At 37.1% G+C, this 288358-nt stretch overlaps 3 protein-coding genes across 9 annotated transcripts; 2 read left to right on the forward strand and 1 right to left on the reverse strand.

Moving 5' to 3' along the window:
- Positions 1-33377: 33377 nt before the first annotated feature.
- Positions 33378-85874, forward strand: LOC128863731 (chondroitin sulfate proteoglycan 4). Its single transcript, XM_054103040.1, has 13 exons — positions 33378-34570; positions 67660-67856; positions 67920-68150; positions 68218-68399; positions 68484-69066; positions 69134-70162; positions 71670-71921; positions 71991-73144; positions 73217-73370; positions 73436-73736; positions 77328-77690; positions 77756-78671; positions 80780-85874. The coding sequence occupies exons 1-13, from the start codon at positions 34489-34491 to the stop codon at positions 82470-82472; spliced, it is 7137 nt and encodes a 2378-aa protein (XP_053959015.1). The 5' UTR covers positions 33378-34488; the 3' UTR covers positions 82473-85874.
- Positions 85875-90954: 5080 nt separating this feature from the next.
- On the reverse strand, positions 90955-111403 carry LOC128863417 (protein grindelwald). Of its 5 annotated transcripts, none has more exons than XM_054102555.1 (4): positions 111174-111403; positions 106429-106916; positions 95475-95777; positions 90955-95389 (listed from the first exon to the last, which is right to left on the reverse strand). In XM_054102555.1, exons 2-4 carry the CDS (start codon positions 106676-106678, stop codon positions 95220-95222), a joined length of 723 nt encoding a protein of 240 aa, XP_053958530.1. In that variant the 5' UTR covers positions 106679-106916; positions 111174-111403; the 3' UTR covers positions 90955-95219. The 5 variants fall into 5 exon arrangements, with proteins under 5 accessions (XP_053958530.1, XP_053958529.1, XP_053958528.1 ...); XM_054102554.1 differs by having other exon boundaries at positions 106429-106964; XM_054102553.1 differs by having other exon boundaries at positions 106429-107027.
- A 7384-nt stretch (positions 111404-118787) lies between these two features.
- LOC128863200 (myb-like protein AA) lies at positions 118788-182375 on the forward strand. Of its 3 annotated transcripts, none has more exons than XM_054102222.1 (11): positions 118788-119120; positions 120355-120548; positions 172914-172976; positions 173110-173248; positions 173308-173422; positions 173534-174025; positions 174123-174923; positions 180047-180166; positions 180257-180822; positions 181383-181471; positions 181543-182375. In XM_054102222.1, the coding sequence occupies exons 2-11, from the start codon at positions 120494-120496 to the stop codon at positions 181650-181652; spliced, it is 2550 nt and encodes an 849-aa protein (XP_053958197.1). In that variant the 5' UTR covers positions 118788-119120; positions 120355-120493; the 3' UTR covers positions 181653-182375. The 3 variants fall into 3 exon arrangements, with proteins under 3 accessions (XP_053958197.1, XP_053958199.1, XP_053958198.1); XM_054102224.1 differs by having other exon boundaries at positions 174705-174923; XM_054102223.1 differs by lacking the exon at positions 118788-119120 and adding an exon at positions 119179-119364.
- The last annotated feature ends 105983 nt before the right edge of the window (positions 182376-288358 follow it).

Here is a 288358-nt window from a genome sequence, read left to right on the forward strand (position 1 = left end):
GTATTCAAGAGAAAAATTCTGCGGTAGATTTTTGGACCTTTGCAGGTTGGCAACGGCGAGTATCGTGGGCTGAAGAGCCAAACGAAAAAGCTTATCTTAACCCATGCGAGTTTTCTATCCTCAACGACTAGACGTAAAATTGCCTGCTTAAAATTTTCGTGGAATATTTTAAACCTCTAACTGCCCTTTTTAATGAACTTTTAATATAGCTGTTTTGCAAACAGGTCAAAAATGCTCACTTCAGTAGGAGTTAGAGGATTAAAATCTACTACCAAAAAATTCCCCCTTTAATTCTACTGCAGATGTCTAAAGACACAAATTTTATTTGAAGCCGTTTTATACCAGATATTTTCGATAAATTAATTGCCCTTTTGGTTGAAATTTAAAACTTGAACCTCCGGTTATAAAAAATCCGACCCTCTCGGCCAGTAATGCCCGCGGTAAAGTTGGTCTGGGAGACATCTTCTGTCATAATTATTGACATTTGCTCGTGTTGATAAACACTTTTGTAAAAATTTTGGACTATGTAATTTGTCGAAAATAGTCTGATTCTTTGAAGAGCCATTATAATGATAGTGAAACTTTCTTTTTTTTTTGTAGAGAATGAATGACCCCTAACCCTTAACTTAGCATAATAGCAAATTTTACACCCTCTTTTCTCTAAACCACTATTTTCTGTTTATTTAAAAAAGGCGGTTGAAATAAACTACGAAATTGTGTAGAGCAATCAAAAAAGTTATAAATTCTTCTTTCCGAAAACAGTAATTAGAAATAATTTAGGCTGGTTTATTTAAATATCTCATCATTATAATACAAAAACGTCTATTTAGTTAAAAGAAAGAAAACGGTGTGAAATTTAGAGGTGGTAGCTACATTAACAGGTTTTTCCAAATTGTCGCCTAGATGACAGTAGTGAATAATTCCTTGACGGTACTTTTTTCATATTATATAATCTTTAAGATTTCTCAGGTATACAGGCTACAAGAGCCTGTTTTTATTAGTGCCTTGAGTGATTTCTGTGAGAATAAATATCATTACTTTCTGTTCCATAAGTAACCATTTATCGTTTGTTATTTTGCCTTCCGGCTGAACACGGTCAATAATGGCTACCAGCAGCTCCGACGGTGAAGAAAAGTTGCTTTTATACCGACTGCCAGGTTTTTAATTCACTGCCGCCCCACTGGGAATATCTTTGTCTGACATCTCCAATATGGGTGACCCTTCGCACAGATGCACGAAAGCCCAACCCCCACGTCAAAGTTCAGGCACGAGGAAGGGCACGGCTGGCTAAGGCCCATTCATTTTAAAAGTGGATTATTTAAATTTTAATGTTTTTTTCATAAGTTTAAGGCTCAATGAAAGGTAAAAATCAAAATCCCAAATAATCTATTGAAGATTATTCGAAGCTACCTAAGCAATCGCGTGCTTTTATACGAAACGCGAGAAGGGTGTAAGACTAAACAAATAACAGCAGGTGCGGCTCAAGGATCAATACACGGACCTGAACTTTGAAATATAAGCTACGATGAAATCCTTCGAATAGAGATGTCTGAGGATATGCATTTATAGGGATACGCTGTTGACATTGCGGCTGTAATAATCGCCCGAAACAGTGACGAAGCCAAAAGAAAGTTAAATTAGGTGATGATCCGAGTCCAGACATGGCTAGAAGACCATGGATTAAAGCTGGCCGCAGAAAAAACAGAGCTAATCTTTCTAACGAACAGACGTATCCCATTAGAAGTAGACATACAAGTACTTGATGCCACTTTATCAACAAAAAGGGTGGTCAAGTACCTAGGAGTGAAATTAGACACAAGGCTAACCTACTGGGCGCATATAAACCATGCTGACACAAGAGCTGCCAAGGTAAGCGCCATGTTAAGTAAGCTCATGGCAAACCTTGGAGGTCCAACGCAGAACAAGCGAAAACTTTTAATGGACACGACGAACTCGATTCTCTTATTTGGATGCGAAATATGGGCAGATTCGCTAAGGGTGCAATGCCGACGGAAAACTCTGCAATCTGCGCAACGCACCTGCGCTCTCAGAGTGGCTTCGTCATATAGAACAGTATCTGAAGCAGCGGTTTTGGTTATCAGCGGGACTATCCTCATAGATATTTTAGGACAAGAATGCAAACGGAAATGGAAGGCAAAAAACACAGGAATCCCAGTACCACACTTCTCCGATATTAGAGTTCAAACACTTACACTTTGGCAGGCAAGAAGGAACTCTGAAAGGTACGGTAGATAAACAGTGAGACTTAAAAAGTGGGTAGAAAGAAAGCACGGTGAGGTAAACTATTACCTCACACAGTTTTTGTCCGGACATGGGACCTTTCGCAAATATTTGTGGCGAATGGGAAAAGTGAGCCTACCAAACTGCATATATGGAGTACTGGGTATGATGCTGCGGAGCACACCTTTAAATGCGAGAGGTGTAACATAGAGAGAACAGGTCTGCAACGAGCTATTGGTGTATTTACACCTGAAGAAATTATCGAGAAAATGATGATAGTCGAAGAAAAATGGAATGCCGTCGCAAATTTCGGGGAGGATATTATCCGAAAAAAAAAGTGAAATGGAAACTTATGTTGAAGAGCATAGAGCATAGGTTTCTCAAAACAGGCGACCCTGGACGTCTTAGCCCTCTACCTCGAAGCAATGCGGAAACAGTCCTGGGGTGGAGGGAAAATCCAAGAGAAGAGGAGGGATATTCTTAGTGGAATCACCATATACGTAGTAGCGACGGTTACTAAAGGGTGGTTAAGTTCAAGGGCCGGTGTTGATTTTGAATAAAATACAACTTGTTGAGGAAATTATTGTGAATGAAATATGCGTCTCAGGTGTCTTTCCATTCACCGTGAGTTTGATCTGTCCTGCCAGAGGGTTAAGACAACATCGTACACAATTTTTTATACATATTTTTTCTGAATATCTATTGCAAAATATAGGATAAACTGATTACTTAAATGAGCAGAAAAACCAGCAATTATGCATTCTGCGCTCAACACCTGCAGTTGTATCTGCCCAAATTCTCCTTTGACTGCTACAACCGGCCAAAACATGTGCACGAGATTTCTCAAGATGATCGATTTAGTAGATTCATAGATGAGCTTCAACATGCATAGTAAACAAGTAAACAGCAACTAGAACGTATTCAAGCAAGAAAACATTTAGTCATACATACATACTGATACGTTTGTATGTTTTTGCACCCACATTGTGTTCATTTTGTTGAACAGAGGTGCCTCGATAGGTGCGGAAAATTATTAAGTTTGCAGTAAATTTTTTTGGGAATGCAGGGAAGTAATGCATGTACATTAGGGTACGTCTTCAAAAAAAAATTTGCTGTTTTTCCACTTTTTATAAATTTGATTATCTACGAAAGCCTCTCTGAAATATTTCGGGAAAGTATTGAGATTCGCATGAGCTGGACCGATTTGAAAATACTTAGAAAAATCGAGTTTTCGTATTATTTACAATATATTACTTAAACTAGTTTTTAAAAATACTTTTTCCAAAAATCGTCTCAGATAATACAAGGTAGCGCACGCAGTTATTTGTTATCCCTTCTTCAACAATTTGGTTTTTGACTCAATTTTTTACTAAATAAAGGAAAAACAATTTTGATGTTTTTATTTTGACCTTTACGCGCTCCATTGTTTATTTGTTTGTGTACTGCAGCTGTCTAGTTTGTTAGTGTAAATTATGATTGACGCGCAACGCTGTTTGCAAAAATTAGAACTCTTCCGATAGGGTGCTTAATTTTGCGCCACGCTGTAGAAGAGCTAAGGCTTATAAGGTTTGCATAAAAAAGTTTCAAAACATAATCAGCCAAGTCAAAATAATTATGTATGCGAGAAAAATTCATCGGCGAATAGTTTAATTTTCCAAAAAATTAAGAGGCTAAAAAATGCCTTTCCTCTGGTACCATAGAAGTCTAAATCGGCCAGGAATTGGCTGAGTTATTCAAGTATGCCTATTTTCCGAAGAAAGTCAAAAATAGCATCGGAAATGTCTTTCGACTTCGTTGTTAAAATTTCGTGGTCGCTCCTCGGCAGATCAAGGCACACCTCCGAATGTATTTCTGACTTGAAAAAGCGCCTCATAAAAACCCATCTGCCCTTCGGAGGCGATGTAAAATTGTCGTCTCATCCATTTGTGGTACAACATCAAGCCGCACGCCAAAAATAGAAGGTGGAGCTGGGCCAAACACCCAAAAAGAGTGTAAGCGCCAATATAAATTTTGAAACATTTTTACGCGGACTAGATAAGTCTAAACACTTTTGGTATATGAGGCGATCTTTTGGCAAACATTTTCTTAAAACTAATTTTATTTATAAGAATCTCAATTTTTGAAGGTACTTCCAGGATGACCCGACTCACGTAAATCTTAATATTTTTTGGAAGTAGTAAAGTATAATAAATTTTATGATTCCAATGAAAAAACAGTACCGAGTTTTTATATAGAAAGTGATGCATCCTCGCTGAAGCGATTCTCTTACCAATCAAGAAGAAGAAGAAGAAGAAGAGAGTGATGCGCCTCTAATATATACAAATTTACATGTTTACTTGATATGAGATGCTGGCACTGAGCTGAGAAAAAAGGTACTCGCAAAAAGGTACAGGTACAGACGCAGTAGTAACTTTGGACAGAAGACCAAACAGTTGACATTTCACGTCACATAAATGAAAAGTGAAAGAAATGAAATTTACATGAATGTTTGTCCCCTTTTTCGCTAAAGTGTTTGCAATGTCATTCCCTTTGTGCTCCTCATGTCCCGGACACACAGCTACGTAACAAACTTTTTTGATGCTAGGGTGTTGAGTATTTTAAAACATTCTCAGACCAACCTTGATTGGAATGAGAAGCGGTTTTAGAGCTGCTTGACGGTCAGAGAGAATGTTAATATTGGCACCGCGCGGACTACCATCGGGAGCAGGATGGTGTGTGTCTGTGAGTGTGGGCTTTGCCGCTCTACGTAAAACGTCTGCTCAATTCGAATGCAAAAACAGAAGTGATTTTTTATTTCAGTATTTCCAGTTACTTATATTTATGTGTGTTTGCGTGTTTTTTCAAGGAATCAGTGTATATATGTTTGTGTGTTGTTGAGTCCCATTCCTGAGAACTGGTGGCAAGGATGTTGGGTTGGTAACTAGCGTGCCTCTCCGTAGACATTCTTTGCCACACAGTTCTAAGGCGTGGACCTCCGGGTGGTAAATGGAAGTGGTTTTTCTCATTGCAGTTGCTTTTTTGAAATGTGGTCCGACAATTCCAGCCCCGGTACCACCGTCTTCCATTTTGGACCCATCAGTAAACCATACCTACGCGCCCTGTTTTAAGAATATTTCATTGTTTCTCTACTCTGAGCGGTCACTAATGATCACTTTGAATTTCTTGGAATTATGGAAAGGAATCCATCCTTACGTGAACTGTCAGACAGGGAGAGTTCAGGATTGAACCCAGAATCCTTACATGTCCTGTAAGATTGTCTTTTTTGAGATGGAATAGATTAGGAAGCCTTAGAGCTGCACTGATTGCCGTCCTTTTGGCTACAAGATAAAGTGGAATGAGTCCAGTGACCATTCCTAAAGCAGCTGTGGAGCATGTTGGCATTACTCCCGCAAAGCTCAGGCTGGCTATTCTTTATACCTTCTTAAATATAATCTGAGACTTAGTTTGGACTACTTTTGGCCACCATTATGAGAGAGGCATAGGTGATCATTGGCACTATTATTGTCTCACTCGTATAAGGCCATACCATCTTGTTTGGCCGCAGACCTCATGTTTTACCGTAATGCCTTTGGCATACGTATACGATTTTTCAATGTCAAGGTTTTATCAAAGATTACTCCCAGATATTTTATGTCAACAGATAGAGTCGGTGTCCCCTAGTGTAAGGGTCCCTGGACTTAATTTCCTTCTTTTTCTTTGTGTGGATTTAACGAAAGTCCTTTGCTCCCGACACCAGTTTTGTGGTTAATGTCGAGCGCTAGTTACATGCGATCAGTTATAGTAGAGTCAAATTTGCCTCTGACCATGATGACTAAATCGTCAGCAAAGCCCTGAACTTTGTATCCGAGATTGTCGAGAATCTGTAGGAGCTCGTTAATGATCAATAGCTAAAGGGGCGGTGATAAAACGCCTTCTTAGGGGCATCCTTTGGTTGACATGGCACATAATCTTTTTGGCCCAGTTTCAAAGATTGTCGTTGTATTCTTCAGCACATTTCGAACCGCTTTATGATTAGTCTATCTGACCCCAAATACGCCAGTATTGGTCCTAAATGCAGTGTGCCTTTGAGGAAATATCTCGAAAAGAGTACAGAAAAATTACGCTCGACCGGTGGAAGAAGATTTGCATTTATCTTGGCGCCACTGCAGCCAACATTATTTATTTGTTGTTCCATTCTAGAGCACCCCACTATGTATCATCTTGGATAGAAATATGTTTGTATGTATGTATGTACAACCATCCACAGTACGCTCGCTGTTGCTCTTTCCATTTTTTTTGGTTTTTTTTCGCGCGATCGCAATATTCACAATGGAAGCACCCAATAACTTACACAGTATGAGTGTGTGTGGCTGTGTATGGTAGCATTTATTTTCAGAGCGATCTACGAAAATTGGGAAAAACGAAAAGAAAATATCGTCGCACAGTCATAGGGAGTGAAATGACTCGTACTTGATTGCCGCGCGGCACTAGGCGCATGTACACACACACACACATACCATATTTACTTACCGCTGGTGCGTGCAACCCCGCCAATGCTCATTACTTCCCTGTGCCAGCTGATGTGCCAGTGTAGACACTCAGCTCGCCGCAGCACCGCAGAAAATGCGCGAGGGCTTGTTTCAAGACGCGGGTGCGCCACTAAGTACAACGCCATGGCGGCCAGCAAGTACGCCCGCCTTGTTTTTGCCTCCACGCCACTCAACAGCTTGCCGGTCTCTGCAACGCAGCCAGTCGGTGCGAGTTGACTTCTTCATTCAGTCTCTGAGTGAACGCGGAATTGAACGGTTTGACGGTGGTGCAGCACTAACGGTTTCGTGTAAATATTTTGTTGTGGCGGAAAAGTGTTGTTGTTGTAGTAGTAGTAGTAGTTGTTGTAGGAAAAGCGTGAAAATATAATATTGACAGTGTGGACCCGTTTTTGGGGGCGCAGCCGCTATTGATGATCGCGATGGAAGAAAAGTACACAAGAGCACATATTTGTATGTTTGTATGTGTGTACAATATTTGATAGATGCAAACATAGGAGTGTGCCTAGAAAATAGATTTTTCACTATGCGCTGGAAAAGTTGTGTCTTTGTTTTTGTGTAGTTCGTTCGTGGACAATGGGAAACCAAACTGAGTGAAGTGTGGAAGTGAATAGTTTGCGCCTTGCCTACGTACACTCATACACACATACATACATACTATGTGGGCGAAATGTTTTTGGTGTGCATATTGATACATAAAAAAAGCACGGAATTACAAAAACAAAAAAAGTTTGCTAAAGTGTAAATAAAATAATGGTTTTTTGAATATTTGAAAAGTTGCCCATAGTGGGAATTCAATTTAGTTAAACACTTTAGTTTTGTGCGCCGAACAATAGCTGCCATTCAGTTCAATATAGCTTCACTTGTATGTGTGTATGTGTGCACAGTTCAATTCAGTTATTCAGTGCCCCCAATTATCAATAAAGCTGCATCAAGCGGCGCTTAATTAATTTGTTACTTTGCCTCGAATTGCGTGCCACATTGTGACCTCACTCCCGGCCATTTAAGCAGCTCGTGTGCGTGTGTATGTGTGTTTCCGTGTGATCGTGGATAAAAAGATAATTCCAAGAAAAATTGATTACAAGCGCACATACCTATGTGCATATGTATGTGTTGATTTTGTCATTAAAAACAGTTGCACAAAAAAGTAATGGGAAACTCGCGACTGAGTTGAAGAAACGATCGTAGATCACAAAAACACTAGTAAAGCATAAATCATCGAAAATCATAGAAAATCTTCGAGCATCACTGTGGCAGTAATTAATTTTTCCTGTGTCTCTTGATTGTTTTGATTAAAATGAAAACAAAAAATTTATAAATAAATCAATAAAAGTTGGGGGAAAAAGCGAAAAAGAAAATAAAATAAAATATTTCGTTGGGGAAAAAGTAATGTCGTATTTTGTCAGTTGAGCGCGACATTTAAAAATATCTAGCGTTGTGCTTATTGCATCGGGTCACATTAAACGGCGATTTGAAGACGACAATCTGTACTACAAGTGCCTCATTGACAGTGTTGTGATCGTACGTTTCAGTCTGAAGTTATAGCGCGTCAAAGATGGAGTCCACCAAGCAAAAAATTCGTCATATTTTACGTTTTTACTACCTTAGAGGTAAAAAAGCAACGAAGGCGGCGGCAAAAATTTGTGAAGTTTATGAGCCTGATATTGTAACGATTCGCACAACACAGCGTTGGTTCGATCGATTTCGTTCTGGTGTAGTAGATGTCGAAGATGCACCCCGTACTGGTAGGCCAATCGTCGTAGAGACTGATAAAATCCTTGAAATTATCCAAAGAGACCGGCATGTGAGCATTCGCTCGATTAGTCAGGAACTAAGTGTAGACCACAAAACCGTTTGGAACCATTTGCAGAAGATTGGATTCCAAAAAAAGCTGGATGTTTGGGTGCCACACGTGTTGACGCAAAAAAATCTCTTGGACCGAATCAACGCTTGCTCTGCTAAAAGGGAATGAACTTGACCCATTTTTGAAGCGGATGGTGACTGGCGATGAAAAGTGGATCACGTATGACAACGCCAAGCGAAAAAGATCGTGGTCGAGAAGCGACGAGCCGGCTCAAACCATCGCCAAGCCCGGATTGACCGCCAGGAAGGTTTTGCTGTGTGTTTGGTGGGATTGGAAGGGAATTATCCACTATGAGCTGCTCAACTATGGCCAGACCCTGAATTTGGTCCTCTACTGCGAGCAACTGGACCGTTTGAAGCAGGCGATTGACCAGAAGTGGCCAGAATTGGTCAATAGGAATGGTGTTGTGTTCCACCAGGACAACATTCGTCCTCACACATCTTTGATCACCCGCCAGAAGCTACGGGAGCTCGAATGGGATGTCCTATCGCACCCACCATATAGTCCAAACCTGGCACCAAGTGACTGTCATCTCTTCCGGTCCATGCAAAGCGCCCTTGGTGATAGCAAGTTGGCCTCAAAAGAGGCTTGCGAAAACTGGTTGTCTGAGTTTTTTGCAAATAAAGAGGCGGAGTTTTATAAAGGGGAGATAATGAAGTTGCCTTCTAAATGGCAACAAGTTTGCGAACAAAACGGGGCATATTTGACTTGAATCGGATAATTCTAAGTATGTTAAATAAAGCGTCAAGTTCCGATCACAAATGCGACATTTATTTTTCCCCCAACCCAATATGTCATTTATGTACAAGAGAAGTCCGCAAGTAAAGCCTACAAATTTTGATACGGAAATTTTTTAAAGGGCTAGGGGTAGTCAGAGGCCCGAAAAAATTATGATTTTCAATAATTTTTTCGCTAGTCAGTCGTTTTATTTTACAAAAATAAAAACATGTCATTAAGACATCATGTTTCGACTTGACTTTAGCAAAATTTCAACAAAAAAAAAAAATTAATAATTCCAAAAGTTATCGCTGTTTGTGTGGAGCCCGTTTTTCCAGAAGTCCCTCACGGTGATCATCTCAAGTCCTTGGAGATACATCTATAATAATGTGCCACTTTCATACGTCGGTTGCTTGCAGCTGATGTTAGCTCCGGAGCGCCCGATCGCCTTTTGTTAACTGTTGAATAAAGTAAAAAAAGTATTTGACGAATTTACTTTTAATATTCACACAATATTTATAAGATATTATACTTGAAGAAAATGCAAAAAAAAATCCATTTTTTTGAAAATTCTGACTACCCCTAACCCCTTAAAGAAATACACGGCCCTTTAAAAGTGACACCTCGATGACAGTAGTGAATAATTCCTAGACGTCACCTTTGACATTTGTCAAGTAGCAGAGAAACAATTTTACACGCTAGAACGTTCAAATTATTGAAACTTATTATGAAAATGGTCGATCTTTAAGAATAACATGCCGCAAAATTTTAATTTTTTTATGTGAAAATAATCCTCCGATTGAGTCGGCAATTCAAATATATGTATGTATATATATTATATATCAAATCCTCTGACTCCTAGTTGCAGCATAGGGCGTCAATTCCATAGTTCCGTCTTAGTTCTTGTACGGTAGCCAAATATCGTCATCCGACGGACGATTAACTGACGATTCGTTAGCATTTTGTGTTCTAGGTAGGTTAGATTAGGTTATGGTGGTAGTCGATCTGTACACACCAACTAACCTAGACCTTACATGTCTACTTATACCACTGTGCCTTGTATTTTTTTTCTCCTTGTTCATTCGTACACAATTTTGTGCTGTTGTTTTTGTTCCGTCCCATGAGGTGTCCGCATCTGCTAGTTTGCGCATCATCGACCTTCCCCAAGTGTTTTTTGGTCGACGGCGACTTCGGCTCCCTTGCAGATTCCAGTCCAGTGCCATGCGCGTGATTCTATCTGGTGATTTTCTCAATGTGTGACCTATCCATCGCCACTTTCTGCATTTGATTTGCCTTAGGATGGGCTCTTCGTTAATCTCCACAGTGCGTCGGTACTGCATTTATTGATGAAGGATTGTAGCCTCTGTGTGATGGTGTTAGAGGCCAGCCATGTTTCCCTTCCGTACAACAAGGCTGCCTTTACTCATGAGCCGAATATTCGTACTTTAGTGCGCCTGGAGATTTGCAAACTCCCGCATCGCCCGAATGCCCCCTAGCTTTGTTGAGCCTGCAGTTGCCATCTCCATCTGCTCCACCATCTGTCGTGATGATGCAGCCGAGGTAGCAGAAGCTTTCAATGAATTCCACCGGACATCCGTCAACCAATATCTGCCCTGCGTTATTGTGACCTTGGTCCTGGCGATGTTGATCTCCAGATATTCTGCTATATAGGAACCTAATTTTTTTTTTTCGTGGTACCATTTTATGGCTCTTATGAAGCGCAGGATTGGTAAGACAATTGAAAAAAGGTTTTTAAGTAAACTACCTGCTATGATTTTAGCTAAGGCTGGACAATTGCAAAATAAGTGCTCAACTGTTTCTTCCTCATCTCTACAACTTGTACAGTATTAATGGGAGAAAACTCCTAGTTTCAAGGAATGCCTGCTAAATAGCCAATGACCGGTTAGATATTCTCTCTTGAGAGGCTAAGCAGTTTCTTTGAATTTTTTTTGTCGATTTGCAGTCATAGTAACCCAGCTGTTTTAGGTATGTAGGTTGCTAGTCTACCTACCCTAGCTTGGTGATAATTGAACTATCCACACCTCCAAGCGGGCGTTTGTCTGTTTTGGTCCGCGAGTGCTATTTTGTTTCCTATTTACCCTATATCAAGCCGAGCCTTCCCCGATTTTCTGTCGTGAGAACGCGTCCGATGGGAGACATACAACTCCACGCGAAAAACAATTCAAAGGTCAACGAATTTCAAGAAACTGGTTCTGCCTGGCTCTGACTAGAAGAAAAAACTGTTTTTTTTTGTTAAGTTAAGCCTATGTGAATAAGCCAACAACGGTGTTAAAGCTGAAACTCAACGTTCGGATCGAGATTGCTGAACTCAGTGCGATAATTTGTGAGCGGGCCCTTGAAAAATTTAATTTTCGTATGAAAGCCTGTAGAAATGATGCCACCTCTAAAATTTAATTATTAAGAGCCGTATTTTGAATAAGTAGGTAGGTAGGTGAAATGGTTTAAGTGCCAGTGTGGCACTCCCCAAGTAGCACTGAAGCGCCGTTTTGATACCATTATGAGACCTCCAACAGGCAGATATCTACAGCCAGCCAGAGCTGTTGATATAATGAAGAATGATATAATGGGTCGCACTGCCCCAGGCTGTCGAAGAAAGGAGCAGCCAGTGATCTTAATCGTCTACCTGCCAAGTCCGAACATTTACAGAGAATGTGCTCTGCAGTCTCCTTCTCTGAAAGGTCCCCACAGGGGGTTAAATGATAACCCAAGCTTTTCCGCGTGTGTGCCGATCGTCCAGTAACCGGTAACACAGCTACGAGTTTGGAAATTGAATGGCGAGAAGTCCAAATGACTTTCTGAGTCCTTCGTAGATCGTATTGGGGCCAAAGGGTTGTCGAAATAGCACATGAAGAAATGGAGCTCCATCTTTTCTGCGCTTTCCTGAGAAATAATTTGCGCAGTTCCCTTTTAACAACTGTCAAGGGGATGCTGATGACCTGGTAGGAGGTCTCTGAGGCCAATTCAGTCCCCTTCCTGGCAAGCACTTCAGCAATTTCATTTCCCTCTATGTTCCTATGTCCTGGAACCCAAATCAGAGAAATGTTACCTGCACACCCAAGAAATTTGATCTCTTCTTTACAGGAGTTTATTAATTTCGTTCTGCACCATGGCGTCGGCAGAGCCTTAACCGCGGCTTGACTGTCGGAGAAAATATTAATATTTCCCTCGTTCCCGCGTTCCCTAAGCATTTTGCATGCCTGTAAGATTGCAAAGACTTCTGCTTGAAAAACACTAACAGTGTTCGGAAGTTTAAAGGACATAGATAAATTGGCTGATTTAGAGAAAACCCTTGCTCTGACTCTTGATTCCATCTTGGAACCGTCAGTGTAAACAGAGGTCCAAACTTCGGTGCAGATTTTCCCTCAATCCAATCCTGCCTATTTGGAAACATTGCTCTAGCACGACCCTCAAACTCTAGTTTGCGGATAGAGAGAACTGTTCGAAGTTCAGAGATTCAGAGAAATACGGTGTTAACTGCCCGAAAATGCTACCACGTCCCTTAGGAGATTACCTCCAGAGGCCAACCTCCTTTAACCGGATTGCACTTTGAGCTGTGATGGAAATAACATAAAAGTCAATGGGAAGTAAGTGCAAAACGACATTCAGGGCAGCACTGGGGCAAGTTTTACACCCTCCCCAGTTTAGTGACGTTATAGCCCTTCCGAAGAGCTCCCACCAAAGCAGGAATATTTGAATAAAAATAGTGAAACCTGAAAGAATCTAAATGTTACACATATTTTATGTCAAAAGAACATCTAGGCGCACACTTTGAAAGGTCTTTGACTACCAATACAGCTCCAAAATCAATGCTCATTCTACTTGACTTACTATTCGTTAATCATAAATGTGGAATATTTTATAAACACAATATAATTGCATGTGAAGTATGGGACAATGGCGTTTTTTAGTATTACTTTGAGGCTCCACTGTTGAAAGAGCGAAAATTTAGATCTCTGTTTAGTTATGGAAAACTTAGAATGTCTTGCGAAGCCTTTACACTGCAGGTAGTTCATTGCCAAGCCTCAGAAACCAATCCAATAGAAGTGGTGACTGGTCAATCGGGCGGGTCGATTTAAAAATCGCTCATTGCTCTGTGAAAATCGTATTCTAGGGATCAAAATAAAAAACTTTGCCGAAGGAACCATACCTCTAAAACGAATTCAAATTCACTTTGACCCATTTAGAGTGCTCCCATCGAGTCCAAATGTATGACCGACCCCCACTAACTTTGGACGGCCGATCCACCCATGCCAGTGGCACACCCCCTGGAACTCCCCTGGGGGGTTCCCCATTCAATCATTTCAAAATATCACCATTTTTGCCCTTTACATGAGAAAAGAAACTAAAAAGTTCGACCCAAATTGGGGGACATCAGAATTCGATTTAGAGGTATGGTTCCTTCGGCAAAGTTTCTTATTTTGATCCCTAGAATATGATTTTCACAGATTAATAGGCGATTTTTTTGCCTCCCCACAAATCGACCCGGCCTACTGGTCAATCATCATCAATGATGGCCTTTACAACAATCGACTTTCTCTTTCTTTTCGTAAAGCTTGAAAAGACAATGTGTGAAACACCCAGCAGCATTTGATGCATCAAAACAATGAGTTTCATGAAAAATAATTTTAGAATACATTTTTTTCTGTTTTTTGGATATATGCGCTTAGATATAGGGGCTTTTATTAAGGGTGCTCAAATTAATAGGACTATGAATAAGTTCGTGCGGTTTTTTTTCGAAATTTGAAACTTTATTGACGTAAAATGGTTACAAATTTAATATTCAAAATATTGTCCATCGCTTACTACTACTTTTTCCCATCTTTCTGGCAATTCACGGATTCCCTTTGTGAAAAATTCGGTCGGTTTTGCCGCAATCCACGAATCGATCCATTTTTTGACTTCATCGTAATTACGGAAGTGCTGGTCAGCCAGGCCATGTTGCATCGATCGGAACAGATAGTAATCGGATGGCGCAAGGTCTGGACTATACGGCGGGTGGGGTAGGACATCCCATTTGAGCGTTTCTAAGTATGTTTTGACCACTTGTGCAACATGTGGCCGAGCATTGTCATGTTGCAAAATAACTTTGTCGTGTCTATCGGCGTATTGCGGCCGTTTTTCTCGCAGTGCTCGGCTCAAACGCATCAATTGTCGTCGGTAGACATCCCCCGTAATCGTTTCATTCGGTTTCAGTAGCTCATAATACACAACACCCAGCTGGTCCCACCAGATACACAGCATAACCTTCAGGCCATGAATATTCTGCGCCGACGTCGATGTTGAAGCATGGCCAGGGTATCCATACGTTGCCCGACGTTTTGGATTGTCGTAATGGACCCACTTTTCATCGCCAGTCACAATTCGATGCAAAAAACCCTTTCTTTTGTGCCGTTGAAGCAGTTGTTCGCATGCCATAAAACGGCGTTCAACGTCTCTTGGCTTCAATTCATACGGCACCCAATGGCCTACCTTTCGGATCATTCCCATGGCTTTTAAACGTTTGGAAATGGTTGATTGATCAACTCCCAAAGTTTTTGCAACCTCTTCTTGCGTTTGAGCCGGATCTTGATCGAGCAATTCCTCCAATTCGGTATCCATGAACTTTGGCGGCGCACCCTCGCGTTCTTCGTCTTCCAAGCCAAAATCACCACTTTTAAAGCGTGCAAACCACTTCTGGCATGTTCGCTCAGATAGAGCATGCTCACCATAAACTTCCACCAAGATACGATGACTTTCGGCTGCTTTTTTCTTCATATTAAAATAATGAAGAAGAATTCCCCGCAAAAACACATTATTTGGCACGAAATTCGACATTTTCAAGTGTGGTAAAAATATTGTTGTTTACGCTTCAAATAAAAAACTTATACTGACGTTTGTGCCTTACGACAGTAGCTCTCCAATGAATGTTTGGAAATGTGGATCGATGGAATAATAATCAAGTTACGCCATCTGTTGTAAAACCGCACGAACTTATAAATAGACCTATTATGAAATAAAATAAAACAAACATTTTAAGATACCATTTGGAAATGTACAGAGTCGAATCTTTGGGCGTGAGACACCAAATGATAGACAAAGTTTTTTCTATTAGCGGTCGCCGCTCAGAAGGCAATGGCAAACATCCGAGTGTATTTCTGCCATGAGAAAACTCCTCATAAAAAACCGTTTGCCATTCAGAGTCGACTTAAAATTGTAGGTCCCTCCTTTTTGGGGAACAACATCAAATCGCACACCACAAATAGAAGCAGTAACTCGACCAAACACCCAGTAAAGTGAGTAAGCACTAGCCTAAGCATGTCGCTTGTGAGTTAAGTGGATGAAAACGAAGTTGTTTGAACATCGCAAATTTTTGTGATTTTCACAAAAGAACTCCTCGCTTAGTGCACAGCTCAATTCTCAGGCCAACAGCGAAGTGATGAATCGAAGGCAGCTTTACACTATCAAAGTTCAAGCAGACCTATTGAATAGCCCTGCACATGCTTACTTATTAAGTAGGTTCTATAAGAAATTTTCAATTTCACTGATGCGCCATTCCAGCGCAATAAATTCAAAGAACTCATAAAAATACTATAAACACACAACGGCTCATATTCATATTTAGAGTTCCCTATTTGTATGTAAAAATAAATGTCAAAAGACATCTGAAACACCATATACCGAATATTAATCAATGTCTCGATTGCAGCAGGCAGCAGGCAGCAGCCAGTTGACAACACCAACAGTTGGTGTTACGATCATCAAATGAATAGTAGGTGAGCAATGCAGGGCAGAGCAGAGTGGAGTAGAGTAGAGTATAGAGGGGCAGAGTATAGAAGCGTAGTGTCGTCAAAGCCGCGAAGCAGACATTGAAGACAACACCAACACTCCTATCGAAGTCTCTGGCAACAGCGTCCCTCCATACAACTTGCCTGAACTGCTTGAACAGCACCACCACCGACACAGCAAAGGCGGCACTAACTTTTTTCTATGAAAGCAATAGTCGACTTTTCTTCAACACAGCCGACACAGCGACTTCAATTTTAAAGAGGGGGAGTGGTTTATATTTAGAATTCCGTCCGTAAATAATTCACTTTCCTGTTTACGTCGAGCAACAGCAACAACTACTGCAGCAGCACCAACAGCAGCAGCAGCGGTGTTGTCCCCAAAGCTGTTTGTTATTCTTGTTGTTGCAGTTATTGCTTTTGTTGGCTGGCAAACGCAGTTTTTAGCCGCCAGCTGTTGCTTGCCGTTGCCGTTTGCGTTTGGCGTTTGATGCAGTGCGTTGCGAATGGGCAAAGGTGCACATAAGTACACACAGACACACACACACATAGGAACACACACACAGTCTCGCTTATTAAGGCAAATCGGAAAAGACAGCGGAAAAGTTGCATTTGCAGTTGCAATTGGAGGCGATGCGATGCGCTGCACAAAAAATTATGTTTTGATTGCTCCCTTTGCGCTGTGGCATGCCGCATGTTGCATGTTGCACGTTGTGCATTGCTGATTTTGCTTAATTTAAAATGGGCGCAAGCAAATGTTGAAGAGGCGGCAGCAACAATTTTCAAAAATGTTTATCATTCATTGTTGTTGTTGTTGTATTTGTATTTGTATTTGTTGTTGTCGGAGCTCTGTTCACAGCGCAACGCCGCCAATGAGGCTTTATTTTGTTGCATTTTCACTTATAAAAGATTTGCACATAGGCGAGCGCACGTAAATATGTGAGTGTGTGCGTGGTTATGTATGTATGTATATTATTTATATATGTATGTATACTTATACTCGTATGAGTATGTAGTCATGTGAGCCAAGTGTTTGCAATGAGCCATTGCCGCGTCTGAAGTAGTAAACTTTAGCCGCTGCGGTGCTGCTGTGCTGCGGTTGATGTTGCTTTCTGTTTTTGTTGTCTTCGTCTACTCCTTTTCATGTTGTTGTTTTGCTTTTGCATTTCCATCACAACACATCACATACTTACATACATATATATGTATATATACATATGTCGACGCATGTGTGTGTAAATATGTTGCCATTTGTTGGTCCTTACAGGTCTTTGCCCTTCGCGGCTGTGTGACTTTTGAGTTTCTCTTTGCACTTTTGATGCCAAAGTTTTTTGAAAAGTATGCAAATAAAAATCTGCGTGAATTGAGTTGATAGATGTTAACGGAAAAACTAAAAAAAGCGATGTAATTTATTGATAGTTTCATCTACATCTGCATATGAATGCATCTCAACTTGCATCGCTTGAGGCTGCTTACCTGACTTGCTCCACTTTATGTTCGTTCTTAGCTGCAAATTGCAATGGATAGAAATTTGAAAATGTGCAATATTAAAAATCTAATTTGCGAGAGTAGGAAATGTGCACATTTTTCACTGACCCATAATTTTGACATATGACGGGAAAAAGACAAAGATCACTTAAAGTCCATAAGAAAGCGGTTGGAAGAAGAACTAAAAAATCAATGCTTCTTTTGACCAAATTGAGTTCCGAACAATCATCTTCTCTACAACATCTTTTGCAACAATATTTCGGATACACCACATAATGTTTCTGGTTGAAGGCTCAGTATTTCGTCTCGAATATTTTGCTTCAGCTGTCTAATAGTCTCTGGTTTATTAAGATACACTTTGTCTTTTAAATATCCCCATAAAAAGAAGACGGGCGCAGTCAAATCTGGCGAACGAGGTGGCCAAGGGAAATCTGAATTTTTGGAAATCAGACGTTCGCCAAAAATTTCACGCAGCAGGTCCATAGTTTGCCTAGCAGTATGCGCAGTTGCTCCATCTTGTTGAAACCATAAATTAGGATACTGCTCCGCCATTGGGCGCAAAACATTTTCAATCAATGTTCTATAAGAAGCTCCCGAAATCGATTCCGGCGTTTCATCCTCATTTTCGAAGAAATATGGACCAATAACTCTAGTGGCCATACCACCGCACCAAACAGTACATTTAGGTGGGTGCAACTGATGTTGGTGTGTTGCCCTTGGATTTTCAGAGCCCCACAATCTATAGTTTTGTTTGTTGATATAACCACTTAAATGGAAATGCGCTTCATCCGACATCAAAACATTATTTAAAAAATCAATTTGTGTGGCTAATTGTGTAAAACGAATAGCGTATTGTAGTCGTTGTTGGTGGTCTTGCGGTAGGGTTCCATAATAAATTTCCAACAATGCAATTGTAACCCACAAAAAGAGAGAGAAAAAAATTGTCAAAATAAAAAAACTTATTTGTGCTTACCTTTAGTAGGCTTTATTTGGATCACCCTGTATTTCCGCCACTGGGTTTACAGAGCAACCCATTCTGCTAACCGAATTTTTCATAACATTTTCCTCAGCCTTTTATTGCAAGAATGAGAATTTTTGATTTCGTTTTTAAGCTCTCAAATCATCTCTGTCTGTTTGTTACAATATTTTATCCTAAGGGTAGCTTCTTCCTAAATTCAAGCTGCACTGGAAAAGCTTGCTAACCCACGCTGCTCTTCGAAGTTAGTCGGTGAATGTAAGACAAAACTGAACAGTGTTGCAAAACACAACAAATTTAGACTTCTTTGGGTGCCTAGATATTGTGGTACGAGTATTACAGGGAACGAGTTAGCTGATAAAATGGCTAATGAAGGCTCTGCAAGTATGCAACTAGGCCCTAAACCCTTTCCAGGTGTCAATTCCACATCGATTCAACTATTCATTGACGACTTCATGAGGTCTACCCAAAGAGGACGTTAGTCTGGGTTGAACTCGTGCAGAGTAGTCAAGTGCTTTGTGAAAGAACCAAACAGGAAAATAGCGACCTTTCTCCTAAAACTCAGCGGAAAAAAGTGGGTGTAATCACAGGGCACAACGTCTATGGTCAGCATATGGCTGCTATGGGCGTCGTAGACAGCCCGATATGCCTATCCTGTCTTGAGGATGACGACACTGCAGAGCATTTTCTCTGTAGCTGTCCGGCGCTTTCCAGAGTCTGACTTAGGATATTGGGTTGCGATATAATGAGTATGGATAAAGTTCATACTCTTCCTCTTCCGGTTTTCTTAAGATTCGTCAATGAATCCACGAGATTTGTAGAAGAGTGACTTCAAACTAATTTATCTGTCTTACCACCCACTATTTTTCTTCTCTATCTCTCTTCTTTCTACTGAAATCTTTCCGGGTGTAGTACAATGGTCTCCTGACTGAGTGCTTGGACTTGTCCAACCCCCCAAAAATCTATTCTAATTTAATCTAAAAGTAGCACTACAAGAAATTATCCAATGAACTCAAATCGCAGCTTCTAGGCGCCCAACTGACATCATTGTTTACGCTGAGGACACCGTGCGATAATTTTATGGCAACTCAAGCTAGCCGGAACTTTGTTTATATTTATCTCGTACTGTTAATAAGCATCCCTATCCAGTAATAAAACACTCGATGGATTTGCAAAAGTGGACTGGAATTCTTTTCACAGCCTACTAAAGTTCTCAAGTCCCTAACTAGTAAGATAGAATTGAGTGATTTCATCTCAAGAGATCCAAGTAATTCGGACATTGTCGTAATTTTTTTTGAAAACTCGTTTAATTGTAGGCTTAAGTAAATATTGTAAGTACAGATACAATACAAAATAAAGTTAAAATAAAAAAAAATTAGAAATAAACTAAAAAATAAAATTGAAAAATTATAATTTTGAAATTTATTCAATATTGAAAATTTTGATATAGAGTTGTATAAAGTAAAATCTTGACTGTTCTTCTCAAGATCAAACTTTTTTATTTTTTTAGGTAAACATAAAAGTATTGGGGGGTTCGGAAAGTAATTTCATTTTTTTGTGGATTATCGAGCTTCGAGGTTAAACCCAAGCCTTTCAGGTGGTCATAAATATAGGATTTTTCAGTAAGCGCGCTTCAACTTTTGAACTTTTTTGAATAAAACACAAACGGTTTGACTTTTTTAACTATTTTTTTTTTTTTGTTATCGAGTTTGAACATATACATTTAAGTATGAAATTCGATTTCTTTTGCATGACCACCGCGTGCACGTTTTACGAAGTCCAATCGTTGAATCCAATTTTCGACCCCTCTTTTGCATAAATCGGCCGAAATTACAGCAATTTCGCGTTCAATATTGGCTCTGAGCTCACAAATCGTTGCCGGCTTGTTACTGTAAACCAATGACTTCACATAACCCCAAAACGGGACGGCTTGTTAAATGGACCGTAAAATGACCGTAATGCTCTTAAAGTAGCAGCAACAGAACGATTATTTTCATAAAAAATTTGCTCGATTTGCAATCGTTGCTCAAGTGTGTAGCGTTCCATGATGAAATGTATACTAATGAAGTTTACAAATGACAAGCGAAAAATAAAAAATATTGCGTCGTTCGCCCTCCCTATCGGAAAAAAGTTGAAGCACACCTATTGAACAACCCTATAGTTGAGTTCAATAAGCTGAACCTCTCACCGATCTCACGTGTTGTTATTCGCCGGTTTGCATCATCTAATGTCTCTATCGCGTCTTTATCAGCTTCAACCGGCCTTCCAGAACGTGATGCATCTTCGACATCAAAATTGCCGGATCGAAATTTTGCAAACCAGTTCTGGCACTGGCGTATTGTCAACACCTCTTCGCCATTCACATCGGTTAATTTCTTTCTGGCTTGAACAGCATTTTTACCTTTTCTATAGTAAAAAACTGAAATATGACGAAAATGCTGCTTATTGCTCTCTATATTTCAAAGGGCACCGACCGAAAATGACTGCGTTAAATCAATTGAACTTATTCACACACAAGCCTTGCTATATCAGCTGTCAAAACATATAATGACAATGCGACTTAAGTGTGAAGTTAGCTGTGAAAAATACAATTAATTCCTCTGGCGGGAACTTTCCGAACAACCCAATATATTAAAAAAATGTTAAAAATCTTGAAATTTTCAATTAAATTTTTTTAAAGTAAAATATCTCCTCTAACTTTTTTTCTTAACATATGAAATTTGTTTTTATTTGCTTCGGCGAAAATATATTAAAAATATATTTTTGCTTTGGGAAAATATGTTAAAATTTTTCTTTTTTATATTAATTTAATTATTCCCATTGTCAATTTTGTTATCAATTATTAAAGTATAAATTATTAATATCTACTCTTCATCTTAACATAACTCTTTTTTGAGTACAGTTAGAAATTATGTGTAAAAAATTGGAAAAAAATAATAACAATTTATTCAGTATCGAAAATTTTACAGATACAGTTTTTTTAATGTAAAATATCTACCGTTCTTCTTAACATTAACATATAAAAATTTTCTTTTTAATTTTTTTTTAAGGAAAATATATAAGTATACAATTTTTCTTATTTCACCAGGGAAAATATATCACAACTTGTTTTTAATTTTTTCAGGGGAAAATGTGTTAAAAAAAATTTTTTTTAAATTTTGACAAAAAAAAAAAAAAAATTAAAATAAAAAAGAAAGTTTTGAAAAAAAGAAACATTTTCAAAAAACACTTTAAGAAAAAAAATAAAGAAAACACATTTTCCCTGGAGAAATTAAGTAAAAAGTTGTAATATATTTTCCCTGATGGATTAGAACTATTTCAAAATTTTTCTTTTTTTCAAAACTTTTTTCATTTTTTTTAATTTTTTTTTTGTCTAAATTTCTAAAATTCAAATTGCAAAATTTTTGGTAAATTTTTTTTTTGTAATTTTACCGTGAAAATACTGCTTACCAGCGTACTAATGCAGATAGACTCGCTTCTATCGTTTTGCAAAGGGGCGTAATATACGACTATTCATGGCGGAGCTTTACTGAATCAGTATTTTGCACTGATTTTGCATTGGTTCACTCTACGTATTTAAATATAACTCGAGAATTTAATAGAATCCCACTGTGGAACTTTCAGGGATTACTGAGCATAGTCTGAGCTATTAGTGAAAAAGTTAAGAAAAAGTTCCGATAGCAAAAATTACTAACAGCCTGTATGCTAATAGACTATGATACACAGTTTATTGAGCACCTGTTGTTTAAAATAAAATAAAAGTCATATTTGATGAAATACTGTTTTTGCTTATACAGCGAACGGTTGGCAGAATATCCAGAATATTCGTATTTTTTCCACTTAAAAAATATTTATTTTGGAAAAAAACTTCATCCGAAGCATTTGAGAATTTTCTCATGTTTTTCGGTACATCGTTTCTATGGCAAGATGCGTCAAAAATATGTATTAGGAACTAACTTCTCGCTGTCATTGAAAGTATTGCCAATTGCTGCCTACTACTTTTTCCCATCTTTCTGGTAGATCCCGTATACCGTCACGGTAAAACTGTTCATCTTTTGAGGCTACCCACGGATCATGCCATTTTTTGATGTCTTCATGTGAATGGAAATGGAATAGGTGATAATCGGACGGCGCAATATCTGGCAAATATGGCAGGTGAGGTAGGATTTCCCATGTCAATGTTTGCAGGTAGGTTTTACCGCATTTGGCATCGTGAGGCCGAGAGTTATCATGCTGTAGAATCACTTTATCATGCCTCTCCGCGTATTGCGGCCGCTTCTCGCGCAGTGCTCAGCTCAATCGCTTTAATTGAAGTCGATACCGCTCCCCAGTGATGGTTTCGCTTGGTTTTAACAGTTCATAATAAATAACACCAACTTGGTCCCACCAAATACATAGCATAACCTTCGCAGCGTGTATATTCGGCCGAGGCGATGGCGTAGAAGCATGACCGGGCAGTCCCCATGACTTTCTTTTCTTTGGATTGCTGTAATGCATCCATTTTTCATCACCCGTCACGCTGCGATGAAGCAAACCCTTCCTTTTTTGCCGCTGGAGCAGTTGTTCAAAGGCGAAAAAACGACGTTCAACACCCCTTGGTTTTACCTCATACGGAACCCAATTCCCCTGTTTCTGAATCATTCCCAAAGCATGCAATCGCTTGGAAATGGATTGGCGGGTAACTCCTAATACTGAAGCAAGCTCTTCTTGCGTTTGACACGGGTGCACATTAAGCAATGCCTCGAATTCAGCGTCTTCGAAGGTTTTTGGCCTTCCTTCACGCGGACGGTCGTCAACATTAAAATCACCGTCTCATCTCTCATCTCAGCACGTTGCTTCACTCAAAGCAGCATCTCCATACACTTTTTGTAGCTCTCGATGTGCTTCAACCGCCGTTTTTTTCGAATGAAAGAGGAAAGTCAACACTTCCCGCAAATGACGATTATTCGGCATAAAATCTTACATTTTCACAAAACCAAAAGTAACATAGATGATACCAAAACAAAATCACTAATGTGTCTAAGCTGGGTTTATGGCGTTTAGGTTATGTTAGAATCGACTAGCACACACTGCTGGCGGCATCTAATGACAAACAGCGAGAACTTAGTTGCGCGCCTAATATTTAATAACTTCGCCCCTATTCCTTTTTTTATGAAAAAAAAAAAAATTATAGAAAATTAATTGCTTTTCGGTATTCAAAGTTCTATTCTCGTGGCTTTCCTATGAAGGCTACACTTTTTGTTGATAATTTTCCAGATAAATGAAATAATCGTCTTGGTTAGCCACAACCCTATACATTTTTTTTTAAGAATCATTTTCTGTGCCACTTTTTAACAAAATAACTATTTATTTATTATTAGGAAAATGTTTTGGCTGGCATTTTAGTATTGAAATATACTTACAAACTTTGGATTTTATTAAAAAAAAACCCTCATAGCTCATTAAACTCACAGGTGCTCCTTGTCATCGAACTGCCTTAGGCTAATTGTATCATATTTTTTCATGAACCTTCTGTCTTACTGAATATTTAATTAATTATTAACGCACAGCAACAGATTTTAAGACTATTTTCATGCTTTAAACTTAATAAAAATTTGATACAAATGCATTAAAATGCCTACACACTCTTCCACATTTCAATATTTCAAACGATTTTCGACAAGGAAGCAGCGACCATTGCGAGTTTATTGCCGATCAGATGCACTCAAAGTGACAGTTTTGTTATTGTTTTTGTCTTCATTTTATTATTAATTTTTCCCTCTTATCTCTCTATTTGTTGTTGCACATGTTTCAGTTTAATATTTCTAAAGAGGCGCTTAACATGAAAACTGCATCTGCTGAACATTTGTTGCACTGCACACTGAAGTTGTGGAAGTTTTATAGCTTCGCTTTATGAGTTTGCGACAATTGGATCTTTTAACAACTTGAAAGTGTATTTTTAATGAAAGCAAAGAGAGAAGTATTGCTGGCTTTTATGTACACTAAAAAAGACATATTGCATGTGTACGACCATAAAACCATAGGCACATTTTTTGAGTTGCATATAAACATGGAAATAAAATAGTAGAAATCAAGCAAAATCAGGCAGGTAGTATATAATTCTTTTTATTGTTAAATAATGCGATTTTACTATACAAATCAATAATTAATATTTGTGACTATGACAGCCTGGGCTATAAAAAAGCCATAAAAATATTTTCGTATATTTTATTAGTCGACACCCAACGTGCGTTGGGACGTTTTGCTATCCAAAATACGATAGTAGTAGTACTCACTTTTAATAGTTTTTTCACAAAGCTAAGAGTGATGTTTTTTTTCAAAAAAGAGGTTCGTGTTTAAATTTGGAAGGTGCAATACACTAAACTGTTTTATTTAACGCCTGTACGAGGAGAGACTTTTAGATAGCGAGACTGAAATTGTAAAGAATTTTATTTTGACTTCGTGGATATTTACTTATTGTTACCTTCAATATACACACAACTCTCCTCCATCCTAGCAACGCTCTATGTGAATCTTCCATTGCTCGCATTTTCCATTTTTGGAAGTTTTCTTCTGTTAACTCCTTCAGAACGCTTACCGCTTTGCCTTTTACAGCTTTAATGGTCTCAAATCTTTTTCTTTTCAATGCAGATTTACCTTTAGGAAACAAACAGAAACCCCACAGTTTGAGATCCGGTGAATAGGGCGCATGGTCAAGCACTGGTTTGTTGCGCTTACTTGGCTAGAAGCCTCTGAACGGGCAATCAGGGAAGAGCATTAAAAATTGTTGCCCTGGTGGAATACCAATGAATGGCCTTGTCGCAGATCGCGTCTCTTTTACTTATTATTTTACGAAGTTTAGCAAAACCGCGAAAGGAAAAATGCCAACTAATAGTTTGACTTCCTGGAATTATGCAAGTCTGTTCAAAATAATAGTAGCGTGATGAATTACGAAGTTTTAACTTTTTTTCTGGATTTCTTTTTATTGGTAGCCGAATTGGTTGGTGCGTGATTACCATTCGGAATTTACAGAGATAACGTTGGTTCGAATCTCGGTGAGACCAAAATTAATAAAAACATTTTTCTAATAGCGGTCACCCCTCGGCAGGCAATGGAAAACCTTCGAGTGCATTTCTGCCATGAAAAAGCACCTCATAAAAATATCTGCCGTTCGGAGTCGGCTTGAAACTGTAGGTCCCTCCATTAGTGGAACAACATCAAGACGCACAGCACAAATAGGAGGAAGAGCTCGGCCAAACACCCCAAAAGGGTGTACGCGCCAATTATATACATTGGGTAGTCGAAAAAGTCTTTTCGTATTAATCAGTATTTCTATCAGTTGAAGTACTCATTTTTTTTATATTTATAATGAACTTTATTAAACCAAATATGTACCATTTTGGTCGACCATTTTTCTTCTAGAGACATTATTCCATCAGTGTAAAACTTTTGTGGTTTCTCAACGAAAAACAGCGGGAAGTAATTTTCACAGGCTTCTCTTGAAGCCAACTTTATTCCATTAAGGGAGTTCTGCATTGCCCGAAACAAATGGTAGTCCGATGGTGCAAGGTCAGGGCTATATGGTGGATGCATCGAAACTTCCCAGCGAAGCTCTCCCAGTTTTTGCCGAGTCATCAAAGATGTGTGTGGCCTAGCGTTGTCCTGATGGAAGACGACGCCCTTTCTGCTTCAATCTCATCAGTTGTTGACAGTAAAGTGTAGAATCAATCGTTCGAGCAGGCTGGAGCAGCTCATAGTGGATGATTCCTTTCCAATCCCACCAAACACACAGCATAACCTTTCGAGGCGCAATTCTGGCTTGGCGACCATATGTTGAGCTTCACCACCCTTGCATCATAATCTTTTTTGCACATTATTGTCGTATTTGATCCACTTTTCGTCTCCTGTTACCATTCGCTTTCAGCAAAGAATCGCAGATGTTAATTCGGTCCATTAAATTTTTCACAAACAATTCATGTGGTACCCAAACATCGAGCTTCTTTTTGTAACCAGCCTTTTTTAAATGGTTCAAAACCGTTTGATGATGAATGTTTAGTGCCTTGGCGATGTCATGGCAGCTTATGTGACTGTCCTGGTCAATCTTTTCCATAATTTCATCGACTTTTTCAACGATAGGTCGACCGGAGCGAGCTGCATCTTTCACATCGAAATTTCCAGAACAAAAGCGAGCGAACCATTGTTGTGCTACAAGAACTGATACAACATCGTCTCCGTAAACTGCACAAATTTCATTGGTGGCTTCCGTGGCATTGTTCTCTTTTTTATACAAAAATTTCGAAATATAGCGAATTTCTTCAATATTTTCACTCATTTTTGAACAGCTATAACTTTTTTTGAACTTCTCCGAATTTAATTTTTTTTTTTGATAAATGAAGCTTAAAATGTCACCTTTCTAACACCATATGATATGACACAATGTGATTGGTAGCACTGGAGATAGATGACTCCAACGACATCTATTGACAAAATACGAAAAGACTTTTTTGACTAGCCAATATATATATAGTTCTTTCTGAGGTATAGTTCTTTAGTCAAAAATAATATAACCCAAAGCTTCAAACTTTATACAAAATTCGCAAAAATTTAACAAATTAAGAAGAAAAAAAAACTTCAGAATCTTAATTTCTTATTCAGAATTATTTTTAGCCTGAGTGTTTTAGCAGTTACCAAATCTCTCAGTGTTTCTTGGCTCGCTCTTTCAAATTAAAAATAATAAAAATCGGCACTGGACGAATAAGCGGAAATTGGCCCGTTTAAAGAAAGCGTTTTGGAGTTGTGGATTTTCCACGTGGCGAACAAAGCCACTTCTGCTTTTGAGGAGCTAATTTTCAGTTTATAACTCTCTGCCTTTGCAACAATTTCTTTAGAGCCCGCTCTGCTAATCCTATTAATGGTGCCAGCACTCGCCGACGTAAACGCAGGTCCCTGTCAGCTGTTACGATGAAACTAATGAGAGCGCCATGTAAATGAAAAATCACCACCCTTCCCTTCCGTAGTATCGTAGATTTTATCGTAAGATTTTGGATACCTCCATAGAATCGTGTCAGCTGATTACTCTCTCACCACACAGTGTTGCCAAACAGTACATTTCGAAATCATTAACAAAATAAACTTAGAAAAACTTTAATTTTCATTAAAATAACTGAAAAACAATGTTGAATAATGTTAATTATGGATAAATGAACTATTTGCATTTGGTGGTTTTTGGCTTTGGTTTAATAAACAATGAAAAATTGTAACTGATAACGCAGATGTGTGAAAAAGTGTGTATGCAAAAATATTAATGGCATCATTGTGTCGATACAACCAAACCCAAGCACCCACAAACCGATGTATTGATGTATTGTGTAAATAAATATTGTAACGTTTTTCTACTTAATAAACTCTTATATCTATTGAAAGAACGCAGTTGTTTTCTAAGGGATAAGTTTTGCTCAATTTTGTGTTCTTTACGGGCTGTGGTAAGGAACTATGACGTGTTGGTCAGTGTGCACACTATTAGACGCACAGCAACAACCCTACTACATCGCCCACATACGCCACCATTTTAACTTGATTTCCGTATACAGGGTTTGAATGAAAAGTAATGAGCCTTATTTTTTTAAGCAGTTTTGTTAAACCTTTTGGCTTATACAACTAATATTCTTCAAAATAGGACCCTTGCGCGTCAATACACCGCTGGTAGCGGTCCTTCCACTGCAGGAAACATTTTTTAAACTCATCCGCCGGAATCGCGTTCAATTCGGCTGTCACAGTTTTTTGGATCGCCTCGATGGAGTCAAACGCCTCCCCTTCAGCTTTCTTTTCAGGCGCGGGAACAAGAAGAAGTCTGGAGGGGACAGGTCTGGGCTGTAGGAATGGCGGGGAAGTACCGGAACCCCCATCTTGGCCAATGCAGAGGTGTAGAGGAAGGCGGTATGCGCCGGCGCATTGTCGTGATGAAGGGTCGACGTCCTCCCGGCCTTCCTTGAACTACTTTTGCCACCGTTTTACCTGGGCACTGGACAGAGATTGGTCCCCGTAAGCCTCCTTGAGTAGCCCAATGGTTTCGGTACTCGTTTTGTTTAGCTTTACGCAAAATTTGATCGAGTAACGTTGCTCCAACGATCGCTGCATTTTCGCCACTGCAAAATCCTAACACACTTTTAAAACAGCTTTCACGCGCGCAGCGATGTTGACTGCACCGCTGTTGCCAGCGAACTGGGACCGGTTTCTAGTGGAAGGGGAAGGTTCAACGATCATTTTCCCCCGCCAGCCGATTGGGTTGATCGCTTGGCAGACGCTCCGCGCGGAAAGACTCATTACTTTTCAATCAAACCCTGTAGTCTTGTAAAAAGTGTTAGCTTAATGCTTTGACTTCATTTCGAAGTCTCAGGAATTAGAGTTTTCATATTCAGGTCTGTGTTCTCGTTTAACAGAGGTGACAAAGCATCATCTCGTGGTTTCTAATTCGTACCTAAGAATCTTATTGTTACCTTGTTTTGCACTAACAATCTTAGTGCGCAGAATCTGTAACATTCCAACTAACATTTGGATATTCAGTGCGTAAACTCATGGGTTTAGCTTACCTCTTTAGAGGCTTGGCACAAAGTCGCATTCTTTATTCGATCTTAGTGAAGTAGTTGAAAAAGAGAAATTCAGCTGCATACCGGGCGTAGTTAAACAAGGTAGGCATGAGGATCGCTTGTGGATTAAAAGATTAGGGATAAATAAATAAATAATTGGCGCTTACACTTCTGTTAGGTATTTGGCTGAGCTCGTCCTCCTATTTGCGGTGTGCGTTTTGATTTATTAGATTAGATTAAGGAATTGAAAATATTAGGGATCTTTGTAGCATTTTATGAGCACGGTTTTGATTAAGAATAGTGAGCGATATTTACTAAATAAATTAATTTAAGTGCTTTTATGTAGTTAGAATTAAGTACAACAACAACTGATATGTATACTAGGGTAGGCACATTTTTTTTGGATGCCGCTCCAAGCTGATTCGGATTCTATATAAAATTATAATAAAGAAAAGTTAGCGAAAGCATATTCACTTTAGTTTCGAGTGCCCAAATTTTAAAAGAAGTTGTCTTCAATTAATAAAAAGTTAATATGAAGTTTAATATTTACTAAAGAAATATGAATGTTATTTTTTTAATACAAACTTTCACTTGGAGATTTTAAGGTATGAAGAATTTATTCCTGATATCAGTTTTCTATTTGGCGCTACAAAGCAAATTACCATGTACAGTGAAAGACTTACATACAGCAGCTTATTTTTATATATCCCAGAAGGTGCGCAATAATTAAAAAAAACACTATTGATGTAATTTTTTTTCAGACTTCATATTCATTCATAAATTTACAAAAAATATTGTAAATTATTTCACTTGCGGTATAAGAAAAAAAGTAACAAAACAACAAAAAAGTAACATTTCTTAATATTGTGAAGGGATGCATGTCAATTTTGACGTGATAACGTCTTATAATTCGATTTAGCCGGCTGCACGCACGAAAAAGTGTGTCGTTACCTTGCTCATTTGTCGTTACCTTGCTCATTAGTGTTACCTTGCTCATTGCCGTTACCTTGAATGAACTGCAAGCGAAAGCGCGGAACGAACGACAAAGCAAACAAAGCAAACGAACGGCAACGTTCGACATCTTGCTCTCTCCTACTTAAGTGAGCGTATATATGTATGTATATGCGCATATGTACATATATAAATTCACGTATTTGTATTTGCATATGCCTTCTTATTGATTATTATTAATTTGATTTACTTGAAGAATTTAAAATAAAACCAAGTTTGTTAATAATACCTGTTGTTTTAATGTTATTATTATTAATTTTTTTATTATATATGAAGGAAAAAATGTATGGTAATTTTTACCATATACCTTATAAGATATGTTGAATACATGCATATACATATACAATTTCGCGCAATTTTCTAAAAGAACAAATCTATATGTAAAGATGCATACAAGTCATATGGACATATCAAATATACGAATCTATTCCGTATGCAAGCAAATGTAAGCTAATGTGCTTGAACTGCAAGCGAGAGCGCGGAACGAACGACAAAGAGCACAATCGGCCTCCGCGTTCGGCAACGTTCGACATCTGGCTCTGTCCTACTTGAGTGAGCATATATATGTATGTATATGCGCATATGTAGGTATATACCGAGCAAGAAGAGTGGCGGTCACGTTACCCTTCACGTAACCGCCACGCGTGGCCGTTAAACGGTCACTAACCACGCCCCTTTACAATCACGTTGTTAAAAGCGTTGGGAAAATCGTGCCAAAAACTTTGTGTACGTGTGATTTTCTATCCCTTTCATACATATGGATTCGTTTGCCAGTGCCAGTTTCATATAAACGTAGCGACGAACAAAATAACTTTTAGGCCAGTGCCGGCAGCACAGCGCGATAGCCTAGCGGCTAGCAATGTGGGCTTCCGATCCGAAATCCTTAGTTCGAATCACAAAAAAAAAATTTTTTTATACATTTATTTTATTTTGTTTTATGATATGTTTATGGGGAGAATTTTTTCATGCCATTGCCTGCTGATGGGCGACCGCTATTAGAAAAATGTTTTTATTAATTTTGCTTTCATCGAGATTCGAACTGACGTTCTCTCTGTGAATTCTGAATAGTAGTCACGCACCAACCCATTCGGCTACGGCGTTTGTTTACTTTGACTGATGCAAAAATGAAGAAAAATATTTGAATGAAGTTTGCTTACTGCTTACACATTTGCCAAAGGTTGACAATTTGATTCTCGGCCTAGTTTGATATCAAAAAGAGAGAAAAGATATCTTTTTGACTTATTGCTTTGACAGCCACTTGCCGTTTTTTTTTGTTTTTTTTTCTATTGGTGCAAAAATGAGAAAAAATATATGAATGAAGTTTGCTTATTGCTTACACATTTTCCAAAGGTGACGGAGAATCAAAAAAAAGTCGATTGTGTTAGAGTTTCGGTGACGCCCCAGCAAAACCTGCGTGCATATGTGTTTGTAACGTATAAAAAAGTGTAATTGTGTTAGAGTTTCGGTCACGCAGGTTTTGCTGGGTAAATTCACGTATTTGTGTTTGCATATGCCTTCTTCCTGTGTGCATGGTAATGAACCATTTCTCTGTTGAGAATAAACGATGATAGGAAAAATAGGAAATGAAAGGGAGTGTTTCAAGTGTAATATGTCTTGAGAAAGTCCAATCGATGATGATGATGCCTCTTAGTGTTGTTGAGTTATTAACGTCTGATGCACAATCGAAACTGAAGATATCTTTCATGAATTTGATAAATGTTTCGTCATTTTTCACGTTTGTGTAAATGTAACTTGACCTATTCCATTGCAATTCCATTTACCTCCTCCTCTATATCCATACAAAATATCTATCAAACAAATAAAATTAAAATTTTGTTTTGAAAATTGCAACCATTCCATCAATATTTTCTTATGACGTTGTCACGTTAAACTATCGTCAGTAAACCGACTTTACAGACAACCTCTTTTTTTTCATCAACTTAGTCCTGCCATAAGTTCTGTTACAAGTTAGGTCCATTATAGATATGAAATTATGATACTTTTTTTAATGCAGTTAGTTTTATTTAATCGCATAAATATTAAAAAAAAAATTTATTCTTCATTCGAAATTTGTTTTTACACAAGCCTTCAAACGATCAGGTCATTCAGCTGTTGCAGCACGCCCGATTCTCATGGATATCGATGTTGCTGTTCGAACCAAATATTGTTTGAGACTCTTCAAATTTCTGTGAGGTCCTCGACAGGTCGTGTTCTCCAATTTTGACCACAAATTGTAATGCAATGCATTTCGATCTGGACTTACAGACGGCCGATCTTCTGCGGCTATGAGCTCAGGAATTTAATTTTTTAATCACTGCTGGTGGGTGGGTTTTGCTTTATTGGCTTTATTTTACTGTAAGATCCAACGCTCTCCATCGAAAAGAGTACTGCTCAACTGCTTTAATACGTCTTCTAAGACATCCACCTGGTACACTTTTGGCCCGGTGTTAAGCCCTTTTTAGCCGAAATGAAGAGATGCAACACCTTTATAAGACACTCCGCACCAAACCATTACGGAGGCTGGATGGTGGCCACACTAAACACTTGGCAAAACATTGTTTGCGTCTTTAAAAGTTTTAGCATAGATTTTGCCATTTTGCTTATTAAAAACTTTTCCTAAACTGAAAATTTTCGCATCTGTGAAAAGAATATTTTCATGGCCAATGACCGCGTGCCACCGCAGAAGCTGCTGGCATCTGTTGAGTCTAATTTTCTTCAAGCGCGTTGTCAAAATATGATCAGTTGAGCGAATGAAGGCTTTCAGTGGAGATCATCTCTAAAGATATTTCTATGAATTTTTTCTCGTCGTATGCATTGCAAAATTTGTTTCAGAAGTTTTTGCAAGATTAAATACAAATTAAACTTAAATTTGTAAGAAACTAAAAATAATTAAATTTTAAAATATTAAAAAAAAATTGTTTTTGTTTTTTTAATTATAATTTTTTCTTACAGTTAGGTTTTAGATCAGCTTTACTATTACGGGTTGCTGTATTTTTTCTACTTTCCATCTTCACGCCATGATTTCCTCTCCATTTTTGCATTAATGAAAAGCAGCTGCTTTTTAAGTTTGGATTACTCCAAATTTACTTTAGCGCTATGCTCTCATGGACTTTTTTCTTATAATTTTTATAGTTCAAAACTGCAAAATGTCGATACTAATCGCTCCATACAAATTGACCCACCCTAATGTACGTAAATAGATTTCGTATGATGAATTCAAAGAAAAATTACAATTACACAAGAAATAGCTGAAGAAGCCGGAAACGGAGACGGTGTTTGTATATATGCACATGTCAACGGTAGTGAGTGAAATTCATAAAACACGCATTTTTCAAAAATTGTGAAAAATTCGAATTATTCGAGTAAAAAATCATAAACAGACATAAAAAGTGCAACCAAAAATCATTTCTCGTTGCTGAATGTGCGATTTGTGGGTGATATCGAAGACACAACGTTTACAAAAGTACACACACATACATATAAATATATCGCATTGTATGTGTGTGTGTAATTTTACTTAAGCTTGCATGTATACATAACACACACGCATACATATGCATGCATATGTGCATGACAACAGATCGACAGGCACAAAAATATTAACATACAGCATTGTTGTTGTGGTTGTTGTTGTTTTGGGAGGGTTCGCACACATGTCGATCGCGCCTGACATGCAACAGATGTGTGCCATCAACGTCAGCTACAACAGCACAAAGAAACAAGTTGCCACCAACAGCATTCACCGCATTTACAGCAATAACAGCCATAGCAAGAACAACAGCAACAATTCATTTTGAACAATTCGCCGACAGAATTCATGAGGAATATATTGAATATTGCACGAACAATTACGGCAAGCAATAACTCCAGCGATATTATCAGCCGCACTCGAAACCCCGAAGCAAACAAAAAAATTAAAAAAATAGAAGACAACAGAAAACGTAAAATTTAACTAAACCGGGAAAGCGTGTCACTGAGTAGCAGCAGCAGCGGCAGCGGCTGCAATAAGCGAAGCATTGATAATGATCGCAAATCACTTAATGACGCACTCCACCACACATAGCCACATCGCACACACTCCCCTCATCGCGCATCAGTCTGACTTTTGGGGTTTGTGCAGCAAAATAATGTAAATTTCGTTGTGGAAGGACACATTTTTGGAGCTAAAAATATAACTACAAATTTTCAATTACTCAATGCTATCAAAGGCTGAATATTGAAAATTTACAATTATTTTCCAACCCACACACACTCACACACATACATACATACGCATAGATTTAGTGTCGGTGTCTGGTGATAAAGTCTTTGGAGCAAAATGTGGCAGCTGCATTGGATTTACGTGTGTTGCACGTTGCTCGTGGCGCAAATGTTCTACCCCAGTGCGGGTGCAATGAAAGGTGCGTATGTCATTTACTTACAACTTACTTTTTTCTTAAGGCTCTTATTATATGTATGTGTTTGTTGTTGTATTTATATGTACATATGTAGATCTTTATCATCTGGCAGTCGCATTGAACTCATATCGCTTTTCCCTTTTTGTATGCCCAAATAATTTCATTGTAGTAGCTGAAGTCATTAAATTTTGTAGCGGCGCATAATCTATAAGAATTGCCTTCCGATCTGGCCTAGACTGAAGAGAAGATTTTTGAATGGGATAATTACTGGCGCAGTTGCTGTTAATTGCTCTATTAGAAAAAGCAAAAAAAAAATTAATTGTAAGACTTTTCGAAGTTGACTAAAACATTGAAAAAGTAGCAGTTGATCTAAGAATACAGTGGCTTCTCGGTTAAATGAACACCCGCTTAAATGAACATACGAAAAAGCAGAGAGCAAAATTCAAACTGGAAGCAACCACACTCGTTTATGCTATAACTTAGATGCATTGAAATTTCATCAAAATAATTTTTCCAATGCAACAATGAAATTAATCCTTACACATATTATGTTTTGGCCTATTTTGAATGCTTAAGTTGAATTTTGAGGGTTAGTCTATTAATGCACTTATAGTAGAGTTTTATGAAAAATATTTAATTTTGTGGTACACTTTAACCCGTTATAACCCTTAGTTACGCGTATTTTTTGCTCTTTCCCGCAAAAGAGACCAAAAAGTCCACTCTATTGGGGAGTTAGGGGGTTAAAATGCTCCACAAAAATGTTTACCGTTACTTTTTACAGAAGACTGCTGAACATTTCACGTATCTTAAATGTAAGGATCACATAGTTTTCTCCGATCTATCATAAGAATGTGCAAGAGGCTTAATAAAGGGTGGTTAAGTTTGAAGAGCCGGTGTTGATTTTGAATAAAATACAATTTTTTTTAGGAAATTATTGTCATTTCTCTTTATTTTGATAATACTGGTATAACTCAATTACGTATGGAACAAAATATCGGCCAAATGGCCGCCGCGGCTTCGGCGGCACACCTCCATCCGATGGTCCAAATTTTCGATGACGCTGAGGCATAATTGAGTTTCTATGCCGTTAATGTGCCGAAGTATATCATCCTCTAGCTCTTGAATTAATTGTTGCTGGCTTATCGACGTACACCTTTTCTTTCAAATAACCCCAAAGAAAGAAGTCCAACGGTGTCAAATCACATGATCTTGGCGGCCAATTGACATCGCCGCGACGTGAGGTTATTCGGCCATCAAATTTTTCGCGCGAAAAAGCCATTGTTTCGTTAGGTGCGTGACTAGTGGCACCGTCCTGTTGAAACCACATATCGTCCACATCCATATCTCCAATTCGGGCCATAAAAAGTTCGTTATCATTTCACGATAGCGAACACTATTCACAGTAACTGCCTGACCGGCATCATTCACCCAAATGCGGCAATTCTGCTTATTTACGAATCCACTGAGGTGAAAATGTGCCTCATCACTGAAGATGATTTTCTTTGATCTGCATAAATTAACGCTTTGCTCGATTGTGTATCTTTCCATAGTTCAAATTGAGTTAGTCTGAAATTGTCAAATGAGATGCAGAAAAAAACTTGAAGTTTAGGTGTAGCTCACATTCAACATCGGTCCTTGAAATTTAACCACCCTTTACTAAAAAAAAATTTGACCTCAAATTTCAAATCACCAAACCTCGCAAATTTTTTTTTCTCTTTCTACTTTTCTTTTCCGCAACTTTGATACTTTGGAAAAAATTTGATTTTGTCGCACAGTGTTATGGGACTAGTAAGTTTTTCAAGGCTAGTCCGTTTGATATTCGGCATTTATCGAATTTGTCCAATATCTGGTTTTCATTATGCCAATTCTTTCTGACGACAGATTTAATATGGCACCAAATGCCACATCTTAATTTTTATATGGCTTGACTTCAAAATCTAATCAACGAAAACGGCAGATCTTTTCATTACAAAGGAACTCCTGATCATAAAAATATCTCAAAAAACAAAAAAAAAAAATCTAAAACCAGGTTTAAAACCGAGCCAGCACAGATTGGAGTTTTGCTGTCATAGAGATTTTAGGCCTCTTAGGCATTCTTGAACACATTTTGGACTTGGCACTACCAACCTAAGAATCTTGACCGCAATTTCACTGCCTGCAAAGAATCCAAGTGTTGAAGAAGTAAGATTCCTTATCCTTATCAGTTTCACTGTCAGGTCAATTACACAGTTATCAGCATTAAGAATGCTACGCTGGGCTGGAAGTTTCTAAACTAAGTAAGCTTCAACGAGAGTTGTTGGGTGAAGTACCAAATCCATTTCTGAATCGTTCGGAAATATTAGTACCTCGTCCTCAAGTTAGTAGTTTTCCAGTCATGTCTACTCCAACATCAAAATACTTCAAAGCTTCCAGTCAAGAACCCTCAGAATGATTTCAAATGCTCCTTATTAAATCTCAAATGCACAAATTCATCGTGACCTCAAAGTAGAAATAACAAAATATTGCACATTACACAACACATGACTTTAATTGCACTCAAACCCTTTTGTCACATAAATAATTGCAAATCCCATAACCTTCACCAGACTCACGAGAAAGTCTAGAAAAGACCTTATTTGGTGAAAAAATTAGTTATATTATTATTTATCACAAAATTAGTAACTGGTTGCATCACAGAGCGTATTCCATAAATGTTTTTTCTCTTAAATTAATTAAATAGCTTTAAGGAAAAATGTTGCTTAGGGTTTAAAAAACATATCGCAATAAAGAAATGGATTTAAAAAAAATTTCTGGCGTCGCAAATAAATCTTCATAGTTTATGGCAAAAGTAAATATCACTGATCTGATAATTGCAGCTTGTAAAGCAAATGCATTTCCGAACCATGACCTGTCCCACATTCCATTACTAATCTGTTAAAAGTCATGAGCCTTTATCTCAATTCTGACTCAGTTACTTACGGAGCGCATTTAATAACTAAAGCACAGGGACCTATTGACAAATTTTGACAGTTTAATTAATAGAATTTCAATCAATTTTAATCAACATTTCACGTATTTTCTCTATAAGGAATGCTCGACATTTTTCTTATATGGAAGAAAACACCCAACACCGTCAGCAAAAAAAATTGTCAAAAATCAACGCGGTCACACCAAAATTTAATAAACTATACTTTTGCAACAGCGGCCGCCGTAGCCGAATGGGTTGGTGCGTGATTACCATTCGGAATTCACAGAGAGGTCGTTGGTTCGAATTTCGGTGAAAGCAAAATTAATAAAAACATTTTTCTAATAGCGGTCGCCCCTCGGCAGGCAATGGCAAACCTCCGACTGTATTTCTGCCATGAAAAAGCTCCTCATAAAAATATCTGCCGTTCGGAGTCGGCTTGAAACTGTAGGTCCCTCCATTTGTGGAACAACATCATGACGCACACCACAAATAGGAGGAGGAGCTCGGCCAAACACCTAACAGAAGTATACGCGCCAATTATTTATTTATTTTTTCTTATAACTTTGCATACCCGAAATTTTTCAAAAAATTCTGATAAAAAGTTTTGATATTCTGATGAAAATTTGTTGAATTTTCTTTTTAATTTGCCAAAACTTGAACCCTGAGTTTATATAATTTTTTCAGAAGACTGAACCATATTCCAATAAAATATTATAAAAATTAAATAAGAAACAAATGAATTGTGAAGACTTGACAATAATTCCCTTGGCTGTAGATATAAAGTGCGCCAATTGCTGCTCCATTGCTGACAGAAATTTTGGTGTAACGGAAACTATAAATTTCCACTAGTAGAAGGTTGAATAAAGTTTCAAACGACTTTTATAGGCTTTGAGAGTAATATCTCAGCTATTATTCTCTATGCCTTAGGTAATGTCGTTTATTTCTAGGCGAAAAATAATATACCTTCAGTCGTTCAAAGTTTTGATGGATAAATCAGCATTGCTGAATCCTACATTACTGATCACTTGCATATCTGAAGAAGTCACAGAGATGGAATCAATCGCAATCTCCCTAGGAATTTTTACTCACATGCACACATTCATACATTCGTTCCTTTCCTATCGTCAGCCGAAAGTCGCAAAGCAGCCGAACTTTCTTCCAAACTCGCAACATATAGCGCAGAGAGAGCTCAGTCTAAATCGAAGACTTACATTAAATACAATTTTTTAACAAGCATTTGTGCAGGATCAAAGGTCTTCTTGCTCTTTGTGTTAGTTTCCAGCAAAAATTGCATAAAAACTAGGGTAGCAAATGCGTTGTTGAACCACAAAATGTGGCAGCAATTCAATTTCGTGACTGGTTTGCGCGCTTTTGTACATAATTCTGCGAGTTTTCTTTGTGCACTTCGGACATATTTAATACGTAAATATATAAATAAGTGGAACCGCATCCATGCAACTGAATGCTATTGAGAAAAAGTGAAAAAGTGACTACTTGAGCGCTTATAAGTGGGTACTTCAAAGAGTTGAATGAGGCGTAGTGTGTGGAGGGGGCATAGAAACTAAAAACAAAGTGAAATAAAACAAAAAAGTAAAAAATAAAAAATTAATAATTAAAAAAGTTTGAAATGTGGTTTAAAGAAATTCATGATTTTAAATAACAAAAAATAATTAAATTAAAAAATTAATTAGTAAATAAAAAATATATATAAGATTGTAAAATTAAAAAAAATATATATTAAGTTACAAAATTAAAAAAAAACTATAAAATTAAAGAAAAGATAAAATTATAAAATAAGAAATAAAAAAAGAATTACAAAATTAAAAAACAAATTATAAAAATAAAAACAAAAAGTATTATAAAACTAAATATAAATTTTATTATAAACTATATTAAAAAAAAAGAAAACAAATTAAATTATGAAACTAAAACAAAGTGAATAATAAATTTAAAAAATAAGATTGAAAAATTGATTGAAGAAAAATTGAATTACAAAATTAAAGAAAAAATTAAAATAAAAAAAAAAATAAAAAATAAAACTAAAACTAAAAGAAATTTAATTATAAATTTTAAAAAATTATATGATAAAATTAAAAAAAAAATTGAATTATAAAACAAAAATAAATGTAATTATAAAATTAAAAAAAAAATTTAATTATTAAGTTAAAAAAGTTGAATTATGAAACTAAACATAAATTTTATACATAATTAAAAAAAGATATTAAATTATAAAATGTAATTATAAAAACTTAGAAGAATGTTATTATAAATTAAAAGGATTAATGAATATATGTTCATTTTTAATAATATAAATCTCAATATAAAAATAAACATTTTTTTTTTAAAAACTGAAAAAAAATTTTGTCTAATATAAGTTTTTTTATAAATAAAATTTAAAAAATTATAAAATGAAAAATAATTTTTTGTCTAACTAAGAGCCGTTTTTGCATTGATGAGTTAATCTGAAGTCAAATTTAACTCAGGTGTGCAATACATTCCAATTCCACACTGTTGAGTTAGAATTAAGTGGGCATCCATATTTCCTACCTCCGGATCGTGCTTCATCCTATCGAGCCTCTTCCTTGCTTTAAAAAAAAATTTCGAAGCTTCCTTTATCGCTCCTTTTAAGTCAAACTTAAACGTTTTTTACATAATTATTTATGTTTTGGAGACTCGCCTTCCTCATTTATAACTATTTTTACCCCACACAAATCTAGGCACAATCGCTCTGGGCAGCATATTGCCATATAGCACTATCCATCAAATTTCGATCCTCATCTCCGCATTTTTTCTAAAATGTACGAACCTGGAGCTAGAATCACTTACAATAGACTGTCTTACATCAGCTCATGCGAAAAAACTGGGGCTGGTGCGAAATGAGTCTTGTAAAGACGGTAAATCTAATGGCGCACTCGCGAGTATTTTATAATTCCAGACTCAAATGTCTTGATTCTGCATTTTTAGCCTCATTGAGAATACTGTACTTCGGGCTACAGGTTCAGTAATACGAAACAGTACATCACGAGTAGGACCTAAAGTTTGTCGCCCATGCCATTTCTTGGCAATACTAGGAACCACACGAATGTTGTTCGGTATCCACGGGGGACCATATACACAGAGAAATTCCGGGAAATCACATCGCAGATGAGCTGACTAGGAGAGGAACAGATTTTTCTTAAGCAAGCCCCAGATCAGTTCGGTATACATCTCGCAGGTCTACGATAGACGGACCACGGAGCTGAACTGTGAGACAACTAGACAGGTTTAGAGTAGAAAAAATTAAAATAGAACCAGGTTTCTAGGCAATATATGTAGGTCGTACTTTAATTAGTAAAGTAGTTGTACCCTACCCGGGCACACCTCATGGGAATAGAGAAGCGCATGGAGTTTCTTTCAAAAGACGGCTGGTGAAGCTGCAGGCATAAAAAGGAATTTCGGAGGTATTGAAAACTTTACTTTCCCTGCTATTGTATCGCTTTTGACAGAATGGTTAATCGCTGATTAAACTCTTACCTTTTTGGATTTCTGGCAGCCTTAAAATCCCCAGACATCCATAATATTTCATCATTTGTTAGAGAGGCGAAGTGGTTTCACCACATTGGGGCTTAGAGGCTTAAGCTCCATTAAGTGGTACCGTAATAGGCCTCAGCGGATCACTTTACATCCTCATGGAGACTCGCAACCACCGTAACCCAACCCAATGTAGAAATCCTCTCTGGTATATGTGACATCATTGCTGGTCGCTCAACTGAATTTAAAACAGAACCTTGGATGCCTTACAGACTCAGCTCTGCTACCTACTGCCTGAAGTATTGCAAAGGCCATCAAATGGAAGAAGAATGGAAAAGGCCATCCTGCAAAAAATAAAACGCCCATTTTGGCCAATTTCCCCCAGAAGAATGTCTAAGTTTTTATATTAGTCACCTGCCGCCTAATTTAATGTAAAGAACATCAAAAGATTTAAATTCTTTTGAGTGTTAAAATTCCATTTCGAAGCTTTGAATAATTTGGTTTACACGAAAAATTGTATATAGTAGACCAATGAATATAAAAATAATAGGAGGAAAAAAAATTCGATTTTTAAGCGATGCAAAAAATAAGTTTTTTTCTTAAATACATACAAATATTCTTCATAAAGCATACCAAACGAAAATGCACAAATATCTGTTGGAAAATTGAAAAATCTTTTTTCGCAAATAATCAGATCGGGCTACACCCCTGATTATCATACAATTCAAGATTCGCAACGCCAATAACGAGACTGGTTGCGATGAAAGAAAACATGCAGCAGACAAGCAACTCAGTGTTGCAGATAGACAGACGTTGCAACAGACAGACAACCAGACGGACGGACAGCCGACAATTTCGCTATCGACTTGAGTGCTGTGACAACGCGTCGTGCGCTAGCGCATTTTTCACGCCTGCCATTTGACTTGGCTTGGGGTGCGCGCTACTTATCGCAGCTGCAGCAATGAAGACAGCAATAAAAACAGTAACGAGAAAAATGCAACATTAATACTCGCACACACAACTGACAGCAAGCAGCAACGAACATTTGCATGCAAAATTATCCTGAAATAAAGCACCGCAAATGGACTTTTTACTTCAGTTTTTAGTCACTTTTTACACTCCCCTTTTTTAATTTCATTGCTTATTTTAGTTTTATTTTAAGAAAATTTATGCACATTTGTGTGCGCATGCATGCCGTTTGTCGTGACGTCACTCCTTCTGCTTAGTTGTGTTCTATGAACGATCGTGGTTGCGGCCGGCTGCGTGATTTCGCACGTTTTGCCTGATTTTCATTTTATTTTATTTTTCCTTTTAAACGGCCGCTGAGTTCTATTCTAGTAATATTTTTAATTTTTTGGCAGCTGACTAGTAGTCGTGTGGCTTGGCGCGTTGTTGTGATTTTTCTTGTATTCCCATGAGTGAGTGAGTGAGTGAGTGAATGAGTAAAGTTTAACTCGTATGTATGTGTGTGTATTTTCGCGTGTTAATTAAACGACTGTGTGCCAATTTCTGTCCAACGTGGATGACCAAGCGTACAAGGAAATTTAGTTATCTGTTTATTGTGGTCTAATTTATTTATTTTTTAATATGAATTTAAGAGCTAATAAATATCAGTTTAAAAATATTTTGTTTTTATGCCACAAATTTGGTTTCCTAAAAAATTTATGCCTTTGTGATGAAATTAACTTGGCGGAAAATTTCAATATGCTTTAAATTTTTAAAATTATGATTTTTTTCCTAACATCTCTTTTTTCTAAAAACTTGGTCGCATTGAGTCTGGTGAAATTTGATGAAAATTTTGATCATTTTATGCATGTTTAATTATTTTAAGCAAGTCTTATTTCTCTGAATTGTTGTAAGTCAAATAATTATGGGCCTGAAAAAACTAAAATAAATGCCCTCCATATGACTCGTTTTGAATTTCCGATAACAAATAAAAAAAAAGTTAATTCTTTTAAAATTTTTTAGTTAAATTTGTTGGTAAAGAATTTTATTTTAATTAAAAAATTAAATTTGGTTAATTTTTTTTTCAACTTGTCGATTGTTCATTTTATTTTTAAATTACGCTATGATGGAAGTTTATGACTTTTTCTTTAAAATGTGACCGAAATTTTTATGGAGATTAAAATTAAAAAAAAAAATAAATTCATCGTAGAAGTCTTGAGGGGGAAAGTTTTCATATTTATTGTATAATTTTAATTAATGATGTAATTAAATTAAAAAATTTTAGAAATTAATTCTTTTGAAAAATTAATTCTTATAATTAATTAAATTTAAAAAATTAATTCTTCTAAATTTTTTGAAATAAATTTGTAGAGAAAGAAATTTTTGTAAATTTAATTCAAATTTAGAAGTTTCGGATTTTTTTAAATTATGCTATGATGGAAGCTTAGAATTTTTTCTTTAAAATGTGACCAAAATTTTTATGGAGATTAAAATTAAGTTTTTATGAAAATTTGTCGCAGTACTCTTGAGGAGAAAAAATTTCATATTTATTCTATAAATTTATTTAATGGTTGAGTTCAGTTCAGCAACTAAAAAAAAAACAAAAATTTTAAATTTTTAATTAAAATTTGTTGGTAAAGATTTTTTTTCAAATCCAACATTGAAAAAAAATTTTTTTTTTAAACTTAGCGATTTTTAACTTTTTTTAAATTACATTATGATGAAGGCTTGGAGTTTTTTTCTTTAAAATGATACCTAAATTTTTAAGGAGAAAAAAATTTAGTTTCTAAGAACTTTTGTCGTAGTAATCTTGAGGAGTCAGCGATTATGTATGCACTTTACATACAGATCGATAGCCCGCTCTAGAACGCTGCAGAGCTGCAAAATGTTTTGTGATTAGCCCGAAAACTGTCGGGCTTTTTTCTAAAACATGGAAGACGTTCGGTTGATGGTCAATATTATTACAGGATAGAACCCATGCGGTCAGTTAATTCAAGGCGCATTCGTTAAAAGTGGTGGTACTAGACCAACAACAATGTTTTGTGCGTTTGATTGTCAAAGCAAAGTATTGGCAAAGTAGAAAACAAAGAGTGACGAACAAAGAGTTCGCCTTGTTTCATTCTGGGCTGATAGCCACATGGATACGGCGAGAGAAAAAAAAATCAGCTGATTTACCGCTATCATCTTTAATAGATTCGCATTGATTTAATTTTTTCTAAACTTTGACATTTTTAATTTTTTTTTAATTACTCTCAGATGAAAGCTTCGCATTTTTCCTTTTAAATTACAGAAAAAAGTTTACGCAGTTTTTTATGGAAAATGACCTTTGCAAATTCGTTGTCATATTTCTGGGGAGAAAAAATTGAGTAATTAAATGTGTTTTCATCAGTTCATTTTTTCACAACTTCGATTTCTTTGATTTTTTATTAGTTACGCTCAAACGAAAGCTTTGATTTTTTTCTTTTTAAATGATCCCTAAGTTTTTTTTTTCATTGTAAACCTGAGGCGGTAGTTAAGTATTCCATAAAAATCTTTAATTTACTTTGCCAACAAATTACTTGGTTTTATCTAACAACTGTACGGTGATTGATTGTACTGCATCCTTCCGAAAAAGTGCGTTCATGAACAAATATTTATCTGGAACTATTTTCTCTCCAAAAGCACCACGACGAATTTGTATGGGGCTGTCACAGATAAGCTGAGCGTCATTTAGTTTAATATACATATACATTATATAGTTATAGGATTTATTTCGTCAAAAATCGGATCTTAGAAAAAAGTGTTACCGCAATTTAACTTTCTACTCAGTCTCAGCCTATGAATAAGGCTTATCGGTTGACTTTGGATTCGAAACCCACTATTTATAGGAAATATCAAATGGTAGAACACATTTTTTTGATAGCATTTGCCCTGCGACGTATAGTGGTAAACCTTCGTGAAATAGCTATTCCACGAATGTTCCACTAAAGGTAGGCCAAGCTTGACCAAGTATCGAACACTGGAATTTAGGATAACTAAAACTTCTGTTGGAAGTACCTCAAACATTAGCACGCATAAATACATTGCTGTGCTTTCTATTAAATTCTCATGCCACATTAGCCTTGAATAAAACCCTTACTCTCAAATAAACATTTAAACGTTAGTCATATTTTTCTTATAATTTCATCGAATATTTAAACCACAGCAACCAAATTTTTCCAAATATGAACCTAAATTGGGCCATAAATATTTTTTTTCCTGATATTAAAGCAATTAAGCTGATGACAGAAATATTTATGATTCACTTGTATTCCTTATTAATTGTAAAACTTTATGAAACTAAACGAATGGAAACTTCATTCAAACTAGAGAAGCTAAACAGAAAGCAAAGAAATTGTTTTTGGATGGATTCGAATCGATATAAATCTGGTCGATAGGAGGAAAATTGCATAAAAATTAATGGCTCTAACAAAATCGACAAATTTTTTCATGACACATTATAAGACAAACGAGAGACTTCCACTTCGACCTGAAGGTTTTTCTGCCCCCTACTCATCACAATACCTCATATGAACCCCGTTTCCTCAGTAAACTTAAGGGGGAGCTGGGTTGGGCCGAGCGCATGTGCTTTCTTATGGCCGTAGCAGGGCGAGATGTCTACTTCTTCTTTGCATTCTAATCTAATTAAATTTCATTTCATTTATTAAGTCTCTAAACCTTACAGACTAAAGGTACAAAGTCACTTCTTAATTTTAGGTTTAATAAGTTGGCTAGGTTTAGATGAGTTACTGTGATGAGTAGAGGGCAAAAAATACCGCAACATCGAAATGTATGCCTCATTTTTAGAGCAATTTCGAGTTATTCAGCAATACAAAGTTTAAATAGTAGCTACACACACTGGGTATGGTAAATTAAAATTAAAAAAAGATTGTATTTGCTATATTTACATCAGCACCTTAGCAACTTAATTATTAAATTTATGAAAGGCGAAATTTCGATTCAATTAAATTTATTAAAAATTATAAGCATTTCTTCTTAGGCGAAGATGGGCGAGCGAGAATGGAGAGTAAAATTTCAAGGTCATGCAACGCTTTGGGCATTTTCGTTCCGCGAGAGAGAAAAAGATATAACGTAGAGAAAAGGAGAGAGAAAGCTATACATCATTTATATCTTAGATACACTTTAGGTTGTTTTTCCCGACTTTTTCTATGTGGTTGCTAATTTCTAGTGAGAAAGAACACTGCCTACTGTTTGGAGCTTGTTTGTTGGTGCAAGCTTGTAGGAAATATATTTCTGGTGTCTACTTTTTGGCGTTATATTTCCTTGGTGCCTACTGTTTGGGGCGTTTTTTGGTCCCAATTTTTTGGTGTTTTTTTTTTGGTGCCTACTTTTTGGCGCTTATTTCCGTTTCCGTTTCCTGGCTAGTGCTTGTGCGTACTATAAAGTGCTATCCATTCCGACATCGGATTTATTGGTATTGCCTTTCGGTAATTTGTGCCATTGCTGCGGTCCTGGATTTGCAGCGTTTGTGCGGGTGATAAACGCTCGGAGTAGTGCGCGTTGTTGCCACGGTTTGTGTCCGGCGTTTACCTACACCAGTCGATCCCCTCTGCAAATGTTGTGAATTTATTCTCTCTCTCTCTCTCTCATTCTCTCTCGGGTCTATTTCTTTGTCTGCCTTGAAAGTTTCACTTCAGTTATGTGTACTACGCTACACGCACTTTTTTCTATTAGCAAGTATGTTTTGTTAAACCGCCATTTGGAATTTGGTCTATTCGTATATGAAAGGTGGAGATTTTCTCTTCATATTCGGTAATGGTTTATTTTCGTATAATAAGCCCAGCTGTGTATTCAAGCTGGCATACAACGCACCGTTCGTGGTTTCTTTTCAATTCGTTAATTAAAATTAGACGCGTAGCTCACAATTTGAAATTGAAATGAATAAATTTTAATCAGGAAATGACATATTGGTCGAGGAATGTCGAAATCACTTCTATGATCGTTGAAGGCACATTCCACTGTGCCTAGGTAGAAAGTGCCTTGTTGAATGTACCTTCGTTTCAATTTCAAACCTTTGCTAGTGAGTGAAAACCACTCCATTTGGTCTCTAAGCTATATGGATATATAGGAGAACTGCATGGAAGGTGCGCTTACAAGGCTGGTTAAGGCTAAGTAGATTAATAACAAAATATCACTAATTGATCTGCCGTATACCCAGTACAAACTGCTCTACTTAGATAATTTACCTTTAGACGAAATGGTGAGAGAAGGAACACCAACATACAGGTTATCGATTTTCTAGGCAATCGGGGCCGTTAGTGATCGGGACCAAAAACAACATGGAAACATTTTAAAAGAAGAAGGCTTACATGCAGCTTACGGAGTGCCTGCGGAACACAATTTAGTAGGTAGACATAGTTAACCCTTAACTGGTCCGGCGTCGTCTGAGAGACTACGTCTTATAAACAAATCCTGTTTATTTGCTACTGGAACCACCTACATACGGGTCGCTCCGCCTATTCCTTCCCCTATTGGTCATTAAAAAATAGTCACATTTCTGTCGATTTTGTTCAGTTATACTCTAAGTTAGGAACGATTATATTTGCGCGGTAGTCTGTCAGACTACGCCGGACCCTTTACGTTACTTTAGTGCGTGTTTCAAATATAGTGAGTTATGGCTGGGCCATCTAAACGGGTGCGTTTGGGCGATTGTGATTTTGAAGAAACTCTCTCTAAGTGGAATAACGAAGACACTGGTAGTGGTAGTGATATAGACGATGTGTCGGACGACTATAATATTGAGTCAGAGCATGACACTAACTCGGAATTATCTGAATGTGAGGAGGACAATGACAGTGATGAAGTGGACTCAACGGAAAGTGAAAAGAAATATATATATGGCAAAAATCGGTATAGGTGGTGTACTTCAGAAGTTCGTCCATTATCTAAAGTCCGAAAACATAACATTGTGATGAAAGTTCCCATACTGAAAGCAAAGGCAAGGATGCTTGGTGAGTTTGCAGATCCGCTAGCTATTTGGGGCTTACTTTTTATTGACAATATATTGGAACATATTATGCAGTGCACTAACAAAAAGCTAAATTCGATGAGTGAAAAATATTCTGCTGTTTCAAAACACCACCTAAGAGAAACAGATATAACTGAGTTGAAACCTTTTTTTGGACTTCTCGTGTACACGGCAGTATTTAATTCAAGTCATGAACACCTAGACTGTCTATTTGCAACAGGTGGAACTGGAAGGGACATATTCAGAGCAGTTCTCAGTAAGAAAAGATTTGCTGTCCTTTTGGCTGCGATAAGATTTGATAATCGAGAAGATAGAGAAGAACGCAAAAAGGATGACCCTGCTGCAGCTATATCCTTCGTGTTTAACAGTTTTATAGAGAATTGCCAAAGTTTATATGGATTAGGGCACTCTGCTACTGTAGACGAAATGCTGGTGAGTTTCCGTGGGAGATGCCGCTTCAAGATGTACATGCCAAACAAGCCAGCAAAATATGGCCTTAAAATTCAGTGCTTAACAGACGCGAGAAACAGCTATCTTTATAATGCTTATATCTATTGCGGAAAGGACTCGGATGGTTTTGGTCTCAGTGACGAAGATAAGAAACTTTTAAAACCTACGCAAGCAGTATTACGCCTAGCAACGCCGCTCTTCAACAGCAATCGCAACATAACAGCTGATAACTGGTATTCTTCCATACAGTTAGTGGACGTCCTTCTAAAGAAAAATTTAACGTATGTAGGCACCCTAAAAAAAAATAAACCCGAAATACCACAGACCTTCTTACCCAATCGCAAAAGAGCTGCAGGATCAACATTCTATGGATTTAGGGAGGAATGCACAATAATTTCCCACGTTGGAAAAGTTGGAAAAGCCACAATTCTGATATCTTCCATGCACGACAGAGAATACACTGACCAAGTAACTAATAAACCAGAAATAATCACTTTTTACAACGAAAATAAAGGAGGAGTTGATTCCATTGACGAAAAGTGTTCAAAAAGTACATCCAGTCGTCGTAGTCGAAGGTGGCCATTGACAATCTTTTTCCGTGTCTTGGATATTTCTGTGGTAAATTCATATATTCTTCATCAATGTTACAAAAACAATCCAATAATAAAAGAAAAAAATGTTTTTGGAAAACAGCTAGCTATGCAATTGGTGGAAGATCATATGAAACGGCGCATAACAATGATGAATATACCACGTGAAATACGAACCATGATTAGAAGGATACTTAGAGTTCCAGAAGAACAACCAAGTAATGATGAAACAAATCTTATTCTCCAAAACGTAAGATTTGCCATATATGTCCTAGCAACAAACGCAGGATGACCAAATACCTATGCGTTTATTGCAAGAATCCAGTCTGCTTAGGGTGCACAGATCCAATCTGCAAAAACTGTATCTCAAACTTGTGAACTTTGGGCCTTGCTGGATACAAAACCACCTTCAACTTTCCATATCTTTATGAGTTCGGTTATATAATGATTTACAAATCAATTCTTAAAAAAAAAAATAGTTAACTAGCTTGTTCTCACTTTTTTATGATTTTCGGAAAGAATAAGCATTTTTTTTGTAGATGTGTCGTACATTATTTCTTCTTGTGTTTATAATTTGTTTGACTTTGCCCCAATTGCATGTATTTTTACTAAATGTAGTTCATTTGTGTTCATAATATCGATATTTATTAAAAAATAATAATAACTTTATGTTGTGTTTTATTCTTGAGCTTCAAAACGTACTCGTCTCACTGACTACGCCGGACCAGTTATGTTACTAATGGAGTACCGGACCAGTTAAGGGTTAAGTCTAAGCGTACCTTTCGAAGATGCAACAAAAGCTAAAAAAAAGCGATCTAGGGAGAGAAACGACTTTTTATCTCTTTTGTAAATGCACCACACTCTGCAAAATTTCTCTGGTAGCGTAAATTTTTTGCCACTTAACTCAGGTGCAGGAAATTGGTTTAAAAGAACTGATGAAATTCTTCAGGTGCACAGACCAGTTAAGTAATGGGCATTCTCGAATTAACTGTGTTAGCACAATGGTCCTCCACTTATGCATTGTGGAAAACTTTCTGAAGCACGTGCCTATACCTGCCTATACCACGTGCCTATACCAGACCGTAAACTGACTCTCAGCGAATTTGAAAGAATCTGCTGGTTGGCTAACGTAACAGGGGATGAGACGGCCGTTTGTTTGCGACAAAACTCGCTCAATTTCATTTTTCATTATAGCTGAAGGTTTAACCGAGCCACTGATGACCAAGGTAACCACTTCAACCTTATTTATATAAGTTTCAAGGGCCGGTATTGATTTTGAATAAAATACATTTTTTTAGGAAATTATTGTCATCTTTCTTTATTATGATAATATTGGTATGGCGCACTTAAAATATTAGCCAAATGGCCTCGGCGGCACACCTCCATCCGATGGTCCAAATTTTCGATGACGCTGAGGCATAATTGAGGTTCTATGCCGTTAATGTGCCGAATTATCTCACCATTTAGCTCTTGAATTGTTGCTGGCATATCGACGTACACCTTTTCTTTTAAATAGCCCCAAAGAAAGAAGTACCACGGTGTCGTTGACGTTTAGGTGTGGTTCACATTCAACATCGGCCCTTGAAATTTAACCACCCTTTAGTTGGCGCTTTAACCTTTTTTGAGTGTTTGCCAAGCTCCTCCTTCTATTTGGGCGTGACGTTATTCAACAAATGGAGGACCCTCAGCAGTTGACTCCGAACGGCAAATAGTTTTTTATGTGGCGCTTTTTCATGACAGAATACACTCGGATACATTCGGTTTGCCATTGCCTGCCGAGAAGCGACCGCTTTTAGAAAAAAATTTGTCTATCATTTGGTGTTTCATGCACGGAGATTCAAACCTGTGCACTTCTGAATGGTAGTCACGCATTCGGCTACGGCGGCCAACCTTACCGAATCTAAATTAATCACTGTACAGATTTTCACGCCGCGTGTGACTAATTCCTCTGAAATTCAGATTGTAAAAAGTCAAATCATATTTTCTCAAAAATTATTAACTAGTAGATGCTTCACTTTTTATTGCCAACACATAATTAAAATTAACATATTTATGCTGCCATATAATATCCAATGATGGAAAGAGATTCTCACAACTGCCGACAGCACTAAGCTCATGTTACTGAAAATCTTTATTGACCATAATTTGAGAGTTTAAGTTGAGCGGTATGAGGGGTGTGCCATCAGCGTGACTTGTTCATTAAATTTTATATGTGCAACTATAAAAGTTGCACCATGTGTTGCACGCACAATAAAAAAGCACAAAAAACACACAGTTTTCCTAGTAAGCCGATTTGAAATTGGGAGCATTGTTTTTATATTTATTACAATACTATTTTTAGGCAGTCCAAAGTTATACGCGAGATATTGTGACTTTTTCCGCGCCAATGGCTTTGTGGCTGCCGCTCCATTCCATCGTCCATGACTCACTGTATTTATATAAAGTGGATAATTCAATAAATAAACAACTTTATATAAAAGAAACACACCATTTTAGGTGCTTAATTAGAGAGACAAAAAGCTTTGGCTGAACTTTAGTTGCCTACTGACAGCAAAACTGTCAATGCCAACACGTCGTGCCGTGCGTTAAGGAAAAATCAGTGGACATTTAGCAAGACGGGGGAGAAAGAAAAAAATAATAATGCCATAACTCACAGCTAAGCAACATTAATTAGCTGCTGCAGGCCAGTAAAATGAAAGAACTGCTGTGGACTGACGCTCTGCGTCATTACTAGCGACTTACTACCGATTTTTGCGGTTTTTGTAGTTGAGTGGTCATACCTTACCTTCGACTTAGCTTACTTACTTCTGTCTTATATGTAAGTACGTTTCTTCGGAATCAATTTGCATGAAAATAATTAAGTTATCCAGCTCAACTGAGGCGTGACACACTTAAGAGGGGAAAACACAGAATTTTCAACAAAAAAAAAAATTGTTTTGATGGCCTTTTCCAACTTTATTGCCATAAAACCGCAAAGTTTATTATTTATTTGGGAACACAACCAAAACGAAATACTTAGAACTAACTTAAAAAGGGAACTATGAGCTTTGTTTTTTTGGTGGGTGCGGTAGGGTTCAAACTGCCGTCGCACTTACAACGACCGTCGTCTACTGCGTCGATAGGTGTGACCACTCAAACAATCGCTCTTCCTCTTCTGCGGGGACTCCCATCCCGGGACTACTTTCGGCGCTAGTTGAATCCCCAAGTGAAGCCAAGTCCTTCTCCATCTGATCTTTCCAACGCAAAGGAGGCCTTCCTCTTCCCCTGCTACCACCAGCTAGTACGGCATCGAATAATTTCAGAGCAGGAGCTTTTGTAGTTGCAGGATCTTTAATGCGCTATGTCCATGCCGTCGTAAAGCTAAAACTGCTCATTGTTGCCCTGTCCGCGATCTTCGCCGTCGCCAACGTGCAAAGGTCCAAAAATCTTTAGCAGAATCTGGAATATAGAGGATGTTTCCATATGCTGAGGTCCACGGGAAAGTGGGGAAAGTCACTTGTTGCCATTAACTTGAGAGTGACCAGGACGATACTTCTACATATGGTCCAAGCAGCCCACAACTGCCGGGCTTAGCCCAAGTATCCTTCGGGTAGGATACCCAGATCGCGATCCAGAGCGAGCTAATGTGAAAAGCCGAAGTAACCCAGGGTAGCTGGTTGTGCGCTGGGTTTGGGACCCGCCGCGGAGAAGATCTCCAATGTAAGCATAAACAAAGCATCGAGAACCTCCTTTGCTAGCACATACACTGCGCTAAAGAACTGTAGCACCAGGACTCTTTTACAAGTGTTGACAATTTATTTGCTTATTATTTATATGAAAAATTGAAAACATAGGTATTTCTACCACAAAAACCATTTAATCCAAGTTTGAAACTTTGCGGAAAATAAAAAAAGTGCGTGTAGCGTAGTACACATAACAGAAGTGAAACTTTCAAGGCAGACAAAGGCAGAGGGAGAGACCCGAGACAGAATTAGAGAGATATATATAGAGAGAGAGAGAATAAATTAACAACATTTGTAGAGAATGCAAATAGACAAAATTTACAAAAAACGGAGAAGTGTCAACCGGTGTAGGTAAACGCCGGACACAAACCATGACAACAACGCGCACTACTCCGAGCGTTTATCACCCGCACTAACGATTCCCGCAGCGATTCCAGGACCGCAGCAACGGCACAAATTACGGCAAGGCAATACCAATGAATCCGACGCCTGAATGTATAGCACTTTATAGTACGCACAAGCACTAGCCAGGAAACGGAAATAAGCCCCAAAAAGTAGGCCCAAAAAAAACGCCAAAAAAATGGGACCAAAAAACGCCTCAAACAGTAGGCACCAAGGAAATATAACGCCAAAAAGTAGGCACCAAAAATATATTTCCTACAAGTTTGCACCAACAAACAAGCGCCAAAAAGTAGGCAGTGTTATTTCTCATTAGAAATTAGTAACCACAAGGAAAAACTCAGGAATAATAGCCTAAAGTGTACCATATAAAGTATAGCACTCTCTCTTTTTCTTCTACGTAGTATCTTTTTTCTCTCTCGCGGAACGAAAATGCTCAAAACGTTGCATGGCCTTGAAATTTTACTCTCCATTCTCGCGCGTCCATCAACGCCTAAGAAGTTTCACTTCAAAAAAACGTTCATCAAAACTTGACATTTTCTAAAAAAAAATTTAAAAGAAAATTTGTAAATGATAAAAATTTTTCAATTTTTTTTAACTTACACAAGGGGGTTTAAGAGTTTTTGTAATAGAATGAGCTATAATTTGATTAAAAAATGTGTGTACAAATTCTGATTATGCAGTTATAGCCCATTGAATTTTTGTAAATAAAGTGAAAATCTTATACGACTCAACAATCCCGTTGATTTTTGATAATTTTTTTGCTGGTGGCCTTGCGGATTTTCTCCATATAACCAATGTCCAAACTTTTTTTATTTAGGAAAAAATATGCCAAGGTTTCCGACGCATTTGAAACATAATTTAAGAATACCCTAAGCCTATCAAGTTTTGCAGCTGTTCCGTGTCTGGTGAATTTACCGATTGTGCAGAAACTGATTGGACTCAGATAAAGAGAAGACTATCACTCCTATTGCAAATGTTGACTGACAGTAGAACAGACTCTTGTCGATTGAGTCGATTCTATTCTATTTTTACATTGTGTATATTGGAGGGGAAAAAATTTACTTTTTTGTGAATAGTGATCTAAATTGTCAACAGCTGTGACACTTTGTTAATACTTTTACGGAATTTGCTTTACTTTTTATTAGAATAGATTACATTATATAAGGTTGTCAAAAAAGTCTTGCGGTATTTTTATTGAATTTTCAATTGTTCATAAAATTGGTTATAATAATGCGATTTAAGTCAAATATGCCCCGTTTTGTTCGATGACGAGTCCCCAACGAGATGCCAACTTCATAATGCCCCTCTTATAGAAGCTCGCTTCCCTATTGTCAAAAAACTGGGCGATAGAATTTTCATAGGACTCTCTTGAGGACAACTTCCGACTACCAAGCTCGTTCGCCATGGACAGAAATAGGTGGTAATCACTTGGTGCGAGATCCGGACTATACGGTGGATGCAAAAGAACCTCCCATCCGAGCTCCCGGAGCTTCTGGCGCTTCACCAAAGATGTGTGTGGCCTTGCGTTGTCCTGATGGAGACAATTCGGCCTCTGTTGATCAAAGATGGCCTCTTCTGCATGAGTGCTGCATTAAAGCGGTCCAGTTGTTGGCAGTACAGGTCCGAATTGAGCGTTTGGCCATAGAGGAGAAGCTCATAGTGGATGATTCCCTGCCAATCCCACCAAACACACAGAAGAACCTTCCTGGCCGTCAATCCAGGCTTGGCCACCGTCTGGGCAGCTTCACCGCTTTTCGACCACGACCGTTTGCGCTTCACGTTGTCGTAAGTGACCCACTTTTCATCGCCAGTCACCATCCGCTTCAAAAACGGGTCGATTTTGTTGCGATTCAGAAGCGATTCGCATGCATCCATACGGGCAAAAATGTTGTTTTGCGTCAAGTCGTGTGGCACCCATACATCGAGCTTCTTTTTGAATCCAAGCTTCTTCAAATGGTTTATAACGGTTTGATGACTCATGCCCAGCTCTTGGCCGATGCAACGGCTGCTACTATGGCGGTCTCTTTCGATCAATTCAGCGATTTTATCGCAATTTTCGACGACAGGCCTTCCGGACCGTGGCGCATCTTCGATCACCTCTGCACCAGAACGAAAACGTTGAAAACATCGTTGTGCGGTGGAAATGGAAACTGTATCGGGTCCATAAACTGCACAAATTTTATTGGCAGCATGAGATGCATTTTTGACTTTATCGTATTAGTACTGTAAAATATGCCGTATTTTCTCCTTATTTTGCTCCATGTTTGCGACGCTATAACTCACGAACGACTAAAAGCAAACAACAATTAATCAAACACGTGTTAGCACGTGAAAAGAGCTTTCCAAAAAGCTCTAGCGTGAACCGATGCGACGAATACAACTAGAACTACGCGCTTGCAAAGACAAGCTTACGGAAATACCGCAAGACTTTTTTGACAACTTTATATTTGTGGGGGCGTTGAACAAGTCCAAGCACTCAGTCAGGAAGACTGGAAGTGCCGTACAGCTACATGGAAATTGCTCTGCAGTGTGCCCATTCTCACGACAGGATAGGCATAGTGGGTCGTCGATGACCACCTAATATGCAAAACGCTTGGATCTCTATCCAATTTCTTCTTGGTCTTGTTGTTGGAATCTGTCCAAATTCTGTCCATTTCATTTATTAAATCTCAATTAGAATATTTTACCTTCAACCACTTTTGCCATGATCTCACTGATGATCCCAAGCTGTTTAGCTCCGCTGCTTGTTTTTGCCGGTATCTTCAGATCCCTTTACCAAAATCTTGATGAGCCTGCATTTCGTGGACAATGAGCGATTGAAAACTGTTCACAGTCGCTGATTTATCGAACGATCGACACTCACAATGGCGTCGTTCAATAGTCTTTTACTTATTGACTGTCGACATTCCCAATAGTGGGGTATGATATCTCATTACGAATTCATCTTTCATATGCCTTAAGAGCCTGTGTCGAGGCTGAAAACTCGAGTTGCATTGAAAAAATTGAGGTGCCACGATAGTAATGTCGCCTAGTGTATGCACACACAACTACATCATAATTTATTTTGCCTTGCTTTTCACGATCGCCAAACAGTTAAAAAAAAAATAAGCTTCAATAATAAATATTCTTCTTAGCCTGCCGCGCAGTAGCTAATAGAAACGTATACATCTGTATGTAGACAGGCATCTCCACCAAAGCAAGAAAATTGTGGTACGATCATAATGAGTTCGGTGAATATCAAAAGCGCTGCGGGAAGCTTTAAATTGGCATTGTGTCTGCAGTTACTGGGGGAATAGACGCATACTACGGTGCTGTTTGGTGTAAAGCAAAAAAAGAAAACAATTGATATAGTGATGCATTGAATTTTCCAGAAATTATTTTTAATTAGTGCACACCTGCACATTATTTTTCAGCTTCTGCTTGACATTTATGCTGTACATCTTCGACATTGGTGTTGGATGGGGAATACAATGGTTCCGTAGAAAATGCCTTGAAATTCAGTTCTCTTCATTCACGGTCTTTTTCGTATTAGCTTTTACGTGCTTTGTGATTCAAAGATATCTGCTTATCATCCCTGTAATCGTTTGCTCTAAACATTTATTAAATGTGTTTAGTTGCAACAGTCTTTAGTCGATGGTTCGTAACATTTTTTATTGTGTGATGCCCATGGCCTTTTGCCTTCAGCCGATCTTACTAAATTTTTTTCTATGATTTCATTGACTTCTTCGGTGCCTGGTCCACGTTCAGAGCTATGCTTATCTCGAAGGCTGAAATTGTAGTTTACAATCGATTAAAGTATTTCGCTTATCCGGATTTTGCTTTTTGTATCTCAAAGTTCCTTAGCCTTCGCCGCATCCTGCCACTTTTATATTGAGGGATTCCGTGAGAAGTGCTCAAAGTATTTTGAACGCAATTGTACATTTTTCTGAGGATTGGTTTATTTGTGGGTTTGGAGAAGTAAATTAAAAAAGTTATGCAAAAAATTAAATAATGATGATTATTAAATGAAGTGAAATATCTTCGATTCCTTTTAACATAAAAAAAAAATTGTTTAGGACAAAACTCACTTCAAAAAATTTTTAATTTTTTGACACGAAGTATAGTTTTCAAAAATATTTTTTTGGAAAAAAATGTTATGTTTTTGGTCGAAATTTAGGAATATTTTCTTATAAGGTATTTGAAAGTGAAATATCTTCTGTGCTTTTTAATTTTAAATTTTTTAATTTTTTAGGAAAAAAATATTCTTTCTAATTTTTGAAAACTTTATTTTATTGGAATTTTTTTATATTTTTGTTACAAATTATTCGAAGCATTTTTTATTAAGTGTTTGAAAGTGAAATATCGTCGGCTCTTTTTCATATAAAAAAAATTTCTAAATTTTGAGGACAAATCTACTATTACTTAAACTATTTTTTAATTTTTTTAGGACAAAATATACTCACTTAAAAATTTTTTTGGTTAAAAATTTTATGTTTTTATTCAAAATTTTTGGGAATATCTTTTTATAACATTTGTTCAGGGGAAATATCAGGCCATAATTTCACTTTTGTACGATTTTTGCATTCAAAAATTATTCGCGGAATATAGCGGAACTATTTATATTTTCTTTGATATATTATGCATTCAACAAGTGATTTTAATCGCGGATAGAAACCCGTGTTGTTAAAAAATAAAATGGAATCTTCGAACGCGTATAAGAGGCATATTTTGTATTTTTTTTTATAAAATTGGTAAAAATGCAACAACTGCTGCTGCAGAAATAAACACTGTTCACGGAGAGGATACGGTGAGTGTAAGGACTGCGCAAAAGTGGTTTTCAAAATTCCGAAGTGGTAGCTGCGACGTGGAGGATGCCCCGCGCGCTGTTCGTCCTGAAGCCTTTAACTCCGACGCCTTGCTCGAACTCGTGGAAGCTGAGCCAATTTTGACAGTCGATATGATAGCTCATAGGTTAAATTCATCGCATGGAACAGTTCACAGGAACCTGGTTCAGTTGGGAAAGGTTTCAAAGCTGGGAAAATGGGTTCCGCATAGACTTTCCGTCGCCAACCTTCAGCAGAGAGTGAATGAGTGTTCTCAGCTGCTGCAACGGCTTGAAAATTAGAGTTTTTTGAACCGTATCGTTACTGGTGATAAAAAATGGGTTCTTTACAAGAATCCCGTTATCAAACGCCAATGGTTAGATAAAGATGAAACACCAGAACCGACCCCTAGAGATGGCCTTCACCCCAAGAAGATTCTCCTGTCTATTTGGTGGGGTATGGCCGGTATTGTTTATTATGAACTTCTGGAACCAAACCAGACGATAACTGCTGTTTATTATTCCGATCAGCTATCAAACCTGAATGAGGCACTTAAAAAAAATTGACCGTTTTTAGTGAATAGACGCAAAGCTTTGTTTCACCACGACAACGCATGATCTCATACCGCAAGGCAAACATTGAGCAAGCTGAACGAGCTCGGATGGGAGAAAAATATATCATTGATTAATAAATACTTTAAACATATTTTTTATTAATTTTAAAACCACCTTTAAAAAACGCATGAACTTATGGGATGGCCTGATAATAACTTGCGTTTTTTTTTAACATTAAAAAACAAATTTTTTTAAGGCAAAACTTAATTTCATAAATTCTTTCTTTTGTAAATTTATTGGCACTTTAAAAAAAATAATTATGTTTTCACATTTTTTACAAAATTTTTTAGAGCGATATATGTACGTGTTTTGTAATTAAAAAAAGAAATATTTTTTAAGACAAAATATGCTTTAAAAAAATTCTCTTTGGAAAAAAATTTTACTTTTTTTGCTCAAAATTTTTGGGAACATTTTTATATCAAGTATTTCAAAAAACAATTAATTTTCTAGGAATCAAAAAAATTTTGGTGCAAACATTTTTTATATAAACGAAAACATAAATTGCTTTTTTTTCTAAAAAATTGAAAATATGCTTTTCAAGAATGGCAAATAAAATTTTTCCGAAAATTTTCAAAAAAAAATTTTTTTCTGAAAATTTACAAAAAATATTTTTTTCTAACAATTTTTTAGTGAAAATTTACAAGAAATTTTTTTTTTTCTAACAATTGTTTTTATAAGTTTATGCAACACTAAAAAATTAAAACAAAAATTTTAAAGTAAAAAATAAAAATACATTTTATGGTACTTTAAAAAATGTGTATCAAAATATTCAACATTCAATAAATCTCAAAGTTATATTTTTTTTTTATTCTTACAGTTTACTTCAATCCCACAAAACATAATTTTTTCCCCAACAATTAAAAAAAAAAAAATTGTTTTGCAAAAAACCAAAAAAATATTTCAAAATATTTAAAATAATCGAAGATATTTCATTTAAAAAACTCTGTAGTACAATAAAATTTTCACCATTCAATAAATCTGAAAATTAATAATTTTTCACCATTTCCAATTTTACTGAACCCTTCAAGTAAACTAATTTTCAGAGAAATGTATGACAATGTCCGCACGACGTTGATCACTTGAAATGGAATCAATCGCCTTTACTAGCAAAACAAAAACTCGAGAAAGCTAATTTTTTTAAATTTCAATCTACAAAATTTTACTTTTATTTATTCGGACTTAAAGCCAAATATCGCTAATTTGTTATCGAACTTTTTAGTTTACCCAATAAAAGCGTATTCATATCTAAGGAATGCTGCATCTGTTGCCATATTTTTTCATTGCACCCACGACACCGATCAACAATGGCAAACGGCAGAGTAGCCAAAGTCTATTGCTACAGCAACAATTTGTTGTAACTTACCAACGTGGCTGCAGTGACTGCTAAGCGCTGTGGTGGTTTTATTGCACACTTCTACACACACATATGCATGTCTCTATGTCGCATTTTCGTATGTGTTCCTTGTTGATTGCCGACTTGAACTTCAAGCGTTGCGCTTAGAGGCAGGCTACCAGTCATCCAAGTAGCGACATTTACATACAAACAAATACACTTTGAAATACGCCTAAGCCAGGGTTTTTTCGTGGTTTGAAAATGTGTTTAAATCAACTACTCCCCTGCAAGGAGAGACTTTATTTGAACAACGTAAGACACTTTTCTGATAGAGAACTGGTAAGAATTAGGCATTTGCGAACCACTTTTTTACACACACCTCAACTGACTTGAAAGTGGGACAGTGTCAGAGCCCAGAAGTAAAAGTAAAGGCCATTCTCCTCTCAGATTAGCTTCGCGAATGGAAGCTTCGTTTATTAACTACGACTTCTAATACAAAGAGTTGCTGATTCGAGTCGGTATGCAGATTTTTTTGGCTTTTGCGAATTCAATAAATATGCAAATATCAGCTAATGTAGGGGTTGCCTTTTACATTTTGCGCCCAGTAAAGAAATGATAATGAAATTGACTTTACTATTTTTTGAAATATTCTCCCTGGAAGTCAAAACATTTTCACATTCACTCGAACCAATTTTAGAATTTTTCAATTGTCAATTTGCCACTCAGTGCCAGATACTTCCAAAACGAGTTGTTTAAAGACTTCAAAAGCTTATTCAGATGTTGCAAGACGTTGACCTCGTATTTAATTTCTCTTGTTCGAGAACAAAGAGAAGTCATTTGGTGTCAAATCAGGGCTATGAGGCGGCTGACCCATTAATTCGATCTTCCGACTTTTGCTTGAAGTTGGTGAGAGAGTGAAAATTTGAATCGAAAATTTCTATCCACTCCTTTATGTACTTTTTCACGAGTCAGTTCATCAGTTCGGAACTAGTAAATTTCCCTACCGTTCCATGCTTGCCACTCAGTGTACGCCCCAAACCACTTATGCAAATTGAATTTATTGTTTTGCCACTTCAACATTGAGTGGTGCACGCATATCACGAAAATATTTCTTTTCTTTCTGTCAACTGCGGCGCGTCCAGCACTTCATTTGCCGCTGCAACATTTTTGTCACCAATAACACTAACGCCAACACCATAGCCGGTGTTGATGTGCACAATGTTAAAGCTGTCATTTCTTATCGTCGCTTCGTGTGGCATACGTGGCATGAGTGCAAGCATGTATGTATGTATGTATATACGTATGTAGGTATGCACATCTGTGTGCATAATAATAGCAGCGCGAATGACTATTTATCTTTTTTTATAAAATATATATTTTTTTTAAATTTATTTCTTTTTCTTTAATACAATAAAAGCCATATAACAGTCGTACAATTTTCATCAAAATTTCAAACTTTTTGTCAAAATTTTAAAAAGTGTCAGTTTAAAGTGGCTAAAAACTCTCGCTGATTTATGACAATATTTTTTCTTGGTGGTCTTGTGCATTTCTTCCATATAAAAAATTCTGAGCTTCCGTTGTATGGAAGTAAATGCGTAACACCGTCAACAAAAAAATTATCAAAAATCAACGCGAATTTTGAGCCACTTTAAACTTGGACTTTATTATACCAAAAATGAATAGGCTATAAAACTGTATACCCAGAATTTTTCTAAAGATTTTGGGTAAAAATTTGTATGAACTTTTATGCCCGTAATGGTTGGATGATTAAATTGAAAAAACTCTTCGAAATACGTCTTCTTAAAAAATGTGGGGAAAAGCTTGTATATAATGCAGATAGTGTGAAGGCAGTTACTGTAAAGAATCCAGAGGACGTAATTAAAAATAATAATCTTTTCCACGATGCAATTTTTCAATGTGAATTATTTTGTGTTTTATTGGACATTGATTTCCAAACTGATTAGGCGCGACTGCGAAAACGTACTTGAATCGGCATTGACTTTGGCAGCAGCAGTTCTCCCAGATGTAAGACCAGCGTTTAGTTATAAAAGGTCTTTCAAAAGATGCACCTGGATGTTTAAAAATATAAATTTTTGTAGGTTTCTCTACTTTTATTCAAAATATGACTCTTAACAATATTTTTGGTACTAAGGGATTTGCAAGAAATCGCAGTGCAGAAAAGCTTGGAAGCTCCTAAAAGGCACTGAGCATACAAAACGATCCATTTTGACTTATGGGGCTTTCTTGTAGAGGGAGGCGATGCAGACACAATCCTATTTAAAGAATCGTATAAATGTGCACCGATTAGCTTGTGTAGGAATAGCAGGTGTGCTCCGATCGACGCCTCAGGCGGGTGCTGGAGGTGATCCTACATATTCAACCCATCGATGTTTATGTTAAAGGGATAGCGGCCAAATCTGGTTCCAGAATTATAGCAGCAGTGCAAAAGTAAACACGCACGGCCATGCATTAGTTTATCATCTGTGGACGCATCAACTATCTGGTTCCTAAGATAGATTTGAAAACAGACTATAAAATCAGTATAATTCGACAATAAGGATTGTCAGATCAGAGTCATATCAGATGATAGTGGTCACCATATTTATACTGATGGCTCAAAGATGGACAATGACACTGGATTGGGAGTGTACTCGGAATAATTGTCCTTAAATTATTCCTTTAGACTCCCAAACCGATGCAGCGTCTTTCAAGCTGAGATCTACGCTATAGACAAGGTAGCAAAGACGATAAGATTAACGACCTTACCTCCGGCAAACCTTACCATTTCTGTTGATAGTGCAGCAACGATCAAGGCGCTCAGCGCACAATAATTCAAGATGTGTTAAGGAATACAGGAAATCGCTCTCCCTCAGCCCACAACACAACATCACACTTTGTTGTTTCCTCGGCCACTCTGGAGTGGAGGGAAATAAAAGAGCGGCTTGAACTCAACAGATCAAATGCTAGTGTTCTCGCAAGTGTTATAACGGGTCACTGCGCTATTGGCACCTTAGCCACTCGAATGGGTGTACTTCACAATGACTTCTGCAGGAGCTGTGTAGATAAAGAAGCAATTGAGTTCGTACAACACCATCTCTGTGAATGTCCTACACTTCAAAGAAGCCGGGTCAAATATCTTGGCGAGTACTTCTTTGAAGACCTGGGAAATTTGCAAAATTTCTCACTGGAAGGACTAGTTATCTTCTTAAAAATATCCAATTGGCTTATACAATTTAGTTAGGGGATGGAAATAAAATGCAGGTATCACAAAGGGCATTAGGGCCATAGAGGGTCTTGTATTAGACAAGCAATCTGGCTAACCTAACCTAACCTACTAAAAAGCAGAAGCGAATTGAAGATTTTTTCTGTAAAAAATAAAAATATGTTCGACAAGGAGGTAAAGGAAAACATATCTGTATATACATATATACTTTTTAAAATTAATGCATTTGGATTTTTAATTGAAAAAATAGTGAAATTGTGGGGGAAGAAAAAAAAATTAATCGATTTAACGAATTTTTCCATTTTACGATTTAGGTGTACAATGTAAGATTAGTTTTATTGGACGTCCAATATTAAAAAAAAAAACAATCAATTAAATAAAAGGCTAATAAATAATAAAAAAACTTTGCAGTATGTCGCGTTGCTATTATTGTGAACACAGCTGTAAATGCATGTATGCAAGTACGAGGATGTGTGAAGTATTTGAAAAGGAACATATTTGCGCCGTGTGGCATACGCCCTGCAATCACTTCCCTAGACATGTGTCTTGCATATGGTTGTGAGGCAACATAGGCTGTCTTTATTGGATGTGAATTTTGAGAGTAAATAAATAAATGTGCAGATAAGCGGCAAATATGTAAAAACTCACTCAAATTGCCGGCTGCAGGTCAAAGTTGCCATGGGCGTTTAATTTGTGCGCATTTGTGGGTTTGAACGAAAGTGTTCGGCTACTTAGATTTTGTTTATCGTATTACAAGAAAGTTAAGTAGGCAATTTATTGTCTAGATATTTGCGTAAAGGCATTTAAAAAAACAAAAAAAAAACAAAAAAATATATTAGATATATATAAAAAAATGTATGCTTATCACAAAAAGTAAACAATGGTCGAGCCCATCCTGGACCATCAACAAAAGTATGGCGTTATGTAGGTTAGGATTTCAAGTGATTTAAATACATTCACACAGTTTCGCACGCCAAGTACCCAGCACATCGTTTAAGTCTGCATTTTTTTATTTTGTTCCTTTCAAATTTCAGTTTTTAAGTAGCAGGGAAATGATTTTTGCTTGATTGCTGTTAATTGCCTACGTAAACAATAAAAATAAAAGCAAACAATTGCACTCGTTTTCATGTAGGCAGCACAACTCGCGAAGGCTTTGTGTGTTTATTTATTTGTTTTCCTAAAATGTGGCATTTTCAAGTGTTGCATGCAGCTGTTTCATGCCACTTTTGTTGATGCAGTCACTGCAAATATTGTGATATTCGCTTCTTGCCTTTAATAAAGGCACTTGAGTGAAGTAGCATGCCACAAAAGCGAAAGTTGCGAAATTTTTGGGGCGATGCATAAAAAGTAGGAATTGATTAGTTGGTTGGTTGGCTTTGTGCAGTTGGTTGGGAAAAATACTGCTGTTGGATATTACGCAATATAACACATTGAGTGTCCAGCGAGTTTAATGAAAATCTGCACCGCATTCCATGGTGAAAAAAGAATTTACAAGGTGTGGCAAAGAGCAGACCGTCAACTGGCTCTCGACGAGTTCGAAAGAATCAGCTGATTGCCTGACGTCCCCAGGGTCATAAAAGCGGTTTGTTTACGAAAGTACTGAGATTATATTGCTTACGCAAAAAAACCAACAGCAAGCTCCCTGTGGTCGAGAGCTCGAAAATTTAGGGTATTTTCAGAAATTTTTTTTCACAAAACAAAAAAAAAATGAAAAATGATATTTAAAATCTTTAAGCTTTTCATTTTACTTCTTTTACATCCAAAACTGAAAATTTTTCGTTTTTTATTTTAATAATTTTAAAAATGGCGCTGAAGTTGAGCCTCCCGAAAAATTGGACCTGGACGATGTTGTCCATTTTGGCTTTTCTATTTGTCTGAAAGACAAAAAGCAAAAAAATTATTAATTAGTATAACTGTAGGCTATGTCCCGCTACTAGAATGAAAAAAAAATTACAAAATGGCGCAATATATCGTCCCCTTAGTATAACAATAGCCTATGTGCTCATAGGATATTATTTTTTTATTGAATTTTTGGATTCTCCATCGTCGATTTTATATGTGGTCAAAATTTTGTCAAATTCTAGTTCCACAAAGTGGGTCAAAACGTCAGTCAAAAAATAATAAATATTTACAGACATAACGAGATTTGAGTGAGAGCTACTTTCGACAAAAAGTTTGAAATTCATTTTCTCAAAACATCAAAAAATTTATAGGCTATTTTACAATAATACTAAGGGGACGATATGAAAATTTCAAACGATTCGGTTGAATATTTTTTTTTGACAACACCAGGCCGAAAAAAGTCGTTTCGAGATAAATAAGTTTCAAGTTTGAGGTGCAGGAGCGCGCGGACCGCTCTCTACCTAGCTAATAGGCTGTAGAAGCTATAATATTGGGAATTTCCGCAAAAAAATTTCACAGTATATTCTTAAGATACTGACATTCGAAATATCGAAAAGTCAAAAAATCTATTTTTTGAAATTTCTAGACCACCAGATCCCCTTAACATTGCTTTTTGCTGTTTGAACAACGAATGATTGGACGCGTGTGTGAATTCGTGTGAAACGAGTGAGACAAAATGTGCTGTTGAATACCTGATGACGTGACTGCTGAAGTTGCTCGCTCAGTTTCATTTTTCGCCATAGAAATTTTGTCAAAGCTGGTAAATCTATCATCCTTGTCGCATCCCAGGTAGATTTTTCATAAGAAAGCGGTGGGGAAGTAGAATATAATGATTTTTGGGCGGTCCCTGATCGGCTGGTTCTGTTCTTGTTTATTGATTTGATAACTGTTTTTATGTTTGCCGCATGTTTTTGTATGAGATGACCCTTTATCAAGGAACTAGAATCGTAAAAATCATCATAGCGCTAAGAAAATTAGGGAGCATTTTTTCTTGTTTTAAAAATATAAACAAATTTTCTACTCGACTTCTACTCAAAAACACCTGGTCATAGCGACATTGCGGGAAACTGCAAAGCGGACGAGCTCGCCATACAATGGACCTGTGAGGTAGTTTCCCTGCGAAAGGAGAGGATTGGTATGCCCTTAACAACCTGCGCTCTACACCTGGAACGTTAGGCTTCGCGTCGACTCAGCGAGCGCTGGGCACAAACTTGTAAGATCGCGAAATCCCTCTGACCACGTGTGGATCGGAGAGGTGCGAGGAATCTTCTGAAAATTACAAAAACTCACATCTCAAACCTTGGGGGGTGTCTTCACGGGTCAGTATCCGCGAGGTATGCATGCTGCGAGACTTGGAACTACTTCGAGAGCTTTTGCGTCAGCTGTATGGAGGATGAGGTGGATTGGGCGGATTCATCTCAGCACTTTCTCCTTAGATGCTCTGCTCTCGCGGGTATCCTGGTTCTCACTTCTTTCCTACGCCTGCTGATATAGCAGGACTTGATATAAAAAATCTAATGAACTTCATCAGCAGTATAAAGCGGCTAACCCAACCGCAAATCAGTCACCGTTCGTAATCCACAAATACAGTACAGTAGTAGATTTTAACCCGTTATAACCCTCTATTATGCGCATTTTTTGCACTATTGCGCAAAAGAGATAAAAAACGGTCCATTGTGGTGTTAGAGGGTTAAAATGTCCCACAAAAATGTTCTCAACGGTTTTTTCGATAGTACTCCAGAACACATCAAGTATCTGGAATGTACGGATCACATAGTTTGCTATGCTTATTTATTTTAAAATGTACAAAAGTTTGAAAGCTTCGAAGCCGTTAAAAAAATTCAGACGTACACTGAGTGAATGCTCACATATTTTTTTATCCTCTCTACAAGAATCCATAGTTGACACTTTTTTTTTTTGTGTTGAACAGTGTAATATCCTACCAAAATTGTCTTTTGTTGTAAACAAATTTTTTTTAAATTGAAATTTTAAAATTTTGTTTTTAATTTTTGTAAGGTTTTTAATTATTTTTATTTTATTTTATAATTTTTTTTATTTTTTTTGTGTTGAACAGTGTTAAATTAAAATTAAAAAACTTGGTATTTAATTTTTTTGAGGTTTTTTAATTATTTTTAATTTTTTTTTAATTTTTTTTAAACTAAACATTTTTTTTTTATTTTATGTTTTTTCTACTTTTTATTTGCTTTTTTAAATTTTTTTATACTCATAAGTTTCGTGGATATGTTTAGGGGCGATTCATGCAAAAAAAATCAGTTCTTCAACCCAACACACCAGAAAATACCGTTAATGCTTTGCCAAATATTCTAGTCAGACTCCTGATAGGTTAAGAAGCTCGTGTAGTATGCTTGGCTCGAATTACGGGTACTCGAATATGCAATGCAGCTCAATTTTGTTCATTTCACTTCATTACAAGTCGATTGACGATATTCTTCTAATTTACTTTTTTAGTTACTATTTTTAAATCCCCATAATCTCCTGCGCGACTTGAGCTCCTGAGTTCTTTAAATTAGATTGCCATCATAAAATAAATTTTACTAAGCAACATAATAATTTTGTTTTTATTCTTACGAACATTCCACACTTCCACGCTAATGTTTCTTTTCTTTATTATTTGCACATTTCAGTTTCACTCTTCGGCGATGGCTACATAACGATGCCTCTGCAGGAGGCTAAAATGTCCACAAATATACGCGTAAAATTCCGTACACAACAAGAAAATGCTTTTCTCTTCCTAGCCGCCGGACGCACCGATTACTGCTTGATGCGGCTAGAGGGCGCCACAATTAGCTTTACCTATAAAATTGATCACGAAGTCATACAGGTGGGTTAGCCCATATGAATTTTTCTTTGTCGTTATGAGTTTCTGCGACCTTAATTTTTGCAGCTTCGCTCACCAAAGAAGCAGCGCTTGAACGATTTGGAGTGGCATGATGTGGCCGTGCAACGTTACGAAAATAACATTACGCTGCAGGTGGATGGTAATATAGTTCGCAAGACGTTGCCTGCCGAAATGACAGCACTGAATGTGCATTTCGGCACATTCCTCGGCGGAGTGGGCGACTTTCCCGCTGAGTATCTGAGCGATGTGGTGGGTTTTCGTGGTTGCATATCGGATGTAAGTAGCTGTTGGCTATGAAACCCAAGCTGTTTTTAGTGATTTATGTATAATTTGCTTTGGACAGGTATTTTACAACAACATCAATATCATTAAACGCGCCAAAGAGCGCACAGGCCACACAACCAGCATCGGCGTGACCTGGTCGTGCAGCAATGAATTTGATGGCACCGTCAAGGATGCCATTAGCTTTCTCAACGAAGACTCCTTTGCGCTGATGTCGAAAGAGTCTAACGCTGTGGGCGAGTCGTAAGTGGAAACTCTTAAGTTTATAAATTTACCATTAAGAAGCTCGTATAAGTAGCAGTAACCAAACTACGCCTCCCTTTCCAGGCTTGCAATGCAATTTCGCACCATGGAGGAGGCTGGTGTGCTATTCTTCAACGGTGGCTATGATTTTGTGCTTCTGGAGATTGAAGAAGAAGCTGTGAAGTTAACCTTCAACAAGGCTGGCAGTCTCGTACAACTTTCGCCCAACCAGAGTGTCTCAGATGGCAAATGGCATCGCATTTTGCTGCGCTACAATGCAGCTGTGGCTGAGCTGATACTCGATGATGTTGTGTACAGTGGTACACATGCCAACGACACTAAAACGTCCATCAATTTGGAGAAGAGTATCTTCTTTGGTGGCGTGCAGGAGGATATGCGTAGGCGCTTGCTAAATAAAGGGCTGCTTGTGAATGACCTCAGCTTCAAGGGTTGTATGCGCGGTCTGCAAGTCAACAATTTACAGTTGGGCTTTCCACAAATGAAGGTCTCACATCATTTGGCGGTTAATTGCGTTTGGAAGTATCCGTGCGTGGAGCACAGACCATGTTTGAAGAGCGGCATCTGCAATCAGTACGGCATAGATGAGTTCATCTGCTATTGTGATCAGTCGTACTGCATTAAAGCCGATTATCAGGGGCCCTTCAAGGTAAGCAAAGCAGCAAATAATTAAAAAAAAAACATTTTTTTAACAGCTCGTCTTGTTACTTCCACAGATTTTCACCGAAACGAGTCCGGAGCTGGAATTGCTCTACGTCTCGCCCATGCAGTTACTCGAGGGCGGCACCGTTTTCTTGTCAACCCATTTTATCGACGTACTAATTGATATGCGCAAATTTTCTAGCCTATCCGACTCGTCCATCGTATTCCACGTTGTACAACAGCCTAAATATGGCCAGTTGCTACAATTTTCGGTCGAGAAGAATAATTTTGTGCAGAGCCGCACTTTCAGTTTGGTCGATCTATCCACGGACAAAGTCAAATATGTGCACAACGGCATGGAGAACTTCAACGATCATGCCACGCTGGACATGCAAGTGTATGGCGATATGCACAAAGTGCCAGAGAATATTCTAGGCAAACATCGTTTCCTCTTGCATGCCAATGTAACGCCCATCAATGATCCTCCCCAACTGCAGATCCCCATCAACAAGATTTTGCGTGTCATTGAAGGCATCGAGCGCGTGCTGGATATGGACTTATTTAATATTGACGATCCCGACAGTGCAGCGACGGCTTTAATTTACACAATACTACCCTCAACAAATCCGACCGAGGCCTTCGGACGCTTCCTCGTCAATGGCATATCCACTATGACTTTCTCACAAGCGGATGTCAATGCGGCAAAAGTTAGTTTTCTCTATAATTCAACAACTACCGAGGCATTCAGTTATCAGATACTGCTACACGTCTCCGATGGCATTGAGACGAGTGATACTGTTTATCTGCCGGTTTCAGTGCACCCACTGGAACTGCGTTTGGTCAACAATACCGGCTTGATTATGATACACAAGTCAGCCTTGCCTATAAGTCCGGCGAATCTCTCCGTAGGCACCAATACAGCAGATGAGAATATCGATATTCGCTATGATATTGTCAAGCCTCCTCAATATGGCGCTATACAGCGACTGCGACAGATCGATTCGTCTTGGGTGAACGTAGATTGGTTCAGCGATAGTCAAATGTTGCTCGGACACATACGATATGTGCATGGCAGCGAGTTTCCGTGGCAGGATGAGTTTAAGGTGAGTAGTTAATGATTTCTGAGAGAGAGTGGTTTCATTTAAAATAAGTTTATTTGTGTATATAAGAGCTGGACTCCTTTGGCAGAGGTTGTTGTTGTTGTAGCAGCCTTATTAGCACCTACTTACGTCGGTGTTTGAGGAATATTTTCATCGAGGTCATCTAACGTAAGAATCAGGAAGCTATTGCTATTGCGAGGGTCGGCCGAAAGCAGAGATATACTAATTGAGAAGGAGTGGAGGTTTGAGTTGGGAAGTGAACATTTTATTAGCAAGATTGGAAGATTGTGCAGTTTTTGCATATATTTCACCTATATCGGGGTATTTTCAGGAGAAGTAGGCGCTTAACATGCTAGTTATGCTGGAGTCAAGAGCATCTCACAAACTAACATCACCAGCGATGGGGTGCGTTCGGACGCAGATTACTGCATTCGTTGACGGAGGTGTAGTATATATTGCGAACATAAGCTATCATATCCCTAAATACTGCAGTATTTTTTCGTCCACGAATGTAGTAACCAAAGACCAGCCGCATCTTATCTTAGACTGAACTGATGGCTGCGATGAGATGCGGCTGGTCTTTGATTACTGCATTCGCGGACGGAGATGTATATTTTGAATATCTGGGGATTTTCTTCACCTCCCCAAGTACTGCAGTATTTTTCAGGTGGTACTGATACAGTGTGATGCGATACCTGAAGATGATATCTACATTTTCACTGATAGTCAGGCGACTATAAAATCCCTCACAAAGTATTCGAAAGCCTCTAAGATGGACATGAGAGGCCACATTTCTCTTAACGAGATGGATGAGTCACTTAACCACATCGAGGGGAGCTATACCCATAAACTAGCGAGACTTGGAAGCTAGCAGACTATAACATAGGTATAGGAAAATTATAAGAGCAGCGAACGAAAGCTGACGTGGCTAACCCCCCTGCAGAACCGCCCGGCAGTTATGGCCAAACCTCAATGCTAAACGCACAGAATCTTTGCTAACCTAAAATAAGCATAGTCTGAGCATACTGATTTCTCTTATAATGGGACACTGCCTAATAAGAGGGCACTTCCAGAGGATGGACGCGCAGACACATGACTTCTGTAGAAGCTGTCCAGAGGACGAGGACGAGAAAAAAGGACGAATTCTCCTCGTGACATCACATTGGGCAATAAGCCTGAGTGCGTTCCATACTACACAACCGCTACATTCTACCGTTAACAAACCTGCTGCATTCGTGATGGGAAAGTTTCTGAAGATTTTTATTGCCCAGAGCTCAAATTATTTTCTACGGCTCAACAACCGCTTTCAGTCCCTTATTTAAGAAGGTGGTAAATAGCCTTCAGTTCATTTAACCTTTACTTTTGTTATCTACCGCAATTTGGAGTCGGCGTCAATGTTCATGCGAAAACCTCTCGAAACACTCAAACCAAACAATTAATATTAATGTTTTAGAAGTTATGAATGCTGCTCTTTCTTTACCTATTCCAACTTTCTGTTTCTCACTTTTAGTTCATTGCATCCTATGGCTTCGTAACTACACAAACTTTTGACTTTCGCATCACTTTTACGCGCCTACGCATCAATGCCGCTAAGCCCTCCGCTATTGCAGTTAACGGTACGCGCGAATTTTTGTTAACCAGTGACGTATTGACCTATGAGACAGTGCCAATAGATACCTTTCCGAGAAATATAATTTACAAAATCCTCAAACCCACAAAATATGGCGCTATATACGTCGAGGGTTCGCGTAAATTTGCGAAGGTAAGTTTGGAAATATTTTCAAAAGTAGTCACTCACAGTTAGCTCACTTCACCGCTTGATCTCCCTCAGGAAATGGACTCCTTCACCCAGCTGGATATCGATAAAAATCGTATACGCTACAAAACTCACCTCACCAGCTATTCCAGGTTTATTGATTATCTGGAGTTTGTCGTATCTGTGGCAGAGTGCGATGATGTCATGGGCCGTCTGAAAATCCTCTTCACGCCACTCGAGTCGAACACAGATAAACTCACGTATCAGAAACGTGACACCTTGCACGTGCAGGAAGGCGAACGTGCGCTTATCACGAAAAACCATTTTGAGATACGTTTTAACCTCTATGAGAGTTTACAGTTCACGGTGACGGAAGCACCCAAGTATGGTACTCTGTGCCGCTACGATGAGCAGGCGGCTAAAGTCATACCAATTACGGAATTCACATTGGAGCAATTGTTTTTGAATGATGTATACTACTGCCACGATGATACGGAGTCCACAGAGGACTCCTTTGATCTGCTCATACTGTCCACTGATGGCACAGATTTGCAATTTGTAGCCGATATTGATGTGCGCATCAAGTTGATCAACGATAATGCACCGTATCGCACAGCGGAACGTGTTTTCCATGTGGTGCGTGGCGGTTACCGTACGCTCAATCCGGATGTGCTGCAATACCTGGATGTGGATGTGAATACAAATCGTTCGGATATACTCTACATACATGTTTCGAGCACGAATGGCGCATTCTTCAAGTCGGCCAATTTTATTGATAGTTTCAGTCAGGATGACATTACCAATAGGCGCATAGCTTTTCAACATAATGGACCAGATGTGGGCACTGCGTCATTCATAGTAACCGATCGTCAGCATGAAGTTAATGGTTTATTGGAAATACACGCGTCGGATCCGTTCGTCTCCATGTTGCCGACGAATGCCTCGATTGTGCAAGAGGGAAAATTCGTTATTTTGCGTAATAAAGACTTTGTGTTAGAGACAAATTTGGACATGAAATTGGATGAGATCTATTATGAGGTGATCAAGCCGCCAGCTTATGGTATTCTCATGTATTTGGGTCGATCGAGAAGTGGCGGGGGCAATGATACCACAGCAGGACAGAGCAAAGCATCGAATCTGACATCGTTGACTAATTTCACGCATTTGGATATCGAACGAGATCGTTTGGTATACTGGAATACGGAGATAGCCTCTATGGACAAAGTGCGGTAAGTAGTTACAGGATGAGCACAATCCGCGTGCAGAGTAAGAAAACTTAGTACTCTTCCATTAATTTCTAGCTATCGCGTGCATATCAAAAACATATCCGCTGAGGGCGAGGTGATCATGCGCATATACCCATCAGCCTACTGGGAACCATTGCAGGTGAAGAAGAATCAAACGCTTTACGTCGAGGAGTCTACTAGCGTGCTGATTTCACGCGACGTGCTGGAGGTATGTGCGATTCCTCTTTAGTAATTTCATTTATTTACTTCCCTAATTTTGTCACCTCACCTTAGGTCGTGCATCCCAATATCTCGCCGGGTGATATCACATTCCTTGTTACTTCCTCACCGCTACATGGTTACTTGGAGATGCAATCCATGTCTTTCGATGATGAATACAATTGCAAGGTCTTCGACCAGTCGGCTATAAATACTGAGAAAATGTTCTATATCCAAGCGGGTGTTAATCAATCCATGGACTATTTTGTGTTTGATGTGACCAATGGCATTACGTGGCTGCGAAATTTGATGCTGAAAATCGTCATTATACCGGAGAAGCTGTACATGCATACGAATGTGATTTCCGTAGTTGAAGGTGAGTGGTTTGGGAAGAACTGAGCTCAAATAAATAAATACTCTGTGCAAGTTCAAAATTTGGGTAAAGATTTACAGGTATTTCTATATACTCTGTGGGCAAAAAATAAGGTGAATTTGGTTGTAAAATGAAAAGTCTTTATTTATTCTTGTAAATCAATTTCATCCTCTTCAAAAAAATCCCCTCTCGATGAAATACACTTATGCCAACGATTTTTCCAATCCCCGAAACATGCCAAATAGTCCATTTCCGGTATAGCCATCAGCACCTTCTTCGATTCAGCTTTTATATCCTCAATCGACTCGAAATGCGTTCCCCGGAGTGGGAACTTAAGTCTTGGGAATAGCCAGAAATCACACAGAGCCAAATCAGGCGAATACGGTGGTTGCGGAACGATATGCGTAGAATTTTTGTCGAAATGATCACGAAGAACGAGTGCAGTGTGAGACGGTCAATTATCGTGATGCAAAAACCAAGAGTTGTTGGCCCATAATTCTGGTCTTTTTAGACGAATTTCTTCACGTAAACGACGCATAACGCTCAAATAATATTCCTTATTATAAGTTTGGCCAGGTGGAAGGAATTCATAGTGAACCACACCACGAAAATCAAAAAACTGTCATCATGACCTTTATTTTCGAACGACTTTGACGTGCTCTTTTCGGTCTGGCCTCGCCTTTAGCACTATATTCGCTTGATTGGTCGGTTGTTTCAGGGTCGTAAGCACAAATCCAAGTCTCATCTCCCGTAATGATGCATTTGAGCTTGTCATGATAGTCTGAAAGCATTGTTTCACATCAACGCGACGACTTTTTTCCAAGAAATTGAGAGTTTTCGGTACCAAACGAGATTTGACTTTTCGTAGGCCCAAATGGTCTTTCAAAATGGTTTTCACAGATCCTTCTGATATTCCGATCATATCAGTAAGGTCTTTAACAGTCAACCGACGATTTTGGAGCACTAACTCCTTCACTTTATTGACGTGTTGGTCATCTGTTGACGTCGATGGTCGTCCGGAGCTCTCTAAGTCATCAACACGTTCTCGATCCTCTTTGAAGTCTTTTTACCACTTATAAACTTTTTTCTGCGACATGGGCGAATCACCAAATGCCTCCTGCAACACGCTAAACGTTTCCGCAGCCGAAATTTCATTCCGCAAAGAAAATTTGATGGCACTTCTCTGCTCAATCAAATAAGACTTTGTAAAAATCGAAAAATGCACTCTTGGTCGTTTGGTAAACACAAGCGTAAATATATTACTAATAATGACATTCACATGAAAGTTGGCCCAGATGTTATTAACAGTGCTGCCAACTCATGAAAAAAATAACTAGAGCGGAATTTTAATTCCGCGAAGTTTGACAAATAAATTCACCTTACTTTTTGCCCACAGTAGAATTGACGGTTATACTTCTTTTGAAGGTTTAGTTGAGCCCTTTTTCATATTTCTAGTGCGCATCTTAATGTTTTCTACAAATGGAGAGACCTACAGTTTTTCGTTGCCTCTGAATGGCAGATGATTTTTAGCAGTAGCTTTTTCATTACATCAATAACACTGTCTGGTTGTATGATAGATATCTGCTTGTTGTAGGTCTCACCCATTGGACTACAGTAGCTACTGGTTTTGACAGATATTCTTACTTAATCCTTTCTTTTAAGTTCAATAGTGTCAGCCGTTCTATCACTCGTCTCCGGTTGTCGGTGCTCCGAAACATCAGTTTTTGAAAATTTTCTTTGAGCGGCTAAGAGCTCAAAATCAGCTATTAAAAAAACCTTTGCCCCCAAAAAAGTAAGTTAGTGTTGTTCTTTTTTCTGAACCTAGGGGATGGGTCAATAAGTCTGCGAAAGTTAGAATGGATGGCGTTGCAAACTCAAATTCAACATTTTCCCTGTCAAAAAGTAACTTTCGAAAGAAGTCACCCTAACTTTCTGACTGATTTATCAGAATGGCTATTGCAGCCTTTTAAAACTGACACCTATGCAATTCTCAAAAGAAAGGAGTTTCGTTTATAATTGAGGCAGAAAAGATTACGTTGACCACACCATTAGCTGACAAAATATTATTGAGACTCTTCACCATCAACTGCAAAAGTACAGCTCCAGTGGTACCGAAAGATCTGATCGTTTAGTTGACTTCACCAGACCAAAAGTGTTTGATAAAATCTACTGCGTGATATTGTCATCTGCACATGACCGGGATATCGTCCAAATCCTCATGTCTCATCTCCTTGAATGCAGCGCTAAGGCCCGGAGAAGGTCGAGACATCTTGGCCATTTGCAGCCGTAAGAAATGCACATACGCTTAGTCCAACCCAGTTCTATCTTAAGTTTGATAAGAGAACTGGGTCTGTGATGAGTAGAAGACACAAAAGACCATGAAGTCGAAGTGCAAACTTCCAATAAATCAAGAACGAACAGCAGGCTTGAACGACCATCATCTTGTCTGAGGCCATTTGCTAGTGTTAATTTTGTTGGTCGAATAAGTTTTTGTGCGATTCCGAATTCATCCAATAGCAATGGTGGGGTCGTATAATATTATCTTATACAGCTTTGAAGTCAATAAACAAGGATTTTTGGGGGTTTTCAATTATTTGTCTTAGGGTAAAAATTTCATATTAATATCATAGAGTATGAGTAATTTTCTGCTGGCATGTACAGCACTCAGGCATTATTAAGTCCATTGTACTGCACTCGGGTTCCCTTTTTTACTTTTCTTTAAATCCACTCGATCTCCGAAGAAATCTGAGTGGATCTTGTGGTGCCAAGGAGCCAAGGTACTCGCTTCTTAACACATCAGTGCCAAAGACCTTACGCCTGATTCGAGCAAAAGCCGGACAGATGCACAGAAAATGGTCCGCCGACTCATCCTCACCTACATATGCTGGGCAGAGTGCACTCCATGTGCTTCGCCTAGATAAAGTAGCCCGTCATCAGTCCAACCAGCTGCCTACAGTCTCTTCTGCTAATCGCAGGAGCATCTGCTTCAGTCGGTCAGAAATGACAGGTAACATCAGTTTTGTCCATCTGCAACCACTCTTAGTCTGCAAAGCTCGCTTGTGAGTTGAAGTAACCAGTTTGCTAACCGTGGCTTTGTTGGCTGCAGAAGGGAGTGACGGAACGGACACCGGATCAAAAAAGTTGGCCTCAGAGCTCTTCCTAGCTGAAGGATCAGAGTTATCGTTACTCGAGATACCAATGTGTCCCGAGACCCATGTTAGCATCAGGATATTAAGTCTACCGACATAGTTCTGCCTGAATGTACTAGACTCAACTACCCTTGAAGTGTTTGGGGGGCTGTCTAAGGCCCTGAGCGCAGTTTGGCTGTCACTGCAGACACATACAGATCTGCTTCTCCAACTGTTGAGTATTGAAAACCATTTTTTTGAAAATTTAATTTACTGAAACTTTGAAGCCCTTTAAAAAATTCAGTTTATGAGAAATTCAAAAACTTAGAATGCGGAATTACTACATAGATTCTTAAGCTTCTCGTACGTAAGAAATTTTTCTTGGATAACAAAAAAAATTCATTTTTGCCGCAAGGTTGAAAGTACCGTCCGCGTCATCAAATAATATTTCCTCTTTTATCACCAGGCAAAACGGTCCATCTCAGCTCCTCCGACATTCAACCCTTCTCAGAGTACTATCGTGGGAAGATTCTAGAATACATTGTCACAATAGCTCCGACCTCTGGTTACATTATGGCTGCCAGCTCGAAAGTGAAACGTTTCACCCAAAAGCAATTGGACCAGGGCAGCATACAGTACATACACAACGGCAACGAGAACGCCACGGATGTCATGACTTTAATAGCAACAGCTAGAAACAAGGAGAGCGTACCATTTGAGCTGGAATTCACTGTGATACCGGTCAACGACGAACAGCCGATGGTGGTCACGAATACTGGCCTACAAGTTTGGAGTGGCGGCAAATACATCATTAAGTATACGGATCTCAGTAAGCTTCTAATATGTGTTAATTTTCCTGTATTGAAATTTTTACATTGTCAAAATTTTTTTTAGTGGCTCAAGACTATGACACACCTGCTGATAATATCACCTTCATTGTGAATTACATTTATGGCGGCTATCTGGCGAAACGCGACGATACGCAGCAGAAGATCGATACTTTTACGCAGGCGCAAATCAATAACGAGGAAATCTACTTCATACACGACTCAACTTCGCGTCGCAACGAGATGTCATTCATGGTCACGGATGGTCTGTTCAATACCACCGATCAGCTGTTGAATATTGCCATAAGGCCTGTGGAAATACTCGAGGAGCGCAATACAAATTTGCATGTATTTCCACTCACCAAAAAGCAAATTCTGCGTGATCACTTATACTTCCGTTGTTCCGACGAGGGACGCGATATTTACTACAATGTCACAGTACCACCGAGCCTGGGCCGTATTGTGAATGAGTACCTGGACAATGGTTATGCGAAGGAGGTTACCGGCTTCACTCAGAATGATATCGATAATGGTCGCATTTTCTATGAACACACTGCCGTTATAATGGAATTTCGCATTAATGATTCCTTCTACTTCGACGTGGTGGCTGATCGTAGCGATCGCTTGTTAGATCAAAAGTTTAACATAGAAATTTCTGTATCCTCGGGTGGTCTGCTGAGATTTTTGCCCGTTTCTAAACTGCAAGTAGACGAGGGTGGTTCGGTGCCGATTAAATTGGACTTTTCGAAAATCTTGGAGTACTTGAAAACACGCGCTGGTATAATTAATCCCGAATTATATATTGAGTCGACACAGAAACCGATGCATGGCACCATTGGACTAGGACATGAATTCAAAGCGGTGCAAAAGTTTCAGCCGAGCGACTTTTTGACAAAGAAGGTTTACTATATACACGATCACTCGGACACGCTGGAGGATACGATTTTAATGTCGGTGTATTTGTCGCAGTATCTAGCGCAAGGGTGAGTGAACGTGGAATTTTTAAGAAGGGAAAACGAAAACTTGGGTTTGAACGGAAATTCTTAGTGAGACAGAGCGACAATACCAAGCTAGCCAGACTGCAAAGCAAAAGTAATATCTAGGTAGCCATCAGTAAACAAGGGCATCGATAGAAATTGGTCCCAATGGTATAAACATGCTGCTTTTGAAAACTAGGAGTCCTAGGGGAGTAGCTTACAGCACTAGACTATTTAAACTACCAATGGCCACTTTTAAAATCTCTGTATAGTGGAAATCTGGGAAACCCGCCAACCGAGAGGAATCATATCATCCATTATCTCTTCTTTCCCTTCTCTTGAATACCTTTTACTTTCGGTCGCCGTGAAACATCTGACCCTATCCATACATTAGCATAGCTTCCGGAAAGTGCACATCGTCACCACAGCACTTAACATTATAAATACGTTTACCAAAACCCACCTTGATTGAGAACAGTCCCAGTAGTGTTGGATCTCTCCAAGATTTTCGATACAGTTAGTCATTCCACACTACGAGTTGACATCGAATGATTTCTCTCTCGCTGGGACTGAGGAAGTTGGGGTTGAAATTACCTGTGTAATCGGCAGTCGTCAGTAGCATTTCTAGATCAGATTTGTAAACAGAGCAGGATAAAGTAAGGGGTGCCGCAGAGTGGTGCCCTTTCTCTATTGCTTTTCCGCTCCTATATATCAAAGTTTCCCAACAATCAGAAGGAGTTTCTATGATTTTATACGCTGAAGCTGTACAATATTGGCGTTCTGCAATGACATCGATGGCTGGTGTTCAAAAGGGAAGGGTTATCGCTTTCCCCTGCTGAATTCATAACGGCCCTATGTATCACCTGGAGGAATGAGGTCAAACTGCCGCTGAAGATCAAAGTCGATGACACATCAATACCAATTGTCAATAATCCCAAGTTACTGAACGTTACCCTCGATAGTTTGCTTACCTTAAGGTGCAAAACCGCAACAAAATCCTCAAGTCTCCAGCTGGTAGATTTAGATTTAGATTTAACTTAATCTCTCCGCACTGAACGCTTGGTTCTAGAGCCATATATTTCAGCGTCTATGCTTCTGGAGTCTTCGACTCATCTGTGTACTAGGGCAGGGAAATTGCTTTCAAATGCAGGTGTACTCCGGCTTACTTTGTAGTCTAGTTCCCTAGCCGGTAGACTGCCGGTACTTAAGAACGAAACAAAGAAACTTTGTGGGCGGCATATAAGATCTTCCAAGATCTAAGACCTCAAGCCTGTCAAAATACTGCTATTAGGACAGGATGTGTCGTGATGCCGCTCCCCTACAACATCTATACTCTATGCTCCCTTTTAACATCCGTTAGCAGGAACCACCTCTTCAGGTACTTACTGGAGGCTGAGCTACCTCCTAAAGACGTCACGTGGAATCTCCTTGACCTTATTGACGAAATCCAGGACATAATACGACATCCACTGGAGGTCCAGTATAGTGTATATATAGTCCTCACACGGCATTCATCGAAAATTCTGTATGAACTTCTTGCTGCTGAAATGCCGTTATCGGATCCCAATGAGCTCCCATTGCGGACGAAGAGCTTCTGCTGCCTCGTGAGACCCGCGTTACTTTGGCACAATCCACCTATCCAGAATCGACCCCGATTTACTCAGCATATGCCCGGTATGATTGCACCCCACATGACACTAAAAACCCATTCACATGTCCCTTAAGCTTATTCACGTGACCCACTCATCTAATTCCTTTCCTCCTAAAGGCTCATTCCGTCCAAACACCATGTTTTTTGGGCCTACCTTTAGATGAGCCTAACAATAACAATTATTGACTTCACCTCGCCTAGCAGGGCTTGATAAACAGCTATAACAACTAGTCTAAAGGAAGCACATCCCCATATAAAGGTTTGCTGAAAGTTGATTTGCTTAAAATTCTTAATCTACTGACGTTTAAGCCATCTGAATTTTATTCGATTCAATCAATAAAGTTAATTTCTTGCGACCGGTTGTAGACGTCTCAATATAAGACTGTTTGCGTTAGAAGCTCCATATATCACATCGGAACATATTTGTCCTAACTGTAATTTCTTATTTCACTTTTCTTTTTAGCAACATCTTTCTCTGCAATCTCACAGTGCCGATCTCAGTTAAACCCATCAACGATCAGCCCTTTACGCTCATGACACATTTTCCGCAAATGACCGTCGTCGAGGGTGAGAACCAAACTATCACGCGCAATGTGCTACTCACTGAAGACAAAGATACTCCGCCCGATGAGATTGTCTACGACGTAATGAGCGGTCCCACGCTGGGTGTGCTCAAGAAAGTCAATAGTGAAGGGCACGCTGAAGATTTGCTTGCCTATTCCAACCAGTTTACGCAAGCCGATATCAATAATGGACGCATTGTGTTCGTGCACTTCGGTACACCACAGTCGACCACCTTCTGCTTCACCGTCTCCGATGGCCAGTTCAATCCAGCCTATGAGGTATTCACTATCAAAATCGCACCCATTAGTTTATTGTCGGCGGATTTCCAGTATCCGGTGCAAGTGCCACAAGGCGCCACAACCACCGTCATGAGGTTGGAACATATTTCATTACGCACGAATGTGCAACCCGAGCGCTTGTCGTACAATATAACCAATTCACCATTGTATGGCATCATTGTTTACAAACATCAGCCGACGCTACGTTTTAATCAGCATCAATTGGAGACGGGACAAATCAATTATATGCAAACGGATCTGAACCGCTCGAATGACACGTTCCAAGTTAGCGCCTATGTGCCAGGCACCATTTACACAGCCACGGTAGATGTCGTGGTTGCCGTTGAACCAGTAATAAAAATCTCCAATATTTCTATGGTGAATGAAGTGGGAAAGGTGCGTTTACAATCTTTGTTAGTCGCAGATAATCCGCTCTCTCTGAAATTGAACAAATTCAATCCGAAGTTTGTCATCACACGCATGCCTAGCACCGGCCAGTTGCGAAAGATTATACGCAGCACCGGATTGGCGCCAGAGTCGCAAAATGATCGCACAACCAATATGTTCTCGTACAAGGAACTGCGCAGCGGTGTCGTCTACTTCGTGCCCAATGAAGCAGTGGAGCAAACGGTGGTGGATATGGACAGCTTCGAGTATCAACTGCTCATAAAGACCGTACAACCAGCACAGGGAATGGCGCATATCGAATATCGCGCGCCGAGGGATGTCAATGGGAATAAAGTGACGATGGCTAGCAGCGACTTCAGCTTCAATTACATTGCGCTGTTGGTTGTGCTTATTGTGCTCATCGTTTGCATCCTGGTTGTTATGTTCCTGCTCAAAATACGTTACTTGCGGCGCGATAAGGCGGACATTTCCAAGGATCAGCCACCCGCTTTGCCTTGCCCACCCGACTTGACTTCAGTTAGTCCGCAACATCATCACCACCACCATCATCATCATCACTATGCCAACTCGGAGGCAGATTCGGTGCCCGCTACAGGCGCTTCAACGCCGCTACCCGGTTTCAGTAATATTCCACATTGCAAAATTATACCCGTGGAATCGTATAAGCACGACTATCCCGATTATGATCCCGACGAAGGTGATGAGACAGATGATGCTCAGCAAATGATGTTGCCGCAACGGTACAATCCCTATCACATGGAAAATGACACGTGGAGTTCGTCGTGCGATATGGCCAATGATTTTGGTGGTTATTCAACGGTGCCCCAGAGCAGCGCGCCCACAGCAACACCGCCTTCAGCGCCGGCTAGCAATCCGCTATTGCGAAGAAATCAGTACTGGGTTTAAGTTCGTATGAGGCGCCAATTTAATGTGGGAGAGAGGTTGGGTACTTGTGGGCAGGGGGTGAATAGTGTACGCAGTGCAAATGTGCCTTTTGAAAATTTTTTCTAAGTGCTTTACTTAAGTTATTTAATTAGTTAATAGTTAAAAAGGCAAATAGTTAAGGATTTGTATATTCATAGAGTTCGCTACGCTTAACGAATAAAAGAGAAATTTTGCCGAAATGTCAAATAAACAGGATCAGTTCAAATACAAATTTTGAAGAAATATACCTTCAATGTTAGTCAAAGTGCCACACTTGATGCGAACTGAGGTTAAAGTGGGGTTAATGCTCTGGAAGGTCCTTCGGAAGGCTTCGTTTGGATTAATTTTCTATACAATTTACGCGATTCCTTTAGTACATCGAGGACAGTTTTCTCATTTTGCCAATAGATTGCGCTTTCCTATACGAAGACTATTATCATTTTCTCAGCAATTCGACCCCAAAAGTTTGTCACTTACGAAACTACTGCAACGCACGCGTAATTTGTTACAATTACAATAACAATTTGAACTTAAACTTGTCTTCAATATTTTAAAGGCAATATCATCTGGTTTTTAAACAAATCAATCCTAGAGTTTGGTACGCTTTTGAGAGAGTGAAAATGTGTTAAACGCCAAAATAAAGAGGCCCATAAAACTAGACTTTTTTTTTTGAAGGAGGATTAAATTAAAATGTCACAAACATCTCAAAGGTGACGTCACGCCAATGGTATGTGGGGCACGCTCCCACAAATACTGCAGAAATCCTCCCACCTCGGCTAAATTCTAACCTGAGACCAAAAAAGTATGACATCTGGGTCGCGTCGCGTTTATGTCCAAAGACCCAACAGGTGCTTGTGCCCAAGTTTCTTTTCTGCCGTCAATAATCCCAATGACTCCAATTGTTTTCATAGATGGTTCTAAAGTAAAGGCTACATCGAAAAAATTGCAATAGTGTCATATTAACCCCCTACTGTCTTGTCTTCTGTGCGATATTTCAGTGAGTGTTTCACTCAAAAGTCTTTGCTTGCCGTTGGTTCGTCATAAACCGTCCGCCTTCACTGCTACTGTAGCTGTTGCTGCATCGCTTTGAGTTCCCAATCAATATGCCTGAGTCGCGTCATGATTTTAGCTGCGAAAGTTTGTTGGTTGCCTCTCATTTACTGCTGGTTGCGCACGTATCTCGTATGAGGGTGCTGGGAGATGATTGATGACCCAGCGCTTGTTCGAGAATAGCTCGTTCCTTTGTGAAGTGGTCGCAATAAAAACTCACGCGCCTTCGTCAGTTTGGACAGAGAGGGCTGTCTTCCAGCCTAAACGGTGCAGGTATGCCCGAAAACAGCCGTGACCGCTGAGCAAGTGCGAAAGGTGATATTCGGTGTCTCCATGTTTCCTTCCTAACTACTCATAAGCACGTGGTATGAGTTGGTAGATCCAACGCCCGCTTTGTGACTGATCCCACCGCTGCTGCCACTGGCCAATTGTCAGCAATTGCTCAGCTAATTTTTGTACTGATGTTGGCCGTGCTCCTTGTTCGTTTTAGAGGCGATTCATTTCATCTGCCAAGAGGTCCAAAGTGAGCTTTCCAGGTGAGGTAAACTCTGATAATACCCATTAGTGTCAGAAATTGAATGCCTTTATCTCAGTGTCTCAAATCGAGGCAGTGACTTTGACTGTACCAGCGATAGTTTTTGATACTGTTTTACTGTTTTTTAAAACTCTGAAATCATAACTGATAGTAATGACTCATCGAAAAACTGTTTCTGATCTGTCTGTGATTGCTTCCAGAAGCTCACCTTCCATAGAAGAGCACCGACCGAAAGAGTCCTTTTGCTTAAACGGCTTCATTCAGGTTTTAAATTAATTCGCTTTTGTTTTTATTGTCAATTCGGACGGGTTAAGGTGAGTGCACATGAAAACTTTGTTCAGGATTATGCTTACACAACTGGTATAGATATATTGTAAACAAATACAATAGGGAGGATCGATTTGTATGGAAATACAATGGCAGGTGAAATGTTTGAAGTGCCAGCCTGGCACTCCCCAAGTAGCACTGAAACGTTGTTTTAATACCATTTTAGACGTCCAACGGACAGATATCTACAACCAACCAGAGCTGTTCATGTAGCAGAAAAGGTTGATGAGATGTAGTTTGGAGCGCTGCCCAATGCTGTCAAGGAAAGGAGCACCTAGTGATTTTAATCGCTTAGCTGCCAAATCCGGACATTTACAGAGAAAAAGCTCAACAGTATCATTCTCTGAGAGGTCTCCATAGCTTCTGCAATGGGGGTTAAATTGTAAACCTAGCTTTTCCGCGTATGAGCCGATCGTTCAATGACCGGTAAACACAACTACGAGTATGGAAATTGAATGGCATAGGAGTTTTGTGACGGCAATTAATGTGCCTCTGGAGCCTAATGAGTCTTTTTCTAACTAATATGACATCTTTTCAGTACGAGTTGACAGAAATACGGTCGTGAACTTATTGTTTGCTATAGAGACTACGCCTTTGAAAGCTACTAAGGACCATAAACAGATTTTATATTGGATAAAAATGGAAAATTTCCAAAAAAAAAATGTTTGCAACTTCTTTAAAAAATCTCTCTTTCCGCCTTTCACATTGATACTAATAGAGTTCCGGAAGTCATGAACCCCATCCAAATATCATTGAATCTCATATTTTGACCAGCCGAGTTGTCGAACTAAACTCAATTCAAAACATTGACATTTCTGATACTTCGAGTAGGTGCGCTGCGACATCTTGGCAAGCTAGAATGTCCGTTGGGTTAGCCTCTACATAGCACTTTTTTGTATTCTTAGCCAAATTCGACAAATTTCGCAAATACTCTACTTTCTTTTTATGTGTGTGAACATCAAGGACTTTAATGTAGACTAAGTACTTAGAATTTTACTGCATTACTTAGAGGTTAAGTAATTAAGGAATGGAGTCATGAAAAAATTACTCTCAAAAATTTATTTATTTCATTAAGGATATTCGATGCGCATATGAATGTATGTGCACCCACACATACATGCATATTTGGATATATTGTATATGTATACCATGGACATTTTATTTCAAAGCCAGAAAAGAGAACAAATTTAGTATTTATGTACGTACGTATGTGCATGCGTATGAGTGTGCATATGCATGTAGTGGTGAGTTGTACTTACGTAGCTGTATGCCGGCCATATTTCGATACCAAATTATTTAAAAATAATTTAAGTTATGCACTGATTCAAATTCGCTAATTTATTTGCATACATATTTACATAGTATATAGACATGTTTGTATGTAGATATGATTGTATATTTACGAGTAATCACTTTTAAGCAATGTGAGCGAGATTTTTCAAATATTTAGAGCAGTAAGTTTTTGACAATAAAATGCATTTCTTCATGTTTTTTTCGAACAAAACTGAGTGGCTTAGTGTAGTTTTCAGTCTGAAAGCAAAGCGATGGTAACGGTTTTCATGGATTACAACGGTTTTGTACACTACCATATTTTGCCAAAAAGTCAGATATTTAATAAGGACTAATATTTGGGCGCTATGAGATGTTTACGAGAATTCGCTAAAAAAGAAAGGATTTTGTGGGAAAACAACTCGTGGGTTTTGTCGGACCGCCCCACAGTGCCATCACTAGGGATTAATGTTTTACCCAAAATGCCATCCAACATCCATCCAATTCACCTGATATGGCTCCCTGTGACTTTTTTTCTGTTTAATTGAATCAAAAACCACTCCGCGGAACGCCTTTTAACAGCCGAAAAAAAGTAATGGAAAAATCGAAGCCGACTACGGTGGCTATACCGAAAATGGAGTTCCAGCAATATTTGGAAAGGTGAATCAAACGCTGGCATAATTGCTGTTAATGAAGAGTACTTTGAAGGCGATAATATAACCTTTGAGTAAGAAACTTTTATTTTGAATTTTGTGAATATATTCCAGAAACCTGAAGCTTCGAATATATAAAACAGTCATAAGGCCTACACTGACATACGGTTGCGAAGTGTGCGTGCTGAAATCAAATGAAGTCGATCAATTAATTTGTCCGAAACAAAGATTCGCACAAAGATAAATACGCTTCTGTATGATTGATTAAGAGTGGTATCTCTTCATATAACTATATAAATAATTTCATGTACAAACTATTTATTGTTAATTTGACAAGAGATATCAAGGAATAAAAAAAAAACAAAAAATGACTGGAAGATGATACTTATCGCATTCGGTACAATGACAAGTTAGAGTTGAGAGAAAAGAAAAGGTTTTCTGCATCGCATCGTCACTGCTGATGAAAAATGGATCTATTATGATAACCCCACACGTTGCTAAATTGGTCTAGAAATATTTAGAGGGACTGGCATTGCTTCTTCGCATTACCATCTGTTTTGAACAATGCATTCAGCTCTTATTGGAGAGCCTGCCAAGTGTTCACTTCTTACGAGAGCATCGCAAACTGGCTCAATGAATGGATCAAGTCAAAAGGACTCGAATTTTTGGTCAGAGGAATCCGTATGCTGCTTGAAAGATGAAGTAGAATTGTAGCTCCCAATGGCACAGGCTTCACATAATTTCATATATTATGTAATTGTTTAAATAATTCGTAATTTTGGCTAAGAAAGGACGGAAACTTATTCCCCTACCCAACCGAACAGCATCGACACAAAAAAATCTGTAAAATTTAATAAAAAAATGAAAAAGAAATTATTATTGTCCTTTTAAATTTGTTATTAAATTTTGGAAATTTTTTTGTGTCGATGTTTCGACGATATATAAAATTGAATAAACTATCGTCATAATGAATGTATAATAACCGAATGGGTTGGTGCGCGACTACCATTCGGAAGTGCATAAGTTCGAATCAATGCGGTCATCTATGGCAGGCAATGGCGAACCCACCCATCTGGTTGTCTGGCACTAGTAATTTGCAGTGGCCAAAGCTCTACACCTGTCAAAATACTGCCACGAAATGCCTCCGCATGTCTTCGTTACAAAACCTTCACAACAAGGCTTCAATGCTCCCGGTCAAGGAACACAGTCAGATCGTCAGCAAGCAGGTTCTGTTAAGGTGCAACCGTCGGAATCACGCCTGCATGTACGAAAGCCTGATTCAGCTCCCAGGCGAGTCAGGAGACATCTACTACTCACCTTACATCCCTCTCTCTTTAGACCCAACCTGTCGATACAGCATGTTTTCTGGGTTTGCCGTTAGATGAGTTAGACGAAGACAACTAGTGATTACACCGCACTGACAGGGTTTAGTACGCTGCTACAACAACTTACAATTCAACGGAGGTGGTATTTAATGACTAGTGCTATTCAAGTCTACCCAAGTAGCAACTGGCAGTCCAAGCCTCACGAGCTTTAGTATGCTTTAAGTAAAATTAATTGTACGTTCTCGGTGGCTTCAGACTAAATCTCTTCAACTCTCTTACTCACCTGTCTATTTTATTTTATTTTTTGTTTTTTTTTTTTAATTTTTTTTTTTTCCATTATAAATCACAATTTGTTAATATTAACAATAAATAATTGGTGTTAGGGCTTGGAATTAAAATGTCCCTTCCCTTTGAAAGAGATCATTATTGTCTTTGGTGGTATTTAGTTACAATTTTACTAATACATATTGTAGTTTTCTATAATTTTATATTATTATATTTTATTTTATATTACAGTACGAGTAAGATCTTTGGGTGTTTTGCGTTTTAGTCTTCTTGGTTTAAGTTCCATTTCCGGTATCAGTTTCATCTCATGGTTTTTGTGCTCTAATAGTCGCAAGATGTGCTTACTGCTGCTTCTTTTTACTGCTTCAGTGACAGTGTCTATGCCGAGGTCGCGGTGAATGTCGTCATTTTTTATGAACCAATTTGCGTTTGTGATTGCCCTTAGCATCTTAAATTGACTTCTCTGAATGATTTATAGGTTTGATTTACTGGCAGTCCCCCAAATTTCTAGTCCGTAGGTCCATGTCGGTCTGATTATTGATTAGTAGGGTTGATTGTTTTCCTAGTAGCCAGTAGAGTTGTCGGAATTTGTTTTTCATCTCGTTTCTCTTGTTTAGTATGTGTTTTTTTAATGTGAGTTTTGAGTCAATCGTCAATCAAACCCATTTTTCAAACCAATGTGTTGTAGCTGATACCGTATCTTGCAGTGTTTTTGTTGCTGCTTCTTTATTGTGGTTAGCTGACATTAAAACTGTGTCATCGATCCTCGAGTAGTTGGCGTTGGTATATCTGCTGTGTATACTAAGTATAGTATGGGGCCCAGTACGCTTCCTTGAAGTACTCCAGCAGACACCGTCAAGATAAAAGAGCACTCATCGTCATATTTTATGAAGAAGTGCCTATCAGTCATGTAGCTTTTAAGGATATTAAATATGTTAAGTGGTAAAATGGTTTTTAGCTTATATAGAAGTCCTTTGTGCCATACTCTGTCAAAAGATTTTGCGATGTCCAAATACACGGCAATGCAATATTTCTTCATATCAAAGTCGTCTGTAATTTTGTTTACCACTCTGTGAATCTGTTGCACAGTTGAATGTTGTTTTCGGAAACCGAACTGGTGTGAGGGGATAGCGTCTTTTTGTTTTAGGATCGGGTCAATTCTGTCAAGAGAGGATGGGCAGCAAGCTAATTGATCTGTACGAGCTAGCAACAGTGGCGTTCTTGTTTGGCTTGGAGATCGCTATAACTTGTGCAACTTTCCATGCTTTTGGGAAGTATTGTAATCTAGCTATTCCGTTGAAGAGGTCTCGTATGTAGTTTATTATAGTATCGGGTAGCTCCTTTAGTATTTTTCCATTTATTTGGTCATATCCCGGTGTCTTTTTGTCCTTAAGTTTCTTTATATAATATTTGATTTCTTCTGTTGTCGTGTTTTGTATTGTGTGGACTGCATTCTCAGTTGTGTTTGGCAGCTCAATGTCTTTATTATCCATGCTATTTGTAAATATTGATTTAAAGTGGTCAGCTAATATTTCAGCCTTTTCTTTGCTTGTTCTAGCCCATGTGTTGGAATTTGTTTTTATTGGAGGCTTGTGTATGGTTGTTTTAGTGAGTTTTTTAGTTGATTTCCATAGGGAATAGTTGGTAACTGTGGTTGTTTCGAGGCTGCTAAGGTACTTCTTCTGTTGATTGTCATTATGTTCTTGGAGAATTTTTTTGAGTTCATTTGGTGATTTGTTTAGTTTAGTTTTATCGGCTGGGTGTTTGGAGCGTTGCCAGTCTTGCCTGAGTTTACGTTTTTGTTTAAAATAAAAGCAGGGATTTTCTTTGTTATTAAGGTGTATAATATTGGTGTCGATTGTGTTACTGCTTTTATTATGTTATCGTTTAAGTATACGATTGCATTGTCCAGTTCGGAGGAGGATTTCAAAGAGACTCGAGTTTCCATGTTTTCTTTTATGACATCACGATATATATTCCAGTTCGTCTTATGGTTATATAGCGAGGTGATGATTTTTCTAACAGATCTATCCTGGAGCGTTATTATTAATGGTGAGTGGTCTGATGATGAGTCAAGGTATGATTTTATTACAATGTTTTCATGAGTCAAGTTTTTCGTAATACAGAAGTCGATTAAGTCAGGAAGTTTTTTAGTGTCAGTTGGCGAATACGTCGGTTCTCATGTGCTTAATATTCTGTTGTTATTTGCCTTAATGGCCTCATTAGGTGTCTTCCTTTCGTGGTGGTTATCGTAGATCCCCATGTTACGTGCTTAGCATTGTAGTCTTCCCCTGCTAGGTATCGATTTCCAACTGATTTAAGATAATCAAGGTATTGGTGTTTTGTATTATTATACTTGGGTGGACAATAAACAGCTGATATATTTATTGGGCCAGTCAAAGTGTTGATGGAGACTGTAGTCGCCTGTATATGTTCTGCTTTATATTCATCCATTTCTACGTATTTTATTGCTCTTTTTATTATGATAGCTGCGCCTCCATGAGCTTTGTTGTCTATTTAATTGACTCATTACTTGTCAGGTTGGCTCAACTATAACGTAAATATCATCAATGATGCGATGCTTTGCCTTCCAAATTAGCAAATTTTTGTCTTTTTCGAATGAAATGCTTGGATTTGTCAGATTTTCAGACTTTTCTGACCAAAATATTTTAAAATAATAAATAGAATTTTACTTTTCTTGCTGCCTATACTTGGTGGCCCTATGCTTCACTATGAAGTGGAAGGCAAAAATATATACCTTGCGTCAATTTTTTTCAGCCGATATTGCTCCAAAAAAATATGCGCTAATTGACATCTAATTATTTCACATACTAATAGCTAAAATAAATTTTCAACAAATTTGACAGGTAAATACCCATACAAACAACTTTGATTCAATTCAGGTAAGAAGCTGAGCTCGTCGTTTTACTTATTTTGTGGGCTTTTCGGAGCAATCGCATGCAGAGGTTCTTTCTTTCATAGATTTTCATATATAACTACAATAAATTAATCCACTTTTCATCGTAATATCAGATGTATATTTTTTTATTGTAATACATATCAAATGCATACATATAAATATTTAATAAATCGTAAGTACGTAATTTTGTATATGGAAGCATAACTTACAGTCTACTTAAACGAGCAAATATCACTTACAAAATGGACGTGATGTTTTACAGTTTTTGATTTAATCAATGAATATCTTGGACAGTTATAAAAAAATAACTATTTGTCAGCGCTTTTTGCGATTTGCATATTTCTTGTTTTTTTTTTTTAACAAATTTAATTTTTCTAAGTATTTGCTTAGGTGGCTAATAACTTCTTCAATGATGTATTCGTTGCTTATTAATACATTTTTTTTGCTTATTCAATAAATTTTTTTTTCGTATCCACGGTTTTTCATTAATTTTAAAGCTAAATAAATTACTAATATTAAGTACTGAGTGTGTAATTGACGTTAGCACGCCGGTGTATGAGTCAACTACGATTCAGAAAAAAGTGGAAACTTGTAAATAATATTTCAAATTTTTCTATGAAAGCAACTGACTTGATGCAATCACAATTTCAACGGCATTTCAGCAAATTTCAGAGTTTATAAAAAATATTTGCAACCGGTTAATTATTACCTTCACGATTGAAACTTTATGGTGATCACATTTGAAATGTTTATCATGACTTCAGAATTTTTCCACTAGTCCACTGCAAGAGTGTCATATTACAAAACGAAGTTTTAAGATAAGTATTGCGTAATGAGAAAAAAAATGTGTTTGCTATTACCTAAGGAGGCATAGCGGATTGAGAACTGCAAATCTGGTTTTCTCAATACTTTGGTTCATGACACTCTTCCAGTGAACACGCGATATGTTGTGCAAACAGTGTTGGGCAAAAGTTTTCGTCCCCACATTATAAACTGGCCACCTAGATCATGCCATCTCACTTCAGTAGACTACTTTTTATGGTGTATTTTTGAAAAGGAAAGATTATATGAATAAGTCAACAATAATTGCAGAGCTGAATCACAACATTCGGATCGAGATTGCTGAGTTCAATGCAATAAAGTGTGTGCAAGTCCCTGAAAATTTCATTCCCCGTATGAGAACCTGTTGAGGTGCCGACGACGGTCATTTAAATGAAGCCATTTTTCACATGAAATTGTTAAGAACCTTACTTTGAATAAAAATAGTTAAATCTGAAAGAATCTACATTTTTTGTATTAAAATGTTTACAGGTTTTATTTTGAGACAACATCTAATCTGGGCGGGTCTTATGAAATACCCTTTACTAAGAAAATTTTCGAAAGCGAACGCTAGAAACGCATTTTATTTTTCTCTATCAAATATTGAATGAAGTAAAAAGTTCTGAATATACGTTATGGAGATTGTCGCCCCATAACGACGCAGGTCCACGCTCCTTCGGGATCGGACGACTAAGCTGAGCGCTAAGCTACCGTGGGGGACGGCAGTTTGCGCATAGCCAGACAGCCACTAGTAGAAGGGTGTCGCCTCTAAAGAAGAGAAGGGATTGTTTTAGTGGTCATACCACTCAACGCAGTAGACGGCGGTTGCTGTTAGGGCGAAGGCATTTTGAGAACCTTACCTAACCTTCAGAAAACGTTTCTTGACAGTTTTGTAATGTTAGTGAAGTCAGCTGTGTGTTACAGCGTTTCAAAATGTAGGGAAAAAGGAAGAAAAATCGATACATTCTACTACTACGGCCAAGGTGAAAATTCGGAGCAGGCAGCCAAAAAATGCGTCAAATGCAATAGCAAAGCCGTGACTCCAATGATTACTCTCTGATATGCGAAAATATCGAGAATGTTCATAATAATAATTATAGAAATCGTTGAGTTCAATCGTCATTCCATTGCCCAAGAAATGAAGATTAGTCCGACAACTATTTGAAACCATTTCTGTAAGAAAAATTATATCTATGAAATATGATAAAGATCTCAGCCTTGCAATCTAACGGCGAATCTCACTTGCCAACAAGTGCTACTTTGGATTAAGTAGGAAATTCTAGGGAGTAGGTGTTATCCTCCCTCGACGAACAAAGCTAACACTTTATAAGTCCCTCTCAATTGTATGGCTCAGAAGTTGAGATGATAAAAACATCCAATCAGGCGTCCCTTGGAGTGTTTGAGCGAAAGATTTTGCGCTTTTAGATTTTAGCGCTTTTGTACGTTGGCGACGATGACTATCGAGGGCGATGGAACAGATACAGCGGCTCCGCTCGCTAGGCCATGCCACCCAAATGGATACAAAAGATTCGGCTCTGAAAGTATTTTATGCGCTACCAACTGGTAGTGGCCGAGGAAAAGAAAGTCCTCCTTTGAGAGAACAGACTCTGTGAAAGTTTTTTGGACTGTCAGCGCTTTAGAGCGACATAGATATAGTGCAGCGAATAAAGATCGAGCGGTTCCACTGGCTACGTCTACACGTCCGAATGCTTACAAACGCTCTCGCTCTGGAAATAATCAATACGAAATCAGCTGGTGGTAGTCGAGAAAGGGGAAGATCTCCTTCCCGTTGAAAAGAAGGTGGAAAAGGATTGGATTTCACTTTTCGTGCCCAGCTTAGAGAGCCGGAGAAGCAAGGAAAGCGGTTATCGCGCTCATGAAGAATAAAGAGGAGTATATCTTAGTTATTTGATCCCGATATAAAGCGAAAAAATGTTGTGAACTTTTTACTGCATCTAATATAATGAAAGTCTATTTTACTAAGGAACAAAATGAATGCTTTTAGGGGTAATTTTAAAAAGCTTCTCAATAAAACTATCTGCCATTCGGAGTCGCCTTACGGAGACGCACACTATAAATTGGAGGGGAGCTCAGCCAAACACCGAAATTTCAAGCCAATCAGAGCAAAGCTGAGGGAGTTACAGCACTTTTACTGGAAGGTAATATGTCAAAGATTGGAGGCCAATCAGAGCAAAATTGAGGGAGTTACAGCACTTTTTCCGAGCAGATTTGAAAGTTTAGCTGGTGCGGCATTTTAAACTATTTTGGGATTTTTTTGAGATTTATGCGTCAGCTTTACTGCATTGGAACAAAGTAAATACAACACTTCATATTGTCGAATAGGAAAAGTCTTCAAAAACTAGTGTTAGAATTATTTTTTAAGAAAATCAATATAATATGGGTGAAAAATAGAACCAAAGTGTATAAAGAAGATGGATGGTGAAGTTAGAAAACTTGTTGCGAAATAAAAAAAGGTTTACTTTGTTTTTGCCCACCAAATAAAATAAATAATTAGTAATAAAAAAATAAATAATAAATAAATAAGTAAATAAATAAATATTATTAACAATAAATTGAGCTCAAGGTCGGAAAGCGTACACTTTTATTTATTTGATTAATGCATATTTTGTCTGCAGAAGTTATACTCAAAATCTTAAGCTAGAACTCCATACCAAGAGTCCCAGACGTAAAAGTTTTAAGTACTTTATTCAGCCGACAAATATTACAGCTGATTAAAGCGCACAAAGACACAGCGGCTGAAACCCTTGATATGAAGTTCTAGCTTTACGGCTATGGCTGTTGGACTCGATAATATAAAATTGTGTGTTTGCTTTGAATTTCGGCTTTAAGCTCCACTTAGTGTGTATAAAATTTACAATTCGATGGCAAAAAATAAAATAAAATTAACAAAAAAAATTAACCATAAGTTATCTTACTTCAGCAGCTCTTAAAAGGCTCTGATGCGATTTTTCACTCGAATTCCATTTGTTTTTTTCTAATAATTCTAAAACAATTTTTTTGGCGATTTTTCCCATCAAACATTATGAAGTTTTCGGCTTTTACCTCAACTTAGTGCCAAAATTATTTCCAATTTGACGGCCGAAAACAAAATAAAATTAACAAAAAAAAAAAAAATTAACGATAAGTTTTCTAACTTCAGCAGTCGCGTTCTCATACACTCTGTTGCGATTTTTCACTCGAGTTCTATTATTATTACTATTTTTTAATAATTCTAGCAATAATTTTTTGATGAATTTACCCATCAAACATTATGAAGTGTTCGTGCTTGGGTAACAGAATGAAGCGCTTTTTTTAGCCCAGCACTGTATGCATACAGTAGCCCAGTAGCGTTCATTATAACTTTCATGACCACCTAACCTATTATTATTTACATCACTTAGCGATTCTCATTAAATTGAGTACCATTATGACTTCTATCATCAGCAGCAGTAGTAAACAAATCTTTAAATACATTTTCGCACATCATCACTTTTCCCTTCCCCCCATGCTTTTTTTCGTTCCACTTGCCAACTCCAGGGCATGTGATTAGAAGGCATGGGTAACGCCACCATTTGGTTTCTCTGATACAGGCGTTACTGCCAGCGCTTGATTATCATACGAATATTCTGTCGCTACTGTTGTTGGTGTTGAGCTGTTCTCTGCTGGATAGCGTGTGCTTACTGGTGTAGTTATTGTCATTACTGAACCTTCGGCCCCTGAAAAGAGATAGATAATCAAAATTTATATGGTAAGTCAAACTGACACCTCTCCATTTCCAAACCTTTCTTGCTTGCGCCTTACCTGTTACGCTGTAGATTTGAGATGGCGCCCGTTCCATATCACCGTTTATTGCCATAACATTCGGTATTGTCGCACCGATTACTAAATCTTTGCCGTTGGCCTCCACTCCCGCGGCTTCGTGCTGTTTATGCAGCTTCTTTAGCATCAACGTGCAGAAGCGCTTGCGTCGCAGCCACCGCACGCATTTGTAGATGTAGCGGATTGCGATGAGTGCGAGTAGTACGACCAGTAGGATCAGTATTGTATTCTGTTGCTCGTGAATGCTGTGTAACTCGGCTTTGAGTGGATCGTATTTATTGTAGTCTGAAAGAGAGTTTATAGAGGATGGAGATGAGTGCGAGTATCCTGGGGTGAAATTATTAGTTGATTTATTAATCATTTAAATTTTTATATGAGGAGACGATGTGAAAACAAAAATAGTAAACACAGAATTTTTATCAATGAAAATATCTGTACAAAGCTTTGTATAGCGTCTATAATGCTACAAACTGGCGCAAAATTAATCAAAATTTGTTTTTGAGCAACTTTTCTACTAAATACAAAAATTATTTTCGGTTATGAAAATCTTTATTTTGACTTTAACCTGGAAAAGGAGCGCTCGTCTGGTTTTGCAGCCTTACTACGCCATTTCAGAAAAATACAAAAGTCTTTCGATAGGGTGATTAATTTTGTGCCACCTTGCAGACGCTTCGATTTTCTAGAGGAGATTTCCTATTGGTAAAATATGGCGATCAACGTGAACGATTTCAACTTTTATTGTTTTTTAGCGAAATCCTGCGAATGAGAAGAAGTTTCGCATAAGAGTTACCCTTAAGACTAAATGGAAGAGGAAGAGTGGCTTCTGGAGTAAAACTCTCAAGAAAGTGAAAAAGTAGTGAAAATATACCTACAATTTATAAGAAGTACTAAACTAAGTTCCCGCTGTTTGTCAATAGATGCCGCCAGCGGTGTGTGCTAGTCGATTCTAACATAACCTAAACGTCATAAACCAAGCTTAGACATATGGTAAACAAACTCCTTCGACAGATTAGTGATTTTTTTTTGGTATTATATACATTTGGTTTTGTGAAAATGTCAGATTTTGTGCCGAGTAATCGTCATTTGCGGGAACTGTTGACTTTCCTCTTTCATTCGACAAAAAAACGGCGGCTCAAGCGTATCCAGAGCTACAAAAAGTTTATGGAGATGCTGCTTTGAGTGAAACAACGTGCTGAGATGAGAGATGAGACGGTGATTTTAATGTTGACGACCGTCCGCGTGAAGGAAGGTCAAAAACCTTCGAAGACGCTGAATTCGAGGCATTGCTCAATGTGGATCCGTGTCAAACGCAAGAAGAGCTTGCTTCAGTATTAGGAGTTACCCGCCAATCCATTTCCAAGCGATTGCATGCTTTGGGAATGATTCAGAAGCAGTGGACTTGGGTTCCTTATGAGTTAAAACCAAGGGATGTTGAACGTCGTTTTTTCGCCTGTGAACAACTTCCCCAGCGGCAAAAAAAGAAGGGTTTTCTTCATCGCATCGTGACGGGTAATGAAAAATGGATTCATTACAGCAATCCAAAGAAAATAATGCCGTGGGGCCTGCCCGGTCATGCTTCTACGTCGTCGCCACGGCCGAATAAACACGCTGCTAAGGTTATGCTACGATTTTTGTGGGACCAAGTTGGTGTTATTTATTATGAAATGTTAAAACCAAGCGAAACCATCACTGGGGATCGACTTCAATTCATGTCGACTTCAATTGATTGAGTCGAGCACTGCGCGAGAAGCGGCTGCAATACGCAGAGAGGCATGAAATGCTCGGTGTCACGTCGCCAAACCCGTTAAAACCTACCTGAAATACTGAAATAGGAAATCCTACCCCGCTCACCATATTCTCCAGATATTGCGCCGTCCGATTATCACCTGTTCCGATCGATGGCATATGGCCTAGCTGACCAGCAGTTCCATTCATATGAAGACATCACAAATTGGCTTGATCCGTGGATAGCTTCAAAAGATGAACAAGCTTACCGCGACGGTATACGAGATCTACCAGAAAGATGGGAAAAAGTAGTGGCCGGCGATGGGCAATACTTTCAATGATTCACTAGTAACCATTTTTTCAGAATAAAGTTATATTTTCATCAAAAAAAACAAAAAAAAAAACAGAGAACTTAGTTGCGCAACTAATAAAATTTGAAAAATATCGTACAAAAGATTAAAATGGCGTAATAATAGTTGTGGACCGTTTTTTAAAGCCTATTATTAAAACACATTTCGTTAAAAATTATATAGAGAATTTACATTAAAAGTGGATCGGTTCATTCGGAAATGAAAATAAAATTAAAGTGTTTTTAAAAGAGCTTTAAAACTCAAAATTATAATACAAAACAGAATTATTATTGGAATGATTGCTCTTTATTATAATTTGGTAGAAATTTCATTACATTTATTTTTCAATATGATATATGGCATATGTCCGCCACGACTACGAGTTACATGATCCATTCAATCAGTGAAATTTTTGACTACTTTTTCCAATAAATCTGAATAATAAATCTAAATGAACCCAGTCACCAAAAATTCGACACAAACGAGGATCATTTGGCTTAAATTCTTGCATGAGCTGTATTTTATGGGAACCAAGTTCCTTCCGTGAAGTTTTCCATCTAGTCTTAGGACAAAGACCAACAAGCGGAGAGCGGCGATGTGTCGACATTTCAGCGTCTCCTTCAACACTTCGCTCTATGAACTTCGCGCACAGATTTTCTTTCCCAACGTAAATCATCACAATTTGGAGAAGCGTTGTTCTGGCGTTAAACGATTCATGATGACTTGAAATAGTTTAGTCAACAGAAATGTCAACACAGTTTGCATTCTTAGCTGTCAAAGCACAGTTAACGATATCTATGTATAGTTCTCATGTTTGATCTGTTTCCGGAATTTTTTATTATGATATTCTTAGAAATAAATCAGTTTCTTCTTAAATTTGTTTGACGACGAGACGCTGGCTGGATTAGGGTTGGGTTAACCGCTTCATGCTACTGATGAAATTCATTAGGAAGCGAGCTCACAGCATGCACTCCTCGCGGGCAAAGTCAAATAGGATCACCCTCAAAATTCTAGAGCTGAAGCTTTATTAACCTTAGAAGCTATCTCGAATGCATCCGATCCGCATGTGACCAGAAGTATTTTGTGAACTTGTAAGTTTGTACATACACTTGCCCAGTAAGAGTTGTCCGATGAGTTGCCAAGAAGCTCATCTTTCTAGGCACAGACCACAAGTACCCCTAATTCTTTTACTTTGCGGACCTCACATGTCCACTGTCTAGGTAACTCAAACACTCAGCATGTTTTTTGCTGAGCATGTTTGCGGATGCGATCGAAGGAAAAGTCAGGTATTCGCCGTTAATTTTCAATCCCTGTGCATCTAATCAAGTATTTTTGACAACATTAACTTGCCTGCTTCAGTTGCTTCTTTGATCGCAGCTACTTCCACTTGGAACACATTGCGGGGGCCCGGTAGACTGATATTGAGTTTGATAGGGAGATTCTCCCATAATATGTACTGCTCCGTCAAAGCTTCCATCCAACTACGCGCCATCCGGAAACAGGTCCACTAGGCCCTAACAGTAAGTACGACGTACGTATTTTAGATGTGCATTGGTTCGATTTTAGTAGGTGATTTAAGTATATGAATCGAGGATCTAGCATCAAGTAGCTCGAAGATCCGTACTCGCTGTGACTGACGACTTGGAAATGTTAAATACTGAAATTCTGTTTTAACAGTCGTTTTTGATGTTGAGGGACAGAAACAAATCATTTCATGCGAAATCAGGGCTCTAAGGTGGATGACCCATTAATTCGATCTTTTGAGTGCTCAAAAACTGTCTTTTGTGAGCCGATGCGTGAGAGCTCGCACTACCTTGATTCGATTTCAGTGGCTAGTTTTCCCTAATGCTCCGAAAACTACTGCCAAATAAATATTTATGTATCACTCAGAATTGCCTATTTTAAGTTTCTCTAGTGGCAAAGTAGCGACATGACCAGATTTCCCTAAAAAAACATGGGACCATTGGCTTTGAGGTGCACTCGTACTACCGATTGCTGCTTTGTTTCTGACGCATATTCATTGATCAAAGATTCGTCATCTATTACGATGTCATAGATGTGCTTTGCGCCACCACGGCTGAATTTCTTTAACATTTCTTTACGTCAATCGACACGAGTCCTTTTTTGGGAGATTGTCAAATTATGCGTTATCCAGCGAGACGACGAAATATTCATGCAGTTTTGAATATATGCTGCTTCCACTAATAACCAAGGACGCCTCACGAGATGTGATATGTTACAAGATAATTTTGCATTATCAATTGTTGTGGCACTTTGTTTCTGGCACAAAAACCGTTTTTCGACGGCCTTTACGAAATTCACGATCAACCTCCATGTGAGCCTCCTTGTACCAACCACTGTGAAGGCAAAGTTTGGTGCTGCTACGGCAACAGTCGAAGTAAGTTGATCAGTGTTCTCCTATCTCGATGGAAAATCGTAATAACTTGTCGCATGAAAATTTGTCCTTTCTATTTTTCTATCTTTTTGGCGAGATGCATTTTTCAACTCACGAAAATCAAAAACAAAAAAAAAAAATACAACTCGTAAGTAAAAGTGTTATATGCAAGTTTTTGCTGAAAAATATCAAATTTTTCGATAAAAATATCGAATTATGGCTCGTCTCACGGCAAAGGCGTGAAATATTCTATAAAAGGCAACCCTCGTATAAAATATGGTGCCTGAGTGATTGAGTTCTGTAGCTCAAATAATCTTTTCCATCATCAGGGTAAAGAAGTTACCCAGTCTGAGGCCTTGTTTGGTATCAAACAGCTTGCAGAGGTCCTTTCCAATTCTGACGGAACCTTGGTATTGCTCAATGCCATTTTGCAGAGCTGTATTGGTGTGGCGGGGATATAAAATACAGACAAGGCAGTCTATTGGAAACTAATATATTTCGCGTGCTTTTGATGTTTCAGAATCCTCCAGCTACTATACTGAAGTCACTGCGCCAAATATTATAGAAATTTTATTTCTGCATATTTTCGTTATTAAATTTAAGACAATTTTCCAATGCTCTCTGGAGGTTATTAGCATTGAATTACCGATAATGTACTCAAAATTCCTATTAATCTAATTAAATTTAACACGCGAAAAAATGCAAGCGGCACTTCTCATTTTCCTAATTTTCGTATTCATGCGCAAAGTAATTGAATGTGACTTGATAAAAAAGCAGAAAAATAAAAGCAAAAAAAAAATGAAAAGCAAAAAAAGAAACGAAAAATGAAAAGCAAATAAAAACGTTTTGTTGAAAAAAGAAATCACACCAGTAATGCAAACAAATCGCCGTCTGGTGTGCAATGCAATTCGAGCTGCCGTTAACAGCGAAAATTTGTAGGTAAATGGGAGTAGAAAAAATAAATAGTTGCTGTGTTTTATGCAACTTTTTTCTGTAGTTTTGTGGAGAGTAAAATAAGTAGAATTGCCGCTATTGCATGATTTTACTGAAAGGCCATTGGAAAATGAATAGTGAAGCTGTTTGAGGTGTGTGAAACATTGAATGCTAATATTTCCGTTTATCTTTGTTCGATAGTATAAGCAAATTCTGTTTACTAACTTGCATGAATGATATTGAATTATAAGGAGACATCTTATAGAGAAAAAATATAACTTCAAAGCGTATGCGCAAAGCTGCTACACGTAGAGGAAATGACGTGATGATAGAAAAATTTGCAAGTGTTGAAGGAAAAAAGTCTACAAAAATGTAGTACTAACTGATAAACAATTTAGTAAGTGGAGAAAACCATATTTCAAAATAAATAGTTGTATGAGTTTTTACATATATTTGTTTATTTTTCAGGTACTCAACTGATAGCAGGGTTGGGTTGTGAAGTTTTTTCATATTCCTATACCCTAAAACAGGCCACCTCCAGCACAATCGACTTTATTTCATTACAATATAGGGGGTGTTTTTTAAGAGCTTGAGAACTTGAAATTATAATAAAAAACAGAAATATTGTGAGAATGATTTTTTTATTATAATCTGGTAAATAATTTCATGGCAATTATTTTGATATCCGGCATATGGCCACCGGGACTTTGTCCATAAGTTTTCCAATAATTCTAAATGAGTCCAATGAGCAAAAATGCAATGCAAGAGATGATTGTTTGACCTCAATTCTTGCACGGGCTGTATTTCATAGGCACGTAAGCCAAGATCCTTGCGTAAAATTGTCCACGTAGTCGAACGGCAAAGGCCAGCAAAGTGAGTGCGCCTTCTTCAACACTGCGCTATATGAATTTCACGAAGATAAAGTAAATTTTCACAATTTGGAAGCATTATTCTGGCGTTAAACGATTCATGATGACTGGCCAAACGGAATAGAAATGTCAAGTTGTCAAATGTCAGTTTATCGGCTGCCAGACCATAGTTATCAATATCGAGAGGTCTCATGAATTATAAAAAAACACCTTATGTATCTTCTAAAATTATTATAAAAGCACAGAATATTGAAAAATATTGTCCATTATACTTATTTATTGGCTAAAGGAGTAAGTTTCCGTCCTTTCTTAGCCAAAGTTACGAATTATTTAAACAATAAACTAATAAAGGGGGTTTAAGTTTCAAGGGCCGGTGTTGATTTTGATTTGAAAATACATTTTTTTTAGGAAATTTTTGCCATTTCTCTTTACTATGATAATATTGGTATCAAAATATCAGCGAAATGACAGCCGCGGCCTCGGCGGCACACCTCTATTCGATGGTCCAAATTTTCGATAACGCTGAGGCATAATTGAGGTTTTATGCCGTTAATGTGCCGAATTATCTCATCCTTCAGCTCTTGAATTATTACTGGCTTATCGACGTACACCTTTTGTTTCAAATAATCCCAAAGAAAGAAGTCCAACGGTATCAAATCACATGATCTTGGCGGCCAATTGACATCGCCGCGACGTCAGATTATTCGGCCATCAAATTTTTCGCGCAAAAGAGCCATTGTTTCGTTAGCTGTGTGACAAGTGGCAACGTCCTGTTGAAACCACATATCGTCCACATCCATGTCTTCCAATTCGGGCCATAAAAGGTTCGTTATCATCTCACGATAGCGAACACTATTCACAGTAACTGCCTGACCGGCCTCATTTTGGAAAAAATGATGCAGCCGGCCCATAAACCTCACCAAACAGTCACTCTTTGTGGGTGCATTAGTTTTTCGGCTGGATTATCATTCGCCCAAATGCGGCAATTTTGCTTATTGACGAATCCACTGTGGTGAAAATGTGCCTCATCACTGAAAATGATTTTCTTCGAAAATTGGTCATTCACTGTTGCCATTTTCTGCCACCACTTTAACGCGTTGCTCGATTGTGTATCTTTCCATGGCTCAAATTGAGTTAGTCTGAAATTAAAAAATGCCAAATGAAATGCAGAAAAAAACTTGACGTTTAGGTGTGGTTCACATTCAATATCGGGCCTTGAAATTTAACAACCCTTTACATGATATTATGTGAAGTATGTGCCATTGGAAGCTATAATTTTACTCCATCTTTCAGGCAGCATACGGATTCCTGTGACGAAAAATTCGAGTTCTTTTCAATTGATCCATTCATTGAGCCAGTTTGCGATGCTCTCGTAAGAAGTGAACCGCTCTCCAATAAGGGCTGATTGCATTGATCGTCATCGTCCACGCTTTTGCGCCATACGTTAGATTTGTTCGTCGAGAGAGGACTTTACTGCTCAATTGCCTACTTGGTCCAAGAATCACTTGTTGGCAAGAGATATTCTACGTTGGATTTCCAGACTGGCATTATTATCGGCGTTAATGCTGGTTCCCAAATAAACGAAGTCTTTCACAACCTCAAAATCATGACTGTCAACAGTGTGACGAGGGTGCTGATACGCAAGTGCGCCAACTGTTTGTTTGAAGACAGGAGGTACTTCGTTTTGTCCTCGTTCTCCACCAGACCCATTCGCTTTGCCTCTTTATCTAGTTTGGAGAAGGCAGAGCTAACAGCGCGGTTGTTAAGGCCGATGATGTCAATATCATCGGCATACGACAGCAATTGTACGCTCTTGTAAAATATTGTGCCTGAGCGACTAAGTTCTGCGGCTCGTACAATCCTCTCCAACATCAGGTTAAAGAAGTCACACGACAGCGAGTCACCCTGTCTGAAACCTCGTTTGGTATCAAACGGCTCCGAGAGGTCCTTCCCAATTCTGACGGCACTGCTGTTGAGCAACGTCATTTTGCATAGCCGTATTAGTTTTGTGGGGATACCAAATTCAGACATTGCGCCATACAAGTAACTCCTTTCCGTATTGTCGAATGCAGCTTTGGAATCAACGAAAAGATGGTGTGCACCGATTCTCCTTTCATGGGTCTTTTCCAAGATTTGGCGTATTGTAAATATTTGGTCGATGGTAGACTTTCCAGGTCTAAAGCCATACTGATAAGGTCCAATCAGTTGGTTGACGGTGGGCTTCAGCCTTTCACACAATACGCTCGAAAGAACCTTATAGGCGATATTTAGAAGACTAATCCCGCGATAATTGGCACAGGTTACAGGATCACCTTCTTATGGATTGGACAGAGCACATTTAAATTCCAATCGGCAGGCATGTTTTTATTCGACCATATTGGAAAAGGGACAGGAAGTTGCAATGTCGGCCGTACTATATTAAATATTTCAGGACCGATGTGGCCTGGCGTTGTCACGCAGCAAAATCAGTTTGTCATGGCTACCATCCCATTCCGCCCACTTTTCTTTGAGAGCTCGATTCAAACGCATTAGTTGCAGTCGATACCGATCGCCAGTGATGGATTCAGATGGTTTAAGGAGTTCATAACAGATGACACCTTTCTAATCCCACCAGATGCACGACATAACCTTTCAAGCATGAATAGTTTTTTTCGCTGCCGATAGACCTGGTTCACCTGGCAGGCTCCAACTTTTTCGACGCTTGGGGTTATCATAATAGATTCATTTTTCATCGCCAGTGACGATGGGATGCAGAAAACCTTTACTTTTCTGCCTTCAAGGAGGATCTCAAACGTCTCTCGATATCCATTTCATTCAATTGAAGTTGCACCCAGTTGCCTGCTTTCTGGACCGTTCCCATCGCTTGCAAACGTTTACCGACGGTTGATCTGTCAACGTCAAACTCTTTAGACATATCATCAAGGGTTCGACATGCGTCTTCATCCAATAATTGTTGCAGTTGAGTAACTTCGAAATTTTTCGGTTTCGTTTCGCGATCTTTATCACTCATATCGAAATTGCCACTTTGGAAGCTTCGAATCTACTCTTTAAAGTTGTATTTAATGGAAAGTTGTATTTAATGGAGCATGATTACCGTAAATATTAATCAATAAGCGACACGTTTCAGCTGCACTTTTCTTTAAAAGGTAATAATGAAGCATTACTTCCCGCAAAAGCAGTTTTTTCGGAACGAACGTAGACATTTTTCCGCTTTTGCGACGTCCTCCAGACCTTCAAACAAAGGGGCTCCCAGGCATTTTAGACGCGTTTTTAATAATGCTATATTATGTCGGACAAACGCACAGAAGGTGTTCTAAAGTTTCCTTAACCTCCTCTCTGCATTTCCTGCATTTGTCCGTTTTAGCAATCCCTATCTTGTACGTATGTGCAGCCAATAGATTATGACCTGTTAGCATACCTATGATAGTTCTGCAGTCCTTTCGCGAGAGCGTAAGTACGAATTGAGACAGTTTTTTGTCGTTAGTTCTACACATAACTTTTGCTGTTTTGCATGTTCCCACTAGTTTTTTTTCATGTGGTCATCCATTTCGTTGTATATATATTAGTACTTAGCGGTTTTGGTATGTCGTTCTCTTGTCCAAATGGTAGTCTAACAACACTTTCTGCTATCTCATCTACTATTTCGTTCCCCATAATGCCTTTGTGACCAGGTACCCAATAGATATGCACCTAGGCTGCCTTATCCCTAATTTTGAGCAGTAAATACCCGCTCCCACTCCGTCTAAAGTTTTAGAGCCGTCTGTATAGTTGTGAAAAGTTCTATGGCCAGGCTTCATGCCTTTGTGCCATCCCTCCTTTTCAATTGTAGTGCGAAACCTTCTCTCCCAACTAAAGAACGGAGTCATGTAGTCTGTACAACCTGAACTCCACTTTCCTATTGAGCTGTGTCCGAAGGTTCTGCAACCACTAAACTCCTCGCGGATTTCGCTGCCAGGTTAACCGCCATAAGGTCAATAGGTGGCATGCTGAGTACCGTTTCCAGCGCCGCCGTTGGAGCGGTTTTCATCGCTCCTGTTAAGCACAGAGCAGCGCGAGTCGTTGAATCCTTTCCAGTGGCATTAAGTATGTCAGTTTTCTTGTCGCAGTCCACCATACTAAGACCCCATACAGCAATATCGGTCTAACTACTGCCATGTAGCACCAATGCATCAGAGAGGGTGATAGACCCTATAATAATGCAAGATTTTTTCTTTACTTACGGTGTACTTAACTGAAAAACTAGCTTAAGCTGCGTCCATAAATAGATATATCGGTCAACTCCTGCAAGAGTGTCATAATACAATTTTTTTTAGTTAAAGCCTCTTTGCATTAAATGAATAAATACCTAGTGAAGATTGGCTGGGTTGGCAAAGAAAAAAAAAACGACTAATTTTTTATTGAACTGGTATAAAAACAAATAGTCAATTAAATAATGATTCAATGAAGCTACAAATTTGAAAATTTTATTAAATAATGTTTCGTGAACTTTTCCGCTATAAGCCTCTACAATTTGCAAACTGCTTTACTAAACGTAGACATTCACTTTAATTCAAGAGTTTTTTATATATGTCCGAATGTTTTTTTTTTCGAATTACTCCAATATCTAGGCATTTTAGATTTCCGTTACCTTTCAATTTGGTCAGCCTGATCGATAACTCACTTACCGGCACATTCTCTCGCGCACAAATCCGGTTGAAAATTGTGCGAATCTGGATCACAAATACGCTCACACTGATCACAGCCTTCGAGAAAAACCGAGCAGTACTCCTCAATGGGTTTGCAAATCTTGCCCTGACAATCGTGCGCTGTAGCGGCTTTGGCAATAGAAGCTGCCTTGGCGACGACCAGCGTAGTAGGCAGCAACAGTGAGGCAAAGCGTAGGGCCATGGCTGTAGAACCTGACGCGATAGTCATAGTGAGGGTTTTCTTGTGATGCTGTTCGCTGATATTTTTAACAAAAGATTTAACTTGAAATTAGAGCACTTTCGTATTTGCTTTGTCAATTGGTTTCACTGCTGGTGCTACAATTTTTTTTTGTTTTGTAATTTTTTGTTTATATTATTGTACTTTTTATTTTTGGTTTTGTTATTTTTTTTTTTTTTTTGTATTTTTTCTTGAATTTTTATTTATATTTTTATTTGTATTTTTTTCACTACAAAAATGGAATAGAAAACAGCTTTTACGATTTGTTTACTCGCACCTGAGTTCCAAATAAATATTTAATGAAATTAGTTGTTGCGTGTTTTGTCACTTGATTACACACCTACACATGCATAGAAGAGTTTTTTTTTTGGTAAGCAAATGTGTAAATGTGTGGTTAATTGTTTGGCTAATTGGTGGCTGTTGGTTGGTAGCGATGCGAGGTTGATGTTGATGATTCATCCAAACTGATCAGCGGTGTATAAAAGGTTTGACTTATACAGGTACACGTGCACATGCATATATTATGCGTTGGTATTCATGTGTGTGAAATCATGCGTTGGAGCGCGACTGCTTGCTTGTAGACGGTTTCTGATTTATATGCAAGGTGGGTGACTTCTTCCGGAGCAAATTTTTTTTAATACATTTTATTTTTTTAATTTTTCTTTTTAAATTTTTAAACAATCAGTGCAATAACAGTTTTTCATCTCTTGTTTCAGAATTCTATAGTGAATAGTGAATTTGTTAAATATAAAAGGCGCGAAAACGAGACGTATCAAGAACGGGTCAAAAGTGATCATTTAAGTAGGAGTTAGAAGTTTAAAATCTACCACAAAAAGATTCCCCATTAAATTCTACTGTAGAAGTCTGAGGACAGGAATTTTAATTGAGTTCATTTTATACAGATATTTTCGATGAATTAATTGCACTTTCGAGGCTAAAATATTAAAATAAAATGTTGATAACTTATAAAAAAAATCCGATCTCCGGAAGCACTGTATTCAGCAAAGATGGTCTGAGAGACATGCTCCTTCCTTTCTTCATTTTGAGTCACATTTTATTATTTTGTTGACAATTTTTTGTTGCGTATTAGGTGAAGCAAAATGTTCTCAACTTTTTCCCGCTTCGCTTCGACGATGAAATTAATATAGTCCTAATTACTTTGCCATAAAAAAATGTTCGTCATCTAGAGGCAGTATTACCTGGGGACGGCAAGAGCGCCTAGCGGATATTCATCTCTATTCCGTCCCACATCTATCTTGATATGGCAGCGAAGATAGAAGCAGTGCGAAAAGCCGCTGAGAAAGCCGGTCTGAAGATCAATATCCAGGAAACCAAGGTCATGACTATAAACACAGGAAATACGCAAAATTTCTCAATTGATGACATCGATCCCAAGGATGTACGATCTTTCACCTATTTAAGTAGTCATTATATCGATCTCTACAGGTATGAGCGATGATATCAAAAGCCGAATAAAGAAAGCGGTGGTGGCATTCGGCTCTCTGCAAGCAGTTTGGAACGCATCACATATTTCACGGCGCACAAAACTGCGACTTTAGTCGACTTTACTTTATGTTTGGGAAATAGAATGCGACGCCGCCTGACACAAGCTCATTACAAGTTTTTGTAAACAGATGTCTTGGGAAAATTCTCAAAATATTCTGACCAAATATTATCTCGGATGCTGACTTATGGGCCAGAATCCAGCAGAAGTCAATATTATTAGCCATCCGAAAGAGAAATTGGGGCTGGATCGGCTGGATGGTTTTACGCAAAGGAAATGATTACTTAATAAGGGCCGCCATTGATTGGAACCCCCCAGGAAGCGGCAGGAGTGGAAGATCAGCAAATACCTGGAGACGACTGCTGGAGTCAGAAACTCGCGTCATGCAACTGAGCTGGAATGCAGTTAAGAGATCGGCGCTAAACAGACCCGAAGAAAGAAAAAATTCATTGTGGCCCCATGTTCCACACTGGAACCACACGCCAGAAATTTATGATGATGATGAATTACTTGTATGCAAATATTTTCAAATAATCTTCAGATTGCTCTTCAACGTCAAGGTAATGGACTGAATACCCGCAGGCCCGTTAGAACCGCCGACTTCTATAATTCTATCAACATTTTTGATGTCTCGGCTTACTAAAATAGAATGGAATCGGTGGAGTCAGAGCTTGCTGCCTCAAGGTATGAGTGGAGGCTGCACCATTTGAATGTAAGGCATGGAAAACATATTTACGGATGGCTCGAAGTTGAACGCAAGCGTTGGTGGTGGAGTATTGTGCGAGGAGCTCTCTATCAAACTCAAATTTAGGCTTCGGGACCAGTGTAGCGTCCTCCAAGCGGAGGTAGCTGCAATTAAGGAAGCAGTGGACTAGTTGCTCACTTCGGTAATTACTGTAAAGGATGTAAATATTTACTTCGACAGCCAAGCGGCTATTAGGGTCTTGGGCTCATTGTTTGTGTATTCGAAATTAGTCGGTGAATGTCTGGCTTCTTTCTCTATTGCTTCCGAATACTTCGATATCTGACTCATTTGGGTTCCCGGTCACAGCGGCATTGAGGAAAGCTGCTGGACTGATGAGCTGGCTAAACAGGGAACCATGGAGACGGTCTCAACGCAAAATGAGAAGATCGGAGTTCCTTTGAGGAGCTGTCGTCTACTCCGCGACAACTCAGCGAGCGCTGGGCTAGTGCATAAACGTGTAGAGTCGCGAGATCCTTCTGGCCACAGGTAGTTCGGGGGCACTCGAGAGAATTTCTAAGGCTAACAAAGCTGCAGCTCTCGAATCTGGCGGGTATCCTTACCGGACATTGTACGCTAGGTGTCCACGCGGATTGTCTCTGCAGAAGCTGACTGGAGGACGAGGTGGAATCATCTCTGTACCTTTTTCCAGCTCCCCTGCTCTCGTAGGGCAAAGATTTAGACATCTGGGCCCTCACTTTTTCGCTACGCTTGCGAATATTTCGGGTTTAAATATCGCACATCTAAGTGAGCCACCGTCGACCGTCGTCATAAGTGCATGGTCATATTCCTATATTCCCAATGCGCCTCGAATATTGAATATTTGTCCAATAGGGCCCTTCGCCAGGGCAGCCATTTATCATAACGTAACTGTATTAGGTGCTTAAAAAGCGCTCACTTTTTTGGTTGCCTGCCCCGTCTTTAGCCGCTGCTATAGTGGTACTAAAGACTATATTGGATATTCAATTTTTTACTATTATTTTGAAACACTGTAGCACACAGCTGAGTTCATCAACATCACAACTGTCAGAGAAAATTGTATATTTTCCGAATCTTATTGTCACCTCTACATTGCTGGAAAGCTTGACCGGATACAATGTGTAAAGTGTCCTGAAATTTGTTTCCTTGTTCACTCCGCTCGGGGGCACAGAGCCTTGACAATTTTCTTTCATCGTACGCTGTTATTTGTGCACCGTCCCTTGTGATGCCGGGATCTGCTAGCTCGCGCAACATCGAGCTTCTCCAAGTATTTTTGGCCGACCGCGACCTCTACTCCCTTCCGAGTTCTAGTTCAGTGCCAGTCTCTCGATACTATCTGGTGGTTTTCTAAACCTGTGACCTATCCATTTTCTCGTTGAACCCCACAGTGCATTGTTGCTGATGGTGTTCGGCCAGAATATTCTACAGATGATGTGGAGGCATTTGTTGGCAAAGAATTGCAGCCTCTGTGTGATGGTGTTGGATACCAGCCATGCTTCACTTCCGTACAACAATACTAACTTCACAATCGAGCTGAATATTCGCAGTTTAGAGCGCCAGGAGATTTGCGGGCGAGTTCGTCCTGTTCATCCTGAGATATGGGTCAGTAAATAAATCTAGCGGAGAACATTGAGAACTTTTTACTTCACCTACAATATTATCGTGGGTAATATTTCTTGTTCACCGAGCAAGTTTTAACGCATTACTTTTGATTTTTTGGTTAACTTTTCTGGTGTTTTATTTTTATTTTTATGTATAATAATTTTTTATGAATATATATTTTTCTTAATTTTTTTTTTATTTTAAAATTTTTTTTTCATGATTTGTCTTAATTTTTTTTTATATATAAAATTTTTTTTATTTCTTTGTTAATTTTACTTAAAAATTAAATTAATTTGTTTCTTAATTTTTGTGTTCATTTAAAATTTTTTTTTCTTTGTTAATTTTACTAAAAAATTAAAATATATTTTTTTCTTAATCTTGTTTTTCATTTAAATTTTTTTTGTATTTCTTTGTTAATTTTACTAAAAAATTGACGTGTTTTTTTTTTTTTTTTTTGGTCTTTCCAACTTCACGCGCGGCTCCCACTTCACACATACACAAATAAATGCCTTGCAGAAACTGGTTTATGCGGTTAGTGGCTGGCTCAAACGCATTGCCAACATAGCGAGCCAGCTTGCATGCTACACAAAAGCCTCATATGTGAGTCGGATATTAAAAAAAAATTGATAATAAAAAACCAAAATTTATGATTCACCAACTTCAAAATGCCGCATCAATCAACTTTCTGGAGATTCATTTAACATTCATTTGTTTTTTTATTATTTCTTTTTTTGAGAAAAAGTTTTTCGAAACTTTTCAAATTCGACATTTCTTCAATCTAAATTTATAACAATACAACTCGCATTATTATTGACAAAGGCACTTCACTTTCACACATTTACCCGCTTCCAGTGCCCGATTTGAGCCAAACTCAGCCAATAACTAAAGGTGTCGTATTTAAACAACAAAACTTCACCTCTCTACTGACTTTTTCGAGCCAATACTTGTGCGCACATACTACGTATACACATACATACACACATATACGTACAACAACTTTAGCACTCAACGATCGGTTGCTGCTTTGTTGATTTTTTTTCTACTTTTTCCCATCATATAAATGTAAATATATACAAACCTTACTGCCCTGCAGGAAATTCAATTTGAAATAAGTAACGGAATATAGACATGTACATATGTACGAGTAAGTAGGTATAAAAGTATATAAATTGCGTACGCTACATTGACCAGTTTTCACTATTTATTTGTTTCTCAGTTAATTTAAAAATTTTTTTTACGAAATTACAAAAAACAAAATTTAAAAAAAATTTCATAAAAATTTTTTATCAGAATAGTTAGAAAAATGTCGCGTATGTAGAGTTAGCCTATTGAATTTTAGTACAAAAAGTTTAAGTTTGAAGAGACTCAAAAATCGCATTGATTTTTCATAATTTTTTGGTGACAGTGTTTGATTCTAGCTTCCATATAAAAAATTTTTAAATATTCGTTATATGGAGAAAATGAACAAAAATGTTAGAAGGAACAAAAAAATTGTCAAAGTTTGTCAGTTAGTATTAGTGATATAGTTGTTGAACGAAGTGTCGATTTTTCAAAATACAAAAAAAAAATTTAAATAATGAATAAAGTACAAAAATCAAATAAGAAACAAATAATTTTTGAAAATTTGTCAATTAGTCTTAGTTATGTAGTTAGTGAACGAGGTGTATATGCCAATATATTCATACTTTCAAGAAGTCTCCGAATGCCGGAAGCATATCGCCGTCAAAATTGCACTTGGAGGTTAGCTTTGGGGTGACCACTTTAGAAAAAACCTGTTTCTTGATGATTTACGTACACAATAGACATCGAACTTGTTGCCAACCGAGAGGACTCGTCATATTAAAATCAGCTAAAGTTACCTCTAAAGTCCACACTACGCCTTATGGTACTTTCAAAAAATCTAGAACCTTTTTTTTTTAATTTTTCTTTCATTCCATTTATTCCACAGTCCAAACTACGCCTTATGGTAATTTCAAAAATTCAAACACATTTTTTAAATATTTCTTTTATTACATTTACTAACTATTAGATCTATCATTACAAACCCTAATAATATAAATATTGACTCATAATCAAAAAATATATTAAATTTGTTGGAAAAGTTTGCATTATAAAGAGTTTAAGTTGAATTCAGTTTCAGTTGAATTTATTGGTTCAAGGTAAATTTCACAAATTCGGAAGCAAACATTTTTTTTCTAAAGATTTACCAGGGCATAACAAGAGAACCTATAAAATACCCATGAAACTTTGGTATTTTTTGTTGTTTTTTTTTTGTGACGGTGAGGTAGGGTTTAAAATTCCTTCGCCCTTACACCGACCGTTCTCTGCTGCGTTGAGTGGTGGATGTTTCCTCTGCACTGCAACTACGCTAGCATTTCATCGAAGACAGAGAAAATGCAAGTAAATAGGCGTTCTGATGAAGACTACCTCTTCTATTGCCCTGCGTCAAGAGTCGCCAATTTCGAGCCAGTATCATGCTATCGGCTCATCTACATTGTGCATGTAAAGTTTTTTGGCGCGCAGGAGCGAGTCCTACATGTGCATGCCACTAAGTTCCCAATTCTCTCAGCTTTCAACCATTTTTTCTAAAACATTGTCTGCCCTTAGGGGGCCCAGCCTGCCCTCGACAGCTTTTACCATCTCAATCCCATCTCTCCCATTTCAAGAATTTGTGATCTGCATCGTCAACAAGTGCATCTCCTTAGATGCATTCAGTGGTTTCGGCTTTCCCGAACTGTCTGCCATTCCTTTTATTTATGTTTTGTATAAGTCTCGTCGTCCATCTGCCATTAGTCGCTGACTCCCACCGCTCTTGACATATTTGTAGTGTGTGTGCTCTTTTTTGTTGATTTGCGCATTGGTACGGACGAAACTTTGGTATAAGCATTAGAAGTTTAAAGTTAATATAACGTCTAATAGCTGCTGTCTGAGTTCTTATATGAGTAAATAGTTTTAAGCTATAAACATTTGTAAAAAAGAGTACTAAATATTTTGACTGCAAATTTCCAAGCCAAATCAAAAATTACTTGGAGGCCATTCGATATTAGTTGCGTGGGTGATGTTTGAGCGGCCTTGCTTCAGTATTTACTTTTAAGTTGACTCGCATTTATAACTGAGGATTTAAAAGAAATACGCAGCAGCTTGCCATTGATGTATCAACTTGCCATCAGAACACTATTTTTTTTTTAATTTCGCTTCAAATTAATAATCTAAACTATGTAAAAATATTGACGAGCTTTAATGAATTTAATCGGAGTAGAGAGAAAGAAAAGTGCGCCAACGGTAAGTACGCAAAAAAGATCTTCTCGTAGCATATTTTCGATATTAAAGTAGCCTACTCTGAATCTATAAAGGTTGTCAAAAATTTTGCGGTTTAAGACATTTTCTTGTGATTTAGGAAAGCTATGGAAGAAGTGTGGACAAAAACCGACAATTACGCCAATGAATCGTAGCGGCTTCGTTGGCTGGGTCATGTCGTCCGAATGGAAACACACGCCGCGGCTCTGAAAGTATTCAATGTAGTACCAACTGGTGATAGCAGAGAAGGAAGGAAGGCCTTCCCTGTGTTGGAAATACCAGGTGGAGAAGGACTTCACTTCATTTGGTGTATCCAACTGGCGCCGGTTAGCACAAGAAAGAAACGACTGGCGCGCATTGTTAAACTCGGCTCGCTTAAGCGGTTATCGCGCCAATCAAGAAGAAGCAGAAAACGCATATTTTTTTTATTAAAAGTTTAAACATTTTCCGATGAATTTCATACTCCTTTTAAAATAGAGAGAATCATTTTTGATTTCTAATTCAACAGAAATAATTCAGTCGCCTAATTTGATGGCCTTTATTTGAATTTATTTTTTTCTTACTCTTGCTTTTGTTTTCAATTAAAATAATTTGATCATATTTTTTAAAATTTACTTCAATTAAAAATGCAAAAATTTTTCCTACAGGGAAAAGTTTTTCCCGCAGGGTTGTTGGGTCAACAATCACACTCGGGCAATACAATCGGTTTGCTGCCAATTCAAGTCGGTTAGAAAACCTTTTTCAAGTGGCTGTAAACGTCGGTCTATTGCCTTCGCTGGCCAAGTGTTTCACATATGCGAGTTTGTATATACATATATTTGTTGGCAGTTGTGTACGCCAAAGTGCCAGTACATTTGAGTGACTTTCGATGGGCTGAGTTGCTTTTGCTCTCGCGCAGTATTGGGTGACTGACTACCTGTTGCGCAGTTGATGGGAGTCTGAAGTGCTTGGAATAAACAGGCGAGTTGAATCATTAAAATTCAGTTGAAAGTTGTTTGTTTTCATAGATAACTTTTATGACAGGAAATAAAGTGAAAATAAACATTTTATTTTAATAGTAAAATAAGGAATGCGGCAATAAAATATATGTATGTCATTATGTATTAAATCATTTGCTTTATATTATTTTGGAACTGGTATTTTTTAATCAAACAAGATATTGCACCCATGTATTTTTCTCTTCTCTCTTTTACGTTATTAATTATGCCATAAGCATCCGCAGCAGTGTGCGTTATGTGCCATTTCAACTCTTTTCATTCTCCGCTAGCAAAAGAGTAGAGTTCTTCATGCAACTCAGAACTGGTTTTCATTCAAAAAATAGGAAAAGTTAAAAATTCATTTTGAATACAGGTTGTATTGTTGTGCTGGCTTGATCACACATACACAAGCATATGTTATGTACACGTACATAAGTGAAGTGCGGGCCATTATGAAAACAAATAGGAAATGTAGACAAAATCATTAAGAGCCACAACTACAAATACAAACACACATACACCACTACTATGGCTGTGCTGCCAAATCAAATAACTAAATGATGACTTACTAGGCACCATTACACTAAATATTGTTTGAATGCCACTGTAGTGTTGACGGGAAATTGAATTAACTTCCAGCAAACTGTTGACACTGCGGCAGAGCTTTTTAGCTCTCTATGGCATGATTTACAAATAACCGAATGAGACACATTTTTTGCTAATGGATTTATGTGGTACGAGTGCTATGTAAAAGTTTTTATTTATGAAGTAGGTATCATTAACGTGAGCGGTTACTTGGCGAAGAGTACCACAGCTTGTCAAACTGTACAATTATTTATTCCATTGCGACACAGTGCTGCCACATGGTTTTTGTACTTATCCTTTTTTAGTTGAACCATAATGCAATTTAGACTTTTTACGTTTTTTAATTGACTATAATTGGCGCTTACACTCTTTTTGGGTGTTTAGCCGAGTTCCTCCTCCAATTTGTGGTGTGCATTTTGATGTTGTTCCAAATATGAAGGGGCCTACAGTTTTAAGCCGACTCCGAATGGCAGATATTTTTTATGAGGAGTTTTTTCATGGCAGAAATACACTCGAAGGTTTGCCATCTTTTTATATCTCAAAATAAAACTTGTTTGAAGATTTATATTTATTGTTTCTGTTATATTAGAAATATTTAATTTTTAAAAAGCTCTCAAGGAAATAGTTAAATATAATAACGCTACTCATATTGAGTTCGGTTATATTGCTATTCCGAATTCGAGAGCCCGGTGACCTTTCTGTAGCCGCTTATTTTTCTTTCTTTATTGGTACCCCACTTAACATTAAATACTTTCTTAACGTTCCTGCTTCTTAGTCTACAATAACATAAATTTCCCTGAAATCAACATCTCTCTCCCGTAGGTGCAAGCCCACTATTTTTAAATCGCACATTCGACCCGTGTTGATCTACGGCGCAGAAATTCGGAGTATTAATCTTGAATATTTGATCGCATAATATTGCGTAAAGTATTTGGCCCAATACGCGAAGAAGATGTCACATGACAATAAGAAGCTAAGTCTCTGCAATGGCGAAGGTATTGTAAAGTTTATTAAGTCGCAATCCATCAGTTGGGATGACGGCAGGCCACAAAACCTTCTGCCGGACTACAATCCTTTACGCTCAAGACCCCGTGGCAGACAAAAACTAACTTGGCTGCATAACGTCACCAAGGCTCTGAAAGAATTAAGCGTCAAAAACAGGAAATCTCTAGTATTGGATCGTGCTGAATGGAGGGAGATTGCTGAGATGATGATGAATGTTCCTGCCACAATTAATTTTTATTTCTCATTATGATCAAGACAATTAAAAAAATGAAATAAACGAATACTTAATTGTAACTTTAACGGGCTAAGTCCAATAGTTATAAAGTCACTGTTAAAAGAAAGAATATAAAAAAATGTAAATATATTGTGTTTCCTTAATAGTAATCATGGCATCGAGTATACGATTGATACACGTATCCCATCATTTCAATTTTGCCCATTCTTCTCGATCAGCTTCCTTCAGCTAGAAATTAAATCATCAAAATTGGCGGCCACTCCTTTAAACTTGCTTGCAAATAATTTAACACAGGTTATCCATTCCTCACTATCCGCCAACCGCTTCATTGTCGAAATATTTTGAGGGAGAAAAATTCTTCCATGTACTTGGCGCTACGGATAGGTGCTTTATCCTGCTAATATGTTCAAGATTCATTATGAAATTCTTCGCAACAATTTAATAAATGGCATTCAAGATTGCTATATAATCTCCGGTGTTCATCTTAGGTGAACCCAAATGAAGTATTGCCATGGTGGCTAAAGGCAGCCACGTTTATAATATTGAAATTTTCGGTGGTGACGATTTTGAGGTGGTTCGCTGGTGTCTCTCCAATACTTTTGCAAACATAAGTTGCGTCCTAGTAAAATGGATTGTCATTAATCGTTTCATAGTTCTCTGCGAATTCGCTGCTTTGTGTTGTCGCATAAGCTTCCGTTTCATGGTGAAAAGAATTGAGAAGGTATGGTTAATAACAGATCGTTATCCGGCTCTCAGCGAGTTTGACAGAATCAGCTAATAGGCTAACGTAACCGGGATCACGAAGCGATTTGTTTAAGAAAAAAAAACTAAGTTTGCGCTAGTGATATAGGAAAAAACGCAACACAGTGTCACTTCATTGCCGTCTGAATAACGACTGATTGGCGAAATGTGAATTCTGCTGAATCTCCCAAGTAACGTGGGAAGTTCCCCCACAATTTTTTTCATCTTAGTTATTGGCCAAACCTTGTAAATCATCATCTTTGCTTCGGTTTAATTAAATGAAAGTCTTCGCTAAAAATTTGTCGGATTCTTCGGTTCATGCTAGGGAAAGCATTTTGACTCATAATTTGTTTAGAGCTAATATTTTTATTCATCACATTAACCCTGTTTTATCTCTTTTTTGCACTTTTCATCAATTCTTCCTTTTGGACCATTAGCAAATTATCTTAGGTGGCAGGATTTAAAAAAAAACGTAATTTTCTTGTTTAATATAAGCTTAGACACTATTGGATGAATTGAAATAAAGTAAAGGAATTTCTAGCAGCAGAAAGCTGCTGAAAGAAGACTAAATTATGCCATTTAATGAACAAATTATTAAAGATGATGAGATATGTATCACTTGCCATAATCTATCTATGTGCGCAAAGTGAGCAGTTTCTTAAAGCAGTTACAAGGAAGGGATTGACATCAAAATGTGCTGCTTTGCATTTGGAGAAATGTGAAGGCATCAAAGAAGATATTTTTTACGAAGTTTTTCATGACAGAAATGCACTCGGGGGTGTGGCCGCTATTATTCGCCTTCCGAGGTGCGTCTGCTATTAGAAAACACGATTTTTCTTTCTATAATTTGATGTTTCTTGCACGGAGATACGAACCTACGCACTTCCGAATGGTAGGCGTATTAGTAGTAGACGGACGCTTTTTTCTGTTATTGTGACAGCATACAACATTACGCTTTAATTTTGGATAAATGCTGTTAAAATGACGGATATAATTTGGCCGGATATGATTCCGAATGGTTCCAGTACCGATTGTCGAAGGGAAGGAAAAGAACTTGGCTATGCATTTTTTATGTTTTTGTTGCGGCCACAGTAGAACCTTAACCATATGAATAAAAAATGCGCATTTTGTGTAATGACGTTCATTAAAATATATCTTAAAGAGAATTTTACGTTCACAGAAAACACATTTATATTTAAGAAAAATTTGTAGGTAACTCTGTTCTGTTTCCAGAGCAAAATCACTCTCTCGGTACGCTCTTTATGCTATTACTATACTAAGCACAACAACAACACACTTTCCAACAGGTCACTACACACACACACACTCATACAAATACAATATTTGTAGTTGATGTATTCATGTAGATTTGTTTTTGTTTTGTTTATAACAACGCTTTGGCAATGTACGAGTAGAGTTTGCAGAGTTAGGTGATGTTAGTGCAGAAGGTGTGCAGCGGAGGAAAGCCAGAAAGCAAGCGAGCAATTGTTAAATGCGACACATTCGTGTTGAGTAGACCGGCCAACCAACCAACCAGCCAGCTATCCATCGTCGACCATTGATTTGCGAACGTGTGAGTGAAGTGGCAGCAAGGCAGCAAGGCAGCACGGCAGCAATAGTAGCGCGCTAGCTGACGAGTAAAACAAAGTGCATTTTAGCATCGGACGACACACGGCGAGGAATGCAGCTGCTGCGTTGCAGCTGTAAAGAAAATAGTGATTTCGTTTGAGTTTAAAGAACACTCTATTGAAATAAATGCATTTATTGTGAGTGTAGTTTTTAAAGTAAATATTTTAGTTGTTTTTTTTTTTGTGTTTGTAGAGGTCTGCCGGGAGTTAAAAGTTCAGTGGTGAAATTAAAATTAATTGCGAACCAAATACAGCTGATTGAATGAATTGCTGTGGAGGAGCGACACAAGTGTTTTCTTGTTGTTTTTTAGATATTTTTCCAATCAGTTTTGGCTGAGATGGCGAGTTTGCACGACCGCTTGGAATTGGCACCGGGAAAAAAGTAAAAAGAAAATAGAGTACCGTTACGCGAGTAAACAAAACGAAAAGAAGAAAAGTACAACACAAAATTAAACGAAAAAAAAAATGTAATAAAACTAAAAAATTTTAGTGAGCACGAAATTGGGTGGCGAAAGTGCAAGAAGCGTGAAGTGCAAAGAAACCGACGGGCGTGGACCGACAGCGCTCTATGTATATGTATAGGTGTATGTATGTACATATATACTATAAATATATACATACATACATATGCACATATTTGAAATAGAAGCGCATGCAATTTATGAAAGAGAACACCTATTATTTTGTTTTTGTTTTTTGTTTTAAGTGCGCCATTAAAGCCAAATCAACGCAACATAATTGCCGCACAAGCGACTAGGCAATAATAAACACTTTTTTTTCGTGCAAGTGCATATGCACGTATTCATGCTTATGTATATATGCATGTATGTATGTACATACACACATACCCAGCTACAGCATTCAAGTAGCGATTTAGATGAAGCGCAGTTCTAGCGTTGCTTCCAATTTTCAGTTGTTTCCAAATAGAAAAAAAAAAACTAAATAACACTTCAGTTACTACTTCCAGCAAACACCTGGCTGGCTGCGAAGCCGCACATATGTACGTATATATGCCCAAAACGATGTATCGAAAGCAAAAAACAAAAACAATCCTGTCACAGCTTCACGCTCAAGCCGCCCTCCTTTTGCATTTGCTTTACTCTGCTTGTGAGTGATAGCTTTCAACAAGTCGGAAATCTTCACTCTTATAAACATCCAATGCTGGAAGTGTATTCTCGTGCGATTAGCATCTAAGCGTACGGAGCGCCGCACATTTCATTCGTCCTTGAGCCAATCCGCTCTCCAACACATTTCAGCTACGAGCTGCCTTATAAAAAACTTCTTAATGAATGTGTTTATGTGTTTTTTCTTGCTGTTTTTTGAATTTTCCATCGTCAACATTTACATTTGTTTTTTTTTTTTACTATTCCAGTTTTTAACCTGTTTTTCTATATAATACTACGATACTAACTCTAATATTTGTGGTGGTTTTTGTGCAATCATAACTTTGTTTTTATTGCTCAACGCCGGCGGAATTGTGTGTGGAATATAAAAGTGAAATAGAAGAGAAAATGAATAATCTTACGAAAACTGAAGCATTACCAAAGACTGGACATGTCAACGAAGGTGAGTTAATAGTCATAGATTTTTAAATACTGAAATGTTTTGTTTGTGTATACCTACAGTGGTGGTCACAATTTTAGCACTCTATGGCAAGGTAATATTCACAAAATAGTTGTTCTTATTAACATTCTAAATGACTAGCAACATTTTTCTTAGCAACTTATTTACTAAGTAGGGAACAATTACGCATCGGTGTTTAAAAGGGTTTTCCACTAAGAAGTGTTATTTTGCTATGCAAAGAAAAATGCTATTTTTTAATATAAATGATCGGATGTTTATTTCATTATAAAGAGGAAGGTATGCCGTTAATAGTGGGAAATAACATCCGCCAAATGACCACCATGACCATGCTTATAGGACAATATTCCTTTCATGAAATTTTCCATAACCGAATTGCAAAGTGGCTGCCCTATGTCCTCGCTAGCTTAATGAATTCCATCTTTGAGGTCTTGAATCGACCCTGGGCTGTTGGCGTGTTCACGTGACGCCAAAGAAAAATGTCTCAAGGTGTTAAATCACAAGATTTAGGTGGCCAATTGTGATCACCTCTTCGAGAGATAACGCGGTTCGGAGACTTTTCCCGTAAAAGATCAATGGTTTTGTTAAGTTAAGGGGCTCAACCAGTGTGACTGACAAAAAAACAGGTGGTTTTTGAAAATTTATTTTTAAAAAAGTTTTACATTGATTGTTTTAAAACTTTGTAAGTACAGTGCACTCGCGATAACTCGAACTAATTAAAACAGGCGCTGTTCGATTTATCGAATTTGTTCGACTTATCAATTGAGTGTGCTATGTTAAAAAAACAGTCATCGATATCGATTTTTCGATCGATTGTTGAAAATGGAAGCCAGTAGAAAATTTCTGTAGTATAGTTTCGTTATACGAATTACATTTTGGTCCATTGGCTGGATCAATGGTGTCACATTCGGCGGCATAAACATAGTTAAAATTAAACCATCCTCGGACTTTAATTCGATTTCGTTGGGATGTGATGGGGCATTATCAATTAGAAGAAGAGCCTTCTCAGGTAGTCCCCCATCTTTCAAATATTTTCTTACCTAAATATTAAAGTCATTTAACTTGGTTAAAAAAATTGTTTTAATGAATCTGGATTTTACCTGCGGCACGAACGAATTATGAAACCAGTCTTTGAAAATCGCCGAAGTCATCCAGGCTGATTTGGAATTTTTGTACTCCACCGGACAATTTTTGAAAACACGAGGATTTCTTGCTTTGTCAATAACGAGAAGTTTAAGCTTATGGTTGCCGGTAGCGCTAGTGCAAGCCATAAATTGCCTTATCTTTCTTTTTTATAAGACTAATGGTGGACTTGGCTACCCCATATTCCTTCGCTAGTGAAGTAACACTACGTCCACGTTTAATTTTGTTAAGGACTTCAGCCCTCTCTTTTAATGTTAAACACTTCAACCTTTTACGATCCATTACTCACGTGCACTGATACACTACAAATGACAAATTTAAAGCAATTTGGTCAATGCAAGATGTTGTTCCCAGAAAACTAACGGGATATTAACGCCGAAATATTCATATGGACAATACACTAGTATACATATAATTTATATACATATACTATTACATATGTATCTATGTACAAAATGTATAATACATGTTTGAAAAGAATGTGTGTACAAATAAATTTGTTTTTTTGTTCGAGTTATAGCGCTTTTTTATTGTTCGAGTTACAAAGAAGTCAATAGGGGAAAAAATGTGTTCGAGTTAGCACGTCGTTCGACTTAGCGGCTATTCGAGTTACCGCGAGTGCACTGTATATTAATATATAATTAAACTTCAAGTACAAATTTTTTCAAAGGAAAATCTGGACTTTTCTTCTAATAATAGGGCATCTCTCGAAAGTCCAAAAAAAAGTTTCCCCACTGCTGCCTTTGTTACGGTCTTCAGAGTGCCTGAAATAAAAAAAAAAAACATAAAAGTCATTAAAGATGATGGTATCACGCGTTGATTAACGCAGGATTGTGTTGAAAAAACGAAATCCAAAAAAATCCCGCAGTTGTGAAAAAAGTATAAAAATTTAGCTTGAAAATGTGATAGTATTTCACATCGCAAATTTACAATTTTTATTAGATTGAAATATCGGAGGGTCATTCCATGTAAAAATGAATACTTAAAATGAGGAAACAAGATTCAAGTCGTTCGTAAAATTAGTTTTTAAGTTACAGTGGCAGCAAATTAAGAAAACGCTATTTTGAGAAAAACGTTTTTAAAGAAAAAAATACTGATCTCACATTTATAAAACGATAAATATCATACCTAATCCTAATCTGCTATTCCAGGCCCATATAATTCACCTTCTTCTTCTTCAAAAAGTTGCTGCTTGCTTGCTGAAAAATATGAAAAAAATTTTTTGGAATTTTTCAAAGTTTCACACTGGTTGAGCCCCTTAAATAATTATATATTCGCCGTTGCGGTTTACAACTTCTTCCCACTTCTCGTACAATTTTTTGATGCCGTTTCGCAAAAAATCGCCTGGTCAGGTGTCAAAGAATTTGTTGAGCTACTTTTTTAGGAACCTCTTTGTTATCGAAGGTAATAGCCTTCATATGGTTTGACAGGGAGCGGAAAAGATGGTAATCGGTCGGTGCAAGGTTCGTAGAATAGGACGGATGCTGAAGGATCTCCCATTCCACCTCTGGGAGTGCGGCTATGACGCACTTGGAAATACACGAAAAGAATGCCACGGTCAACAAGGACCTCTACATTACCCAGCTACACCGCCTCAATGAGGCTATTCCACTGCAACATGGGGCGTGGTGTTGTCGTGAAGAAGTATGGTTTGTCCATGTCGATCAGGTCTTTTCAGTTGAATAGCCTCTTTCAAGCGGTTTGGCAAGGTAATGTAGAGCTCCTTGTTGACCGTGACCTTCTTTTCGTGTATTTCACAGTGCACCATGCCCTCCCAGTCCCAGCAAACACATACAAACACATTTGGATGAAGATCCGGCTTGACTCTTGGCTTTGGCGTATCTCCTGGAGCCACCCACTCCTTTCTTTGCTTCGTATTGATGTGTAGCCATTATTTCTCATCTCCCGTGACGATTCGGTACAAAAAGTGCTGTTTATGGCTGCGTGTTGCTCGATGGAGGGCGAAATGCTGAGAAGCAATTTGAAGGCGACTTTCTTTATTATTTTCGTTGAGCCCGTGAGGCAGCCAGACTTCCAAAGTTGTCTTTAACTCTCTTTCAATGAAGAGAGTTGATAATCGTTTTATGATCGCAATTCATTTTTTCCGCCAAGTCACGACTGGTTTGGTGCTCTGGCAACAGTGCGATCTCGAACCTGTGTGTCGAGCAGTAGAGAGAAAGATTTCTTGCCTGAAGGTCAATACTCATTTAGATCTCAACATATCAGGAAGAAGAGTCTATCAAATTTTGATCGAAAATAAATAGTTATGAGTCCTGCGAGCGGGCACTAAATTTATTGAAAAACTTTGCTGAAAAAGTTTTTGTGTAGACAGACAAGTTTCACAACATTATTTTTTCTGATGAAAAAGACATTTGCCATAAACGAAATCACGTTGGCGGATCGCTATTAATTTATGTAGCCTTTCAATATTCCGCAAAGCCTTCGATTTGATTTATACGTTAATCTGCCGGATGATGTACCAGTCGAATTTTTCCGCAGCTCTACGAAAATTTCTAGATCTTCTAGTAAGACAATACACCAATTCACTCTGCGCTCAGCACAAAGAAGTTCCTTCCATCCGGAAAAGTTCAGATTTTAGAATAGCCAACGTTCAGTCCTGAGCATAGCCCACTTGAAGACTTGTGGGGTTAGGTTAGGTTGAAGCGCTTGCCCACTGAGGGGCACACTCAGGCTTATGCCCATGGTGATGCCGCGTGGGGTACTTGTTCTTATCTCTTTTAAAGCCAATTTGTACTTTTAAAAAATTGTAGAAGATCCTTGATTTCAATAGAAATAAGATATTCCAATTCATTAAAGAATTGCCTACCTAAAAATGTCTAAGTCTACGTCTAGATAGAGCAGGACAGTGGCAAAGAAGGTACGGGATCGTCTCTTCCTCTTCCTCATCTAGACAACTTCTGCAGAAGTTATGTGTTTGCACTCTGGGCGTGCCTGCCGATTAGGAAATGCCCCGTTTTAACTGATATCGATGTACTAACACTGTGCTTATCTCGTCTTAGCAGATATTCTATGAGTTTAGCATTGAGAGTGGCGGCAATTGTTGGACGATTCTGCAGGTAGGTTCATTATGCCATCGTTCGACGCTGACTCGGGCATGTCGTTAAGGCATTTGCAGTATTTCAAGACTACCTTGGAGGTTGCCGAAGGCTTTGTGTGGGATTTTATCGCCGCCTGGTTATCAGTGAAAATGTAGATATCATCTTGAGGTATCGCATCATATTGTATCAGTGTCAGGGATTTTATTATTGCCATCAGCTGAGCCTGAAAGATACTACAGTAGTCGGGAAGCCGAAAATTGAAAGAGATCCCCAGATGTTCGGAATACACATCTCCGCCCACCCTGTCCTCGAGATTTCATTCTGTATATGCATAAATGGACCCGCTCTGTCTTACAACATTACTGGCGGTTACTTTTGGGTAAAATTTATAAAAATAATCTGCAGCTCGAGAAGGCTTTTCAGTTGAGTGGAATGAAACGCAAGAACAATTTCACTGGTTTAGCCTAGTGAAGTCTTCTTTTTTTCTATGCAATGCTTTTAAAATCATAAAGGAAATCAGTATTGTCTTCATTTTCGATTTCGCCTGACAAAGAATAATTGCGGTTTTCAAATTTCATGGACTTTTAAATGTATTGCTTTCCAACTTCACAGTGCATATGCTTAATGAGTTCGAATAAAAAATTAGCACAGATAACAAAAAATCGATGACTAAAAAGTAACAAACCGCTGCTAACAAAATCTCAAAATAATTAATTCAAATTACTGGTTTTCGCTTGGACTTTGAATGGTACGAAAATGTGCATGGCTTCGTCCATAAAAATACCTCCATAGTTCACCACATTAAGACCATCACTTTTAGATATTATCATATATTATAAAAGTGTAATCACTAGAAAAAACAAAAACTGATCATAATTACATACACCCATAAGCAAATTTTGCAGCAAAAGCAAGCAAAACTAACACAAATTTCTGTTAGCACATCAAGCGACTTTCACACAACGAACAATAAATTAATTGATACTGAAGTCTGTATATGTATGTGTGCGTCTATTGAAAAGAAATATAGAGAAGCAGTAGCAAGCTGCAAGAGATGGGGTCAAAAAGACGTACTAGTTGTTTAGTTAGCAGTTAGCAGACAAAAGGCGAGTAATTCATATCGCCAATAGCAACAATTCCACTGAAAATGTATTTTATCACTGCACCTCTTTGCCCTGCGGGACTGCGTTCGCTGATATACCGTTTTTCATACTTATTGCTTAACCTAAAATCAGCTGAGAAGAAAAGTGAAAAGCAAAGCGTGAATATTTCCAGTAGAGATTCATTTACCTCGCTGGTGTTGGCAGAAGGTACATAAACAGAATACACATATGCAGCTACAAATACACGCTTAAATACACACAAACTTGCCATTTAGCTGGCAGCTGTCAAGTTGGCTCTGCAAAACTCCCAAAAAGAGGCTTTAAAAAAAAGAGATAAAAAGCGGCATCGGCAACGCAACTTTCCATTTAAGCATTCGCACATTTAGACGTAGATTTACACACACACACGTACATAGCTGCAAATACTATAAATATATATTTGTATGCTTATTAATTTTTTGTATTTTGCTAAAACAAACAAATTCACTATCGGCAGATTTCGCTGAATGTTTTGTTAACTCTCTGTGCTTTTTCGACTTGACATTCCACGGCTAGAGACACAAAGTTGCGGGAAGAAGGTGCATACGCACAGATGATGATGTAGGTACATAGATGGAGATACAGTTGCAGGAGCAGATTCGGTTAAAATCACAGATGCAGATTACTTAGATGGCACTACAACCGTCTGACGGTTTTGGCCGAATCTAAAACATTGCGCCATCCAACTCGGTTCGCTGCTTGCTGACGTCAGTTGGTGACACCCCCTGCTGCCGGTTATGCCTCACTTGATCTCCACAACGTAAATTAGGTCTACCTCTTCCTCGTCGTCCATCAGTGCGTTACCTTTCGAATCACTGCCATGCCGGAGCACTTTCGCACATCTTCGAGACATGGCCAAGCACACAACACAAGTACACAACCGCTGTAGTTTCTTCCTATTTACTATGTTCACAACTCGGTATAGCTCAATGGATCAGCAGGTGTATGTGGGTATTTTGGAAAATGTAATGCTGCCATACGTTGAATGTAATATGCCGTTGAAGTGGTTGTTCCAGCAAGTTAACGACCCAAAACATACAAGTAAATTTGCTAAGTAGTGGTTTTCGATTAAGGGAGTTAAGGTCATGCCCGTGGCCTGCTCAGTCGCCTGAACTCAACCCTATAAAAAATCTATGGATGGGTAGAAAAACGAGTGTTGGCGATCGTAAACTATCAAACTGTGGATACATGGAAAATAGTGCAGGAGGCATGAAAACAAATCCCACTGAAAGGGCGTCGTGATCTCAACGATTCCATGCCACGCAGATGCGCGGCAATAATACAAAATCGAGGTTGTTCAACTAAATATTAGAAAAACTAACGCAAAAACTATATTAATAAAATATTATTTTATGCCCAACTGTTTTTTTTTTTGACGAAAATACAACTTTATTCTGAAATAAGGGTTACAAGTGAATCCCTGAAAGTATTGCCCATCGCTGGCTACTACTTTTTCCCATCTTTCTGGTAGGTCTCGTATACCGTCGCGGTAAAACTGTTCATCTTTTGAGGCTATCCACGGATCAAGCCATTTTTTGATGTCTGTGCCATGTGGAATCTTATTTATCAGCCTCGGTTTTTTTTTCGAATGAAAGAGGAAAGTCAACACTTTCCGCAAATGACGATTATTCGGCACAAAATCAGACATTTTCACATAACCAAAAGTGATACCAAAACAAAATCACTTATGTGTCGAAGCAGTTTATTTACCATATGTGAAAGCTTGGTTTCTGACGTGTACGTTATGTTAGAATCGACTAGTACACACTGTTGGCGGCATCTATTGGCAAACAGCGGGAACTTAGTTACGCACCTAATATAATAAGCAAAAAAAATTGTGGTAAAAAAATTACTGTACTAAGTTTTATTTTCAATAAATAGAACTTTTTGTTTTATGTTGAGGTCACTACTATTAATTTGATCACAACTGTGGATACAAATCCAGACATACCTACTTTTGACGGACTACATGTGGAGAGTAACTGTCGTAAAGCCTAATGCTCAACTGTCTCCCTACGAATTACTTAACGGTAGTACCGGAAGGGGATCGGTACCTTGACGGTAGGAGGTTTAGTTCGGGTTAAAGTCTCCAACTGCCGGAGTTAAGTCTCTCGATGCTTCCTCCTCGCAAAAAACTTAAAAAAAGACGCCTGTACAGAGATCCAGATACAGATACACAGATGCAGACCCAGATAAAGATCACAGATATAGATTCAGCGATACAGATACAGATACAGAGTTCCAAATATACAAAAAATTACATCCATATACAGATGCGGATATCTCACTCAGCTACCCAGTACGTTTTCATAAGGCTCATTCGCTGCCGCATGTGGAATGTTATTTTTAAACTAATGAAGTCGTGCAATGAAGGCGCCAATCAACTGCATGCGGCACATGTACGCATACTTACGTTGCAGTATGTGTGAATGTGTGACTGCGTGCTGGCATTTTCTGCCTCATTTTATTTTAATGCAACAGTTTTGTGCACGTTACTCACCGCTGCCGTTGCTATTACCGCTACTGCCACAAAACGATACCCGTATAAAGTGCAGTGGCACGAGATGATGTGTTCGCAGCTGCCTCGGTTGCTGTTGATGGGTTTGTCGTAGTCATCATCGTTGTTGTCGTTATTGTTGTTGTTTTTGTTGTTTTTGCGAAAATTGCAAGTTGAATGTCGCGGCAACAAATGCTTGATTTGCTGCCAAGCTGGCGTGCATACCGCCAAGCGTTTGGCTGACGGTTGGTTGCTACAAACAATGCCAATAATTGCAGTTTCCACCAACAGCGGCACATAAGAAAAAACGTTGCCCGCATTATACAGTTGTTGCTACAGCATCTGCTGTTATTTGCTGCTGCTACTGCTGCTGCTGCTGCCGCAATTACGGTTGTACTTTTTTCTTGTTCCCTATTATTTTGTGGTAAATTTCGTTTTTTTTCCTCCTCTTCTTACTTTGTCTGCCACAAGTGTATTGCACTGCCGTTGCTGTTGCAGTGTTGCAGTCTTTCAGTGGCTGCTGTATTTCCTAGTCAGTGGCGTTTTAGTTTTATTGTTGCATGCAACGGCCAACTGCATTGGCTTAGCGCTTGATTGACAGTCCCTCTTGCTCGTAAACGTCCATCCAGTGGAGGCAGCTAGCGATGGCAGTGCAACATGTTTAGCTTATGCATGTTGCCAACGAATGATTCATTTCAACACTCCAGTTTAGGGTGTTGTTTTAGGAAATTTTTTCCATTTATTTTTCCTTCGGTTACAACAAAGAGAATTTTACATTTTGCTGCACTTTAGTATGCCACAAAAGACATTAATCACGTTGCTTTGATTTTTATTTCGGGGAATTATTTTATATGTACATATATGTAACGGGTGTTTCTTTTTTTTTTGCTCACGCATAGAACTTTCAATAATACAACTGTTAATTCAGCCTTTTAAGCAAAGTTGTGGCTTTGAAATTTCTGTTCAGTATACGTTGAAAAATCGCCATAGAAAGCCATGCTAGAAAGAAGCTGGACTTTTATTTGAAAAATGTGCGTTCCGCGCACCAAATTTGCAAAGCACTTTTCCCTATAATGGCGTTCAAAATCGGTCACCTTATCAGTGGGTTTTGCCTACTTTCAAGCTTATTGATAGTCATGCAAAGATCAAGGCACTAACCTCAGCGCGCATCAATTCAAGATGTCTCAAAGATTGCAGGAGGTCGCTCTCGCTCATCCAACAACACAACATCACACATTGTTGTGTTCCTGGCCACTCTGGAGTAGAGGGAAATGAAAAAGCAAATGAGTGTGCACAGAAAGTCTCCGAGCTGAACCTTCAGCGAGTTGTAGAGGGCATAAGCATTCCTCTAAACGAACTGTACGAGGGCGGTTCAATAAGTTCGTTCTTTCGTTTTCTAAAACAGTTTATGAGGATGACGCCGTTCGCATCCCAAAAAATCGTCGCCATGACCTTTGCGGCCGATGGTACTGTCTTCGCCATCTTCACCGGGAGAAATTCATTGTTTAACACCAACTTCCCTCAGAAGCGCCCTCCGTCATCAAACACGGGTACTTATTCAACCTCCCTCGTACACTGCGTTTGACTTGAGCGTAATCGCGGAATCCGATAGAAAATGGTCTCTGACTAATCTCTCTAATCGCAGGGTCTCCAAAGCGCTCTGGCCAAAACTGAATCTAAAATATCTGCTTGGATTCAATAGATCAACCACCAGCGTCCTCACAGTTGTTATAATGGGTCACTGCACTATTGGCACCCTAGCCCGTAGAATCGGTGGAACTCACCATGACTTCTGCAGGAGTTGTGATGATGAAGCAGATAAATTTAGGCGGTACAACACCTCCATTTGTGAAAGTCATGCTCTTCAAAGAAGCTGTGTCAAATATCTTGGCGATTATTTCTTAGAAAATCTGAGAAATTTGCCAAATGTCTCATTGGAGGTACTACTTAGCTTCTTAGAGATCTTAAAAGGATCTAAGTGGTTTAAGCAACTTAGTTAGAGCATGGAAATCAAATCTACATGGGTCTGAGAGTCACCGAGTTTCTAGTATTTGACAAGCAACCTGGCTAACCAAACCTGATCTAAGATTATTGATACATCGATGTGCCTAATCAGACGTCCGTTCCATTGAAGATTTTGAGGAAGATTGAGATTTGAAAATCTAAGCTCACACGCCAATCGCTTATGAGATAAAACTGTTGTAGAAATTAGAATCAATTGGGAAATCATTTGAGTACTACAGTGAGTAAGCAAAATTCGGCATATTTGAAGTGAAATGATCTGTGCGAGCACCTCAAGATCGCAATACACGTACATCAAGAAAAAGTCTCTCTCAAGAAGTCTCTCTCTCTCTCCCCATTTTTCAAAGCTGAAAGTAGTCCCAAAGTATTGTTAAAAATCTGATGAACTCCATCAGCAACATAAATCGGCTAACATTTCCGCAAATTAGTCATCGTTCATAATCCGAAAATACTCAAGCCGCTCCTCCAAAGTGTTGTGAAAGGTCACGGCTGCAGGATAATTATGCACCACGTCAATGTTACTGGCTACAGCAAGGCCTTTATATGACGACTTGTGGTAATTGAGCCACTTCAACGGGTCCATCCTTAAGCTATTTGACTCCTCTGGTGCGGCTTTAGTGAGGGTACTTCAAACCAGTGGCCTATGTCAATAAATCAATTAACAGATTCAAAATCAACATTTGGCGTGTGACTAATGATATAATCCAATTGCTCTTTTGGAAAAAGTGGCACAAAACTTTGTCAACCGAGTAGTTGATATACTATTTGCGCAAGCTCATATAATGAATACTAGCTCATATACATAATGTTGACTAGTAACTATTGACAATTACTTAGTTTTTTTTTTTTTTGTTTTTTGAAAAACAATTCTATACTTCTGAAAAATCACCCATTACGTTATTCAGACTTGATTGAAAGAAATTACAAATTATTTTAATTTGCGATGTCTGATTTGAAGCAAACATCAAACAAATCAAGAACATTTTCTGAGAAACTTAAAATGCATATGTATGAGAAAATGATACCATAAAGAAAGTGGTGCGCTTTGTAGTTTTTTGATTAAAAAGTAAATTTCTGGAATTGGTGAAATACCGAATTAACCATCTGGCATTGAATTTTTGAATTGGCCCTATGTTTCACACAGGAACTTTAGGAATTTATGATGATTGGATTTTTTTGGAGGAGTGGACTCTCTAATGTAGTTATCTATGCAACTACTTGCAAAAAGTTGGTTCCTTGTAGTTGCGTTTCACTACATGCCTTTTGATCAAAAAGTACGGGGAAGGTGATGTTGACTGTTTTCTTCGATTGCTAAGCCGTAGTGCACCATGAGTACCTTCCATCGGGCCAGACAGGCAATAAAGAATATTAGTTAGTTTTGAAGCGTTTGAGATATGCTGCAAATCGCAAACGGCCGAAAAGGCCAAACAATTCTTGGATTTTGCATGATGATAACGCGCCATCGCACTGAGCCCAAATTGTGCTGGATTATTTGATCAAACACCAAGTAAATATCATCGTGCAAGCACCGTATTCAACTGACATTGTCCCCTTTGATTTCTTTTTGTTTCCCAAGCTGAAGTTACCATTTCGTGGAAGGAGATTTCAGTCGATGGAGGAGATCAAAGAGAATGCGACGAAGGCGCTAAAGGCCATATAATGGGATGAATGGAGGACTGGGTTAAACGTTGGCTCCAGTTGTGTTGCTTCAGACGGGTCATATTTTGAAGGAAATAAAATAAATTTATCTGAAATTTAACTCTGTTTTGTTTTATCTAAACATTCCCGGTACTTTCTGATCCTAGGGTATATACATATTTATAGTTTAAAATAAAGAGTATTTCAAAAGAAGCGCCTATATGTTATTTTAAAATAAATATGAAAACATTTCGATTACTTGAAGTTTCACTATTTTTATTTAAAATTCAGCTCTTAAGTATTTTATGTGAAAAATGAAAAATGGCATCTTTTAAATGCCCACCATGATCACCCACGTCTACAAGTCAAATGCGCCAAACAGTCGATGCATGAATGCCTAATTGTTTAGAACGACGAGATATCGATGTTCAAGGTGGTTCAGCAACATTTTGCGCTATGACAGTAATATTCTCAATAGAATGTCCAGTTTTTGGTCTACGAGCCCATTTTCTATCCTCGACAGTGCCAGTTTCTTTAAATTGTTTCACCAACCTCTGAATTTTCGACTCATTCTGACCATTAGTTCCTCCAAAAAAATCACGAATTTTGCGACATGTTGCTCTTAAGGTTCAACCATTTTCATAATAAGTTTCAACAATTTTAACACGTTGTTCTATCGCGTAAAATGGTGCATCTGTCTACTTGACAAATGTCAAAGATAACATAAAAACAGATACCATATAAAAAGAACACTTTACTTTCGTTTTCTTCGCCCAATTACGATATATTCAAAGTAGGTATATAAAGGTGTCTCACCGTAAAAAGTTGCTGCATTTTCCACCGAAGTTATAAAATTTAATATATTTTAGGATTTACGCAAAAGTATTTCTGAAAAAAGTTTAGGATATACCTGAGCTGAATTGAGTTGATACAGGTAATACCTCCAAAAATCGAATGCTAGCTTTTAAAAATATCTTTTTTTTTATTTATATATTTTGTTCAACATTTTTCTTGAGGGCATTAAATATTGAAGTGTTTAAGCTTAAAAGGTCTGCAAAACAATTTTCCAGATTTTATTTACGCAATCAAAATAATGGGATTTTTCATGCAATTATTTTTTATGCCATTTTTTGTTGATTCCATTTTTCACTTTTTAGGCCAAAGCAAAAGGAAAAGTTGGATAATTCAGCCAAAACTTGATCGATTAAGGTTTCTATTAGGAATATATTTCCTCATTCCTTTCATTTCTTCAATAATTAACGTTCCAACTTTTTTTCTCGATTATCATTATTTTGGTTCTGTTGATACATTTTTTTAGATATTTTTATGCCGCCATTTTAAGTTTAAACTCTTCTATCATCTGAGGCGGTTTTTTAGAAAAAAAAAATATTTTTAAAAATTAGTTTTATTTATAAAAAGCCCAATTTTTGAAGGTACTTTCAAATCGACCCGACTCGAGGAAATCTTAATGTTTTTCGAAGTATTTACTCATAAGACTTGGATTCGGCATATACTTTTTCATCACTTTTCTTTCGTCAAAAATTAACCCGTTGACGACTCCTTTCCTTTTTTTGATTTAATTTTTGGGTTTTTGATTCTGTTGAAAAATGTTTGTATTAGTTTTATGCAGACATATTAGTTTAAACTCTTCCATCACCTGAGGTTATTTTTTGGAAAATGTATCACAAAATTTTTTTGTTTATAAATTGGTTAATTTTCGGGGGTAGATACTTCTAAATCGGTCCAGCTTTCGGTCCAATATTTTTTCTTATAATTTTTAATTCTTTAAAAATCAACCCATTCACATCCCTATTTCCTTTTCTCAATTATCATAATTTTGAGTTTATTGATATAATTTTTACTATTTTTATGTAGACAATTTAAGCTTAAACTTCTTATTATTTGGGGTGATTTTTTCGAAAAATGTTTAAAAAAATCTATTTTATTTATAACAAGTCCAATTTTTCGAGGTACTTTCAAGTCTTAGTTTTAGTTTAGTTGGAAGTCGTAGAATTTAATCAATTTTATAGTTTCGATGGAAAAACAGTACCGAATTTTGTATGGAGTGAGGCAAGTTTATGCATTTTCGTATGTATAGAAAAGAAAATTTTTTTGGTAGTTTCATTTGAACCCGTTTTGAGTTATTCTGAAAACGAGAAGATGAACTTTGCTGTGAGCTGTCATAGTAAATTCGGTTGCAAAGGCTGAATTTTCAAAAATTTGAATACAATTCGTATCATAAAATATTTATCTAATGTTTATTTTTGATACGCTGGAAAGTATGAATAAAAAGTAGTACAGGGCCCGCCATCTATCGTAACGGATTTGAACTAGGTATTATTTGAAGAATGGTAACACTTAGCTGTCATCTGATTTGACAGAAAATTAGTTTTATTCTTCCGCTGAACGAAAATGGTTGTGTATACGCTCAAAGAACGCTGGGAAATATTGCGACATTACTTTGAAAATCATGGTAATGTTGCAGAATGTGTACGAAAATTACGTACGGCAATGGGAAGAAGAAAAGCACAGAATGAATTCTGATATCGTTTGGCCGCCTCGGAGCTGCGATTTGACGCCGTTGGATTATTATCTTTGGGGTCCCGTCAAAGACCTGTGTTATGCCAACAAACCAGCAACAATTGATGCACTGAAGACCAACATACGCGATGTCATAGCTGAAATACAGCCGCATACAATCGAAAATGTTTTGAAAAATTGGACCGATCGTATGGGATGGTGCATGGCTAGTCGAGGCAGCCATATGAATGAAGTTGTGTTCCATCATTAACCGGAAAGATTGTACTTCAAAATAAAAAAAAAACAGTTTGGGAAAATATTGAGTAGTTTCTTTTTTATAGCATTTTTAATTCCATAAAGTTATATGGCGGACCCTATATTTACAAAACTACTAAAAAGCTGGAGGAAACATCCTCATCTTAATATAGGAAGAACCTAAAACTAATATTTTTTACCAAATCAAGTTTTTAATGGATTTCAATATGTAACCTCACTAAAAAAATTATTGCTCAGTAACAGTGAATAATATTGCATCGAAACTAATCGTAATAAAACAACTAAAAATAACTTAAAAAATATTTCTCTTTTCTGAATATGCAGCCAGTTTTTTTCTTCTCCTGTAAAGTAACAAAAATATGAGCTCCGGCCTTCCTCAATTGAACTAACGATAAGCTCTTTTAGCATTCGAAACCCATATAACCCACTAACAGCTACTTTAAAAATATATCTGTGATTTCCTCAAAGTAATTCATCTCAATAATATTTCTAGTCAGCCAAACTTAAAGCCCTTACACAATTTTTGAATCAATCTGTTTATTTAGTTTGAAAAACGAACTTGAAAGAAATCGCGTTGGTAGGTTTTCCACATTTCAGCCGTGCCTACAAACATACACATATACATATGTATGCATGCATGTGCTGCTATAAAATCGCATAGAAGAAAGTTAAAGCACAGCAAAAAAATATCTTTAGTGCATTGAAAATGAGCGTAAATCATTTACCATTAACCCATTTCATTGAAATTCTTGCCATGGCTGTCACGCCACACTTGACAGCTGCCCCTTTCGCATTGTGCGGCATTAAAACTAAAGCTGAATTCAAGCTAAAGCATTTACGTGAATATCTTCTGTCTTTGTTCATTTATTTTTCACAACTTTATAAGTTTGTTGCAACGCCGTGTGCTGAATCGCAGAAGGACACATTATCGACCACATAAAGATAAGAATGAAGGAAAATAACAATAACATAAATAAACTGCGATGGAACCGCAACAAAAAGGTACCTACTTCTTGCCACCACACATGCCACTCGCGCCATCACCCATCGCCCATTGCCCGTCGCTCATTATCCGGCTGATCCAGCGCCATACGCCATGCGACATGCAGTCATGCCATAGCCAACACTAATTTTAGAAGTTTTATGCGCCTACTGCCTGCATCAACATTTTTAGAAATTTATTTTATGAAAACATTTGTGTGCAATAAAACTCTACGGCGGCGACATTGGCGTAAAGGCAGTCAGTCAGCAAGGCAGCGAGTTTGCCATTGCACTGAATCCAACGCGTCATAGTAAGTCCGCCGTCCTCATCATGGCTAAGGTCATTGTTAACCAGCCAACGTACAATGCAATTCAAATGCACATATTTTTATACATTTTAATGTATGCATAAATTAATATACGTGCGTACGTATGTATGTATGCATGTGTTTATGTATTTTTCAACTCTCTGTTAGCTGCACTTTGGCTCACATTGCAGCTTCTTCGGTCGCCCGAATGCCAATGCGCATTGGCACTGTTAGCCGGTTTTTCGGCGTTCATTGTGAGTGTAAAATATTTGTATGTATGTGTTTTTGTTTTGTGTATCAACGTGATTTTCAGCACTCTTACATCAGCCTTGAGTCAGGTTTTTCCACTTTCGTTGTTTGACAACAAAGTCCACAGCGGTGTCGACGGCAATGACTCCAAACAATTCATCTGCTAATTTTTACATTTTTCTTCTTCTTGCCACTTTGTTTTGTTTTCAACACCTGCTGCGTTCCATGCTTTCCACTGATTTTCTATTGAATAGCTGCTAGTGTTGCAATCAAGTGCAACTTTCTAATATTTCAAGCCTCATACATTCATACATTCAAAGTCGTACACTTTTACTCATATTTAAAATGCTTTGGCGCTCTGATAAAATTTTTTTATTATAATAATTTTAAGCGGAAAATTTGATAGCTACGCCATGTCGAAACATGTAGAGCATTCAAGCGTTAATATTAATGTATGCATGTTACGGGCATTAGGGTGGGCCAGTTTGTTTGGTAAATGTAATTTTGCAATTTTTTTCCATGGGATTGCGTGCATAAAATGAATCTGAAATCTACAGCTTAATTTTTGGGGATTAAATCAGATTTTCATTTATGAGAACTTCGATTAATTTGCTTAGAAAACTAGTTATATACCCCGTTCCAAATTATAAAGCACCACTTTTTGACAATTTTTGACTATTTCTTATTGGCTTTTTAATTCCGATTGTTTTTTGTTTTACAAATATTATTATTTTTTAAATAATTTTTTAAAAAAATATTGTACAATATATTGTACAATATTTTTTTCAATATTTTTTATAAACATTTTTATTATTAAATATTTATTTATAGGAACATTTTTTTTATACAAATATTATTTTTACAAAAATATTATATTTTTTCAATATTTCTTTATAAACATTTTCATTATGAAATTTTTTTTTTTTTCTAAAACTTTTTTTTTTTAATTTTATTTTTTTAATCTACTTCAAGTACATATGATAAACCTCTTACAAGTAATAATAATTGTTGAAATATATTTTTTTCAATAACTTTTATAATATTATTTTTTTGTTTCTATTATTTTTTTATAAAAATATTTTTCTTTTTTAATTTCTTTTACAGAAATCTAATTCATATATGAAAAACCTGTTAATAATAATAATTTTTTATACAAATATTTGGTTTTTCAATAATTTTTTATAACACTTTTTTTAAATATTTTTTGTTTGACAATTTTGGACTTTTTCTTTATCGAATTTTCAGGTTGATTATTTTTTACGAAATTCTTTTGTTCGTTATAAATTATTTTCTACAAATTTTTTACGAAAGTATATTTTTTCAGTAACTTTTTATACAAATATTATTCTTTTTAAAAAATACTGCAAAAATATTGCTTGTTTTTCATTATTTCTTTATAAACATTTTTATTATTAAATGTTTTTTTCTAAACATATTTATTTTTGGTAGAATTTTTTTCTAATTTCTTTTATATAAATCTAATTCATGTATGATAAACCTCTTAGAAGTAATAATAATTTTTTACAAATTTCAATAATTTTTTATAGACATTTTTATTAATACTTTTTTTACAAAAATCTAATTCATAAGCGAAAACCCTCTTACAAATAATAATTATTATTTATAAAAATATTTTTTTCAATAGTTTTTTACAAACATTTTTTTTTTAATATTTTTTATTTCAAAATTTTTGACTATTTCTTTATATATACATATATATATATATATATATATATATATATATATATATATAATTGGGGCCTACACCCTTTTTGGGTGTTTGGCCAAGCTCCTCCTCCTATTTGTGCTGTGCGTCTCGATATTTTTCCACAAATGGAGGGATCTACAGTTTCAAGCCGACTCCGAACGGCAGATATTTTTATGAGGAGCTTTTTCATGGCAGAATAACACTCGGAGGTTTGCCATTGCCTTCCGAGGGGCGACCGCTATTAGAAAAATGTTTTGTTTATTAATTTTGGTTTCACCGAGACTCGAACCGATGTTCTCTCTGTGAATTCCGAATGGTAGTCACGCACCAACCCATTCGGCTACGGCGGCAGCTAATAATAATTATTGTTTATAAACATATTTTTTTTCAATAATTTTTTACAAACATTTTTTTTCTAATATATTTTATTTCACAATTTTTGACTATTTCTTTATAGACACTTTAATTTCATTTATTTTTTAATGGTATTATTTCCTTTTTTCAAGTAATTTTTTACAAAAACATTGTTACTATTATTATTTCATTTTTTTAAACCCAATTCATATATAGAAAACCTCTAAATAATAATCATTTTTTATAAAAATATTTCCTTTTTTTCAAAAAGTTTTTTTAAACGCCTTTTTAAATATTTTTTGTTTAACAATCTCTGCCTATTTCTTTATTGTCTTTTTAATTTCATTTATTTTTTATTTATGAGATTATTTTCTTTTTTTTAAATATTTTTTTACAAAAATATGTTTTTTGCAATGACTTTTTAGACAAATTTTTATTATTGTTTTCAGTTTTTTTGTTTTTAATTTAATTCATTCATATATGTGTGTATGTACTAGTAATAATAACTTTTTATATATTTTTTTTTTCAGTAATTTTTTATAAATATTTTTTTTCTTTATACATACTCGAAAATACTTTAGAAAAATCTAAGACATTTATGATCAACCCCTGACTAGTAATAATAATTTTTTATAATATTTTTATAAATATTTTTTTTTAATTTTTTTTATCGAAATCTAATCCATATATGACAAACACCTCTTACAAATAATAATAATTTTTTGCAAAACAATTTTTTTTCAATAATTTTTTATAAACATTTTTATATTATTTTTTTTTAAATATTATTTTTTATAAAAATCTCATCCATGTATGAAGAACCTCTTACTAATAGTAAATCAAATTTATACAAAAATATATTAATCAATCATTTTTTAAAAACATTTACATTTTAAATTTGACACTTGCGAATTAAACAGCTGCAATAGACAAACTGATAAACAAAGGAGCGCATAAAGGCCAAAAATAAATGTTTCCATCACTGAAAACATTCTTTTGTTTTACTTACTAAAAAATTATTCCAAAACGAAAATGGATGATTAATTAAAAATTATTAAAATTAAAATTAAAAAATTATTAAAATTAAAAAATTATTCAAAAACAAAATAGGATGATTAATTTTGCGCCACCTTCTTATGCTCTTTGTGTAAACGACTAAATATTTCATAAACAAGTGGCTATTTCTGGCCTATGCATGCCTTTAAATTCATGCGCCATACGTAAAGCGCTACATATTTCGAACAAAAGCAACCTACTGTTTCCATAGTCATTTGATATTTCTATTTTGCCCCCACCTATTCACAATGGTGCCGCATCAATACACTTGTTGTTCGGTTACACTCCACATACAATAAGTAGCTGTAAAGTTTTTGATTATTATTTTAGTTTCAATTTTCATTATTCGAAACTCGAAAGCATCCATTCACTGCGGCTCGAATGAATGCGGCGGATGTAGCGCATAAAAAGTGGAAACTATTGCATAAACAAGAGATAAAAATTTCAATGTAAAATAATGAAAAAAGAGTGTGAACAAAAAAATCGTGTAGCGAAAAATCATTCATGGAAGCCTCTCAAGTGGTGCCGGTTTTTGACCGATTATGTGGAATCAAGCTTTTGAAGCAAGCACAAGTAAACGGGTATTGACAATAGCCGTACAAATATTTTTTCTTTGAAAATTATTTTTTATGTAAGTTTTACACTTATTAGTATATGAAAATGTATGCATGCATGTAAGTATGTAAGAAAATTGCATGCTGCACATTGGTTGATGTGGAAAAAAAAACAAAAAATGCGGCATTTCCGGTAACAATTTGAGTTCAGTACCAAGTTTGGCTTCATTGCTACCTTAGCTGCTTTACTAGCAACGCGGCTGGTTTGGATAAATTGTTTACCCAGTTACTCGTTTCGTATCAGCAGCTGCCTGTTCCCACGCTGACCACTCCAATTGCCGCATGTCTCAGATAAAATGCCCAAGTTCGAACTAAGTATGCGCCATGACGGTACAAATAAACAATCGTGTAAACTTTTGCTACACAAAGCGAAAGAAGCACACACACACACATGTATGAAAATAATCTGAGGTTTATATGTTGTGAAAATAAACAAATATGGATACCTAAATACGAGCCTACCCTGCAGAGAAAGCTGCCTGTTTGTAGTTAATTGGGCTGTGCTCACAAGTCCTATAGAGTCCTGCCTGTCACGTGCCAGAAAAACTAAAAAGAACGAAGAAAATATAAACGGAATATTAGTTGAAGGCAATTTCTAAGCATGGCTTGCTGGCTACATTTTGGTAGGAGGTTTGACATCAACAGTCATTAGAATTAAGAAAACCAAACTGCACTTAAAGTGGCGCCATCTGCTGGGTGCCACAATATAAAATACTAAAGGAAATGAACCAGTCGATGTACTAGTCAAATTTGGTGCAAACTCGTTATTAGTCAAGGTATGTCAACTATCTATCGCCCTCTCTTTCGATCATTTAATAAACACCTCAGTGGTATCGAACGGGGACTGCCTGTAAAATGAGTTAATATCAAACACCCTGTGCGATGAAGTAACTTCTTTCATGACTGGCAAAATCATGGGTTGCTCACTACCAACTACAAAATACTACAATATTCTATTGGTTCTCAGAGTAGACTCCAAATTATTAGTTTGGATGTTTAGAAAGCTCCGACACAAGTTCATTCGTTTTTCTTTGCACCTCGTGTGATTCAGCGCGGTTGTCGGTTGTTAGCTTTGATTTGGTTTAGCAGGTGTTCAAAATTCACTGAACAACAAATGTTAACATGAGTTGAAAGGCAAAGAAGTTCCCTCTTCTCTTCTAAAACATGAGTACAGAGCGAGATAAGAGTAACAATACGAGAAAATGCCACAAGCATTGTGTTCTGAATTTTGTGTTCTGAATTTCGTTTCTACCATGAAAAGGCTCCTCATAAAAAACCAGCTGCCGTTCGGAGGTAGCATAAAAGTGTAGGCTCTCCATTTGTGAAAAAACAAGGGAGAAAACATAGCTCGGCCAAACATTCGAGTAGCTCGATACGACTGAGTGATGCTCAAAGTATCATTGAACGCTTCATTCATGAAAATCGAATAAATAATAAAGTCCGAAAAGCACAAAATTAAGTATTCAATGAACGTTTAATGGTGTAAAAAATATAAAAAATTTAAAGCTATCGGCTCCCAAACTGCCAAAAAAATGTAAAATGAATTGGGGAATCTATTTTGCGTTGAAACAGTGCGGCGAGTGCGCGTCGCCAGGACTTCAATGGTCGAGTAGCATAAAAGAGGTCCTTTAAAAAAAAGGCAATTGTCTTTGCCTGGTTGCTAGAAATTAAGGATTGTTGTTTTTAGAGTGCAGTTACTTTTTGCGACGAGTTAAAACTCAATCTCACCGAATTTGAGTCATCGGTTGGCCACCAGGAGACAGTACCCACCACAGGTAATGGCTTAGGCCACTATAATCGCAAATGGGCGCTCTTAAATCGTTTTCATCAAGCCTGGCGTTAAGGTAAATGGGAAATATATTATAGAGAAGGTTTTCTGGAGGTTTCTCTGAAGCCGTGGACAGACAAATATTTCGGTGGCAGACCATTGACGTTTCAATAGGACTCGGCACCGAGTGAACCAAGAATGGCTAAAAAACAATGTTCCGAACTTCCTAACATCCACACAATGGCTCTCAAATTTACCAAAAGCAAGTCCGATGGATTATTATCTTTGGGCAGTTTTGGAGACCAAGATGCGAATTAAAAGATTCACCAGTCGCGAGGCGCTGAAAAACGTCATTGTCCGCGAGTGGGCCAAAATACCTGCAAGTCACATTCGGGCACCTTGCGATTCGTTTCTGGACCATCTCAAGGCCATAGTCACGTCAAAAGGTGGTCGTATCGAGCAAAAGTTAATTGCTTCATAATTTCGAATTATTTTCACACATTTTTTACTTTGAATTGAATAAAAGTAATTTTCCAAACCAAATTAATGGCCTTTTTAATTGGTTACACTTCGACCCTGTAGAACTACATTGCACTCGGAAGTAGTCTACGCCTATTTTTGATATTCAGTTCAGTGTTCGATATTTTTCTTTCGATATTCCAAGTGTATAGAAACATCTTTACCCCAGTGATCCAATTCCTCGCTTGTCCTACGGGGCATACGAGTATATGGCGAGATGATGGCTTTTGTGGCAATCACAATCGCGTTTCTCAGCTGACCATTGGCCTGCATTAATGTTTATTGTGTTTGCATTATAAGCGCATAAACAAGTCAACATGCACACATACACACACACATGCATGAAAGTGTGCTTATAAGCATATTGAATGCGTAATTTTGACAACATTGGAATTTATGCAATTTTCTGTTATTTTCTCGAGACGTCACGGCGCTGCCACACTCGCACTTTTCAACTCACCTTTTCATTGTTTCCTTTCGAAGTGGCTGTTCACAGGTATGCACTGACATGCGTACTTATAGCTACCTTATAAATACCTACATACTTCTTAGTGGCACAGTAATGTATGTAACTATGTGATATTTATATCCACTGCAATTGCAGAAAAGTTATAAACAAATCTACAAGCTGGCTTTCTGCATACCTTTGCATGTATGTATGAATGTATGTTGGTATGCAAGCGCACACAGTTTTAACTGACCTGTTAGCATTTGTGTATGTTTTTTCTGGTGGTTAAGAATGCAAAATTGCAAAAATTACAGCAAAATTAACTTTTTATTTTCTCTTCTCTTGAACTATTTTGTATGTAAACTGCATGGCGCAGGCTTTGGCGCACATTTTAATTTCGGGTTATTGTACGCGCTAACCGTGCACACTGAAGGCCGTGAAAAGAGTGTTTGAATCTAATTGGTTGTATGGAGGAGGTCCACGAATAAAACTAAACCAACTGGTAAAATAATAGTTACGCATACGGCAGCACGCGAAAAAATTATTGTACCAAACTGGTTGTGATGGCATCTGATAAAACTTCAAACCAATAAAGTGGTTATATAATTTCATTGCGTGTATGTCCCGAATTTATAGTCACTTATTCTGTAAAGTGAGGGAATTATAAGACCGACAGCGCTTACCTTTAATTGAAAAGTGGTCAGGGTAAGCTATTGCGTCGAAATTATTACGGGGTGCATACTGCAGTTGAGGATATGCAATATACATATGTGATTATAACTTTCCACAAGCAACTATTTTTATTTTTTCTGTTTTTATGATTCTGCTTCAAAAATGAAGAGACATGCAGTTACCGTCGTTGCTATATCTGCACATCACACTAATTTAGAAATCTCTAGTTTTCTTAAGTGCGCCCATTCATTCGTTCACAGGGTTCACTGTGAATTAGCGAATCATTCGGCGACGCACAGTGCGGCCGATTCCCAAAAAGCTGGCCAAAAGTCGAAAAAAAAGTTTCTAGATAAAGTTTTTTTGTCTTTGGGTTGGCTACAGTAATGCCTTGAGTAGTGAAAACCGTTCATAGCAACGTCCTGTACCCTAAGTATCCTCTGTATTTTCAGTCGCAACGTGGCCTTCGTTTGAGCATCGTATTACTGTCGATGAATAGTGAAAGTTGTACACATTTGAAAGATTTTGTAATGGAGTAAATTGAACAAAACCAAATGGAATCATCTTCGGAAGGTTAGTAAAATACGAGAAATCTTTAGTACATATCAATACCTCGACACAAAATTTTTAGCTGCAGGAATACGTAGATACATTTTTTGCAATTTTTTTTATAAAATTTGAGTTTTCAAACTGTATAGTAATACAACGCCGTCATATGCTACTTTGAAACCTATTAAAGGTTACTCAAAAAAGTAATGGTTACTGAATAAAACAAGATTCAGCTGCTAGCACTTGCTACCTTGCGACCCCGAAAACATATAAATTTACATGCATCTTGATTATGTTCTAGAATATACGCTATTTCACGTGAGGGGGTGGCCAATAGGGGTGGAAGGGGGTGGATTTTCAAAATTTTAAGATCAAATTCGTAATCAGCGACCCCGACAACCCACGAGTAAGAAATTTTGAATCAATTACTTAATTTTTTGAGTTTTGGCCAGCTTTTCGGGAATCGGCCGCACTGTGCGACGGTGCTGAATCTGTTGCAGATTGCAAACAATACGAGGAACGCTCTGCTACTGTCCGATCAGCAAAATTTATTCAACAAGTGCAAGCGATCATTGACGACGAGCACCCTTCAAAATCAATGAGGACCCTTGCGAGGGAGCTTAATGTTTCTGAGGGTCCTTACTCATCGAGTTGTCTTTGTAGATCTGCGGTATAAATCCTGTATTATGCGCAGAAGACAGTTTATGTCGATGCAAATACGCGGACAGGGAGTTATCCGAAGGTGGTGTGTTGTCATACTCGATGATGTTCAATCTGCACCTTTTTTCGCCACCTCTGGCGTATCAAAAGATAGCATTCTGGGTTCATTGCTGATTATTCTGTTCATAAATGACATTGGTTCTTGATTTTCTTTTGCCAACTTTCTATTACACGTCGGCGGTCTGAAGATTTATTCAGTCGTTAAGAATACCGCAGATATGATGAAACTCCAATCCGAATTAGATAAATTATATTCTTGCTGCTTGAGATCACATCTTTCTTCAAATATTAAAAAATGTTTCCATGTTTTTCTTTTTCAAAATCACTCAGTTTAATAAAAACCCAGTATAGCTTCTCTGGAGGAATTTTGCAATACCTACCAGAATTTAAGAATCTCGGAGTTATTTTTTATATCAAATTTTCATTAATCAATCATATTAATTTTGTCGTTTCAAATTCATGCACTAAGCTTGGTTTTATACGACTGGATTTACCGATCCGTACACCATAAAACTGCTTCATACCTCTTAATTTCGCTGCAATAATCTGGCTTCCTTTCCACCAGTTCCACACTGATAGGATAGAGCGCTTTTCCAAAATTTTCCTTACGTTCATTGGGTTTCTCGGATGCTATGCCTTCGTATAGTGCATGTTTAGACTAAATATGCAAATGAATAATAAATAAAATGCCTTCTAAACAGAATTAAATAGACTGCAGCGCCTGAGATGTTATAGAATTTTTCTGGAAAAAAACATGGACGAACACTAAGAGACCAACCGTAAAAATGATATATGGGTATGGGTTCTAATCTTTTTTATACAGATGGTTGACTATGGAGTTTTCTCGAAGGAATTAGGACTGGAACTATCCGTTCGACTACCAGACTACTGCAGCGTCTATCAAGCAAAGGTTCTAGCTATAAAAGAAGTGTCTACATATCTAAATACGCACGCCGTAACAAAAACGTCTATAAATATATACTCGGATAGCCAGGCGGCCATCAAATCAATGAATGCAGCTTTACTAAGATCGAAGGTTGCACAGGAATACCGGGCGGCTCTAAATGATATTAGTAACGTATTCAAGGTCAGCCTTATTTGGGTTCCGGGACATAGAGGTATTGAGAGAAACTGTAAAGCTGATGAGCTAGCCAGAAAAGGTACTGCTCTTCAACTGTTGAGTGATAAAAGTACCATTGGACAACCCACAGCCACGAGTAAACTAATAATAAAAAACCACATTAACCAAGGGGACAATAGGTTATGGAGGCATGAAGATGCATGTCTAACAGCTAGGCTACTATGGCCGCAAATAAACAAGAAAAGAACAAAGGAATTGCTTAGTCTCTCAAGAGACAATATCTCGAAGGTCGTGGCTTATTTAACCGATCACTGGCTATTTGGCAGGCATTCCTCGCGACTAGGAGTTTTCTCTCATGAATATTGCAGAAATTGTAGAGATGAGGAAGAGGAAGAAAGAGTCGAGCACTTCCTTTGCACTTGGCCAGCCTTAGCTTAAATTAGGGCAGGTTGTCTAGGTAAATACTTTTTTAGTTCTCTCTGTCTGGCGTGGGGTTGGGATCAATACTACGTTTCATAAGAGCCACAAAATGGTTCCACGAAGGAAGGTAAATGAGGTTCCCGTCTAGTACAGTGGTATCACAACGGACCTGTAAGGTCTAAGTAAGTTGGTCGTACAGACCGACTACCACCATAGACCAGTCAAAATGACGTGTAGCGACCGTTTGCTTCAACATATGTTTTATAGTTATCGCCAGGCTCTGAAAATGGCAAAATGAATGAAACGAATGCAATCTTCAGCATATTTGGAAAATCGAATTTGCATATCTATGTACTGGTTTTGGTAGATATAGAAATTGGTTCAAACAGCAGATGAATTTAGTGTTAAAGATCGATGCTATGCGAATAATTCAAAAACTTTTCTGACCCTCCAAATGATTTTCAATCGAAACAGTTGCTGAAACGGACTTGGAAAATCGGGTTGACGACCACACCATCTGAGACAACCACTCGCTTAAATTTCCACAATTAATCATTTACTTTTCCTAATCAAGTAAAATTTCAAGACAAATATTGAATGGTATTTTTTTCATCGAAAAAACCGCGGGTTTTTTCTTGAAGATTTCTTTGATAGCCTGGCTTCGCTCAGCAAGATCAGATAGAATTGTTCTGCATTTATTTAGTTAACAAATGCATTTAATTCTCGCTTTTAGAGCTACCGCATACATACTTGACACACCCACGACTGTAACTTGACTGATCCTTCAAATGGAATAACAAGACTTTAGTGATTTGCTTTACACTTTCCACTTACTTCCGCACTACTCGAAGAAGGGCGCACAATTTAGCGCTTCAAGTTATTGCATTCACGCTCTGCATGAATATGAATGCATGTTCGTTTGTGCACACTAGGGTGATCAGGCTGCGTTTTTCAATTCGACTTCCATACTGATTTTCAACTATGAAATTTTTTTTAAATTTTTTATTCTTTTAATTTAAATAAAAATCAATTACTATAAAATATCTGCACATGCAAGAAATAAAAGTTTCCGATAAGATTGGAAAATGCATCAAAAATAATAAACTTTATATTTCCTATAGAACTCAAATAGAAATATTAAATATAGCTATACTTTTAGATCAGTACGACACTTCAAATATGAGTCTAATAGAAAGTTAATCGGCCGTTAATCGTGGCTTGGGCACCATTTGTGCTGCTTCATCACGCTTTGACCTCGATCGTTTTTGCATAATATTGTCGTAAGTGACGCATTTCTCATCCCCAATCATTCCGTTTGACCAAGGCCTCATAGAAGGAAATTCGATCCATCATATTTTTTGGTTTTAATTGGTGTGGTACCTCGAGCTTCTTTTTGAATCCAGTTTTGCGAAAATAGTTTACAACTTTTTTATAGTCGATCTTTAGCTTCTGAGCGATGCTACGACTACTGACATGCCGGTAAAATTATTTCGATTATTTCTGTGATTCTATCGACCTTTTGGACATCATCGACATTTTCTTTAACATCAAAAATGCTCGGACGGAATCGACGAAACCAAAATTGCACGTAATCCAATCGACCTGGCGTGCATTTTCGCCTTTATTAAAGAGAAACTGTAAAATGCACCAAATTTTCTGTTTGTTGACTTCCATTGTTAACACCCTGTAACTCTCAACTGAATGGAACAAACAGCAAACGAATACTTTTTTAATGTGAAATGGCAACGGGCATTAGCTTTAAATTGTTTGATCGATACTTTACTATCATTGATCACTACAGATATCCTATATTAATTGAGTTTTTTAATAAATTACAATATCATAAATTACTTAAGTCTGTCTGTGCTCAATAGTGGTTCAAAATTTTCGTTAAGGTATTTCTTTGAAAAAATATCCACATGTCCACAATAACTTCACATCAGCCATGAGACCGCACCGTGAAACCGTGGATGGAATGAAATCCCTAGGCCGTAGAAATAACGTTACTGAAAAGAAATTGTGTACTTCTTCGTTAAGAGTCATTTCTTAAAATAAAATACGGTTAAAATTGAAGTGAAAACAAAATGAAATTTCACACAATCAAATTGGCAGAATTGTACTACGATGGTGAACCCACCATCCTACATATTTTCCAGATCTGATGCCTAGCGGCTGGTATTTATTTCCAAATATGAAGAGATAGCTACATATCGAGTAATTAGGTCACCGCCAAAAAAGGAGCAAATTTTCAAAAGCTCGATTATTTTTTGTTTAAAGGTTAGAAATAAATTTATATTTTCCTTTCCAGATTCGGGACTTTTTCGGGAATTTTGGTTGTTTTCCTACCTCACTCATTTTCCAGACATATCAAAATTTAGATTCTTTTAGGTTGTACTATCATATTTTTATTAAGCAACACTTTGCGCTACAACAGCAATATTCTCAACAGAACATCCAGTTTTCGGTCTACCAGTCGTTTTTCTATACGCGGCAGAACTCTTTCTTGATATTTTTTCACCAACCTTTGTGTTGACTACTCATTCGGACGATTATTTCCATCAAAAAGGTCACGAATTTCACGATATGTTGTTCCTAAAGATCGGTCATTTTCATAAATAGTTTCAATAATTTTAACGCGTTGTAAGCGTGTAAAATTGTACCTCTGCATACTTTAGAAATGTTAAAGATGGCATAAAAAAGGTAACATCTAGGAATTATTCACTACTGACATCTAAACGTCACTTTCGAAAGAGCCTTTGCATAATTAAAAAAATTCAGACAAAGTAGTATTTTGAAAAATGTTGTTGGGAATACAAATATTTATTCAAAAGTAAGCCCCATAAAAATATTAAAAAAATTAAATGCTCTTGAGTTCCTCCTTCATATTACATATGTATATAATTTTCCTTGAGATCTTCGTTGTTACGTCTAATCAAATGGTTCGAAATTCTCAATTCGAAAAAAATCGAACGATCGACCACCCTAACCTATACTCATCGCTTATGTGTGCATATGCATGCGCACACTTGCAAATATTAACACTCGTAAGAAATTTATTCGTTTATTAAGATTTCAAGCCGGGCAAACGGATTCGTGTGTTGTAATCGATTTCTGTTTACCTTCGCGTTTGAGCTTCTCATTGCCCAAAGTAACTTTTACGACGACAGCGATGATTTTTATGGCTGCCGCGTTTGTTGGTTCTTAGTGACTTATTTTTATGCTTTTTAATAATTATTTATTTTTCAACATTTGCGTTTTCTTTGCTTGCTTCCCTTCTCAATTTTGTTCGCCTGAATGTACGAGTTGTGTTTTTAAATGTGCGAGCCTACCCACAGAACCAAATCGTTAAGTGCATGGGACTAAGGGAAGTGAAGTAATAATATCTTTTGTTTGAGTTTTGCTTTCATATATAAAATATGGGTATTTTTAGTCGTTTTTATGGCTATTTTTTTATGGTTCTTTGCTAATGTTTATTAGCTTCAATAGCTGGGATATGTTGGGCAATAAAGTTTAATGCGAGTTTTTTGTACGCAGAAAATTCCAAACAAACAAAAAATTATAATAATAACCAAACATTTTTTTTTTTTTAATTTGCTCACATTGAAGGACGGAAGACGGAAAAGACTAAACATTAAAATGTGAAAACTAGGTATGAAAATAATTTCCACCAGAAGTGTGATGATAATATTTAGTTTGTAGAAAGTTGTATAAACACACATACACACATATATAAAAATAAAAAAATATGCTATATTTACTTTTGTGGCTGACAGGAAGGTATAATTGGTTTCGCTATGGGTTCAAATGTTGTGGTGATAAAATGGCGAGTAAATGCTGATAATTTTTGATGTAAGCGAGGCACGAAATAAATCATTTTTGCTGGTTTACTTTTTAAGTATCTACTCAAAATTTTGCTTAGAAATATATGTAGATCAGCACTTGCTGAATCAGAAGCTTTTTGAAGAATTCGGCTAAAGAACTTTGAACAAACTTTTTTCTGCTTTGAATTATAACTAATTAAGAATTCCTAACCCTGAAATGGGCGGTTTTTTTTAAATGGAAAAGCGTTAATTGAATAGCTTAACTAAACCGTAGACGTTAAATGCACACTTGTGTTTAAAATAATAGGAGCGCGATGGTTTATCAAGCTTTAGCTATTTTAAACTTTTTTTCTAATTTAAAATTTTTTTTTAATTTAAAAATTATTTTAAAAATTAAAAAAAAAACATTTTTTATATAAAATTGTTTTTATATATTTTTTTACATATTTCTTGTGTATATCTTTTGTATATATTTTTTTATATATTTTTTTTCATAAAATAATAGCCCATTCTTCAACCAAAGCTATATACCATCATATATAGGTATAGGGTGGGCCACGTAAAATTTGCCTTTTTAATCGGCTATAAAAAAAACTTCAAACTTTTTTTTTTATTTTGAAGATTGAACACTGTCATTTATGAATGAAAAATAATATCGTTCAAATGACTGCCACGACTGGCTTTACAGTAAACCATTCGATCAACCCAATTTTTAAGCACATTTTCGATTGTTTGGGCTCCAATTTCATGAATGGCAACTTCGATTTCGTGTTTTAAAGCATCAATCGTCTCTGGATGGTTCGCATAGCATTTGTCCTTAACGGCTCTCCACAAAAAATAGTCCAACGGGCTTAAATCACAGCTCCGAGGCGGCCAATTGATATCGGAATTCAAAAACGGTAGCTAAAAGTTCGAGTGCAACTTTGGCAGTGTGACAAGTTGCACCGTCCTGTTCAAACCAAATGTCGTCCATGTCATCCTCTTTAATTTTTGGAAACAAAAACCCGTTGAGCATGTCACGGTAACGATCGCCATTTACTGTAACCGCGGAAGAAGACTCACCACTTTGGAAATAGGTTTTCAATATTTCCTAATTTTGTTCAAGCGTATAACGTCCCATTTCGTAAATGTCAAACCTTTAAGTAAATTATGAACATGTCAAATGTGTGTCATTTGTGTTACGATTCTCAAAAAAATAGGTGGTTCAAAAAGCAAACGCTATATGGCCCACCCTGTACCATATTTCAAACCATTAAATTGTGTTTTTCTTATCTCACCGCAAAACTTATTGAACCACCTAGTAACTCCATGTTACAAACTATGTACGAAATTCTCAAAAATTTCAAATTTTTAAAAAATTTAGATCAAAATATTCAACTTTTTAAATCAGGATATTAACAAAACTTTAAGGTGTGGAGTATAAATGTAAGTTTAATTTTAAAAATATCGATTTTGTTCGATATTTCGACAGTATAGTATCTTAAGAATTTACTGTGAAATTTTCATGCGGAAATCTCCAATATTATATTGTAGCTTCCACCGCTTATTAACTAGGTAGAGAGCGGTCCGCGCGCTCCTGTACCTCAAACTTTAAACTCATTTTTCTCGAAACTACTGTTTCCGGCATGGTCTGCATGATAACTCATACAGTTTTTCATATTTTTTGATGCAGTGCTTTTTTTAATTTTCGAAAGTGTTTTCTCTATAGGTATATTTTTTTTATAAAAAACTTCTATAAACATAATAAAAGTGTGACATTTATAAACGCACACTTTTTTTAAAATGCAGTAAATTGCAAAACATTTTAAAATTCAAAATTCCGGCTCGACAGGCTATAACTACAATTTTATTTTAGAAGAATTTTTTTACTTTTTGCACATCCATCAACATTTCAAAGAGAAATGATGCAGAGCGTGGATCAACGTTTTTCCATTGTACTTTGGGCCACGTAATTTTTTATATACTAATTTTTTTAAGGAAAAATTTAAATACATTTTTTTATAAATTTTAGGTACTAATAAACAATGTAGAAATTTTTTTATATATATTTCTATTGTTATCCCTTCTACAAACAGTTTTCCTTCTAGCCAATTTTTGGCGCTGCTCGACGTACATACATATGTGAGAAAATTCACTCAAAATCACAGCGGAAAAAATTGTAAAAAAGTCAACTAGAATTTTGAGACGCTTTACAATTTCACTTTGCTATACTAATGTTAAATGCATAAAAAATGCATACCCAGCATTTTTCTAAAAATTCCGATGAAAAAGTTGGAAATTTTGATGCATTTCTTTACAAAACTGTTTAAAATTTTTGTGAATTTCGCACAAAGTTAAGAGTTTTAAGTTTTTTGGTTTTTCTTATAGAACGCGCTATAGTTTTAATAACAAAAATAAAGTAAAAATAAAAAAATTAGTTAAACACAAGTGTATATAGCCTATATAATATGTGGTGTATAAGTATGTATACAATATATACTACATATGTACATACATCGAGTGTGATGAGCTAAATTCATAAACAAAATGCAGCAAATTGCAATTTGACCTGAATAAAGTGTGAAAACGCAAATTGAAAGAAAGTAATGGTGGGAGATTTTCCTTGCCTTACCGGATTATAGACTATACAGCTAAACCAAGCTTAAATAGAGTTAAACAGCTTGAAAGAACCAAGGAAGGCCCTCAACTCTGGATTATTAAGTGTTAAACCAACACTTCTTAATAAAAGCTAAATTGGGCGATGTATGAAAATGTCTCCCCCTGGAGAGTAATTTATTTTTCTAAGCAAGTAATACTTATTTCGAAAATATATCGAACCAGGCGCGATTCAAAACTTTTATTTTCTTCAAATGATTTTGCAGAATGCCACGCCAAACATGAAAGTTTCGGAATTAGTTGAAAGGAATCCACGGGAAGGCCTCATGTCGGCGATACACTTGAGCTTGTGTAAGGCTGGAAATCGAGGTGTATCGCGAATTGAGCCAGTGCTGGTGGACAATGATCCGAATCCATCTATAAAAATTAAGTAATGCCTTGCATCGAACTAGCAACCTTCTATTCTGTACACACCAGAAGAAGCTTCAACCCTGTATTTTTATGGAGGCTACACGAAGAACTTCTACAAACTTATGCATAGTCGCTAGCTGAAAATGCGAAAAGTCAAAATTTATCATTCTTCACTGGGAGCCCTGCTATGATCAGAGTAACTGAATCTGCTGCTGAGGTGCCATTGCAACTGTTAAATGATCACATAATTACTCTATCCCGCTTTTTAAAAAAGAACATACAGTTGGCTATAGAGGTGCAAACGTTTGTCATAAATGTGGAATCAGAATTTACGGTTGCGAGTGAAGTTCATATTCGCAAAATATTTGTATTTAGTTATTATTTTATTTTAATATTTAATTTATGCAATATATTATTTTTTACATTGTTTTATAGTAATAATGTTTTTTTATTGTAATATTTTTGTATAAATAATAATTAAAAAATTTATCAAAAAAATTTTTTTTTTTTTTAATTTGAGTGAAAAAAAAATTGTTTTTTTAAATTGAAATTTTTTTTTTTATTTTAATGAAAAAAGAATTCGCAAACAAAAAATTTGAAATGATTCATTGATTAATTATCATTAAAAAAAATGCTAAAATAAAACTTTATTATTTTGGGAAATATCAAATTTATTCGTTTCACCCACTTTATCGCGGGACGACTTGAAATTTTGTGTAGATACTTCTAGAATAATTCTAATACAATTATAAATGAAAAAAAATCTAAAAAATTCAAGCCTAAGAAAAAAATAGCCGATTCCAAAGGGTTGAGAATACGACAATTTCTCTGCTGAAAACGTAATTTCTTTTGAATTTAATATAAACTGAATAATAAATTGCATACAAAATCGATATTCGTACACATTTATCAACAATTTCTGCAGCTTTGCCATATTTTTATAAGGTTTTTAAGCAACGCGAATCTTTCTGATTACTCTCTAGCGTCACTGTATGCAAGTATTCCTTATTTGCTGAATATTTTCGCTTATTGTGATACAGAATCAATAGACACCGGCTTTGCTTAAAATTTGTTTGATGAGCCTCTTTTGAACTTTAATGAACAAGTGTGTATGCACATACATACATACATATGTGTGAGTGTGAGTAGGAGATTATCGCTTACTTGTGGTTTTCTTTAGTTTCACCGAACAATTTATTGCAAAAGCCAACTGCCACACGGTTGACCCATATCGCGACCCACACAAAGCTCTGGCGTTCACAGCAGCTTGCACACAAATATACACACATGCACATACATACATTTGTATATCTTTATATGGAAGAACAAGCAAGCGTTAATCACATGCTTCGAGTGCCAATGAAATTTTGTTTCATTTATTTAACGGGTATGCAAGCTATATTTTTCCCCTTTTTTAAGTGTCATCGTTGCGACAGCACCTACACTAAAAAGGGGTTAACGGTAACTGCACTAACAACGGGTGTTATGGAGGGAATTAATCACCTTTTTTATCAATTTAAACAAAAATAAATGAAAATACAATATTTCGGCTGTATTAGATTGTAATTTGTATAGCATTATTAGTATTTAAAAATAATTTCGCGTCTTAAACCTTTCGTACCTAGCGGTTCACATATGTATCAGCGCCTTGTTAAATGCTCGGAAAACTTTTCATGAACCGAGCAGCGTAGAATTATACTGCTTGGCTGCCCTGACTGTTGCTGAAAGCCTTTTTCCTTCAGCTGTTTGTTTCAACAATAAATACTTCCGTAGATAGATAACAGATGACGTATTCGTTGAGCGCAAGTGAAAGTTCAAATGCGTACAAAACCACTTTCGAAGAAATTGTGTAACGATTCTTTTAAATTATTAAATTCTAAAGAATAAAAAAAAATGTTAAAATTATAGAAAATGCGCGCAAAATACATATTTAACAGATTTTCATTAAAATTATTTGAAATGAAGAAGTCAATATATTTTTTTCAAAATTAGCATACAGTTTTTTACAGTAATTCGAATAATAATAGGACTATGAATAAGTTCGTGCGGTTTTTTTTCGAAATTTGAAACTTTATTGACGTAAAATGGTTACAAATTTAATATTCAAAATATTGTCCATCGCTTACTACTACTTTTTCCCATCTTTCTGGCAATTCACGGATTCCCTTTGTGAAAAATTCGGTCGGTTTTGCCGCAATCCACGAATCGATCCATTTTTTGACTTCATCGTAATTACGGAAGTGCTGGTCAGCCAGGCCATGTTGCATCGATCGGAAGAGATAGTAATCGGATGGCGCAAGGTCTGGACTATACGGCGGGTGGGGTAGGACATCCCATTTGAGCGTTTCTAAGTATGTTTTGACCACTTGTGCAACATGTGGCCGAGCATTGTCATGTTGCAAAATAACTTTGTCGTGTCTATCGGCGTATTGCGGCCGTTTTTCTCGCAGTGCTCGGCTCAAACGCATCAATTGTCGTCGGTAGACATCCCCCGTAATCGTTTCATTCGGTTTCAGTAGCTCATAATACACAACACCCAGCTGGTCCCACCAGATACACAGCATAACCTTCAGGCCATGAATATTCTGCGCCGACGTCGATGTTGAAGCATGGCCAGGGTATCCATACGTTGCCCGACGTTTTGGATTGTCGTAATGGACCCACTTTTCATCGCCAGTCACAATTCGATGCAAAAAACCCTTTCTTTTGTGCCGTTGAAGCAGTTGTTCGCATGCCATAAAACGGCGTTCAACGTCTCTTGGCTTCAATTCATACGGCACCCAATGGCCTACCTTTCGGATCATTCCCATGGCTTTTAAACGTTTGGAAATGGTTGATTGATCAACTCCCAAAGTTTTTGCAACCTCTTCTTGCGTTTGAGCCGGATCTTGATCGAGCAATTCCTCCAATTCGGTATCCATGAACTTTGGCGGCGCACCCTCGCGTTCTTCGTCTTCCAAGCCAAAATCACCACTTTTAAAGCGTGCAAACCACTTCTGGCACGTTCGCTCAGATAGAGCATGCTCACCATAAACTTCCACCAAGATACGATGACTTTCGGCTGCTTTTTTCTTCATATTAAAATAATGAAGAAGAATTCCCCGCAAAAACACATTATTTGGCACGAAATTCGACATTTTCAAGTGTGGTAAAAATATTGTTGTTTACGCTTCAAATAAAAAACTTATACTGACGTTTGTGCCTTACGACAGTAGCTCTCCAATGAATGTTTGGAAATGTGGATCGATGGAATAATAATCAAGTTACGCCATCTGTTGTAAAACCGCACGAACTTATAAATAGACCTATTATAAAATTTTTATTTTAATCATTTAGAATCGCGGTTGTACACTCAATTCTCCCAGGAAGATCGCAGCGGGGGTTCTCAATCGGCGGGCATTGTATATTAGCATCGGCGTCAGTGAACTCATAATGTTTTATAGATGTCCCTATACATACTTTAAAATAACAAAAGAATCGATAGGCTGAAAGACTCGGAAAGTAACGGCCAGCTGCCTCAAACGAAGGACAGCTATCTGTGCGCACCAAGCTCTCGTCGGGCAGTTACATTTTCTACCATAACTTTGTATCAATGGGGAATTTTTACAATCGACTTCCACAGAAATACGCCTAAAACTATAAAGATTAATAATCTGTAAAAAAATCGATTTTTTGAAAATTCTGGACGTATGTAAAGCCCTTATTAATTAGTTGACTTTATTAACAATCTGCTTTAGAATCGATACCAAATAAAAAACCTACATGTAAAACTCTTCTTCCCCTCTTTCACTTTCTCATTTTGAATGTTTTACATTAACCTTTTCATTGAAAATGTTTTACATATAAAAAATGAAAATAGTTATTCATAAGCAAGCCAAGTTCTCATTTAGGTACGAAAGGGTTAAATAAAAATACTATCCAGTGGATATTTCTAGAAAAACTGGTCCTGTCTTGCTAACAATTGTAGCTAGTTTATCATCTCAGATTAGTCAAATGAGTCAATTAGTGAGCCGCGGGTAAACCAATTGACAGTCGTATTTTTTAAGTAACTCACTGACCAAAATTTCATCCGAAAAAAAGACGGCAGATTAAGGGGACCCGATGGTCTAGAACACAAAAATTTCACCTACTTTCACGATTTTTTTTGGCCATTAAAAATCAAAGAGACGATATTTCAACTTTTCGTGATTATGACTACATTTATTAAACATACAAAAAAAAATTTTTTATTTAAAAATTTAAATTTTCATTTTTATTTAAATTTTTTTTTTTATTAAATAATATAATATAATATTATAAAAATGCCGCTGAGGATGACCCTCTCGAAAAATCGGACCCGGACGGCGTAGGTGATTTCGAGACTTCTACTCATCTGAAATACAAAGTTCAAGAAGATTGGTAATCAGAAAGAGTGCAATTATGGTCGGAACTAGAACAGATCGAAAAAAATAAAAATTGACAAAATTGCGCACTTTTGAAAAAAAAAAATCGTAAAATCGGGTCCTTTTTCATTCGTTTTTTAGTGTAAAAAATAGGAAACTATTTAAATAAAATTATGTTTCTAGTTCCGACGATAGCCATACATGTTGTGAACAACATATTCAAATTTCAAGTGATTCGGTTGAATAATTTTTTTCTTTATCCCCGCCATGCCGAAAAGTCGTTTCGAGATAATTGAGTTTAAAGTTTGCGGTGCACGAGCGCGCGGACCGCTCGCAATCTAGTTAATGGGTTGTAGAAGCTATACTATGAGGAATTTTCGCATGGCCTTAACGGCCGAGAGCTTTTTTGTAATACTCACCTATAAGACGACGGAAAATTAGGTGAAATTCTAAAACGCTTATAAGGATGAAAAGTTAAACTAAACATTTAAACTGATTTATTTACATATGAATTCAATATATTTACTTAATTTATAATTGTATATGATCAACAAACCAGGAATGTACAAAGCTGCAATATTTGTTAAAGAAAACTACAGCGATGATTATATCGCATAAGTACTAAATATGTCCCCGTGGCGGGGCCTTTCGGTCGTTAAGGGTTAAGATACTATACTTTCGAAATATCAATTCATCAATTCACTGGAAATGGGTTTTCCAGGGGTTTTCCGATAACAGGTTTTTCCAATAACAGGTGTTATTTTGAATTGGATTGCGTTATCGAGAGATGATTAACGATTTTTTATGGCCGGAATTGGGTTGTATTCATTTGGTCAACGTTTATTTTCAACAAGACGGCGCTACGTGCCACACAAGCAACGAAACACGAAACGATAACACCTCTTATTGGAAAACCCTGTATAAAATATAAATAAAATTTGACTCAGTATATTGAGCAGAAACATCTGAAAAATGTGATTACTCTGTACGAGTAATCTCTGCTTTGACAGATATATGAAGCCTTCGAATGGTCTATATACTAAAAAAAACACCCTTTACATATATGCACGTACATATGCACAAACATTTATCTGCATACCTGCCAATTCTCGCTTGCGGTCTAACCATTTTATTGTTGTTTCCAGTAGAGGTTAGCGGGTAGCCCTTGGTAAATGGTTCTTACTCATCCCCCCAACAAGTATTTTCTTTATTGTTGTTTGCTGTAGTTTTACGTGAACCTTAGTTATGATTTTGGCATTTTTTTAATCTTGCGTATTATATGCGCACATATGAGTGTGTATGTAGTGTATATATGTATGTACAAATATATATACGCATACCCCATAAATGTTTCACGTTTCAAATATATTTTACTTGCATACATACATACATACAGGTATCCCTTGTATAACGCGGTCTTATACAACGCGGTTTCGATATAACGCGATTTGGAAAAATTAGGTTTCAGTACAACGCGAAATTTACGCTTATATAATGCGAAGGGGAAAATACATAATTATAAAATCTGGTAACACTAATTTGCGTACCACATATTTATAATATGTAATGTATTTTTAATGTAAACCGAGAATTACCCTTTTTTGCCTTAGATAGATAGAATAGATATTAATCTAGCACCTTATTACGAAATTGAAAAGGAGCTTAAAAAAACCACCCACCAAAAACTGATAACAGATTTTGCAATTATAAAACCAGTAGAAGAACCACAAGGTCCCACAACTAGTTTCTTATCCAATAGCGAAAACTATGTTGAAGAAATATCTTCTGATGAAGCTATTGCTCCCCCAAAACGCCCACGTGCAAAGATCTTTGAAGACAGTGAAACAGATTAATTACCATATGAAGTTTGAAGAATAACAATAAAGTTTTTAATAAACCTTTAATTTGTTTTAGTTTGATTTTAAATTTTTTGTTTTGTGTTTTTAATTGTATTATAAAGTCTGAACTTTAGTATTGAGTTGAAATAGATGTGCATCTGTTATTTTGTATGTATTTTATTTAAAAAAAAACCTATTGGAACATAACCCCCAAATTTATATGAAAACTATGTTTTAGATAACGCGGAATTACATAACGCGCAATTCTTCTGGAACGTAACTATCGCGTTATACGAGGGATACCTGTATATACCCATATGTATATAAGTATGTGCGTGCGCTTAGAGAATTTAAATTTGGAATGAAATGATTTGTTCAGTCTTTTGTAGGCAATTACAAAATTTTACAGTTTATACTCGTATACATTTGTATAGTATATATAAATATATATAATTTGCATAGTAGCTTCAAGCCAAATCGTACACCATAGCAAAACATTTTTCTCGCTAAAAATATTCCAACTAAAACAAGCAAATGAGAGTTTAAAATAGTTTTTCAAGAACTTATTTTGAAGTTCAATAACACTGTGCGACAGCAATTTTCAGGCCCAAACCAAACCAATTGCAAATAAAAGTAGTCATGTAGAATAGTAAAACCCCAACTAGGTTTTGGTCTGCCTGGTCACAATTTTTTACAGTATATTAAAGTTCCTGTAAACGGCCATATTTTCCCTGATTTTCATTAAAATTATTTCAAATGAAGAAGTCAATATATTTTTTGCAAAATTGGCATACAATTTCTTTATATATTACGTTAAAATAATATAATTTTTTTTTTTTTTTAATCATCTAAAATAGCGGATGTACACTCAATTCTTCCAGGAAAGTCGCAGCGGGGCTTCTCAATCGGCGGGCATTGTAGCATCGGCGTCCGTGACCTGAATACAAAAAACCAAACATTTTTTTGTTTATTAATGTCATAATTTCCATATGAATTAAACAAAAATGCGGAATGAAATGCTTAAAAACAAATGAATTTTGGTGCGAATTTTCCTACTATCTATTTTTGCGATTTTTCGAATAATTGTAAATTCACATAAAAAGTGATATCATAAAAAAGATATGTGCAAAATTTCAGGGAGGTCGGTCAATAACTTTTCGAGTTGTCGTGTACGCCAATTCGCGTCTAAAGTCGGCAACGTAACTATATCCCTCCCAGCGCTCGAACGCTAAGAATAGAGTCGTCGTAAATTTATGTTCTAAAATGTTTTTGACATATTCTTAAAGGATTATATTAACATTATATGAAAAAAAATTTTTTTAAATTTTACAGGCATCTGCCCCCTTAAATTATATGGTAAATCCAGTACAAATATTGATTTTCCTTAAATTTCGTCGTAGAAGACTTTTGGTAAAATTCAATGATACACTTTTTTGTAGAACATTTTAGCCCATTGAATCCCACCGTTATGTGACTATTTAACCCATTTTTTTCAAAAATTGTTCAAAACCCCTCTTAAACTGGTTATTAAAGGGTTAATACGATGTACAAACAGATTCCTTGGAAAATTTTACTAGGGGTTGTCAAAGACATTGAGCACCTATGGGTGAAACGTACTTGGAAAAAATTTAACAAAAAAATCCATATAAATATTGCATGCATTCATTTTAACTATGCCAAGCCTCTATACATATGATTACCTGTGTGTATACACATAAATATATATTTATATGCATGTATGTATGTATATGTATGATTATAACCAGAAAAATTATCAGAAAGGAAAAAATATAAATTAGTTGATACAAATTAATTCAGCAAAATTCATATTAAACACATGTTTTTATAAATTTTTTTTTTTAATAACATACCTCTTCTATTCGCCACTTCTCTGCTCGCTATCTCTTTGCTCTGCTCACTTGACGAAAAATTTGCATTTAAAAGGAACAACAAAGTTATCGAGTTGGATGCGATGCTTGCGATTATACCTCATAGAACTTGTATAACTTACTATTTTACAACAACTGATATTTGAGGCAATTCTGTTTTAGCGCTGCCAAGATATGTTTATTTATGCCAGTTGCTTCATCTATTCACAACTTGCTGACGCTTGGCGAATCGAAGAAGCCAGTTATAAAATGCATTTTTTACTTGTGGATGCTAACCAAAAAAATAAGAAAAGTCGGCTAAGGAAATCATGGAAGAAATCATTGGGAATTCGTCATGATCCGCATGTTCATTTTCGACTGAGTCTTTAGGTTTTGATGAGCTTAATTTTAGATTTTTTCATCACTATCTTAGAAACGACTAAAAAATCATTCCACCAGTCATGATGAGTTCTGGGTGAATTTCTGATAAAAATGCGAACTATTTCGTTGCACCATTCGCCATATTCACCTTATTTGGCATCCTGTGACTTATATACATACATACATGAAAGTATGCAGAAAACCACTAGTCGCAATTACTCAATAAACCGTGTAGTCTCCATCTTTGTCGAGTATAGCCTGGCATCTTCTTCATGCTTTGAACCAGCTTTTCTGCGTAGCTCGTCGACAAAGAGGGCCAAATTTTGCGAACTTGACGCACGGGTTGCTTTTAATCATGGACAAGATGTGTTTTCATAGTTCCCCAGACACTTTCAATGGGGTGGGCGTCTGGGGACTGGTAAGGCCAGTCCAATACTGTGACGCCATTATCTTGTTTTGTTGTTTCTCAATGTGTTTTTCTGAGAGCAGTGGTTTTGATGTTGTTGGACGGTAAGATATATTCGCCTCCTTCAGTCGACATTCGATGTGTGTAGATACACACACCTATTCCCTTTTTAGCAAGATCTGATTGTGCTTGGCGTAGTCACAAAGAAGGGTCCCGCTTAAAAAGTTGGAGGATCACTTTTTTGTCGTCACTCCCTTCAAGCCGGACTCGGAGGAGTCATCAACATTTTTGAACACCTTATACCGCTGGTTCCACAACACAACAAACTTTTTTGATTTTTAAATTACTTTTACAGCCGCGGCGCAAAATAATTTCGGCTTTTTCGAATGCGTGCATAAAAATACCGCCTCAAAACGCTTCGCGTACTTCTCACTCATTTTCGTTTGGTTGCGTTTAAAGGAAAGTTTCGAACGACACTAACTTGAGCTCGCGCTGGCGTCGTAGTTCTTCAGTGGGACTATTATGTAGCAAAAAGCGGAACAAAATATATCTTGAAGTTACAAGAAAAAAACCGGTTCTTTTCTTCTGACACAGACTGTATATTATAGCAACTGCATTTGACGATAAAAGCGAATCACCAGGAATTCAAGGAAGCCATTTCCGCCTCTATGAAAAACATCTTAAGAGAAATTCCTAAAACGGGCTCAAAATAGACTATGGTTGTTCCGGTTTGCAAAAAGTTTGAAATTTTTTCGGAATATAGGATATACGAGTATTGGGTCCAAGTTACTTTGTACATCATTTTTGCTGCATAGCAGTGCTCCTAGCCTCTTAGTCGCCTTTATTTGGAGGCCATACTTAAATGTTTAATTAACAAGCTCGAATGTTTACAAAAGTTGTCTCTGAAAGGTATACTAAGATCAGTAAAGTTATCTATCCTATCCCATCTTACACATCACATTTGCTTTTGATCAACTTGAAGTCCTTAGAGAGTAGAAGATTGATTCTTGCTATCTCATTTGGTTTCAGTGTTATTAAAGGCGGCATTGATTCGCGATTTCTGCTTCAAAGTGTTAATTTTCTAACACCTTCCAGAATTCTTTGTAATGCTCTTTCTTTCCTTTAAATAAGTTCAAGTAAAATTATGCTCGCAATGCTTCTATTGAACCTTCTGTTCGTGTTTTTAAAGAGATCTCTGATTCCAGCTTTCTATATTTCTCAAATTCCAAGAAAGAATTTTCTATTTATTATATTCAACTCTATCTTTTACGTATTATAGTAACTGCAGTTGACGATGAAAGCAAAGCGTCTGTGACTACCATCCTAAGAAACATTACCAAAACGGGCACAGAGGCGCGTTTCATAACTTGGAAATATGCACAAAATTCTGTAAATATTTGCTACAAAGTACACGTCAGTTGTTTTTTGTTTGTAAAAAGTTAGAAAATTTTTTGGAATAGAGGGTGAATTGATACTAAGTTCTTCTTCTTAATTGGCCCTATAATCGCTTACGCTATTTTGGCCGAATGTGCTAACCGGCGCCAGTTGGACACTCTAAGTGAAGCCAAGTCCTTCTCCACCCAATATTGGTACTAAGTTACTTTGTGCTTTATTTTTACTGCATAGCAGTCCTCCTAGCCTAAACTTATTCTAGTCTGGAACCTTTTACCAGTTCCGTTCTGTCAGTCTTTACTCTCAAGTACGCATTTAAGGTATATAATATGATTCGACTTTAGAAATTCATATTTATTTACAAACCATACATACAGAAAATAAATAACGCAAAGTTCACCTCATAATTGAGGACACAACTGTTCAAGCTTTCCCGCAGTCCATTTGTGTAAATTTCGCCACCGTTCTAAGCCAAGCATTAGTGAAAATGTATCCAGTGCGCACGAATGTTCATAATTGCGTCTAAAACTGACCGTTTGTCTGCTGTTCAGAGTAGATGCTTGATCACACGTACACACACACTTAGTATTAAATGTCATCACATCCTGTTACTCATCAGTAAACGGTTAGGGTTTTTTTCGTGCCTGCACTTCATGCCACTAAACGCTGTTGCGGTAGCTTACGAGTATGTTGCAAGACGAAGCGGTAAACTTTCAACAGAACAACTCAACTCAAGCGCATAAGAATTAAGAAAAACTTGAAACTGAAAGCAAGAATGCCGCTAAAAGGGCAGCAGGCAGCAAGAAGTAATCATCAGATGAAGTGTCATACAAGTCAAGAATCACAAAAATACACAAAGTCACATACAGACGTACGTAGGTAAGCATTTACATATGCATGTAGGTATGTAAGTATGTGTATAAAAAGAAAATATATGTAAGCTGAAGATAATTGAGTCTGAAGAAATGTGGAAAATATGTGCCTACTTATGTACGTAGATAGCGTGACTAATGATAAATGACATGAACATCGATCGGTCACATATTTACACAGCGAGCAAACGCAATTATCTGCTATCAAAATGAAGCGGTGCGGGAGAGTTTCTGCTTATTTGCTGTTGCTCGTAATTATCAAATGCAATAAGAATTTGACATGTTGCAGCAGCATTACGGAGCAAATAGCTGGTAGGAAATTGCACTAATAATGAGCTGACGCACTTCCAGGGAATTTAGAATGGCAAACGTGACTAGTTCGCGTGCCTATTACTCCTCCTGTAAACAGGTAGGTAGGTAGGTAGGTAGGTGAAGGTAGTAGTGGGTCTTTAAACCAACTTACTCAAATTGTACCTGTTCTTCTTCTTAACGGGCGTGATAACCACTTATGTGATTTTGGTTAAGTTTAATTGAAACATGGCTGGTTTCTAACTTCATCACACAGAGGCTACACCCTTTCGTCAACAAATGCCTCCTCATTATCTGTAGAATATTCTGGCAAAACATCACCAGCAATGACGCGCTGTGGAGATCTAGCAATGAGGAATCGATCCTAAGGCAAATCAAATGTATAAAGTGACAATCGATAGGTAACACTCTTAGAAAACTACCAGATAGCATCACGAAAATGACACTGGACTGGAATTCGCAAAGGAGCAGAGCTCGCGGTCGGCCAAAGATCACTTGGCGAAGGCCGATGTTGCACGAACTAGGAGATGGTGACATCACATGGAACGGCGCAAAAAAACAGCTCGTGATTGGCGCGATAACCGTTTACGCGATTTTGTCCAGCTCATTGTTCCATCGCCTACCATACTCGCTGTCGCCAACGTGAAAAGGTACAAAAATCTTCCGCAGATTCTTTCTTTCAAACACTTCAAGAGACGCCTCATCGGAAGCAGTTTACCTGTTATTCCTCGTTAACACCTCGTTGGACACCTTTTTATTAATCTTCGGTTGAGCACCCGGATCTGGCCTTTTTTCGTCCTGTTCGATGATCATTTTTAAATTTATATCCATAAATCGATAGAAAATTAAATTTTAGGAAGCTACCTGGAAGCTCCAGTCGTTAGCTATAACAGAAATATATTAAATTCACGTCCAAAGTCGGAAAAATCTGGCCAGAAAAGTCTGCCAGGTGCCCAACGGAGAGTTAAATATTATACCCCTAAGTTCGGCGGTTTTATTTGAGAACCATAAGCAAAAGTAGTTAAACTCACTGGCATGCCTCAAAGGGCAGAGAGTAAGAAGATATCCGATACATTCTCGCAGTTTCTGCATAGTCGAAATGACTTACATTCAATCTTCGAGCATGTCGACTTAGAATACACTGGCCTGTGATCAAAGCAACTAACATAGGGACGTTTTTTCTTGAACCTATAGAGTAACGCCTCTGAGCGCCTGACGTCACGTTCTGGCAAAATTATTTTTACAGCATTTAAAACCATGTCTAAAATATTAGGATCACTTAAAATTCTTTCAAATATTTACTAAATGGCACTCCGAAGAAACACAGTAATGTCACTCTCCAAATTACGAATTTACGACGTGATCGGTCCAACTCAGTGATACCTTTTGCGTAGAATGTATGTGAAATCGTTTTACGATGGATTTATTGGAGCCAAGTCCTTCTCTACCTGATCTTTCTAATGTTGGAGGTATTTCTCTTCATCTGCTACCACCAGCTGTTACCGCAACGAATACTTTTAGAAACCTATCTGAAACTTTGTATGGTGTCGAATAGCTCGAAGAGACCCTTCTCAATTCTGACGGAACGGTTTTCCACAGCTGTATTACTTTTGCAGGGATACCAAATTCAGACATCGCGTCATATGCACCTTCTTGTGCTGTAGTTGGTTGATAGTGGGATTCAGTACTTCGTACGATAAGGGCTTGGTGCGATGTTTAGAAGACTAATTCTCTCCGGGAATGCTATTCGAAAGTGCTAATATTCGAATCTCCAAGCATGAAACAAAAGTGATAGAAAATGTTTTTTTCGATTCACGGAAATCCCTCGTCAGGTAATGGCAAGCCCCCAAGTGTATTTCTGCCACGAAAAAGTTCTCTTAAAAACCATTGGCCGTTCGGACTCCGTTTAAAAATGTAGGTTCTTCCATTTGTGGAACAATTCGCACGCGACAAATCGAAGGAAGATCTTGGAGGAGCCCAAACACCTAACATAACTGTACGCACCAATTATATATTTATTTACTTATTTATATAATTATGCGGTAGTTCGCACAGGCTGTAGGATGACTTTTCCTATAGATTGCGCAGAGCACACTTAAATTCCAATCGACAGCCATGTTTTCATTCGACCATATGTGGCATTGAAACGGATGCATGCACCTTACCAGCTCCTCGCCGTCAAGTCCACGGGCAGTCCGTCGTGATTAGCTTTTGCCAATTTCAATTAAAGGTAAAGAAAGAGTTGTCCAATAACAGGAGTTATAGGTGAATGCATTGCGCTATCGAGAGATGATTAACGATTTTGTATGGCCGGAATTGGATGGTATTGATCTGGACAACGTTTATTTTCAAGAAGATGGCGCTACGTGCCACACAAGCAACGAGACCGTGTTATCTCTCGAAGCGGTGATCACAATTGGCCACCAAGGTCTTGTGACTTTTTTCTTTGTGGCCACGTGAAAGAGAAGGTCCACGCCAACACACCAACAGCCCAGGGTGGATTCAAGACCTCAAAGATGGAATTCGTGAGGTTATCGAGGACATAGGGCAGCCACTTTGCAATTCGGTTCAGAAAAATGTCACGAAAAGGATATTGTCCCGTAAGCGTGGTCGTGGTGGTCATTTGCCTGACGTTATTTTCCGCTATTAACAGCATACCTTAATTTTTATATTGAAATAAATATCCTATCATTTATAACATTTTTCTTTGAATATCAAAATAACACCTCTTATTAAAAACCCCCTTAGTTCCAAACAAAATTTTCCAAGTTAAACTTGAAACTCGGCATTTACCTCAAAGTGAGCTACTTATTTTATGCTATGTTTTATTTAACAGAATAAAATTTACTGCTGAGTTATGACACACTTTTAAACGCACAAGCGATTGCACGCGATGTTTTCGATAGATAGCATCTCAACGTTCTCCACTCATTTTTCCTGTTTAAATAGCACTACCTAGTGCCTGCCACACTGATCGTCATTACCCAGGAATTTCTTTGTTTGATTTACTGCCCTCATTTACCTTTCGTATGGCTTTTTTTACAAACATACAGACATACCTTCATCCTCATCATCTATGCTTTGCTGCACACGCATGACTCATAAATTGGTCATCTTACCAGAATCGCTTGGTAATCGGATGCAACCACATACTTAGTAATTTCTTTTTTTTTCTCCACCACTTAAAATTCAAGAATGTAACAATCATGTAAAGTTCGGCTTTAAAGATTCTACACATCCATCCGCCCCTCACATTTTTTGATTGAAATTTGTTGTAACCGTCCGATGGCCGGCCAGTGTATCAGCATTTTTACGCATTTTACTTCGAGTGTCGCTAACGTCAAGCAGCTTTGTATGTGGGCAGGGAATCTGGTCAGCCAGCTTCGATGTGCCTTCTAATTTATCATATTTGAGTTTTTCTTTTAATGCCTGTGTTTTGCTTTTTCCTTTGTTTTGATGTTCTATTGCTTTTAGACGAGCTCACTCGAAAATAATGTGGCGTAATTTCATCATTTTATGTGAAAATCGGATTTACATCTACCCGATTTAAGTATGCAAGTGTGCATTTGTTTGTTTGCGTATAAAGAAATTCGAAATTTCTGTGAAGAACTTTTAATCTCTAAATTACCATAATCAACTCCTAGGAATTTATTGAAGAGCTTGTAAGTAAAAATAGCTTTATTGACCATTGTTGGGTTGGTTAATTCTGAGCTAACGAATTTGTATGCAGCAAAATGCGCCCTCGATACGACGTAAAAGCAATAAATAACAATAATAATAATCAATTTGTATCTACATTTTATTGGCGATTTGAACTTCAAAAATAAAGAAAAATTACTTTCAGTTTCATGGGAGAGTTGTTGCGTTAACAAAGTATTTCATATTTTCATAAAGACTTTTACTGGCCCAGCTAAATTCTGTACGCTTCAAAATGTCAATAACTTCTGAAGGAAAACTAAAATTTTAGAAATTTATATCTTCAAAGAAATGATACTCATATTTCTTATGTGCTCGCCGTAGCTGAATCGGTTGTCATCTATTGGTCGATCATCCGCGGTCCATCTGCAGGTGACCTTTGCGATTTAGATCATCCTGATACAAAGATTACCTGAGGATAAGGGGATGCCCAGAGACTGGGCTAAATTTAGTGATTTAAGCTTAATTCTCTCCTAGCCATGTCATGCGTGAAGTAATTTTCAAGGATTTTTTATTCCAGGAAACCGGACAAATGTTCGTGGTGCATCACTTAGCCAGTCCGTTTACAATACACACTAAACTACATTCAAAAGCAAGTTAGGAGAAGACATTTAAGGGCTGTCGAGATTTAAAGGCAACCAGTATAGATATGATCTGTTAGGGATGAGTTCTGACCCATAATGAATTTTGCTTTATATCTATTAACGCAGCTTGGAAGACACTGCAGTAGTCAGTAGCCGTGTACTTAGTTTCAGCTGCAGCTCTTCTGCATAGATGCCACTACAGATTATCTTATTTAGTCTTGAGTCGTCAGTAAATACTGTCTTATATTTATCATTCTCGCATCTTTCTGGTATTCTTGTAGAAAAATAATAATTTTTTTACAGTTATTAACTTAATTGAATTTGGAGAATTTTAGAGTAATTAGTAGGATACTTTATTTATTCTGTTTTTATTGTGTTTTCTCTATTACCGATGAAAGACTACATTCGAAAATACTTCTATTGAATAGTTGCTTAAAAACAAGATCATGAAGCATCTTATAATACAGGGTGATTCAATAAGACCACAAGTGTTCTTCTATAAATAAAACACAACAAAATTTGTGGAATAGTTTTTTTCAATTTCCTTATATTTTTTAAAGTATGACATTTATGTTTTAAGTACAATCAATACCCGTTAAATCCCCACTACGACTCCTCTGGTAAATTGTTCATTGATTTTTTTTTTGGCATTGTGCGGGCGGTATATCTTTTATGACTGTATGATTTTGTTCTTCTGCTCTGGAAACATCTTGGCTTTATTGACATATACCATTATTTTTACGTAGACAAAGGTAAAGAAGTCCAATGGCGTCAAATAGCAAAATCCATGTGGTAATTTCCCGTTGTTTCGTGAGTTGAGCGTTCTGGCAACTTCGTTCGCAATAGCGCCATTGTTTCTTGCGCTGGGTGGCAAGTGACACCGTCCTGTTGAATCCAAATAAACGTCACACAAATTTCGTTTCAGCGTTCACCATATCAGCCTTAGGCTGTGTTCAGGCATCTAATGCGTTACATTTGACTTTCTTAAACTTTGAAGAATTAGCAAGCTGCCTTTTGTTTTTTCTGAACAAAGGTAGGTTGCAACCAAAACTCACAAACATTTATCTTTTATACAGGCTGCGCCATCTTTTATGTCGGTATGTAAATGCTGAATAACTTTGTCATTTACCAACCGATCGACTTCAACATACATGTTTCCGAAACAACGCGCTGAAATAGTGACGCTATACATCGAAAATAGTCGTTCTATTGTTCTAACTCAACGGGCATATCGTAAAAAGTATCGCGGTAAACAGGCACCGTCTGGCAATACTATTCGTCATTTGATGTCGAAAGTTTTTGAGCACGAAACAGTAGGAGATCGTCAACGTGCCGTTCATCAACGACCAAGACGTTCCAATGAATTTGTTCAAGCAGTGAGGGAGAGCGTTGCCCAGGCGCCAACAGTGTCGTATCGTCGTCGTGCTCAGCATTTTAGCGTCAGTGAAACCACAATGCGGCGCATTTTAAAAGATCATTTAAATTTGTTTCCGTATAAAATGCAATTGACACAAAGAATATTGCTGGCCGACCATTCACGAGGCTTTTAATACGGCCAAACAGTCGCTCGAATGGTTGACACTGAACCCAATTTTTGAAAGCAAATGCCCAGATCACCTGACTTAACCCCCTTACCCCCCGGACTTCTTTTTGTGTGTTTGTTAGTTGAAAAATAAGGTTTACGCAAACAAGCCGCAGACTATTGACCAGCTTAAATCAAACATGTGTGCCGAAATCAACGCTATAAAACCCGAAATGCTTGACAGGGTGTTGACAAACGCAGAAAAAAGATCGCAGTTTGTGATTGCTAAAAAAGATGGCCACTTGATTGATATTGTATTCAAAAAATAGTTAATAACCAAACCAAATAAAAATACCGCACTTATACAAATCAGTTGTTTTTTTCAAAGTTATTCAATGTTTTCATACCGACATAGAAGATGGTTCACCCTGTAAACTAATAAAATTCACTCTAAAGTTAATTTTCTTTCCATTTTTCTTCCCACAGAAAAATGTTAGAAACAACATCAAAATACTAATTGTGTAAGCTAAATTGTAGAAGTGTGAACACCCAACTCAAAACCGTAATTTAAAGTTTAATTGCTTGAACGATTTTCTGCTTGAACATAGTCTTACCGGCAAAGTTTTCGAGGAAGTACGAAAAGTCTGATAATTCCGCCAGCCCGAAAACTACACAAAAAAGTGACTCACTGTGAATGCATGGTTTGGTTTTTAATGACATGAAGACTTTCAGTACCCCAAATATGGCAATTTCTTGCAGATCGAATATTTTCATAAAACGTTTGGACCACTTGCTCTATGACTAAGTTTGCCAAAGACTGTAGTAAGAATTGTGTGAACAAATTGTCTATCAAAGGGCTGCTTAACTCTTGAATCACCCCATATAATAAGCATTAGCTGCCCTTCACAGGCAATAGTAAGCCTCGGCGTGTGTTTCAGTCATTAGTTAAACTTTCATAAAACTATCTGCTCGGTAGGAATGGGTTAAAATTGTAGTTGAATCTATTGGCAGCACGGCGACAAGATGCGTACCATAAATTAGAGAAGAGACTCGGTTAAACACCTGATGAATTATATGTGAGCCAACTAATTAAAAAAAGTAATAAATAATTGGCGCGTACCCCTCTGTTAGGTGTTTGTCCGAGCTCTTCCTCCTATTTGTGATGTACGTCTTGTTGTGGTTCCACAAATTAAGGGACCTATAGTTTTAAGTCAACTCCGAACAGCAAATGGTTTTTTATGAGAAGCTTGTTTATGGCAGAAATACACTCAGAGGTTTGCCATTGCCTGTCGAGGGGCGATCGCTATTAGAAAAAAACTTTTACTAGATGTTATTTTAGTGCTTCATGCACGGAGACTCGAACCGAATGGGAGTCACGCATCAACTCATTCGGCTACGTCGACCGTCAACTATACCTTCCTATAAAAAAAAAAATAAAATTAATTCCTCAACCTTAACAACCTTCCAATCCTTACTCCCGCACAAAAAGTCAGCGCATTACTTGCATTGTGGCTGCTAAAACAAGCAAAAACACAAAGAAAAAGACACAGTTACACATTGCATCAGTGGCGCCAGCAAGAGAAAGCGGGAAATCGCGGTAATAGCGCAGACACACCAAATTTAGCGAAGTCCTCAACTATCTGTGTGACCCCTCTGCCAAAAAAATTTGACACATAGATGGCGCTTCAAGCAGTAAGAAGGCGTTGTTCCTAAGCAACGACAGGTGGGCATTCCCACTACTTAGGACTAGTAGCGGCAGGCTAATAACCTACCCTGTCAGAAAGCAAAATAGATTAACGAAACCAACGCAAGACTGAGTCTTGTCGACCTATGCTCCCGAGTGGAGTGAACTAGGAAATAATAATATAAAAATAGTGAATATGAGGGTTATTTGAAAAGTCCGTGAAAAAATTAAAACTACTTAATAGTTTGGGATAAACCTTTTTATTGTTCAACATAGTCTTCTTTTAGGCTTATAAACTTCATCCAACCCCGTTCTAGTTTGTTCTGTCCTAGTTCTCTTCCGAATAATCGGACTGGTCCAAGTCTGAAAAATAGCCATTCGTCTCTGCAATCACCGCCTCGTTTAAATAAAATCTCTTTTCGGCCAGCTATGTCTTCAAATTATTGAACAAATAGTTGTTTGAGGGATCCGAGGTAGCCAAGTCTGAAGAATAGAAGGGTTGGAAAACCAGTTGGAACCCTATTTCCATTAATTTTGCGCCAACAACTGCGGAGGCGGGAGCTGGTGCGTTGTTGTGACGGATAAGGGAGATCACACGACTTCCTCGATTCAAAAGAATACCAAGCACAAAAAATCTGGCTGAAACTTAGTGTGTGTTCATCCATGAGGTGATACTAAGAAAACATAAACTCGAGGCGCACCTGTAGTGCCGTGTCTCTGACTTTGCACGTACTTTTCAAGTACGAGTATAGAAAAGCAAATGCTTTTTTAATTTTATTATTATATACATTTTTTAATATTTTTAATGGCATAATTTTTAATTTTGTTGTTTTCCAATTTCATTGCAGTGTGCAAAGAATGGCTGGTACGTGAAGACAGCGCACTCGCCTATAAATTGCAGTCACAAGAAAGTAAGATATATCCAACGGCAAAAGGCAAAATTAACAACCGGAACTAAAGTTTATAACCCGTGCACACATTCAGACATACATATATATATACGTATGTACGCACATTAATTTCTTTGCAATTCTTTTCCAACAGTAAATGACTTCTATAAGGGCAACCGGCAGCGCAATGCAGTGGTACGCGAGGATTTTCCCACTGCACTGAATGAGCAAATCAAGGAGAAGGAACAGGCAGAGAAGCAAGTGGAAATGTATAGACGTCGACTGTTGGAACAGTAAGTGCAATAAAATTACCTACAATGGGCGCTAATGCGAAATTTTTATGTGTCCACAGGGAAGCGCATGACAAGCGAGTAGCGAAGGAGATTGCGGACAAATTGGAACGTGACTTGCAGGAGCAGAGGCATAGGGAGCTGCTGGAGAGCGAAGAGATGGCGCAACAGATGCAGGTAAACACACACACACACATACATTGGTGTGCACATAGAAATATTTATCTATGCATGCCCTATAAAATATTTACGACCTGCGTCGCATTAACTTTTTGGCTCTTCTTGCAGGAGCTCTACGTGAATCTGCCACCACCGACGCGCGGAAAGACGCATCCGCCACCGCCACGTCCAGCTAAAGCAAGTATCTTGCAACAGAATCCAAATGAACCCTCAACATCGAACGGTAGATATTTTGGTAGTAGCAGTAGTAGTAGTAGCCAGCATTCGAATCATCAACATCAACATCAACAACAACAACAACAATCATCATCACAATCACCACAAATATCACAAATGCCACAACAGCAACAACCATCCGCTCATCAGCAACAGCATCAACAACAATTGTCGCCCGCCTCATTTTTGTTGCAGCAAAAACATTTCTCACAAACCGATTGGTATGTAGGCATAACGGTACAAAAGACACCGTCACCTACAACCGCATCGGTGGTAAATGCAGCAGATTCATCATTTCCACCAACATCCAGCACACGTCAACAGTCCAGATCACAGACAAATGCAGCGAGTGGCAGCAATTCAACCGCTAACGGTCACATGTTGGTGAGTTACAATGCAATACGTGCCACTAACCAATATGGGCCACAAGCTCTTTGAACTCACTTACAACAAACTAACAACTTCATTTCATTCACATCAGCAACAACACCAACATCAGCATCAACACTCATTGTCATCCATTTCAACGGGCTCGGCTGCATCAACATCCTCAGCAGCAGCAGCAGTGGCAGGAGCAGCAGTAACAGCGGTAGCGGCAGTAGCAGCGGGATCCTCATCGGTATTGGCATCATCCTCATTTGCACATCAACACCAACACCCCCATCAGCACAACCACTTTCACTCACCAACAGCACAACAACAAAAGCGCAATGCACTCGATACGCATCCAACACACGCACCCTACACCAAACATTCACCAACAAAACCATCAACACCACCAAGCGGACACCAGCAGCCGCTGCACCAACGCCAGCACTCAGTCGAAGAACTGATTGAGTACTCGGATGTGGTGGACAGCATACGTCTTCTAGGTGCGAGTGCTGCTGCTGCTGCTGGTGCTGAAAGTGGTGGCGTTAGTGATGCTGGCTTCCCACCCGAATCACCCTTACACAACACTTTCAGTAACAATAGTAAAACCACCAATCCACCAACTGCTGCTTTGAGCAATCGATTGCATTCGGTGTCGAATGAGAATTTGCTTAGAAATGAATACAAATTTCAGAAACTCTCGCCGGAAAAGTACGATCAACTGGTGGGCAATGATGGCGGTGGGCGTGGTGCGAGCAATGTTACGGCTGCTGAACGGCATATGCAGGCGCACGCAGATGATATTGAACTGTACGTGGATCCGTGTGATTATGCGAGTTTGAAGGAGATTGGCTTGCCCATGGAAGAGATCAAGGAGATGAGCAAAAAACTAAAGCAAGAACAGAAGGATGAGGTAAGTATTCGTGGGCTAGTTAAATATAATATTAACTGGGAATAAGAGAGCAGTTAAACAGATAAACATATCGAGTCGTTTATAAATAGCTACGGAAGTTAGTTAGTTTGATCTTCCATTACTACAGTGGTTTTATTAACATTCAGTACTGCCAAATGGGAACTGCCAATGCGTTTTTTATCGCAGCTATAAGAACCAGGAGGAGGTTGAACACTTTCTCTGCACTTTCTCTGCACTTACCTCGCTGTCTACTCATCCTTCTTTGGATGTGTGGCGAACATAAGGCCTCTTCTATTCGCAACTTCTCAGCTCGCTAGAGAGACTGCTCGGCTCACTTACCAAAAAACGTGCATGTGAAAGCAACAACAAAGTTAACAACATGCAATTTTTGGCAGCTCTATTCCAGCGGTACGCGAAATGCACTTTTTGCAGAACGATAATTTTCATAAAACGTTTAGATTACTTAGAGTATGACAAAGTTTGCCAAAGCCTGTAGTAACAATTGTCTTGTCTTCACTCTTGAATCACCCTATAAAAAAGTATTAGTTGTCCTCCGCGTGTGTTTGTTACATAAGAAAAACTCTCATAAAACCCTGCCCCACGGGAATGGCTTGAAATTGTAGTTCAATAGATTGGTAGGACAGCGACAAAACGCGTACCATAAATTAGAGAGGAGGTTTGCCAAGACATGTTCATTTATACTAGTTGCTTCATCTATACACCACTTGCTAACGCTTGGCGAAAAGAAGAAGCCTACAGAATCAGCAGACATCCAAAATATTCCATTGTTTGTTAGACAGACGAAAGGTTTCACAACATTTGGAATTAGAGGTGGACACTTGAGCCCAAGCAATTGCTATCGCAATGGAACTTCAGGCCTAAGTTCGTACATCTATTCATGGAGAATGACAACCATCGTAACCTAACCAAACCTAACGTAGTTGGTCTATTCTCAGTGGACTCAAGGTAATGCCCTTATAGTGCTTTTCTGGGCTTGATATCCAGAAGCCATTTGGAGCATCAGATGAATGTCGTATCATCGATCCTTTCTTGTAACTCATTTTTTGACTATAAATCGCATTTTTTAACCATCAATCACTCACCGCATTCGCCTGATATGGCTCCCTGTGACTTCTGCTTGTACCGACATGCTGAAGGACATTCCGATCAACGACACTCTTTCGAAAAGCTTTTAGATCGCGCAAATGGTGTATCGACTAGACGCTAGACTAAAGTATCGAGGGACTATTTTGAATAAATAAACGCAAAGTTGTCAGAACAAAGCTCCTGTCGTGTCTAGTTTAGCTCAGTCTTGTTTATTTTGGACTTCACCTTGTATACAGCGTTGCCCATATTCGACGGACCCATGTGTTTTTTTTTTAATGTTGACGATAATAATCATTTTACTTGGTTCAAGTAGATTTTTTGACATCACTTTTTGAATGTGATATCTCTCAAATGGCGGCCTTGAGCCTGTACGACGTATTGTGCCCGTTTTGCAGCATTTTCCATAGTTTTAGCTAACATTTCGGCTGGAATAGCAGCTATTTCCTCACGGATGTTGTTCTTGAGCTCTTCTATGGCCTTTGGCTTATTAATATAAACCTTTGATTTTAAATATCCCCACAAGAAGAAGTCAGGTGGCGTTAAATCGGGCGAACGCGGTGGCCAGTCAAAATCGCCATTTTTCGACATCAAACGACGAGGAAACAATTTCTTCAAAAAATCGATTGTGGTGCGAGCTGTGTGTGGTGGAGCGCCGTCTTGTTGAAACCAGAACTGCCTCATACGCTTTCGACGAATAATTGGCATCACAAAAGTGGTTATCATATCGCGATAACGCTCCTGATTGACCATCATCATTTTCGTAAAGAGGTAGGTACCTCTTGAATTTCGTGAGGTGGCGTAAATATGGTAATTTTGCTTGTTTACTGTCCCATTCAATAAGAAATGAGCCTCATCTTCCATGATGATTTTGTTCTTCTTTTTTTTCTTTTGGCTTCTTTTGTTGAATGTAAATTTCAACAATTTGGGAGCGCTCGCGTGGCGTGTACTGTTCCATGATAAAATCTCCTTGGACTGACACTTCCAACGCGGTATGTCATTAAGCGATCTGACGTCTCTGTCAGAAGATGCAGGGGATACAGAGGTTTGTCATTGCCTACCGAGGGGCGACCGGTATTAGAAAACACGACGGCGGTACTAGTAACTTAAAAGAATTACTTTTCAGAATCGGTATACTCACGAAATTTATATTAATCGTGTTCGTTACCACAAAAATAAGTAATAATTATTTGTGATATGTGAAGATATTGGCATCATCGGCCTTAACACCCGCGCTGTTACTTCTGTATTTTTCAAGCTGGATAAAGAAGCAAAGCGAAGTGACTCCCGTCACTGTTGACAGTTATGATTTCGAGGCTCTCGACGATTACAACATCCGATGAGGCGTCCCTAGTAGTGTTTGAAAGAAAGATTCTGCGGAAGATGTTTCGACCTTTCGTTGGCTGGGTCATGTCGCCGGCTTGAGGGCTGATAATGGCTAAAGGTGCTGGTTCAATGCAGGCTGGCTTTGCTTGCTTTTCTTCGATAACTGTCAAAAATGAATAGAACAATACTAAAATATATATATGAAATGAGAGCAAATGGCAGCTTTGCTGGAAACGCTTGGAGTACGACGAAGTTGCAAATAGCTCACAATTCTATTTGACGGCGCTTTTGGCATTAGAAATTGAACATTCCTGTTGTTTATTTATGTTTGAAGAAAATTTAATAAATGCCATTAAAAAGCATAGATGTATATATCAGTGCCGAATTGTTCCTCGTCTCTTGCAAGCTGGCGCAAAACTCAAAGTTTCAATGTTTTTGTTGATCTAAAAATATTTATTACGAGGGGTGCCTTTTATATGTCGGGGATAAGAGAAAAAAAAAAACAAATTTTAATCGTCGAACATCACTTTATTGTTTTTCAAAATATTCTCCATGAAGATCTATACACTTTTGCATGCGTTTGAACCAATTATCGAAGCACTTTTGCCACTCTGAATGAGGTACCTCCAAAACATGCATTCTGAATGCCGCAACCGCTTCTTCAGGTGTCGAAAAACGTTGACCTCTCAGTTTGTTTTTTACGTACGGGAATAAAAAGAAGTCATTCGGTGCCAAGTTAGGACTATACGGCGGATGACCCATTAATTCGATGTTTTGGGTGCTCAAAAATGCAGTTGTTTGAGCCGATGTGTGAGAGCTCGGATTGTCGTGGTGAAGAGTGATCCGTCTTTGGCGATTGGTTTTCCTAATTTCTTCGAAGACAACTGGCAAACAAATGGTTTTGTACCACTCAGAATTTACTGTTCTGCGTTGTTCTAGTGATACGTTTGCGACATGTCCAATTTTTCCGAAAAAACAGACGACCATTTGCTTGGAAGTGCTTCGTGCGCGAACAACTTTTGTTGGATTTGGCTCATCTTGAAACACCCATACAGTCGACTGCTGTTTACTTTCGGGCTCATACGCATAAATCCATGCTTCATCACCTGTCACGATGTCATAGACGTGTTTCGAAGCCCCGCGATCGTATTTTTTGAACATTTCCTTCGACCAATCTACACAAGCCTTTTTTTGAGTGATTGACAAATTGTGTGGGATTCAACGCGAACAAATTTTTTTGACAGTCAAATGTTTATGCAATATTGAATGTATGCTGGTCCCACTAATGCCTAAGATTGTCTCAATCTCACGATAGGTCACATGACGATCTTGCAATATCAGTTCGCGCACAGCATCAATGGTTTTCGGAACAACAACTGATTTTGGACGACCTTCCCGAAATTCGTCTTGGAGTGAACTACGACCACGATTGAATTCACCATACCATCGATAAACACTGGTCCTTGATGGAGCTTCATCGCCAAAAATGAATTAAGTTCATCCATGCAATGTTGCTGAGTTAATCCACTTCAAAAGTTGTAAAAAATAATCGCACGAAAATGTTCACGATTTAATTCCATTTTTGGACCGAGATGAATATTTTAAGTTACTGTAAACAACACACATAGCGCTGGTATTTCAAAAAACGTTCTGAGTACGTAAAAGCCAAAAAATGTCAAACTTTGCGATGCAGATTGCAACACCAGGGTTGCAAAATCCCGACATATATAAGGCACCCCTCGTATTTGCTCACCCAAAACTTACGGTCGTTGGCATGATTGACGTCGTATCTTTACATTTTTACTATTCAAAGTAAATATGTTTTCACAGCTTCTAGTTATGATTTCATGATTCAAAAATTGATTATGGATTATTTAATATGACTAACATCTCTCTTTCATTTCCATCCTTTTGCGAGTCATCTGATTGTTATGGCAGCGTTCAAAGCGCCCATTTGATCATAAAAGTTTTCAAAGCCAAGCAAAGTCAGCCTGCATTGGGCTAGCATTGTAACTTCGTTGAATATTATTATTATTTTTATTGATCTATTGGGAAAAGCCTATTTTTGTAACCCTAGAGTTTTAGGCTTTTTAAAAATTTTAACACAATTTTAGGTTTGTTGTTCCAAAGATTACATGGAGATACTACGATACCACCAAGGTGACGAAGTCTCTGTCTGCCCAACGCAGGACAATCACAAAGCACATGTTCTAAGCTTTCTATGTCCATTTCGCAAAAGCGGCAGACATTGGTCTCAGATAGACCAATATTATTTAGATGATACCTCAGGCTGCAGTGACCTGTAAGGTATCCGGTTAAAAGACGCAGATCTACTCTGTTTAGTGAGAGAAGCTTGTCAGATATTCCTTTGTTGGGACTTAGGAATAGTTTGGCTTGACGCTGACCGGCACAGTTTAGCCAGTATACAGCAAATTTCGTTTCTTCCCATTTCCTAAGGAGTTCATTAATGTGGCTTTTTGTGAATACACAGAGAGGCTCAGGACCAGTAAGTTGCATATTTGCTCCTTGTTTTGCAAGGTCATCAGCCATTTCATTTCCCTCATGCCCTTCATGTCCCGGAATCCAACCTAGTGCTACTATGTTGAGGTTGAATATATCGCATTTAGTTGTATTTCCCCCCCCCCCCCCCTTTTTAATGCCCATAATCATTCATTATTTTCCATTACTATTAGTTGCTTGCACGTCGTCTACAGCAGATGGAGGTGAATGACGGGCTGACACTAGAGCAACGCGATCGTCTGCTAGCAATTGAAGCGCAAGACAAGGAACTCGCCAAAATGCTGCAAGATCGCGTGAGTATTAAAACATAAAAAAAAAGAAAGAAAAAATAAATAAATAAATAAAGCTTAATAAAAAATTTGATTCGTTATTGGGTCACACAGGAACGCGCCAAAGCAAAACGTGCCAAAGAAAAAGCGCGCCTACGCAAGTATCAGCAGAAAGACGCAGTGGCTGCTGCGGGTAGCACCACACTATGCTCCTCAAGCGGCAGCTCCTCGAACGGCCTGCACTGTGGACCACTGTTGCCGCTGCCACAGGACTGCCTCTCTTTTGGCAAACATGCAACACACGCCGCCGTACCTTCAACGGCAGTCGCATGCGTCAGCACTTCAAAAGCGGCAAGCGTCTTGAACGGGGCGGAAGAGGAGGATATCATCGACGTGGAGGCCTATTCGAATCCCATTGATGTGCTGCATAGTCAGCAGCAGCGTCAACATCAGAACGGCACGCTAACTAATGGCAGTTTGACGCGTGAGGGTGGACGACGCAGCAACAATAGTCAGCAACACAATAGCATTGGCGCCAACAACAATAGTGCGCTCAATCGTATCGATGATGATATTTACACACTGCCAGTAGATAGTTGTAGGCCCGGCCAGCGACCCGCTTCTTTGAATATCAGCCCAACTGGCGAAGCGCAGCTGTTGCAGCACAATTCGATGACAAGGTGGGTGCGATGGAGAAGGTGTAAATCAAGTTTTTTCATATACTTTAGGCCGGGTCGATTTGTGGGAAGGCAAAAAAATCGCCCATAGCTCTGTGAAAATCATATTCTAGGGATCAAAATAAGAAACTTTGCCGAAGGAACCATACCTCTAAAACGTATTCTGATGCCCCCAATTTGGGTCGAACTTTTTAGTTTCTTTTCTCATGTAAAGGCCAAAAATGGTGATATTTTGAAATGATTGTATGGGGAACCCCCCAGGGGAGTTCCAGGGGGTGTGCCACTAGCAAGGGTGGATCGGCCGTCCAAAGTTAGTGGGGGTCGGTCATACATTTGGACTCGATTGGAGCACTCTAAATGGGTCAAAGTGGGATTTTTCGTTCGACTCAAATTGGGGGACATCAGAATTCGTTTTAGAGGAATGGTTCCTTAGGCAAAGTTTCTTATTTTGATCCTTAGAATACGATTTTCACAGAGCAATGAGCGATTTTTAAATCGACCCGCCCTAATATACTTCTATGTGGGTGGTTTAATTGCTGTTTCACTTCACGCTTAACTTGCAGATCTGAAAACTACTCCACTGATTCGCATGATTCACTGAGCCGGCATGAGTTGGCGCCACGCATGAACTACTCTCAGTCGAGCACTTTTGGTATATATGTATTTGACGGTCAGCGAACAGCCTGTGCATGCTTGTGCTAACTTTCTCCTTATAATTTGCAGATAAGAGCTCAAGTCCCACACCGCCTTATATGCCGATTCAAGGTACGCGCCGATCGAATTCAAGCGACGATCGTAAAAAGAAGTCCAAGGACAAGTGCACGCATCAGTGAAATGGCCACAATTTAGCCGAATTGCTCATTGAAATACCTATAATGCTTACATACATACATACACGCATACTTACCTATATATGTGTGTTTGTGGAGAAATGAAACTGCATACCTACATATAACTTATACATATTCATAGTATATATTTATTAGTGCATAGCTGCATCTCAACTTTGTCATCACTCACATCTTTCGTACTAACTAAACGCCTACAAATGTAAATTAGATTACACCAACACGCATGCCCACCGTTGGCGTGTGTGTGTACTACAATCAAAAGTTAGCCACGCAATGTAACATATGAACTCATATCAAAAACTTTTTCCATTCTTTTCCTCTTAAGAAATGTACTTATTTGGTAAATAAATTATTAAAAAGGGCTTAAAAAATTTTTTATAAGCTGAAGGTTAACAAATTTGTATGAAAAAAAGAGTAAAGTGAAGTGTATAAAGCAAATAGGCTCTGTAATAGGAAGCAATAACAACAATTTGTCCGCATACCCATTTATTGAATATTTACACATACACACACATATATTCATGTATATGTAGCATAAACATACAAGTCTTTATGTAACTACAATAGTAATGTAATTAAAACTACCTACAAATATATATATACACATACATATAAACATATATATAAATATACAGCATATATACAGCTATTGTGAAGTGTTTTTTCGTTTATTCTACAGATTTATGTATTTGCAAAATTTAAAAAAGTGAATTAAAATTTTTGATCCTTTGCAATTTTATTGTTGCTTGTGTTTCGATTTGGAAGACTTTCTAGAAGTTCCATTGAAAAAGTAAGGAATATTATTTTTTATTACACTTTTGTAAAGGATGAGCAATTTAGAGGTATCGGATTATATTGGGTTGGCAACTAAGTAATTGCGTATTTCTTTTAGAAAATCAAAGACAATGGCCCTTATTATGAGTTGGATTCGATCTTCGATATTCGTTGGATGTCGAAGATCGAAAATCGAATGTCAATTTGGTATTATGAGCGGTGCAGCCCTGTCGAAATTTTCGTTGTATACCGAATTTAGAGTCGAATGCAATTTTGCTTTCGATTGTGTAGCGTATTGTGGGAAAACTTGTTAAAATGTAAGTTGTTTGCGATTATTTATGGTTTTATAGTAACCAAATAATAAACATATACTGATTTTGTTTTTTTTTATGCAGGTCGAAAGTCGTGAGTACCAAACAGCAATTAGAAAGGCTAGTTGCATTAATGGAAGATAATCCACAATTCGCAAAATGGATTTGCACCAAAGTTCAAGCAGCAAAAAAATGGGAGGAATTTACAATGGAGCTGAATTGCTTGGGACCACCAGTTAGTACGGCAGCAAAATGGATTAAGGTTATCAATGGTTTTTTGTTTTGTGATGTTTATAGAAATACATTTTTATTTTCCCTTGGCAGGTATGGGCTGAAATACGTAGAGGAACTGAAATACATTTTTTTTTCGAATGGCGAATAATTGAATAAAGAAAATTTATAACAAAAATAAAACAGAAACTGTGGCGTAAAGGTTTCTATTTAATACTTTTTAGATTTTTCTATAATATTCTAAGAATATCATTTCTTATGTTTTCTGCTTCTCCGTTATTTGACTTCAATATCTTCAGCATCATCGTTGAGAGTCTCATCGGATAACTGTAAGGAAATTTCTGTAATATTAAGTACGTCAACACATTTTGAAAATTCTAAACTTACTCAGTGGAAGCCATTTCTAGGAGGTTGGATGCGCCCCTCAACTGTTTTCTACTTTTAGTTAGTTCCACTAATCTTTCATCGTCCGATGAATCGTCGAACCACAACTCCGTTGTACTCATTTTCACAAAAAATACTGTTTTTACCTTTTAAAAATAATGTTAGCAAAGAATTTCAACACAATCGGTTTTTCTTTTATTTTGATTTGCTGTATCAGCTGAGAAAAAATTATCTATTGTAAATGCGTCGAGCGATCGAAATTCACAATAGTCCTATTCTTCAACGAATGAGCACTTTAATACCAAATTTGACGTAATTGCAGGCTGCATGAAAATTCGTTCGATCAGCACTTTCGACTACAGTCGAAGATCGAATGTTGCTCATAATAGGGGCCAATTTTTCCATGCAACTAAATAACTTTATTCTGTAATGTATTGCCCATTTTGATCAATAACCTTTTGCCATCCTTCAGGCAGCATCATAATCCCACGCTCATAAAACTTCTGGTTTTATTAGCAAAAAACTGAATCAAGTACGATTTGACATCATCGTCATGATTGAAATTTTTAACATTTAAGGAGTTTCGTAAAGAGCGAAACAAAAAGTAATCAGATGGTGCAAGGTTAGGACTACATGGTGGATGTGTCAAGCTCAAATAATTTTTACCGAGTGGCCAAGGATGTGTGTAGCCTTGCATTGTCATAATGGAATATAATATTTCTTCGCTTTGTAAATCCGGCGGCCTTTCTTCAACTGCATTGTTTAATTTCATTAGTTGTTCAATGTAGACATCAAAACAGATCGTTCGGTTTGGTGCCAAGAGTTCAAAGCAGACAATGGGTATGTTCAACAATGCATTATAATGCGCAACATACCATTTCAGAGTGAGCAGTGCGTTCAAAAATGCAAATATGGCAGTACTGCAAGTGCAACGCGTTCTTAAACCTCATTTTTGTATCAAAAGTCGTGCATTATTTGCAGCAAAAATTTTCACACTGCCAATAAATACGCTAGTACAATGTCTGATGAAAAGTGGGTATTTAATTATTTATTTTAGCTTTTAATACAAAAACTGATGAAAAATACGATATTTAAACTTTATTTTATTATACTTTTCTTGGTTTTAGTGATTACTTTAGTACATCGCAGATAAAATTACTGCTCAGAGTCCGACTGAGCATGGAGAACGATTCATTCGAAAATGAGAATAAAATATATCCTCGGGAAACGATTTTATTGTTTCAAAAAAAGACTTTTTTTTGGGTATTTTCCCTTTTATATATTAAAGTTTTGACAAGATATGTCCTTCTTTTAAGCTTTACACGTTTTTTGTTCTTAAATTTAATAAAAGACTATCGGTTTTTTCCTCACATACATCGTCCATGACCAGACTTAGTAACAACTCCATTTTACTGCACAGCGCGTTCATAAATGCAACAAATCTATTTGCAATTTTTCAACAAATCTATCAGTTGCATGAATTGTCACATTGACAGTGCTGCCAGCGCTGCAAGTACTGCGCTTTATAATGCGTTTCTGAACATAGCCAAATCCTTTGTAATCCCACCGAACTGATAAACAAACCTTCTTTTGATGCATATCAGCTTTTGAAGTTGTTTGAGTTGGTTCACCTGGCCTGCTCCACGATCTTTTCCGCTTGATATTGTTGTAAAGAACCCATTTTTCATCGCCAGTTATCAGTCGTTTTAAAAATGGATCATTTTCGTTACGTCTCTTTAGCAAATCGCAGCTGTTAATGCGTTTATTTCAGTTCGAGAGGAACCCATGTATCGAGTTTTTGAACATAGCCAGGTGGTTTTAAGTGATTTTCAATGCATGTGTGTGATACATGAAGCTTCTCTGCAATCTAACGTGTTGTACTCGGACGGTCCCAATCGATTATTGCTTTGATTAGGGCGCACAGTGCGGCCGATTCCCGAAAAGCTGGCCAAAACTCAAAAAATTAAGTAATTGATTCAAAATTTTTTACTCGGGGGTTGTCGGGGTCGCTGATTACGAATTTGATCTTAAAATTTTGGCTAAAAATATATTTTACTATTTTACTAACCTTCCGAAGATGATTCCATTTGGTTTTGTTCAATTTAATCCATTACAAAATCTTTCAAATGTGTACAACTTTCACTATTCATCGACAGTAATACGATGCTCAAACGAAGGCCACGTTGTGACTGAAAATACTGAGGATACTTAGGGTACAGGACGTTGCTATGAACAGTTTTCACTACTCAAGGCATTACTGTTGCCAACCCAAAGACAAAAAAACTCTATCTAGAAACTTTTTTTTTCGACTTTTGGCCAGCTTTTTGGGAATCGGCCGCACTGTGGGGCGTCATCAGCTTCAGCGACCAGAGCGTTTTTCATCTTTGAGTGAAAAATCACCAGAATGAAATTTGGCAAACGAATTTTGACACTGTCGTACTTTTAAGGCTTCGTCACCATAAACAGCATATAACTTTTTATGACCTTGCGAAAAAGCAAAATATGACGAAAATGTTCCTGCTGGCTTTCCATTTTTCAAATAACGCCAAACGAAAACTACGCAACCGATCAAAACACTTTTTTTTACTGATTAACAGCTGAATTGCCAACTATCAAATTTACATTTGTACTACGTCTGCAAATCTAAAAATTCAAGTGAAGCCATCTGTGAGTGAAATCCACAATTACTTAGTTGCCAACCCAATAAATTGAAATAAAGAAGCGAAAATTCAAATTAATTGGGCATTATTATTTTTGTGTAGAACCATTCATGACATTTTTTTTTTACAGATAATCTCTTTCAAATGTTGAGGCATAATTCGGCCATCCGCCTCAAACACCAATTTTGAATGACTTGACTTCGGTCGGTATCTCGCTTCAGTAATTTTGTCCTTCAATTCTTCAATCGGAGGTCGTTTATTCACAAAGCACTTGGAAAGGGTTATTTGATAAGAGGCGTTATTTTGATATTCCACGAAACATGCTATTTTTTAATATAAATGATCGGATGTTTATTTTATTATAAAGACTAAAGTATGCCATTAATAGTGGAAAATAACATCAGGCAACCACCACGACCACGCTTACAGGACAATACCCTTTTCATGAAATTCTCCATAACCGAATTGCAAAGTGGCTGCCCTATGTCCTCGGTAGCCTCACGAATTCCATCTTTGAGGTCTTGAATCGACCCTGGGCTGTTAGACCCTCTCTTTCACGTGGCCCCTTAAAAAAAAGTCACAAGGTGTTAAATCTCAAGATCTCGGTAGCCAATTGAGATCATCTCTTCGAGAGATAACACGGTCCGAAAACTTTTCCCGTAAAAGATCAATGGTTTCGTTACTTATGTGGCACGTAGCGCCATCTTGTGGAAAATAAACTTTCACAGATCAATACCATCCAATTCCGGTCATTAAAAATCGTTAATCATCTCCCCTGTTTAACTTCTAGCACCTGTTATTGGAAAACCCTTTATTTTGGAGGATGGTTCCATGTGTAGAAGTCCACGCAAGTGAAATAAGTACCTGATTATCATTCACTTGGGAGTGGCCAGAACGAGCCTTCTGCATGCAGACCAAGCAGGTCACAACTTCCGCGCCTCGCCCAAGTATTCGCTGGACAGCTCCCGAACATTCGTTTGAGAGCGAGCTTCTGTGAGAAGGCGCATCAACCCAGCATGGATATTTGGTTATGCGCTGGGTTTTGAATCCGCCACGTAAAAATCCGTCCTCAATGAAAACTAAACCGAAGCCTCGGATTAGACTTCACATATCCCTACAAATAAAAGTCCAAAGATGTGATATCACACACAAAAAGTTGTTTATCATAGTGCGATGGGCCGATGATTCCTCTAGCCTATAGGCCGCACCAAACGGTTGTCTTCAATGAATGTAACAGCTTTTCTTGAGTGACTTCGGGTTTCTCTTCAGCCCAAATATTGCAATTTTACTTGCTGACATAGCCCTTGGCGCATGAAGAACACATCTCATAGAGCGTCGACTTTCGTAATACAAATGTACGGATTTGTGACCGTTGTTGAAGCGTAAGTCTGCCCATGATGAAATGTCAATGAATACTGAAAAAAATGATGTATTTAGTTTGACAGTAGTCACGCGTGATCTGTTAAAAAAGACCCTATTGGAAAAAGTACCTCGAAACTGATCACTATTTATTATCAACCTCGGTCGGCAAATCTGGGAAATATCAAATAAAACAAAAAAATACTATTACGAAGTTCACCATAAATATTTTGTTTCACATCAAAAGTGCCTAAACGGATTCGAAGAAACCAAAATTGAAGGTAATTAGCTGATACAGTACCGGTCCCATAAAGACCATTTACACTTTCAGCGGCCTGCTTGTAAAATGTACAAAATTTTCTTTTTGTTGACTTCGATTGTTAACACCCTGAAACTCAAAACTGAATGATATAAACAAAAAACAGCAAAAGAAATTTTTTAGTGTGAAATGTCACCTTGACATTGAGCATAAACTTTAAATTGTTTGATCGATACTTTACGAGATATCAATCACTACAGCCATCTACCGAGAAAATAATGGATTTGTTTTTCCTCAAACTAATATTTCGCTTTCAAAAACTCTATAAAAAAAAATTTCACTTTACTTCTTATAAAGCTCAAGCCTACAAATAAATAAATTTTTCGAAATAGCTACGAAAATGTCCAAAATACTTGGATCACTTGTCAGCGAATCGCTCTGCACTATTTTCAGGCTTTGAGAATAGAGTTGGTACATCAAAATCATATTTATACAATCTTTTAAGAACTTTCTTTTAAAATGAAAAGCTTCGAGCTACATTTGTGCTTAATTGTATGTCTTTAACTTTAAAATTAAATGAGTTATTTGAGCATCTACATACACAGACTAAGAGTTGTTAGCAATGGGCCCGTCACAATGGGATGGTTTTGCCCGTTACGGCAACGAATTTGACCAACAGCAAAATATATTACATACAGCCACTTGACTACTGCAGCGCATTTCAAGCTGAGTTAATAGGTGTAAGGGAGCCACCTCGTATATTGTAGCACAACCGATCACTATCTGCTCCGACAGTCAAAATTTCTACAGCGCCAGAGTACTTCATCCAAAGAGCCAGTCGAATGTAAATCTATTCTAAATCAGCTGGCTAAGAGTTGCACTGTGAGTGATGTCTGGTTACCTGGGCCCTTTATTCTGCTAAAAAAAAAAAAATACGCTAAGGCGCCATGCTCCACTGGCAGATAAGGAAAACGATGATGATGAAGAAAACAAAAACGGTACTGCACTGTTTTCATTGAATGATTCAGGATCCGAAAATGTGAGAGACTTTTTTGAAACATGCCCTAATAAATGCGCTAATAATTTAAGGGGGTATTCTAGTCTAGAAATTTGAAAAAATCGAAAATTTTTTTTTTTCAAATTTTGATAGTTTAACTATTCAAAAATATCTCCCTAAAAGGATTTTTCAAAATTCGAATTATTTTCGAAGCTACAACTATCTTAGTGACGCGACAGCTGGACTGGTTTGAGCGGTCGGCGAACTTTAAACGTGTTTTTCTCGAAACTACTTCTTTCGATACGGTCGGCACGATATCTCAAGTTCTAATCAACCGATTTGCTTGAAATTTGTCATGAATATTCCTTAAATATATCTCTATCGTATGAAGCTCGAAAAACTGGAAATTTCAATTTTTTAATATGTGTAAACAATTCGAGAAAGCTTAAAAATAAGAGAAAAATCGACCTCAATTTTTTGAGTAGCCGCTATTTTATGGAAACAATTTTTTTTTTCGTTTTTTCTGGTTCATACGATAATGACATTCATATTAATTAAGAATTTGTGTTTTTTTTTTTCAGATGACCACAAGGGTAGAAATCGTGACGACGGGGACACTGCCTTTTTTTCCCCCCTTCCACTTCAAGGACGCATAACTCCATGAAAATTCATTTTTTTTTTTCAAATTTATTTTGTGTGCTCCTAATATATGAATAAATAAATGATAAAAAATGTATCGTAAACATATCAATAGCTTTTTTTTTATTCATCGTCAAAAAATGCTCGAAATTCGGGCCTCTAGACTAGAATACCCCCTTAAATGTCCACCCGAGCACCTCTACAAGTAAAATCCTCCAACTAGCCAAATGGGTTGGTGCGTGACTACCATTCGCAATTCACAGAGAGAACGTAGGTTCGAGTCTCGGTGAAACAACAAAATTAAGAAAAACATTTTTCTAATAGCGGTCGCCCCTCGGCAGGCAATGGCAAACCTCCGAGTGTATTTCTGCCATGAAAAAGCTCCTCATAAAAATATCTGCCGTTGGGAGTCGGCTTGAAACTGTAGGTCCCTCCAATTGTGGAACAACATCAAGACGCCCACCACAAATAGGAGGAGGAGCTCGGCCAAACACCCAAAAAGGGTGTACGCGCCAATTATATATACATATATAAAGGGTTTTTCAATTGGCGCGGGTCGATTTTGGCGCCTTGTGGCAGCCATTTTGTTTTGGTGACATCTGTCAAATCTTTTGTTTATTATTTAGTTGTTTACGCCAAATCATCATGGCAAGTTACACGATTGCACAGCACGTTCAAATGATAAAACTTTATTATCAAAATGAGTGTTCATTAACGCAAACGTTGCGCGCATTGCTTCCATTTTTCGGTAGACTTCGGGGCCCTTCCAATTTCTTATGGCCCATATTGAACCATATGGACCTAGACGACATGTGGTTCCAGCAGGACGGCGCTACGTGCCACACAGCAAACGCCATTTTATTCCATTTCAACATCTACCCGCCCTTATTGAAAAACCCTTTATATAAATGTTGAGAACGCGGAGAAATATTCTCAACAAAACGTCCAGTTTTTGGTTTATTAGTCCTTTTTTCATTCTTGACCGAACCACCGACATTCGAATTGCCAACTCATTCGGACGATTATTTTCATGAGAAAAACTACGAATTTTGCGATTAGTTGTTCATAAAAATTGAATTCCCCTATATTATTTTAGGTTGTGATTGTAAGAGTGAAGTTGGCACATCAAAAATGTGTTTATTAAATTTTTTATGAATTTTTATTAAAAATTGAAAGCTTCAAGCTTCATTTTTATTTAATTTTAAAATATAATATATGCCTCTTCTCTTCCGTTAACAAGTAGAATTTAAATTAAATGAGTCAATTCAAATGCACTCTTATCTTTTCAAGAAAAGCTTCAAACAGTAGAGAAAGAGGCTAGGCTTAACAAAGTTGTCCTGAAAAATTAATGTGCGTTCCGTTCTCAAAGTTATGGTCGCATCTACTGTCTACAACTACCATAAATTTTATTAAAATTCTCTTTTGCTTCAGTAGGTAAGCATTAAATTTATAATATGTTTCACAGCCAACAAAGACCTGCTATACACAAAGAAATATAATACTTGCTTCCACGAAAAAAACATCTTTTTTTTGTATGTATGCTGCAATACTTTCATTACGGCATTTCAGTACATTTGACACGTCACATCAGTCAAATTCTTTGCACCAACGAACGCAACGGATCCATTGTAGAAGCCCTATTACGCATGCACAGCGACGTGTTGCCCCTGCGCATAGGCTTCGATTTTGTGCATTGGGTGTTCTGTGTTCATATGAAGAAGAGATAAGTCGACTTCAGGCCGGCGGGCCAATTAGATGTCCTAAATTCAGTAGTTTTCGCGAAGCGTTGTAGGATGAGAAAAAAAAACAATTAGCCAAATGAAGTTTTGGGGATAGTTTAATATATATTTGAACTAAAAAAAAAAAAATTGTACAATCTCCAACAATATATTGTAAGCCGAGTCATCAATAGATTCCCCGAGCGCCTTGCCACTGAAGTATCCAACTTCTGTACAAGATACAACTTGCAATTTTCATCTGAAAACAAAAAAAAAAAGATGATTAATTTTGATGTAATTATCTTCGATGTGAACTAAGAAAATTGGGAGAAACACGTAAAATTCGAATTTTTGGGGAAGGTAGAAAAAAAAGTGGTTTTTCAAGGAAAAAAAAACTCTTCAACTGGGTAAAAAAGTCGCTTAAAAAAAGTTTTTGGATGTTTTTTTTAGTTCACATAGAAGAGAAAACAATACTGAAGATAACGCATTTTGATAGCTCGTTTAGTTTTTTTGCAATCGTGTACATAAATTAGGTAAAATCGTGAAAATGAAAAGCCGAGAAAACGCGCTTCAAACTACAACAATAAGCGCACGGTTGCTCGACGCCGCACTACGCTCGGCTCTGTAGCTCTGCAAATACTTGGAATTTAACTCTGAAAATTTGTGTCTCATGTTCTTGAATATCTAAGCTATTGATTTCAGGAAAAAAAAAATCGATTTTTTTGACCTTTTAATTGGTTCGCCGGCCTTCAACACCATATTTTAATTTTTTTGGCGCATTTTATAAAGAATTTTACTTTCATTTGATTCTTCATGTGATTAGCTTTCATGGCTGGTTTGAAAACCATTCTCATGAAAAGAAAAACTCTTAAAACACTGGATGTGGGTAGTTTGTCGAAATTCCAGATACCTACCCTTCCTGATTTAATTTTACTAGTTATTTTTCCATCACGTATAAGAGTTTCAAGATTTTTCTGCTCAAAACTGTAAATATGAAAAATATTAGTAACATAAGTTGGCATATTAATTTACTTACTTATCGTTTTTTCTCACCTTATGGTTCGGCTAATGAAAAGTAGTTGTCTGCTATTGAACTTTGGTATTGACTTTTGCAGAGTGAAGATATAAAGCACCCGTATTTTATACCTAAAAAGAGGATGAATTATCTCGTCTAATGGTATTGCTATGATGCGATTTATGAATGAGCGAGTATGTACAAAGGGGCGCAAAATTAATCATCCAATTTTGTTTTTTTCATTACTTTTTTACCAAACAAAAAAAGTGATTTCGAGTGATGGAAATCTTTATTTCTGCATTTAAGCGCCCCATTGCTTCTCTGTTTGTATACTGCAGCTATTTAGTTCACAAGCCATTTGCAAAAATTATAAATCTCCCGATAGGGTGATTAATTTTGCGCCACTTTGTATGCAGTGTACATAATATGAGTAGATGTGAACAGCATGAATAATCGTATCCGGCTTACCATAAATTAAAAAAAAAATTTACAAACTGAATTAAATGTCACAATTCGATACCCATGAATGAAAGTTATTTTTGACAGTTATCAGAGATTTTTTTAATAAGGTTGCCAGCTAACTTTCAGTGTAAATATATTTTTAAAATTAATTATTTAAAAATTTGAAATAAGTGTGACCATTTACATGTGTAAAATCTGAATCCCAATAAATTTTTGTTCTTACTTTTATAATTATTTTTGCATAAATTCCTCAAATTTAAAGTTTTTGATGCGACTGATTTCTTATTATTTTCGAGAACGGACGTTTGTTAAGGCCCTCGCTTCATTCGGAATGGTATTTTTTGGGTGTTTCTTTAAAAGCGCGTAAAATGGAAACGAAAAAAGATTATTTATTTTTGTTTTGAGTATTTTATTTCCTGATTCCTTATTAAAAAATGCAAATTTTTGCTTGGCCATTGACCATGCAAGGTTCCTTCAAAAAGTTGTCAGCCTTCAAAAAATGGTCTTCACGTGGACTATGGACACAGATATAGCCAGTTCTACTGAACCGATTTTCATGAACTAAAATTTAAATGATGTAGAATTGATGTCGTTGTCGTGTGAATTACGAGCACGCGAAAAAAAAAATTCTTAGTCATTTTTTCGGAGCTTTAAAGTCAAAAAAGGGTCAAAACACGGGTTTTCATCTTTCAACGTACGCCATTTTGTCAAATTTTTGATTGTTTTTTAAGATAGTAGCCCGGTGTGACGGGTTCAAAATATCGATTTTGTTTTTTTACATTTTTCGGAAGAAAAACATCTTAAAAATATACTATACAAATTTCAGACAGAAATTTTAATTATTTTTAAAGTTATAGCTAAAATAAGAGAGCGCGCCATAGTGTGTATGAAAGCGTATGACACGCCAGCAGCAGCTGCTCTGACCGTCCCCTCTTTTATTATCGAAACTTTAAACGCGTTTTTCTCAAACCCATGTTTTCGAAATTTTGGGAAATCACTAACTCAAAACTATTTAACCGATTTGGCAAAAAATTTAACCCGTTATTCTAAACACACATATCTAGATCCCGGACCTTTAAAACATTTAATTTTTTAATAATAAACTATTTAATTTAAACAATTTATGAAGAAAAAAATTAGGTTTTGAGAACTTTTTTCACAAGTCCGCCATTTTGTTTTTATTTTTTTATTTTTATGTATATTTTAGGTTCGGGACCTAAAATAAAGTCTAATCTCTTTGAATTTTTTATTTCAGATGAGTTTGGAAGGCTGTGTGTTTTCCCGAACCAACTCTTCTGTTTTTTAAGGACTCCACTTTGACGTCAAAAACTTTAAACACATTTTTTTTATATAATTTAAAACACCAATAAAAACATGTAAAAACTTTAAAACGATCGCATTTTATTTTCTTTTTGAAAAAGATTTCTGAAAAAACGTCGAAATTTCGGTCGTTACACCAGACTACTACTACCTTAAAGTAGTTCACTCTCATTCATACTGAACGAGAACCTTTTTGCCTTTTTCTCTTCTCTTGTTGATTGAGTCCGAATCGAATCGAATCCGTGTCGACATACCTTTTTTTGAAAGACCATTTTTTGAAGGCCGACAACTTTTTGACGAGCCTCGTGTGGCCAAAAAAAGTTTTTATTTTTTAACAATAGATCAAAATATAAAATAAAAAGGGAAATTAAAATATTTTTCTTTTCCGTTGTACACTCTTTTAAGGGGTTAAGGGTAGTCAGAGGCCCGGAAAAATGATGATTTTCAATTTTTTTTTGCAGTCAGTCGCTTTATTTTACAAAAATAAAAAGATTACTAATCATGTTTCGACTTGACTTTAGCAAAATTTCAAAAAAAAAAATAATACAATAATAATAATAATTGTAAAACTCATCGCTGTTTGTGTGGAACCCGGTTCTCCAGAAGTCCCTTGCGGTGATCATTACAAGTCCTTGGAGAATCATCTAAAATCAATCGAACAAGAGAAATTAGTTTTATTAACAGACAATCTTGTGCCTTTTCGAAGCTTTGTTTTTTGGCAAAATTAACAATATGGCGGCCTCAGTAAATGTTTTTCAGATTTTCGAGAAAAAAACCGATCAGATTGAAAAAAATCGAAATTTTTAAAAAGAAAAATCCTTCGATCAGGCTCGAGTTTTTTATGTTTTTCAGAGTTTTTTATGTTTTTCACAAGCAGTTTACATTTTATTGAAATCCAACAAGCGGTTTTTAAGTTACAGTGATCACCAGTTCAAAAAACATAGTTTTGATAAAAACGCGTTTAAAGTTTTGCGTCGAGCGCCAAAGCGCCCGAGCGCCCTTTGTTAATTGTTGAATAATTCGAAAAGTATTTATCGGATTCACTTAAAATTTTCATACAATATTTTTAAGGGATTATTCTTTAAGAAAATGCAAAAAATTCAATTTTTTGAAAATTCTGATTTCCTTTAACCCCTTAAAGAAACATCCAAAAAACTAGATTTCAAATGAGGCGAGCTCCTTAAGGGGTTACATGGGTTTCGTAGGGTAAAAAACTATTTTCAATCTTTTTTTCTATGTAAAAAATTATGTATTTATTTAATTCAAGCTTTCTTCTGTCATATAGATACATATTTAAAGAATAATTTCTGAAATTTTCAAAAAAAAAATTAAAACTCCTCCATTGTGACGTCATTTCCGGTGACCCCTCGAAAAAAGGTGCGTCCGCGCTGTCAGCATAACTTCTGACAGGATCATCAAAAATGAAGAAACAAAAATAAATGTTTTAACTAAGACCATAAGCTCGTGCTTGAACGAAGGAAAGAAAAAAAAAGTAAAAATTGGAATTTTGGCAGACATTTTTCCAAAAAAATGAAAATTTCTGTCAAATTTGCTTGACATTGTTTTTTTTTTTTTTAAACAGTTGTAATTGAAAAACAAACCTTCGTTCAAGCACGAGTAAGTTGTATCTCGAACACCTGTGTAAAATTTCATCAAGATAATAATAAATTCCGGGATACAGCTTTTGGAATGTGTGCGCTCCAAGCCACTTTTATTGTTACTCAAAACTTTAAACGCGTTTTTTTCCGAACTGTGTTTTCAAAGTCGGTTGTCAAATGTTCTCGAAAACTACTCAACCGATTTTGATGAAATTTAACACAGGTGTTCGAGATACAACTTACTCGTTCTTGAACTATTTAAAAAAAACAAAATATCAAGCAAATTTGACCGAAATTTTAATTTTTTTGGAAAAATGCCTGCCTAAATTACAATTTTTACTTTGTTTTTCTTTCCTTCGTTCAAGCACGAGTTTATGGTCTTAACTAATAAAACACTTATTTTTGTTTTTCCATTTTTGGTGATCCTGTCAGACAGAAGTTATGCTGACAACGCGGACGCACCTTTTTTTCGAGGGATCACCGGAAATGACGTCACAATGGAGAAGTTTTAATTTTTTTTTTTTTTGAAAATTTCAGAAATTATTTTTTAAATATATATCTATAAGACAGAAAAAAGTTTGAATTAAATAAATAATTTTTTACATAGAAAAAAAATATTGAAAAAAGGCCTTTTTTTACCCGACGAAACCCATGTAACCCCTTAATTGACTTTATCGCATTAAATTAAACTAATTTTACATTTGACTAACTTTCCCCTTCAGCATCAAAGGCCCTTTCGAAGGATACAAAATTTTTTAAGCCTTAGAAACAGCCGTAAAGGGATGGATGTAAAGAAAATAAAATATAGCTATGCATAGATGTAGGAGGGCATACAATTTGAGACCTATTCATGGAACGCGAGATGATTTAAATAACTTTGTACTCAAAAATATTTCATGGACATGAATTTGCAAAAAAAAAAATATTTCTAAAAAACATTACATTTTATTATTGGTAAGAATATGGCGTCTAAAGAATACACGTGACACACTTTTTCTCCTTAATTATTAGTCAATTTTAGTATGAATGAATAAAACTATTTTGCATTCGCCACAAAACTTACTTTTCTTAATAGGACTATGAATACATGAATACTTCAATAGTTACATACATAAAAATGAGTTCAATTATGTTTATGCGAGGTTAGATGACATGAAACAATGTATGAGCGCATGATTTGCTAATGTAGATATGTAATGTATTACGAATTTCACACAAAAACAGCAAGTTTGCGGCCAATACCGGAGATCAAAACTTGTGAAACTGATGTAAAAAGTCACAAGTTAGGGTCTCAGGGAATCAGCCATACAAACACATCTTAACGTAAAACAAAAAAAAAACTTATACATATACATACATACATATGTATGTGTGACAACTCAAATACAACACAATACGAGCATTACATACAAATTGATTTGCACTTGGAAAAGTAATAAGGACTATTTTCTTTTTTGTATTTTTTGTATTTTTTTTTTGTATTTTTTTGTCATTTAAATAAACTTTTGCAGCACTTGATAGCCATACGCGCGTGTATATGTATCACAATTTTGCACTTTTTATAATTTCTTTGCTTAGTTTTCAATTTTTTAAGGCACTTCAAATCGCTGCTTGGTGTCAAGCAAAGAAAGCTAGCACGTTGTATAGCATGCCATTAATACTACTATACAACCTACTACCTCAATTTGCCAGAGAAATGTTGCACTACTGTTGCTGGAACCAACCAACCAACCCGCCCGCACCCCAGTAGCGGAAAGTCTCGCTAGTTGCCTCTAACTTGTGGAGATATTTTTCTTGCGTTTGATTTAATTTTTTGTTTTTTTGTTTTCTTCTCTCTTTTTGGTTCCATTAACACGTTGTTTACATTGACAGACTCCCATAATGCCGGTCTTGCAACACAAACAACAGCACAAGTTCGGATTTACGGGTTTCTGTTAATGGTCCATAGACAAGTATGCACCATTCAATCGTAATCGTAGACGTAATCGTTATCGATGGCGTATTTGCAGATTGCCTGTTACGAGGTTGGCCTTATTTCCGCCGAGCAGCTGGTGTGAAGTTTGGCGATTGCATTCCTGGAATTGAATTGGCACAGAGTTAGAATTCTTCCAATATTTGGACAGACCCAGCCTGAAAAACTTTTGATTAACAGCCTTTTTGGCAAGGTGTATAGTATATAAATACTGCTCAGAAATGGAAAGAAGAAATGCAGTTCCTTGAATGAAAAAAAAAAAAAATTCAAAATGAATTTGCCCTAACAGGGCTAATAAGTCCACTTCAATAGGAAAAGTAATAAGGAAAGTAGTATGAAGTGGCATTGGGTGTGTTCGAGCTTGAATAGTTGTGGCTATGGACCGCAATTATTATGAATTTTGTCAAAAAACTGCTATTTAATTGTTATTTTAGGAATTTTTGAAAATTCAAATAAATGTTAATAATAAATTTGAGGGGTTTTCTTACATTTTTTTTTAATGAAAAAAGGCATTCTTCAAGTGTTCTTTTTTCGCTCTCATATAATGATTACTTTGTGAGTTGTTATACTTTTTTAACATAATTATTTTAAATTTATCGAATTGTTGAAAAATACTGATAATAATCATTAATTTTTAAAGCTTATTTTTTTGATCGATTGTAAAATTCACTTCTTGATTTTTATTAAATACTTAAAAATTAGGTTTTAATTTTTTTTTTTTTTGTTTTTTTTTTGACAGATCGGAAACCTCCAGACAAAAAAGATCGAAAAACTCCATCGAAAAATATCAGACCTCAAGTCAGCTTAACTTACTTCAACTCTCCCTACACATAACACATGGGATGAAAAGCCACGGTCCTAACACATAGGCGGCACTAGTTTTACTGATTTCACCTCTTTTTCAGTTAGTAGGTACTAATCTTAAAAAGACAGCTGTTAAAATTTCATGATATTCTGTTCATTAGTTCGTGAGTTATTGGGCTAAGGGTGCCGCTACTTTTGTTATTTTCAAAACAATAGGTCAAAAAAAAAATGTCGTGCTTTAATTTTACACTGTCTTTTGAAGGGAAGAAATATCGTTCAAACGAAGCAATGGCTTGGAACATGTTATGTGGGCTCCACTCCATCAGAAACAGCAATAAAATGATGGTTTGCTGATTTCAAACGTGGTCGTAGGGACACTGATGTTGCACAACGCAGTGGAGGTCCAAATGAGGCGGTAACACCAGACACCAGAAAACAAAAAAAAATGCACAAAATCGTTTTGAATGATCAAAATGTGAACTTGCGTGAGTTAGCTGACATCGTAAAGATGTCAAAAGAAAGAATGGGCTTTATATTGCACGAGCATTTGAGCTCTCCGTTGACCAAAAATAAGTCAGTCACAAATCAATCAAAACAGTGGCAAAGCAACATGAATTGAACTTCGAATTGCTTCCACATTCAAGGCATTCGCCAAATTTGGCTCCCAGCGGCTACTGACTATTCGCAGAACCAAAAAAATGCACGCCGGTAAGAAATTTCGCTCGAATGAAGAGGTTATCGCTGAAATTGCGGCCTATTTTGGGGCAAAAGATAAATCGTTGTACAAAAGTAGTATTGAAATGTTAGATCGGCGGTGAAATGATTGCGTTGTTCTTGATGGAAATTACGTTGATGAATAAAGATAATTTTGAACCAAAAAACAAAACGTGTTTTCTTTGTTAGGCCCGGTACTTTTCAGCCCATGTGTTACATATATAGCTAAAGTGTGTTTCATATCTACAACACGGGGACTTATTGGCAAGTTTTGAAAATCTATTTATTCCTTATTTAAATTTAATAATTTGCCAAAGAAAATGTTGTTCATTCTCCTACATAAACCATATAAATCCAAGCTTCAAACTTGGCGCAAATTAACAAACAACAAATTGTCATCAAAATTTCAAACCAGTTAATCAGAAGCTCCAGAAAAATTTCGAGCATGCAGGGTTAGAGCCCGTGGAATTTTGGTACGATAAAGTGCAAGTTTGTAGTGGCTGAAAAGTTTCGTTGATTTTTGACGATTTTTTTTTTTTTTTTTTTTTTTTTGTAGAAGATCTTGTGGATTTTGTCCTTAAAACGAAAGCTCGAAATGCGATTATTTATAATATATTTTATAGATATCGCTCAAAATTTTTAAATCACACAATTTTCGTAAAGAATAACGAAATATTTGTATATACCCCCAATCGGAGGTGTGGAATTCGAATTCGAAACTACGATATTTGGAAGCTTTTGATTTTTTCCATTGAAAGTTTGAAAATAATGATTATTTTCGGCCCGTGATTGCCGCAGTATTATTTTGAGGAAATAGCAAAACGTTCTTGAAAGCATTGCAATATTGGCAACGTCGCAGGTTTAATCAGCAAAAAGTTAAAAATCCATTGGTCTTTACTAGCAAAGTAAAGTCAACACAAAAATGTTCGCCCCGCAATTGAGATGAACTACGAAAAGTAAGTATTTAATAAATTCTATTGCGATAAATAACACAAAAAAAACAAAATCGCACTTTTTGTCTGATGAATGACTTTTGATACTTGTTGTTTACTAATTTGACAACGCTGATTCTAAATATACCCTCATGATATGATCTGGATTGAACCCGTGAACTACCACGACGACTGTTATTTTTGTATGGTAAAAATAACTGGCATTAACCGAAAAAATCGAGGCAAATGGGAATATCCTTCCATACGATCGGCACATAGACGTGTTTTGAGCCCTACGATGTCATCTGAACCTCAACGTGGTGCTTCACAGGAAGAACCTTTACATTTTAAGGCAAAAACAGACAATAGCAATAGTGACTTTAATTGTGACCTGGGAACACCAAAACCATTTAAACAAGATGATTTAAATGACCTCATTAGAGATCTGGGACTGTCAAAGAAGTCAGAAATTTTGGCGTCTAGATTAAAAGAAGGAAACTTAGTCACAAAAGAAAGTAAAATTTCTTACTATCGCAGTAGAGAACAAACTTTCCTTGAATATTTTGCTGAAGAAGATGACTTTGTAGTTTGTAAAAATGTACCTGGTTTAATGGCTGCAATGGGATTACAAAATAACGTTTCTAGTGAGTGGCGTTTATTTATAGATTCATCAAAATGGAGTTTAAAATGTGTTCTCTTACACAATGGGAACAAATTGGGCTCAGTGCCTATTGCACATTCTACTAAAGTAAAAGAAAGTAAAAGAAGAATATACAACTATTGCTCTGGTTTTAGACAAAATTAAATATGCGGAACACAATTGGGTCATATGTTTCGATTTAAAAATGGCAAACTTTCTTTTAGGCCAACAAGGTGGTTACACAAAGTTTCCCTGTTTTCTTTTGGGATAGCAGAGCTAAAAATCAACATTGGATTAAAAAAGATTGGCCTGCTCGGAAAGCGTTAGTACCAGGACAACAGAACGTGATAAACCCACCTTTAGTATCAAGGGACCGTATAATTTTACCTCCGTTACATATAAAACTGGGGCTTATAAAACAATTTGTTAAAGCTCTTGACAAAAATGGAAATTGTTTTCTTTTTCTGTCTAAAAAGTTTCCAAAATTGAGTACAGAAAAGATAAAAGCGGGTATTTTTGACGGGCCACAGATAGGGTCGTTCTTCACAACCATCTGGACTATTTTCCAGCCAATTTTGGGGATCTCAGCGAAGAACAGGGCGAGCGATTCCACTAGGACCTTCGTACGATGGAGGAACGCTATCAAGGTCACTGGAACACATACATGATGGCCGACTATTGTTTCAGCATTAACAACAGTTCTATCCCTTCAACTTCAGCAAGGAAATCATATAAAAGAAAATTTTTTTAAACTTAAGGAGGCAATAAAATAAAATAATCTTTAAATCTATAGTGTTTTATTACAAAAAGTCAAATGTGTCATATAGAGTCATATAGAGCTGATACAGGACTTTCAGTTACAGATTTGAAATTGTCATTAAAAATTGGACTAAAAACATGTATCATAACCCAATCATCAGAAATGCTGTTGTGCAGTGTAATCGAATATATAATTTTTTTTTTTTTTGTATCGGAAAATTAAACTCAATTGGAATTGTTAATCAGTCATCAATTGGTTTTTCCAAATGAGATTGATTCCAAATCAAAAAATTGCAGTAAAAATATTTTTTTACTGATTACTGAAAAAATTTGCAGTAAAAATATTTTTTACTGATTACTGAAAAAATTGCAGTAAAAATACTGTTAATATAATTTGATTTGTTGATATATGTTATATTTTTACTGCAAATTTTTTCAGTAATCAGTAAAAAAATATTTTTACTGCAAATTTTTTTCAGTAATCAGTAAAAGTTTACTGGTAATGCAAATTAAACTTCATTATCAGTAAAATTTTACTGATTACTGCTATTTGTAATTCAGTAAATTTATAATGCAGTGTGCCCACCTATGTTCCAAATAATGAGATAAAGCGGTTCACGAGGTCAAAGTACTGGACAAAGCGAATATTGAATTCCAAACTCTTACTCTTATAACTACAACAAGAAATATTTTAGAAATTGGTCGCAACCTGCATATTATATAGGTCTAAATCTGCATACTTCTTTCTGACTCTTTCAAATGTCAAATTCTATGCAACTTGAGCATTATTCGGGCAGATTATCAGTCGAGCGAGAGCAAGAAGGTATCAAGCAAATAAAAAAGTTGCAATATTTCGTGGGCCGAACCCACTTTTTGCTATATATGAAAGAATATGAGAATAATTAGCAATTAGGGTGACTAGTTAGGTATTATACTTTTTCCAATTATCAAGTTTTCCAATAACATCTACCTGTCAAGCTGTGTCATGACCTCACCTTTTGTGATATGAAGGGTGAGGCCATGTAATAATGTGCCCAGTGGGCGACTGGGCGACTGGTAAGCAGAACTGGCGCTATGGGATGAACCAAACGTAATGTTACGGTGCCTGAATATTTACTATTTACCACTCATCGTTTAACGCTAGTCGATTGCCGGGAAATTAATATAAAAATATTATCAGAATTCTGGCTCAGTTCTTAATATGCAATGTGAATTTCATCATGAATTTCATTCGCCATCATAACTTCAGTGTACAGGTATTTCATCACACCATGGAAAAGTTTGCGCGTGAGTATACGCTTTTGGATCTTAAGCCACCAACCAGGCAGAGATTGATTCAAAGTGAAGAAAACACTCCCGCCATAACCGCCTTATGCTGACATAATAATTGAAGACAGGCGACCATAAACAACGCCGTGATTTCTTTAATGGAGCACTAGAAATGTTGTCCGGAGATCCGAATTTTGGCCAAAAATTATCATCTCAGAAGCTGGCCTACTTTTAACTCAGCGGCTATGTCAACAATGGATTTACAAAAATTGATTACTTCTTGATATCAGAAAGCAGACACCGTAACCGCCAATGGTTCCCAATATAGAGCGATTTATAGACGTTTCTGCGCCAAGAGCTCGACAGCCTCTATATGTGCCAATTGTAGTTCCAACAAGACAACACTAAATGACATACAAGAGATGCAGCGCTCAAAGTTGTGAAGTAGAAACTTGTAAACTGGTTTATCTCACGACGAGTGCTCATCAATTGTCTGCAGCGATCTTGCGACTTGATCATTTGTATCTAAGAACGAAGAAGAGAGTGTACACATTTCGAACATCTGCAAAGCAGAATTTAAAAAATTTGGTTTGGGATGATATGAACAGTAGTGAAAAGAGTAAAGAAAGAAAAAAGATGATTGTAAAAAAAAAATTCCAACAAAGCTCCGCAATTGCGTTAGCTTAGGAAGTGATGCTGTCAAATTCACTGAGATCTTAGTAGTGGTTCTTTCTGCATTATCTTAACCCTGACGTAAAAACTTAAATATTCATAAATCGCATCGTCAGCACGTCTTAAGAAGAGGAAACTTTCAATATACATCAGTCAGCAAGGCGAAGCTTCGTCTTCAAATAGTTGTATCCGTCTTATTGTCTTCCTACCAATGAAGTGAGCTACAGAAATGCCTTTTTCGAAGACTTTTTTTCATTAATTTTGCCTGCTAAGCGACAGCCTCAGCTAGAATGAAATTTCTTTGAGTAATACTCACATTTGAAACAAAGGCATCCAAAGCACTGACAGCTTCTGGCAGTACAAGAGTGTTTTTGGGGGGAAAAAAGGTCGTATGGATCTATACGGCTATGATAAGACCTATTATCACCTATGCATCAGTGGTCTGAATGAGTAGACTCCCTCTCGTGGGAGTCAGGAGGACCTTATCGAGACTACAACGCACTGTGGCCATCTGTTGTGTCGGACCTTTTCCGACTACTTCAGACCCGGCATTAGATGCTCTGATTGGTCCACCACCACTTGCTGTTTTCATCCAAGGAGAAGCCTTGAAGGCCATCTGCAGGATGCAACACAATGGGAATTGGTATGGACTCTGTCGGCATTGCACAACAGGTAGGCATGGACTTCGATCCAACGATCCTCGCCATGCCCCTTAGCTCCATGCCATGTAGAGTCGTGCTTGACAAGAGATACAGTATGGTGCTGCCAGAGGCTCAACTGTGGCCCAACTTCCTTGGCACGGAGCCCGTTCGGCCACTCCCTTCTGCGGCCATCAAAGCTTTGGTTAGCAACCGGATTACTCTAAACCACAAGCGAGCTTGGCAGGTTGAGTGAGAGGCTGCAGATGGACAAAACTTATGTTACCTGTCATGTCCGACAGACTGTCGCAGCTCTTTCTGCCATAAGCCGAGGGGACTTTAGGCAGCTGGTTGGACTGATGACAGACCACTTTCTATGGGCAAATCACATGGAAAAAGTAGGCATGTAGGTATCTCAGACAGTGCACTTTGCCCAGCATGTGGAGAGGAGGATGAGAGGCGGACCACTTTCTGTGCATCTGCCTAGCCTTCGCACGGATTAGGCTTGAGGTCTTTGGCACTGATGGGGAAAGATGCGACCACCTTGGCCCCTTGGCACCACAAGATCTACTCAGATTTCATCGGAGGTCGAGGAGATTTAAAGAAAATTAAAAAGGGAACCCTAGTGCAGTGCAATGGACTTAATTGGGTCTGAGTGCAGTACCTGCTAGTCTGTCCCGACAAAAATAAATACCCCACTTAGTGCCCTGAATCTTAGCCCGACGAGAGCAGGGCAGCTGAGAAGAAGGAACTGAGATGTCTCCACCTCATCCTCTGGACAGCGTCTGCAGAAAGGACTTGAAGCTATCCCAAGCCTCCCCGCGTACAATGCCCAGCAAATTCGAGCGCTGTAGCTATGTAAGCCTTTGAAATTCCTTCGAGCGTCCCCAATCTAGACGTGGATAGAAGGATCTTGCAAACTTGCACGTTTGCGCCAGCGGTCGCTAAGTTGACACGTGTCCCATCTCTCCACGAGTAGAGCACGAATCCAATTGGTGCTCGCGTAACTTATGGGCAGCTTTTCTGCACATATATGAATGGGCAATGACTTGGCCTCAATTTATCGAGAAGTTTTGCGGCAGAAAATGTTTGCTTTAACCAAAATCGAAGAGAGTTGACTATTAAAAGGCCAATTAAAATGCAATTTTTGCTCGTTTCTGATTGCAGGCATCATCACATCCGTGTGGTACGCTGGAAGTACTCTTCAACTGGAAAGAAATGCATATTGATTAAAAATCTTTGATGGAATAAGAATTTATTTAAGAATACCTGTTGAAACTTGTGGCACATCTTGTGTGCCATTCTCCGGCCGCGTAATTTGGAGATTGTTGCTGGTGAGCTAATCGTCGAACATTTTCGTCAATTGATCTGTCTCACTCTGGTACCATAGAGCCGAATGTTGCGTTCTATCCGCTACGAGACATTTAGTGAATGCCTTTGTGAAAATTGCTGGAAAGAATTAAAAAAATGTTTCCATTAATATATACATTTAAGTATACATGTTGAAAGGTGCTGCATAAAATAAAATAAGATTAATTTATAAGATGCCAAGCCTTTATCAGTCGGTTTCAAAAAATCGATTTTTTTTACTGCAATCGATAGATATATTATAGGAGAATATGTACTCAAAATTTTTTTACGGAATTCAAAGTGTTTTCGGAGTTAAAGGCCTGTGTAGCGTCCCTCGTTGGGCGAGCTCGAGTTGGGCACGTTTTCTCAAAACTATGTTTTTGAAAATGGCGTGTAAGATTAAAGAAACCGACGCAAGTTATCGTTTTAAACGGATAATCTATATAATGATAATTAAAATGCGCAACTAATTAACTAACAAAATACAAAATAAAATCATTTTTTAATGTTATTTAACACCTTTTTTGGAAAAAAGGGAAAAAAGCACTTTTTCCAATAATTAGTTGTGTGTTCCTTTTTTCATATTTTTATACAAGAGTAGTCTATTGTATGCGGGAAAGCCTTCTGAATAAGACAATATATATTTTTCTTTTGTGTTTCAGGTGAAGACTACGACCGCAGTCTTACACGCCGTTTTACTAGCGCGCAACGAGAAGCTGTGCGAGATCCCTTATATTTCCGCCATTTTGTTTTTTTATTGATGTTAAAAAATTGTTTATTACTCTTCAATCATGCCTTCAAATAAATGCAAAAGATTATTCCCGTGTGTCGCTTTTCTCGCCTCGAAAAAAATTGAGAAGAAACACCGTTTTTTGAAGCCACTGATAAGAGGCCCCCCTTAACGACTAATTTTGGCAATTAATTTATTTCTTATTTAATTTTAATATTTATTGTTTTGAAATATAGTTCATTATCCCAGAAAACCTTGATTTATAAGGTCAAACATACAAAAACAAATAAAAAAAAAGCTCAACAAATTTGCATAAAAATTTCGAAGTTTTTTAAACAATTTTAAATTTTATTGCTCATTGAATTTTGATATAATAAAGCGCGTGTTTAACCAAAATTGCGTTAGCGGTTATCACGCCAATCAAGAAGAAGAAAGCGCGATTTTGAAATGGTTCAAAATTTGTATTAGTTTTTGACAGTTTTTTGCTGATGGTCTGTTTTTTCTTCCACTTACAAGTTTTTTTTCTTTTTTAATTTACTTATAAATATTTTTTTTTTACACAGACATATATACAATACAAAAATACATTACAATGTTTGTTGGCACTGCGACTAGTACAAAGTGGCGCAGAATTAATCATCCCATTGGAAGATTTATAGTTTTCGTATATTTTCATATTTGACTTGTAAACTATACAGCTGCAGTATGCAAAAAACAGATAAACATTGAAAAGAGTAAAATTCGAAATAAAGATTGTCTTCGCTCAAAATATTTTTGTTTACCAAAAAATTAAATAAATTAGTTTAGTGACAAAATTATTCGCAAACAAAAAATGCATTGTTGGCAGCTTGGAAATGTCGCTAAAACATAAGGAATTCACTGCAAAGTCTTTCTTAGTCTTAGTGAGGCGCACTTTATAAATATTCAATACATAACTTGAATATTTTTGGAATTAAAAAGAAATATGAGGCAACTAACCTCCAGCTTCAACAAAGTGGAGTGCCACATTCAACCCGTTATAAGGGTTTTCCAATAACATGTATTACAGGTGAATGGATTGCGCTATCGAGAGATGATTAACGATTTTTTATGGCTGGAATTGGATGGTATTGAACTGGACAACGTTTATTTACAACATGACGGCGCTACGTGCCACACAAGCAAGGAAACCATTGAGATTTTACGGAAAAAGTTTCCGGACCGTGTTATCTCTCGAAGAGATGATCTCAATTGGCCACCGAGATCTTGTGATTTAACACCTTGTGACTTTTTTCTTTGAGGCCACGTCAAAGAGAAGGTCTACGCCAACACACCAACAGCCCAGGGTCGATTCAAGACCTCAAAGATGGAATTCGTGAGGTTATCGAGGACATAGGGCAGCCGCTTTGCAATTCGGTTATGGAGAATTTCATGAAAAGGATATTGTCCTGTAAGCGTGGTCGTGGCGGTCATTTGCCTGATGTTATTTTCCACTATTAAGGGCATACCTTCCTCTTTATAATAAAATAAACATCCGATCATTTATATTAATATAAAAAATATCATTTTTCTTTGAATATCAAAATAACACCTCTTATTAGATAACCCTATATAAGTATGAAAATATATTTCTTATATTAACACTTATCCTGTATAAGTGGGTCAAAATTGCCCAAACGACTTTAAAAGTTGCATATCTTTTTTTATGCTTCATATAATCTGGTGAAACTTCTCGACTTTTATTATTTAATAAAATTAAACTTGAAAAAAGTTTTCGATTAAATGTGTCATCTACAAGATAGGCTGGGCAGAAATAGTTACATATATTGTATAGGTGGGTCAAAATTGCCCAATAGTAAAAGCAGTATGTGTACTCATATGTTTTTTTCTCAAGGAATAAAGAAAGTGTAAAAAAGGGAAATCAATATTATTTTGTGAATTAGTAAGAAGTGTTTTTACTACGGTTGTGTTTTATTTATGTTTCAGTATGAATAGAGAAAAAATTGAAGCCCTTCTAGAGAACTCCGTTTTGGGTGATGAAGCACCAAACGATACCGAAAGTGATGATGAAGAAGACCAGATATCAGAAGTGGAATCCCTTTACGATCGCAATTTATCAGATAAAACAGACGAAGAGGACAATTCTGTTCTTCAGCATAATGTTTTAGGAGCTTTTCCGTCTAAGGATGGAAAATATATGTGGTATAACCAATCAGTTGCAAGCGGAGCTGGCAGGCGGGCTGCAGAAAATGTTCTTCCCACCGCACCCCGTATTACACGGTATGCCATTGCTCGGACCGATGGTATAAAATCTTCATTTATGTTATTTATGCCGCCTGATGTGGTGAAATCAATCATTGAGATGACTAATATAGAAGACATAATTATATAAGTAGAAGTATGTACCTGCATGTAAAGTAATACCTGGGGATTTGTTTCAGGTCAATCAGTGTTTGAAAATAATTGGGTCGAAATAGATAGTATTAGTTTGGAAGCCAAAACCACAATAGTTGGATATGTGCCTAAAAGGAATCGAGCTGTATATCTACTCAGTACTCTCCACAATAATGTTGAAATCAATCCCAACACTGAAAAGCCAGAAATCATAGATTTTTACAACAAAGCTAAATCCGGGGTCGATATACTAGACCAAGTTATTGGGACATACTCCTGCAAGCGAAGGACAAATCGATGGCCACAGTCCTTGTTTTGCAATATGTTGGATATAAGTGCATATACAATGCTTTTGTAATTTTTAGAGAAATAAACACTGAATGGAACAAGAATAAAAAAATTAAGCGTCGTTTGTTCCTAGAAGAGCTCGGAAATGAACTTATTTTACAGGAAATTTCGCGCAGATCTGTACTCCCTCGAAGCAGTGCAGTAAAAATGATCGTAACAAACACGCAAAAAACAGCAGAAACTACTGAAAAGACTCCGAAACCTACAAATCTAAAACGTGGTCGTTGCTTTATTTGTCCAAGTCGATCAAATAGTACGAAATATAGCAGTAAATGCTAAAACTTTATTTGTAAGACTCATTCTGAAACATCTATCTTATGTACTAGTCGCTTAAAATCGCCATAAGAATACCTTTTTGTACTTACTTAACTGAATTTTTTAATTTTTTAAATAAAAAATTTTGAATTCTATTTATTTATTAAATAAAAAAATACTTTAAACCTTGAAATAAAATCAAAATCTATTCATTCGTCCATTGGGCAAAATTGACCCACTTATGTCACGTACGTTACTTTTTTTGAATACAGGATAAGTGTTAAATTTATACTAGCGGGATATCAATCATAGCCAGAGAGGTTCAAATTCACAAAAATATTCCATTTCTTTTAATTTAGGAGGCAAAATCTGAGAATGCAAAAATTCAAAAGTTTTAAATTTTTAATAAATAAAAAAAATAATTTTAAATACAATAAAATTGAAAAAAAAATAGAACTGAAGAACACAAAAACATTTTTGTTAAAAAATTATCTACAATGGATTTATCAACAAAAAGATTTTGAAACATCCTCCAGGGAAGAAGAAAAGTCATTATAACCAAGAGACATTTTTAATACTACCGCCGTGCCTTCCATATTTTCCCAATGTCACACAACCAAATCTAATATCTACCTACATGCATAAGTACCACTATTCATAGTTACATATATTTATACATATACTATACAGGGAAACTCAGCACCTTTCTACTCCTCAACTTTCCTTAACAGCACACACACACAGCATGTTCGTATGACTGCAAGTTTGTTTGAAATGCTCGTGATTGTGGCTGTAGCTCGTCGTTAGCAGCTATATTAGCAACATTGTTTAGCAACATTGTTTAGCAACATTTGATGGGAACAGAATTTTTATGTGTCTGCAACAAAGTCACTAAATGCACAGTAAGCGGATAAGTAAATACGAATTTGAGGATATACGCTTTTTATTGTTATGCCGGCAAATGGCTAACAACAACAAACGCCAACAAAGACAACCAAATTAAGAACAAAAACAGCAACAACAGGAATACATCTTTAGGTGGCTGGGAAAAGAACAAAGCAACTATTATTTACACACTGTCGGTGAAGGCAAATAAAAGCGTAAAATAAAATGTGAATGAGGCGATTTCATGGAAAAAAGCTTTTAAATATAAAACACATATGTATGCATTATCTGGAAATTTTTGTATTTTACTTATCGATAATTAAGTGCGAATTTTGTAAAGGTTGAAAACTTTCTATAAATGTTTCAGTAGGAGTGAATTTTAGTCTTTTCTGAAATTTCTTCAATTAAAATTATTTTGACCAAATTTTACTGATTAATTTAATTATGGTATATGTTGTAGTGCAGAATATTTAAGAAAAAGCATTAGAACATCGGCGTACTACGAAGCGAATGCGGATATGAGATACACTAACCGGTATAGGGAACGGATATAAGACTTCGGGAACCTAGCTTTTGGAATGAAGAAATGAAAGTTGCTTATGGTTAATTCACCCTTATCCAATTCAAAGAGAATTTTGTAGGTCCTTCTTCCTGCTTTATGTCTTTAAATTATGAAATTTGACAAATACACCTGAAATGTTCGCTTGTAAGTTAGTTACGGCACCAACAACATAATTTAGTAACATCATCTTGGAGCCGTGTTGCATCTTCAGCATACTTTACAATCGAAGAAAAAAACTTTCAGTATATTTGCGTAGAATAAGAATTTTTGAAGACGACCACTTCTGTTGGGTGTTTCGCCAAGCTCTTCCGCCTATTTGACTTACAGTTTCAAGCTGACTTCGAATGGCAAATGGTTGTTTATGAGGACATTTTTCATGGTAGAAATAATCTCCGAGTTTTGCCATTGCCAATTAATAAAAATTAATATAATGAAAAGAACAAATAGTAAAGGTCCTCAGATATAACTTTGGGGCACGTGTGAAGAAGCTGTGAAGGATTTTGTGAACATACTTTTCGATATTCTTGAGTATACGAAAAGCTTTACTATTCATTATCTGAAACTGGATACCTCCCTGAATATTAGATAGGAAATGAAAATACAATAGTAAACCCGGAACTCCTTTCATATCTTTACAAAGCAGGTTTTCAGTGCTGTTGCTTATGATCGACAATTCTACGCTTTAGAAGGAGCGCCGATGTATTGGAGAAGTACCATATTATAATTTTAGACATTTTTTATGTCTTTTTCTATCCCACTCTCATATAATTTTTGTTTGGAAGAGCTTCACTCAAAAATTACTAGTTAGAGAAGTGTTCGAAAGAAAGAAGAAAGCTTTAATTAAAAAAATATATATTTTTCAAAGCTTTGGCACTTAATTTTAAATGAGTATTATAATATGAGTACTTCTGAAAGTTTGTGCGCAAAAATATTTTTGACCGATATTGCCACCTAATATTTTTGGTGTTGTTACTCAACTTTTAATGGAAATACAAAAATTAAAGAAATAAATTTTAGACTATGGGTATCAAGACCTGCATGGCTCACTGTTTTCTTGAGTTGTTCATACGCTAAATTTCTTGCTCACATTCAGTCAATTGAACCAAAATATTTGGTCAAGTGCAGTCAGCTCATGCTGGCGAACGCGTAGTTCAGCTCAGTCAACACGTATGATCTAATGTCTTCGGCTCAAATCTAATCATTGAACAAAAAACAGCATTGAATGAAATTAGCATCGGCCTTTGCGTTCAAACCATCAAACTTGTTCAAAGAAGTAATTGTCATTATTGTAAATAGCACTTGTTCGAGCAAACGAGCGTTGGCGTACAATGCACGCTGTAAATTGCGTTTCGTATTTGAAAGGATTAGTTGGTTTTAGCAATGTTTCCTTATTTACATTATTTTCTTTCGTGTTTTATTATAAGTTTTAAGAAAAAAAACAAATATGAAAATATAGTGTTTTTGCTTTAAAATTTTGCTTTTACTTTGCTATCGTTAGTTACAAGCAAAAACTCATGCGGGATCATACGTGTTCAAACCGGCTCATTTGGCTCTATAGCCCTTTTATTCTTGCTCAAAAAAATTAATGTACAGCCGAACGAGCAAATACCCGAAACGGCTGCTATGAAGACGATTGGTGATAACATCGGAGAGCTAAAACGCAGCACATGATTTGATTGAGCCGAAATAAACAATGACAATAACGTATTTGAACAAGTTCGATCGTTTGAGCGCAAAGTCCTGTTTTTTTGTTCAAGCGAAGCGTATGAATGTTTTACACTGAGCCGGTGCAGTTCTCTGATGGGTATTAAACGAAAGGTATTTCTAAAATATTATATTTTAATTCACGTTAAGTATTTTTGAATGACATTGCCACCTAATTTTGAATAAAAATACATAAATTGCATACAAAATTGAATTGAATATTTGGATATGGATGTCAAGCCAAAGATATTCGAAAAAAGGAAAAAGATTTAATTACAATAAAAAAAACATTTTTTTGGCGTTGCCACTTAACTTTTAATGGAAATACAGAAATTAATTTATTTTAATTAGAGAAATAAATTTTAGAAGAGAACTTATTTCCAAAAATTTTATATTTTACGCAAAATTTTTTGAATGACATTGCCACTTAATTTTTAATATAAATACAAAAATTACATACAAAACTGAAGCGAATTTTAGGATGTGCGTATGTGGAGACATGTTCGAAAAAAAGACATATATAATTAAATTTCTTTTTATAGCGTTGCCACTTAAATTTTTTATGTAAATATAGAATTTAATTGCAAAAAAATATTAGAATATGGACATTAAACAAAACGTGTTTTAGGAAACTTTTGATATTTTTTAATGACTTTGCCTCCTAATTTTTAATGGGAATACAGAAGTTACATACAAAACTTAATGGAAATACAGAAATTACATACAAAATCTTATAAATGTTGAGATGTACATAGATTACAAAGGTCATTCAAAATATATATGTTTTCGGTGTTGCCACTTAGACTTTACTTGGAAAATATAAATTAATTATAACATTCACTAAACATTAGGGACATCAAAGAAAATGTGTTCAGAAAATGTTTGTGCATTATATTTTTTAAAGCGTTGCCACTTAATTTTTAGTAGAAAATTATAAATTAATTATAAAACCGAAATGAATATTTGGTACGCCTAAAAGCTTTTACGCAAAAATATTTTTGAACGATATTGCCACCTAATTTTTAATAAAAATACCGAAATTGCATACAAAACTGAATTGAACATTTGGATACGAGTATCAAAGAAAAGGTGTTCGCAAAATATAAGAAATATTTAATAAAAAAAATATATAGTTTTTTTGGTGTTGCCACTTAGCCTTTACGGGAAAAATATAAATTAATTATATAACTCGATAAATATTATGGACATCAAAGGAAATGTGTTTCCGTAAAAATATGTTTGAATGGCATTGCCACCTAATTCTTAAGAAAAATGTGAAAATTAATTACAAAACTGAATTGAGTACAAGGGTTTGTATAGCAAACGAAAAGTGGTTAAAATAAGAAAACATTATTTAATTTAAAAATATATTTTTTCATAGTGTTGCCACTTAACTTTCAATAGAAAAATAGAAATTAATTATATTGTTTTTTTTTTGTGTTGCCACTTAACTTTTACTGGAAAAATAAAAATTAATTATAAAACTGAAATATATAATATACAGGTAGGTAGGTAGGTGAAAAGGTTGAAATGCCAGTCTGGCACTCTTCAAGTAGCACTGAAGCGTCGTTTTGATACCATTATGAGAGCTCCAACAGGCAGATATCTACAGCCAGTCAGAGCTGTTGATATAATGGAGGAGATTGATGGGATTTAGGTTGGCACACTACCCCAGGCTGTCGAAGAAAGAAACACCTTGTGATCTTAATCGTCTACCTGCCAAACCCGGACATTTACAGAGAATGTGCTCAACAGTCTCCTTCTCTGAAAGGTCCCCATAGCTTCACTACTAAAACAGGGTAGAAGACAAGGACAAATCTGCGCCAAGTGAAATATTTAATGGTACAGATAAGAGGCGGATTGTTCGCAAAGTTAAAGAAAACCCCGTTTTAAGCCCTTCAAAATAAACGAACGAAGTCGAAAAATACTTAGGCAAGATCTGCCCCCCTGAACACCGTTCCTAGACTTCTGCGCGAAGAAGATTTTCATGTAAGGACTGCCCGAAATAAGCCGTTGATTAATGCTCGTAATAGAAAACAAAGAACAGAGTTTTGCAGACAACATTTGAACAAAGACATTTCATTCTGGAAGTCCGTCGTTTTTGCGGTGAAAGCAAATTTAACCTTCCCAGGTCTCATGGGAAGTCCTGCGTTTGGAGAAAACCAAACACCATATACTTTGCGCTCAACAGTTAAACACGGCGGGGGGGCGGTGTGATGGTATGGGGTTGCATGTCTTATTCAGGCGTCGAAAATTGAACATTTATCGAAGGAAACATGAATAAAGAGGTGTATCTGGTTTTGCTAAAAGATAATTAAGTACAAAATGCGGATAAAATGGGCATTAGGGATTCGTTTAGGTTCTACCAAGACAACGATCCCAAGCATACCTACGTCTGATATTGTAAAAACTTGGCTTATCTGGAACTGCTCACATGTAGTACAGACAACTGCATAGAATCCAGATCGCAACGTTATTTAGAATTTGTGGTCAGTGCTGGAAGATAAAATAAGAAACCACAATATTTCTAATGCTTCTAATCTGAAACGGGCACTACAGGAAGAATGAGATAAAATTAGTTCCGATTATACAGCAAAACTTGTAGAATCTATGAATTCCCGATTAAAAGCTGTTCTGAATCAAAAGGGATACCCCACTAAGTATTCGCCGTAATCATAAAATCGAAATATTAATGTGTTTATGTTTTTTGAATACTTTTAATTTAGTGCATCATTTAAGCTGTGACCTCAAAACTGTAACTGAATTACTTTAATTTGCTATATCTTTCTTATGAAGAAACATTTTTTTTTATTTTTTTTGTTTTAAATAAAACATGTTATTTAACAATAAAAAAAGTTATAAAATTTTTTTCTGTTATGGAAATATTATACCATAAAATATATTTGATATTTTAATAATTTTTTTGTGGCTGCATCAAATAAGCTGTGATTCACTGTGTATATAGTACGTATGTACCACTGCGATCTTCCAAAGCAGTTGAATATAAACTTAAAAAAAGTTCTATATTAGAAATCTTATTATACCAGACATGTGCCGAGAAAATCTTCTCGGGTTTGTCAAAAATCAAAAAGAAAAAAAAAATAAAAAAAAAAAATCTCAATGCTGCATCAGTCGTGATCGACATAATTCGCTTCTATTCCATTCGCTAAAATTGTGAAATATTCATTACTATTATAGGTATATTTTGCTTGTAGTTAAACAAAGTATGGCATCCTGCTGAACAGCTGGAAGTGTTTACAAACACACACACATACATACATGTATATGAACATCTGCGAACGTCGGTCGGGTGATGTTTTGCAATTTATGAATTAGCGTTTTATTTGCCCACATATAGAAGCATGCACACAGCTACATATGCGTATTTATGGAAAAACATTAGCACGAGTATGCAAATGAGTTCATTGATTTGTTTTTAGTGAATGTTTTTCTACATAAATGGGTATCACTACGTATGTATATACGCATGGCCATATATATTTTAGTATATTATGTGTTTCACTACATATACATATGTATTATTGAATATGTAAGTAGCCACTTCGTTTAATGCGCACACACACATACACACACGCACACACAGAATACGTTTTTAACAGTTTCATTTTGCATTGTTATTGTAGCATTTTACAATTGTTGCACACTCACAAATACACGGATATACTACAAAAACTCTGTTTTCCAATTGACAGCACTTTTTCCAACTTTTTCTATATTTACATATACAGATGAACACATATACATATATATATGTATGCTTCCAATATCATTGTTTTTTATACACGTTTTTTTCTAAATTTAATTTTTTTTTTTTGCATTTGGTGACGTCTGCGTTTTTTCAATTGCCAAAAGCATCTTTGGCCACACATTGCTCGCGGATGACTAAAAGTGTTGCAAGTCTACGGTGGCTGCTGTTGCTGCTGTCGCTCGCTCGCCAAGTAACGTTTATGCTTCCAACGCGTTCTTCATACATACATACATACAAACATACGTGACGTGCATTGCAACAACAATAAACACAAACTTATATGCATGTATTTATACATATGTACATATATATGTAGTAACTACGGACAGATGAAATATGTATTGTAACTATGTTCATATGTATATATGTATATGTAATTATGTACAGCGCTGTATATTGTAAATATGTTTGTGCATATCCTGCAAGCGGCGGCATGCAAAATTTGACTGATTGTTGCTCAATTTCACCGTGAAATGTAACAAATGCCACACTGTCTCACTGTCTCACCACACCGCCTCAGTACGGCGCTCACTCACCTTTTCCCCACTTACTGGACTGTCGCACCAATGGTTTTTTGTTTTTCATTGATTGGCTGTCTGTCACCCAAATGACGTATCGTCTGACTATCTGTCTAACTGTTGGCCAGTTTGTTTGTCCGCCAGCTATTCGACTGTCTATCAAGCAGTCGGCCTTACTATAAAATTTGCGCATATTTATGTTTCACAATTTTCTGGCCATTTACATACAAGTGCCTTCTCACATATGTATGTATGTATGTATATGTGTATGTGCATTTCATTGTATTTGCATACATATGCACCTAACTTATTTATAATAGCAAAACGTAACATTGTATTGCATGCAAGTACCGATCCTAAAGGGGTGACAAAGGGGTGTTGAGCAATAAGCCAGTATATAAGAGTAAATGCCGGCCGGCTGGCTGCCTGACTGCATATTTATCTGCATATGTACCAAAATGCTTATGTGCAAATCATAAATACATAGATATATATCGACGACATACGTACACACAACGTTCATGTTGCTGCCATGTCTGGCAGGCTATGCCTGTTTGATAGCTTGCCTCTTGTTTGGTTATGTGTGTGCTGTTGGTGCGCTGACTGTGTTGGCTGCTTTGAGTTCGTTGGCTGTACCTATTTTTCGTTTGGCCAGGACCTGCCTCAACATATTCGCAATGCCACAGACACAAATATATGTATATCCACCTATACGTACATACAAATGTCATACACTACGTATGCTTCGCACAAATACAACATATTTTTTTCTTCACTTGCTTCCTTCCTTTCTGACGCTGCTTCGTTCGCTGCTAATGCCTCTGCCACTGCTGCTATGCGCTGCTATTGTGCGCTGTCTGCCATCTCAGCCGCTCAGTTATTTTGCTTTTGCTATTGTTGCTGCTATCGTTGGCTTTTTCATTGTATGGCTCGCATTTAACGTGAGACGACGTTCTCGTCGTTCTCACCGCTCTTGCTGTTCATTGTTTTTGCAATAGTGCTATTTTTGCTGTCGGCAATATTGTTGCTATATTTGGAGTGCTTTTCGCCTTTGCTCATCTTGTTTGCTGTTGCCTACTTATTTATGCTTTGTCATGCTGATTGTTGTTTTTTATGTTGCACTTCCACTTTGCCGTTTTGCAATTCCGCTGTCTCCAAAAAAGTTAAGCCTGCTTATGAGTGTGTTATTATTTTTGTTTCTTCATGCACTGCTCAGCTGAATGAGCAATTGCATATTTTTCGCTTGCGTACTAAAGCGCTCACTCTCTCACTTATGCTCTTCCTCTTTCTCTCATGCTCTCAATAGCTTTTCTGCTCCTAGCATAGATAAAAGCCGGAAACGGGTTCTCAAATATATCGGCATTATTTCAATGTATTTTCCTACATACACCAATAACAACTAACACTATTGCATGTACAAAGGAATAGGGTTATCACTTTGGTGGATTTCTACCAAAGTTAGTAGCGTGAGAATTGATTCGGCAGAAATGTAAAATCTATCTATCCATTTGTAATATGAAAGTCTTTAACTTCAGGATAGTTCACATACTTCAGCTTTGGCTAGCTTTTGTAGGAAATATTACCATTTATTATACAGGGTATTGTTGCCGCTCGATGTGCAATTGAAAAGCACTTGTAAACATATGGACTTCATCTTCAAAGCGAGCATTTGCGCTCTATTCCTTTGGATGTTATACAATTTATGAAAAATCTTCTTATCTCGAATATTTCAACGTTTAAAAAAATGTTTTTTCATAAAATTTTTCCACATTAGAGCGATTCCGTGCCAAGCGATCCAAGTAGTTTGGACATTGTCGAAAAATTTTTCTGAAAATTGGTTTATTTGTACTCTTGGACGCAGTATCGACCTGTATATTGTAAAAACTTAACTGAAACATTTTTGAAAAAAAAAAATTAATTTTAAGATTTTTTCAGTGTTTAAAAGTTTGGTGTGGAGTATTTTTAAAGTGGAATATCTTCGGTTCTTTTTAACATTTTTATATATATATATTTTTTTTTTTTGATTTTTTAGGATAAAGTATACATTTAAATAAATTTTGTTTTGGAAACCTAGCATACTTGGATTCAGGGCCTTTTGCAATGCTACAGAGGGACTTTTAAATTACTTCATTGCATCTACACAAATAGATCTACTCAGATTGAAATTCATCATGTCCCGAAATTCATCGAACTGAGATTATTAAGATACTATAGCTATTTGTGCAGGTGGTTACGCTAATTGGCTACCCGGGAAATGGTGCACTTGAATGTGAAACAAAATCGTAACTTCATCATAAATTCCTAGAGTTCCAGTGTAGAATATAGGGCCCACAACGAGTTCCTTCCGATCGGGTATGCCATTTTTTATTTTATATTGCGCCAATCTCTAAACTTCATTGCAGTTAAGGTTTCCGACTCCAGCAGTCGTCTTCAGGTATTCGCTAGTCTTTCACATCCGCGGCTTCCTTGGGGGTTCCAGACAATGACGGACATAGCCAATTCAGCCTCATTTTCTGTTTCGGATCTCTAATAGTATGGGTTTCTGCTAGGTTCGGGCCCATATGTCAGCATTCGAGATAATATTTGCCCAGAATTTCTAATGGTCCCTTCCTGTGGAGAAAGCTGGAAAGAATAGAGGAAAAAGAGAGGATTGGGTTGATAATGTTGATTTTGGGATTATGACAAGTACACTAAGAGGACCAAATGATGGCTAATCACAGCTGTGTTAACCACGTCACGCTACTAATGAAATTTTTATAATAAGTGAGGGCTAAGACTCCCAAACCTTAGCTGCATTAGAGCAAGATAGATAAAGAAGAAGGAGCTGAGATGATTTCAATTAATTCTCCAGAGAGTTGGCGCAAAGAGCACTCGGAAGCATTGCGGAATATAGCAGCATGCATACCTTACGCGGCCACCGTAGCCGAGTGGGTTGGTGCTTGACTACCAATCGGAAATGCACAGGTTCGAAATCCTGCGCATGAAATACCAAATGATATATTAGAAAAAGTGTATCTCTGCCATAAAAGACGCTTTATTAAAAACTATTTGCCGTTCAAAGTTGGCTTAAAATTGTGAGCACCTCTATTTGTAGAACCACAGATAGACACAAATTCAATTCGAAAATCAACAGGCAAAGCGAAGAAGAACTTAATGCTTTAGCGCGCATAGGCCATAGAAACGTAGAAGGAAATGAGAAAGCTGACGAACTGGTAAGACAAGGGGGCATCCTGTAACGAGTCCGAAGCGATAGAAATAGGCTGTCCCCTAGGCGTGCGCGAAAGCGAGATCTTCTCGCTATTCCAGAAGCAGGCCGTTGACAGATGGATTAACGGAGATACCTGCAAAATAATTAAACAAGCGTGGCCCAATTTCAACAACTTCAGAACCGACGAATTGTTAAGAAAGCCACAAGCAGACATATTCAGAATTACGTCAACAATAACCGGCCACTGGCTGTTGGGAGACCATGCCAGGCAGATGGGGTGGTCATACAACGATAGATGTGGGAGCTGCAATCTAAGAAACAATCTTTCACTGCGAAGAATCTAAGGAAACGGTCTTTCGCTATCTATGTGAGTGCCCAAGTCTGGCTGCTTGACGACATAGAAAGCTAGGGATGTTCTTGATGCTTAACTTGAAAGAAATTGCAATTGATTCATAGTCAAATCAAGATGGTTCGACTAATAAAAAGCAGTGGTTCTAAAAGTGGTGCATTAAAATGGCATATTTTGTGCTAATTGGTTCTAGGCTGTGTCGCTAAGACAACATTTCCACCCCCACCCCCACCATTACCAACATATATAGCATAATCCAGATAAGATCTGCGCTGAGATTTTAAACGCGACACGAAATGCTTAGAATATCCGAGAGACAACAAATTTCAATAGAGAAATATTTAGATAAGACCTTTTCATTTTTCCTGTGTTGTTGTAATGTGAAATGCAATACACAGGTATATACAAATATCATAGGTGCAAATAAATACTACTAATTTTGTTTGCTAATTTATTTTCATCTACACTCGCCGACAAAATTGTACGCTACTCAATCTGCCAACGGGCATTTCGTTGTTTTGGCTTTGGTTGTCATACCTTCCTGTACACATACATACATATATAAAAATAGTAGATTATAGTGCATCCATACAGGGTCCGGCACTCGAAGTGTAACCAACTTCAGACCGCTCGCGCAGCTCATGCTCGGGCATCATCTGTCTGTTAGTTGACTAAATGATAGTCCTGAGTATTGTTTACAAGCGCGCGGAAACATTTAGCAGTAATGGACTACAAATGTAATAGTCTGATTGCATTGTATTGGGGTGGAACAACAGAACCAACAATTATTCGTGAGCTCGAGCACCATAAAGTAAATAAAATTTTTGTTTATCGCAGCATTACTAGTTACAATGATACTGGTAGCATCGCGAAACGTCATGGAGGTGGTCATCAAAAGACTGCAACGTCACGTGAAATGGTTCAAAAGTGAAGGAGCGACTCCCCGACGAAGTGCCAATCAAATGGCGAAAGAACTGAAAATATCTGACCCCAGCATCCGCCGCATACTGAAAAATGATCTCAAGGTCAAGCCTTACAGGATCCTAAAGACGCATGATCTCACACCAAAGCAGCAACAAGTGAGACTTGAGAGAGCGAAGGAGCTGCTTCGCTTGGCCGAAAACAGTTAATTGCCGAACATTGCGTTTTCTGACGAGAATATTTTTGAAATTGAGCAAATCGTTAACTCCCAAAACGATAGGGTTTATTTGACCGACCATTCACACGAGAACTTGGGTCATCGATTGACCACCAGGAGGCAGCACCCGTCACAGGTAATGGTTTCGGCCGCTGTAACCGCAGATGGGCACTCTTCAATCGTTTTCATCGAGCCTACCGTTAAGGTAAATTGCGAAATATTATCGGGAAAGTATTCTGGCGGTTACTTTGAAGCCGTGGGCAGACAAATAGTCATTTCGGTGGCAGACGATGGACGTTTCAACAGGACTCAGCACCGTCTGACAAAGCTCGAGTGAATGACTGGGAAGAATGGCTAAAAAACAACGTTCCGAACTTCATAACATCCACAGAATGGGTCTCAAATTCACCAGACGCAAATCTGGTACATTATTCCCTTTGGGACATTTTAGCGAGCAGGACCCGAACTAAAAGATTCACCAGTCTCGAGGAACTGAAAAAAGCCATTGTCCGCGAGTGGGCCAAAATACCTACAAGTCACATTCATGCAGCTTGCGATTTGGTGACAGACGTTTCAAGGCCATAGTTAAAGGAAAAGGTGGTCATATCGAGCAAAAGTAAATTGATTCTTAATTTTGTATTATTTTCACACATTTTTCACTTTGAATTAATTAAAAGTAATTTCCCGAACTCAGTGTATGGCCTTTTTAATTGGCTACACTTCGAGTGCCGGACCCTGTATATGTTTGTTGTAATATTGTAGCTGCAAAACAGAAGTTCTTGTTAGTTGTTCTAGTTTCTTGTTGAGTAATACCTCGATCAAGTCTCTTCACTCCTTTCGTCCTATGCCTCACCTGCACCATCCGCAACCACTTTAGTGGCTCATTACTTGCTGCTGGCGTATTCAACCCGCGAGTGTACATAATTATGGGTTAACCAATGTACTTATTTATGTATATATATGCACATATATATAATGTGTATGTATATAAAGTTTATGTACATCGACTTACAAACAAATACACTTTGAGAAGTGCCCACTTGTGGTTGGATTTTTTTCTTGCTCTAAGTTGCAATTAAATGCGGATTTTCTAAGAATGATTCATTATAAATGTAATTGCGGTATTCTGAATACATTATTCTACTTATAAGTTATACTTAACCGCTACACACACAAATGACTTCAAATGAAAATTTAAAAAGTATTTTGAATTTCTTCTCTACTATTTAATTATTATGTGTCTGTGTTGATGTTTATTTCACCCTGCTGAAAGTGCACTAAATTGAAATATTAACTGTTTATTAGGAGACTGCATATGCGTAAAGATATATGAATGCTATATACTTATACTATATATTCCCTTCTGCTTATTTTCTTCGAGCGGCAATCAATCAATTATTGACTCTGCGGTTTCTGACGTAAAGCTTTTATAGTTGAATCCAAGGCAAGATAGTGAACGAGTATTGGAAAGTGAGTGGAATCCAGTTGCTAGATTACATGACAGCTTTTTCGTCTTCTACAAATACGTGCATGGTTAATACACGAAATTTCTATTCACTCTCCGTAGATATGATATTCGCTCCGCAAGCGCGTCTCGGCTTCAAGCTACCAGATCACTCTACCAGACTAGACCACTCTACCAGACTAGACCACTCTACTATACCAGACCACTCTACCAGACAAGACCAGACCACCAATGTGCTCCCAGTAGAGTAGTAGTAGCCACAAACTGAGGAGCAGCTGATTGGCCGTTCACTTGTTTAACAGCTGTCAGGAGAGTAAAGAGCTACTCCGACTACTAGGCTACGCCAACTAGGGAGGCGTACTTGAAATTGGTCCAGAAATGCAGAGCTTTCCTTATGATCGCATCCAAATTTATTTAATTTACGTTTTTTCGGGTATATGAAAAGGTGCCGAAAGCCCTTGCTAACTTACGCTGCTCTTTGAAGTTATTCTGTGAATGTAAGGCAAAACTGAACAGTGTTGCAAAACACAACAAAGTTAGTCTTACTTGGGTGCCTGGACATTGTGGTATTACAGGGAACGAGTTAGCTGATAAACTGGCTAATGAAGGCTCTGCAAGTATGCCACTACGCGCTGAACCCTTTCTAGATGGCAATTCCACATCGATTCAACTATCGATTAACGACTTCATGAGGTCTACCCATAGAGGATGTTGGTCTGGGTTGAACTCGTGCAGAGTAGCCAATTGCTTTGTGAAAGAACCAAACAGGAAAATAGCGACCTTTCTTCTAAAGCTCAGCAGAAAGAATCAGAACTCTCAGGTGGGTCTAATCACAGGACACAACGTCTATGGTCAGCATATGGCTGCCATGGGGGTCGTAGACAGCCCGATATGCCTATCCTGTCTTGAGAATGACGACACTGTAGAGCATTTTCTCTGTAGCTGTCCAGCGTTTGCCAGAGTCAGACTTAGGATATTGGGTTCCGACATACTGATGATGGGGAGATAAGGTAGTTGGACAGTTGACCAGTTGACCAGTTGACCAGTTGGCATACCTTTGACTACCTGTGGTCTGTTCTTGGAAAGGTGGGTTTCGCGTCAACTTAGCAGGCGCTTGGCAAGCGCACAACCACGGAATGTCTTGACATTATTCTGGCCACGGATGAGACGCTCGAGGTAGCTTGTCAGTTTAACAAAGCCTCTACTCCGACAAAGCAGACATTGTCCGGCACGAATGGGTGCGCGGAGGTGTATATTGCGAACATCTGGAAATCTCCTCTAGCTTTCGGCCTCGCGACTACTGTCGTTTATTTGAAGCTGATCTGATGGTATGGTGACGTTCGTCTTAATGTTATTCCACAAATGGAAGGACCTCTAGTTTCAAGCCAACTCCGAACGGCAAACGGTTTTTTATGAGCAGCTCTTTCATGGCAGATATACAAGCGGGGGAGATTCGAACCTACGCATTTCTGAGTAGAAATCACGCACCAACCGACGGCGGCCGCCAAATGTAAATAGTACAAGCGCCCAGGCGCCTAGACTACAAATTATGAAGAGTTGTATTGTAAAGCCATATGTTTAGGGATCCCGGTGGTCCAGAATTTTCAAAAAATCGATTTTTAGCCGTTTTAGCAGATATAGTCAGATTCGTCACGAGGTGGAAAATATCCACTCTCAAAACTTTACACTCAATTATCTCAAAACAACTTTTTTCGGCCGGGTGTTGTCACAAAGAAAAGAAAACTGTATAACCGAATCGTCTGAAATTTAATACTGGGTTGCCCATATTCGACGGGCCCATGAGTTTTTTTTAAATCAAAGAAAAGCACAATTTTTTGATTTTCACGATAATAATCATTTTACTTCGTTCAAGTAGATTTGCTGACATCACTTTTTAAATGTGATATCTCTCAAATGGCGGCCTTGAGCCTGTACGGCGTATTGTGCCCGTTTTGCAGCATTTTCCATAGTTTTAGCTAGCATTCCGGCTGGAATAGCAGCTATTTCCTCACGGATGTTGTTCTTGAGCTCTTCTATGGTCTTTGGTTTATTGATATAAACCTTTGATTTTAAATATCCCAACAAGAAGAAGTCAGGTGGCGAGAAATCGGGCGGACGCGCTGGCCAGTCAAAATCGCCATTTTTCGACATCAAACGACGAGAAAACAGTTTCTTCAAAAAATCAATTGTGGTGCGAGCTGTGTGTGGTGGAGCGCCGTCTTGTTGAAACCAGAACTGCATCACAAAAGTGGTTATCATATCGCGATAACGCTCCTGATTGACGGTAATAGCTTGACCATCTTCATTTTCGAAGAAAAACGGCCCAATACGAGTAATCGTTTTCGCACTAACGCCGCACCAAACAGTGACTTTTTCGTCGTAAAGAGGTACCTCTTAAATTTCGTGAGGATTTTCAGTGGCGTAAATACGGCAATTTTGCTTGTTTACCGTCCTATTCAATAAGAAATGAGCCTCATCTGACATGATGATTTTGTTCTTCTTCTTCTTTTGACTTCTTTTGTTGAATGTAAATTTCAACAATTTGGGAGCGCTCGCGCGGCGTGTACTGTTCCATGGTAAAAATCTGCTTGGACTGACACTTCCAACGCGGTATGTCATTAAGCGATCTGACGTCTCTGTCAAAAGATACAGGGCTGCCAGATGGGTCCGTCGTATGTTGTTCATAGCGTCAATGGCTATCACCGCACTAGAATTATTATTATTTCAATTATTTCGTATTTTTTCTATTAAAAAGTGGAAAATAACCCGAATGTCAAATTCAAAACAGCGAAATTTTGTCAATTTTTGTTTATTCTAGTAGCGGGATATAGCTACAGTTATAATAATTAATAATTTTTTAGGTTTCTGTGTTTCAGATAGATAGAAGAGAGAAAATGGACACAGCCTGGGCCCAATTTTTCGGGAGGACCAACTTTAGCGCATTTTTTTTTAGTTATTGAAATTAAAAAAAAAATTCAATTTTGTATGTAGAAGAAGTTAAATAAAAAGCGTAAAAAACTTAAATCTCGTTTTTAATTTTTTTTTATTGTAAAACAAAATTTCTGAAAATACCCTAAACTTTCGAGGTCTAGGCCACCCGGACCCCTTAATTTATTTTTGACGATGAGGTTCATAATCTTACGCATTGACTTTGAAAATAGAATCATACTTCTGTATAAAAATCTACACCCAAAATAGGTGCTTGCAAAACTTAACAGAAAATTCTGCAAATCAAATTTTATAATCATTCCGAATTTCTTAAATAGAATTTTTAAAAAGATTCTTTGCATGCGGTTTTATAGCGGAGAAAGTTGTGACATCTCGGCCAACTGCAGCCAGAAGAAAGGCCCAACCCAGTTCAACTTTAAGTACTATGAAGAGTAGAGGGAAATACCATGAGCTTGGAGCACAAACCTCAAATCTATCTATTTTATTCTATGCAGTTTTATAGCCCATTTAATTTTATAACATCTGTTTTAAATATGCAAAAAAACAAAAAAATCGGTTGTGAAAAAAAAAATTGGTGAAATGGTCCTAAAGCCTGACTAATACCAAGCTACCCTGGCTAAATTCATTCAGTCGAAGTTCTACAACTCACTCAGCTTACACCTTCAAACGGCTCAAATTCCCGTTACTTTCCTATAATTTTTGTTTTTTCGCTGATGCAAGACATTTTCTCCTTGTGAAGAATGTGCGATATTTTTTTTATTTACGTTTTTATAACTTTTGTTGCGTCATATCGCTTTTGTTGTAATATAAAGTGTATTTAAAAAAAAAATATAAATTTAATAAAGAAATAATCAAAACTTGTCAATTTGCGGTGTGCACATTCTTTTGACATTGACAGCGATGTATTTCCCCACCCTGCACCAATAACAGTAATTTATTTGCTTATGTAGTAGCACCCAATTTGCAAATGGAGCATGAAAATACATCTGTGGTCAGCGCATTGCCCGTTTTGCTGATAAGTGGTCGCTCGCCCCTCCCAACATAGACTAAATGCCCTCATCATGCGGCTCGCCGATGCAAAACGATGAGTAAATAAACACAATTGCACAGCTTGACATACTTACAGGCATACATACATAGGAAATGCAATGTACAGCGACTCAAATATGGCATGTGTATGTGTGTAACTACAAAGCCAAGCTATCGGAAATGCGTGCTCACATACAGCAACAATTGCGAACAGGAGCAGTTTTACTCTGAATTTCGCCCTTGGCCAATGCGAAAAATACCGCCAAATTAATTATAGTAAAGTATACATGGAATGCCTTAAAATGGTTAATTTCATGGTTTTCAAATAATTAAAAAAATATTTTGTTTCAATGAATTGTCCTCACAGGTACTCGAAGAAGCTAGAATCACTTTATGGTTTTTAGAACTTTTTTAAAGGGCTTCAAAGACTTAGGTTTCGAAAAACTATTACAAATCTTTGCTAATTTTTTTTGTAAATTAAAAAAAATAAAATATTTAACATTCGTTTGGTTCACTTGATTAGAGGCATTAATTTTTATGAACTAAAATGCTTATTAAAGCAATCATATTTAATTTAGTAACACAAGCGATTCCGATAGTTCAAGTGAAGACTGTACTTTACGCGAAAATAAAAATGCATAAAAAATTAGTCCATCTAACAGTAGCGGTAAAACTTCAACAGCTGTAAAATTGTTAAATTGTGCTTGATTTATTGGTGCACTGGAATAGAGTCGCTTAGCTTATCGACATTATTTGCGCAATAAAGCTGTGAAAAGGGATCGTTTTTTTTAAACATTCATTGTATTTGGCGCTTAATTCTATATTAATAAAATAGGGGAGCAGCAAGGTTTAACAGGTCACGTAAAAGAGCAAACCGATATCTTGACCTCAAAGGGACTTTAAAATCGCAACATTGCTACAAAGCTTGGTCGAAGTCGAAATGTTGGAGGTCGCTAACTGAAACAAGTTGGATCCTATGAAAAGAACTACAACGGCAGAACACGGCGATGCCTTTGACACCGACGGAAACTCTCAAAATCATTAGGATTGCATCAAATTCCGTCCTTTCAACAGCAAAAATTAAAAAAAAAGGCAAATGTTACAGCCAGGAAATCCACCATGCGAAGGGTTATTCTAAAAACGCCACATCTGAAACACAAAATATTACAAAAAAAACTACCTTTGAAAAAAATTTCACAAAGAACACCGCCTCGAATTTGCAAGGGACCGCATGTCTTCGTGTTCTGTTACAAATAACGATTCCGCTGAATGGAAAAAAGTAGTATTTATTGACGAAAATAAGTTCAAGGATGGGCCGGATGGATACAATTTCTATTTCCATGACTTAAGAAAGGAATCAGAATCAGAATCATGTTTTATTTTAAGTATATGAATATACAGAAAATAGCAGGAAAAAAAGAACAGCACTAGCTCAAGGCCATCAGCTGTTTAAGAAAGGAGGAAAGGTACTTGAGTCGACATCACAGACGTGAAGATGATGTTATGGTATGGGGAGCAATACCGTACTATGGCGCGTTCGAATTGAAGAATAGAATAAATGACGGGAAACAGCTATAAAGCTTTCTTGGAATCATCTTTTCTTAAGGTTCATGAAATATTTGGACCTAATAATTGGATCTTTCAACAGGATAATGCAGCTTTACACACTTGGCGTGTGGTCAAACCTTGGATTGCATCACAAAATGTTGAAACTTTAGCATGACCAACGTATTCACCACATCTCAACATAATTAAAAATCTAGGGTTGATCAGGTTTGCAGTTAGGATCGAGTTACCGCTGGGGATTACCTTTTTTCGGAGTTTTTATCGCACTCAATGAAACTGAGAAGAAAAATATAGGAACAAATTTGCTCATTTTTGATAGCCTAAGTTATCATCTTATCATCAGTTCTTAAGTAACTCAAATTAATTTTACGTCTGGAGAAAATACACTAACAGAAATTATTTGAAAAGAAAATTAGCTTGAAACTTTAATTTATGAAGATTTTATTATACGATGAGCTATATTTTTATAATATTATATATACGGTCGCCGTAGCCAGATGGGTTGGTGCGGGGCTACCATTCGGGCGTGCGTAGGTTCGAATCTCCGTGCATGAACATCAAATAATAGAAAAAGTGCTTTTTAATGGCGATTGCCCCTGAGGAGCCCCCTTATATAAAAAAATATCTGCCATTCGGAGTCGGTAAAAATTGTAGGTCTCCCCAAGTGTGCAACAATATCAAAAACACACACCACAAATAGGAAGAAGAGCTCGGTCGAACAGAAGTGTACGCGCCAATTATATTTTATTTTTTTTTATTTTTATAAAAAATTTACGAAATAAATTTGGCATAAAAACATTTCGAATATTCTAAAAGGATAAAGTGACTAAAATATGTAAGCAGAAGCTTACCTGTGTACATAAAATTACGAAACAATAAGAACAAAATTAAAAAAAAAAAATGTTTTGCTTACAAATTATCTTTTTTTAAACTTGAGGAAAATCATCAATCACATCAAGCTTCCTATTAAGGACGCACTAATCAGTTCTGCAAATTAAAGATGGATTACCGTTAATACCTGTGAAATTGGCTAAATGGCCAAGAGTATTATAAAATTGAGTAGACTTCAAATTAGGTCTTTAGTAGGGGCCCTCACAGGACATTGTCTCATAGGAAATCATGCAAGGAGATTAGGCGTTTACACGCATGATTTCTGTCGCAGCTGCGGAAATGAGGAGGAGCTGGAAGCAATTCAATACCTTTTTTGCACATGCCCAGTTCTAGCCAGCAGCAGGAACCGATATTTAGGACCCTACTTCTTAACGAATATAGATAAGCTATGCACTTTAGGTATCAACAACCTTTTACGTTTTGTCATAAGCTCAGGATGGTTCAATATGGAAAGGGAAATGTAGCTCAGCCCCCACGGCTCACAACGGACCCATTTCGTGGTCTAAGTGGCATTGTTGTCTCTATGTGCGATGCGACTGCCAAACCTAACCCAACCTATCAATCACATCAACTATGAAGCAGTCTTTAGCTAACTGCATTGGAATTTGAGCGCGAAAAGTTCCAAGGTAAGTATTTGCATAAATACTATTACTTTACTCGCTTTCCAAATTTTATGACCTCTGAAACTTTGCTACTCTAGCCACGAAACTCTGGTGCCGCCAGTGTAAATTCAACTTTGTTTATAGGCAAAAATATTTACCTTCCAAATAGGCCCCCTCACACCCAGTTGATTTGGCCATGGAAAATTAATTAAGGTACAGATAAGCAAAACAGCGAGAGAGACTAATTCAGTGTACAGAGAGCATAAAAAAGTGAGAAATCACAGCACAAAAAAAAAAAAAAACACTCAAACAAACAAAAATTTTAATAAGTAAACAAATGTAGCCGCATAAAGGTGCAATAAATTTCTACATGTTTACATATGAATGTAAGTGACTGCAACTGTGTGTGTGTGTGTACAAATGTGCTTCCGCCATAATTTCTTTGCAATTTCATTTAAACGCAATAATAATTTCACCTTAGGTATGGGCGTAAGTAAGTGAATATTTTTTTAATGAAGGCCCAGCTAGATATCAAGCTGCTTCAAAAAATGAAAAAAAGTGTCCAGTTCTAGGCGCATATTTTTAGTGCAGTGTTACGAGTATGAGCATTTAAAAGATTATGCTTTGAACACCTGGCATGCGAAGAAACTATAAACTGGTTAATAATTTTTACGATTCCTCAAGTCTACGAGGGAAAGTATATGCAAAGTCAAAAAGATGATCCTGCTGGCACGTATAAAGGATATGTTTAGTTAGTAGCATCTTTTAGAAGAGCACACACTAAGTTTCAGCCAGATCAGTCTATTTCTTCGTGTTTGGCATTCGTTTGATTCGAGGAAGTCGAATGATTTTCCTTTTCCTTCATGAGAATGCATCAGCTCATGCCTCAGTAGTTGTGGTCACAAAATTAATGGAAATAGGGTTCCAACTCGTTTCATATCCCCCCTATTCACCAGACTTGGCTCTTTCGGATCACTCGGACTACTATTTGTTACCCAATTAGAAGAAATGGCAGGCGGCAGAAACATTTTATTCAAATGAGGAGGTGGCTGCAGAAATGAATGGCTATTTTCCAGACTAGGACAAATTATATTATTCGAAAGGGATCAACAAACTAGATCAGCGTTCGACGAAGGGTATAAGCCTGAAGCGAGACTATGTCGAAAAATTAAAAAAGTTTTACACCAAACAATTAAATAGTTACTATTTTTGCATGCACTTTTCAAAGAGCCGTCATACTATAAAGTTGAAGTGAAGTTGTGGTATAATGAACTTCTCAAAGTTCCAAATTTGATTCTCTTCTTCTTAATTGGCGCGATAACCGCTTACGCGATTTTGGCCGAGTTTAACAAAGCGCGCCAGTCGTTTCTTTCTCGTGCTAACCGGCGTAAATTGGTCACACCAAGTGAAGCCAAGTCCTTCTCCACCTGATCTTTCCAACGCAGAGGAGGCCTTCCTCTTCCTTTACTACCACCAGCTGGTACCGCATCGAATACTTTCAAAGCCGGAGCGTTTGTATCCATTCGGACGACATGACCCAGCCAACGTAGCCGCTGCTCATCGTTCCATCGTCTGCGATATTCGCCGTTGCCAACGTGCAAAGGTCCAAAACTCTTACGCAGAATCTTTCTCTCGAACACTCCAAGCGTCGCTTCATCGGATGTTGTTGTTGTCCAAATTTGACTCAGTGCATTGTTTTTTTTTTTAAACATCAGGACTTCGGGACACATTTTGAGTGAATGCCTGTACAATTTTGGGCCAACCTATCTATTAAATAAATAAATTACAGTCTGTTACATAAGAGCGTGGTCAGTGTTACACGTAGATAAAAAATCAGAGCGTCCTGTTTCTTTTTTCAATGACATAGAGGGCACCTCAGTCATTCGTGCTTTTTGTAAAAAGTCAGCTGTCTGTCAAATTTAGTCTTCAATTGAGTGGTTTTTCGAAATAAGTGCGGTTTACGACACTCGCTTTGATACAATTTTTCTTTGTTTGCATGAAAAATTACCCAAATTAACGCAAATATATGGAAAAGTCGAAGCAGTTCGTTAGCAAGTGGATAAATCGCTATAAAAAGGTCGGTAACGTTGATGATTTTCCTGATCGCGAAAGTGCAAGCAAAGTCTCAAAAAAAGGCGAAGAAAAGATTCTCGCATTGCTCTCGAAAGATCCAGCTTTGACTTTACGTGGAGCTGCTGTGAAATTGAAAGTAAAAGGTGTTGACATATCTTACGGAACGATTCGCAGGCACTTGCTTGCCAATAAACTGAAATATCGCAGTACTTTGGAAAAACCAATGTGCAAAACACGTTGAAAAACGAGTGCGCAAAACGGAGTTGTCACTTTAGATTGGGCATCTCAGTCACCGGATGCAAATCCCACAGAAAATGGATGGGCTCTGATGAAAATGTAGCTTCGCAGACACAAACCATGTAATTTAGATCAACTTTCTCGACAAATTCGGAAAATTTGGAGGTCTTCTCCAGTAGAATATGCAAAAGAACTAGTGGAAAGTATGCTCCGACGGTACCAGGCCATAACTGACAATGCAGGAGACTGGACTTGCTACTGAGGTATTTGCATTGAGTATTGACGACCAAATTATCAAGAAATTTGCTAATTTTCCAAAAATCATTTGTTGTTATTATTTAAAAGTGGCCACGCTCTTATGTAACAGACTGCATGACGGTCGTTTTCAAGATATTTTTTTTATAAAAAATATGAAAAAAAAATTATTAGAAAATCAGTTTTGCGGCAGTAAAACTAACTAATTATTGTAAAACTCATGATTGCTCTTCGTGAATAATCTCTGTGAGTGTAGGAAGCAGAAGCTTCTCATCAAATAGGGTTCCTCAATTTAAGAAGAGTTACGATCTCATATTTTTAGATACTTCTCTGACTTAAATGGAAATATTGAAGCAATTACACCTTATTCATCTTGACACCTCCTACAGAGAAAACTGGTATCTATACAACAAAAAAAAAAAGATAAATAAAAAAATATATAATCACCTATCGTTGACATTTTTCTACTACTATAAATCGTCCTTTGTTGACCCTCATTAGCTATACGAACGCTTACGTATTTTAGTTCAATATAATGCATCATTAAAATTAATCGATTAGCTTATTAGTCAAGCTAATTTACCAAATGCTTGATATTTCATAGTCAACAAATTAGATAAATAAGAATATAATGAATGCACAGTTAAAAAAGCAATACACATTCAAGTATGCCACCAATATACACATACACATCCAAACATGTGCTCATATAATACATTGCCAGGTACTACTAGTGAGTATAAGCGCTCCTACAGCTGTGAAGAAATGCGTAACAACAGCACCAAAAACAACAAGAAGAATTAAAAATTATGACAACAACGAACAAACAACACATAATAATGACCTTCCCCTCCGTTAGGGTGCAAGTGCACCTAGATTGTGAAATTGATGCAATACTTATGCGCACCTACGTAAATGTGAGCTGTGAAACTGTGTATGTGTGCGGGTATGCATACATGTATGCAACAGCTAAATCCCTGCTTGACAGGTACTACCCCAATTGAGAGGTAAGTTGATACGCACACTAGAGCGTATACGTAACATATGGATATGCTTGTATGTATGCGTAGTAGCGAGATGACGACTCATGGAGTTTCCTATAGTGGCGGTGGGCTACAAGAGTGCAAAACTCCACTGCACGAGGAGCTTAATTGTGTGTAGTTGTAGAGTTCGTGGAGCGCGCTGAGAGCCTCTCCAAATAAGTAAACACACAAACGCACGCACACAGAAGTTGATAGAGAGAGAATTATCTACAGTTTTAATAACAAAACTCCCAAAGGGGTAAGCAACCAGTATTGCTGCAGTTATTTTGCTACTCAAAAATTACAAAAAAAAAAAAGAAATAAAAAATAATAGTTGAAGCTGCATGAGTGTGCCTCTTAGAGCACCAAACTCTCAATCGAATTTTTATACACACTAGCGCATTTATTTACTTCTTAGCATATCGCTTGGCAGCGCAGTAGTTACAATTGCAGCTGCTAAGAATGCGAAGTTTGATATTGCTGCTTCACCTCAACTCAATGCCATTGTCATGTCCCCCTGAACTCCTTTTTGGGAGTCAATGTTATTCCCTTCCTACACACAATACTAGAGCACACACACACACGCATGCACACTCCTTCGCACGAGCACTTCACTGAAATTGTGCAGCGCGTCGCTTTGGAGTCATGTCGTTGTTTAACCGCTGCTACTACTTCTGCTTCTGCTGCGACTACTGCTGCTGCTGTGGCTGTGGCTGCTGCTGTTGCTATTTTGATTGTTTGTTGTTTCCATACATATTCGCGTGCTCATTCGTTCATCCATTTACTATTTATTCCATCAATTGTATGCCCGGTTATTCGCAACTTTGCTTACTTGCTGATTTCGCTTTGCAGAGTTGATTAACCTTTGGTCGTTATATTTTGCCTTGCCGTTCGTGACTCCGTTTGTGCCGCGCTGCATAGCTCCATCGCGTTCATGGGTGCTCCGATTTAAAGTTGTGGTTTCGTGGGATAGGACGATTTCGGTTGGTTCGCTGGTTCACTGGTTGGCTTGTTGGTCGGTTGATTCGTTGGTTGCTTGTTTGGCTGATTGGTGCTGTGAGTGATTGTTTGATTATGTTTGACTGAGTTGTTGCTTTTCATTGTTATTGTTATTGTAATTTTTTGTTTGTTTTGGAGTCTTGCCTGTATGTTGCGTATATACTTATTATGTTGTGCGGGTATCTTCTCTCTACCACTATGCCCCTTAATGACCCACACCATTTCTGCTCCATAGAGTTTTCTTCGTTGTTCATGACGTTGTACATACATACGTTTGTATGTATTTCATCATTTTTACATTGTTTTCGTTTGAAATTTTTCTCTTTGCTTTGTACCTCTCACTTTACTTGTGCTCTTTGCATATGTTTTGTGCACTGAGTGGTGAGTAGAATGTATAATTATGTATACACATACATATACATATTTAACGCATACACTATTTGCATCCATGTCGATCACAGTGGGATTGTAGATTTTTTAATGTAGTTTCCTTAGCGGATCATCAAATCTACTTTGTTTTAAAATATAAATGCATTGATTTGTTCAGATTAGTACAAATCAACTTAAAATTAGTTGACAAAATTTTATAGACAATTTTTTTTTGAGTCATGCATTTAAATACTACCAAAAACGAGATTGGAATGACAAGCGGGGCATGGTACTAAAATGTATTTAAACTGAAGCCTTATAACGGCTTATGATGCCACAAAATTGACATCGGTTCAAATTTAATTACGCTTGGACTCGCTCGAAAATTTTTTTTCCAGGTTTTTAAATTTTGCTAAGCTTTATGGAGGAGCTTTATGATTAATTAGCACATACTTAGAGATGCAGTTGTGAGAGACCAAAATGCCATTATTATACGTTTAAAGATTATAAAAAAGCGTATGGTATGGATTTGTCAATTTCTGAAGTTAGCCAAAAAAAAGAAATCCATTATTTTTGCGTAAAATGTTTGCGCAATTGGTTCAAAACCTTTTTAAGGTCGTTTTTTAACTCCTGTGCTACGACTACTGTCAAGAAGGTCAACTTCGATTATTCCGTGATTTCATCAACATTTTTGACATTATCGACATTTTCTCTAACATTAAAAATACCTGAATGAGATCGACGAAACCAGATTTGCACATAATTAGCTATTCGGCTGTTTCAGTATCGGCACCATGAACACCGCTCACAAATTCAGCGGTCTAACTTGCATTTTCGTCATTCGTTTTTATCAAAGAAAAACTGTAAAATGTACCGAATTTTCTCTTTGTTGGCTTCCATTAATAACACCCTGTAACTCACAACTGAATGGAACAAAAAAAAAAGCAAAATAATTTTGTTTAGTGTGAAATTCCACTTTAACCACGAGTCCGAACTATAAATTGTTTGAACGATACTTCACGAGATATCGATCACTACAGCCATCTACCGAGAAAATAATGGATTTATTTTTAGCGTCTACTTGTCGTCAGCCATTTTAATCTATCGGACAGTGACTTACACTTGCACTCAAACTTCTGCATTCTTTTTAGTGGACATTTTTTATAAATCCTTTCCTACCGATCCCTAAATCATCTTAATTGGTGTATCCATTCAAATCATTTTGGTAGTTCTGGTTCTCGGCCAGCTGAATCTGGTTTTTCGGCATGCATTGGTATTTCTAAAATTCTTGCAGAAATTATTGTGCTTGACTCTCGAACTGGCGGGCAGAGGTATACAACCAATGGCCCACTGACCCGTTCATAAATATGCCTGTATACATCTTCTTTCCCATAAGATTCAGTATTTCTCACACTATCCGCTCAACCAGTGCTAGATATTTTGGGAAGTAAACGCAATATTTTAGGAGTTATCGCTACTATATTTTCGGCAGATATGTTTTTGGCCATTGTACATACATGAATATGAAATCAATAGAAATTTGGTCAGCATCAAGGCAATATAAAAGTTTTCGTTTTATGGGACTATACACATTTTGGCTGCTGGGTGTTTATGTATTTAAATATATACATTTTTAAGAATTATGCCACATGCCTGCCCTGCTGGAAAATCCTATAATGTGAAAATCGCTCATTTGTAGTTAATTTCGGACAATTACTAGCTTCATTTTCGGAACAACATTAAGACAAATAGTAGGAGGAGCTGGACCAAATACCCAAAAAGGGTATGAGCGCAAATGTCTTCCATTTTTTATATAAGATACTGATGAGTTTCATGCCACAATGCTATAAGGAGTATTATCTGTCTCCTGTTGCATTCCTTTTTCGATAGTTCTAAAGAAGTATTTAGTTCCAAATCATTTAAAGATGTTTAATGATTTATATTTATGCAAAAAAACTCATTTTCACAATATTCTCTAGCATAAGGCATTGGACTACCATGCACGAGGTGCTTAACAATAACTCCACTTGGAGAAGGAGCACAAATCACTTTGAAGCACAATTTCGTTTTTTTTTAAATCAGGTTTTCTAGACAGGATTATAGTAGCTTAATAGTAAGTATCTTTAATTTTGTAAATTTATTTTTTAATCTTATTATTTTTACTATTCTAATTTTAATAATAGTATCATTATCATTATTTTTCAAGCCACTCTCACCCCGCATACCGCGCTAGGCGGGACCATTTTCACCGAACACGACGGCAGGTTTGTTAAAACCTGTACCAATACTGTTAAAACAACAACAACAACAACAAGCAGGTTTGGGCAGCAAGTCGTGTCGGTACTATTTTTTTGAGTATTACGTTTTGTATTATTTTCTTGGTATATATATATATTTTTTTATTATAGATATTATATTATTATAATAATTAATATAATTAATTTTATAACAATTATTAATATTATTGTTAATCATTATCTTTTATTGTGTTAGGGTAGTAAAAGAAAACAAAAACCCTAATATTCAATGAACCACTACCAACAAGGATCGCTGTACCAGTTCTGAATCAGTAATTTGCTTCACTAGTTTAGATAATCCCTGCAGGGTGATGACAGTTTGGTAATTGTAATTGAAATTCGGCGATGAACCGAGTAAATTTTATAGAATATTATTACCGCGATGCATCCATTCTCCCACAATGCACCCACTTCCCTCATATTTACGCCTACTAGTATGTAGAATGCAATGAGTGTATAAGTAGTATGCATAGGAGTTATGTACGTACATACGTACGTGTATGTGTAAGTCAGTCAAGTGTTGTTGTTACCATTTTCGCCTTACGCTCACCGCTCTCACTCCACAAAAGTTACTGTTGTTTTTATAGCTTATGATATTGTTTTTGCCTTTGTCACGGTGCTGCTGTATGGTTCACTTTTATGTAGTACGTAGCAGTTTATTGACGAAAAAGTGTAGCCGACGTGAAGGGGAGTAGTATAGTTGAGTAGTCGAGTAGTCGAGTATAGTTGCTGTAGCATTTCCGAATTCGCATGCGGTCGGTCGGTTGGTTGGCATTGGTGTGGGTCATGGTCTGCATGCGGAAAAATGTCAGCTGAATATTTGATGGTAGGTAGTAAAAGAAAAGACAAATGCACAAACACGCATGCACACATATACATAAAAAAAAGTGAAGCATACATATATATTTTAGTGTACTCACATACATATGAGCTCATTTTGGACTATGTACGAATGGAGTTTGTATAAACATACATAAGTATGTATGTATGAGTGTAATGTGGTTCTACTACATAGCACAAACAACTGTCAATTGCGGAGAATTTTAATAGTTTTTTCTAGTTTTGTATTCTTGCATACTTTTTTATTGTTGTTTTCCGCTATGTAGAAAATAGTATTTCTTTGTTTTATGACTTTTCAAGTTGGTAGCATTTTTATTGATTTAAAATTGTCTTTATACATAAAAACAATATGTGTATGTATGTACATATGTATAGTGAGACAACAAGAAAAAAAATAACATTTCCTTCACAGAGAGGAGTGACACCCATGCCATTTTTGGTATATACTTAAATATGAATGTGCATATGTTGAGCAGTTCATGTGCATGTTCACCTTTTTTTGCGGAGGTGATATTTTGCGGTTTCCAATTTTAAATTTGGCTGTTTTGTAGGTAGTTCGTTATCGGCTTGCCAAAATCTTGCAGCAATGCCAATTAAAATTTATTTGTTATTTGATAAAAAATCAACAAAAATGTTTATACGAATAAATAAATAAGTAAAATAAATAAAAAAATAAGAAATTTCGATAAAAAATCAACAAAAAATTATACGTAAGTGAAAAAAAAAAAAATAAATGAATAAATAGGAAATTCGATAAAAAATAAAAAAAAAATAAATGAAAAAAAAATAAGAAAATTCGACAAAAAGTAAAAAAAAAGAATTATATGAATAAATAAAAAAATAAAATAAAAAATAAGAAAATTATATATTAAGTACATAAAAAAAATATAAATTTCTCATCTATACATTAAATAAATTTTTAGTTTTCTTGGTTACTTCTTTTTAGTTCTTTTGGTTTCTTCTTCTAGGTCCTGATCGCTTAGAGGAGATTAACGTAACAAATTTTCAACGCTGGTGTTTCCCATAGTCAATACTAAGTTTTAGAAGGTATCTCGTAGAATTTTTTCTACTTGGTCGCCCTCGTAAAGAATAGATACGAAAAATATTGCTTGGCCGAAAATCATTTATAACATCAAATTGATATATTTATAAGCTGTCAAGACAATTTTTAAACATTAAGCAGTATTTTTACTTAAAAAAAATCCATATCAATTGTCTTTGTTGTTAACAAAATGGCGGTGATTGAAATTTGACTTCTCTCATTGACTCTCCTCCATCACGGACATCAGTTTTTTTACGGTCTATGCTGCTCTGTGCCAATTAATTTTAAACCACTGCTCATTTTTAATTTCTTTCTTCGTCTTTAGCAATTTTCAATTACAACAACAATTGCCCAATATCTTTCAATGGTTCGCAGTTGTGGAGAGTTCACAGTTTGGTGGGTTCATACCAGTTCATATCAAGACGGCTATAATGGCAAGTTGATAAATCGGGCCAAAACAGAACTGAGCCTTTATGTTGTGTTTTATGAATGGCAGCAAACATTTTCACAAACACTGCTTTAAATAAATTTCTTGATTTTCAGAGCCAGTGGTAATGAACGTTTGGCTTTTCATACCACACTGGCAGATGGCTTTCCAAACCAAATATTTTTTGAGAAACTTGTCCAACATTTTTAGCTGAATGGCTCCTGGGACTCCTTCCCTCTTCATTGCAGTGTAAAACTCAGCGCCCTGAATCTGCTTAAAGTTTACTTTGACGTATATTAATGGTTAATGGTTAATGGTAGTAAAGGGTTAAGGTATGGGCCTTTAGCACTGCGACCATATTTATGACTTGTACCAGCTCCTTCTGAGGGTGTGAGTGATTGTAGGACTTCATCTATAAGCATGAATTTGTTTAAAAACTTTTTCCTTCTATGCGTCAATCCCGGACATTCGATGAAGAGATGTTCTATAGACTCCTCATCTTCGCAGCAAAATCTGCAGTTGCTGGTGTTAGTTATGCCCAATTTTTGTAAGTGTTTGTTGCTGGTGAAGTGACCCGTGAGGGCGCCTGTGAGAGTGCGAATGCTCTTTTTGTTTAACGTGAGGGCCATATTAGCTCTTTTAGCATTGAAACTTAAGATCTTTCTGGAGTGTCTAAGACCCTCTACGTTGTTCTAATGCTATTTATTAGAGTTTTTGCCCAGTATTTTACTTTTTATTTTAGGCTATTTTTGTTAAATCCAAACATGGGACTAAGTCCGATGAAATTTACATCTGCCCCTTTTTTGACTTGAAAGTCTGCCTTTTCGTTGCCGTCATATTCCTCACGTCCTGGTACCCAAATTAATGAGACAATGTTTTTGGTTGCCAGGTTATTGAGTGCCTTGTGGCATTCTAAGAGAGTTTTTGAGTTGTAGGTATAGCTATCTAAAGCTTTCAGAACTGATTGGCTCTCCTAATCTTTACTCTCTTGTGGTTTCTACGTTGCATGATGTTTGCTGCTTCCATTATTGCGTATAACTCCGCTTGGAAGTTGGTGGTGTCCCTGGTGAGAGTTAATGATTTGTGGATTCTGGACCCCACTACTCCTGCTCCTACACCATAAGGTATTTTTGATCCATCAGTGTACCATTTTTGTGAATTATCATTCATCCATTTTGGGTTTGTTTTCCACTCGTTCCCCTCAGGAAAGGTAACTGTGTATCCTTTATTTCATCGTATATTTCATCGTACAGCCATATTTATAGATGTCTTGACTGCATAATTTTCGCGCCCATATTTTATAACTCTTATTTGGTTTATCATTTCGTTTGTTTATCACTTCATATGATCGTAAACTCTCACTTGTGCGCACTTTTTGGGCGTGACCTTTCTCCACATAGACCTGTTTTGGAGCAACTTTTGCCTTTCATGCAAGTATTTTTCGAAATAATGTCACCACTCCTTTGGCTTTTGACTGAGACAGAAATACTTACTTTCTTCCATTTTCACATCTTCGTTCCACCGACAAGGTTTTTGCAACTTTCCTAACATATAAGTTACCACACTTTTCGGACAATTCATAATGTCAAAATGCGATAAATGACACTTTTCTTGTTTTTTGCGTATAATTTTTTGCGAACACATTTTGAAGAATACGCAAAAGTTGCAAAAAGTGAAAACCCCACATTAGTGGTGACAATAAATACTATGAATATGTAAAACTATTTTTTATTTACAGTTAATTTTACTCAAGTGATGAGTAATCACACCCGACTTGTTTCCTTCGTGCCCTTTATTTATGTATTTAGGGGCGTTTATATCCTTTGTTAGGTGTTTGGCCGAGCGTCTCCTTTAATTTGTACGAGCTCTCTATCCTCAGGCAGATGGCTAAGCAAAATGTTGCTATCATATAAATGGAACTTAAGTTCGAAAATACTTTTAAGGACCTACGAAATATTAATTACTTCTTCATTTCCCATAATCTTACAAATATCCCATTTATTGATTCTTCATACCTAAAATTTTATTATGGAAGTGAACCGCTGCTCTCCTATTTAAACCACGAGTTAGGCTCCGAAAGTCAGGAAGGAAGCAGTTCATCGTTGCATCTGCATCGAGACCTGCCTTGCATTTAGGACAGTTCCTAGTATCTTCTTTTGTTTGTTCAATAAAGTCAACGATTTTTCACCATCAGAGACTTGCAAAGCATTCAGCAAATACATAGGTTAAAAATAGTACAGAGGTGCCCTTTCTCAGAGAAGTGATTCCATGTGAAGTTTTCCAAGTATGTTGGATACTGTTCTACATTTTTTAGAAAATTCGTTTAATTGTAGGTTAAATTATAAAAATTACAAAACTGCAAAAAATTTGAAAATAATTTATTAAGTTTGAGATTTATTTAATGTTAAACATTTTGGTACAAAGTTTTTGATGTGAAATATTCTTCATAGAGGGAAATGAAATTGCTGATGAGTTTGCCAGGAAGGGGACTGAATTAGCCTCAGATACCTCCTACCCGGTCATCGGCATCCCCCTGACAGTTGTTAAAAGGAAACGGCACAAATTGTTCCTCAGGAAAGCGCACAAAAGATGGAACTCCATTTCTTCATGTGCTATTTCGAAAACCCTTTGGCCCCAATACGATATACGAAGGACTCAGAAAAATCTTTGGACTCCTAACCATGCAATTTCCAAACTCGTAGCTGTGTTTACCGGTCACTGCAGGATCGGCACACACGCGGAAAAGCTAGCGCTACCATTTAACCCCTATTGTAGAAGCTGTGGGGACCTTTCGGAGAAGGAGATTGTAGAGCATTTTCTCTGTAAATCTTTGGGTTTGGCAGCTAGATGACTAAGGTCACTGGGTGGTCCTTTCTTCGACAGCCTGGGGCAGAGCGACAACCTAAATCCCATCAATCTTCTCCATTATATGAACAGCTCTGGCTGGCTGTAGATATCTGCCTGTTGGATGTCTCATAATGGTATCAAAACGGCACTTCAGTGCTACTTGAGGAGTGCCAGACTGGCACTTCCACCTTTTCACCTACCTATCTTCGGTTATTTTTATCATTTTTTCGTATTCCCTTCCTAATTTCTTGGTCTAGAAATGGAATAAAATGCAGAGAAACATTTTTTCCCAAAATCAAAAACAAAGAAAACATTTATATAGATTTATATCTAAAAAAAAAAACAATTATTCCTCAATAACAAAAAAAAAAAATTAGATAAATTTATATTCCTTTTTGCAATTTTTTGTTTGCTTTTAATATAAAACAATTATTTCTTCAAATAAATAAATTTTTTTTTTAAAATAATACAAAAAAATATTATTTAAATATAAATAATAATATAAAAATAATATTTGAAAAAATAATACAATAAAAACAAATTTTTTTAAATTTTTTGCAAAATTTTTTCTAAAAAGATTTTTTCCTTAATTTTCTTACAAGAAAATTTTTTTTATATTACTTTTAGTATATTTCTCCAAATCAAAAAAATGCAAATATTTTGGAAATTGTTGTAAGAAATAAAAAATATTGATTTTTTTAATTTTTTCTCAAGATTTTGGTTTATGTTTTTAATTAAAAAGAAAGTTTTTTTACAAATTATTTCCCAAAATCCAAAAAAAAAATGTATATCAAATTATATTTCTTTTTGCAAGATTATTTTTATATTTATTTTATTTTTAAAATTAAAAAAAAATATTTTCAAAATTAAAAAAAGAACGATTTTCAGTTTTTTCCCCAAATTTTCCATACAGAACTTTTTTTAATTTTTTTAAAAACAAATTTTTTATATATATTTCCTAAAAACAAAAAAAAAATTCTAAATATTTTGAAAACTGTTGTAAGAAATAAAATAAAAATTAAAAAAGGAAATTTAAATTTTTTCTCAAAATTTTTGTTTATGTTTTTAATTAAAAAGCAAGATTTTAAAAAAAACTGTTTTTTAATTTCCTGAATGCTGGTAAGCGACAAAAAAGACTAACTTTTGGCGGATTAAAGCTACAAATACAACAAGCAGACAACACTAAAAAACCAAGCATGTCAGCACGTAGTTATTTAAAAAAAGAGATCTCATAAATTACCCAAACTGCAATATTTTGCATACCTCGGCCGATGCTTTCCATGAATGAAACCAAATAATGCAAAAAAACCAAATAAGCATTCCGAGCGCACATGCAGATGTGTGCAAATATGTATGTGCATATGTATGTGTGTTCCATGCACGCACATAATATGCGTTAATTAAAATTAAAGCTCATAAATTACATTGCATTAAAAGACCTAACAAAGGCATTGTGATCTGCGAAGTAACCGAAGAAACCAAATAAGAAAAGGAAGCGAACGAGTAAAAAGAGACAAACTGCGAGTGAGTGGGAAGACGGCTGGATTTGCAAGGAAGCATTGCGCGGATGTACACATTTCACAACAAATTATTAGCACAACCAAAGTGGTTGCATGAAAGGAAGAATGCGCTGAAGCAAGAAGAAGAACAAAAGAAGCGCACAGCACAATTTGGGTGACAAGCGCGAGCGGGGCTAGGGAAATGAATAAAGGAGCAGTTATGTGTAAGAAAAATTAAATTAAAAGATAGTAGTAAGAAAACACAAAAGGAAAACAAAAAACGAAATAAAAAAACAAAAAAAAAAATCAGATAAAAAAAAAAATTACGAAGGCTTGTTTGGTAGGCAATCGAATTTTAATATTTTGAACAGGAAAAGCAGTGGCAGTGGCGTAAGCCATGAGACACTGTGCGTAAATAAGTCACTCCATGCAAATACTTCTGCATTGATTTGCAGCTAAGTACATTTGTACATATGAGTGTACTTTAGAGTAGTGGTCTTATTAATAGCACCTGATGGAAATAGTAATGAGCTGATTTTGGAAGAAAGACTTGTTAAGGAAATTTTTCTGGTAAATGATTGACCCACTTGAAATATATTTTTATTCAAGGGTGGAAGATGAGGTTTTTAATTTTTTTTGGCATTTTTTTACACTTTTTAAATTTTTTTTTTGTGAATTCTTAATATCTCCCAACGCATATAGCACCAAATAGTCCTTCGGAGCAAATTATTAAAGTTATGAGTATTTTAGCATCCGTGGCTCCTGCTCGACTTTGAAACGTTGATTACACAGGCCGACAAAATTTAACCAACATTCAGACCCAGAAACCAGACTATATATTTCCGAAGGTTTATGATGCGCTGAATCCAAATCTGGCCTCAGAATTGCTCTATCAGCTCTGGTTTTCGAGATATCCTAACGTAAAAGTTCAAAAAACACCGTTTTTGTCCATATTTGAGGTTATGTAGCCTTGCAGATGTTTTCTTTCACCAAAATTAAAGGATGGCATGTTTAAACACAAGCCTTTTTTTTCAAATGGCGTTGAGTTTGCTCAAATATCATTTTTTTTTCGCTGAGATATCGCATTTTGAAATTTTCATGTTTCGAAATTTTCCTACACCTGAAAATCGATTGAGATAACATAGACGTGATATAGTCGATTACTAATTTTCTTGAATTGAGTCTTATTTTTCTTAAAATTTTGTCTCACACCATAAGTGTGCTGACTCACCACACCCCTACACTATCTAACCTTTGGGTACCGAGTCAAATCGGTTTTACACTTCCAAGTGCTTTGCAATTCTACCAGTTATACGCCAATAAACAATTCAACAACTCCTTTAACAAATTCATACTCGTATTGATTTCTTTGTTTCAGAAGTTGCAAGTTATGATGTACTCTTTTTTTCCAAGCGCCCTTGGAGATTCATATCTCTCGTTCAATCTTCTATATTTTGCAATGCGAATTTAAGAAAATATTGTCAAATGCTGAATTATTATATGAAAATTTACGGAAAAACCAAAACTGATTTTCCAAAAAAATGCTCAAATGCTCTCACCCTTATTAGTTGATTAGATTAAAATGTAGAATTGCTCATTTCTGCAATTATATTTGTCCGAGCTAAACTTTTTGAGATATTTATTCGCGCAATTGCAAGTCATTTACCCGATTACCGCCAGCAATAAAGATACTGATTTTTAGCTCAATCTCGCTGGCGCCACTTGAAGACCCATTACCATTTAATCTGACAGCAAAAAGTGGTGCAATATTAAATCTCTAAAGAGCTTTACAATAAAATTTTTCGTTTAACTTTTTTATTCCGGACTCTGCTGGCCGATTACAACGACCGAAAATATCAGCAATTTGGCGCTAAGTCAAGAAATTTTACAGATTTACCATTTTGAGAGTGGATTTTAATTATTTTTGTATAGCAAATTATAGATTTTCTACTTAGTATTTGTCAAGACACCATCAAACTCTGACAGCTTTTCCCATATCGAAGTACAGGGTTTGATTGAAAAGTAATGAGCCTTCCCGCGCGGAGCGTCTGCCAAGCGTTCAACCGAATTGGCTGGTGACGGAAAATGATCGTTGGAACTTCCCCTTCCACTAGAAATCGGTCCCAGTTCGCTGGCAACAGCGGTGCAGTCAACATCGCTCCGCGCGTGAAAGTTGTTTTAAAAGTGTGTTAGGATTTTGCAGTGGCAAAAATGCAGCGATCGTTGGAGCAACGTTACTCGATCAAATTTTGCGCAAAGCTAAACAAAACGAGTACCGCAACCAAGGAGGCTTATGGGGACCAATCTCTGTCCAGTGCCCAGGTAAAACGGTGGCACAAGTCGTTCAAGGAAGGCCGAGAGGACGTCGCAGACGAACAGCGATCTGGAAGGCCTTCGACGACGCAAACAGGCGAAGATGTGAACCGAGTTCGTAAGTTTTTGAACATTGACCGTCGTGCTGGTCTATGTGAGATCAGTAAAGAGTTAAATTTAACTTATTACAATGTGCGGGAAATCGTGACCTCGTCAACAATTGGAGCCTTCATCACGACAATGCGCAGGCGCACACCGCCTTCTTCTGCACCTCTGCATTGGTCAAGATGGGGGTTCCGGTGCTTCCCCATCCTCCCTACAGCGCAGACCTGTCTCCTCCGTACTTCTTCTTGTTCCCGCGCCTGAAACGAAAACTAAAGGGGCGGTCCCAAAAACTGTGACAGCCGAATTGAGCGCGATGTTTCCTGCAGTAGAAGGACCGCTACCAGCTGTGTATTGGTGCTCAAGGGTCCTATTTTGAAGAATATTAGTTGTATAAGCCAAAAGGTTTAATAAAACTGCTTAAAAAAAATAAGACTCATTACTTTTCAATCAAACTCTGTAAAATAGTCCATAACGACCAGACCTCGCATTGCAACAGAAGGGGCACTGTACTGTGAATGTGAGAAGGAGATTCATTTTAATTTTAGAATTTTAGAATTTAGAAAGCAAATCTGACAGAAACTCGATTAGAAAAGGAACGAAAGCTTAGAATGCACCACATTTAAATACAGCAAAACTTGTGGATTTATAACCAACTGTTCTACAGTTTATTTTTCTGATCACTTGATGAAACATGTTGGGACATGATTTTATTTTATCTTCAAAAGGCTGCAAAGTCAATGCTCAGCAGCTAACGGGTATTTCGCAATGGTTAGAAATTCTGAGCATGCGACATAAAAGTAACGATGGGTTGTGTAGGGCAAAATTGATTTTGTTTTTTTTAATGCTGAATTTAAAAAATATCCACGCGAAATTAGTGTCCATCTGAACATAAAATTAGTAAATATCTTTTGTAAAATTTCTATGAAAAATCCCTATTAATATGAACGCGACTGTATGCATATATGCACATTCGCAAACAAATGCATTTGTTTATATGAAAAAAAATTACAAAAACTGGCAAAGAAAGCCAGCAGCAGATACAGCATACGAGTATATTGCGGAGGCTGTCAGCAAAATAATACGTTTGAATATTTGTTTGCTTCTTTTTGCCTTCTTTCTTATTTCTTAAGCTTTGTGTATGTATTGAATGTCGAAGAACAGCGAACGCCCTTGCCAACCGTCACTGCGGGCCAGTTGCATTTCGCTTTGAAGCAGGAACAGTAGAATATTTACCAAAGCATGCAAGAACAGAAGCTGCGTTAAATAGAAGGCTTTGAAAGGGGTACGAGAGATGTAGAGAGAGAGAGAGAGAGAGCGTAAACTAGGTGCGAATAGAGGCGTGCAAAATCATATAAGCGAGCGTAAATACATACAAACATATGCATCCTAAAATATACACAAGCGCACAAACATAAACACTGCTGGGAGCATTCTGAACGCAAAGTGCCAAAGCAGCTACTCTCTGTTTTGCATATGTATGTATATCAGTGTATTTATGTAGGAAGCTTTTATACATGCTACATACGTATATGTGTGTATGTGTGCATGTATGTAGACCTGGCTGGTAGGTAGTTGTGTGCTGTAGACAAGATGCAATTTCAAAGGTCAATGACACAAACGTGCTGCAGCACAGTAGCAGCATCCGCACAGCAGCGAGAATAAGCATAACAACAACAACAACAGAACTGTGCTGGCACAGCAGCCGTAATCAGTGAGAGACTTCTGAGCGGCCAAAGTCAAAGCGACGCAACGGCAGTGAAAGAGATCAAGAGCACGTACGTGACTGAGTGAGCACCGTTAGAACTCTGCGCAAACAGCATCTCTTCCATTACTCGCTCACCTATGAGTATTTGTAGAAGGCTGCTAAGTGAGCCAAACTTGCAGATATTTTCGCACTCACGCAACGACCGACAACAAATCTATAAGTACAAATACTTTGGCAGCAAAGTGGTACAGGTATGCAATTATATCGCAGCTGCGCCATTTCCCCTCCACCATACAGGAGCGAAAACTACATAAAAACACACGCATACATGCGCGCGTAAAAAGCACTAACAAACACATGCAGCAGTTGCGATGCATTTATGATTGCTACAAATGCGAATATATACGTATGAAGAAAATTGCATATATGCACATACACACACACATACATACCTACTATATGTATGAACGTGTGCCCGTAAATAAGCTGGCGATACCTCTGTTTGTTATTGCTGACGTTTTCTTGTTGCTGTTGCTGTTGCTGTTATCGCTTATTGCTTTTGTTATCGCAGCTTCCTCTCTAGGGTGCATGTTTATGACTGTGCACAGCTCCGAGCTGCATCGGCATGCGCTGCCGTCAATGTTTGCGAGCGGAATAATCTTCAATGGATCGATGTGCGGCGAGGAGTGGGGGAACACATAGGCGCAAGTGCTTAAATATTCCCCTTCAATGCTGATTTCATCCCTGCTGCCTATCTATTTTTTGCCATTTATATCAGTACAATTTCCTCTTCATAGTTTTTAAGTATTGATAGTTTATGTCTTACATTCAAATACATACAGACATATGGTTATCCAGGGTGTTGTGGGATGCAGTAGTTACACCGCTTAAGCAATTCGAGTTTTCGACTATTAAACCCACGTTCGCGCGGCCAGGGAAATGAGAGTAACACCTGAACGTATCAATAAGATAAGTAATACATCAGCCTTGGATTACTTTGAAGTGAGAGGTACCACTAATCTAGTAGGGATTTATATAAAATTATTGAACTAGTTAACTGTGGGCTGAATTGATACGAAGTTTAGGATATGGAATAACTCTTCTGGGTTAAGTTTGGTTGGCAGTAGTTGCCTCCAAAGATAGCAACATGAACCTTATACTTCTTAATATCTTGGCAGCACTGAACTTCATCTTAAGATGTGCCGGCAGCAACGACTTGCCTTTGTGTATCTCTGGTGATTTCTTATCCTATTTAATAAAGAGATGCAACACAGTTGCTATCGATGGGGGTTAAATGGTAACCCTAGCTTTTCCGCGTGTGTGCCGATCGTCCAGTGAGCGCTAAACACAGCTACGAGTTTGGAAATTGCATAGCGGGGAGTCCAAAGAACTTTCTGAGACCTTCGCATATACATATGTACTGGGAACAAAGGGTTTTCGAAAGAGCACATGAAGAAATGGAGCTATATTTTTTCTGCGCTTTCCTGAGAAATAATTTGTGCGGTGCCTCTTTAACAATTATCAAGGGGATGCCGATGACCGGGTAGGAGGTCTCTGAGGCCAATTCAGTCCCCTACCTGGCAAGCCCATCATCAATTTCATTTCCCTCTATGTTCGTATTTAGAGATAACCCCTGGCTGATTTAGAGATAACCCCTGCTCCGACTCCTGATTCCAACTTGAAACCGTCAGTGAAGGCAGAGGTGCAAACTTCGGTGCAGCTTTTCCCCTCGATCCAATCCTGCCTATTTGGAAAGACTGCTCTAGCACGACCCTCAAACTCTAGTTTGCGGATAGAGAGATCTGTTCGAAGTTCGGGTGAAGCTCCTTATCCTATTTGTGGCGGGCGTCTTGATGTTGTTCCACAAACGGAGGGACCTACAGTTTCAAGCTGGCTCTGATTTTTTATGAGGAGCTTTTTCATGGCAGAAATACTCTCGGAGGTTGGCCAATGTCTGCCGAGGGGTGACCGCTATACGAAATAACTTTTTTCTTCATTTTGGTTTTTCACCGAGATGCATATCTACGTTCTCTCTGAATTCCGAATGGTAGTCATGCGCTAACCCATTCGGCTACGGTGGGTCATACGGCTTAATTTGGATAAATTACCTTTGCATTTTATGAAGAAGATTTTCAAATTATCTGACTCTTATGGTATCTATATTGACACTGGATTAAAACAAGGACACATTTATACTCTATCACTACACTTGAAATATAACATATACATAAGACATTATTCGAATACAAGAGGGAAAGGCCGCCTCATAATCTGTCGAAAGCAGAAATGCTTATGACCTAACATGGGATAACATAAGAAATCGGAGTAATAAATGCGACCTAATGCTGAATAGCGTGAAAACCGCCGAAAAAGAAAAAATGTGGCAACTTGCAATGAAGAGTACTGACAGGATATATAAGTTCTCAGATCATAATATACAACATAATGAATTAAGAAACGATTTAAATACAGTGCACTCGCGATAACTAGAACTAATTAAAACAGGCGCTGTTCGATTTATCGAATTTGTTCGACTTATCAATTGAGTGTGCTATGTTAAAAAAACAGTCATCGATATCGATTTTTCGATCGATTGTTGAAAATGGAAGCCAGTAGAAAATTTCTGTAGTATAGTTTCGTTATACGAATTACATTTTGGTCCATTGGCTGGATCAATGGTGTCACATTCGGCGGCATAAACATAGTTAAAATTAAACCATCCTCGGACTTTAATTCGATTTCGTTGGGATGTGATGGAGCATTATCAATTAGAAGAAGAGCCTTCTCAGGTAGTCCCCCATCTTTCAAATATTTTCTTACCTAAATATTAAAGTCATTTAACTTGGTTAAAAAAATTGTTTTAATGAATCTGGATTTTACCTGCGGCACGAACGAATTATGAAACCAGTCTTTGAAAATCGCCGAAGTCATCCAGGCTGATTTGGAATTTTTGTACTCCACCGGACAGTTAAAATTTTGGAAAACACGAGGATTTCTTGCTTTGTCAATAACGAGAAGTTTAAGCTTATGGTTGCCGGTAGCGTTGGTGCAAGCCATAAATTGCCTTATCTTTCTTTTTTATAAGACTTATGGTGGACTTGGCTACCCCATATTCCTTCGCTAGAGAAGTAACACCACGTCCACGTTTAATTTTGTTAAGGACTTCAGCCCTCTCTTTTAATGTTAAACACTTCAACCTTTTACGATCCATTACTCACGTGCACTGATACACTACAAATGACAAATTTAAAGCAATTTGGTCAATGCAATATGTTGTTCCCAGAAAACTAACGGGATATTAACGCCGAAATATTCATATGGACAATACACTAGTATACATATAATTTATATACATATACTATTACATATGTATCTATGTACAAAATGTACATGTTTGAAAAGAATGTGTGTACAAATAAATTCGTTTTTTTGTTCGAGTTATAGCGCTTTTTTATTGTTCGAGTTACAAAGAAGTCAATAGGGGAAAAAAGGTGTTCGAGTTAGCACGTCGTTCGACTTAGCGGCTATTCGAGTTACCGCGAGTGCACTGTATATACAGAGTTTCGTTGATTTTTAAAGCTAGAAGTGGCTGCGTTATGCTAAATGGGCTGTGTAAGAAAAACTGTTTCATCTGTAACTTAAAGGAAATTGAAACAATCGAGCATTTTCTACGAAGATGCCTCATATTAAAATATTATCGACGCACAGCTTTTGGGAAACACTTTTTCACATTTTAGTTTGATATGAAACTGTACAAATTCTGAACGGTATCGATAATTCAAATTGGAGACATTTTACCAGCTTTGTTATTGGTGCCTTACGTTGCACATTAGGTCAAAAGCCCGTTTTTGCTGTACAAAAGTGGTAAGAATGAAGGTGCCGTTGTTGTTTTGCCATTAGAAATACTTCAAAACATAGCTGCGTGGATTTTATTTTCACTTAATAAAAAGCACCGTTACACAGGCACGCGTTAAAGTGAATCGACGTAATTCTTCGCATAAATTTGTTTGCTAGCTCAGCAGTGCTTGGTGAACTTTGAGTCCGCGGTTCTCGAATTGTGTTGAAAATAATTCATTAGTATAAAATGGAAAATAAAGAGACATGTAAGTAAAGGGTGATTTTTTAGCTATTATCTTTTTAAACAGTTGGTTCAAACAGCTGACGCACGTTTCGTGTTTTGTTTCACTGTGAAACATCTTCAGTTTGGTGTATAATTTAACCACGAATCGGTTTACAAACGAACAACGCTTGCAAATCATTCAATTTTATTATAAAAATGCGTGTTCTGTTAAGAAAGTTTAAGTTGGCCGAAGATCCACTTTTTTATCGAAAAATTGTGTTCAGCGACGAAGCTCATTTTTGGATCAATGGGTACGTAAATAAGCCGAATTGTCGATTTTGGAGTGAAGATCAGCCAGAATAATTGCATAAAAAGCTACCAATGTATCCAGAAAAGATCACAGTTTGGTACGGTTTATGGGCTGGCGGTATCATTGGACCGTACTTCTTCAAAGATGCTGCGAATCGTAACGTAACTTTGAATGGTGAGCGCTACCGTGAAATGATATCCAACTTTTTTTTTGCCCAAAATGCAAGAGCTTGACTTGCATGGCATATGGTTTCAGCAAGACGGTGCCACATGCCACACAACACGCGTAACAATGAACTTGTTGAGAGGCGAGTTCGGTGAACACTTTATTTCACGTTATTAGTTTTCTGTGCTACTGTAAAGAAGTCAAGCTCGAGTGTGTTCGTCGAATTCTCTTTTATGACTTCAATTGTCTCAAAATGTTTTCCACGGAGCGGCAACTTGAGCTTGGGAAACAGGAAAAAGTCACATGGAGCCATATCAGGCGAATACGGTGCGTGCGGAACGATATTAACATTATTTTTGTTCAAATAATCGCGAACAAGACGTGATGTGTGAGCCGGTGCATTATCGTGATGCAAGAACCATGACTTGTTGTCCCACAATTCCTTCCTTTTAAGACGAATGTTCTCGCGCAAACGCTTTAAAACGTCTAAATAATATTCAGCGTTAACCGATTTTGCGATTTGTGCGATTTTCAAGCACAATTTCCTTTACTTTTCTGATGTTGCTGGACGACGTTCATGAGGCAAGTTTTCAACCGATGTACGGCCCTCTTTGAACGATTTGTTACTGGAAAATACGTGCACGCGATAGAGCAGAGTCCCCATAGGTTGGCTGCAACATTTTTAAGGCGTCTGAAGCCGAAATTTTGTTGGAATAACAAAATTTCAAACAAATTCTTTGTTCAACTTGAATTTCCATCGTTAAATTCGAAGAACACACTCGAGCTTGACTTGTTTACAGTAGCACAGAAAACAAACTATGTGACATATCACGCTGAAATTTGCCATGTAAGCTTATAACAGTCCTACCAAAAAACAAAAAATTTATTTTTGCCATATGTCATCCGCGGACCGTTTTATTGATAACGTCTCGTTCATATTTGAGCAGAAGGTATGTATTTAATTAAAACGCTTTATATTTATGTTGCTATATTTATAAATAACTTATTAGCCTACATAACCTTGAAGTGATACAAGTTATCTTCCACATTGACTTACTGGAAGCCCTATAAAAATTTTAAACCCATTTGGCCTCTTTCAAATTCAAAAAAAATTTCTTGCGTTTTAAGAGTAATCCCACTTTTCTTTAGGCATCGGTATAAAAAAAGCGATATGTTTGAAAAATAGCGAATAGAACGTTCACAAAAAGAAAAATTTGATGCCGTTTTTAATCATGTTCTTAGAAAAATTAACGACATTAATATTTCTGATGAAATGAAGAAGGATTTAATGTAAAAAATACATTTTTTACTGGAAAATTAACGCAAAAGTAGAAAAAATATCAAGGAAAGATAAACGTCTTTAAGGATCAAAATCATGTGTGGCTAAATTCGGAGTTAAAAGCATTCCCAAAAAAGCAACTAATACCATTGTTGGCCGTACGCGTGTGCTATTCAGCAAAAAATCAAAACTTGGCAAAAGAAAAGAAGACGCAGACCTTTCAACTGAGAAACCTGATACTAATCTTCTTGTTCGTGCGCAGCAACATTGGCAGCAAGGGGATACCAATTTGGCTGCAATCCTGAAAGAAAGTATGGAAAGCCCAACAAGGCCATTAAAAATGCGGCAGATGTATATTCAAGCTACCAAATCGCCAATTCAACTTTCTGCAGATGAGGTTTTAGCTTTTCTTCTTGAAAATAATTTCTCAAAACAGCAGTACAACGCAATACGCTACGAAAATAAGCTAAGAAACTGAGACATTTATCCACACTATTCTAAAATTACAGCGGCTAAATTCAAATGCCAACCTCAGGGTATAGAAGCAAATGAGACCCTTGCAAAAGTTTCGTTGCGCTCTATTTTAGAGCATACGGCTGAAGGAATTGTTGATATGCAAAAGTGCAAACGTTCCACACTTCGTGCAGAAGTAATTGAACTATTATGTTGCGAAGAATTTAATCTTAACAACCAAGACGATGAAATTATTGTAAGTGAAGATGTCATATTTAATTTAAATTTACAAAATGAATTAGATTTAAGTAATTAATAATGTTTTGCATAATTTACAAAAAAAAATGAATTGTCACGTTTACATTAATTTTTGCAAATTGGTTAACTTTAATTTATGGTCGTTAATGGGTTAAATTCCATTTTTTTTTTTAGATTTATTCTTACTACTGAATTGCTGACTAGTTTTGGTTTGAATATCATGATTTTCTAGCTGTAATTAATTTTACACAGAAAAAGTAGTTATTTCACTTATAAAGCGTTGTAGACAATTTATTTTATATGAATATTATACATCTTTTTTGGCAAACAACTTAAATGACAGCACTTTCAAATTAAAAATTATTTTTTTTGCTTTAAAAATTCATGTACAATCTAAGGAATATCTTTTCAATGTTTTAAGCTTCATAGAAAGTCTAAAAAGCGCTTATAAAGTTAATGAAGTGATGAGCTTCGCACGAAAGATGAATAAGAACGAAAACTTTAATCACGTTTTTCTCGAAATACGTTTTCTTCGCGCTGTTGAATAATACCTGAAAAAGTGATCAAGATATCAACATCAAATTTTACAAGAATATTCTTTGACATATTGGCCTTTGCATGTATCTCAAATTTTCTATTAATTATCACTTAAAATATTGTTTCGATCAATTTGTTTATAAAAAAGTGTAATTTTTACATTCCACTGCGCAAATTAAAGGAGCCACGTTTGAGCAGCTGTAGCGCCGCCATTTGTTTTTTTTTTTTTGTTTCGAAAAACTTTTTGTGTATTCACTTAAGTGTGAGTATTAATAGGTAATTTATCTTAAGATTATAAGTGCTCTCAATTTTTCGCAAAAAATGAATGAAAAATTCGTTGTCTGGAGGAGCTGCCCCCCTTAATATTATATGTCAATGCTGTATGACCATTTTAAATGCTTTTGTTTCTAATTTATTGTTATAAATCAGGCTTGAGGTCTTTGGCACTGATGTGTTAAGAAGCGACAACCTTGGCTCCTTCGAACCACAAGAGCTCCTCAGATTTCTTCGGATGTCGGGTAGATTTAAAGAAAATGAAAAAGGGATTCCGAGTGCAGTACAATGGACTTAATTGTGTCTGAGTGCTGTACTTGCTAGTTGTCCCGACTAAAAAAGAAAATTAGAAACCAAATTAAAAAAATTACTACACTTTTTAATCTTAAATATTTTAAAACACTTAGCTTAGTTTTGAATTAATCTCAGAATTTCGTTAGATACTAGTGAATAAATAAATAAATAAATAATTAAATAAACGCAGATAAAATCCACTTGCCATTGAAATTTGCAAAGTCGCTAACTTCGGTTGTTTTTTTGTTTTTTTTTTGTTTTGCTTTGGTCTATTTGCATTTTCACTTTGTTTTTATTGCTGCTATTTAGATAAGTACTTTGCCTTTTCTTAAATAGTTGTTTTTGCTTTGCTACTCTTCTTATTTGTGCTTTTTCACTACACTTTCGCGTGAGTCTTTGTTCTCACTCGTCATCGTTTTGCCTATTTCGTCCATACTTCAATTCCAAGCATTTCGTTCAATTTCCAGTTGGTTGCTGCCTTATTGCATTTTTAATAATATTTTCCTTTTGTTATAATAGTTGTTGTAAGTAGTTGACTTTTTTTGTGTTCATCGCTTATAGTTGACGGTGTGCTTTTGACTTCTCATTCGGATATAATTGGCAAGTTTAAGTGATAGCAGCGAATGTTTCTGGAAATGAGTTGCCGGAAATGGCGGAATACGGCGCTTGTGGGTGGCAGAGTATGTATGTATGCATGTATTTATATATATATGTCTGTGTGTGTGCATATACATATCTGATATACTGCTATTTATACATATGTCCATATAAAAATATTCGTATGCTTGACGAGCTGCCTCGTCTCGTACCTCCTGTGCACTTCCGCCTGTTGTGTCGTCTTATTTCGCCAGTCCTCGTTCTTATTCATATTGGCATCTTATATTATTCGCCTTTTTTTCTTATTCATCAGCCAAGATGGGTGTGTGTGTATCTACTAGGGAGACTAATCCCGAAATACCGCAAAAATGCGGTTATAGTGAAATTACGTGATTTCGTTTTTTCTGTATTATAGAAAATCTTGAGAATAATTGAAATGAATCTAATTTTTTTTTTTTTATTTAAGGTGATGAAAAATCTTATTGAAAGAAAGTTGATATTAATATAAAAGTAAAAACTGAAATAAAAATATATTTGTACAAGATTGGCAATTCGAGAGTAATGGGAATTTATATAAGTTGATAGAAAATCGGTCAACATTGCTTAAGCGGTTATTCGCAAAATCTTACAAAACATTAATTTTGAAATTTTTATTATTTTCTTAATTTGGTTAATTTTCACTTTATCAATAAATATGAAGAATTTTCCAATGAAAATGAGGCCAAATTTTTTGGATTCGGTTTGTCGTTTTATTGTACATACGAAATCGCTTCAGATCACCAATTGTATAAGTTCGTACGAGGGGGGTTCAATAAGTACCCGAGTTAGAAATGAAGACACCATTTTTTCAAAATTTTTAAGTTTTTTTTATTTTTCAACATAGTCCCCTTTTAGAGAGGTAGACTTCTCCCAACGCTCCAAACATTTTTTTTACTCCTCCAAAAAATAAGATTTTGCGAACATTCCAGAGGCGTATTTCTCTGTCTCGGCGATAACTTCCTCGTTAGAACTAATTTTTTCCCCCGCGAACCATTTCTTCATGTTAGTGAACAAGAAAAAGTTGCAGGGAGCCAAATCAGGTGAATAAGGAGGAAGCGGCAGCAAATTATAACACAATTCATGCAGTTTGGCGGTGTCAAGTCCGGATGAATGTGCCGGTGCGTTATCGTGGTGAAAGAGCACCTTCTTTTTCGCCAAATGTGGCCGTGCACCTTTCAATTTTTGGTGAAAGCGGTCCACTAACTCACTGAAGTATTGTCCAGTGATCGTTCTTCTTTTTTCTAAAAAATCCGTGAGTGGGCCCATTCGCATACCAAAAAATCGCCGCCATGACCTTTCCGGCCGGTGGAACTGTCTTCGCGTTCTTTGGAGAAATCCATTTCTCCTTCACAGGGATAAATCCATTATTTTGATTGTTGCTTAGTTTCTAAATCCAGGTTTCATCAACGGTGACAACTTGGCGTAAAAATTACTTCGAATCTCGACTAAATTGCTGTAGACACTGCTGTGAAGTTAACAGCCGCATCCGCTTGTAGTCCACCGTGAGCAATCGCGGCACCCATCGGGCCGACAATTTTTTCATTGCCTACTTATCATCTAAAATATTAGTTGCCGTTCCGGTCGACACACCTATGACCTCTCTTACATCGCGCGCTTTCGTTCGTCGATCAGCGAGAATCATGTCGTGGACTTTTTGAATGATTTCCTCAGTAACCACGTCTGTCATGCGTCCTGGTCGCTTGTCATCAGAAACGGATGTTTGCCTACGTTTAAATTCTTTGAATCAATATCTCTGGTCATAGATAGCGAAGCGTCCCCATAGAAAGCATCCATCTTTGCTTTTATCTCTTCGCATTTTTCACCACCCAAAAACAAAAAGGAAATTACCTAACGATACGGCTCTTTACCCATCTTAGCGATAATTACGAAACACGTCTTACTCGAATAGCTGCCAAATCCAAACTAGCCTATCAATAGTCTGAAATTTGTTTCGCTGTCGTTTGATAGATGGCGGCACACGATGCTAATACCAACTTTCCTCAGGGACGCCTGCTGTCATCAAACTTATGAACTTATTTGACCGCCCTCGTATGTATAGGGAACTAACAGAACAATACGCTTTTTGACGGTTTTCCTTTAAAGAATTGGATTTAGCAAACCGTCAAATTACGCGGATTATTTTCTAGTATTTTTTTCAGTAATGTCTAAAAAATTCAGAACAGGCATTTAAGAGATTATTTCAATCCAAGCAAGGCGCAATCATTAAAGGTGATAGCAATAGACCAACAGCAATGTTCTGTGCGTTTGATTGTCAAAACAAAGTTTTGGAAAACTAGAAAACATATAATGAATTCGCTTTGTTTCACTCTGAGCTGACAGCCACATGGATACGGCGAAAGAAACAAAACAAATCAGCTGACTTACCAACACCACCTTTAATAGATTCGCCTTGAATACAAGTATTTTAAAATATTTAAGTTAGAAAGGATGTAGTAAAATTAAATTAAAAATTTCAAACTCAAACCCGTCAAACCGGTAACGCAAAACCCCGAAATCACGGGATAAATAATCGCCGCTAATATTGGCATCCCTAGCACCTGCGTTGTGTGTGTGTGCTTTTATGCTGATTTATTTACTTATTATTTACTAAAAAAATACATATCACCAATTCACCTTGTATGTTTTCGCATTTACTTTTTTATGAGAGGGCGAAGGTGTAACCCTCTCTGCCCCACCTACTTTTTCCATTCATATGCACGTATTTACGCTTTGCTTTCGCCTTATCTCTCCCTTTCACTTGATATCAAATTTGTATGTCTTTTTGCCTGCCTGCATGCCTTTGCAACTGACAATCTGTCTATCTGCTCTTTAGCCATTATCTTGCCATTGTTGATGCCTGCCTTTGCATTGTTCAATAATTTATTTTGCATCGTTGCATCGTTTGGCATCTTAATTATACAAATTAAATATGCAGAAGTTTGCCACTCAGTGGTATTGCTTATTTCTGTGCACATGTGACGTGAAGGCAGACTACATTGGCCATTAGGACGCCTCTGTTAGGAATAAGAAAAGGGGCGCTGCGCAATGCAAATTAACTGCAATTTTAATTTGTATAAGGGAACAGTAAGGAGAAAAATATTTTTTTACTATAAATTATGTAGCTACTTACAAGCCTTTTCTGTGATAATAACCTAACGAAAATAGAGTCTAAAATAATCAAAATTCATCAATGCCGTTAAGTTTTCCCTTATTACTTGGTTTTAAAACTCTGCTTACACCGCCTTTTCTCACAAAATTAGCTTATGGAATTTATTACATACATATTATATTATATTTATATTTCGCAGCATTCATCCGTCATTTACCACTACTTTTCCCCATCTAACGGTCAAAAGCACGAATTGCGCACCCGATGAACTCTTTGTCGGTTGAGACAATTCATAAATCAATACATTTTTCTGCTTCTTGATAAGAGTTAAGATGCTTATCTGCTAGAGCTGATCGAAACAAACGATAGTCGGAAGTATGAAATATCTAGAAAGTACAGCGGCTGAGACATGAACGACTTCCAGTGTTACTAAGATTATATTCACCCTTTTTGAAACACTTTGTCGGGTCTCTCTTGCTACCGTGACCATTCTGCTCTCAGTACTCGAGTCAGATACACCAATTGCATTCGATAGCTTTCCCCTGTGGTGCTTTCACTCCATATTGATAGTGTATTATATCACACCAAGTTGGTTCCACACAAGGTGAAAAGATTTTTAGTGCTTTTGAGCAGTCCGTTATTCGGCTCTCAGAGTTTACAAAACCACCTAGATTGTATTGCTAATATACGAAAAAAGTGAACCAATGACTCTCCCTTATGGTATGAACAACGATTGATTGGACGAGTAAGTGAATACGAGTACATGTGAAATTATCGTGTAGATTTCGGCTGGTAATATGTTTGTGTTAGTGATATACGAAAACACATCAAAACATGTTGCTTCGTTGCTATCGTGGATGAGTGTGTGAATGCATGTGAAATGATCGTACAGAATTCGACTGCCGCATCCCCAAGTTACGTTACGTGGCAGCTGAAGTTCCCCTCACAATTTTCTTTTTCGCCACAGTTAAAGAGCAAACCTGGTAAGTCTTATAATATCATCCTTGACAGAACTTAACATCCGTTACATAACATAACCTTAGTGCCATTCATTTCCAATTTTAGCGCCCTCGAAGCATTCATACCCACTCAGCTTATGATCTTTCATTATTTCAAATCTCACCGTAGGTATAGCCCGCGAAAGACTGTAGCACTTCAAGGTTTTGACCAGTTCTGACTATTTTCCTTGTACGAGTACTTGTTTTTTTGTTCCTATTTGTAAATTTTTTAATAAAGTAGAGCTCATTAAATAACAGACACCATATAAATATAAATTTCAAACTTCGTACAAAAATTAAAAAAATAAATCAACAAAAATTAAATATAGTTTTTAGCATTTTAACTAGAATTTCTAGAAGAAATTTGAAGAAGCAATTATATAGCTAATTAATTTCTTGTAATACCTATAAAATGCTATTTCGAAGTTGCTAAAAAATTCGTTGGATTTTTTATACTTTTTTTTCTTGATGGTGTACCGTATTTTTTTCCATATACAATAATAAAAAAAGTCGTGCATTTGTAATTTTTTAACTAAGGAAATCATACCATGTGATAGCATTAAAAAACGCGATGAAGTTGGCGATATCAGTATAAGGACTAGATGCTGGGGATACAAGATTTGTTCGGAAGGTGCCCAATAAAAATTAGGTATGGCAACCAGTAGCGTGTTAATAATAAATTACCGCAGATGGCATATATCCAAACCTAAATTATTATATTTATTTGTTCTCATCTCTTATTAAGCCTAATGAGGACATCGATGTCTAACTCTTAATGTAATATATAAAATTTGAGTTCGATCCCGACACTACATATTTTTTAAACTTTTCAAAATTCAATAAAAAAAGAAAACCAAATAAATTACTAATAATCAAGAGATTTCGACACTTTTCGGAGCAATCCCGCAATTTCCGTATCGGCTCAGGTATTAAATTTGTCAAAGGTTCCTTTATCTCCTATCAAGCTGCTCACAAAGTAAGAACAAAGATGGCTAAATCTTAATGTGATTCCGAAAATTCGAGTTTGAACCCGGCATTAAATTTTTTTTAACTTCTCAAAATTTAATTAAAAAAAAAACAGGAAAGGGTTTAAATTACTAATAATCATGTGATTTCGATTCTTTTTCCGATTTTTCGGGATAGGCCCAAGAATTCAATTAAGTCAGACTCTTCAAATTTGAATAGAAAAGCAGAAATTTTATTTTACAAGTATATAATTTTGTGTTTATATTTTTTTCATGTAATCGCGAGTTTTCGGGATAGGCACAAATATTAGATTTTTCTTTACTTCTTAAAATTAAATAAAAATAGGAAATATTTTATATTAAAAATATTTATGTGGTTCTAATTTTTTAATGTAACCCCGCCTTTTCGGGATCGGTCCAAATATTGAACTTTTTCAAAGTTCTCAAAATTAAATCAAAAAAGAAAATTTTTTAATTAAACTTTAGCTTAAATAAAAAAAGTAAAAATTTTATATTAAAAATAATTTTGTCATTCTCCTTTTTTCATATAATTCCGAGTTTTCGGGATCGGCCAAATATTAAATTTTTCGAACTTCTTTAACATAAATAAAGAAAAGGAAAAATTTTATATGAAAAATAATTTTGTGAATATATTTTTTTCATGTAATCCCGAGTCTTCGGGATCGGCCAAATATTAAATTTTCCAAACTTCTTAAGCTTAAATAAAGAAGAGGAAAAATTTTGTATGAAAAATATTTATGTGGTTGTATTTTTTTAATGTAATCCCGCCTTTTCGGGATCGGTCCAAACATTAAATTTTCCAAACTTCTTAAAAATAAATAATGAAAAGGAAAAAATTTGGATAAAAAATTATTTTGTGTTTCTAATATTTTTCATATATAATATATAAGCCCGCGTTTTCGAGGTCGGCCCATATACAAAAAGTTGTTAAGCTTCTCAATAAAAATATAGAATATAAAAAAATATTAAAATCTTAAATTGCTAAAAATCAATGTTATCCCTCATTTTCACGGGTATCTGTCCAGATACTAAATTTTGTCAAAATTTTCAAAATTCTCTAAGCAAAGTTCTATTTATAAGAAAACCTATTATTTTAATATATATAATCATTACATTCAGATTTTTAAACTACAATTCACTTTTAAAATAAAAATGTACTACACGGGATGTATAATAATTTAGTACTTAGAAAACCCAACGTCTCGGGAATGATCTCCTTGTTTTGACCAAAATTTTAAAACCAAATTAAAACTCATAAAAGAAATAGTAGAAATTGAGAGGACGGTGTTATCATTTGGAGACCTTATGACCAACTTCCAATTAATAGAATAGAGTGCGTTCAAAAACTTTTTCTTAACGAGACATTAAGTTCGTTACGATTTGAGTCCCCTGTTCCATCCTATAATTATCGGCTAAAGTTAATTAATTTAGAGTCTCTAGAAAAGAGAAAGCATCGTCGACTGTCCAGATCTATGATATTTGAGCGGATAAGCTTTAATGTTCCCCAACGAAGTCTTCGCAGTTTTTTTTACGTGAAGAACTTTAAGACTAAATTTGCGAGTAATACACCTGCATCGGGACTATAGTTCATTATCTAATACCAGTCTGCTTGATTTTTTGTAGAAATATAAACTTAGTTAATTAATATTTTATTTATATTTATTAATATTATAGTTGCCAAATTTGGCGTGCTTTTCTTTACATTTGTGTCTAATCTATAAGGTCATTTGTACTGTAGATTATAAGAATAAATAAATAAACAAAATAAATTAAACTTGCATCAAAACGGCGCTTTAGTGCTACTTACGGAGTGCGAGCCTGGTACTTTAACCATTTCACCAAATTAAATATAAATTATTCATTACGTCATGTCATAGACAGGAGTTAGTTTATGAATTTCTTTCTTTCTTAATATACAAATTTGTATGAAAATATATTTATTTGCTTTGTTTATGTACGTACCATTCTAGGCTGCTTTGGGTTTTATGCTGTAAGGGAAAATAAAATCTGTCATTATTAAGTAAAACAAGAAAAAAAAAATAAATAAATAAAGGCAAATACAATTTGAACATTTGCACATTTTATAAAATATAACATTTACATATAAGTATACATACATTAGGCCGGGTCGATTTGTGGGGAGAATAGAATAGAAACAGAGGCAGAGATAGCTAGCCCTATGAGAGTTTTCCAGATTCTTTGGCAAATCTGAATCCCTGAACAATATGACGTTTCGGAAAATAAAGAAGTTGACGTTTGCGCGAGGAAAGAATCTGAGAGCGACTTAGGGAAACACGTTCAAACATACAAACCACACTGGGGTTCCACTTTTTACCAATTGTGTAGGGGGCTAGAAGAGCTTCTAGCAGTAATTGGACTAATCTGCCAATCACGATAGCTTTGGCCAACATTTGACGAAGAAAAAACAGGAAGTTACGGAGGCACAAAATGATTAATGTTAAGAATTTTTATACTAGCATTAGCAGATCACTAAATCACTAGACTATTGGCCATATGGTCATAAGATTCGCAACCGCCAGATTCTATAAAAGCTGTAGAGATTAAGCAAAAGTAGATCCAATCCAGCATTTCGGTTGGAAATCCCACCCCCTTCAAGAATTGCTCTTAAAATTGCAGCGGAACTATTTTTTCCATCTAGACAATTAGGCACAATCTCCAGTTTGAGAGAACGAATTTTACTCGTTCTCATCACATCGGAACCCAAAATTCGTAGCCTTGCTCTAGCAAATGCAGATGAAATTATCAGTGCTATCCGCCTCTCCTAAGCAAGACAGGCAAGTTTTCTGTTCGGGCTTTTCACAAAACACTTTGCATTTCTGCAGCGTTTTAGCCTGCTGATCCAATTCATGATTCCTGTAGAACTGCTTCCGATTAATTGCACTGGTCTCTGTGAGGTAACCACTGATCCGCAGTTGGCGAATTCATCAGGAATTCCATTTCCTTGAACATCCCGGTCTCCTGAAACCCTTCACTAGGAGAAGCTCATTCCGTATTGTAACATAATTAAGCTTCTTCTTAACAATCTTTTGAGTTTCGCTTTGGTTTCGTTTTGCCACTGGTTGACTGGGTTAGAAGTCCACCAATGGTGCGCAACATTTGTGATAACTCATTGTGCACCCTTGAGGTGCTTTGAAATACATATTTTGCTTACGGACCGAAGTTATATATATGCTCTACTATGCAATAACATCTTCTGAGCATAGTCCCGCAATAAAAAAGGATGCACCTTCCGAAATTGTGCGAAATCCGCTCAACACTCATTAGCCAATAGGAGATCAATAGATAAAATAGGATAAATGGTTGCCCACGCGAGCGCCCCATTTGGACAAAGAATCAAAATTCATTCATTTTGATGCCATACAGAGGAAAAAATAGAGGGAAAAGAACCAGACCGGGAGAAAAGGGAAGAAGCGGCTTTGAATTGGAGGATGACTACCAACGGCGGCTTAACCTCTTCAAGCTACTGATTAAATTCACCAGGTGTAGGGTCCTTAAACCTGCTATATCCGCGGGTGTAGCAAAAAAAATGAGAGCCCATGTACCTAAATCTTAACTTGACGCGAGCAGGCCAGCTGAGATGCTGATAAGTTTCCACCTCATCCTCCAGACAACCGATGAACCGTTGCCAATTTTCAGTCCAAGCGGTAGCTGCTGCGCATCACTCACTCACTCATTACACGAATGAATTTTATTCTGTTCTAAAATAATGACTCCATTTACCCTCATTTCGATAGCAGTCCACCTCATGAACTACCGAGTAGCTTCACACAGGGGTTTAGATTTAATGAACTTATCGCAATTATGACGCCCTGGCAACAGCCTTTTTACGTTGGACACCTGCCACTTTTTAATGTGTGTCACGCACGTACCTGTATGTGTGTATGTATGCAGTTTTGCAGAAATATTTAATGAGATATTATTTATAATTTAGTAAGGACGAAATGCTCAAAAGAAGCACCTGTTTAATCGCCTTAAAGTATGCTAAGTGTTTATGTATAAGTTGCATTCCGACTTTTGGATTTTTTTAATGTACTTTTATGTCTACATGCAGACACATCACGTAAATGCTGACGGCTCACATCAATTAAGAAAAAGAAACCGCATAAAAATAACGAACAGCAAAATTATGGCAAAAGTAATACAAAAATAAAAAATGAGAAAAACAAACACTAACCGGCAGTTAAAAACAAAGCAAAAAATATCACAAAACAATAAAACTCATTTTTTATCGTTGGCATTATTTTTTTTATTTTTTTTCGCTTGGCACAAATGCAGCACAAAGCTAAAATCGCAAAGGCTAAAGTGTTGAAGTTGTGAAGTTGTGTTAGGTTATGGTCGGTTGCGCCGGCACCCAAACACACGGCGGCAGACGGATAGACACTGAGGCACAAATGATTGTGCGCCATACGTACGCACGTATGAAGTTGTGTGTGTATGCATGCAAGTATGTAGAAATATGCGCATATTCAATAGTAGTATGCACACACATACATACGTACGTACGTGCATGCAAAAATATGTGTATTCGCGAGTAGGCAAGTGAAACAGACCACAACAACGACGAAAAGTTCAAAAGCCTATGCGCAGGCTGGCGGCGAATGAGTCTGTTGAGCTATAAAATCGCAACATAAAAGCGGGGTGGACGAACCCAAGCACAACAGGCAGACATACACACATACATATGTGCACTAAAAACATGCACGTTCGCAGCCATGTGTGCCGGTTTGTTTGTGTATTTTGTGCATGCTTACAGCGCATACTTACTATGAATCATACATATGTATGTATGTATGTACGTATGTATGTATGCATATATGCACGTATTCGCCTTTCTTTTGCATGTCGCATTTGGATATGTGACGCAAAAGCCGACATACCAGACAAGGCAACACAACAGCGAGTAGCTGACTCAAGGCGATCACCGACTGGCCGACCTACCAGCAAGCCAGACTTTCGAGGGCAAACACACCAAATGATAAAGCCGACTAGAGTGATGACGACGCCAAAACTGACGTCGACGCAAACCCGAACGTTGACGTCAACGTCACAAACGTCATGCAACAAAGCGGCTGAGTGTGTGCTTTTTGGTTAGGCCTTTTGGCTCAAGTTCTCACTTTGGAACGAGCTGAGCTGGCATTGTAAAGAAGCAAAATAGGTGCGACTTCTTGCCGCGTTATCTAATAGAGCGCAACGGGGGCAAATTGTACGGGAGGTGTGGCTGTAGTATAGCATATTTGCGTTCATCTCTGCAGTCGCTCAGTAAAATAGCAAAGTAATGACAGTGCAACAAATAATGCAGTGTAGTCTTATTGCAGAAGGGCAACAATTATAGACTACACCAGTTTGGTTGCCACCGAATCTGGCCAGACCAGTCCCAGCCAGTTCATGCAGACAGTACTAATAGAGTACATACACACACACATACATATGCATGAGACAAAGAGTTGTAGGTAAGGAATGAGAAGAACAATCAACAATAAGAAAGGAATGTTCCAAATACAAAAGTATTGAATAAATCTAGCAACGAGTATTTAAAGAATATGAGCGGGATATAAAGGGGATGCGTGTATGATAGGTCATGTAAGAAATTTATTTATTTTTTTTTTTGCAGACGAGATCTTGGTCAATTGTCTGACATCATCTGGAGAAAAAATTTAGCTAGCAAACTTGAAATACACCCAACATAAAATATAACAAATAGAATAGTTCCCAAGGCATATTGTGCAAGGTATGAGTATTTCAAGAAAGCGAATAGGTTGATTGACCATATTAGGGTGGTCCAAAAAAAATGTTTTTAATGATTTTTTTTTTATTTTTGTTCTATGGCCCAAAAAATTGGGACTTGAAACCAAAAGTTGATTGGCCATATTAAGGTGGTCCAAAAAATTTTATTTCACACAAATTTTTTTAATTTCTGTTCTATGGCTTAAAAAATTGGACTCCTGGACCTAAAAGGTAAATTGGCCATATTAGGGCGGTTCAAACCAAATGTTTTGATTTATAATGCGACCCTCCTACGATTGTTCTCAGACAATTTGGAGTAAAATGGTTACAGATCGATATTATTTAGTTCACCTCTAATTTTCGTTTTAGAAATATCAAAATATGTATATATACATATATAAAAGGTGCTTACACTCTTTTTGGATGTTTGGTCGAGCTCCTCCTCCTATTTGCGATGTGCGTCTTGATGTTGTTCCACAAATGGAGGGACCAACAGTTTCAAGCCGACTCCGAACGGCAGATATTTTTATGAGGAGCTTTTTCATGGCAGAAGTACACTCGGAAGTACACTCCAACGGCAGATATTTTTATGAGGAGCTTTTTCATGGCAGAAGTACACTCGGAAGTACACTCCATTGCCTGCCGAGGAGCGACCGCTATTAGAAAAAGGATTTTCGCGGCCGCTAATGATGAAACTTTGGCAAAGCTTGCTTCGATTTACCATGAAGATAACTGTCCTATTATCCAGACATATGATATTATGTGTTTTATTAGAAAAAAAGTGTTAACTAGTTTTTCAAGTCTTACAAAATTAAGAAAAAATATTTATTAATGAAACATTTCATTTTTGTATTATTTATCCAGGAATTTTATTTCATTATTATTTATTTATTTGACTTACCCTAGACTATATAATCTGTTACGTATTTTCCTTATTTTATTACGAGGAATCACACCTCTTTTTCTTCATTCAGGTATTTTTTTTACCTACCTCGTTGCTGCAGAAAGCATTTTTTAAACAGATCAAAAAAACTAAATATTCGTTTGCTAGATTAATTTCGTTTAATTATGAGTAATCGCACAAAAAAAGGCGGCAATTAATAAATTTATTTAACCCTAATTGGGTGAGAAAACGATTTTCTATTTAATTTTTTACAATTAGCCACAATCAATTAAGTTTAATTTGACGCCGTGTAGTGCTTGATTATTTTTAATATAATTATAAAAAAATTCTATACTACTCGTAACATTGCAACTTTGCAAAAAAGTCACTTAATCGCTCTTAAAGCAAAATGCAATTACAAGCCACTGGCAAATCTAGAAATGTTTTTTCTCTACAGTAGCCGGTTCAGATCTACGCCACAATACAAAGGTAAATGTGATAGAAATGATTAAAGAAACGGCGATAAGTTGAAATTATACCACTACTTGTTGTTGTGAATATGCTTTACTCTGTATGGGCAGTCCATGCAATTGACACATTAAGAGCGAACAAAAGCAGGGAATTGAAAATATTGACTTAGTTGAGAAAAAATGAGTACAAAATCCAGTGAGTGCCAACAAAAGGCTACAATGAAGTACTGAATAATTGCGCAATCATTAAGCAAATAAACAAATGTGAAAAATTGAATGACTTCTTAGTGAAGGGTGAACCGACGCTGACTGGAAGGCAGCGGCATTTTTAATGTAAAGGTAGAGCAGAAAATGCAAGACACGTAAATAAAAAATGCAACACAACACAAAATGCCCTATGCAGACAGGCAAAAGCAAGAAGGACTTCAACTGTGAGAACGTAAAATAGCAGCAGAAATTAAATAAATAAATAAGTGCCTCATATGATTCGAATGAGCAAATAAATGAAACATATGGCATGTATTACAATGCAGCAAATATCAGGTTATGAAGCGAAGCGAATGGGTGCTGCTCAGGTACTATTCTATTAGATACTATTCTCCATTCATATTACATCTACTATAAAAGGGACTAGAGAAAAGAAATATCTGAATCCGTACTACATTTTTTTTATTCCGTGAAAATATGTATGTACTTTTAGACGAACTTTTTTAAAATGATCTACAAAAAAACATCTCTCTGCACATATTATCGCTCCTAGTCGAAGCTTAGGGCGGAGTACATAAATACCCTGTTGCAAAATTAAAAATAAAAACCCGACATATTGACAAGTTTTGAATAAAAATTTCGAGTATGCAGTTTATGGTCCATTAAATTTTGATATAAAATATTTGGATTGAAGTGGCTCAAAATGTTCGCTGATCTGGGGCAATCTTTTTTACTAACCAAAAATTTTTGATAAAAAAAATTTTATTTTTTAGATAAATATTTTTCTTAAAAAAATAAAAGCAAAGAATAGATAAAATTAGGGAATTTAAGTAAAGATTTGTAATAAAATTTGTAATAATAATTTGAATTTTTTCCCCAATTTTTTTTAACTGTATTTTATCCAAAAAACTAAAATCAATGTATTTATAAAATTAAAGAAATTATATTAAATAAAAAATTTATTACTGACCAAAAATTTATAATAAAAATTTGAATATTTTCACCAAAAAAAAGATTTTTTTAAGTATATTTTATCCAAAAAATTAAAATCAATGTATTTATAAAATTAAAGAAATTAAATAAAAAATTTATTACTGACCAAACATGTTAACTAAAAAAATTGAATTTTTTCCTCACAAATTTTTGAATAGAATTTTTCTCCCAAAAATATTTTTTTAAGTAAATATTATTCCAAAAAATTAAATAGACTAGATAAAATACTAAAAAATAGATTTTTTCCAAACAAAATTCTTTCTTTATTTATAAATTAAAGAATTTAAATAAAAAATTTATGACTGACTAAAAATTTTTAATTACAAAATTTAATTTTTTCGCCAAAAGGTTTTGTTTAGTATATTTTATCCTAAGATTTAAAAAAAAAAATTACGAAACTAAAGAGTTGAAATAAAAAAATTATTAATTAATATTATTTATTTTTTTCCGAAACAAATTGTTTAAAAAGTACATTTTGTCCTAAAAAATTAAAAAAATTATTTTAAAGAGTTTTTACCAAAAATTTGTTACTGACCAACAATTTTTAATAAAAACATTGAATTTTTTCTCCAAAAAAATTTTTGTTTTTAAGTTTGTTCTTTACTAAAATAAAACTAAAGAAAAAAATTTTAATAATATAAAAAATTTATTACTGGAGAAAAATTTTTACTACAAAAATTGAATTTTTCCATACAAATTTTTTAATTGAACTTTTTCTCCAAACATTTTTTTTTAAAAGTATATGTATCCCAAAAATTTTAAAAGGAAGTATTTAAAAATTAAAAAAAAATTGAATTTTTTCTTAAAATTTTTATTCAAAAATTTTATTGTTTATAAAAAAAATTTATAAAATTAAAGAATTTATTACTGAACAAAATTTTTAGTAAAAAAATTTAATGCCTTCCCCAAAAAAAGTATTCATAAAACTTAATTAAAAACACAAATGAATTTAACTAAAAAATGTATTAGTTAATATTTTTATATTTTATTTTTTTTTATAATATTTTTAAAAAGTATATTTTGTCCTAAAAAATTAAAAAAAAACATATTTTTAAAATCAAAGACCACAAATTTGTTACTGACCAAAAATTTTTAATAAAAAAATTAAATTAAGAAAAAAATTTTTTTTTTTTAATTTGTTTTAAATTTCTTTTTTACTAAAATAAAACTAAAAAAAAAATTAAGTAAATAATTTATTATTTTTATACATACATACATTTTTATTTCAAAAGTATATGTATTCAAAAAAATTAAAAAGAAGTATTTAAAAATTAAAAAATTGTATTTTTTCACAAAAAGTTTATTTTCTATAAAAAGAAAATTTATGAAATTAAAGAATTTATTACAGAACAAACTTTTTAGTAAAAAAATTTAGTCCCCAAAAAAGATTTTTAAAAAATGTATTTTATCCTAAAAAAATAAAAAATAATATTTTTAAATGTATAAAATGTTGAACAGGACCGAGAATATTTCACTTTAGAAAATTTGAAACAAAATTTTCAACATTGAATAATTCACTGAATTATACCATTTTTTTAAATTCTTTCAGTTCACTTTTTATTATACTCAGATATACAAATGAACCAATTTTTAAAAAAATTTACAAAAATGTACAAACTATTTGGATTGCTTGACATGGCGTGCATGCGATTTTTTATAATATCTTTCCTTGATAATGCGGCTCATTTTCTCCATATAACAAATCCACGAATTTTTTCTTTCATATGGAGAAAATGTGCAACACCGTCAGGTTGTTGCATGTCAATGTGATTGAACTGCAATCGACCGATATTCTTAGAGTCTTTAAAACCCCGCATATTTCTCAAATTAAGCCAGAGTTGTTTAAAATTCAATTTCAGCCGGTTCTATGCAGCAGAGTTTTCGAAAATTTGGCATCTCGAATTCGCGGCGCCAAGCGGCGAGCAATTCAACGCTATCAAGTAAGTTGCAGAATCATTGTTGTTGTTGTTGTTGTTATTGCAGCAGCATAAACATTCTCCATGCATGTACGGGGAATGCGGCTGGAGTGACAGTCCTTGGCCGAATATAAATCCGGGTCCTCCCTAAGATCACCTTCGCCAGTGGAGCTTCACATGAGCTTTCAAGATCATATGATCAACCATCTCTGAGAACATATTTAAAGATACCGGTATTCTCTGTAAGTTCTTCCTTAACAGGTGTCCAAATAAATAATCCTAAAGCTCCTAAAAACACCCTTTATACTTCAGCTCTATATGCAGACTCTTCACCACGAAAGGCAATAGCAAATAGTAATAATAATAACAAGAAGAAGTTCCGTAGTCCGTGAAACCCACAGGTACGACGCAAATCACACTCATTGTGGCAGGGTATGAACTGGGAGTTTGAAATGGAATGCAACACATTAACAGTAAATGCATGTATGTGTATGTGTTAGTAAATACAAGCCCATGCAAACACTTCTAGCAAATACTTTTGAGAGAGGAAAAAAGAGTGCGAGCTTCCAAAGGTACAGCTTGATTTTTCAATATGTGGCATGTTGCAAGCACTTACAGAGATGGATACCTAGCGAGCAAATGAAATTTTCGCCTATGACAGGCACTTTTCGATTGAATTCTGGTTGTGCCGCGAGGTATGTCTGCAGTTATGTATCTCTGTGTTTATGTGTGTTTGTGTGAGGAATGAACGAACTACAACGGCTTTATGAAATTTTAAATAAGTGCAATGCAGCTAATGGGGTTGTGGTTGCAACAGTCGCACATCTCACTACCTCCCTACAATATTTAACGCTCCTCTGATCAAACAAATAAAAATTTAATCCAAATGGAGTGCAGGACTGGGCTAATATTAGACTGGAATTTGTTAAGTGGAAGAGCTTGTACATTTATTTTATATTAAAAATTTTTGTTTTTTTTTGAAAACGTTACTCGGAAAAACTAATAACTATTGACGAGGTTAAGTGCACTTGTTCCTCAATTTGTTATGTAAGCGCTGATTTTTTGACTACTGAATAAAGGTTCAACAGTTATATTCTGCAAACCAGAAAGCAGAAAGGAGATAGATTTTTTCAGAAGCTTTTTAAGGCATAAATGCATTTTGAGTTTTGCGAACGTCCGGTGAGGCTTTTTATAGTCATATTATAATTTCTTCCTTTTAAAATGTACACCTAAGGAGGATTCATTAGAGATGTAAAAAGGTAAGAAGCAGAGAAAGAAGAAATTTTGTGAGTTTGCAATTAATTAGTGATGATAGCGCCAATTGGCTACGCCCCATACCCAGCCTTGTAAACACACGACATCTTCAACTCAGCACATATTTCCTTTGAATACCTAGCAGACTTACAGTTAAAAGACTTTCGGAATTTCCAACTTTTCTAAAGAAAACGCACATATGGGTATGCTACCGAACACAGGAAGACCACAGGGCGCCAGGAGAAAAATTCTTTTCACTGTGACAGACTCCATAATACTGTACGCCTCTCCAATCTGGGCTGGAGCAAAAAAGTGTCATTTTAAAGAAGTACTGCAGGTTAGTAGAATAAGTGCGTTGAGGACCACATGTGGCGATAGAAGGGTGTCGGACGATGCAATCTGCGTCATAGCTAGCAAAATGCCTATAAACAACCGGGCAAACTTACAGAAGCGGTTGTACTGCTCGCAAGGTACGAAGCCGGCAGAGCAGAACTCAAACAAGCAGAACGTTCTGCCTCGATAACTGACTGGCAATTAAAATGGGGCCAGTCATCAAAAGGCCGGTGAACGCAAAGGTTGATCCCACGGATTAACGAGTGGATCTGTCGAAAACACGGAGACATTGATTTCTTCCTAACGCAGCTATTAAGTGGATACGGATGTTTCCAAAACTATCTGCATCGCCTAGACTTGGCTGGTAGTCCTTATTGTCCAGAATGCTTGGACGAAGAGAAGACATTCGAACATGTGGCTTTTTATTGTAGCAGGTTTGTTAAGCAACGCGATGACCCAGCAAGAACAACTGGTGTGTTTCTGACACCCAGTAACCTAGTTCCACAATTGCTTGAGTCGAATGAAAATTAGAGGGCGGCACAAGCTTTTGCAACACGAATTATCGTGGAACTACGCAACATTGATTGGAGGCGTAGGAATGATGCGAGACGAACGCGTTAGCAACCACAACTGTCGCATTAATAAAATGCAGCAAGACGAACAGCAGACGAATATAACTGACGATTGAGCTTATCACTCACGACGGCCTCCAGACGTAATTACCAAAACGGGATCCCTGTAGGATGAACGGTCGAACTTGAGGTGCTTTTAGTGGCGTTCTCCAATTTTCACCACAAACTGTAGTTCAATGCATTCAAATCTGTACTTCCAGACAGCCAATCTTCTGCGGCTATGAGTCCAAGAATTTTATTTTTTAGCCACTGCTGGATGGTTTTTGCCTTATGGGCTGGAGCGAAATCTTGCTGGAAGATCCAACGCTCTCCATTGGAGAGAGTACTGCTCAACTGCTTCAATACGCCTTCTAAGACATCCTTCTGGTACACTTTTGAAGAAGAGCTGTAATGCCTTTACAAGACACTATCCACCAAACCATTACGGAGGCTGGACCCTTGGAATAACATATTTTGCGTCTTTAGAAGTTTTAGAATAGATTTTGTCGTTTTGCTTATTAAAAAGAAGAGAAGAGAAAAGAACATTTGCATGGCCGTTAACTAATTTTTTTCCAACGCGTGCTTTCTTGTGGAGATCATCTTTAATTAGTCTTGACATGGATCTGGCCGATATATTCATTTCCCTGGACATGATTTTCAGCTTTCTAAAGCGATTCTGCGAACTATTTATCAAACGGCTTTTATGGCTGCACTGATTGGAACCACGCGAGGACGACCATTGCTTTTTCTGTCTGTCACTTCAGTCGTTTGAGTAAAAAGATTGATCGCACGGTAAACAAAACATTCTTGAAATATTAGGGTTTTTTCAGCAATTCGTAAGTCCCACTTGCACTTTTACCACACTTTTGTAATGCAATCACCGCAATGCGATCTTCCTTAGCTCCCCACTTAACAAGCGAAATTTGCTACGAAACTGAGTTTAATTCTGCGACTTTGTTCTCGCCGTATGTATTGTAAAATTGGTCACAGAATTTATGGGCAGATAATATAGGGTTATTCAATAGGTGCCCCGCTCTTAGAAAACTACCCCACAGCATCACAGGAATGGCCCTAGATGGGAATCCACAGAGAAGGAGAAGCCGCGGTCGGTCAAAGAACAGCTAGAAAATATCCATCCTGCATGACTTGTCTTTCATAAACACAAACTGGGACAATGCTAAGACGTTAGCATCTTACGCGATTAGAGCTGGAGTAGCTGGAGCCTCAAAAAAAATTTCAAAAAATTGTGTATTTTGACAGTTTATATAAGATGTAAAAATTATCTCTTTCGATTTCACTGTAAAAATTTGAAAACACGCGAAGAGGTTGATTTACTCCAGGCGGCGTAACTTTTACAGATGTCAAGCAAGGGCGATAAAATTTTAGCAGGAATGATAGTTGCAGTTGTGGCAACCTAACAAAAATAACAAAAACAGAACTCAAACCGTCACCTGGCGGTTGTTCTGGGAACTTTTTGATCAAGATGCTGCATACACACATACACATACATATGCAAATATTATCCTCTTTCAAACACACACAGATACATATGCATATATTATCCTCCTTTCAAATTCACCTGAGCAACTGATTCCACAATTTAATTGAAATCTTCAGCTAAACGCTTCCCCAACTAGCGGTTCTCACACTACAGTAAAGAAATAAAACCAAAAAATAGTCGTAAAACTCGTCACTTGTCGACACGAATCCATCGGAAAACCGCATTTATGAGAACAATAAAATCCATTACAAAAACAACAATCACATCATTATTGCACACAGTTGCATGTTGAAAATTGAGCAACCGAACAAGAACTGGTTGAAAGCAATTCGAACGCTTTTAGCTGCCACTTAGCAATAACGGTGCAGCACAGTGCAATTTTTTGTGGTCGCCAGCGGCCAAGGCAACACAACAAACAGCAGTTGAAATAATACCACAAGAAAACTAAAACTTAGCCAACAAAGTTATCAACGCAAAACGCAAAACCAAAAAAAAAAAAAGAAAAAAATAATAATAATTTAAACACGAATTTCCTGCTCAACAGCAACCGCTTTAGCTGCCACACCACGTTGCAGCTGCAGTCAATTGAGTGCAGCAGTGGCAATACAACAAACTTAATAAGCCCGTAAAGCAACAACAAACCAACTAAATGCATTGCAATGGCAAAAAGAGAAAACTCACAGCGCAAATGCATAGCAACACCGAAATGTTTCGCTGCAACAGCACGGCACAAATTCCAACATGCAGCTTGCAGCGCACGCACCAGCGCAGGGTAGGGGGAGCGCGAGTGGAAATGCCTCTGAAGACAGGTTGCTGCAATGCTGCAGCCAGTCTGATTTGGTGGCCAAGGCAACGCGACCAGACTTGGCAGCAGAGACCAGGCACAGCAACAGTAACAGCATAGTTGCCGTAATATGTCGGCGGTGGCAACAACGGCGGCGGTGGGTAAGTTTTTGCCCGCATGTTGCACTTGATGTCGTTGAATTGCAGGTTTGACTGCATCATTTGCATTGCCAAGCGAACTGCCTGCGTCCGTTGCATGCCACCAACTCGTTTTTCCAGCACTTTTTGCTGGCGCACCACCATTCGCCGCATTTGGCCGTGGCACTGACTGTGGCCACCACTTTTGCGCTTGGAATTGTTGTCAACGACGCTGCTGCAGCTGCAGCTGCACCAACTTATGCCACCGCTACCTTATTGCGACGAGTTGTCAGCGCCGCTGCCATTACAGTGGTTGCGGGCAAATTTTGTTTGTGCCACATTTTTAGCTGCGGCCAATGGCTGGCTGTGAGTGCAATTTGTTGCGTGCAAAATTAATTGAATTCCGTTATTATTTCTCGTGCATATGCGAGAATTTGATTTACGTATGCCACATGTTGCCGCCGTCATTTTAATTGCAACATTAAGCAAATTATAATATTTTAATTATTACTAAAACAAATCGGGTGTGTGTGTGTGTGTTTGAGTTGTGGTTGTGGATTTAGAAGCAGCTTTGGTGTTTTATTGCTTTTCGAAGGTTATTTATAGGTTTGCAGTAAAATTGTCTGACTACGGAGAATGGGTAAACCAGATGTTTCGTACAAAATTCTAAAACGAAACATTTCGATAGAATAAGGAAGGAAAATAAAGGATTCACAATACATTCAGCAACTTTTGAGAAAGCGTTTACGGAAATTCCACACTCTGATTCCATGAATCTGATTTGTATGAACATCGTGACGAATTTAGGTCAGATATTCTAAAGAGAAGTACATACCTACACATGGGAGCATCCGATTGGGGTAAAAATAGAAAAATGCAGCATCACTGCTAGCCAAAAGATTGTTTATATATGAGTCAGATTTCTTGTAGATTATTTATATGTACAGGCTTATACATTATGAATGGAAGATCGACGACCGACCAAAGCTTTGTTGTTTGCCAAATATTATATTTGCAAAGTTTCATGAGTATAAAATCAACCTCCTACATACCCTCTTTATAGATTTTCTGAAAGCGTTCGATAGTATTGAAAGAGGCAACATTGAATACGTGCCACGCATGCAAGGGATACCGAAAAAATTAGCTTTGCCAGCAAGTCTAACCCTCGGTGAGATCTATTCGAAAGTGCTTATACAAGGCAAAGCATCTGATTTATTCAGAATTGAATCGGGCGTAAAGCAAGGAGATGCGCTGTCTACGCTTGTCTTCAATCTGATCCGAGACCATATAATTAAGGAGATTGATGCATCAGGCACTATATTCAATAAAGCTTCGCAAATATGTGGCTTTGCTGATGACCTGGTCATCTTCGTAAGAAATAGAAATGTTCTCAGAGAAGTATTTCAAGCACTCCAATCAAAAGCAACATTTTTCGGTTTAAAGATTAACAAAAACAAAACGAAGTATCTCACAAGGCCACTTTCGCCTCAATATGTTCTTTTGCCGAACGACACGGAGTTAATCAAACCATTGTAAATTGGATGCATTCCATGTTCTCTGAGAGGCTGCTAACCGCTGTTGAGAACAGTGACGAACTAATCACCGTCAGGGCTAAGCAAGGATGTTTCCAAGGGGGTGTTCTTTCTCCGCTGCTGTAGTGCTTGGTCGTAGACTCTCTACTAGCGGAGATGCAGGAACTCGGTTTTCATGCCGAAGCATATGCGGACGATGTCTGTGCGCTAACATCGAATAAAATCCCTAAGAAGGCTTTACACGAAAGTGCAGAGGATTCTGGACAAAATCGATGTTGACTGGTGCACGAGACAAGGTGTTTCCGTTAATCCGAACAAAACAGCCATAGTCTTGCTTACGAGAAAACGGAAATTGGATGCACTCAGTCTTCCAACACTGAAAGGTGTGACACTTGGTCATTCCGATGAAGTTAAATATCTAGGAGCAATCTTGGATAAGAAGCTGACTTGGGAGACACACATTTCAATGAAGATGAATCGTACATTAAGGATTTTTCAGCAATGCCACAGAGCCTTTGGTAAAACCTGGGGTCTGAAACCTGCTGTGGCTTTATGGATATACACAGCACTTATCAGACTTACGCTTCTGTAGTCTGCGACGGAGCATGGTTAAGTCCACAATCTGGGAACTATAAAGGCTACAAAGAAGTGTATGTTTATGCATCACGGGTACCATGAGTACAACCTCCGGCGATGCCCTAAATGCTATGCTTGATTTGCTGCCCTTGGATCTGAAGATACAACAGGAAGCACAGAGAAATCTTTAAGTTGGTATCTGAGCAGCATCCACAGCTTTTAGCACCTAAAGACGACCTAATACCCACAGTTTCATTTGGAAAGAAATTTGATGTCAGAATGGAGCAATTCAGAATGCATGCAGGGAGGCTTGACGGATATTTTCTTTACCGATGGGTCCAATAACGAAATAGGGTCTGAAGACGGATGGTACTTAAACGATAGTAATAAGTGTCACTATGCTATGGGGGAAAATGGCAACGAATGGCGGCACTGAAGGACCAGGAGAATGCGAAGCAAACCTCAAATATTTTTCAAGAATGTAAGAAGAAGCTTAATTTTGTCCCAAGACAAAACAGGCTTGTATTTGTATGGGTTCCAGGACACTCAGGTGTTCAAAGAAACGAAATTACCGACGAATTCGCTAACCGTGGATCAGCGGTTCCCCCACAAGGGCCAGAGCCAATAATCGGAATCAGTTCCGCAGGTATCATGAATTGGATCAGCGATTATGTAGGCAATCTACATAAAGAGTGATGGCTCGGTCTACACGCTACAGAACTGCAAAGTGTTTTGTGACAAGTCCGAACAGAAAACGGTCAAACTTTCTACTAAAACTTGGAAGAAAATGCGTTCGGTTGCTGGTCGGTATCATTACAGGACACAGCCCATGGGGTCAACATATGACCAACATTGGAATCATTGAGAACCCAATGTGCCTGTCGTACTTGGAGGAGGCGGATAGCACTGAGCACTTTCTCTGTGAGTGTCCTGCCTTTGCTAGAGCATGGCTACGAATTTTGGGTTCTGATATCGTGAGAATGAGTAATATTTGTTTTCTTAAACTGGAGGATATTCACAGATTTGCTAAAGAATCTGGAAAATTCTCACTGGACTAACTATCTCTGTCTCTACTCCTATCTCTTTCTCTGATACTTTTCTCCTTGACTATCTACCCTCTTTCCAGGGCTTTAAATACAATGGGCTTTTTAACCTAAGTATTTGAGGAGCCACCAAATCTCCTGGCGCTCCTTGGCTCGACCTTTTCAAATTTGAATTTCATCTCGCAAGGCTTAATATGTTGAGAAAAGTGCCAGATCTTAGAACAAGAGATCACGAATTCGAAAGCGTGGAGAACAGAATATATATATAATGATTGCTATCCAAGACCGGGTACAGGCTGCACACAGAACATTATTTGCCCACGTTAAACCATTAAAAAGCAAACTCCTGAGTAGGAAAACGAAAATCAAAATAATAAAGCACTGATTCTACCAATGGCAACGAACGGATGCGAAACGTGGGCATTGAAAGAGAATACAATTAAGCAATCTGCAAAGAAGAATACTGAGAAGAATATTGGGTCCAGTACGCTGCCACTCTGGAGTGGATGGAAGTTTGAGAGCGGATGAGTTTACAAAGGAAGGCTCTGAACTTGCCTTTCACCGTGCGGTGTTGGACATAAGCATTGCTCTTAACGAATTATACACCACAAGTGACTTGAGCGTAATCGCGGAAACCAACTGAAGCTGGTGTCTGGCTACCAACTGCAGGGTCTCCAAAGCGCTCCGGCCAAAACTGAATCTTAAAAGGACAAAATGTCTGTTTGGTTTCAATAGATCAACTACAATCATCCTCACAGGTGTTATAACGGGTCACTGCGCTATGGGCACCCCAGCCAGTAGAATGGGTGTACCTCACACTGACTTCTGCAGGAGCTATGGAGCTGCAGCAGAAACTAAGTAGAGGCAGCACCTCTTATATGAATGTCCTGCACTTCAAAGCAGCAAAGCAAAGAAGCAATTATATTGGCGATTATTTCTTTGAATACCTCGAAAATTTTGCAAACCGTCTCACTGGAGGTACTCGGTATCTTCTCAAAAGAATCTAAGTGGTTTAAACAACTTAGTTGAGGAGAGAAATCAAATGCAGGTATCACAGTGGACCTTAGGGCCACCGAGTGTCTTCTCTTAGACAAACAACCTTGCTAACCTAATCTTACATAGTCGTTCATTTAAGAGAGAGTGTGCACTGTAGTTATGTTGAAAGCAGTTAAACTTCGCACAATCCTTTTCCGAGTCTTCGGTACGAAGTCGGAATGTCACTCTGTTTTTAAGCCCTTCACCCTAAAACTTAATAATGACTCTTCACTTTAATCATACAAACTTGATTGAGGTAGACAAAAAACAAAGATTCCATAAACAACACAGAAAAGTGGGAAGCGAAATGCAACTTTCAATCTCCCGTCGTGTGTAGCTGAGCAGATTTATTACATGCCGCTTACATGCCGTGATATGAGAAAAGAAATGCACAAAAACAAAATTTAATAAATCTCCATTATTTGATATTGAGCCGCCAACATAGCCAATAACACTAACAACGGCTATTCATCCTTTCATATCTGCCTGCAATCTGCGATCGGTTCATTATTGCTGCGCTACTGTCCTCGCCCCGCAATCAACCAACCAACCGACCAGCTTGCCTTCTTTCTCCTCTGCAAACTTTCATTTGCCTGCTGTTTGCGAAATTCACAAAGGTACCTACGGCACTCCTACTCTAACTCTCCGCTACTCCCCCTCTACCCCGCCACCTTTTTCGAATTTCATGTTACCAAGTCGATGTGAATTTTATTTGTGAATTAAATGTACGCAGCAGCAACACACGTTTGCATAACTGCAATTTAAGTACAGTTATAAAGATTAAAGCGCACCACGAAAAAATTGCGAAAAGTAACACACAAAAAAAAGAAGCAAACAAAAAACTACCTCCAAGACGCGCCGAATGCAACTTGCTTTCCCGTTGCTGGTGTTGTTGCTTACTTATTGCATTACATCTCGTGAATTTCAGTAGGGAGAAACTGATATAATACGAAAGTAGCAACAATGCGAAATTAATGCAAATAAAGGACTAAAAAGTTGAAGAAATGCGCGTGGGTATATAAAAAGATAAATCAAGCAAAAAAACAAAAAAAAAACTATAAGTAATGAAAAAACAAATTGTTGGTCAGGCAATGCACCACGACTATAAGGCAACGGTACGTCAAGTGACGCACAAAAAAAACAATAAATAAATAAAAAGCACAAAAAGAAGTACACGGAAAACACACAGCCAACAGGAAGTAGCAGAATGTGACCCGCTGCGCCGTTCGTCACCTCCACTGCTACCCAGCGCATGCAAAGAACCCGAAAGTAAGCAACCAATTTGCCCAACTGTGGATATACGGGCTCGCCTTCCAAATATGCAGCGGATTGGTTTAAAGTATGCGATGTGCCTGCCTGCCCGGTTCCTCAAGCGCTGCACATTGCGCTTCGAAATTTTTTCGAACCATTTTTCATTTCTCTCAATTTTTGATACTGCATATTTACATATGCAGATATGTTTGTATTTCTCGTCATTATTTTCTTATTTTTAATTTTATTTATTTTTTGCGCAAGAATGACGCTCCATTTCGCCATTGACTGCGACTTGGGCTGCGCGCGCATTTTCACTTTTCGTGTAATGTTAAACTGCGCACTGGCATTTTTGCGTATTCACTTACGCACACACATTCAGGTATACTTATACATACATATATATGTACTTATATGTGTTCACATGTACGCTTGTATGTTTGTAGACTTCCTTTTTCGCCCGAGCAGTGTTGCATAGCTTCTTGCAAGTCATTCAGGTAACATCACCGCTCATCAGGCTATTTAATCGATTTTTGCCATTTATTAAAAAATGTTTAACGTTCGTGAATACCAACTGATTGACAGCCGCGTCAGCAGTGACAGCAGCCTGTCAAAACAATGCCAAAATTTAAAATTTCGGAATACCAATTTATAAATCAAACAGAAACCAACAAAAAATGTATTCCGTATAGTTCATTTTTGATTTTCATACCATATTTTAAATGAGTGGCGGTTACTGCGAGTATGCCTGTCAGTACACTGAGGTCATAAAAATTTAGAAAAAAATGCCAAGTATTCTTTTTCCAGATAAAAAATCGACCAGGAACAGCCCAGAGTTCGGGAAGATGGTTTCTAATTGAGCTAAAAAAAAATTTATCTCAGCAATCATTTAATTTGCTGAATAATTATTAATCCGGCCTTGAGTTCTCAAAATAAAAATAGAAAAACTAAATATTTGGATGCCACTAAAACATTTGCAATCATGAGAAATATCTACATCTAATGATTACATCTTGCAATTATTGCAGCACAGAAATTTCTTTTATATTAAACTAGAAAATACCCAGCATACGCTGCTCTGCCGTTAAGATAAAATGTTTTATATTGTATATCTTCTTCTTCTTCTTAACATCACTGTCCTTGGTAAACCATTGCTTCATTTAAAACCTATCGCCCTCTGTCTCTATCTAAGGCTTCCTCCTTTCACTGCCGAACATTTTGCTTTTCAAGGTCAACTTCCACGTCTTCGTGTCATCTCCTTCGGGGCGTTTTCTTCTTCGTCCAACAGAGCGTAATAATTCTGCCTATCGAGTTGTTCTCTCCTTGGACATTCTAAACACGCCATCTAATTCGTAGAGATTTTATAAATCTTATCACCGTTTCGTTTTTTGCTAATAGTTCCAGCTCATGATTGTGGTAAAGGAACGCAAATTCGGTGTTGGATTGGTTGTGGGAGAGAGACTTCGTCGCCAAGTACTGTCGTTCACTCCAGTGGGCGAGCGTCTCGCAATAATCCGCATCAAAGCACGATTTTTCAACATCCACGTCCCGATGGAAGAGAAGGACGATGCGACCAAAGAGTCCTTCTATGAGCGCTGCCCCTGACTAGGGTCGACTTCAAAGCCAGCGAGGACAAGAAGCGAATTTTTAATCCCACAGTCGGAAAATTTAGCCTGCACAACGAAACATCCGATAACGGATAGAGGCTGAGATTCTAGCGAAAGAAAATACACCAAGCAACGTTGCTGCCTCCTGATCGAAAAACGCGAAACCAAATCGATCATGTTGTGATAGATGGAAGACACGCTTCTAGTGATTTAGATGTGTGTACGATTCGAGGACCCAACATCGACTCGGATCACTACCTTGTTGCAGCCAATCTGCGCACAGGACTTTGTGCAGCAAAAAACGTACATCTACCTACGCAAAGACTGTTAATCATCGAAAAGCTGCAATCACAACAGACAGCCAGAAGATTGGCCACTCGAATCTCACTCCTGCTCTCAGAGAGCACTGCCCAACACACCGGCATGCACGAGCAATGGAGCAACATTTCTTGTTCTTTACGTACTGCCGCAGAAGAAGGAATCGGATTTGGGCGAGCCCGAAAAACAGTTGGTACAACGAGGAAAGTCGTGCTGCCGCAGAAAGAAAGGATACTGCCTATAGAGCCACGCCATGGGCGCAACGCGAACCTTGTGGGACCGCTACCGGGAGCTAAGAAAAGAAGAGACACGTATTATCCGAAAGAAGAAACGAGAGGGCGAAATACGTGCGTGCGAGGAGCTTAAGATGCTCCTTGCAAAAGGTTTTAAGACCGGGGTGTTTTCCTGTTAGAACGATCGACTAGCACACACTGCTGGCGGCATCTATTGACAAACAGCGAGAACTTAGTTGCGCACCTCATAAAAATTGGGGGTTCGAAACTGACTTTAGAACTGTGCTCCTTTTTTTCTTCGAGTTCCACTTTGAATTCGAAAAGATGTCGAAAAAAATTGACCCACCCGAATGCATATGTACATATATAAACGGCGCTCGAAGGGAATAACAACCTCGATATTTCTTTCCTCCGTGAACAACGACAAGTGATGCGACAACTCCCATCCAACCTTTCATTAATGATCAATTAGCAGCTTGTGTAGCAAAATGATACTTTCCTCACTGGAATTAAGGTGATAAATAAGCGTATCAATTTGCCAAACTCGAAAACACATTTCATTTATTGCTTTCTATGACAGCATTAGCGCCATTCCATCCTCACCAATAGCTGCTAATTGTTTTTCATCTGTAAGCAAATCTGTATTCGCAATAAATTTCACCTAAACATTTAGCGGTTATTAAAAAATAAGCAACAGCTTGCCGTTAAGCCACTTGAAATGCATTAAATGACCAAAAGTCATTCACAGTATTCCGCTAGGCCATGCAAATATAAATACACACACATGCAAACATATGAATTTAAATATGCTTGTGTTTGTGTGTGTGTATGCACGTATTTATACTACACAATAGTGAAAAATGCATTACAATGCGAGTGCTGTTGTTGTTGTAGCGGAAATATTTCATCGCACATTCACGTTCATTGTCTATGCTGCTGTCAGCCGAATAATCAACAGCAACAGAAACATTATGAGCAGCAACAACAGCAGCGGCGGCGGCGGCAAACAAATGCAACAGCAATAACTGCAATTCCAAGCTGCTGTTCGTCATTTTATGAGTGTTGCAATTTTTATTAAAAGAGTTCGTGGGTAGTGGTCAATGGGCTGTAGATATGTGGATGTAGTATTTTGTATATGTGAGTATATATAAGTATGCACTATAGGCCATACAAACAAATCTATATATATTTTCACATGCATACATACATACACACATACATAAGAAGTATCTAAATGAATATACTAGCAAACCCGGCCCCTTTCGCTGGGCACACTAAAATAGAATAGATATGGTTTAGAACAGAAAATATATGATTTTCATATTATTTATTTCTTTATTCTTTATTCAAGCGCTTTGGCATAAACAATATTTTTTGTTTTTCTATTTGTTTTTGAGTAAATATAAAATATAAATTGAAAATCAGGAAAAAAGAAGATTGTTTTTAAATTTCAAATCAACGCATTTGAATAAACAATCGTCTTTTCTCCTGATCATCCATGAATTTTTCGTTTCAATTTATATGTTTTATTAAGCATTGGAGCTTTTTTAACCATAATCCATTTATAACTATTTTTCAAAAAAAAAAAAACGAAAAAAATTGTTTTTTCCACGAACACATAATTTCATTCGGATTTCACATTAAATTCTCAAATTTCGTAAGAAATTATTCACTGTTCCAAAATCCACTCCAAAAAAAATCACAAACAATTTTTACATGTTGCGCTTACGTTTTTTCCTTATGGCATCCAAATCAGAAAGAAATATTGACACATTGTAACTCACACTGTCAATTTGACAGTTCAGTTCCGCCCCAAGCGCTAAAAAAGTAAGCGACATTATGGCTGGCTCAAAAGAACGCTGTACCCGTTGCCACTGCTCCGAATTACAACCAAACGGGTCCACGTTTGGCATATATTTCGAGACCCTAGTCATCAATAGGTATGAAAATTACCCCGTATTAAAGCACTTATCAACAGCTTTCATTTGATATCCATATTGTACAAACACATTCTAGGGTCCACGGTTTGGTCTCTATCACGAGACCCTAGTCACGGAGCGGATGGAAATACTCTGAACTAAAGCATTCACCAACAGCTTCCATTTGATACCCATATTGTACATACACGTCCGAAGGTTACCCGGGTCCACGTTTTGACCTATATCTCGAGACCCTATCTACCAATAGGTATTCAAACTATACGGAAATCATCTTCAATACCTACTTAACAATGTGTGTAAGTTTGGTTTAATTCGGTGCAAAGACACGGCGGGTCCACGTTTTGGCATATATTTCGAGACCCTAGTCATCAATAGGTATGAAAATTACCCCGTATTAAAGCACTTATCAACAGCTTTCATTTGATATCCATATTGTACAAACACATTCTAGGGTCCACGGTTTGGTCTCTATCTCGAGACCCTAGTCACGGAGCGGATGGAAATACTCTGAACTAAAGCATTCACCAACAGCTTCCATTTGATACCCATATTGTACATACACATCCGAAGGTTACCCGGGTCCACGTTTTGACCTATATCTCGAGACCCTATCTACCAATAGGTATCCAAACTATACGGAAACCATCTTCAATACCTCCTTAACAATGTGTGTAAGTTTGGTTTAATTCGGTGCAAAGACACGGCGGGTCCACGTTTTGGCATATATTTCCAGACCCTAGTCATCAATAGGTATGAAAATTACCCCGTATTAAAGCACTTATCAACAGCTTTCATTTGATACCCATATTGTACATACACAACCAAAGATTACCCGGGTCCACGTTTTGACCTATATCTCGAGACCCCAGTCACCCCAACGGCATGAAAAATACTCTGTACTAAAGCATTCACCAACAGCTTCAATTTGATATCCATATTGTACATACACGTCCGAAGGTTACCCGGGTCCACGTTTTGACCTATATCTCGAGCCCTATCCACCAATAGGTATCCAAACTATACGGAAACCATCTTCAATACCTTCTTAACAATGTGTGTAAGTTTGGTTTAATTCGGTGCAGACAAGGCCGGTTAGCGAACACACACAAAAAGTTGACTTTATTTTATATATAAGATTTTTTTCAGTTTGTGTCCGAAAAATCCAATTATCTTACGGAACCCTATTTTTTCCAAAATAAAATGTAATCCATGTTACTCTTGGATAATGTTGTTTTCGAATGGTGAAAGAATTTTTAAAATCGGTCCAGTAGTTTTTGAGCCTATTCGTTACAAACAAACAAACAAAGTTTTCCTCTTTATAATATTAGTATAGATAGGCTACATGGACATATAAATAACTTGCACTACGCTATATACTATACAGTTATATATACCTATACACGTATATGTATATGTATGTGTGTAACTATGTATGCACTTGCGAAGGCTCCTGTGCATGCCTACACTTAATATAAACGCATGGCTTTTGCTCTAGTTTTTACTATGCGCATATGCAAATACATAAGTACTTACATACCTACATATGTATATGTATATGTGTGTGTGAGTATGTAGCAATTCTTGCATTGTGATGACATAATTTAAATTAAACGGATGACAGCCATTAAAAGTAGTTAGTTTGTTAGGACATTATGACACAGCCACGCAATGCGGATATGAACAAGCACAGACACACTTACATGTGCATGCATAGATATATGTATGTATATGTAGGTACGCACTGGTATGTGAAATATTTCTTCGATTTAAAGATTTTGGAAAAAATGCGATTTTTATTACTATTGGGTTGGGGATAAAGTTCATAGCGTTTTTATATATTCTTTTATTTTACAGCGATTTATTTGCTGTTTGGCAAAGGCTAAGTATTCAGTCGATAGAAGTCTTTATGCTCTACAAAACTATGTTAATTGTATTTTTGAGCTATTTAATTTTTTACTAGTTTTGAGGCTTAGAAATGGAATAATGGAGGCAAAAATCAACATTTTTGACGCCTGCTCTTCGTTGCTTTTCATCGAGGTCAAAAAACTGCCGAGGCAGCCCGGTACATTTGCGAGTTGTATTAGAAGATGTCACTGGCGAGTCTACAGCACGGAAATTGTTTGCAAAGTTCAAAAATGATGACTTTAATGTCGATGACACGTCCCGCAGCGGAGGGCTTTCTGAATTCGTTGAAGAACATCTCAACATACTTCTGAAGGAGACCAGTCACCCAACCAGTCGTGAATGGACGGAAAAAACGAACTGCGATGATAAAACGAGTCTCAATCGTCTTCATTCAATGGGATTTACCGAAAAATAGGGAGCCTGGATGCCTCACGAATTCAACCACAAAAAAACAAAGAAAATCGTCTTCAAATTGCTTCGCAGTATCTCGCCCGCCATCGAACAACACGCCGTCATAAACAATTCCTTTTGTACCGAATCTTCACGGTGGCTCCGGGAGATACGCCAAAGCCGAGAGTCAAGCTTGATCCTCGCCAAAAGAAGATCGTAATATGTGTTTGGAGAGACTGTGAGCGCATGGTGCACTGGGAAATGCTCGAATAGAATGCCACGGACAACGAGGAGCTCTACATTACCCAGCTACACAGCGTGAATGAGGCTATTAGACTGAAACGACCTGATGGACATGGTCAGCCTATACTCCTTCACGACAACGCCATTCCCCATGCGACACAAGTCGTCAAAGCCGCAGTCCAAGAGCTCGAACGGGAGATCCTTCAGCATGTGTCGTATTCTCCGAGCCTTGCACCGACCGATTACCACCCTGTCAAACCAATGCTCGAATAAAATACCACGGACAATGAGGAGTTCTACATTGCCCAGCTACACCACGTGAATGAGACTATTCGACTGAAAATACCTAATTGACATGGTCAAACCATACTCCTTCACGACAAGGCCAGGCCTCATGCGGCACAAGTCGTCAAATCCGCACTCCAAGAGCTCGAATGGGAGATCCTTCAGCATCCGTCGTATTCTACGGACCTTGCACCAACCGATTACCATCTCTTCCGCTCCCTGTCAAACCTTCATATGGTTGGGGCGTTACCTTGGATAACAAAGAGGTCCCTCAAAACTGGATCAACAAC

This window comes from Anastrepha ludens, chromosome 5 (genome assembly GCF_028408465.1).
Source record: "Anastrepha ludens isolate Willacy chromosome 5, idAnaLude1.1, whole genome shotgun sequence".
NCBI lineage: Eukaryota > Metazoa > Arthropoda > Insecta > Diptera > Tephritidae > Anastrepha > Anastrepha ludens.

Coding starts and splice junctions, on each gene's coding strand:
- LOC128863731 (XM_054103040.1), top strand. CDS start 34,489: ATGTGGCAGCTGCATTGGATTTACGTGTGTTGCACGTTGCTCGTGGCG. Junction 67,857..67,919: donor TTGATCACGAAGTCATACAG/GTGGGTTAGCCC, acceptor TAATTTTTGCAG/CTTCGCTCACCAAAGAAGCA. Junction 73,371..73,435: donor TTTCACGCGACGTGCTGGAG/GTATGTGCGATT, acceptor ACCTCACCTTAG/GTCGTGCATCCCAATATCTC.
- LOC128863417 (XM_054102555.1), bottom strand. CDS start 106,678: ATGACTATCGCGTCAGGTTCTACAGCCATGGCCCTACGCTTTGCCTCA. Junction 95,778..106,428: donor GTGCGCGAGAGAATGTGCCG/GTAAGTGAGTTA, acceptor ACTCTCTTTCAG/ACTACAATAAATACGATCCA. Junction 95,390..95,474: donor TCAAATCTACAGCGTAACAG/GTAAGGCGCAAG, acceptor ATCTCTTTTCAG/GGGCCGAAGGTTCAGTAATG.
- LOC128863200 (XM_054102222.1), top strand. CDS start 120,494: ATGAATAATCTTACGAAAACTGAAGCATTACCAAAGACTGGACATGTC. Junction 173,249..173,307: donor AGACGTCGACTGTTGGAACA/GTAAGTGCAATA, acceptor ATGTGTCCACAG/GGAAGCGCATGACAAGCGAG. Junction 174,924..180,046: donor AGCAAGAACAGAAGGATGAG/GTAAGTATTCGT, acceptor CATTACTATTAG/TTGCTTGCACGTCGTCTACA.